Source organism: Narcine bancroftii, chromosome 4 (assembly GCF_036971445.1).
Source record: "Narcine bancroftii isolate sNarBan1 chromosome 4, sNarBan1.hap1, whole genome shotgun sequence".
In the NCBI taxonomy this organism is placed as follows: Eukaryota; Metazoa; Chordata; class Chondrichthyes; order Torpediniformes; family Narcinidae; genus Narcine; species Narcine bancroftii.
The window spans coordinates 101,589,812-101,814,683 of NC_091472.1; the positions used below are offsets into that span (position 1 = coordinate 101,589,812).

General features: G+C 43.0%; 2 protein-coding genes and 1 long non-coding RNA gene across 4 annotated transcripts; 2 read left to right on the forward strand and 1 right to left on the reverse strand.

Annotated features, from left to right (window-relative positions):
- Window positions 1-38,341: 38,341 nt before the first annotated feature.
- On the reverse strand, window positions 38,342-54,164 carry LOC138760919 (uncharacterized). The gene is made up of 3 exons (XR_011355967.1): window positions 53,714-54,164; window positions 41,303-41,467; window positions 38,342-38,868 (listed from the first exon to the last, which is right to left on the reverse strand). It is a non-coding gene; the product is annotated as an uncharacterized lncRNA (long non-coding RNA).
- Window positions 53,770-157,365, forward strand: LOC138760917 (metabotropic glutamate receptor 1-like). Of its 2 annotated transcripts, none has more exons than XM_069932239.1 (4): window positions 53,770-54,263; window positions 55,200-55,994; window positions 94,447-94,696; window positions 157,210-157,365. In XM_069932239.1, the coding sequence occupies exons 2-4, from the start codon at window positions 55,274-55,276 to the stop codon at window positions 157,214-157,216; spliced, it is 978 nt and encodes a 325-aa protein (XP_069788340.1). In that variant the 5' UTR covers window positions 53,770-54,263; window positions 55,200-55,273; the 3' UTR covers window positions 157,217-157,365. The 2 variants fall into 2 exon arrangements, with proteins under 2 accessions (XP_069788340.1, XP_069788339.1); XM_069932238.1 differs by lacking the exon at window positions 157,210-157,365 and adding an exon at window positions 96,482-96,735.
- LOC138762381 (metabotropic glutamate receptor 1-like) lies at window positions 157,272-224,583 on the forward strand (the record flags this gene model as incomplete). The annotated part of the gene is made up of 8 exons (XM_069936148.1): window positions 157,272-157,381; window positions 178,699-178,934; window positions 200,153-200,399; window positions 210,681-210,849; window positions 211,095-211,221; window positions 214,064-214,994; window positions 222,281-222,410; window positions 223,912-224,583. Coding segments are annotated over 7 exons (1,923 nt in total), but the record flags the coding sequence as incomplete, so codon positions are not given.
- Between the last annotated feature and the right edge of the window lie 289 nt (window positions 224,584-224,872).

A 224,872-nucleotide genomic window follows, 5' to 3' on the forward strand; every position in this document is an offset into this window, starting at 1 on the left:
GTGAGTGGCCTTGTTTTGGCAATGTCTATGGCCATGAACTGATGTGCTGGCATGGAATTCAAATGAGTGGTCACTGGGACATTTCTGGTATTGCAGCAGAGAGTGCAAAGGTGCTCAATGAAACTATCTTCCAGTCTGTATCCAGTGTCTCCAATGTCGAGGAGGTGACATCAGGAGCACCAAATGCAGTAAATGGCCTCTGCATATTCAGAAGTGGTTTTGATTCATTTGGAAGGATGGTTTGGGTCCTTGAATGGTGGTGAGGGAGGAGGTGTTGGCACAAGTGTGGCATTTTCTGCTGTCACAGGGGTAGGTACCAAAGGGATGATGAGTGGGAAGGGATGGAATGGATGAGGGAGTCATGGATGGAGTGGTCTCTGTGGAAGCTGGAGAGGGGTGGAGAGGGGAAGGTCTGCCTGGTGGTAGGATTGTGTTGTAGGTGGCAACAATTGTGGAGGGTAATGTGTTGGATGCAAATGCTGGTGGGTGAAGAAAAGGGGAATCCTGTCCTTGATGAATCTCTGGGCAGAGGGGACCAGTGTGGGAAATGGAAGATGTGGGTAAGAGCTGATGTAGGTTAGAGTTGATGGTAGTAGAGGAGAAGCCTTTTTTTTTTGGAGGGCATCTTGGATAATCTGGAATGGAGACTTCACCCTGGAAGCAGATGCCACAGAGATGGAGGAATTGAGAGAAAGCAATAGAATTCTTACAGGAGGCAGGGTTTGAAGAGGTGTAGACAAGGTAACTGTGAGAGTTGGTGGGTTTGTAGGAAATGTCTGCAGAAGGTTTCCCAAATGGAAAAAAGATTGAGAAAAGGGGAAGTGTTGCCTGAGATGAATTTGAGGTAAGGGTGAAAGCAGCAAAGTCAATAAAGATGATGAGCTCATCAATATAGTTGTCATTTTAGTGCAAGAAGCAGTGAGGAGACTTGCCTGAGTAGGCTCATTGCATGGATTGCTCCACTTAGCTAACAAAAAGGCAGGCATAGCTGGGACCCATGCGTTGATCAATGACTGCCCCTTTGATTTGTAGAAAGTGGGATGAGTCAAAGGAGAACTTATCAAGGATGGAAACAAATTCTGTCAGGTGGTGGAGGGGAACTGGTTGGGTTGATTGAGAAAGGAACTAGGAATGTGGGATGGAGTTGTTTAGAGATTGGAAGTCCAAATTGATAATGAGGTGGTAGTGTTCAGGGTATTGGAAGTTGTTGAAGTGATGGAGGGCATGTGAGGTATTGTGGATGTAGAGGGGGGGACTAAACTGGGGGGAATGGAGTCGAGGTAAGATGATGCCAGTTCAGTGAGGTGGAGCATGCCGAAACAATTGGGTGTGTGAATTTTGGATACTAGAACAGGGCAGTGTGGGGTTGGGAAATTGAAGTTAGAGGCAGTGGGAAGGAAATGACTGAAAGTGATGAGGTCAAAGAAGGTGTGTGAGAGAGTGACCTGATGTTTCTTTGTAGGGCCTTTTTAAGAGTAAAACAGACCAAAACAGCACTACTCTTGTCTGGGTTTGGATTGGTGCAAATAAAGTAGAGGGCAGAATGTTCAGAGGGGGTGAGAATTGATTAAGTGAGGGAAGTGGTGAAGATGAGGTGGTTGATGTCTCAGTGGCAGTTGGAAATGTAAAGATCCAGAGCAGGCAGATGGTCAGGAAGTGCCCAAGAGGAGGAAGAAAGCTCAAGGTGGGAGGAGTCTTCATTGGGGGATGGAGAATCCTGGTGGAAGAAGTGGGCATGGAGATGGAGGCAAGAGAAGAAGAGTTTGGCATCATAGCAAGCACAGAACTTGTTGAGTTGGCGAAGGGGGAGGAAGGTAAGGCCTCTACTGAGGTCTGAGTGTTCCATCCCTGAGAGGGAAAGGTTGGAGAGGATAGTAGTCCAGTCACATCAGAGTGGGGGTCAGTGAGGTGTAGGGGATGTGAGTGGGGGAATTGGGTGAAGTGGAGATGGTGGGGAGGGAGAAGAGTTGGGGAGATTAGAGAGGGCTTAAGAATGGGAAAGAGTTCAAAGGAATAGATATGGTCCAAGTTGTGAGAGGTATGAGGGGGTAGGGGTGGTGGTGGAGGAGGGATGAATTTGGAGGGGTGGAATCCAACTGGATGTCTTGAAGGTTTCAGCCTTGGAAGATGAGGTTGGCGAGGGAGTCAGTGTGGACACTGAAGGAGAGTGTAAACGAGTTAATGTGCATGATGGATTTTTGGTCAAGTACCATAACAGTCAAGAAGGTAGTGCTGTGTTGATCTCTATATGGCACACAAGGATCATGGCATGTGTTGCTGCAGGAGACCTATATTGGTTATGGAATATTCATTTTTTCCCATTTACAGCACACTAGAAATCAATTCCAGGTGCTGAAACCTGTGCCACCCAATTCACCAGTTGGCATTGCACATCTTTGGAATGCTACAGGATGAATCTGTCATTTCACAAAGAAGAAAGTACCATACCAAAGGCAAAAAAACAACAACATATCAATTGATTAATTAAAATCAGACATTAAAAAAAGAAATTTACACCAATTATTTTGAGTAGCTTGTATTATAGCTCAGGAAAATAATTGAAGGAACCCAGTAGATGGCGCTGTGGTATCGACGCTGGTTCATTAAATTATTTTGAGTAGCTGGAGCTTTTGGCATTTGCTTGTGTAATGGAGGATTAAAACCATGTACTCAGATGCTTTTTGCTTATGTGGAACTGACGACACTGGGTCCACACGCAGGTCACCTTACTTTCAGAACTAGCAGATGTAATTAAACTCAGCCATGGGGACTTATCTGAAGATACACTTTGAAATGGAATTCCACCGTGAGGCCCAGGGAAAGCAGTTGTCAAATACGACACTCTGAAATTGACGTATTGGTCACAACCTGTCTTGCTCAAGAAGTTTTAATGAGTCCTTGTATCTACGAGATAAACCAGGATATCATAGCATCCTGCTCCATAATAATTAATCTTCTAAATTGTAGAATAGTATGCTCAGCTTTGATTTTGACTGACAAATGTTAGAGGGAGTGGGTGCATGATTAATTGTTTTTGGGGTATAAAAGTCTGTGGTCCTGCTGCTGAAGTTTAGACTCTCCGAGGGGTGGGAACACCCCTTGTCAAGAAGGAAGAACAGCCAGAGTCCGAGCAACGTCCCGGTCGGGGGAGGTGGAGAAGCTGCTACCAGCGCCCTGACAACCTACTACAAGTGTGCAGTTGTTGCCTCGCTTCGGCAGTTGGGACCAGTCCAAGCGTTGATAAGTATAGTTGGGAAGGGCTTGCATATTGTAGTGTGAAATCAGCTTTTGAATTAGTAATAAACATTTGTATAAACTGAACTGCTCTCGGTGTGTGTGTCTATTTTCTTTCGGTAGCTAAAACACTGTGACCAATCTAAAATGAACAAAATGAGAGGTATAAGTTTACCCAAGACAATTGGCGCTGCGAGCAGGGTTGGTCTCAAGATGTTTCGCCGAAAGAAAGAGGTGAGCCCTGAGCAGTTTTTGATTCCGGGATGGACTTCCAAAGATGATGGGTTTGGCATGCTGGCTAATACCCTGTCTTTGTTGGGACCACCCATCAGTTGGGATGAAAGGTTAGAACCCTTAAGTGTGCCTCTGGGAGAGCGGGTTGCCACTCTCCTCCGAGAAAGTAAATTTCCAAAAAAACGGGGGACGCTGACAGACGGTTTTTGGCTGCTGGCCACAGCCTTACGCCACTCCGTTCAGCGTGAAGTTGAATTAGTTCAGCAGCAGGTAAAGTCTGAACATAAGAGAAAACAACTAGAGGAGGAAGTAGAGACTCTGCGACAGCGCTGCTCGATGATGAGCGAAATTGTTAGCACCAGTCAGGATCGAGCCAAAGAATGGGAGGATAAGCATGTTCAAACAATTTGCCGTAATATTAAACTCCGGCAACAGCTCTGTGCGAATAAGGAAAAGCAAGGGGTAGAACCTGATCCACACCGTATTCGTGCCATGATAAGGAATGGCAATGATCCTGATGTAATTGATGATTGGGACGGGAATATCTGGTATGATGATAATGGTAATAATGCAGATACCCCCCGGCATGTGCCTGGCATACTCCCCTCTCCCTCCGCTGTTCAAGCCCGCCCCGTAAGGCAGCGGACTGTCCAAGCAGATGAAGGCGAGAGGGGGGATGATGTAAGTGTAGAAACTGAAGGGACCGGTGCTCCGATCTCCCAAGCGGACCCAGGGGAAGGCTCCCAAACCCCTGCTTATGCTAGGTGGGCTCCCCCCTCAACGGGATGGTCTCAGCAGCCTCCCATGTGCCAGAGTGGTAACAGGGGTCGGGAGCAGTCAACAACAATACGTGACTTTACTATAAAAGAGCTGGCCGCCATTGGAGATCGTTTTAGGCAAAAGACAGGAGAAACTTTGGCGGCCTGGCTTCTGCGGGTTTGGGAGCAAGGGGGAGGTAGCATATATCTGACCCCTGAGGAATTGTTGGGGTTAGGATCATTAACTACTGATATTCGAGTCACTGCTGAATTACGTGGCAGAAGGAGAGATGTAGACTATTTACTTGCTACTCTAGGAGAAGCCCTGTTACGGGTGTATCCATCACCAGTAGATTGGGATCTGCATTTGCAGAACCATTGGGGCACACCAGAGGAGGGTATAGCAGTGATTCGCCAACAGGCCGTGGCCTCTGCTTTGTATGCGGGGCGCCTGAGGCTGTGGATGCATGGGGGGAGCCCTGATGAAGAATTATTCACAGCTGGAATGCATACCCGATTGGTTCGTTTAGCCCAACCTACTATACGGGGACTGGTCCTGTCTGTAACTAGTCCGCTAATTGGGCACCTCGTATCTGAGGCGGTGCACGCCCTATCTGGACTCCAGGAACTGGAGTTGGGAGGTAAAATCCACTCACGTACAACCCAGGTTAAAGCAGACAGACAGGATGAAAGGAGAGGGGCTGCTGTTAATAATGGACTGACCAGAAAAGAGCTTTTTCTAACTTTGTTAAAGTTAGGCGTACCTAAAAGTGATATTGATGGGAAACCTACTGCAGTCTTGTATGCCCTTTATAAGAGGAAGGCAGGGGAACATCATCCCCAGATGCTGGGTCCTCCCGGCCCAGCTGTGCCTTCTGCTCCCACTGCTGCTTCTATCGAGTCAGCTTCTCCTGCCCCAGTTACCCGTGATGAGGTACAACAATGGGTTAAACAGGCTCTTAAGGATAACAATAGCATGTGGTCCTGGAAACCCCCGAACCCTTCTGAAGCCTGAAGGTGTGGGCAGGATTCCCGTGTCTATTCCATCGAGACACGGCGCACACACGGGGATCCGCGGCCCTACATACCATTAACAATTCACTGGGGTGGGGGTAATGATCGCCAATACTTGGCTTTGGTTGACACCGGTGCAGAGCACTCGGTGATTCCTGGTAACCCCGACCTCTGGAACGGACCCACATTTCGAATAGAAGGAATGGGAGGGGCAATCACCCTGGCAAAGGAAATAAAAGTCCGTGCCACGGTGGGTGATGGCCCTTCCCCCATATGGTTACATGCGTTGGTAGCTGCCACTGACGAGTGTATTCTGGGTATTAATATGTTGGCCGGTACAGCCCTTAATACTAGCCAAGGGGGGTTTGCATTCGGAATTCGGACTATTACAAAAAGATTAGTGGTGGGTCAGGCCAAGTGGGATCCCGTGGTGGTGCCACCCCCCTCAAAACCTGTATGCATTCCGCAATATCGCCTCCCTGGAGGGCAGGAGGAGATTACCGCCACCATTGATGCTTTGAAAGAAGAAGGGGTAGTGAGGCCTGCAACGTCGCCCTTCAATAGCCCTGTTTGGCCGGTCCAGAAGCTGGACGGCTCCTGGAGAATGACAGTTGATTATCGTTTTTTGAACAAACATGCCCCACCACTTGCTTCAGCAGTTCCGGACATTGTCACTCTTATTGAAAACATTGCTACTGGGAACTCAGGAACATGGTATGCTGTCATTGATCTCGCTAAGGCCTTCTTCAGTATTCTTATAGCTGAGGACTCACAGGATCAGTTCGCCTTTACCTGGAAGGGGCGCCAGTATACCTTCACCCACCTTCCAGTATCGCCTTCCCTCTCAATTCACCATTATATTGATGATGTGGCCTCCTGGAGCCTCTGGCAGAAACAAGAGGGTCGCCGAGTCCCACTAGGATTCTGGTCACGTACCATGCCTGAGGCTGCCACTCGTTATTCTGTTTTTGAACAACAGTTACTAGCCTGTTACTGGGCCCTGCTAGAGACTGAAAGAATGACAGGTGATGCAGATGTTCAATTGCGACCTGCACTTCCTATAATGAATTGGGTCCTGGCTAATGATGCTAATCTAAAGATCCGGCGGGCTCAGCAGTCTTCTATTGTTAAATGGAAGTGGTATATTCAGAGTCGTGCGACCAGAGGGCCTGAAGGGGTGGGCCGCATACACGAACAGGTGGCTTACCATCCTAGGTCAGGAACTCAGTTATCGGAGGAGGGGGATGGTGGCTCCAGTCAGTATGCTGAGTTGAAGGCAGTCACTTTACCACTAGATCCCCATGATCACCCTCTTCGCCTGTTTACTGATTCCTGGGCTTTGGCTAATGGACTTGTGGTATGGATGCCTGATTTGCAAAAGAACAACTGGATGATACATGACCGCCCAGTATGGGGCAAAGAGTTGTGGCAGCTGTTGTGGGATGCTTCCCACCATCGTGAGATAACCGTTTATCACGTTGATGCCCATACCAATATGGCGACTAACATGGCTCAACATAATGCAGTAGCAGATCAGCTTGCCACTATCAGCTGTGCTGATACCGTCCCCCTGGCTCGATGGGCACATGAACAGAGTGGTCATTTGGGGGAGAAGGGATCAGCTATGTGGTCCCGTACACATGCTTTATCCATCCATCAGGATGATGTCCGCATGGTCATATGTACATGCCCAGAATGTCAGCTTGTGAAGTTCCATACCGTTCCACCTGGTCCGCATGGCCGAATAAAACGGGGTGCTCACTCAGCTGCGGTCTGGCAAATTGATTACATAGGCCCCATGCTAGACTGCATGGGTAAATATTACGTCCTAGTAATGGTTGACACCTTTTCGGGCCTGGTTTTTACTTTTCCCACCAAGACGGCTGACCAAGCTAGCACTATCCAAGGACAAAACCATTTGATTTATCGTTATGATGTTCCAGAGGAGATTCACTCTGATAATGGCTCGCACTTCTCCGAGAAAGCAATCTGTGATTGGGCAAATGACAACGGTATTTTATGGGTCCACCATATTCCTTATTACCCGCAGGCTGCCGGGTTAGTTGAACAAATGAACGGCTTACTGAAGGAACAAATTCATTTGTTAACATCACTGGGGACCCAGAAGGGATGGTGCCATGTGCTGCAGCAGGCAGTCGACAATTTGAATCATCGCCATTTAAAAGGAGGTACACCTTTCCACCGACTTCTTCACGCTCCTGAATTACAGCCTATTCCAGAGGAAAAACAGTCATTGCCCCCCATCCCCGAACTAGAGAATGTTGGACAAAAGGTATGGGTGGCACCACCAGGTAGTGGCCCTCCTGTAAAAGGGGAAATAGTGACACCTGCCCAGGGTAACACTCGGTGGGTAGCTATTGAGGGACAGGATGATTTAGTCTGTTTAAACACTGAACGCTTATGGTATCGTGAGTGACGTGTCAGGCTTCTTTGTTCCAGGTTCTCCATTTTACACTCCTGGTGATCTGGCTTAACAGCTGCTTTGATGCCAGCAATTGGATTTGTAATGTCGAGGACGTTCCAAGGGAGTTCCCCGTGGGAAACACGGTCCGATGCATTACACCAAGGAAGTCCTCGGTCACCAGCCTCAAGTGCAGCTTATATAAATATGTTATTGTTCAGCATGTTTCAAAATCTGTTCGTGAGCTCCAGTATCTGGGTATTGTGGCCAACAAGGATAATTTGAGCCTTGGTTGGAATCCTTTCTCATGGCTAACTGCTACATTTGGGGGAGTGGGCCACACTATCCTCCGTTGGTTGCTCGCGTCATTGCTTATCTTTGTAATTGTTGTTTTGATTTCTCTTTTTTCGCTCCCTCTGTACTCAAATACTGGTTAGGCCTCGCAAATGACAGATTGTGACCAAGGGGTGGAATGTAATGGAGGATTAAAACCATGTACTCAGATGCTTTTTGCTTATGTGGAACTGACGACACTGGGTCCACACGCAGGTCACCTTACTTTCAGAACTAGCAGATGTAATTAAACTCAGCCATGGGGACTTATCTGAAGATACACTTTGAAATGGAATTCCACCGTGAGGCCCAGGGAAAGCAGTTGTCAAATACGACACTCTGAAATTGACGTATTGGTCACAACCTGTCTTGCTCAAGAAGTTTTAATGAGTCCTTGTATCTACGAGATAAACCAGGATATCATAGCATCCTGCTCCATAATAATTAATCTTCTAAATTGTAGAATAGTATGCTCAGCTTTGATTTTGACTGACAAATGTTAGAGGGAGTGGGTGCATGATTAATTGTTTTTGGGGTATAAAAGTCTGTGGTCCTGCTGCTGAAGTTTAGACTCTCCGAGGGGTGGGAACACCCCTTGTCAAGAAGGAAGAACAGCCAGAGTCCGAGCAACGTCCCGGTCGGGGGAGGTGGAGAAGCTGCTACCAGCGCCCTGACAACCTACTACAAGTGTGCAGTTGTTGCCTCGCTTCGGCAGTTGGGACCAGTCCAAGCGTTGATAAGTATAGTTGGGAAGGGCTTGCATATTGTAGTGTGAAATCAGCTTTTGAATTAGTAATAAACATTTGTATAAACTGAACTGCTCTCGGTGTGTGTGTCTATTTTCTTTCGGTAGCTAAAACACTGTGACCAATCTAAAATGAACAAAATGAGAGGTATAAGTTTACCCAAGACAGCTTGGCAGCATTAATTGCCCATGACCAGAGCAACAAGATGATAATAACAAAGAAGAATCAAAATAGGGAGTAAAGATCAGGCACAAAATTGCCTTCAATATCTTTGAATAATACAGTGTCAATAATAAATACAATGTAGTATGGAGGCTTTCGCGCAAACAGAGGAACTACTGACATGGTCTTTGCCCTCAGACAGCTCCAAGAAAAGTGCAGAGAACAAAACAAAGGACTCTACATCACCTTTGCTGACCTCACCAAAGCCTTCGACACTGAGTAGGAAAGGGCTTTGGCAAATACTAGAGCGCCTCGGATGCCCCCCAAAGTTCCTCAACATGGTTATCCAACTGCACGAAAACCAACAAGGCCGGGTCAGATACAGCAATGAGCACCCTGAACCCTTCTCCATTAACAATGGCGTGAAGCAAGGCTGTGTTCTCGCACCAACCCTCTTTTCAATCTTCAGCATGATGCTGAAACAAGCCATGAAAGACCTCAACAATGAAGACGCTGTTTACATCCGGTACCGCACGGATGGCAGTCTCTTCAATCTGAGGTGCCTGCAAGCTCACACCGAGACACGAGCAACTTGTCCGTGAACTACTCTTTGCAGACGATGCCACTTTAGTTGCCCATTCAGAGCCAGCTCTTCAGCGCTTGACGTCCTGTTTTGCAGAAACTGCCAAAATGTTTGGCCTGGAAGTCAGCCTGAAGAAAACTGAGGTCCTCCATCAGCCAGCTCCCCACCATGACTACCAGCCCCCCCACATCTCCATCGGGCACACAAAACTCAAAGCGGTCAACCAGTTTACCTATCTCGGCTGCACCATTTCATTGGATGCAAGGATCGACAACGAAATAGACAACAGACTCGCCAAGACAAATAGCGCCTTTGGAAGACTAAACAAAAGAGTCTGGAAAAACAACGAACTGAAAAACCTCAGAAAGATTAGCGTATACAGAGCCGTTGTCATACCCACACTCCTGTTCAGCTCCGAATCATGGGTCCTTTACCGGCATCACCTACGGCTCCTAGAACACTTCCACCAGCGTTGTCTCTGCTCCATCCTCAACATTCATTGGAGCGACTTCATCTCCAACATCGAAGTACTCGAGATGGCAGAGGCCAACAGCATTGAATCCACGCTGCTGAAGATCAAACTGAACTGGGTAGGTCATGTCTCCAGAATGGAGGACCATCGCCTTCCCAAGATCGTGTTATATGGCGAGCTCTCCATTGGCCACCGAGTCAGAGGTGCACCAAAGAAAAGGTACAAGGACTGCCTAAAGAAAGCTCTTGGTGCTTGCCACGTTGACCACCGCCAGTGGGCTGATCTCGCCTCAAACCGTGCATCTTGGCGCCTCACAGTTCGGCGGGCAGCAACCTCCTTTGAAGAAGACCGCAGAGCCCACCTCACTGTCAAAAGACAAAGGAGGAAAAACCCAACACCCAACCCCAACCCACCAAATTTCCCTTGCAACTGCTGCAACCGTGTCTGCCTGTCCCGCATCGGACTTGTCAGCCACAAACGAGCCTGCAGCTGACGTGGACTTTACCCCTCCATAAATCTTCGTCCGCGAAGCCAAGCCAAAGAAGTAGTATGGAGGCTGGACACTATGTGGCAGCTGAACGAGGCTACAACTCCAGACTGCAACTGCGTGCCACACATACTGGACTTTACAGCGAACCTGCACAGGGCAAGCATCAGATCCCAGAACACCTTGAAGACATTCCCAAAACAGCCATCATCACCCCATTCAGCTTGTCCATGTGCTGCACAGACATTCTAGCGGCTGATAGCCATAGTGGGATGTGACCTGGACTTTGCATTCATCTATCTGGATGACATCCTGATAGCCAGCAGTTGTCAGGAACATCTGTCCCACCTCCACCTGACTGAGCAACTTCGGCCACATGATCAACCTGGCCAAATGCCAATTTGGACTCGACACCATCAATTCCCTGGACCATAGGATTACCAAAGACAATGTAACACCACTACCTGCAAAGGAAGATGCCATCTGACAATTTGCCAGGCCCAAAACAGTCAAGGGCCTGCAGGAGTTTGTAGACATTGTGAACTTTTGTCACCACTTCATCACCTCAATGGGCTGCATCATGTGCCCCTTATTTGTCCTGATGTTGCTTAAGGTCAAAGACATCACTTGGGATGAAGCCTCCACAACTGCCTCATGCAAGCAAAAGAAGCCCTGGCAAACGCCACACTGCTGACTCACCCCAGGACCGACGTCCTGACTGCCCTCACAGTGGGCACCTCTAAACATCAGTCGGTGGGGGATGGAACAATTGACCGAGGGGTGCTGGAAACCCATGAGCTCTTCAGTGGCATCTAAAGCTGCCTGAGCTCAAGTACAGTGCTTTCGTCCGGGAGCTGTTGGCGCTATACCTGGCTATCTGGCATTTCAGGTACTCTTCACTGCTTTCACAGACCACAAACCATTGACTTCCGCATTCGCAAAGAGGTCCGATTCCTGATTGGCCTGTCAGCGGCCTATCTGTCCAACGTATCCGAATGAACAACAACCGTCAAGCATGTCTAGGGGAAGGACAATGTCGTGGTAGATGCACTTTTCAGACCAGCCATCTAAGCCTTGTCCCAGGAAGTAGACTTTACAGCACTGACAGAAGGGGAACGGTGAAATGCCCAGCTAAAGGACTGCAGTCTTATGTTTGCAAATACAAGACATCTCCATAGGACAAGTCAAGAAGACCCTCCTGTGTGATGTTGCTAACCTCATCCCGGCAGCCTGGAGATGGCAAGTTTTCAACTGTATACACAGGCTGGTGCACCCGTCTATCTGGACAACTGACTGGATGGTCGCCAGCAGGTTTGTGTGGCACAACCTCTGAAAACAAGTCAGCGGATGGGCAAAAACATACACGAAGTGCCAAACAGCCAAGGTACAGCAGCATGCCAAAGCCCCACTGCAGCAGTTCGAACCCACCCGCTGAAGATTCAACCACATCCAGGTAGATATCGTGGGGCCTCTGCCAGTGTTGTGAGGAGCACGATATCTTCTCACCATGATGGATCATTTCATAAGATGGCCAGAGGCAGCTCCATTCACCGAGACAACCGCTGACTCCTGCAAGCTAATGTGCCCAGCAACGTGCTAATGACCAGATGATTTAGATGTTGGTTAATGGTTAAAGCCAGGACAACAAAAACTCTCTAATAAACATCAATGAAACCATTGATCCCCATTTAAAGCAAGAACTGTTTCAGTTTGAGATCTCATTGTAGACATGGCAGCGCAGCAGCCCCTCAGTACAGCCAATGGAGTGCTCACATTCATTATGGTCCAGCTTCTGACTCGGGAGAGCCACCAACTCAACCACAGCTGACAGAAATAGGACTTTCAGTTCATCAGACCTTGCACATACTAATGAAGATAATTGAATTCTACCAGCAATGGGAAAACTGAACAGAAAATAGCTTTAATTTATTCTTGATCTCTTTGGAACCACAACATTTAGAGTACTGATTCATGCAGCTTCAATCACTGACCCCTGTCATCCGTGAGTTGATGTTAGGGCTGTGAATATTGCACTGGTAGCATGTACTCAGGGAGGTAGTTGCATGTCAGAGCCCCACCTTGCATTGTTTGTATCTCATTTCACATTGTTGGTGGCTGGAGATCAAAACAGCAACTTAACTGTTTTCTGATGCTAATTTACAGATGTGAATGTGTTTACAACTTCAAATTGGATCCTTTTATGGGTCACTCAAAAAGCCAGATGTCCTCTCTGAATTAATAGCCTGGAATATACTCTGGCTCCATCACCAAGGAACATCAGCAAAAGGAGAAGGATTCAGCCAACTAGTCTGTCAAGCTTGCTCCACCATTCAATTTGATCATGACTGTTCCTGGTCATGGACTCAGTTCCACTTACCTGTCTGTTCACCATTACCCTTAATTCCTCGATTATTCTAAAATCTACCTGTGTCTTTATGAGGCAGCCTCTGTGGCTTCTTTGGACAGAGAGCTCCACAGAGACTTGATAGCACCGCTGCTGAAGGGAAGGAGTTCCATCTGGGAGTGAGTGAATGACAAAATGCTTGTGCCAGGTAACCCTGTCCACAATAGTATTAGTGGAAGTGACCAGTGCCCAATCCGTGTACATGCCGAGGACACTACATCAAACCAACAGCTCTTGGCAGTCCTTTGGAACTGAGAATAACTTGCTTCCACTCTTATTCCATGGCTTCTGAGGTGGCTGACGATGTCAACGTGGGAGTGATGGACTCTCCCAGCGATGGGCTAGAAGTGAGCAAGTAGGTTTGGTGATGGTGGCCCCTATGAATGGCTTTTATACACTCCTGATACATGGTCTCACTGTTTTCAAGTCTATCCCAAATGATGCTCCTCCACCATGAATGGTTAGGGGACAGAGCTTTCCCAGGTGTCATACTACACTTGACAGAAATCATTGCCTACCTGGCATTCTCAAGGCCAGCAACATGGTGTCTAGAGGGCAGCCCAAAATGAGCCAAGGGATAGCAACCATGTGTAAGACATGGAATGGATGCCGACACTAGTTACTTTATCCTTCTGGTGAATTTGGAGGATTGGCGGAGATGTCATGGGAGAGGCTGCTGGAACATATTTTTGTACTCTGTGGTGGCAGAGGGCATCATGGGAAGGCACAGAGAAAGGCTGAAACAAGAATTTTCAGCGAGATCCATCACGGCTTCTACCCAAAACCCTGACCATCACTGAAGCCAGTCTGCAGCTAATATCATTAACGCCACATGAAAAAGCAGAGAGCCCTGGATGCAGCAGTTGCCACAGGATTGGACAACATCCCAGCTGCAGGAATGAGAACATCCACCAGTTATAAAAGCTGACCATGTTAAACATCGTTCAGGAACATTCTGCTCACAAAAAGGACAAATCCATCCAAGTTGCTCCCAGTTATTCTTCCCTCATTCATCAGTGATGAAAATTTCATCAATTGTTCCTTCAAGTAGCACATTCACCCATGACCCATGACGTGTCCCCAATGCCCAATTTGGTTTGCCAGTTACACCTGGGGGTGGATCTCATCCTTGGTTGAAACTCAAACCAAAGTGCAGTTCAAAGATGTGATAATGACTGGTCTTGATATTGAGGCAAAGTTCGATCAAGTGTGCTCTCAAGCACTCCAATGGATGAGATCAAATGCTGTGCAAAGGAAGATGGTCATCAATGAATAAGGCCCTCAGAGCAGTTTGCTGGCCCAATGATCTTCTGTTGCTTCACCAATGACTTTCTTTCCATCATCTGATTAGAACTATGATGTTCACTGATGATTGCACAGTTTCCAATTCCAATTGTAATCCTCTGCGAATAAAGAAGCCAGTGCTTCTTTTGGGTGGCCCCGTTAGTCATCATAATTAGCGCAACACCTTTACAGCACCAGCGATTTGAACTGGGGTTTAAACCTTGCACTATCTATAGGGAGTTTATACGTTCTGCTATCTCTGCATGGGTTTTCTCTTGGGTCTCCAGTTTCCTCCCTCCACTCAAAATATACTGGGGGTGTAGGTTAATGGGTGTAAATTTGGCGGCACGGACTCGTGGGCCAAAATGGCCTGCTACTGTGTTGTATGTCTAAATTTTAAAAAAATTAAGACGCCTGCATGCAGCAAGAGCTGGACATCAATCATAGTGGAAAAGTGGCGAGTAATATTCATAATCATACAGTGTGGAAACAGGCCTTTTGACTCATCTTGCCCATGCTGTGCAATCTGTCTCAACCACAGCAATCCCACCAGTTCAACCGTTGTCCCTCTCAACCCATCCAATCCATGTATTCAATTTTTCTGAAACTTTGCAATGGTACTTGTCTCAGCCACCTTCTCTGGCAGCCCATTCTCCAGATCCACCACCCTCTGTGTAAAAGAAGTTACCCATCAGGTGCCTGTTAAATCTCTTTTCCCCCCTCCCCCTCCCCCCTTCACATTTAATTGATGATCTCTGGTTACTGTTGACCATTTTGTAAATGGTACTAGTTATCATTTTCCCACACTTGTCTTTTGTAAATAATATCATCTACTACCAGACAGTGTTCAGAGTCCTTGCTTTTGAGACCCATCAAATCTGATTTCTCACTCAACATCTGGTGGTGTGAGCAGGGTCTCAAAGGTCTTGGCTGAACTCTAAAGCGGGGAGGGATGTTCTGGAACAGGGGCAAGAAATTCAATTCAGGCACAGAGGATAGGATTCCCAGGTGGACTGATGAGAGGGAGGGATTTGGGAGCTTGGCCAGCATGCTGTCAGACCGCGGTAAACCAGTGGACTGGTCTGAGCACTTTGATCCAGGTGGTGAGAAAATGGAGCACCGTGGTTTTCCTCCTTAAGAATTAGGGGTTCCTCAAGGCTAAAGGAAGTCAAAGGGGTGCCTTCTGGCTATTTGCATTCCTCCTGAGATGCTAGGTCAAGATTACTGGCCAGACACAATATCTATAAATGAACAGTGGATACAATACTATCTTCAATATCTCACTCCAGCAGGGGGTGGTACCCATCTGTTTCAAACATCTGTCAATCATACTGGTGCCCAAGAAGAGTGCAGTAATATGCCTTAGTGACTATTGACCTGATAATAAGTGCTGAAAGGCTGATGTTGAAGTATATCAGCTCCCGTCTGAGCAGAGACATGGATTCATTCCAGTTTTCCTATCATAGAAACAAGTCATTGGTGGATGCCATCTCACTGGTTCAACACAAAGCCCTGGAACACCTGGACAGCAAAGATTCATTCATCAGGATGCTCTTTATTGACATTTTGGCATTTAACACCATTATCCCCTCAAGACTGATCAACAATTTCTAAGACTTGGGACTAAACAACCCACTGTGGAATTGAATCCTTGATTTCCTCCCCTCCAGACCACAATCAGTGAGGTCTGGTAAGAACTCCACAATCTCCATCAGTACCAGATCACCACAGGGCTGTGTTCTTAGCCCCCTGCTCTACTCACTTCACACCTACGACTGCGTAGCTCAGTATGACAATAACTCCATCTACAAATTTGCCGACAATGCCCCAATAGTGGGTTATTTAAAAGAAGGTGATGAATGAGTCAGCAGGGAGATTGAAAGCTTGGCTGAATGGTGCACCAACAACAACCTTGCACTTGATGTCACCAAATCTAAGCAGCTGATTGTTGACTTAAGGAAAGGAAAACCAGAGGTGTACGATCCAGTGATCGATCATTGGGGGATCAGAGGTTGAGAGGGTGAGCAAATTTAAGTACTTGGAAGGCACATCCGTGCCTCTACTTATTCTGGAGCCTGCAGAGGTTTGGTATAACACCAGAAACCTTGGCAAATTTCTTCAGAGGTTTGATGGAAAGTGTGCTGACTGGCAACATCACGGTCTGGTATGGAGACACCAATACCCCTGAGTGTAAAGCCCTCCAAAAGGAAGTGGACACAGTCCACCACATCACAGGCAAAACCCTTCCCACTACATCTACAGGGAACACTGCCGTTAGAGAACAGCAACAATCATCAAAGATCCTCACCACCCAGCATACGCTCTGTTCTCACTGCTGCCATCGGGAAAGAGATATAGGTGCTACAAGACTCGCACCACCAGGTTCAGGAACAGCTGCTACCCCTCCACCATCAGACTCCTCAACAACAAACTCAGACTCATTTAAGAATTCTTATTTGTGCACTTTATTGATTTTCTTGGTCTCTCTGTAGTACAGTTTGTTTACATTTGTTAACTCCTTACAGTTCTTTTATTTGTGTACTTGTTAACACTGTGTACAGTTTATTTTTGTTTGACAAATTAGTGGTAATTTGGCCATACCTACAGGAAAAAGGAATCTCAGGGTTGTATGTGATGTCATGTATGTACCCTGACAATAAATTTGAATCTACTGATTTCCCCTACTCTGGGCAAAAGACTGACTGCATCCACTCGATCTGAACCTCTCTTACCTTACTACAGAAATGCAAGGAATGACTAACTCCAACAAGAGAGATTTTGAACACAAATGGCATTACTATCACTATTGTCTCAAATTTCAACTGGAACATGTCTATGGGACGAGACTGTGTCAAGAGCAAAGCAGCCCTCCAGACAGACATCCATCAGTCACACTCCTCCATTGGCTGCAGCAGGTGGCTTCTATAGAAGTGGACAAAGTTTCTCACCCAAGAGCCTCCAATAACACCTCTGAGACCCATGACCTCTCACCCTGAGATACACAGGAACATCAGCTCCTGGAATTTCCCCTCCAAGCTGCATATCACTCTGGATGGGAAACCTATTGCCAATTTTTAATTGTCATGAAGCCCAAGTCCTGGAACTGCTTGCCTTGTGCCACTGTGGAAGTACCTTCAGACAGATCACAGTAGTTCAGGATGATAACTCGCCACCTTCTCCAGGGTCACCAGGGATGGGCAATGAATGCTACCTTTACCCACAATGACCAGAACCTTCCCAAAAACTGAATGAAAGTTTTTTTTGTCAGTCAAGCATTGGTTCTTCCCCATCAGCTGAATACAAGTGGTAGTATCCGGTAACACCATTTTAGGTGGTAAAATCTATAATTCCTAAATTTTCTTCAATTCCAACTCGAGAAGCTTCTCTTACTACCACAAACACAGCTACGGTATATGAATTTTTAACAAATTGTTAAGATAAGATTGGTGTTCATTGGCACATACATAAGTGCAATGTTCAGATGCACTGAAATTCTTGCTTACAGCAGTCACACAGGGACATAAAATGGACCGACTACAATAGTAAACATAAAATTACTATGATTTACTAAGATAGAAAAGGGGGCAATAAATATTCATAGTTTCAGTTCATGCAAGAAAAAAAGTGACATTTTGATTGTGCAGACAGTCCCAGACTAGTTTGTGGTCAGGGATAGGGTTGTACAGGGAGGTTCAGGAGCCTGATTGCTTTAGATTAAAAACTGTTCCTGAATCGAGAGGTGCTGGCCATCAGGCTTCTGTACCTTCAGCCCGAAGGGTGCATTGAGAAGAGGTTGTGACCAGGCTGATGGATTGTATTCGGTCTGCTGGTATTTTGTGTGCTTGAAGAAACACTTCAGTGAACAATTAGTAATTGCATCTAATTTATTTTTATCCCTTTTTTCAGCTTACATTTCATACTTCTGACATTCATCTTTTATCTGTTAATAATGCTCAAAGATGTTTAAAAAGTAAAATTGGCTTCAAGATCCCAGCGATGTTGAATCAACAGATGGTATTTTACACACTTGATTGATTGTTGATAAAGAGGTAAGACCCAATGTGAAAGATGTAAATAGAAAATGCCAAATAGGAGATAGATACAGCAGTCTCTCAGGAAAATCATTCTCTACTCGTAGCCTTTGATCTGTGAAAAATGATTTGGATCTGAGCCTGCACTCAGGCAACAGGCTTTTGCTCCTTCAACCCAATTGGCTTAAGCAAAGACTTCCTCTTGAACAAAATTTCTGCCCCATCTCTGCCTTTGTGAGTGAACTTATGCATGTCTCTACCCAACAGATCTACCCCTTCAGCCAACGCCATGAATAACTTGAGTGGTTTAATGCAGATAGGATCTACACAGAAAATGGGAGGGATCCAGGGAATGTTTGAAAGCAGAAGGATACAGGAGTCCATATGCACAGTACCTTGAAAGGTGTGCCATAGGTAGACAAGGTGGTCTAAAAGGCTTTTGGCACATTGGCCTTCTTCATTCAGAGAACTGAGTATCGAAGTTGGGAGGTGCAGTTGTATAAGATGATGGTGAGGCCCCATTTGGAGAATTACGTTCAGTTATGATCACTGCTAGAGGAAAGTGCTGACAGGATGGAGAGGGTGCAGAGATTTACGAGAATGTTGCCAAGATTCGGGGGCCTGAGTTATAGAGAGGTTGGGGCAGGCTAGGGCTTTATTCCTTGGAGTACAGGAGAATTAGGGACAGCCTTAAGACCACCTGGATGCATCCCCGATCCAAACACTGGCACCTCCTGGACTACATCCTGGTGCGAGAAAGTGACAAACGAGATGTGCTCCACACCAGGGTCATGCCCAGCGCGGAATGCCACACTGACCACGGGCTGGTTCGCTGCAAGCTCAACCTTCACTTCAAGCCAAAGCCCAGGAACAGTAAAGCCCCCAGAAAGAGGTTCAATGTTGGAAACCTGCAGTCAGACGAAGCGAGAGGAAACTTCCAGGCAAACCTCAAAGCAAAGCTCGACGATGCAACCCGCCTCACGGACCCGTCCCCTGAAACCCTCTGGGATCAGTTGAAGACTACCATACTGCAATCCACTGAAGAGGTACTGGGCTTCTCCTCCAGGAAAAACAAGGACTGGTTTGACGAAAACAGCCAGGAAATCCAGGAGCTGCTGGCAAAGAAGCGAGCTGCCCACCAGGCTCACCTTACAAAGCTGTCCTGTCCAGAGAAGAAACAAGCCTTCCGTCGCGCATGCAGCCATCTTCAGCGCAAACTCCGGGAGATCCAAAATGAGTGGTGGACTAGCCTCGCCAAGCGAACCCAGCTCAGCGCGGACATTGGCGACTTCAGGGGTTTCTACGAGGCTCTAAAGGCTGTGTACGGCCCCTCACCCCAAGTCCAAAGCCCGCTGCGCAGCTCAGATGGCAAAGTCCTCCTCAGCGACAAGATCTCCATCCTCAACCGATGGTCAGAACACTTCCAATCTCTTTTCAGTGCCAAACGCTCAGTCCAAGATTCCGCCCTGCTCCAGCTCCCTCAACAGCCCCTAAGGCTAGAGCTGGATGAGGTCCTCACCCTGGATGAGACATATAAGGCAATCGAACAACTGAAAAGTGGCAAAGCAGCAGGTATGGATGGAATCCCCCCCAGAGGTCTGGAAGGCTGGCAGCAAAACTCTGCATGCCAAACTGCATGAGTTTTTCAAGCTTCGTTGGGACCAAGGAAAACTGCCTCAGGATCTTTGTGATGCCACCATCATCACCCTGTACAAAAACAAAGGCGAGAAATCAGACTGCTCAAACTACAGGGGAATCACGCTGCTCTCCATTGCAGGCAAAATCTTCGCTAGGATTCTACTAAATAGAATAATACCTAGTGTCGCCGAGAATATTCTCCCAGAATCACAGTGCGGCTTTCGCGCAAACAGAGGAACTACTGACATGGTCTTTGCCCTCAGACAGCTCCAAGAAAAGTGCAGAGAACAAAACAAAGGACTCTACATCACCTTTGTTGACCTCACCAAAGCCTTCGACACCGTGAGCAGGAAAGGGCTTTGGCAAATACTAGAGCGCATCAGATGTCCCCCAAAGTTCCTCAACATGATTATCCAACTGCACGAAAACCAACAAGGTCGGGTCAGATACAGCAATGAGCTCTCTGAACCCTTCTCCATTAACAATGGCGTGAAGCAAGGCTGTGTTCTCGCACCAACCCTCTTTTCAATCTTCTTCAGCATGATGCTGAACCAAGCCATGAAAGACCCCAACAATGAAGACACTGTTTACATCCGGTACCGCACGGATGGCAGTCTCTTCAATCTGAGGCGCCTGCAAGCTCACACCAAGACACAAGAGAAACTTGTCCGTGAACTACTCTTTGCAGACGATGCCGCTTTAGTTGCCCATTCAGAGCCAGCTCTTCAGCGCTTGACGTCCTGCTTTGCAGAAACTGCCAAAATGTTTGGCCTGGAAGTCAGTCTGAAGAAAACTGAGGTCCTCCATCAGCCAGCTCCCCACCATGACTACCAGCTCCCCACCATGACTACCAGCCCCCCCACATCTCCATCGGGCACACAAAACTCAAAACGGTCAACCAGTTTACCTATCTCGGCTGCACCATTTCATCAGATGCAAGGATCGACAATGAGATAGACAACAGACTCGCCAAGGCAAATAGCGCCTTTGGAAGACTACACAAAAGAGTCTGGAAAAACAACCAACTGAAAAACCTCACAAAGATAAGCGTATACAGAGCCGTTGTCATACCCACACTCCTGTTCGGCTCCGAATCATGGGTCCTCTACCGGCACCACCTACGGCTCCTAGAACGCTTCCACCAGCGTTGTCTCCGCTCCATCCTCAACATCCATTGGAGCGCTTTCATCCCTAACGTCGAAGTACTCGAGATGGCAGAGGTCGACAGCATCGAGTCCACGCTGCTGAAGATCCAGCTGCGCTGGGTGGGTCACGTCTCCAGAATGGAAGACCGTCGCCTTCCCAAGATCGTGTTATATGGCGAGCTCTCCACTGGCCACCGTGACAGAGGTGCACCAAAGAAAAGGTACAAGGACTGCCTAAAGAAATCTCTTGGTGCCTGCCACATTGACCACCGCCAGTGGGCTGATATCGCCTCAAACCGTGCATCTTGGCGCCTCACAGTTTGGCGGGCAGCAACCTCCTTTGAAGAAGACCGCAGAGCCCACCTCACTGACAAAAGGCAAAGGAGGAAAAACCCAACACCCAACCCCAACCAACCAATTTTCCCCTGCAGCTGCTGCAACCGTGTCTGCCTGTCCCGCATCGGACTTGTCAGCCACAAACGAGTCTGCAGCTGACGTGGACTTTTACCCCCTCCATAAATCTTCGTCCGTGAAGCCAAGCCAAAGACAGGAGAATTAGGGATGATCTCACAGGGGTGTCCAAAATCATGAGAGGAATAGATCAGGTGAAGGCAGAGAATCTTTTCACAAAATGCTGGAGGAGCTCAGCAGGTTTCATAGCATATAACCAACATTTGAGGCCTGACCCCTTCTTCCATGCCTTGAAGGGTTCAGGCCTGAAACATACATAATATTATCTTTTTTAAAAAAAAATTGTATTTGTAGTTTTACAGACTCAAACTTTACAAACATAACAAGGGACCATCCTCCCCTTTTACTGATCAGTTCATATCGGGTCCTTATTTCCCCCACTGCTTTCCTTCCCCCCCTCCACCTTTCATCCCCCCTCCAACCCCAACATTAACAAAGAGAGACACATAAATCAATTACTAAAAATAATAATTCCCATGCACCTTAAAAAAAAAATAAGGGGTAGGTGCTGACCTGATCTCTAAATTATCTCTGGGACTTGTGTGGACCTGTTGTCCTCTGTTTCCTTTTTGAGAGAGGCATTGGGAAGGTTAATCACACTTGCACCTCAAAGTATTGCAAGTATGGCAAACCCTAACCTTGATGATCATGTAGCGTCTCCTCCTCAAATTATAGGTAATTTTCTCCAGAGGAACACATCTCCACATCTCTGTGTTCCAACACGCTGTGCTTAGCTGGGAGTCAGATTTCCAGGTAACTGTTATGCATTTCCTGGCCACCGCCAAGGCAACTTTTACAAATTGAATTTGGTGTTTGGACATCCTTGGACTCGCATCCATAATATCCCCCAAAAGGAACGGCACTGGATCCTGTGGATACACCACCCGTAATTTTTTCCAAAATGTCCCCTAATTCGACCCAGAAGGTCTCACTTTGGCACATAGCCAAGTTGAATGCGCAAATGTTCTGGTCTCTCCACCACACCTAAAGCACAATTCTGAGATTTCTGGTTTAGCCTGATGCAATTTTTGCAGCATAAAGTATAGCTGATGCAAGAAATTGTATTGTACTGCCTATGTCAGGCATTAATAACTGCTGTCATGCTGTCCTGGACCAGCATTGTTTCAGGAATTGTTGTTCCTAGATCTGACTCCCATCTTTGCCTTGATTTATGGAGACCTGCCTTTGGCACTCGCTTTGGAACAGGAGATACATAGCAGAGATGAATTTACATATGATCCCCTTTCAAATTAGAGCCTCCATGTCACTACACAATGGAGGGCCATTGATGGGCCTAAACTGCTTCTCAGACAAGATCTTAATTGAAAATAGCAAAAGAAGGTCTTATTTGATAAATCAATTTTGTTTTTTAATTGCTCGAATGACATGAGCTTCCCCTTCTCGATACAGCCTCGATACACCTGATCCCTTTCCAGGTGTCCAGGATCTTATTACTCATAGTCATAGAAATTATTCTGGGCTGGGGAATTTTGGGGGGCAGCCTACTTTTAACCCAATAATCTGGTTTGTCTATTGCCACATTTGAAATATGTGCTTTAATATATGGCTGTCTGTTTTTTTTGGATTATTAATTTAATATCCCATTTATATATAATTTCTCCTGCTATCTTCTCCCCTACTGTGTGTAGGACAATTGGGCCCAGGAGGGTGTTCCGCCCTCCTCAAAGAGTTAGATGATAAACCTCGACTGGGCCGCCCAATGGTATTATTTTTTGAAATCTGGGAGCCTCATTCCTCCCAGACTGTAATCCCAAGTCATTTTCTCAATGGAGACTCTGGCTACCTTATTTCTCGAAAGAAACCATCTGTCACATCCATTAAGTGTCTTAAAGAAACTCTGGGGCAATGGCATGGGCAAAGATTGTAAAAGATATTGTAACCATGGCATCGTTTTAATGTAGTTGACCCTGCCCACCAACTTTATGGGCAGGTTTGTCCATCTGTATAGGACCTCCTTCATCTTCTTAAGCAAGGGGAGGTAATTTAGTTTATGAAAAATTTTGTAGATTTGTCCACCCTTATCTCCAGATACTTAATCTCCTTTTGTGTCCATTTAAACTTACTCTCTCATTGATATTCCTCATAATCCCCTTTTATTAGTGGCATTACTTCACTCTTTCATAATTGATTTAGTATCCCGAAATTTTACCATAATCCTCCAGTACCTGGTCAATGACCTTTGTGGTTCTGTCAAATATATTAACATATCATCTGCAAATAAATTGATTTTGTGTTCTTCCTGGCTCACTCTAAACCCCTTAATGCCTGGATCCCAGTGAATGGCTTCCGCGAATGGTTCAATAGGTAATATGAATAGAGCTGGGGACAGCAGACAACCCTTTCTGCTAGACCTGGTCAGTGGGGAAGCTGAAAATATTTGCCCATTGGTAACAACCTTGGCTTTGGGCTTATGGTATAATGCCTTGACATAATTTATGAATGATTATCCCAACCCAAATTTTTCTAGCACTTTATTCAAGAACCCTCACACCAGTCTATTAAAAGCTTTTTCCATGTCTAGTGCCATGGCTATACTTGGGTTCACTCTTGACTGTGCCAGATATATTAAGTAGCCTACTAATGTTGTCTGCTGACTGTCTTTTCTGCATGAACCCCACCTGATCTGGATTTAGCAAATACCAAGCCAATCTGTTTGCCAGAGCCATGGCTATTATTCTATAATCCATGTTCAGAAGTGAGATTGGTCTAGAGTAGTGGTTCTCAACCTTTTTATTTTCAGTCACATACCACTTTAAGTATTTCCATAGGTGCTCTGTGGAAGGGATTGCTTAAGGTGGTATGTGGGTGGAAAGAAAAAGTTTGAAAACCACTGTTTTAATCATACCTAATTGACTCATTATGTGCACGATTTAATAACTCCAAAGCAAATGGATCAATGGCAATTATTCTCAAGCAAAATATTTCTGTAACAATTGGGTCTAGAGCAATGATTCTCAACCATCCCTTCCACTCACATACCACCTTAAGCAATCCCTTACTAATCACAGTGCACTGATGGCATTGGGATTACTTAAAGTGGTATGTGAGTGGAAAGAAAAAGGTTGAGAACCACTGGTCTATAGGAAGATGGCTTTAATGGGTCCTTATCCTTTTTGAGAATTACTGTAATTATTACCATTGAAAAAGTTTCTGGAAGAGTGTAGATCTCGCCTGCCTGTTCCACCACATCCTTGAACAGTACTATCAAAAAGACCTTAAATTTTGTATTGAATTCTGGGAAAACCCATCCTCCCCTGAAGACTTGTTGGTCTGCAGTAAGCTCAGTGCTTTTACTATTTCTTCCTCAGAGAAGGGAGTATCTAATTCTTCCCATTCCTTGGGCTCTAAATTTGATAATTCCAAATTAGACAGAAATTTCTCAATTTTATCAAAATCACCCATTGATTCATATTTATATAATTGCATATAGCACTGCCTAAATGCTTCATTTATTTCTTCATCTTATATGTTTGCATGGTATTTTTAGTTATAAGCGTTCTGTATTCTTCCTCTGAGCCCTTTTTTTTGGTAGTCCTTTTCCAATTGAGTTATCTCTTGTTCCAATTCATTGACCTCCCCTGATATACGATATACTTTTTAAAATGTCTTTAGAGCATCCAATTATTTGTCCCCTCAGATAGGCTTTAATGTATCCCATAACAGAAATTTGTTGGCAGTAGACGTATAGCTTGCCTTGCAAAATTTTTCTATTTGAGCTTTAATAAAACTAAAACAGGAATGTATTAAGGCTGCACCTGTGCACCGTAGCTTGTTTGTCTGGCATGACAATGGTTAAAGTCAAAGGTGAATGATCTGATAATAGCCTTGCCATGTACTCAGTTTCTAAAATTCTTCCCTCTAGCTGGGCCGAGGCTAGAAATAAATTCTGGTGTAAGAATAGTGTTGTTTTGAGTAAAAGGAGTAATTTTTTCCCCTCAGATGCCAACATCTCTAAGCGTCCACCAGATTCAACTCTTTCATTAGGGCTAGATTTGTTTTTGGTGCCCTGACTCTTGTCATTTTTTTTGCAGATATAACCAATGCTGGATCCAGGCAAAAATTAAAATTCCCTCCAATTAAGACATTTTTCTTCCCTTCTGCCAAGTGTAAAAAGACATTTCTATCTCCTTAACCTTCTCCTCCACATCTGCTACCCTCCCAAACAAATCCCCTATAACCCTCCTAATCTCTCCCATCCACATTGATATTTCTTTCATTCTGATTTCTGAGGCCTACACCACAGCCTCCATCCATTTTCTTATTGGAAGGCTCCAAGCCCTCCCTCTCCCCTTGATGATTCTTTTCTCTCATCCCTGCCTGAAACGTCAGGTCTCCATGCCTGTGACCTCCTCCTCACCATCTGTTCTGCTCCCAGATGCCTCTGACACAAGGTCTGACTCACCTGTGCTGCCTGCGCTCAGCTTCCACTGTCTATGGGGCTCATCCTGCTCTTCTGGCAGTGTCGCTCCTCTGGCTATGTCCGCACCACTCCCTGAAGCCTCCAATGCGCGACAAGGCTCACCCTTTCTGCTGACGTACCATCCTGCTGCTCGCAGGTCTCCCATGTTGTAGGCAGTATCAGTCTCATGGTGCTGCCTGTATGTTTCTCCCACCCATGCACCACACACCAGCACCACTGTCGGGGCTCTGTTCCCGCTGCTCACAGGTCTCCAATATTATAGGTAGTGTCGCTCCCGTGGCACTGCCTATACACTTCTCTGGACCCACCGATGGGTGAGCCCTGCCACCACTACCACCATCGCAGCCATCCCTCACTGATCATGGTGAGACACCTTCCCTGAAGCATGTCCCACCATATTCATCACCAGAAGGCCACCTCTCCTCTATAGACAACAATTTCCAACTCTTAGTATTTCCCAATTTGAAAATGTGTCATCTTCAAAGAAATAAGTGATGATATTCCAAATTACTATTGTGGCGGCATGCCACTAGGCAGGCGAATTGGCCCCACTTGTAATCCATGCAGTGGGGCATCCAGCCAAAATGGTGCCGTCAGGGGTTTCCCCTTCTCAACACCAGGCTCAGAAGCCTGCGCTGGGGGACCATGTGACGCCCGAGAGACGTCAGCACCCCCCAGCGCGGTTCTCAGTCAGGTCTGGGCTGGGAGTATAAGTCCAGCCCGGCAGCCAGCAATAAACCAGTTTTCTGCTCACTGAGCTCAACCCGTTTAGTTGTGTGTACTTTCAGTAGCAGTGTAGCTGCCACTACACTATCTTATTAATCCAATAAATCAAACTGAGTTGCAGCTGTAAGTAGCTTTAATTCATTGATAAAACATTTTGCATAACTTTGCATGGAGAATTTCATAATAATGAGTCATAAAGCAAACTGTCTAATGATAACAATATTCAACTTTAAATAGATATAAAAGAAATAAACAGAATAAGATGAAATAAGATGAATTTAAAAAAAAAATCTCGAGCTCACATCCCTGTCAAGATTCTTCGAAGAATGAGATACAAACTCTCGGTTCACTTGGATATTATGACATGTGATGTCATAGTAACTATGGAAACACTACAAACAACAATTTTCCTGAAAGGGAGAGACACAAAATTAACTCAGAAGCAAAAACACAAGGTTTCTTGGTTGCTGGGGATAATTGTGGATACAGTTCCAGACAAGAAAGGTTTTGTTTGGCAAGTGCGGATTAAAACCAAGACTGGTTACTTAAATGGACCTATTACTAAAATCTGTCTTTTACAAGAGCAGAAAGTTTTGATTTCTAATCTTATATTGACCATATTTACTTTTGTATCTATAATGGTAATTATATATTAGTCATTAATGCCTATTATAATAATTAGGGGCTGGAATGGAAACCTTGGGTTTTTTATTTTATTGCTGGCCATGAAAGAATCTTGCCTATGTCGGCCCTTGCAATCTTACCTTCATTGCCATAATGATGATGAAATAAATCTTTTGACCTTTTAAAACCTTGGTCTGGATCCATATATTGGCAACTTTTGACTAACTCCTTCACTGGTCCTCTGGAGCAAGCAGGGTTCGAACCTGCTTGGAACCAACCCCCCCCCCCCCCCCGAGGTTGAGTCTCATGCTCTTCAAAAACACAAGGTTTTGACCATTACATCATGGTCATCGCAGGACATCGGGGCCCCAAGGTAGATTTCCTTTCTTTCCTCACCATTTCTTTCTTGTCTATTCCGCTTTTGGTTAGTTTTTATTTTTAATACTTTCTTAGCTTTCCTGACTGTATTTTTTTGCTTTTACTGCTACTTTTCCTGGAGTTCTGGTTTCTACGTCTCACTCTCTCTCTCTCTCCTCCGCATCACGTGACCATCTCTCTGGTTATAGATCTTCACCTCTTATCGATGCTGTAAGACCTGCTGATTACCTCCAGCAGTTTTTAGTTCAACTGCAGCATCTGCAGACTTTTCATGTTTCACTGCAGATTCCTTTGCCCAGAGTAGGGAAATCAGTAACTAGTGAAATAGGTTCAAGGTGATGTGTACTGTTTTAACCCAAGGGGTAATGTGGTCAGGGTATAGAATGGGCTGCCACAGGAGGTGGTTGAGGCCAATACTATTTTGCAATGTTTGAGAAAAATTGGATGGATGCATAGATAGATAGATTCAAGATCCCTTTTTTTGTCATGTTATATTACATAAAATTACCTTCTGTCTGCAGAATGGTAAATAAAGAGTTGCCATTTGTGTTGCCTGGTACTCCTTACGATACAAGAGAAACAAAAGAGAGTCCCTTGAGAGTCACCGTCTGCAGCCATACAGAACCCTGTTCGATCCATCAGCAACCCAAGCTCCAGATCCAAACTTCCAATACAATCAGGAAATCTTCAGCAAACTCCCTCCCAACCACCTCCACCACCTCCCATATTATTGGTTTAGAGTAATATAGGCCAAATGCAGATGGGACAATTGTGAGTGGGACATTTTTGTCGGCGTGGCAAGTTGGGTCTGACTCTTCTGTTAAATAAAAATAGTAAATGCCAGAAACACACAGCAGATCAGGGCATAGTGAGGGGAGGGGGGGGGGGGGGAAGTAGTGCATGGTTCAAGTGAAAGACCCTTTGTCATCTGTGAGTTAATTAGCACCACTCTGTGTGTAAGTGAAAGCTATCCCATGACAGCTAATGGGTGCAGGACCGAAGGACAACTGCATGGTCATACTTGCCCTTTTTGAACCGTCCCCATCAGACATCAAATCAAGTCAAGTTTATTGTCATCCGAGTGCATAAGTGCAACCCAATGAAACAGTGTTCTCTGGTCCTCGATGGAAAAACAAGCAGACACATGACCAGTCATAACACACATTCAGAAAAACAATATGTATGCAGGACAAGTATTCATATATACATTAAATAATGTTTAGTGTGAGCAGTTCCTTTGGTCATTCCGCATTTTGGAAAGAAGCTGTTTCTCAGCCTGGTGGTGCTGGCTCTGATACTCCTGCATCTCTTCCCCCGACAGTGAAGCTGAAAGATGCTGTGTGCAGGGTGGAAGGGGTCCTCAATGACTTTGTGCACCCTCTTCAGACAACGATCCCAGTAGATCATGTTGATGGAGGGGAGGGAGACTCCAGTAATCCACTCTTATGGACTGATTGCCGATCCATTTCTCTGCATCCATTCCTGTGATGCAGCTGGCCAGGACACTCTCAATAGAGCTCCTATAGAAGTTTAACATAATGATGGCCGGTAGCCTTGCCTGTTTCAGTCTTCTCAGGAAGTGCAGTCGCTGTTGTACCTTCCTAACAAGTGAGGAGATGTTCTGTGTCCATAATAGGTCACTAGTTACGTGAACTCCAAGAAACCTGGTACTTTTACTCTCTCCATTACGGAGTTTTTGATGTGTAGTGGAGGGTGGTCATTCCTGGTCCTCCTGAAAACCAAGATCACCTCTCTTGTCTTGTCCACATTGAGACTCAGATTTTTATTCTCACACCATATCATGAAATTTTCCACCTCTTCTCTGTAATGTGACTCATCTTTGTTGCTGTTGAGGCCAACAAATCAAAGGTGGGCAGGAACTGTTCCAATGATAAAGAAGCTCTGCCCAGACTCCTGGTTGATGCACCCCATAAGGAACATACTGCAACTGATTGCCTATTTCTTTGCCCTTTGAGCTACTTAGGTCCACAAAATGGGTTGTTGATTTCCTACATTGCAACAGTGACTTGCTTCTCAAGAACCTTATAGGCTTTAAAGCTCCTTGTATTACCCTGAGGTTGTAAGAGGTATAATTTAAATACAAATGATTTTCCTCCTAACCCTATTCCTCCTTTCATACAGACTCCCCACCCTCACTCCATTATTTCCCTTCTCCCTACCCCACCCCCTGATCACATCTTTCCCTTTCAAGATCTTTCCCTCTCCTCCTTCCCTTAACTCCACCATAACCATTTGGTTTCCATGACCATGAATCTGAAATCTTGCTTGACCTAAAATCCAAAATGGTCTTGGTTAGAGCCCTAGAGATTATCAAGTGATGCTCATGTACACCTTCTTTCTGCTCTTTTGTACATATCTCCACAGTATTCATTTCATAATTACAGTACCACCACCTCAGAACCAGTTCAGCACAGCACAGTTTTATTGCATCGCTAATTATAATAATTATAATTTGCATGTGTGGTTCATTTTATAAGTGGGAATTTGAATTTATAATGTAAATATAAGATGATAGAACAGTTTTATATAGGGGCCAGAATTGCATCTGCATGTAGCTAACTAATTATCTCCTGCTCTACACTCACACTGGTCTCAGCAGTGCAAATGTTACTCTCATATCTGTTATTTCCTGCTCTCACCATTTGATTTCTTCTTCTGTTTATTTCATATATCTTGTTCTTTTCATTTCATTGAATTTCTTTTGTTCACAGTTTTAATTAAACTTGATTCAAGATGATTTTTATTGTCATGTAATAAAACAGAAAATGTGACATTACACAAAATTTCCTTTAGTCTACCGTAAGACTGACAAGGATTCACTGTCAGCAGAAACTGCCCAGTGTCCCTGACAGTCCCTAAAAGGGAAGCAAAACAGTATCTCCCCAGAGTCAGTGTTCATGGATTTGCCTCTTCAGCAACCCAAGTTTCAGATGCAAACCTCTGACACCATCAGGAAGCCTCCAGTGCTCTCGGCACCTTCTCACGTCCCAGTTCCAATACCTTCAGCCTGTCTTCAGCAGTCTGCAGCTTGACACGAGTCCCATGACTGCAGTTGCCCGCAGCCTGCGTGTGTTTCTCGCCTCAAGTCACCAACAGCCAATCGCCCATATGTTCTTCATCCACAGAGCCCCTTGCTGGTCGTGACCATGGTCACCATCCCATGGGGCGTCACTTCTGCTCCTATTCAAAAGGGGGATGGTCTACCCTTGTTCTAGTGCCTTGTGCCAATCCTCTGTTTCCCCTTGACATCTGCAACTCCTTGCGGCTGCTGCCAATCATGGACACTGCCATCTTGGGCCTAGATCCTGTGGTCGAAGAATTTTTTAATCAACAACCATTGGCTCCTTTAGCCTGTACAAAGCCGATGGCAGTTGGACATGGTGGTTCGACCCCGTGGGGTTGACCTGTGTCTCCACTCTCTGCTCTCTATGTGTTTACAAGAGTGGCAGCAGAGATGCCATTTTTGTGGGCGTGATTTGACCATTTGGTTCTTAATTAAGCAAAACATGGCACATGTCGAACACAGAAAAACAATCTGAAGCTTCAATGATTGTTACTGCAGCTCAATGAACTTTTGCATTGGAGTTCGGAAAATTATCTTTAAAGCCCCATTGTAAGTAACTGAGACCATTTGCTGATATTGATGTGAATTACTGACAGGATAAGTTGTTGCCTCTTGGAGGAGTGAAGTCAAGTTTATTGTCATTTGATGACACAAGTACAAACCGACAAAACAGCATTCTCTGGACCTTGGTGCAAAACATGCAGATACACAACCGGACATAATGCACATACAGACAAACAATGCAAATGCAGGTTAAGTATTCATATATACAATAAATAAATATTGATTCATGAATATGAGAGTCTCAGGTAGTTAGTGTGAGCAGTTTTTTGGTTGTTCAGCATTCTCACTCCCCTTGGGAAGAAGCTGTTCCTCAGTCTGTTGGTGCTGGTCTGATCCTCCTGTATCTCTTTCCTGATAGGAGCAGCTGAACGATGCTGTATATGGTGGAAGGTCCTCAATGATTTTGTGTGCCTTCTTCAGACAATGTTCCCAGTAGATAATGTTGATGGAGGGGATGGAGACTCTAGTGATCTTCTCCGCCACTCTTATGGTCCTGTTGATTGACTTCTGATTCATTTCTCTGCAGCAACCACACCACACTGTGATGCAGCCGGCCAGGATGCTCTTGATAAAGGTTCTATAGAAGGTTGACATGATGGTGGCCAGGAGCCCTGCCCACTTCAGTCTTCTCAGGAAATGCAGTTGCTGTTGTGCCTTCCTGACAAGTGAGGAGATGTTGAGTGTCCATGATAGATCACTATTAAATGAACTCCAAGGATATTGGTGCTTTCCACTCTCACTACTACAGAGTTGTTGATGTGCAGTGGAGGGTGATCATTCCTGGTCCTCCTGAAGTCAATGATCATGTCCTTCATCTTCATTGAGACTCAGGTTGTTTCTCTCACACTATTTCACAAGATTTTCCATCCCTTCTCTGTTGTGCGACTCATCATTGTTGTTGATCAGGTCAACTAATGTTGTATCATCTACAAATGATAACTTTGTTGGAGCTGGATTAGTGATGCAGTTGTGGGTCAGTAGCGTGAACAGGAGTGGGCTGAGCACACAGTTCTGATGACATTCTGCTTCCGACCTGCCAGACTGTGTGTCTTTCTGTTAGGAACTTCAGGATCCAGTTACAGAAAGAGGTGCTGAGTCCCAGCAAGGAGAGGTTCTCCATCAGCCTCTGGGGAATGATCATATTAAAAGCCAAGCTGAAGTCAATGAACAGCAGCCTGGCATATGAGGGACATTCTCCAGGTGGATCTGGACAAAATGAAGGGTCAAAGCTATAGCATCGTCTATGGAACAGTTTCTACAAAAGGCAAATTGAAATGGGTCCAGCATCTCTGGGAGGTGTGTTTTGACATGTTCCATCACCATATGCTTGAAGCATTTCATAATGGTGGAGGTCAGTGCCACAGGGGGATAGTCATTGAGACCTGTTCTGGTTGCCCTATTGGGTACTGGGATGATGGTGGCTGTCTTGAACCCTGTAGGAACGATGGGCTGCTGCAGTGAGGAATTGAAGATATTCGTGAAGACTTCCGTAAATTGGTCAGTGCAGTTCTCCAGTACCCAACCAGGTATGTTGACTGCTTCTGCTGCTTAGGTTCACTTTGGATAGGGTTCTCCTTCACCTTGGCCGTGTTCATGTAGGGAGCCCGTTCATCAGGGACACAGTGCTTTCTTTGGTGTTGAAATGCTTAACCAAGTATCCACTTGGACCGTCAGGTGGTTGTAGTTCTAAGTAATCTCATTTCAGTTATCTGAAGTTTGCAGGAAGGGTTTATCTGTGATTGACAGAAGGACTGATACCTTTCGTGATCAATCAAGTTATTGATTGTAAGTACTGCTCCATTTCTTGGAGGACTGGAAATCCTAAAATTGTAGGAAGTTATTGAATGCACCTTTGATAATACCTAAATGTTTGAAGGATAATTACATTTAAAATGAATGAGCTATAAATAGCCTGAATATGCATGAGACTGTCTGATCTCAGAAGCGAAGCAGGCACAGGCCTTGTCAGTATTTGGAGGGGAGACTGCCTAGGAGTACCAGGTGCTGTATGTTTCTGTGATGGGCGCTAGACAAAGTGGCGACTCTCTGCCTACCTTACGGTAGACAAAAATTAAAGAATTTCATGTATGTTACATTCTAAATGTAGTATTACGTGACAATAATGGAACCTTTACCTTTAAATAATGTTTTGATGATTTAATGAGAATTAAGTAGAAATGAATGAAATATTGAATGATTACGTCTACAACAAGGGACTGTTCAATACATTACACACTGTATAGAACTTATTATTTCAGACTCCCAACACTCTGTTTGATTGCCGACTTTATCGCCGGCTTCAGCCCAAGATCCCACTTTACCTCATGCTAACAAGCTCAATGAAAGGAAGAACTTGGCCCTGCTTTCCTCTGTTCACAAACAGTCTCTTTATCAGACTTGGGCTGCATTTAAAGGATGGGTTCTGCATTTTTTTTATCTCCACCATTCTACGTCCTGACTTTGGGCAACAACATGGTGTGGTTGTAGTTTCTACCTTCGAGCTTTGGTTACCTCCAGTCTTTGACTGGTTGCATCGTGGTTTGGAAACTCGACTGTCTGAGAACATGAGCTCTGACCTCCCATCTATTGAACGCTCCCATGTGAGGGGCTGCCTCAAGAATGCAGCCAACATCACCCTGGCCACAACCTCTACTCACTGCTTGCTTTGGAAGCCTGAAAAGCAGCATCTCTAAGTTCAGGAGCATTTTCTTACCAACAGCATTTTGAATCTACCTAGACTACACTAATCCTGACCATAAACTACTCTGGCACCACCAAAAGATCTGTTCACATTCTTGAAACATTACACTTTTTTTCGCACTAACAGCAACTGTGAATATTTATTTTTCTATATTTTTTCTATTTATTGTCTCATTGAGCAACGTGATAATTTACACATTTGTTTCTGTGTATCTTAAATACTTTGTGGCTGCAGCAAGAAAGAATTTGTGTGAATTTGCACATTGTACCTGTGTATATGACAATAAACACTCATCTCATTCCAATGTTCTCCAGGCAGTCTTCCCATCTGCAGCCTCCCGAGAAAGTGAGCAAATCCAAAACCTTGCTTGCCATTATTCCAACTACCAGCACAACCTCCTTTGCCTTTATCCTTGTGCTTTCTGTCCGAATTGGGAAGCCAATCCATTGAAGCCATTCTCATCCTTGTCTTCAAATTTCTCCTTGATCCCTCCATTTCCAACCTTGTCCAACCTGACAAGTATTCCAGCAACTCTGACCTTTCACGCTATCACCACTTTCATCTCTGCAACAATAAAGTCACGATCAACTGCTTCGGCCCAAGTTCTGCCATTATCCTCCCAACAAAACTCCCCCCTCCAACTCTCCTCTAACAATTTATCTGAAACCTGTGTCTAAGCATTTCAAGATTCAAATTTATGGTCAGAGTACATCACAAACAACCTTGAGCTCCTTTTTCCTGCAGGCCAGACAGAATTTCTAATGACACCAGACAACAAAGATCTTGCTTCCTGAACATTTTTGGGTGTATTTTATGGATTTTGGGCTATTAATCATGATAAAAGTTTCCTGTCACTTACCATTTTTTAGATATAACCTATTTTTGTGATTTCCTGTAATATTTTGTCTACTTCATACAAAACCATAACGTCTTTGAAAATTCAATACTTTCATTGGCACTTGGGCTACTTTTATTCTTATCTTGGTCCAGTCTGTGACAAACATGGGGAAAAGTTTCACCAGGTCATTGTGACCATGGAAAAGCAGTATCAGGGCAACTGGAATCCATCAATGCTGGCAGACTATTGTTGGGCACTGATATGAGAGATCAGATGCTGAGTGTGATAGTACAGACTTATCACCAATGTATATAGTGTATATAGTTACAGTATCTAGACTGTGCTTACAGCGATTGGCTGTAAGCCACACCTACTGTCTGGGCCTTAAAGGGTTGTGTCCCGAGCCAGGTCGGATCATTCCGGACTGGTCGGCCACCTGTGAAGAGCTCCTGTCTTTTGCTAATAAAAGCCTTGGTTTGGATCAACAAGTCTTTGGTTCTTTCGACGAGCTCAACACTGAGTACAAACGAAAATCTGTGACAAAACACTTTTAGGTCTGTTGAACTAATGCTGTGTGTCAGCATCATTATGTGATTAAACATGTTAAATTCAATAAAAGTTAATTTAATGTTTCTCCAACTTCCTACGTGATACAGCAAATATGAAATTATCTTTGTGTTCAGCTTGAAGTTGTCTATCATAATCCCCAATTTTTCTTAAAAGTAAACATTTTGGAAAAATATGGTTATCCAGTGTCAGTAACTGTAAACTGCACTCAAGAAGATAGAAATGTATACAAAAGAAATAAATGTAAACTGATCAACTGTGCAAATACAGAAAATAAATATTCAGAAACAAATAATGAACAAAATAAGAGTCCTTAAATGAGTCTGTGAATGAGTCTTCTGTTCAGGAGTCTGTTGGTTGAGGGGTACATGCTATTTGTGAAACTGGTGGCCCAAGTCTTATGGCACATGTAGCTTTTTCCTGATGGCAGCAGTGAGAACAGAGCATGTCCAGGGTGGGGTCGATCCTTGATGATGGCTGTTGCTCTCCGACAACAACATTCCATGTAGATTTTCTTGATGTTGGGGACAATTTTGCTTGTGACATTCTGCGCTGTCTTCACAACATTTTACAAGCCTTTCTGATCAGAGATATTGGTGCCCCATACCAGACTGCGATGCAACCAGTCAGTATACTTTCCAATGCACATCTGTAAAAGTTTGCCAAGGTTTCTAATGACATACTGAATCTCCGCAAACTCCTGAGTAAAGAAGAGGTACTTTCTTCACAATGACATTAGTATGAATGGTTCTAGAAAAACTTATCCAAGATGGTAACTCCTAGGAATTTAAATTTGCTCACCCGCTCCACCTCTGATTCCCCAATGATCACTGGGTCGTACACCTCTTGGGTTCCTTTTTTTAACTCTACAACCAGCTCCTTAGTCTTGACCTTGAGCCACCTCTCCTATTCAGAGCCAGCTCTTCAGCGCTTGACGTCCTGTTTTGCGGAAACTGCTAAAATGTTTGGCCTGGAAGTCAGCCTGAAGAAAACTGAGGTCCTCCATTAGCCAGCTCCCCACCATGACTACCAGCCCCCCCCCACCCCCCACATCTCCGTCGGGCACACAGAACTCAAAACGGTCAACCAGTTTACCTACCTCGGCTGCACCATTTCATCGGATGCAAGGATCGACAACTAGATAGACAACAGACTCGCCAAGGCAAATAGCACCTTTGGAAGACTACACAAAAGAGTCTGGAAAAACAACCAACTGAAAAACCTCACAAAGATTAGCGTATACAGAGCCGTTGTCATACCCACACTCCTGTTCGGCTCCGAATCATGGGTCCTCTGAACTGGGGTAATTTTAGGTCAACTACCAGTGAAGGGGCCTGGGAGGTTTTCCTATATTCAGACATGATCTAATCATAAGCTGTTGTTATTGCTGTATCGAAGACCCCTGTGTTTGTTGCATGTGTTCCTTCCTGTCCAGTTTGATTGCTGAGCTTTTATTTTATTTCAGGAATATGCAGAACAACAAGTATGCTCTCTGAAACAGATTGAGTTAAATTCTGAGCTGCACGTTTTCGTACAATTGCAGAATCAAATGCTGCAATGAGACTCCCCCTGGCTTTGCAATAGGCTCGTTAACTGACAGGTGGGTTTTTCTATATTTGTTTTCATTGAGACACATTGCCTTCTGAGCAATCTCCCAGCAGTGTGTTTAAGTGTTTGTCAATCAATTACAGAAATAGATGATTGGTAGGAACAGATCAACCTCCTGGGGTGTTTCTCCAGAGTGTTCAGCAGATGGACTGGTTTAATATGTCAGTCACCTGCTGCTGGTCAGTGCCTAACAGATTGCAATTAGTTTGCACATGTAAACCCGTGCAATGTGACTAATAAGTGGTCCTGTATCACCATAGTAATATGTCAAGCAACCACATCAATTTGCATTCAAAAATATACATATATGTACACATGTGAGCATGCAAATACAAACATATGCTTACATGCAAACATGACAGTCTAACTTGAGCTAACCTTGGGATGACGTAGATTTCTGAGCTGGCTGAGATTCTTTGGCATAACTTTGCAGGAAGTTGGCACTAAACAATAATGGCAGGTCGCAGTGATTGGGACCTGGTGCCATGTCATGGGATTGCTGTTGGTTGTGAGTAGAGAGTTCCGGGAGGACAAAGGAAGGTGAAACACTGGATAGAAGCACCTGCAGTAGGCAGACAAAGTGAAGAGCATCAAGGTCATGGGTGCAGTATGACCAGAAATCCAAGATCTCCATCAGAAGGGACTGTGAAATCAACGACCCTTGATCTTGCTTTCACCAAAGTGTGTGCAAGCTTTGTTTTCAAGGGTATTCCAGGATTCTCATTCCATATCCATTTGGGGTGTTCTGATTTAGAAAAGGAATTTTGAAATATTTGACAAACTCTGATTAGGGACTTGCAACTTCAAAATATCCCCAACACAAGATTAGGTAAAAGAAAACTTCAAAAGAGCTACGACATGTGTGTATCACACTTTCTGTCACGTTGATGGCATTTTTTGACTGAAGAAAACAAATAACAATTCTGTATTATTGATAATCTGTGAAATAGAATAAGTTTTAAAACGCTTCTGTGAAATTTCTCCGAGAGAGAGAATGTATTCTCAGTGATATTGTGGCAGATAAATGATAATGATTAGAACTTGTGGCTTCTTCTTTTATGAATCTTGAGTTCTAAACCAATCAATATGATATTTAAACAGAATGATTGCAGCTACATCCAGGTCTGAATCATATGGCCAGATCACTTATTATTAGAAAAAAAGAAAAGCAGATGAAAGATTAGGAATGGATTATTTTTGATGAACTAAGATGCTAAATTGCTAATACACAAGCTCTTTTTTTGGAATCATTTTCTCTTCATTAAATTGTATAATTAGTCAATCATGCAACATTGCAGTAGGCCATTCAGCTCATTTTATTCAAATACTATGCAATTATTCCACTTGCCTTTTGCCTAGCAGTGTATTTTTACTTCACATTGAATCTTTAAATATTTGCTGAACAGAGAAATAATCCATTTACTATCATGCTTGATCTTGTTTTTACAAACAGCAATTGGATGAGTACATGCCTCAGTCTCTTTCCCTTCACTTATGCAAACTGCCTCTCAGCATCATTAATTTTCCCTTTTGAAAGTTGCCATTGCCCACATTTCTATCAGTTGTTAAGTTTCAGTTCATTGCAACTCAATTGTCCGTCAGCAATCCTTTGATCTGCGGATTGTCAAAACTTTTGTCCATCACAACATAATTCCCTGGCTGGTTTGAGAGGGAGCTTAAGGTCAGCAGTAATCACTGGTGCCCATGGGTTTGTCATCAACGATCTGCAGTAAATCAATAAACACTGAGCTGGTCTGCGGGTGAGAATGGTGGGAGAACCTGATGCACAATCGATTACACAAAGACTGAAATTTGCTGAAACTGAAGGCTTTTATTTACAGGAGATGGACAGCATCCCTGTGTTGGTCGCTCACACTGACCTGGACTCAACCTGGGGGCAGGCTTGTGGCATGACAGCCTTTATGGGGAAGAAAGGGGAAGAGTCATGAGCCGGACAGTGAGAACAGGGTTAACCAGGAAAGGTCATGTTATTTTCATATAACAAATATGTACAGTAGTGGTTTCACCATGGAACCATTGTCTGAAAATGTGGTTGGCCAATCTTTTGATGGTCATGTATTCCTTTCCAATTTTATTGCTGAGCGTTTACTTCAGTTCAGGAATATGCATGACCACAGGCATGCTCTCTGAAACAGACTAGGTGAAATGCTGAGCTGTACAGGTACACAATCCTTTATCCAGAATCCTTGGGGGACAGTGTATTCTGAATTTTGGATTTTTCCGGATTTCGGAAAGCAAGATTTAAACCCACCCGAAATGAGCTGCCGTATCCACCCCCACCCCCTTCCAGTCGCGCTGCCGGTCTCTCCCCCTCCCGACTCGTGCTGCCGGTCTTTCTCCCCACTTACCAGATTTTGGAGCTTTCCAGATTTTAGATATCAGAATAAAGGATATTCTTGTGCAAATACTTTACTGGTTTCTAGCAGAATCAAATGCTGCAACAAGACTCCTGGCTTTGCAATTGAACCAACAAATTGGACAGGAAGGAACACATGCCCATCAACAGATTGGCAAGAGGTTACCTTGATCTCCTTCCTTTCCTTGAACACATATAAGCTTCAACATTGCTGCTGGCACTACAATTTACAAATGGGAGTGATTTTCTCTCTCTCTCATGTCACCCCTGATTTACCAACCTCAAACTTGCATCCTTTGCCAGTGAAAACTATTTCCACTTTATTTTGACATTAAATCCCTTCACTTCTACTCTATGCACCTCCAATTTCCCAGATTTATGGGAAATAACAAGGAGAGGAGGAAGGGGTGCAGGAGGAGCCCATCCAGCCCTTTGCTCCACTTTGCAACAGGATTGATTGCTTTGACCTCGGTGCCATTTCCCAGCCACCAGAACACCAGCTTGCATTAGGTTCACACCTTCAAAATAGGTAGAAGTGCAGCACAGAGACCAGCTGAGATGGTCAGTGGAAATCCTGATCCAGGGTTTCTGAGAGTGAAAGTCACCCTGACTGAATTTGAGAACATTACAGGCACATGACATGGGTGCAGCTCATCAGTATTTCTCAAAATGAGCAAAGAGACACCACAGAAACTTCCCTTCAATCTCAAACACACCCATTCACCACAACTGCAAACACTGAGCTGCTGGAGAGACTTGTTGAGTCAGGCAGCATCCATGGGTAGAAATGGTCAATCAATGAGTTGGGTCCCTTTAAAAGTCTGAAGTAAAAAGTGGGTGAAATGACAAAAATGAAGGTGAAAAGAGCTAGGGAGGAGATAAGAGATGATGGTGTGGTGGACTAAAGATGGAAGAGGTAGAGAGCAAGAGAGAGAGAGCGACCAGTGGCCCATTGGGGTGGGGAACTGAAAAGCGGGAGGTAAAGAAGAAATGGAAACAGTGGAACCAGATGGAGATGGGGGTTTACCTCAAAGGAGAAAAACATGTTTGTGCCATTAGATTTAAGGCTGCCTCAGAGAATTATGATGTGTTGTTCCTCATGTTTACATTTTGCCGCACCCTGGCAATGGATGAGATAAAATATTTAAGAATTGAAATGATTGGTGACTGGGAGTTCCGACTCAAATCCATAAACAGAGCGGAGGTGTTTGAGGAATCTGTGTTTGCTTTCACCCATGTTGAGGAGGCCACATCAGGTACACTGAGTGCAGTAGATCAGGTTGGATGATGTGCATGTAAAGCTCTACCTCACCTGGAAGGTGCGTCTGTGGCCCCAGATGGAGGTGAGGGGGAGACATTTACTTTGTGCATTTTAGTGGGAAGAACCTCAGGGTGGAAACGTGAATTGTGAGGGAAAAGTGGACCAGAGAGCCTCGAAGAGACTGATCCCTGTGCAAATCAGTGAGGGGAAGGGTGGGGAGGAGGTGAAAAATAAATTATGTTTCTTTGAGACAGCCTTAAATCTAATGGCATGAATGAAAATATTCCCAATTTTAGGTAATCCTGCTCCCATCTGTTTCCATCTCTTCTTTACCAACTGCTTGCTTTTCTCTCTAACACCCCCTCCCCCAACCTTCTTAGTGGTTTCTTCCCCCCCCCCCCTCTCTCTCTCTCTCTCTCTCTCTCTCTCTCTCTCTCTCTCTCTCTCTCTCTCTCTCTCTCTCGGGACAGGCAGACACGGTTGCAGCGGTTGCAGGGGAAAATTGGTTGGTTGGAGTTGGGTGTTGGGTTTTTCCTCCTTTGTCTTTTGTCAGTGAGGTGGGCTCTGTGGTCTTCTTCAAAGGAGGTTGCTGCCCGCCGAACTGTGAGGCGCCAAGATGCACGATTTGAGGCGATATCAGCCCACTGGCGGTGGTCAATGTGGCAGGCACCAAGAGACCTAGTGGTGTAATTACATATCACACACAGACACTACCTGATTTCCCCCTCAGCTCATCTGTAGTGTTTGTTTTCCTCCATTCACCCTCATCCTCTGCAACTGCCACAACTGGAGTAATGGTTTCCATACTTGAGAAGTAGACGCTTCCGAGGTGGTGCAGAGGAGGCTCACCGTGTAGAATCCAGAGATGAAGGGGTTAACCTGAGGAGAGATTGAGTCATCTAAAATTATAATTGCCAGAATTCAAAAGAATAAGAGGGAATTTTACAGAAATAAATAACATTATGAAAGGGACAGATAAGATAGAGGCAGAAGAGTTGTTTGCACTGGTAGATGACACCACCCACAAGAGATGAGGGAGTATATTCGAGGGAGATTAGAAGGAGGACCTGCTTCACCCAGAGAGTGGAGTTCTCCACCCAGGGAAGCAGTGGAGACTGCCTCATTGAATATATTTAAAACACAAGATGAATAGATTTTTGCAAAAGTAGAATTAAGGGTTGCAAGCAACAGGTGGGGAGGTGGAGCCGAGTCCACAGCCAGACCAGCCATTGTCTTATTAAATGGTGGAGCAGGCTTGATGGGCCAGATGGCCTCTCCTGCTCCTCTTTCTTATGATCCAATCTTCTAATACCATCTGTCACTTAGCCAATTTTTCATTTACTAATAAATGAGTGATAATTTATCAAAACCTTTCATGTCCATATATACATATCTGTAATATACTCATCATCCTTCTCCTTGAATACCAGAAAGACAGTCAAACATGTTATACCAAAACAAAATCCATTTTAGTTTTCATTTATTCATCCTCTTTCTTGCAAATGCCAGTTAATTATTGTCTCTAAAAATATTCCCAGAGTCAATACTTGGCTTATTGGTTTGTGGTGCATTTTAAACGGAGGTGTAACATTTGCAGTCTTCCAGCCCTCTGGTCCCTGTGCCATATTTAGATTGAAGACTGCACCTGGAACTGCCATTGTTTTCACTCCACTCTATCAGGAAATCAGGATTCATTTCTTTTCACCTTGTTTCAGAGACTATACCCATTCCCCTTTAAAGTGGCAATTCAATCTTGTGTCATCATTCCCTCAGACAATGATACACAGAAAGACAATGTCTCCTTATCTTTCCTCCCATACTTTAGCAACTACAGTAAAAAGTCACAAATATGTTCTCCTTGTTGACTCTTCTGCTCATCTGGAAAGATCTCTCACTATCCACTGCAAAGCTCTCACGGATTAAAGTTCAAAGTTTTTTTATTGTCAGAGTACATACATAACAACTGGCAGTGGCCAAGAAATGTATAGCGATTACTTGGAAGAATAGAAGTGTATTGTCTTTAGATAGGTGGTATTCAGAGATGAAGTTTTGTTTGGTTATGGAAAGAATATCTTTTTCTATACAAGATAAGATGTCTTTTTATGAATTAAAGTGGACCCCATTTATTGATTATATACAATTTAAATAAGTTGGAATTAATCATTTTTTTTCTTTAAAAAAACTATATTTTTTCTATATATATGTTTTCTTTTTTTTCTTTTTTTCTTTTTTTTAGTTTTTTTATTATTAGTTGTTTTTTTTTCATTTAAGTTTTTTTTGTTTTTGTTTTTTCATATATATTCTTATAATAAATTTTTTTTGGATTAATAATTAATACTTAATTAATATTTTTTTTTGTTTTTTTATATATATCGATCTTTTTTTTAAGATATATATTTTTTATTTTTTTATTATACTAATAGTATTAATTCTTCACTCTTTATCATGGGGGTGGGGAGGGGGGGTTTAGGGGTTAAAAATAGTTTTTTTTTTAGTCTTAGTTTTTAGTTGTTAGGGGGAGATGCCGAGATTGGTATTGTATTAACTATGTTACTTTGTACGTATTACTTTATTTTGTATTTTTTCTGTACGTGAATTACTTACTTTCTTCATATGTTAAAATTAATAAATAAAGTTTCGAAGAAAAAAAAAGTACATACATAACATCACATACAACACTGAGATTTTTTTCCTCCACAGAGGCAGAATTCATATTTATCGGTAACTATAAACTGCACTCAAGGAAAGGATATGTATACAAAAGAGAGGGAAGGATTAGGAAGTTGTGGCAGGTGAATGCTTGGCTGAAGAGTTAGTGCAGGGGTCAGGGGTTCAGATTTGTGGATGATTGGGATCTCCTCTGGGAAGGTTTGACCTGTACAAAAAGGACGGGCTGCATCTGAACTGGAGGGGGACCAATATCCTGGCATAAGGTTTATTAAAACTGTGAGGGAGAGTTTAGGGGGATCAGAACCAGAATGTGAAGACAGAGAATAGGGCAGAAGGTGAAAAGGATGATGCAATGCTTATGGGTTTGTGAGGAAGAATAGGTGGGGGGGGGGAGAGCATTAATGTTTTCATAGGAGTTTGAAATGTGTGTAGCGGTAGCTAGTAAGGGAAGTGAAATAAAGAGACACACAATGAATCTCTTGCACTTCCAAAGATTTTATATTGAAAAGCCCATGGTGCACCTTATAAAGTGGCCCGTAAGTCCTGCCCACGTGCGGGCAGTGCAGTCATGACGCAGCTGAGTGCGCATGCACTGCCCATTTGAGCACGGGAGAAGACGTGCTCGGCAGCACCATCTTGACGGCGAAGCAGCCACAGCCATAACAGTGCAGAGCCAGTTCACCTGCATCTTGATGTGCGCCACTACACAGCCCCCCCCCCCCCCCCCAAGAACTAGCTCTAGTGTTCAGTTACCCCTGAGCGTAGTGGGCCAGACCTTTGGAAGGTCATCCCCGGTGCTTGGGTTGCGCTGGCATGACCAGCTGGCTGAGGTAGAGATGTGCGGGCTTCAGCCGGTCGGCTGTGAATAGTTTCTCCCTACCCACAATGTCCAGTGTGAAGGATTTGCCCATGCTGCGTAGGACTTTGTATGGGCCCTTATAGGCTCGTTGGAGTGGGGAAGAATACGGTCCACAGCAGACAAAAACAAAGTCTATGGTTAATAAGTCCTGAGGAATGAACACGGGCCGGCACCCGTGGTGTGAGTGTGGGAGAGGGGGTGCAAAGGAGGCTAATCTGTCCCGTAGTTTCTGCAACGCTGCTCCACCCTCGGTGAATGGGTCTTGGGACGGTGGGAAGAATTCACCTGGCAGAATTAATGGGCACCGTACACCAATTCCACGGAGGAGGCCTGCAGGTCTTCTTGGAGTGCAGTTCAGATGCTTAGAAGAGCTCATCCACCCACCTGGGGCTGGTTAAATGGGCCATGAGAGCTGACTTCAGGTGGTAGTGGAAGCTATTGGATTGTGGGTGGTAGGCAATGATGTGGTGCAGTTTAATGCCCAGGAGTGTTGCAAGCTGTGTCCACAGTGCTGATGTAAACTGTGCCCCTCTGTCATTAGTAATATGAGCTGGTATCCCAAACCTCACAATCCAATGCGTGAGCAGTGACCTGGCACAGAAATCAGTTGAAGTGTCTTTGGCCATCTTGTGGTGCAGTCTCCACCATTAGCATATACTGGGTGTCCTGGGAGACAGGTAGCGGGCCCAAGATGTTGACATGTATATGCTCAAACCGCCTCTTCGGAGGGTTGAACTGATGGATGAGGGTCTTGACTAGTTGCTGAACCTTGGAGGTCTGAAACTGGGTGCAATTGCCAGCCAGATGGGCAACTTGCTTTCTTAGGCTGTACCATACAAACAGCTCTGCCACCATGCAAGTTGTGGGTCTTTATGGATGGGTGAGCAAGGTTGTGGACAGCATGGAAAACCTGGCACCTCCATTGCTGTGGTACGACTGGGCACGGTGAGCCAGTGGAAACATCACACAAGAGTGTGTCGGAGCTGCCCGGCAAGCTGATGTCTTTGAAATGGAGGCTGGTGATGGCTGTGTGGAAAGCCTGTGTTTCACCATCCTCTTTTTGGTCTGCGCAAGTTGGGAGTTGTCCAGCTCAGTGGACAAGGTTTGGATGGTGGGTCGAGAGAGGGAGTCAGCCACAACGTTGTCCTTGCCGGAGAGTGCCAGATGGTGGTGGTGAACACCAATATGTACGATAGGTGGCATTGCTGGTGCGCTGACCAGGGGTCCTTTACCATAGAGAACGTGTGCTTGAGAGGCTTGTGGTCGGTAAAAACTGTGAATGGCCTGCCCTCCAGGAAATAGCAGAAATGTATAATGGCAAGGTAGAGTGCCAGGAGCTCCCTGTCAAACACACTGTATTTAAGCTCTGTGGGGCTGAAGAAGGCTAACGGCCTCCACTGACCGTTGCCAGACTATTTGAGGACACCCCCAATGGCTGTTGCTTACACATCAATGGTGAGGGCTGTGGGCACATCTGATCTGGGGTATATCAGCAAGGTGGCGTTGGTTAGGGTGTTCTTAGTTACGGTGAAAGCCGCATCGGCCTCTTCTCTCTAAGCTAGAATCTTGCATTTGGCTAACATCATGGTGAACAGGGGGCGCATGATGTGTGCTGCTCCTGGGATGAAGCGGTTGTAGAAATTAACCATCCTGGTAAATTCCTGGAGGCCTTTGAGGGTGTGGGGGGTGGGGGGGCAGGGGAGAACTGGCGTATGGCTGAGACTTTATCCATTGATGGTATTGCCCCAAATTCCCAGGAATTGCTTGGAGTCTTTCCCACATTAGCACTTTGCCAAGTTGACAGTGAGGCTGAAGTTGGACAGGCGCGTGTAAAGTCTGTGGAGATGATCTTTGTGATCTTCGTGGTCCTTGCTTGCGATTGAGTATGTCATCCAGGTAAATGAACACAAAGCCCAAGTCTCTGCCCACCACGCCCATCAAGCCCTGGAAGATTTGTGCCGTATTCTTGAGGCCAAACAGCACGTGGGGGAATTCAAAAAGCTGAATGGAGTGATGATGGCCATCTTTCCAATGTCATCCGGGTGGACGGTGTGATAGTACAGATTTTTATCACCAATGTGTATATGTACAGATTGTAGTGTAGGATGACTGTGATTGGCTGAGAGCATAGCCATGCCAACTGGCAGGTCTTAAAGGGTTGCTCCTAGCCAGACCAGTTCATTCTGGACTGGTCGACCGACATGTGATATGCTCCAGTCTTCTAGTTAATAAAAGCCTTGGTTTGGATCAACAATCCTTTGATTCTTTTGACGCACTCTACAGACAGGAATCTGGTGATAGCTACACACTAGATCAGGGGTGTCAAACTCAAATTCACAGAGGGCCAAAATTAAAAACTTGGACTAAGTCGTGGGCCAAACTAAATATTAATTGAAAATTTTCAACAACATCTGCATGTTTTCTCTTCTTTCAATATATGTAATGTTAAACATTTTCTTATTAAAATAAATGTTTAATAATAGTTTTGGTTAAACTCTTTCCAGAAGAAGCATTAACAAATGAGAAATAAAATATTCAATGAATAATATTTCTCTATAGCCTTTCTTTCTTTGGCTTGGCTTCGCGGACGAAGATTTATGGAGGGGGTAAAAAGTCCACGTCAGCTGCAGGCTCGTTTGTGGCTGACAAGTCCGATGCGGGACAGGCAGACACGGTTGCAGCGGCTGCAGGGGAAAATTGGTTGGTTGGGGTTGGGTGTTGGGTTTTTCCTCCTTTGCCTTTTGTCAGAGCCTTTAAGCTCCTTTTAAATGTATTTTTTTTCACAAGCCAACAAGTCAAAAAAATAACAACTTACTAGCCTTGTCGGTGACGTGCAATAGGCTATTGGTGTGACCAGCTGCTGAAGCCATTAGCAACGACTGGCCTGGGCGTTTTCTGAAAATGAGCAGGGCTGCCTGCATCTTTGTGCTTGTGCCCCCTAGCGTTGGTGATAAAAACACCAGTTAGTCTTCATTGCCTCTGCTGGGGTGCGGTTGTGCTCGGTTCAGATGGGGTCCAGTCTGCTGACCTGGGTGGGGAGGAGTCAACTGGTTCACGGCGGACTCGTTTTTGCATTTCATGAGCCACAAGATGTCTTCTCTGGCCGCGACCTTACATGGGTCTGAGAAATCTTTGCCAACAGCAGTTGTATGTCATCTGGCATCTGTTCCAGGAAAGCCTGCTCAAACATGAGACACAGCTTGTGGCCCTCTGAGAGTGCAAACATTTTGTCCATAAGGACGCCCTCTAGCCTGGCAGTGTACTGTTGTCTGGCAGGCCGAAAGTGCTCAGGAAGAGTTTCTTGAGGGCTGGGTATTTACCTTCCTCCGGCGGGTCATGTATCAGGTTGTCCACTCTGGCTGCAGTCTCTTGATCTAGGGAGCTAACGACGTGGTAAAATATTGTCGAGTCGGAGGTAATCTGCCTGAAGTGAAATTGCGCTTCCTCTTCCCTGAACCAAATGCTTGGGCAAAGGGTCCAGAAAGTTGGCAATTTCATGGCCACTGCGTTGACTGCTGCAGCGTCCATGGACAATCGTCTGGGTTCAGTGGGGTCACCAATGTAGTGGTAGCAACTAAGGGAAGTGAAATACGAGACTACAGACTGAGTTGCTTGCACTTCCCACAGTTTTATATTGAAAAGCCCGTGCTGCGCCTTATGAGATGGCTTGTAAGTCCCACCCACGCATGGGTGGTGATGTCATGACTCAGCCGAGTGCACGTGCGTGACCCATTTGAGCATGGGAGAAGATGCGCTCGGCGGCGTAATCTTGACGTGGCTGCTCTGCAGCCATAACAGTGTGGAGCCAGTTCGCCGCGTCTCAATGTGCGTCGTCACGTGTGTTTCAATTCAGGGAGTATTAGGAATGATGGAGATAAACTTAAGGCCATGGATCAGTACATGGAATTACAATGTTGAGGCCATAACAGAGACAGGATTGGCTGATGCGGGTACAGGGTGTAGATGTTTTAAAAGGGATATGATGGAAGATAACGTTTGGGGGGGGGGGGAAGTAATAGCATTACTGGTCAGGGATAGTATCACAAGTTGCAGAAAGGGAGGAGGATACTGTTGTAGGAATGTTTACTGAGTCAGTGTGGGTGGAATTCAGAAATAGGAAGTGAACAATCACTGTGCTGGGAATAGTCTATAGGCACCATATAGCCCTCGGGACTCTGAGAACAGATAAGTAGGTAGACTTTGGAATGGTGCAGATAACTGGGTTGTTATTATGGGAGACTTCAACTTCCCCAATATTGACTCACACCTCCCTACTGCAAAAGAATAGATGGGACAGAATGTATCAGGTTTGTCCAAGAAGGGTTCCTGACACAGTATGTGGACTAGCCTACAAGAGGAGAGGCCATACTGGATCTAGTACTGGGTAATGAATCTAGTCAGATGGCAGACCTCTCGGTGAGGGTGCACTTTGGTGAAAATGACCACAATTTCCTGAGCTTTAGCATAGTATGAACAAGCATAAATGCAAAAAAAATGGTAATATATTTAATTAGGGAAGGGATCATTCTGATGGGATGAGGCAGGAAGTTGGGAGAGTAAGTTGGAAACAGATACTCTCAGGAGAAAGCACAGATGTAATGTGGAAGATGTTCAGCGACCACTTGAACGGGGTTCTGGATAGGTTTGTCCCACTGAGGCAGGAAAAGATGATAGGTAAAGGGAACAGTGGTTGACAAAACAGGCGAGGTAACTAGTTAAGAGGAAGAAGGAAGCATCCATTAGATTTAGGAAGCAAAAGCAGAAAGGTTCATGGGAATTATATGGTAGCCAGAAGGATGTGGGAAAGCTAAAAGGGGGCATGAGAAGGCCTTAGCAAGTAGGATTAAGGAAACCCCTATGTGTACATGAAGAAAAGGATGACAAGAATGGTAGGGTCTCTTAAGGATAAGGGATGTGCCTGGAGGCTGACAAGGTTGAAGAGGTCCTTAATGAATACTTTGCTTTAGTATTCACCAAAAAAAAGGACCTTGGTCAAGGTGAGATCAGAATATTACATGCTTGAATGCTATGCCATGTTGCGATTAGGAAAGAAAAAGTGCTGGATCTTCTTCAAAGCATTAGAATTGATAATTCCCCAGAGCTGGATGAGATAAGCCCCAGGTTGATATAAAAGGGGAGAGAAGAGATTGCTGGGGCATTGACAGTGATTTTTGCATCCTCCTTGGTCACGGGGAGATGCTGCAGAATTGGAAAATGACAAATGTGGTCCCCTTTTTAAAAATGGTAATAGAGGGACTATAGGACTATAGGGATAGTTACCATGGCTTCGTGAGGGGAAGGTCATGCCTCATGAGCCTAATTGAGTTTTTTGATGAGGTAACAAAAGAAATTGATGAAGTTAGGGTGGTAAATGTGTTTGTACATGGATTTTAGTCAGGAATTTGGCTAGCTTCCCCCATAGAAGACCTATTCAGAAAGTCATGAGGCATGGGATCCATGGAACTTCACTGTGTGGATTCAGAAATGGCTTGCCTGTAGGAAACAGAGAATTATAGTGGACAGGAAGTATTCTCCCTGGAGGTCAGTGACTAGTGGAGTTCCTCAGAAATCTGTTTTATGTCCTCTGCTCCTTTGTGATTTTTATGAGTGATTTGGACAAAGAAGTAGAGGGATGGGTTATTAAGTTTACAGATGACACAAAGTTTGGAGGTATTGTTGGTAGTGCCGAAGGTTGATGAAGGTTACAACAGGATATAGGTGGGATGCAGAGTTGTGCAGAAAAATGGCAGATGGAGTTCAATCCAGATAAGTGTGAGCTGATGCATTTTGGAAGGTCAAACGTGAAGTCAGAATACGTGGTTAATGGTTGGATACTTAACAGTGTGGAACAACAGAGAAACCAAATCTATAGATCTCTCAAGGTTACTGCACAGGTTGATAAGATATATAAGAAGCCTATAGTATGCTGGACTTGATTAGTCAGGGTACTGAGTTCAAGAGTTGTGAGGTAATGTTGCAGCTCTATAAATCTCTGGTGAGACCACACTTAGAATATTGTGTTCATTTCTGGTCACCTCATTATAGAAAGGATGTAGAAGCTATGGAGAGGGTGCAGAGGAGATTTACCAGGATGTTGCCTGGATTGGAAAATATGGCTTATGAGACAAGCTTAGCAGAGTTGGAGTGAAAAAGTATGAGATGACTTAATAGAAGTCTACAAGATAACAAGAGGTCCAGATAAGGTATACAGCCACCACCCCTTTTTTTCCTCAGGGCAGGAGTAACAAACACTGGAGGACATCTGTACAAAGTGGAGGGAGGACAGTTTAGGGGAGACATCAGGTATAAGTTTAAGTAAGTATGGGGTAGAGTGGAAAACAAGGTGGGGAGGTTACAGGAAAGTAGATAAGTTAAAGATAGATTATGTTTAGGGAAGATGGCAGGGGTAAGTTTTTTTTTTACACAGAGAGTCGTAGGTGCCTGGAATGCATTCCCAGAGCATTTAAGAGACTCTTAGACAGGCACATGGATGAAAGAAAAATAGGGAGTTATGAGGTAGGGAGGGTTTATTTATTTTTGATAAGTGTATATTGGTTGCCACATCGTGCGCTGAAGGTCCTATATTGTGCTGTAATGTTCTAGATTCTAGAAATGTAAACAAAGAAATATAAACAAATTGACTGCACTGTATAGAAAATATAAATATTCATTGAGAAAAGTAAGAATTCTTAAAACAGTCTCTGATTAAGTCTGTTGTTTTGGAGCCTGATAGTGGAGAGAAAGAAACTATTCCTTTTTTGAATATTTTTTTTTAAACCATACATACATTCAAATATATTTCAAGATACAGATATTATATATTGAGTATCAAATACATGATAATACCACAACACCCCCCCCCCCACACACACAGTCCCAAGAAAAAATGAAGAAAAGAAAAGAAAGAGGGTACAAAGTAAGATGTTAGAATGGAAAAAATGGGAAAGAAAGAAAAGAATAAAAACAAGAATGCGAATGGACTGCTGGAAGTGTTAAAACTCATCTAGTCTAAAATTCATACCTATTTCATCATTAATAGGATTCCACGCAGGTCTTAGAAGCTAAAAAGAACATATAGAAATCTAAAAAATTAGAAATGTAATTTTTTTGTAGAAACGGGCACCAAATTTGTGAAAATATATCATATTTTTTCATTAAATTAAATGTAATTTTCTCAAGGGGAACACAATTGCATTTCCCCATTTCATCATTCCAAACTTGGGTATGAATCAGTTTTCCAAGCAACTGCAATACATTTTCTCACCACTGCTCATGCAATTTTAACAAATTCTATCTGGTATTTAGTTAATTTCAATTTAGGTCTTATCCCTACAATGTTATCTAATAAAAATAATTCTGGATTTTGTGGAAATTGGATTCCTGTAATTTGTTCTAACAAATTTCCTAATTCTAGCCAGAAGAGTCTTACTTTATCACAAGACCACGCTGAATGTAAAACAAAAAGTTCCAACCTCTTAGCCACATCGAAAACAGTGATTGGATAAATTTAATTTCATTTTATTTAATTTTTGTGGTGTGAGGTATAACTGAGGTAAAAAAAATTGTACCAGTCTATATCTTACATTTATTGTATTAGTCATAGAGTCTTGACATAAATCAGCCCAATTCATCTCCTATTATCACATTCAAATCTGACTCTTTGTCTGGATCTATGAATCCCCGTTTTAGGGGTCCCCACTTGAAGTAAATGATAAATTGCTGAAATAGATTTCTCTGCATTTCCCTTTCTTATTTAAGTCTTTATATCGTCACACTTTAGTAAATATGTTGTTGGACCCATCTTATCCCTTAAATATGCTCTGATTTGAAAATAGCAAAATATGGTATTCTTAAGAATACCATATTTATTCATAAGTTGTTCAAATGACATCAGTTGCCCTTGTTCATCATAGTCATCAATGTATTTGATCCCTTTCCAAGGCCAAATTTCAAAAATTTGATTATCTAATGTACAAGGTATGAGTCAAAGGAGTTCTAAGAGATAACTTGCTCTTTATTCCAATTTCTGCATTTGTATTATGCAAAATTTTAATCAAATGTTTCAATAGAGGAGTTTCTCTTTCAGCAGTTAATGATCTTGCATCCCATTTATAAATAAAGTCTTCTGCTTTTCTCTCTCCTATTTTATCTAATTCTATTTTTATCCAAGCAGATTTTCCCCTCTTCAAAGAAAGAGGTAAGACATTTTATTTGGACTGCTCTATAGTAATTTTTAAAGTTAGCTGTAAACTCCTATTTCATATTTGCATGTTAATTTTTCTATAGAGGTTCTGGACATTTACCTTCCCATGAACAGATTCTAATCTATTTATTTAATACTTGAAAGAATTTTGGGGGTATTATTGTAGGCGTCATTGAAAAAGATACTATATTCTGGGAAATATTTTTATGCAATTAACTATTCCTACAAATGTTAAAGGCAATATTGACCATCTATGAAGTAACGACAAATAATTCAATTTGTATAAATTTTGTAACATTATCTGTATGAACTCCAAATTATTTTATCCCATTTGTCGGTCATTTAAACTGAGTGTTTCTTTGGCAAATAGTATAATCATCTCTTGCAAGAGCCATAATTTCTCTCTTATCCCAATTTATTTTATAATCCCAAACTGTACCATATTCTTCTAATTTTAAATTAATTTGCTGGTTCTGTCTGATATATCAGCAAATAAGCTCATCTTATGTTCCTCTTGATTATCAATTCTAAAACCCTTAATATCTGGAACCCAATGGTAACTGTACCCGAATCTGATGGTACTTGTCTTGTGGTACCTCTCCCTCTTTCTGAATGGGAGCAGCGAGAACGAGCATGTCCTGGGTGGTGTGGATCTTTAGTAATTGCTGCTGCTTTCTGAAGGCAGCACTCAAGAGTGATTTTCTGGATGGTGGGAAGAGTTTTACTTGTCATCTACTGGGCTGTGCCCCTTACCTTTTGCAGAGCTTTCCACCCAGAGGTATTGTTGCCGCCTCTACAGCCAGTCAGCACTTTTTCCACTACACATCGATAGAAGTTTGCCAAGGTTTCCAATAATATACCGAACATCTGCAAACTCTTGGAAGTAGAGGCACAGACGGCTTTCTTCACGAAAGCATGAGGATGATCGTTTCAGGAAAACTCCTCCAAGATAGTGATTCTCAGGAATTTAAATTTGCTCACCCTTTCCACCTCCGATCGTCTAATGATCACTGGATCGGACACCTCTGGTTTTCCCTTCCTAAGACCTGCAATCAGTTTTTCGGTTCTGTTTCTAGAACCCTAAGATTACCATGCGTCTGAAGTCCCTTTCTGTGGCACCATTCCAATATAATCCCCTCCAGCACTCGGGCGTCCACCCCGAAGGACAGCGTCTGGAATTGGAAGCAGTGCTGGAGACCTAACCTTCAAAAAAGGAATAGTTTCTTTCCCTCCACTATTGGGCTCCTAAACAACAGACTTAATGAGAGACTGTTTTAAGAACTCTTAACAGGGAGAAACGGAAATAACCACTACAGCTGGCTTCAGACATCGGATCTTAATTAGAAAATTTGAAACTATTTTCCTGGTTTGTGACCTACTCTTTATCACGTACATTTTTTTAAAAAAAGTTGATGACAACGCTTTGTTGTTGCGGACTGTGTCGGCATTGAGACCTTTGGACATTGAGCTCTCCTCTCTCAATTGAGGCATGTAACCATCGGGAATAGTTGCCATTGGGTTTCCGTCTCGGGTTTTACTTTAACGAGAGCTTGCTGTGGCTTATTCCATTTCCCTGATGTAAAAAAAGCATCATCTTCCCGTGCAAGTTTGGCATGTGCACACAACAAACGGGGTTCTTTCTTTTTCCACAAAATAATGATAATTATTCACCCGAGTGTCAAGAAACGGGGGACAAAATGCTCCGGTGCAAGGCTTTCTGCCGTGAGCGACATCGCCCTGACCTCAGCAACTCGGGACAATCGGACGGCGTCAATGGAGATGACCTGATTTCATCTCTGCAGTGAAGTGGTGCGGACAACAGGGGGCAGACGTGTTGAAGCGATCCGGCTCCATGCGATAGACCTGCCCAAATGCGATCGAGAACTGGCAGAAGGCAGGGTGCTCCTGGCTGGCAAGGCGTATGGTCATTGCAAAGATCGCAGGTAGGCTTCTCAACTCGTTTACCAGTTCCAAGTTGTTTTATTACTGGGAGCCAGCTATCGCTCGACTCTTCCTGGGAGCGCTGATCTTGGTGCTGATGTATCCACGAGATGTCGACTCAGACAGGAGATGCGATGATGGAATCCTGCATCCATCCCCCAGCCCACGTTCAAAAGTACAGTTCACGGGAAACGGGGGTAGTAGCATTAAAACTGCGCGTTGTCTGAATGTAGCAAATGCGGCCCATTGCCAGATCTATTGGAGCCAAAATATTAATGGCATTTTCTTGGTGTAACTAAGCGACATGCGCGATTTTGCCCCAAATCCCCTCACTCCATTTTGTGTTGGACTTAAAATAGTCAAAAAATATATCTTGAAACCATTTAAATGAGACTTGGGCGACTCCCCCCCCCACCACCCCGAATCTACTGTTGAAAGAAGTGCTAATAATTCTAAATATCGTTGCCCAATTTAGCAGGTGGAGAGGTGGTGGGTGAGGTTAATAACATTGACAATCGTTCCCTCTTCCCGGCCACGTTTCAATCTAAATTGGCGATGGGTGTTATTGTCGAGCTCTGGCCTGGCTTCTGGCGGCCGGGGAGATCCCGACCTGTGTTCTCTGTTCCACCGGACATATTCGCCCGTGTTGTAACGACTGATCGAAAATCTCCACCCCCTCTGCTTTGACCAGACAATTCTTTTTTTAAAAAAGTTGACCTGAGGTATTCTGGAAATACTTGGTAAATATTACATTCGGGCGTTGGTCCAGGTGGAGAAAATGCTGGGGTTAAAAGAAGTCAAATTCTCCGGAGAGAGAGAAAGTTTCAAGTGCGGGACCTCCGATCTGGTGAAGAACGGCCTCCATTGGGGGCGGCGGTTCGAGCTCGAAGACACGGTGTTTAATCTTACTTTTGAATTTTTGGTGACTTTCTTTTCAGCCTCGATGGCGCATTTCCACCGACTGGGGACCCTTTGCCAAGACTAAACGTCTCGTCTCGATGCGTCTGGTGAGATGAAGGCCATGAAGCGCGGGGTGGACAGCTTTGAAATCGTGGCGCTTTGTCTGCTTCTCCTCCCGCTGCTGCCCGGCGCCAAGGAGCGTGAAGCGGGGAAGAGGGTGCTCCTGTCCATGAACACGGCGCAGCGATCGGTGGCTCGGAAGGACGGGGATGTGATCATCGGTGCTCTCTTCTCCGTTCACCACCAGCCCACGGCCGAGAAGGTACCCGAGAGGAAATGTGGTGAAATCCGGGAGCAGTACGGGATCCAACGGGTGGAAGCCATGTTCCACACCCTGGACAAGATCAACGCCAACCGCAACCTCCTGCCCAACATCACCCTGGGCTGTGAGATCAGAGACTCTTGCTGGCACTCGTCAGTTGCCTTGGAGCAAAGCATCGAGTTCATCCGTGATTCCCTCATCTCGATGAGGAACGAGCGGGACGGCCTGACCCAGTGTTTGGAAGGACCAGTGTCTGGGGCAAAGGCCAAGACTCCCATAGCCGGGGTTATTGGCCCAGGTTCCAGTTCGGTGGCCATTCAGGTGCAGAACCTGCTCCAGCTCTTCAACATTCCTCAGATCGCCTACTCGGCCACTAGCATCGACCTGAGCGACAAGACACTCTTTCAGTATTTCCTGCGGGTTGTACCCTCGGACACCCTTCAAGCCCGGGCAATGCTGGACATTGTACAGAGGTACAACTGGACCTACGTGTCTGCCGTTCACACTGAAGGTAAAGCGGGCTCGGTCTGCGCGTTGCTCGTGTGCGCCCTGCTCACACGTTACAACATCTGCAACCCAATGGGGGTCAGTGGCGCATTGAATATTGGCCACAGCTTCGCCATGCTAAGGGCTCTGCAGGATAAACGGAAGCCGAGGGAAGTGTTGCGGGGACTTTTTTTTGGTGTTCTTTGACTGTGGTTTTGCTTCCCTGTTTTTTTTTTCTGGTTGATTGGGGGAGAACTGATTCCGTCCGTGACGCACCAAGATCACATTCCCATTGATCTGACAGTCCCACAGGGCAGAGCCAGCGGCGCGACGACACGCTGGCGACTTGCATCTCTTAAGGTTATTACCTCCACCGGGCAAAGTCCAGCCAAACAAGAAAGTCTGCAGTTGCTGGGGTCGAGTGCAGCACACGCCCTCAGTAGAGCCCTTTATTTGGAAGGTAGTTTAAAAATGTATCTGAAATTAAAATGTTTAAAAATTGGAAAATTGAAGGACATCGGCCTACCAAGTCCATGTGGACCTTCTTGGCCATTACACTGTTCCCCTGTGCTTGCTTCGTACACAGGAGCATTGGCATCGATGCTGGAATCTGGAACTACTGATCAACATCTGCTGGAGAAACTCAGAGGGGCAACGAGCATTAGTGGGAGAAAAAGAATGGTCGAGCATTTGCGATGGAACCTCCTCATCAAGACTGAGAGTACAGAAAGGAGATAGTCAGTACAATGAGGAGAGAGTGGGGGGAATTGGACAGGGGCCATTAGGGAACCAGGAAGGGTTGAGGGATGGATTTGGGAGACAGGGCAGTTGATTGCCAGGTACCGGACAAATGGACAGAGAGGCAAAAAGGGGATCAGGTGTCAGAAGACAAGTCATACAGGATGAGGTAGGAGATGGCTAGAGGTTACCACTGCTGAGAAGTAGGGAAGGTTTTGGTGATCTAATGGTATCTATACCTTTTTTGCAATTTTGATCTCTTTTTGATTCAATTAAGTAACAAGAGTAGTTTTGTTACAAAGTATCTGTTCAGCTGCAGCAAGTAAGAATTTTGGTGCATATGTACATTTTACAATGTACACACTATGACAATAAACATTCTCATGAATTGAAACTATCAGGGAAAGGTGAAGGACAGATTGGAACAGATGGAATGGAAGAGGGAGAAGATCCTATTGGTGAAATGTAGGAAGAAGAAGGTGGAACCAGAAGAGGGAAGAGAGGGAGATGTGAATGGGTGGGAGTGGATGGGGAAAAGGTCATAAATGGGGAGAAGGGGAAAGAATTGTGAATCAGAAGAAGGAGGGGACTTGTTTCTTGAAATTGGAAAATTCTGTGATCCAACCATTGGGTTGTAGACTGCCTAGGTGGAATATGAGGTGTTCTTCCTCTGCTTTATGTTGGGCCTCAATCTGGCAATAGAGAAGGCCAAGAACAGACAGGGTGGTGTGGGAATGGAAAGGGAAGTTGAAATGGCAGCAATCAGGAGCTCAATGGTCATTGCAGACAGAGTGTGGATGCTCTGTGTACAAGACATCTGTGTTTGATATCAACAATGTAGAGGAAGTCACATTGGAAACAGTTATTGAGGTTGGAGGAGGAATCTTTGCTTCATGTAGAAGAGTTATTTAGGACTCTAGATGAGGATGAGGGAGGAGATGTAAAAGTAAGTATTGCACTTCCTGCAGTTTCAGGGGAAAATACTGGCAGTCATGATGAGGTGGGTGGGGAGGGATGTTAAGGGAATTACAGATAGAGCGATCCCTGCAGAAAGGGTGGGGAGGGGTACATATGTTTGGTGGTGTGCTCTAGTTACAGCTGGGGAAATGATGGATGATGTTGTGCTGAATGCAGAGGCTGGAGGGGTAAAAGGTGAGGACAGGAACCCCTATCCATGTTCTGCTTGGAAAGATGGGGGGTGGGGGCATGGATAGTTGAAATTGGAACTCCGAGATGGAGGAAATGTGAGAGATGGCTCTTTAGACCACCAGAGAGGGGACATTGCTTTGCATTGAAACAGGCACTTCAGATACCCTGGAATGGAAGATCTCATCTTGAGAGCAGATGAAGCAGAGGTGGAGAAACGGGGAGAAAGGGGTGGCATCCTGACAAGAGACAAGGTGGGAAGAGGCAGTCGAGGTAGCTGTGGGAATCAGTGATGTGTAGAGCTCATCTCCTGAGATGGAGACAGAGATCTAGAAAGGGGAAAGAAGTGACAGAATTGGTCCAAATGAATTTGAGAATGGAATGGATTAATAGTAAAGTTTATAAATTTGATGAGTTCACGGGTTCAGGAAGCAGCCGGATTTCAGTAATTTTTATTTCACTCCTCATTCAGCTTGAACCTGTATGACTCTTACCCTCTTTCTCTCCCCTTTATTTGGCCAATCAACTGCCCCTGACTCCCAACTCTACCCATCACCCTCTCTAACTGTCCGTCATCCACCCTGGTTCACCAATCTCCTCCTGGCCCCTGTCCAAACCTCCATCCCATCTTTATTCCACGGCTCTCTCCCCTCTGCAAATTTCAGTCTTGTTGAAGGGTTCTGAACCAAAACATCCTCCAGCAAAGTATTTTTTGACTATATTAAGACCCTATTAGAAACAATTGGAAACACTCAGCAGGTCGAGAACATCCGTGGAAGGAGAGGCAGTTAATGCCAGGTGTTTAAGGTTAGATCAGGTGCTCTAAATCATTTGTTGGAATGTATTTGGGCCTGAGTCTCTGGTGTAACAGGGAAGTCCTGTGGTATTAAATGGAGTTGCCTCGTGCCTGTGCAGATAGAGATATCTAGCACAGACAGAAGCTTGCCAAGACTCAGTCCAGTTTGGTACACTGCAGGCCTAATCTTGCCCCAGGTGAGTTCTGTTGAAGGGCCAGAGGAGCTCCTGACTGCATTACATTTTCCCAACCAGGCATGACCTTCCAAGCTTCCTGCAAAACTATGAAAATGGAGGGAAATGGGTTCTATGAATTTTAAACCATTGAGCTGCATAATATCTATTTTTTTGACAGTTTTAAAAAACACCTGATGACCTCAAGATCTGGCTCAGTGGTCCCAACTTGAATCCCATGTCATCTTATGGTCTTGTCTTATATTTTAATTATAAAAAAAATTTAGACATACAGCATGGTAACAGGCTATTTTGGCCCACAAGCCCAATTACACTCAATTGATCTCCAGCCCCTGGTACATTTATCTCATTAAAAAAAAAATTATTATTGGGCTGTGGGTATTTCTGGCAAGGTTGACCCTGAACAATTGAGGGCCATCCTTTTACCATGAACTGCGTTGTTTGTCCATTTTATACACTTCACTACCAATGTGAGATGAACAACCTCATATTCTACCAACACAGTCGAAAGCCCAATCGTATGAATATTGAAATATCTAATTTCAGGTAATGAGTCCCCTCTCTCTTCTTCCCATCCACTCCTATTCTTTCCGCTTCACCTCCCACATCTCTGGCCCCTTTCCCATACACACCCATCCATTCTCATCCCCCTCCCCCTTCTGAGTTCATTCTCTTCATCCTACATTTCACCAACAGGATCCTCTCCCACTTTGGTTTCCTCTGGTCCCCCAATAGTGCTGTTAAATTAAAGGCACTGTTAAGTTGCAAATTATGGGATGTGGACATGATTCGTCCCATGTCATGATGGTGTGGTACTTGTAGGGAATGTGGAGGTACTGCTTTTGCCAAGCTTCTACCTCCTGTTTCATCCATCATGGATTTGGAAAGTGCTCCCTGTTAGCGAAAAAGCCGGGATGCACACAAGGAGTGCACTACCCGACAAAAGGAAACCTCCTGGAGTTGGATCATTGTCCAGACAGAGGACTATAAAACACCAGCTGTGCTGCTAATAGACAGGATAGGAAATCCCAGCCCTTGGATCCAGATATTTTCATAGATACTGGCTTATCCTTCACCAGTGATCAAGAAGAGTCAGCTTATCCTATCACACTCACCCCAATATCAGCACATGCACACTTTTCACATAAATATCTTGCAGACCACTTAGTTCACCAATTCCCTCACTCACCACAAGCTTATCTCTCCATGTGTCACAGTTTACACTCATGAATTGTCTGAAGGTTTTGTTTGAAACTGAGCTTGAGTCAAGAACCTCGCCTTAAATATCACAATTCTTGTCTGTCTGTAGCCTTTTGGAGTTTTGTTTTGCTGGAAGATTGGAACTTTATTGGTTGTGATAAGGGCACCCCTGACATTTATTGCCAATTCTCTTGGAGAAGACGGAAGATGGGACAGCCATTTTGCACAATGTTAAAGTAAAAGCATGCAATCAGCCTGCAGTCAGATAGAAGATTGAATGCAGGATATTAAACACATTCAAAGTGCATAACTCTGGTTCTCCTGTAGCTCATTCATAACCAAGTGAATTTCCATCAGCTATACAAACATTGATGCAGGGAGCACATTCAGATCTGGGCTGGGATGTGAGCAGTGCGCTGACCTCCATATTCCCCATCATCATCAATAATGATGACCACAAACCCAGTGGACCATTGTTGAAAAGTCCACCTGGTTCATTGTCGAACTCTGTTCTTTCAGGCGACCTGATCTTACCTATTGTGAGTCCACACCTGATGTTAATGAGTATGACATGATCCCAACCAGCCATTCAGTCCAGGGCTGATCGGCAAGGGTTGGACCTGCAGCGATACTGATATCTTGAAATATGGTGAAATACAAAGCATCAAAAGGGTCCCTTGATAAAAGCAACAGTATCAGTGATTGGGAGTTTGGCAGAGTCCTTATTTGTTGGAGTTCAAAGGGAGAAATCACTTGAGTCTTTGGAGACACACAGAAGATGCTGCAATCTGAAGCCAAACACAATCTGTTGGAGGGGCTCAATGGATTGAGAAGCATCAGAAGGAGAAAATTCCACTGATGCTGCTTGCCACACTGAGTTCCTCCTGCAGATTGTGTTTGGCTTCCCTTTAGTTTTCCCTCCCTTATCTACCTCCCAAGAACCTAAATGTTGATTTGCTGAGACTGAACAGTTCGGAAAAGATGCTGAGATCTAATGTTTCTGGATTTGTGAATGCTGTGGCTGAGTTCTAATAGAGCTTTATTGAAATGAGATATTTGTGTACTTTAATTTTCCATTTGACAAGAACTTGCAAAAAAAAAGGAAGAATAATTAGCCCCAAGCAAAGGCAGCAAGAAAGGACTGTTCTGATGTAAGTTTATGATGCCAGGTGATGATCAAATAAGAATGTAAGAAATGGGAGCAGGCATGATCCGGTCCACCAAGCCTGCTCCACCATTCAACATGATCATGGGTGATTTGATGGTAGGCTCATCTCCACCTATCTACCTTTTCTCCATATCCCTTAATTCTTCTATGTAAAAACCTATCCAACCTGAATCTTGAGGCTATGCCCCCTAGTTCTGGTCTCCTCCACTGATGGAAGTAACTTATCTACATCTATCTTATCTGTGCCTTTGATAATTTTATGTTTCTATAAGATCCTCTCTCATTTTTCTAAATTCCAGTGATTATAGTCACAGATGACTCATATGTTTACCTCCTCATCTGTGGAATCAGCCGGGTGAACCTCTACTGCACCACCTCCAAAGCCAGTCCTCAAGTTAGGAGACCACAATTGTATGCAGTACTCCAGATACGACCTCACCAGTACCTTGTACAGTTGTAGCATAACCTCCTTGCTCCTAAGTTCAATCCCTCGAGCAATGAAGGCCAACATTCCATTTGCCTTCTTGATAGCTTGCTGCATCTCCAAACCAACCTTCTGTGATTTATGCACAAGCACTCCCAAGTCCTCCTCAATGGCAGCATGCTGCAATCACTGGCCATTTAAATAATAACCTGATCTTCCATTTTTCCTTCTGAAGTGAATAACTTCACATTTACCAACATTGTACTCCATCTGCCAGACCCTTGCCCACTCACTTAACCTATCTATTTTATATCTCTGCAGACTCACTATATCTTCTGCACAATTTCCTTTTCCACTTAATTTAGTGGCATCAGCAAACTTAGATACATTACACTCTGTTTCCACTTCCAAATCATTAATGTATATCATGAACAGTTGCGGACCCAGCACTGACTCTGCAGCACCCACTCACCACTGATTGCCAACCAATAAAACACCACTGTATCCCAACTCTCTGCTTTCTATTGGTTATCCAAACTCTATCCATGTTAATACATCACCCCAAAACTATCTATCATTATCTTGTGTATGTCTTTTATGTGGCATCTTATTGAATGTCTTCTGGAAATCCAGGTAAACAACGTTCACCTGCTTCTCTCTATCTACCGTGCTCATTATATACTCAAAGAACTCCAGTAAATTTGTCAAACAGAACCTGTCTTTGCTGAATCCATCCCTTTGCCTGATGATCCATTTCTCTCCAAATGCCTTGTTATTTCTTCTTTAATGATAGCTTCAAGCATTTTCCAACTACAGATGTTAAACTAACTGGCCTATAGTTCCCTGCCTTTTGCCTTCATTTTTTTTGAATAGTGGTAAGACATTCACCATCTTCCAATCCATTGGGACCTTCCCAGAGTCTCGAGAGTTTGGTAAATTATTACCAAAGCCTCCACTATAACTTATGCATTTTTTTCAGTACCCTGGGATCCATCAGGGGATTTATCTAGGCCCTCATGTTTTCTCGGTACAACTTCTTTAGTGATAACATCCAGGTCCTCACCTCCCATCACATTCATACTATCTGTCTTTGGCATGGTAGACATGTCCTCCATCACGAAGACTGACACAAAATAGTCATTCAAACCCTCAGCCTCTTCCTCATTACCCAATTGTAGAGCTCGTCGAAAGAATCAAATACTTGATCCAAACCAAGGCTTTTATTAGCAAAAGACAGGAGCTCTTCACAGGTGGCCGACCAGTCCGGAATGATCCGACCTGGCTAGGGACACAACCCTTTAAGGCCTAGACAGTAGGCATGGCTTAGCTCTGAGCCAATCGCTGTAAGCACAGTCTAGATACGTAACTATATACACTATATACATTGGTGATAGATCTGTACTATCACACCAATAATCAATTCCCCTTTCTTATCCTTCAAGGGACCAACCTTCACTTTAGCCCCACTTTACAAACATTTTTCTATCTGTTTCTATATTTTGTGCTCATCTTTTCTCATAGTCTACCTTCCCTCTTTGTTGCTCACTTCGTGGTTTTTTGTTGCTTTTCAGTTTTCCCAATCTTCTAATTTCCCACTGCTCTTGGTGACTTTATACACACAAGCTGATCTTTAAATGCCTTTCTTGATCTCCTTAGTTATCCAGGTCTGACTGTCTCCACTCTTTCTCTCCTTGCTTTTAACTTGAATATACTTTTGTTGAGTACTGTGAAAAGTCTCTATGAAAGTCTTCCACTCTTCCTCAACCATCCCTCCATATAGGCTGTGTTCCCAGTCTACCCTGGCCAACTCCTCTTTCATCTCCTTGTAGTTTCCCTTGTTTAGGCATAATACACTGGTTTTAGACCAAACTATCATACCATCCATTTGTATGATAAACTCAGTCACACTGTGATTACTCTTTCCAAGAGGATCCCCAACTTTACAAGATCATTAATTTTACCTGTCTCATCACACAGGACCAGATCCAAGATAATAAGGTCCATTGTAGGTTCAGTAACATGCTATTCAAGAAAGTCATCCCATATGCATTCTATGAAGTCCTCCTCAATGTTGCCTCAACATACCTGATTCACCCAATCGGTGTGCATGTTAAAGTCCCCCATGATAACTGTTGTTCCATCCTTGTACGCCTCTGATATTTCTTGGTTTGTTGCCTGTGCTACTCTAACATTGGCTTATGGACAATTCCCACTGGTGATTTTTTTTTTTCTTTTCCTAATCTCTACTAAAATGGATTCAACATTTTGCTCCTTAGATCTTACATCATCTCTCACTATTGCCCTGATCTCATCTTTAACTAACACCGCTACCCCACCTCCCTTACCTTCCTGCCTGTCCTTCCGTATTTCCAACCGTCTCCACCCTGCAACTACGTTTCTTTAATGGCCACTAAATCATACCCACTTTATGCTGATTTGTGCCATAAGTTCACTGGTCTTGCTTCGAATACTACGGGCATTCAGGTAAAGTGCCCTTAAAAGTTTTGTGTTTTTAAAATCTGATCATATTTGTCTCTTTTGAGCTTAACCTTTAAACTCTCTTCACTTTCTTTTCTCTTTTGAACTTTTGATTTTAGTTTATCCACACTCTTCTCTCTTACTTTATCCATCCCTCTCCAATCTGTTGAAATAAAGAGCAATGTTCTCTCCTTGGTGGCACAATAGGTAGAGTTGCTACCTTCAAGCACCAGAGACCTGGGTTTAATGTTGACCGTGGGTGTTGGCTATGTGGAGTTTGCACATTTTTACTGTGACCACATGGCATTCCTCATCCCAATGCCTTGCCTGCTGCTGGGTTAATTGGCCAATGTAAATTGCCTCAAGTTGAGTGGTGGAATCTGGGGGGATTGTTGGGAAAGTTAGGAGAAAGAGGTGTTGATGAAGAATTGGTGCAGATGGGTATTTGATGGCCAGGTCAGACAGTGGGCCAAAGGGCTTGTATCGTTGCTATGAATCTCTGTGTCCCTCAACTCTCTGGTTGCAGAGTCTGCTGGATAAGGGACCATTATTTTAGTTAGAACTAGTCAGTTCAGTTTTTATGTCAGGTGGCTCACCTTCCAGAATTCTCTCAGTGAACCAGCTGCTAAGGCTGAGGGTCAATTTAAAATGTCAGAAATAAGCAATAATTTTTTACCAGGGCAAAAGTGTGAACATGTTGATAATTCAAAGTAAAAGCAGAAAATGCCAGAAATACTACAAGGGTCAGGCTATGTCTGGACACCGATTTAAGTGTCGGATTGTTGATCTTTCATCAGAGAGATTATTGTCGTGCAAAGCTGTAAACGTAGAGTAGGTAAGTAGAGTGAATGGTCTAACTAAACAGTAGGTTAGATCCAAAGGGCCAAGTGGCTGACTCCTGTCCGATGGTAGTGGACAACCACCTCATGAGTTGAAGAGTAAGGTCAGCAGATGCTTTGATTGTCATGCTGGAGAAACACAGCAGGTCATGCAGCGTTTTGAGAAATTAAAGGGTAACATATGTTTCGGGCTTGGGCCCTTTGTCATGGTTGAAGTAAAAAGCTGGCAGGCACCTGTTTAAAAAAAAAGTGAAGGAGGAGAGGAGGAAAGAAGGGGTGGGGAGGGGAGGATAGGCCAACAGGCAAGAGATGATAGATGGATACCCCAGAGAAGATCCTGGCAATTAGCATTTCAGCTAGCACAGTAGGATAAATGATGTGAGGAGATAGTAGGCCTTTCAGCCCACCAAGTCCCTGCTGACCATCGACCACCCATTTACATGAATCCCTCTTTTTGTGTGTTTTTTAAGTCAAGTTTATGGTCATCTGATTGTACAAGTACACCCAATGAAACAAAACACGCAGACACAACCAGATATAACACTCATACAGACAAACAATGCATATGCAGGACAAGTATTCATATGTACAATAAATAAATATTGTTTCATGAATATGAGAGTCTCGGATGATTAGTGTGAGCAGTTCAGCATTCTCACTGACCATGGGAAGAAGCTGTTTTTTCAGCCTGGTGGTGGTGGCACTGATACTCCTTTATCTCTTCTCCAATGGGAACAGCTGGAAGATAATATGTACTGGATGGTAAGGGTCCTCAACGATTTTGTGCGCCCTTTTCAAACAATGATCCGGTAGATCACATCAAATGGGGGTGGGGGGTGGTAAGGGAGACTCTAGTGATCCTCTCTGCCCCTCTTGTGGTCCTGTGGATTGACCGCTGATCCATTTCTCTGCAGCAACCATATTACAGTGATGCAGCATGCCAGGACACTCTCGATAGAGCTCCTATACAAGGTTGGCATGATGGTAACTGGTAGCCTTGCCCGCTTCAGTCTTCTCAGGAAGTGCAGTTGCTGTTTCACCTTCCTGACAAGTGAGAAGTTGTGTATCCATGATAGGTCACTATTTAAGTAAACTCCAAGGAAGTGGAAAAAAGTGGGCATTTATGCCCCTGCCCTAGCACTGTTTGGTATGGCACTGGGAGCTTAGTATCAGCCTTCTAATAGAGCCTGGAGATGAGCAGCCTTTTACACACAGGCAGGGAGAGATGCATCATGGAAGCAGGCCCCTTGACACATTGACTCTGCAACATCTGTGAACAACTATGACAAATCCAACAAGTTTCTACCCTCACTGCACACTCGGGGCAACTTATGGTGGCCAATTAACTTGAGGTGATGGAATTAACCCATATAGTCGTAGGGAGAACATGCAAACTCCAAAGTAAAAACACAATGCTGGAGAAATTCAGCAGGTCAGTGTACTTTATATAGCAAAGATAAAGACATCTGATGTTTCAGGCTTGAGCCCTTCATCAATGTATAGATAGCTATTTTGACATTATCACAACACTCCATCTGTCACCTGTCTGTGCCCCCTTGGCAATGATTTTGCCAGTCAAAGCCATGATTTCTCCAGCGTGTCCAACATGTGTAGCTTTTGAGTGATTGTTCTCCATCCAAAGAAGACGTGGATGTGGTGGAAGAAGAGGAGGACACACAGCCTGATCCAAATACATGCCACCCATCCTTGAAACTGCCACCTCAGATGAAATGATGGGAACAGAAGGTTATCTGTCAGTCAGGAGGAAAAGAAAATCCTAAAGTACCTGCATGATGAGAAGAGACAGATTGGAAATTTCAGCCACAAATAAGGCAGCAGGCAGAATAGAAAAAATATTGTTCCACTGCAAGGTGTGTTATCTGTAATATGCTGGCTGAAGAGATGTTGAAAATGGAATCAAGAGCAATTTTCAAAATTAAATTGGATGCTTTGAGAACAATGAGGTTAAAAAAAATCTGGGGAGCAGGGCTAATAGAAGAACTCATTCACAAAGCTTTGTAACAGGGTGACTGAATGATCTTCCACTGTGCAATTTGATTCCTTCCTCCGTCTCGGGCCCTGATGTTGGTAGGTTGAAAGTCTTTTGCACCATTGACCTGAAACTTTCTTGTATATCCAAAATTGTTAAAGTCCTGAATTAATTCACAGCACGATGGCTGAGGATTAGTGAGGGAAGGGAGGGCTGTCTGTTGTACTGGCCGGTCTTTTTAGCGGCGCAAGAAGCTGCAGATGCTGAAATATTGAGCAGACAAGGAGAAGCTGGAGGGACTCAACAGGTCAGGCAGCATCCGAGGGGAGAGATGGCCAGTCAGAGTTTTGGGTTGGGACTTTTCATGGAGACAAAGATGAAAAGGGGAGACCCAATTGTTACTGAAGTAATTTGCTTGAGAAAAATTGTCATTGGCCCATTTCCTTTGGAGTTATGAAACCGAGCATATAACGAGTCAATTAGGTACGATTAAAACAGTAGTTTTCAACCTTTTTTCTCCACCCACATACTCTTCTTTTCTTCTTTGGCTTGGCTTCGTGAACAAAGATTTATGGAGGGGTAATGTCCACGTCAGCTGCAGCTCGTTTGTGGCTGACAAGTCCGATGCGGGACAGGCAGACACAGTTGCAGCGGTTGCAGGGGAAAATTGGTTGGTTGGGGTTGGGTGTTGGGTTTTTCCTCCTTTGTCTTTTGTCAGTGAGGTGGGCTCGGTGGTCTTCTTCAAAGGAGGTTGCTGCCCGCTGAACTGTGAGGCACCAAGATGCATGGCTTGAGGCGATATCAGCCCACTGGTGGTGGTCAATGTAGCAGGCACCAAGAGATTTCTTTAGGCAGTCCTTGTACCTCTTCTTTTGTGCACCTCTGTCACGGTGGCCAGTGGAGAGCTCACCATATAACATGATCTTGGGAAGGCGATGGTCCTCCATTCTGGAGATGTGACCTACCCATATAGTCGTAGGGATCTTCAGCAGCATGGATTCGATGATGTCAGCCTCTGCCATCTCGAGTACTTTGATGTTAGGGATGAAGCCGCTCCAATGAATGTTGAGGATGGAGCAGAGACAACGCTGCTGGAAGCGTTCTAGGAGCCGTAGGTGATGCCGGTAGAGGACCCATGATTCGGAGCCGAACAGGAGTGTGGGTATGACAACGGCTCTGTATACACTCATCTTTGTGAGGTTTTTCAGTTGGTTGTTTTTCCAGACTCTTTTGTGTAGTCTTCCAAAGGTGCTATTTGCCTTGGCGAGTCTGTTGTCTATCTCGTTGTCGATCCTTGCATCCGATGAAATGGTGCAGCCGAGATAGGTAAACTGGTTGACCGTTTTGAGTTTTGTGTGCCCAATAGAGATGTGGGGGTGGGGGGCTGGTAGTCATGGTGGGGAGCTGGCTGATGGAGGACCTCAGTTTTCTTCAGGCTGACTTCCAGGCCAAACATTTTGGCAGTTTCCGCAAAACAGGACGTCAAGTGCTGAACTAATCCCTTACTAATCACAGAGCACCTATGGCATAGGGAATACTTAAAGTGGTATGTGAGTGGAAAGAAAAAGGTTGAGAACCACTGAGTCTAGTTGGAGGCTGACTACCCACCCAGATCCAGAAGGACCTTTAAAATGTGTCAGCTTTGGGTCAGGTACCAGATGACTGCAGTCAGGTTGGGTTTTAGTCAGGTTTAATTTCACTCCTGTTCTCATCAACCTGCTTTTATGTTGTTGGCGACTTCCAATGTCTCCTGATGGCCTTTGGTGAAGTAACTTGGGATCGACATGCTTCCTCTCTGGACAACAGAGTCCCAATATGTTTCATTGCCAATGAAATAGTTTTGACGAGATTGTAGCAGAAAACAAATACTTTGCAAGATCCCAAGGGGGAAATGAAACAATTCACAGAGTCAGAGAGTCATGTAGCCAAACTCAACCATGCTGACCAAGTTGGCATTCTGGAATCATCCCACATGCCTGCATTCAATTCATATTCTTCTGATCCCTTCCTGTCTATATACCTGTCCAAGTGTCTGTCCAAAACTGCTTCTCAGGGATGAAGACTGAAAGGTGGCTATTGACCGCGATGTTGAGGACACCTCAAATAGTTACTGTCAAAATAACATTTTGATATATTTCTCAAAATAGATCTTTCACAACCACCTGAAAGGACACAAGATTTCAGCTCCATATTTTACCTGAAAAGATGGCACCCTCCCTTGAGTGACCATGTGAGGTTTTGTGTTTAACTCTCCCTGTGACACCTATCACAGACAAAAAAGCACTGAAATGCAGTGCTGAGGAGGTGGTGTATGCAACATGTAAGAGGAATCTAGACGAGCTCGTATGGGGTTAGTCGGTTGATTGGTCACATGGGTGTAATTGGGCGGCATGCATGTTACCACACTACATCTTAAAATAAAAATTAAATGAAGAGGAAGTGGTCAGGTCGATACATGGGTGCACTGAGGAGGGGTGAAGGTTGGCCGAAAGATGGAGCCAGGCAGGGGAGGGAAACTGGTGGAGTTGGGAGACAGAGCCAACCACTCCGGCACTCTCAACACCCATTTTCACCCCTTCCCTGGTTCCACCCACCTAGTATCCACACTCACCCACTGAATTCTCTCCCCATCTGGTTGCTCTTGCCCTTCCCCTCTCCACCAATGGTGGACCAGAAGTATACAGAGGAAGTAAGGCTTACCTGAGGTTGGAAATATCTGTAGCCCTTGGATGGTGATTACACAGGCAGAGTAGGAGCTTTTCCTCCAGTTTGAGTTGGGCCTCATCTTGCAGTGGAGATGGTGGTGTGGGAGTGGAAAAGGGAGTTGAAATGGCTAGCAACTAGGAGCCACAGCGGCCTTGGTGCTCTTGACCCAGCCTCACCTACATCAGCGAGACCCAGCCTTACTTCTCAGATCCCAGTACTGATAGCTTTTATGGTCCTGCTTGTCACCCTCAGCAGGTATCTCCACCTTCCTTCCCCTCTCCAGTCTGCCATCACCTGCCTCTGTCTCCCTACTCCACTCCTTCCCCTTCCTCCACCCAGCTCCATCTGTCAGTCTTTATTCACCCTTCCTTAATCCACTGATCACCTTGTGGCCCCTGTCCTACCCCTCCCCCTTTCTGATCTTTCCTCTCTACACTTGGTCCTCAACTTTGGAGATTGACAGTTCCTCCCCTCCCCCTGCTTCCCCCCCCCCCCCCCACAGATGCTGCTCGACCTGCTGAGTTCCTCCTACAGTTTATTTCTTGCTCTACATTCAAAAAGGTCATCTCTAAAGACATATGGAACCTCATTTTGGGAGATAAATTACTTTATTATTAAATTCAGTTGGATATGATTGGCTGGTATTTTAATTTCTAGAACATCAAAGTTGATTTCCATGGTAAGTTTCCACATTCCCAATTTAGATCATTGTGTGAGATGTACTTTGCACTCACAGCTTTTGAGTGATTATTACCTTGTAAGAAAAGTCTCCAACAGGGTGCAAAAGTTGATAGTCAGTAATGCTCTAGTTTTTTAAATGATGTAAATGCAGGATGATTTTCTACAGCAATAACAAACACAGTTTTTGCACGTGGTCTGAAGATGCTAATCATATCTGCTCTGGTTCATGATGTAGTTGCCAGTGTAGTGTGAGGCTATCAGTGGGAGGAGCCTTCCTCTGGCATCTTTCACGTCACTCACATGTGCTGACAGCCAGCAAAGTATTTGGCACCATCGCCCCTGTCCTCTCCTCTTCTTCTCAAGAGGCTATTTGAGATTGGGGGTGAATTGCTTCCATTCTGGTTCTGTGGATTCTGCTACAGGGGTGAGGTGTAGGGTGGGAGGGTGCAGGAGGTGCTTGATTGTGGGTGGGTGAGGTGTTCCTGCTGTTCTTCCAATGAAAGACTTGAAGATCTTGGGACTTCCCAGACATTCCATCTCTCGTAAACAATGAGCTACTGGAAGGACTCAGCAGGTCAGACAGCATCTGTGGGTAGAAGTAGTCGGTCAATGTTTTGAGTCAAGATATTTTATCAAAGCAGGAGTGGGAAGGGGACATATCAACAAAATCAAGGGGTGGAAGAAGCTAGGGAAGGGCCAAGAGGTGATAGAGTTTGGATTGCGATCACCCTTTCCCATTTTAGCCAATAAAGGGCCCCACCAAAATGTTGACTGAGGATTTCTCCCCACGGACACTACCTGACCCACTGAGTCCATCCAGCAGCTCATTGTTTGCTCAAGATTCCAGCATCTGTTGCCTTTGTGTTTCTCATTCTCCAAATTTGTGCAGTTCACAGGTCAATGAATGTGGCAGGAGTCAGTGAACACGTTAACATAAAATTATGATAGAACTAATCAATTAGATGCAAGAAGAGTGTTCCTGATGTTGGTGAAGTCCAGAACAAGAGGTCATAGACTAAGGATAATGGGGTGGGTGTTCTCGATTGGGCCTAAGATGAGGGAAACATCTTCACTCTGAGAGTTGTTAACATGCAGAACTCAATCACAGAAAGTTGTGCCACTTATTAGAGATGGTCTTAATGGCTAAAAGGGATCAAGGGTATGGAGAGAGAACAGGAATATAGGGTGCTGAGGTCATATGATCAGCCATGATCATATTGAATGGTAGGGGAGGCTTGAAGGGCTGAATGGTCTTCTCCTGCTCCTATTCTCATTGTTTCTTTGTTACATTTCATCAAGGAGGATCCAAGGACATCCTTGAAGTACATTCTCTGCCCTGATAAGTTTATGCCGTGATTGAGCTCATGGTTGATTGCCCTTTTTGAGAGTCTGGTGTCAAGAAAATTCTATTGCTTATCATTGGAACTGAAGGAATGCAGTGAACTCAATGCTTATGATGTCTGTCTGGGAGAGGACACTCAAGTTGGTTTTGTTTTCCTGCCCATGGAGATGGTTTTGATGCTACTTCTCTGTGCTTTGAGGTGCCATGACTTTGAAGTTTACAGAATGCTTGGATGACTGCTAGAGCATGAGCTTAGTGCTGGGTTTGAGGTCCTGATCTTGAAATACTCTTTTCTTCAGGTGGTCACACAAGGGTCAGTGCTGAGTTTCATCAATGATGCCTGCCTCTGAACTGTAGAGATATGAAAGTCATGCTGTCTCATTTGCAGATGCCATGCTGTCACAGACATTGTGACAATTAACACCTCATCTGTTGACTAAGGGACAAACCTTGGCCAAATTCTCCTGGAATAGAATTTTAAAGTAAGACCAGAAGAGACAAAAGCAGAATGAGACCATTAGGCTCATCGAGTCTGCTCCATCATTCGAATCATAAAACCATAGAATATTACATTACAGAAAACAGGTGTTTTGGCCCTTTGCTGAACTACCATATATTTCTGCCTTGTCCCACTGACCTGCACTCAGTCCATAGCCCTTCATTCCTCTCCCATCCATGTAACTGTCCAAATTTTTCTTAAATGTTAAAATAGAGCCTGCATTCACCACGACAGCTGGCAGCTCATTCCATGCTCTCACTGCTCTATGTGTGAAGAAGATCCCCCTTATGTTCCACCTAAACTTTCATCTTTCACCCCTGTTCTCTGGTTTGTATCTCACCTACCCTCAGTGGAAAAAGCCTACTTGCATTTACTCTGTCTATACTCCTCATATCCAATTTCTTCTTAACTGTTAAAATGGAGCCTGCATTCACTTCAGTTGAAGCTTGGCCCACACTCCTACCACTCTCTGTGTGAAGAAGATCCCCCTAAACTTTTCTCCTTTCACTCTTAACCCATGTTCTACATTTACTCTCCCTATCCCCCTCATAGTTTTAAATATCTCCAAACTAACTGATCCAATTTACCACATTATTGTCCAGATCATTGATTGGGATGACAAACAACAATGATCCCTTCACTGATCACTGAGGCACACCACTTGTCATCAGCGTCCAGTCTGAGAAGTAATCATCCACCACGACTCTCTGGCTTCTCCCAGAATACACCACGAATACAGAGTGTCTGAACATTCCTGACTAACTTCCCATGTGGAACCTTGTCAAAGGCCTTACTAAAGTCCATATGGACAACATCCACAGGCTTTGCTTCATCAATATTGGAGGGTTGGAGGGGAGCTAACGTTGGTCTATTGTTTAAAAATGGCTCCAAAAGTAACCCTGGAAATTATAGGCTGGTGAGCCTGATGTCAGTAGTAGGTAAATTATTAGAAGGTGTTTTAAGAGATCAGATATACAATTATTTGGATAGCCAGAAAATTATTAGGGATAGTCATCGTGGATATAAGCATGGTGGGTTGTGTTTAAGGAATCTTATAGAGATTTTTGAGGAGGTTACCAGGAAAGTTGATGAAGGAAAGGCTGTGGATGTTGTCTCCATGGACTTTAATGAGGCCTTTGACAAAGTCCCACATTGGAGGTTAGTTCAAAAGGGTCAGATGCTAGGTATCCATGGAGAGGTTGTAAACTGGATTTGAAATTGCCCGAATGGCAGAAGAGAGAGTGGTAGTGGATGATTGCTTTTCAGACTGGAGGCCTGTGACTAGTGGTGTTCCTCAGGGATTAGTGCTGAGACCATTGTTGTTTGTCATTTATGTCAATGATCTGGATGATAATGTAGTAAAATGGATCAGCAGGTTTGTAGTTGGCATTGAGATTGGAGGTGTCGTGAACAGCAAATAAGGTTTTCAAAGCTTGCAGAGGGATCTGAACCAGCTGAAAAATGGCAGATAGAATTTAATGTGGACAAGTGCATTTTGGAAGGACAAACCAAGAAAGGGCTTAAACAGTAAATGGTAGGGCACTGAAGGGTGTTTTAAAACAGAGGGATCTAGGAATACAGATATATAATTCCCTGAAGGTGGTGTCACAGATGAATAGGATTGTAAAGAGAGCTTTTGGGATATTGGCTTTCATTAATCAAAGTATTGAGTACAGGAGTTGGAACGTTATGGTAAAGTTGTAAACAACATTGGTGAGGCCAAATATGGAGTATTGTGTGCAGTTTTGGTTACCTAACTACGGGAAAGATATCAATAAGATAGAAAGAGTGCAGAGAAGATTTACTAGGATGTTGCCTGGACTTCAGGAACTGAGTTACAGGGAAAGGTTAAACGGGTTAGGACTTCATTTCCTGGAACTCAGAAGAATGAGGGGAGATTTGATAGAGGTATTTAAAATTATGAGGGAGATAGACAGAGTAAATGTATATAGGATTTTTCAACTGAGGGAGGTGAGAATCAAACCAGAGGTTATGGGTTAAGCATGAAAGGGGAAAAGTTTAGGGGGAACATTAGGGGAAACTTCTTCACACAAAGGGTGGTGGGAGTATGGAATGAACTGTTAGCTGAAATGGTGAATGCGGGCTCAATTTTAACATTTAAGAAGAATTTGGACAGGTACATGGATGGGAGAGGTATGGAGGGCTATGGACTGGGTGCAGGTCAGTGGAACTGGGCAAATAAAATGGTTTGGCCCAAATTAGAAGGGCGGTAATGGCCTGTTTCTGTGCTGTCATGTTCTATGGTTCTGGGCTTTCAGGTAACCTTAAAAAATTGTATCAGATTGGTTAAATACGACCTACCACGCACAAAGACATCTTGACTATCCCGAATCAGTCCCTAGCTATTCTAATACTTGTATACCCAATCTTTTATGATACCTTCCAATAATTCATCTGCTACTGATGACAGGCTCACCAGCCTATAATTTGCTGGGTTACTTTTGGAGTCTTTTTTAAACAAAGAACTTAAGCGACCCTCCAATCATTCAGCACCTCACCCATAGCTAAGGACATTTTAAATATTTCTGCCAGGGCCCCTGCAATTTCTACACTAGTCTCCCTCAAGTTCTGAGGGAAGATCTCGTCAGGCTCTGTGGATTTATCCACCCTTATTTGCACATGGCTGATATATTCTTACTTTCATTTCTGCCTTTTCCCCCACAATCTTTGACACCCTTGCTGATAAAGATCCTATCAACCCCTGATTCAAATATACAACCCTGATTCAAATATACTCAATAACTTGAAACCTATGTATGGCAATGGATTCCAGATTCTCCACCCTCTGGCTGAAGAATTCTCTCCTCATCTCTATTCTGAGGTTGTGCCCTCCATTTCTAGACTCTCCCACTGCTGAAAACATCTTTTCCTTGCCCACTCTATTCAGCTTCTCAATATTTGGTGTTTCAATGAGATACCACCCACCCCCACCACACACACACACATCCTTCTAAACTCTAGTGCTTTGAGGCTCATATGGTAAGCCTCTCATCCCTGGGGTTATTTTTGTAAACCTTCTCTGGACATTATCTGACACCAGCACTCCTTTCTTAAATGTCGGGCCCAAATTGCATGCAGTACTCCAAATGTGGTCTGACCAATGCCTTAGACCAGGGGTGTCAAACTCAAATTCACGGAGGGCCAAAATTAAAAACTTGGACTAAGTTGAGGGCCGAACTAAATATTTATTGAAAATTTTCAACAACATCTGCATGTTTTCTCTTCTTTCAACATATGTAATGTTAAACTTTAGGATATAACTTTAGGAGGATAATGTTACAGGTCAGGAGTAGGTAGCTCAAGTTCACCCTTTGCTTGACCTGAGGGAAACCTATTTGGTCCCTGTGGAGATGTTGTCAGCATTCACAGGCTGTGTCCATTTTGGCCTGCATCAGGACTCAGCATTTCCTGCTCACTCCTCAGGCTCTAGGCCTCTATTCACCCTCGACCCACCATCCCTCTACCTGACCAGTCCTCTACTCACCCCTCACTCCACTCGCTCTGCCTCTACCCACCCCATCCTATACACGCCCCTCTACTGCCTCTCCCCTCAACCTGTTCCTCCCTCTACCTGTCTCTCACCCTCTAATCACCCCTCCCCTACTCGCCCTGCCCCTCCCCTTTTACCTCTTCCCTATCCACCCCTCCTTCTACTCATCCCTCCCTCTAACTGCCCCTCGCACCACCATAACTTCCCCTGCCCATTACTCCTCACCTACACCCTCTGCCCACCCCTGCTTACCCACCCACTCAGGCCCAGCGCGCTGCCGATCAGCCTTTCCGGACAGCCACCATCTCTCTCTTCACGTGCAGGGCTGAACCAGCTGTCCCTGGGGTCCGCGCGGGTGCAAGCGCTGTGGCGACCGGGAGAAGTGCGCTCGCGCTGTGGAAGGGCCGTCTGGTGCCAGTCACATGGGGCTTGCGCTGCCCGGGGGCCGTGCGCAGCCTGCCATGCCGTCGCGCCGACAGGAAATCACAGGCGCTCGCCCATCCGCCACACCGCTCGACAGGTGGGAGAAGTGACTGGTTGTGCGGGGAGCCTTCCAACCGGCTTGCCGGCGGATGACATCGACAGACTTCTCGTGTTACAATTTCTCGTGTTACCATGGGGAAGGATGTGCAATGAAGGGGGAGGATGGTGGGGGTGACATTACCAAAAAACAGCATCGGCTCTCGCTGCGGGGTGGGCCACCTCTAATACATTTTTGAAATGAGCTTGCGGGCCAAATATAATTATATCGCGTGCCAAATTTGGCCCACGGGCCAGAGTTTGACATGTGTGCCTTAGGCCCTCAGCATTACATATTTGCTTTTATATTCTTGACTTGTTTGCCTCTCTGGTGATCTATTGATGGGGCATGGTGGAGATATTAAGTGTGACTTCAGCAGCTGAAGAGTTTCAAAGAGGAGAGCTGAAAAGGTATTTCAAATAGGATGGAGCTGAACTCCAATAAAGTTTTGTTTGAATCATATTTGTGAATAAAGTGGTAGAAAATCGACTACAAATGGCTTTATTCTGCATCTGTAATTATTGGTGTTAGATGTGGTTCAATTAATGGCACTTTTGCCTCTGAGTCAGAAACCTCAAATTCAAGAATGTTGTCAGGTGTACTGAGGTTTATTGAGATAGTTCATTTTGCATGAAATTCAGTTTGCCACCTATATATGTAATTATTTTACTAGTGAGGGGTTTGTTCAGGAGTCTGATCACAGCGGGAAATAAACTGTCCTTGAATCTGGTGGTGTGTGATCTCACATGTGAATCTTTCCGATGGGAAATTGAGGGGTGGGGGTTAGTGAAGAGAGTGTGGCCGGGGTGGGTGATTTTTTTTAATGTGTTAGTTGCTTTTCTGAGGCAGTGGGAAGTGTAGATAGAGTTAATGGAAGGAGAAGGGTTCGTGTGATAGTCTGAACTGCATTCGCATCTCTCTGGAGCTTCTTGTGGTCTTGGGTGAGCATCCTAACAGTGGACATTCGATACTGGGACAGAGCTGTTGCAGTCCCACCTGAGTACATTAATTATTTGATGCCACAGTGTGGGAGTTGCTGTGGTCATGTGGACTCACCTTTAAACTACAGCCCCCACACAAGCAGGCCTTGAAATTGGAGAGCATGTGTAAATTCGACATGTTACCCATTTTATGCAAATAATTTTGCCCTGACAACTATTTCCTGTTGGCATCCCACCCAATGGAAAATTGGTTGGGCTTGACAAGTCGGAATCTATTTGACTAGTTCCCAATGCCAGATGTGGATCTGATGACATCATCCTTGCTGCAGAACTCATTCGATTATTGACAAAAGTTGGACATTAAAGGTATGACCCATTACCTGTGCCTTCCCTCACCAATGACCAGGGCAATGTGGGTCTCATCATTTCCCCTTCAAGTCACGCTCTATCTTGCCTTAGGAGTGTAATACTGGCCCTTCATCCTCACTGGTCCTCAGTTCCAGAACTCTCGCCTCACAATTGAGTGGGAACATTTGTATGAGAAGGACTACCATGATACAAAAAAAATTCTGCAAGCATAATTAGAGATGAACAATAAACACAACCCTTTCCAGTGAACTTAAAAAAGAATAAATTAATACAAAATTGCTTTCAATGGCAGATATTGCTTCCCATAGCACATTAATTTGAAATAATTTAAGAAACTGAAGATGAAGAGTTTTTTTTTATATATTCTGTAATTTTTTCCATTTTCACGATCATAAGCCAGGAAATCAACTAGATTGAAAGAGTGCAGAGAAAATTTACATTGATGGGATTTGAGGAGCTGAATTGTAAGTTCATTTCCCACTGGCATCCCAGTTCATTGGCTGTGCAGTGTTCCGAATAGGAAGCCTTTTGAGCTGTTTCAACTGGGCCACCCTTAAATGGGACACTAATTGCTTTTCCACTGAACATACTCATCCCTGGAGATCAGAGTTTTCTACCTTCAAATGGAAACAGGTGACTTTCTGCTGCCCCTTTTCCACTGGTTTTATCAGAACGCTGGTGTCAGCAAATGCTGGGGATATGAGTTGGGGTAGAGGTGGTTAATCCCTGGCATGGTATTTGGACAATGCTCCTTTTCCACTGGAACCTGTCCTGGTAAATTCCCAGTTAATTTCTGGGACAGGGTGCCAGTGGAAAAGAGGCTTATAGGGAAAGTTTGAATGATAGAACTTTATTTCCTGGAGCATCAGAGAATGTGGGGAGATTTGATTGATAATTATGAGGGATATAGATAGATTAAATGCAAGAAGGCTTGTTCTATTGAGGTTAGGTGAGACAAGAACTAGACCACATGGGTTAGCAGTGAAATGTGAAATATTTGAAGGAACATTAGGGGGAACTTCTTCACTCAGAGTATGGTCAGGTTGTGGAACGAGCTGCCAGCAAAGGTGGTGAATATGGGCTTGAGATGGGCATTTAAGAGAATATTGGATAAGTATATAGATAGTCCAGGTATAGGTCCATGGGTGTTGGCAGAATAATAGTTTGGCATGGACAAGATGGGCCAAAGGGCTTGTTTATGTGCTGTAGTAATCTATGGTTTTAAAAAGATGCTGGAAGCAGTTTCAATAGTATCTCTCAAAAATATTGTGTATAAGCACTCAAAAAAGTAATAAATGAAATTTTATTGGGAAAATGAACATGTCTGTGGTGCAAAGCAGGTTGTTTCAATAAAATGTAGGGACAGGTAAAATGAAGAAATGTTCTCCTGCAATGGATAATTCTAGTAATGGAAATGGAGGGATGGGGTGAAGGAGAATCTGCAGAATGGTGTCCACATTTCAGCTCCTCAGCACATCTCATGAAGTTAACTAAGACCCGACAAATTTTCTAACAGGATCTTACAAGTTGAAATGCTGGATATTAGAGGCTGGGATGTGTAATCTCCTCCCTGTGAGCTGTGAAATTACCTCCACACACTGACTGAATATAATTCAGATTAATTTAAAACTCACCCTGACAGCAACCGGCTAATGAACAGCCATTTCTCATGTGACTGTCAAAATTTTATTTTTACACCATCAATTACATTTTCTGTAATTGAAATCTCAAGTTGAACCATTTCTGGTGTGCAAGTCATCGACTGGTTTTTATCCCTGGCGTATTATGCATCCATCTCACACAATAAAATTTTTAAGACATCTATTCTTCATGCCAACACTTTACATTATCAATGTGTCTGTCCTCTTTTCATCAAATTAGCATGTGATGCTCCAATTAAACACTCCCTCTGGTGGAGGCACTATGGCACGAGGATGTAATTTCAATTGCCTGAAAACTCAATGGAATCAATTGTGCTGCAATGTCGACAATTAATTAAATGTCTACGAGACATAAACTTCCAGATACATGTGGCTGATTTATTTGAACAACGCGTTATAATTGGAAAGCAGAAATGAGGCATAGATTGGTTAGGTACATGAAATATTTTCTCATGGTAGGGCTATCAAAAACAAGAGAGCCTGGAGTTTAGGTGAGATGAAGGAGATTGAAAGGGTGCATGATTTTAAAAAAATGTTCTATTTACACAGAATGTGGTTGATATCGGGAACACTTTGCCAGAGGAGGTGGTAAAGTCAGATAACATCACTCTGTTTAACGCATTTAGATAGGCACTTAAATCAGGAAAGTATTTTTGGATCAGAGAATATGATGAGCACGAGAAAGCCTTTTGAGCCTGCACCACTATTGAATATGGTCATGGTTGATCGTACAACCTCAGTGGCCTGTTTCTGCTTTCTCTTCATATCCCTTGACCCCTTCAGCCATGAAGACCAGATCCAACTCCTCTTCGAATGAACAGGCCACACCAACTTTCTGTGGTAGGTAGTTCCACAAGTTCACAACTCTGAATGAAGAAGTCAGACCTCAATAGTTTTTCCTGTATCTTTCAACTGTGACACCTTGTTCAGAATTGTATTGAGGATGTGGTCCTAAGGTTGGCAAATGGAATGAGTGAAGACTGGCAAAAGAGGTCAGCGTGGATGTGGAGGGTGGAAGGGCCTGCTTCTGTACTGAACAGCATTATAACACTTTGAGCTGGGAATCAACAATGGAGATATGTGAATGGAATGTATATATAACTTGCAAATGGGAACATTTTTAGGCATTGCTTGCAAAGCTATCCTTGGTAGGTTCAAAGAAAGTGGCTGTGGAACTGCTTATTGGAGTATTGTGGTTGTATCCTGAAGGTGCACAGAATTACATCTCCTTGATCTGGTCCAAATCCCTCCCTCCATGAGGAGTAAACAGTTTTGGGGGGTTTCTGGGATTTGGCCACAGGCAATGTCACATTCATTTATCCCCATTGGTTGCCTTGGGAATGTGACCTCTCAAGCTCTTTGCAGTTCTTTCAGGAGTGGTGATTACACATTCCCGAATTTTAACCCAGAGTTGACACATTGCTTGGAATGGACGATGATGGCACAATGTGGCTGCTTTTGTTCTCCTCAGTGGACAATGTGTTCTTGAAGTATCTTTTGTGAATTGCCACGAATTCTGTACATAATCTAGATGTATGTTGCTTGTGATAGCAAGGATAGATGTCTAGTTCCATTGGCAAAAATTTGAACATTAAATATCCCAAACCTGACAGTATCATGCTACTTGATGTCCTTTATTTCAACGCATCTGAATGGGTCATGAGTATTATGTGACATGTCTAATCTATTCCTTCTATTTGGTATGGAGGCCTAAAAAGGTCTAGAGGTGAAGGAGGACTTGTTGTAGTGTCCTAAGCGTGTTCCTTGTTCTCGTAACCAATACTGAAGAGGTTGTCCTGGTTACACCTATGTAAGTAATGGCCTTCCTGAGATGATGACTGGGGTGGAGGGGTGATGTTGAAGGGTAGGCTGTAGCTTGGATACTCTTGGTTATATGATAATGAATGGATAAGCTTGGCAATGGTTGTTGAAGGTAAGAACATTCACAGACAAATGTTTTCATGCTCTGGCTCTCGAACCACTCCTATTAATTAATTGATCAGATCTTCTCATTTACTGCTGATTCCCATGGTCTTCCCAGTTCCATCCCATCAAAGACACCACAGCTTTACAAGCTTCTGTTGACTCTTTCCCAACTCTGATGAATAGTCTTCAACTTGAAACATTGACTCTGGTTTCTCTTCCAACAGATAGAACCTGACCCTCTAAGTATTCCCATAAAATTTCTTGTTTTAGATCTTCAGTATTTGAAGTTTTAAAAAAAATTTTGTTTCACTTAATATAAAGATAGCTGCCAGGTTATCCATTTTTGATTGCTGATGGTTGGGCAAATAAACTTGGCTCTGATTCCAAGGTGATAAGGTAGTTGAGCATTGGGCATTGCTTGGGTGCTGAGGCCTTGTTCTGGTTGGCAACACTGGTTGGTGCCTCATTCTCAGTCATTCACAGTTTGTTCCTCTTGACTGTAACAAGATGGAACTGACTACCCATGCTTTATAAGAACCATCATTTCCATGCTACAAAGATTGACCTCAGCAGAGTAATCTCTTCCCCTTTCTCCCTGGCCATTGAAGAGAAGGATTTTCTCTGGAATAACAAATCCATGGAGGCAATGAAATAATTTCACCTCATAAATTAATTAATCCCAGCAGCAGCAACATCCTGGTTCAGATTATGTTCACTAAATTCGATGTTTGCCTTAACTGCTGTTAATATTTGGGAGTCCAATGTACCGATGTTTAGAAGATGTTCAGCCATATATGAACTTCTTTCATGAGGTTGATAACAAAAATTAAGATGTTGACTCAACAAACCTCATCCATCTGAGAATTGTTTTCTCAAGCTGATCCATGATCCTCAGTTTCATGACATACATAAAATGATGGAATACCAGTGGAGGAGATGGCCATTCAGTACAACCATGGCTGATGTTGGAACCTTAGTGCCCTACACCCTTTCTCTCCATACCTCTTGTTTTCTTTAGCTATAAGGGCCACATCTAGCACTCTTTTGAACATTTTTTTATAAACTGACAATTGAACCATAGAACACTACAACACAAAAACAGGTCCTTTGGCCCATCTAGTCCATGCCATACTATTATTCTGCCAAGTCCCATTGAAATGTGCCCAGGCCAGTGCTCCATGCACCTTCCATCAATGAACCTGCTTTCACCACTTCATCTGGCAGCTTGTTCCACACTCTCACCATCTGCTGAGTGAGGAGGTTCCCCTTAAACATTTCACTTTTCACACTTAACCCATAATCCCTCATTCTTGTCTCATCCAACCTCTGTCAAAAAAGTTTGCTTGCATTTACAGTATATATCCCTCATAATGCTGATTACCTCTATCAAATATTTCCTTATTCTCTGATGCTCCAGAGAATAAAGTTCAAACCTATTCAAACTTTCCCTGTAATTCAGTTCCTCAAGTCCCTGCATTTCTCTTTCAATCTTATCAATACCTTTCCTGGAGTTAGGTGGCCAAGACTGCACACAGAGTCCAATTTTGGCCTCATCAGCATCTTATGCAGCTTCAACATAACATTCCGACACTTGTTTTCATTTGATTTATGAAGAACAATGTGCCAAAAAGCTCTTACAACCCTATCTACCTGAGGTTGCTTAAGGTGGTATGTGGGGGACATTATGTGATGCCGTGAAGAGCACCACGCAGCATACCAACTCCTGAGGGATTAACTGAAAAAAGTACATATTGAGCAAAGTTACATTTTATAAAAACTATTATAAAGTTATTTTAAAGTGATTAACAGAAGATAAAAGATGCTGTCAAATAAAAGAAAAAGCTGCAAAAGTTACACCAAAGGAAAAATCAGAAGAGAGGAAGAAAAGAGAACTTGGGCCTACCTTGTCGTTGAAACAGGCCGCTGAAGGTGTTTCTGGATCCACTGGTGAAGACCCAATGGAAGGATCTTCCTCCGGAGCTCTGTTTGCGATGTCCCTCAAAGATGGGACCACTAGAAAAGTTAAGACTGCACCGCGATGCACGAAAAGTCAAGCGTGCAGGCAGCAGAGGAAAAAATATTTGGGAAAAAAAATGTTGTCTTTTAAAGGGCCACTCCGGCATCACCACTTCTGAACAGGAGGGTGATACTTCTTCTGTGGAAGAGGACTCAGAGGATTATGGAAGTGAAGAAGAAATAACAAACTCAAAAGAAAGATCTAAAGGCAAGAAAAAGATTTTTAAAAAGAAAATGGATAAAACTGAAGCTAAAATTGACAGACTTTCTGATACATTGGAGAGTAATTTTAAACTTTTAACTGTAGAATTGAACCAAGTCAGAACAGATATGACTAAATTGATAAATAATGTTTCACAAAGAGTTGATAAAGTTGAGGAGCAAATCCAAGATGTGCATGAAGAAAGGTCAAATATCAATGAAGATAAAATGACTGGTTTGATTTCTATGAAAGAAAATCTGCTCGAGAAAGTTGACATTTTGGAAAATTACAGCAGAAGGAATAATCTTAAAATTGTGGGGCTGTCCAAAGGTCAAAATGGTCAAGATGTGATCGATTTTTTTTTCAAGAATGGATACTGAAAATATTTGGAGGAGAACATTTTGAGGATAAGATTTTAATTGAGAACTCGTAGAGCTCTTAGACCAAAGCCGGGTCCTAACCAGAGACCTTGATCTATCCTGATTAGATTTTTCAACTATCAGGATAGAGAGAGGAGACTTGGTTGAGTGATGAGAAGAGCTGGAGAACATTGACCTTTGAATTATGAAGGGGATAAGATTTTTTAAAAATCCAGATTTGAGTTAAACTCTATTGAAGAAAAGAAAAGAGTTTAACCCAGTTAAGAAGGTTTTATATGATAAGGGTCATAGATTTGTGCAGCGACTCTGAAAGTATTTTTGCCAGATCAGCAGAATTTGTTTTTTAACAAGTCATGTACAGGCTGAAGAACATGCGGAGAGTTTGTCTAAAATTCAAGTAACAAAAGATGATGATTTATTGAAATAAATCTTGTGTATAAAAGAGGGGGTGTTATTTCCCCTTTTTTTTCCCCCTTGTTTCCTTTTCTTCTTGATGGATGAATAAATTTTGTATTGGGAAGAATTGTTGTTTAGACAGAAATGTTCCCCCCCCTCCCCCAGGGGGGGTTGGGGGATATGTTTGTCAATTTCTGACTGCTACATGTGCTTTCGTGGTCTGACCATGACCTGTAAAATGGAGGGTGATAATGCTGGTATCTCAGGCATTTTGGGGAGGGAGGGGGGAAGGGTTTGTTTTACCTTTTTACTTTTATTTTAATAATAATCATTTATAATTTATTTAATCTGAATAATTTTGATGATTTTGGATTCCAGATGTTAACATTCAGGACCAAATAAATTTGTGGGAATCCTTCCTGGATAGGCATGATGGAAAGGAATTTTTTAAAATGTAAAGATAATAAAAATGAATAAAGCAGTTAACATTTTAAGTTTTAATATTAATAGGATTAAAGAGACAATAAAAAGAAAGAAAATCTTGTCTTATATTAAGAAATTGGGAGTAGATATTGCTTTTTTTACAACAGACTCACTTAAATGAAAAAGAACATTTGAAATTAAGAAGAGATTGGGTAGATCACATAGTTTTTTATATTTAATTCTAAAGCTAGAGGGATAGCAATTTTCTTAAAGAAAAAATTACCAGAGGAGTCACGTGATGGAGTAGTGGCCGGTCATGGAATTCCAGCCCTCTCCAGAAAAGTTAAAAAAAAACGCACAAAACACAAAGGTACAAGATTAAAATTTAAAACAAAGTAAAAATAAAGGTGAGAAGAAAATGGCAGCGAAGAGAGAAAAGTCGAAAACAACGGGAAGAAGAGAAGAAGAAAGAACGTCGGAAGAAGAAGGTGAAGGCCTTACCTGTCCGAGGAGGCCCGCCGCGGAGAGAGAAGCCCGCTCCCTAAGGTCAGTGGAAGTCCCGGGCTCGGGACTACAAAAATGGCTCGCAGAGCCGAGTAAAAGTGCGCATCGCGCATGAAAAAAATCACACTGACGGGAGGGGGGAACAGCTGCGGAGTCGATCTCCACAGCTGAGAGAGACACCTGCAACACAGCAGCAGGTGCAATAACGACAACAAGAAAGAAGAGGGTAAAAAGAAAACAAGGAAACAAAAGATGGTCAACCCAGAGGAGGAAGAAGAAGAAGAACAGAAAGAAATGGAAGAAGAGAAAGGCAAGACAATGGATATATCTTTTTTTAAAGAATATATGGAATCAGTGAAAGAATGGCAATTACAAGAATTTAATGAGATAAAATGAAGAATTAAGAATGCAGAAGAAAAAATGAATAAAATAGAAATGGTCATATCAGAGATAGGAAAAAGAGTGGATAATTTGGAAAAATGAGAAATAATCGTAGAAATGGAAGTAGAGGACTTAAAAGAGAAATTAGAAGAATCTAATAAAAAAGTTAAAGAGGCACATGAGCTGTTAGCTCAGAAGATAGATATAATGGAAAACTATAATAGAAGAAATAATATAAAGATAGTGGGCCTTAAGGAAGATGAAGAAGGCAAGAATATGAGAGAATTTATAAAAGATTGGATCCCCAGGGTCCTAGGAAGACCAGAATTACAGGAAGAAATGGAAATAGAGAGTGCACATGGAACATTAGCCCCGAAATCACAACCGCAGCAAAAACCAAGATCCATTTTAGTAAAATTCTTAAGATATACAACAAGAGAAAATATATTGGAGAAAACAATGAAGAAAATAAGAGAAGACAAAAAGCCACTGGAATACAAAGGTCAAAAATTTTTTTCTATCCAGACATAAGTTTTGAACTCCTGAAGAAGAGGAAGGAGTTCAATACAGCAAAAACGATCTTATGGAAAAAAGGATATAAATTTATGTTAAAGTACCCAGCGGTACTTAAAATAGTTATTCCAGGGCAACAAAACAGACTATTCTCGGATCCAGAGGAAGCACGAAAATTTGCAGAACAACTACAAAACAAGCAGAGATATGAAGACATGTAATGAGAGTAAAAATGACCACGAACTATATGTATGTGTGTATATGGGTATATGTGTGTATTTATACATATATATATATATATAGGTGTGTATGTATGTGTGTGGATACATGAATGTATCCGTATTTAGAGGAAAATATATAGAGTATAGATAAGAATTAATAAGGGAGGGAAAGGGAATAGAGGGAATAAGGAGGGAATTAAAAGAGTGACCTTTGTTACATATGAAAATTGAAATCTTTTCCAGGGGGGGCTGGGTAGGGAGGAGTTACGGTCACTGCAAAATCAGTTGACGTTTGTGAGTGAATTCGCAAATCCAAATGGAGAGGGGAGAGTGGGGTTAAAGAAGTTTTAAATAGGAGAATAAGGAAAATGTTTGATGTTTTAGAAATGTTGTCTTATAAAATGTTCAAAACAAGAAAGCAGAAATGGATAAGAAGGAAAGGTGATGATGGAGAAACAGAAAGGGAACATAAACAAAGTATAAAATGGCTACGCTAAACTATATGACTTTAAATATTAACGGAATACATAACCAAATCAAAAGGAAGAAACTGCTAAATTTACTGAAAAAAGAAAAAATTGATATAGCATTTGTGCAAGAAACACATTTAACTGAATTGGAGCACAAGAAATTAAAGAGAGATCGGGTAGGACATGTAACAGCAGCGTCGTATAATTCAAAAGCAAGAGGAGTAGCTATATTAATCAGTAAAAATGTACCAATTAAAATAGAAGAGGAAATAATAGATCCAGCAGGGAGATATGTAATGATAAAATGTCAGATATATTCGGAGTTTTGGAATCTATTCAATGTATATTCACCTAACGAAGAAGATCAAAAGTTTATGCAAGATATTTTTTTGAAGATAGCAGATACGCAAGGGAACATATCAATAGGAGGGGATTTCAACCTGAATTTGGATTCAAATATGGATAAAACTGGGAAAAAAATTAACAGAAAGAACAAAGTAACCAAATTTATAATTAAATCGATGCAAGAAATGCAACTTTTGGATATATGGAGGAAACAACACCCAAAGGAAAAGGAATATTCATATTATTCGGGTAGACATAAAACATACTCAAGAATAGACCTATTTCTGTTATCAGCTCGTATGCAAGATAGAGTAAGAAAAACAGAATATAAAGCTAGAATATTACCTATCAGATTTTTACCAAACAAGGGAAAAGCCAGATTGGACTAGATTAGAACTAGATAAAAATTCACCCTTGATATTGACAATAGAGTTAGAGGACATCCCTCCAAGAATGTATAGAGGGAGATTAAACTCCATGCTACTTAAAAGCCAGGATTTTAGAGAATTCATTGAAAGACAAATTAAAATGTACTTTGAAATAAATACGGAATCAGTGAAAGACAAATTAAAATGTATTTTGAAATAAACACGGAATCAGTGAAAGATAAGTTTATACTATGGGATGCAATGAAAGCGTTCATTAGAGGGCAAATAATAAGTTATGTAACCAAGATGAAGAAGGACTATAATCAGGAAACAGAGCAGTTGGAAAGGGAAATAGTAAATATAGAAAAAGAATTAGCAATGAAGAAAGATACAACTAAAAGAAGAGAATTGGCAGATAAAAAAATAAAATATGAAACACTACAAACATATAAGGTGGAGAAGAACATAATGAAGACAAAACAGAAATATTATGAACTAGGGGAAAAAACGCACAAAATTCTAGCATGGCAGCTTAAGACAGAACAAGCTAAGAAAATGGTATTGGCATCAAGGAAAAAAGACAAACAAGTCACATATAATCCAAAGGAGATCAATGAAAACTTCAGAGAATTCTATGAACAATTATACCAAACTGAAAACGAAGGGAAAGAAGGCAAAATAGATGAATTTTTAACTAAAATTGAACTACCAAAATTACAAATAGAGGAACAAAATAAATTAACAGAACCATTTGAAATAGTAGAAATACAAGAGATAATAAAAAAAACTACCAAATAATTAAACACCAGGACAGGATGGATTTCCAATAGAATTCTATAAAACATTAAAAAATTTATTAATTCCTTCCCTCCTGGAAGTAATCAACCAGATTGACAAAACACAAAGCTTACCAGATTCATGTAAAACAGCAATAATTACAGTAATTCCAAAGCAAGGGAAAGATCCACTTGCACCAGCGTCATATAGACCAATATCATTACTTATAAGATAATAGCTAAACTATTAGCAAACAGATTAGCAGATTATGTACCTAAAATGGTAAATCTCGACCAAACTGGATTTATTAAAAAAAGACGCACAACAGACAATATTTGTAAATTTATTAACTTAATTCATGCAGTAGAAGGGAGTAAAGCGCCAACAGTAGCAGTTGCTTTAGACGCAGAGTAGGCCTTTGACAGAGTAGAATGGAATTATTTATTCAAAGTATTGCAAAAATTCAATTTACCAGAGAAGTATATTAATTGGATTAAAGCATTATATAAGGGGCCATTGGCGAAAGTGACAGTAAATGGATATATATCAAAGCAATTTAACTTAAGCAGATCAACAAGGCAGGGATGCCCACTATCACCCTCATTGTTCGCGTTAGCTATAGAACCACTAGCAGAATTGATAAGAACAGAAAATAATATAAAAGGGATAAAAATAAAAGGCAAGGAATATAAAATCAGTTTATTTGCGGATGATGTTATAGTATACTTAACAGAACCAGAACTATCAATAAAAGAATTATATAAGAAATTGAAGGAATATGGAGAAGTGTCGGGTTACAAGATTAACGTAAATAAAAGTGAAGCAATGCCAATGAATAATGCGAATTTCTCAAAATTTTAGAAGGAATCACCATTCAGATGGCAAATGCAAGCAATAAGATACCTAGGTATACAAATAAATAAAAATCTTGGCCATCTATATAAACTCAATTATTATCCACTAATGAAAAAATTACAGGACGATTTAGAGCATTGGAAAGATTTACCATTAACACTAATAGGAAGGATAAACTGTATTAAAATGAACATTTTCCCAAGGATATTATACCTATTTCAGGCATTGCCAATACACTTGACAGAGAAATTCTTCAAGGAGTTAAAGAAAATAATAAGGAAATTTTTATGGAAAGGGGGGGAAACCGAGGATAGCACTAGATAAATTAACAGAATGGTATAAACAAGGAGGCTTACAACTGCCAAACTTTAAAAATTATTATAGAGCCGCACAATTAAGATACCTATCAGATTTTTACCAAACAAGGGAAAATCCAGATTGGACTAGATTAGAACTAGATAAAATAGGGGAAAAGATACCTGAACACATATTATATAAATGGGATGAAAAATTGGTACAACGTATGAGTTCTCCAGGATTACATCATCTGCTCAATATTTGGAAGAAGATTCATGTAGAAAGGAATAAAACAAATTACCAATTACCAAAACGAATAATGATGCAAAATCAGTTACTCCCTTTTACAATAGATAACCTTTCCTTTAGAGAATGGGAGAAAAAAGGGATCAAAAGAATAGAAAATTGTTTTTCAGGAAATAGATTATTATCCTTTGAACAAATGAAAGATAAATACAATATAACTCAAGATACAGTGTTGGCATATTACCAATTGAGATCCTACTTGAAGGACAAATTAGGAAGCAGTCTGAGGTTACCAGAGGGAAGTAACTTTGAGTATGTGATTACAGATACAATGATAATCAAAAGATTTATAACAAATATGTATATTAAACTGCAAGAAAAGGAGAATGAGGAAACAAATGGTAAAACTAAACAAAAATGGGAACAAGATTTAAATATAAAGATAAAAAAAGAAACATGGGAGAAGTTATGTTCTGGAACGATGAAAAATACAATAAATACGAGGTTACGTATGATACAATATAACTGGATACACAGGCTATACATTAAACCTCAAAAGTTAAATAAATGGGACCCAACAGTATCTTACAGATGTTTTCATTGTAAAAAAGAAATGGGTACAACAATTCATGCATTCTGGACATGTGAGAAAGTAGAAAAATTTTGGGAAGATCTAAACCAGATATTAAATAAAATTACAGAAAACAATATACCAAAAAACCCAGAGATCTTCCTCCTAAGTAACATAAAAAACAAAGAATTTGGACTTGATTTGGATGGTGCACAAAAAAGATTTGTTAAGATAGCTCTAGCCGTAGCAAAAAAATGTATTATATCAACCTGGAAATTGGAAGATAATTTGAGAATACAACAATGGTATATAGAAATGAATAAATGTATTCCATTAGAAAAAATAACATATAGTTTAAGAAATAATATTGAAATATTTGAACAAATATGGGAGCCATACATGAAACACAATAGAGAAAACCTACCGGGGACATTTACCACCTAAGTTAATGAAAGGAGAAGGAAATGAAAAGAATTGACTCAGTGGAATTTCTTGTTTATTTTTATTGAATGACAACATTGTTTGACTGGTTTAATGTATCTTAGATTTTGTACTTTAAATGGATGGGGGGGAAGTAGGTAGGGTGGGATGGGAGGAGGGAGGGGGGGAGAAAATGACACTGTATATATTTGAAAAGGAAAATGTATGTATCATAGTCAATGTGGTTTATGGTGTGAAAAATAAAAAAATAAAAAATAATAAAAAAATTACCAGTTAAATTTCAAAATGTAATTGCAGTTCCAATGGCTAAATATGTAATGGTCAATTGTCAAATATTTTCTGAGGAGTGGACTTTGTTAAATATATATGCACAAAATACAGATGACCAGAAATTTATACAAATGCTTTTTTGAATTTAGTAGATGTACCTGAAAATGTTTTAATAGGTGGGGATTTTAAATTTGGTTTGGAATCTTTGCTGGATAAATCATTAATCAAAAGTGGCTAAACATTATTTTTAATGACTGATTTACATTTGATAAATGGAGGATACATCCTAAAGATAAGGATTATTCCTTTTATTCTAGTAGATTTGATACATATTCTAGAATTGACTTTTTTTTTTGCTTTCGCCTCAAAATCAATCAAGAATTTTGATATTGATTATAAAATAAGGATTCTATCTGATCATTCCCTATTGTTGATTGAATTGGAATTTGTTGAAAAACAACACTCGGTATACAGATGGAGATTAAACTCCATTAAAGGGAAGATTTTTAAAATAAGACAACATACAATTGTTTTGTGATACAAATTTACATTCGACAGATATGTTTATTATTTGGGATGTGTTAAAAAGCTTATTTAAGAGGACAATTTATGTTATACTTCAAAAATTAAAAATGAATATATGAAATATAGATAAAGAAAAGGAAATAACAATATTGGAAAAAGAAATTCAAAAATCATCCTCCGAGAACAAATATAGAAGTTTAATTATTAAGAAATTACTATTTATCAATGCTAACATACAGAACAGAGAAAATGATACCATGATCTAAGCAGAAATATTATGAACTAGGAGAACGATCCCATAAACCTTTAGCTTTGCAATTAAAAGTGGAACAATCCTCTAGAACAATTAATGCAACATAACATAATAACAGTGAAGTGCCACATTTGCTTAATATTTGGAATAAAATTCAATTAGAAATTGATGGAATTTTTTATCATTAAAAATGCCATTCATTCTCTTAATCTTTTCAAAAGATAATTTTTTTGGAATATTTGGAATAATAAAGGAATTTCTAAACTGGGAGATTGCTGTGATAATGATAGATTGATGTCATTTGATCAGTTAAAAATTTAATATGATATTCCCCACAATGCAATTTTGTTATTTTTAATTAAGAGCTTATTTAAGAGAGAAATTATGATCTGTTACGATTTTTAAAAATCTTAGATTTTTTAAAGAACAAATTATTGTTGATAGAATGACTAAAAAATTAATTTCAATAGCATATATGTTGTTACAAGAACAAACACCAAAAGTAGGTTTGTTTAATTCAAAAGAAAGGTTGGAAAAAGATTTAAATATAACAATAGATAAGAAGGTCTGGCAAGATTTATGTAAAGAAATTGTGTCTAATATTATCAATTTAAGATCACAGTTTACTCCATTGAGTAGATGGAGATTAAATATATCAGACCAATGGTTTAGATGTGGAAGAGAAGTTAGAACTTTTCTTCATTCTACATGGTCTTGTTTGAAGGTTCATCCTTTTTGGGCTTCTGTTAGAAAAGTGTCTACAATGAACTACTGGTGTTGCTTTTCCATTAAATCCTGAATTATTGTTGGAAAACTTTGAGAATATGACTCCTAAGTTATCTGTGTCAGATTTTCAATTCGAATTTGTTAAGTTAGTTTTGGTAATAACAAAGAAATATATCACTGTTACATGGAAATCAGATGTTTCATTAACATTAGAAAGATGGCTTGCAGAGATTCAAAGTTGTCTTCCTTTAGAAAAAAAATTCATATAATTTAAGGGGTAAATATTTTGTATTTTTACAAATTTGGAGCCCGTATGCTAGAATAATGATATTAAAATTATAATTTTTTCTTTGTTTTGAATTCTCCAAACCAGTGAATTTTTCCCTAAATGAGTAAGAGTTTTTGGAGAAATGTTCTTTTTGGGATCCTTGAGCATCATCTGAAGCATCCAAATTAATATATAGTTATCATGTATTTTATATCGGACTTTAGTTATTGGGATTAGTTTAGGTTTGGGGTGGGGTTAGTTGATTTTTAGGGGTTTTTAGTTTTAGTTGTTTCTTTTTAGAATTTTTTTTTCTTTTTTTTATATATTATATTTTATATATTTGTAAACACTGTAACGTTGAGATTTGATACTAATTGTCAGGATTTATCATGTGTGTTGATTTAAATAAAATATTCAAAACAAGGTGGAATGTGGGTTTAGGGGGCAGTTTGAAAACCACTGCTCCAGCATCTCACCCGTGGCTAAGAGCATTTTAAATACCTCTGCCAGAGCCCCTGCAATTTCTGCATGAATTTCCTTCAAGGACCACATCACACCTCTATAGACTCTGTGACCATCTCCCAAGTAAATACAGATGCCAAAAATCAATTTCAAATCTCCCCTTCTCTTTTGGTTCCTTGAATTGATGACACTCTAATCTTCAAAAGGAACAATTTTGACCTTTGTTATCCTTTTGCTCTTGATATATCTGTCGAAGCCCCTGCAATTTTCTTCCTTCATCTTGTCTGCCAGAGCAACCTGATGCATTCTTTTAGCCCTCCTGATTTCTTTCTCGTGTTTTCTTGTAATTCTTTTACTCCTCATGCACCTCATTTGTTCCTTGTTGCCTACACCTGCTATACATCTCCTCCTTCTTAACTAGGGCCTCAATATCTCTTGAAAACTAAGATTCTGTCTGTCTGTTAGCCTTGCCCTTAATCAACAACGTTCTGTGGAAGAGAGTTCTACAAGCTCACATCTCTCTGAGAAAAGAGGTTTCGCCTTTGCTCAGTCCTAAATGTCTTCCCCCTTATCGATAGACTGTCACCCCTTGTTCTAGACTTTCCCAACATCAGGAACATTCTTCTTGCATTTAACCTGTTTGAAAACTTCAGCTCAGCTTTCCCATCCACTCCACTTGGTTTAATCAATTTTTAGCCTCTGTTGGTCTTCCAAGTGTTTACTGCACTCGCAGGTTACAACCATGGCCAGGCTATTTTTTCAAAGACACTGCAAATAAAATGGTTGAGATTCAAAATATGGCACCAAGAGGAGAGTTCAGGGCTCTCGTCCAGGCTGGGCCAGGAAACAGCCTTGTAGACATGTACCTCGGTCTTCAGAGCTGTAACAGCTTTAGACAGCTGAGAAATGGCACTGGCATCGGTCATGATTCTGTCATGGTGAATGCTCCTCGCAGAGTAAGACTGGACTCATTACATGGTCATTAATCCTCAGAGGAAGTGAATCATAGATGTGAGATGGAAGTGGGTTGGGTTTCTTCAGATTGATGAAATTAGTTTACTGTTGTATTCATGAGTACAATGTTCAAATGCACTGAAATTCTGCAGCCCACAGATTCTTGTCACTTGTATGAGACCAAAGCTCCAGCAAAAGGGACCTCCCTTTATATTTTAAATTGTATTTTATATATGTTTATCTCTGGGTAAGAAATCCTCGCCTATCCAGCCTCTCCTAAGCCATAGACACATGTGAATCTTCTTTACACTCTGTCCAGCTCGGTGGCATCCTTCCTCAAGGTGAATGCCCAGAACTGCACACAGCTCTCAGTGTGGTCTCACTGGCAGAAATGGAACAGCCCACAAAAGGCACTGCTTGCAACGGTTATGTCACATTAATCACTGTTGCCTTTCTCATCAAAATCTTCTCACATTTGTTTCAGGGAACTATGGAGAGAGTGGGATGGAGGCTTTCAAGGAGTTAGCAGCACAGGAGGGACTCTGCATTGCACACTCAGGGAAAATCTACAGCAATGCCGGTGAGAAAGCCTTTGATCGACTGCTGAGGAAGTTGAGGGAAAGGCTGCCGAAGGCAAGAGTCGTAGTCTGCTTCTGTGAGGGCATGACAGTGAGAGGCCTGCTGATAGCAATGAGAAGACTTGGGGTGCTGGGAGAATTTCTGCTGATTGGCAGGTGAGCAGATTGTTTCATATGCTTCAGTCTTCACAGTGTCTCAGCTTTACAAACTCCTTTTACAGCTTGTGACAGCTTTCCTTATGAAACAGTGTTACTGCTTACCTGCCTGGTGTTTCTTTGGAACAGACTAATATGTATTATGTTTCTTTGTGATGGAAATACTAAAAACCCTTGATTATTATGCTTCACGTATTAGTTCAGCAATCCTGGAATGCTGGAAATGCCTTTTGTGTTGTTGTGCACTACTCCTGTAAGCACAGGACATTCAACAAATCAGCATTGTCACTGCACAGACCATGTGATGAGAGCTCAAGGGTGAGGTCAGTATCTTCCTCTACATTATCCACCAATTTTCCAGTGATGGCTTTGGCTCTGATTGCTTGAGGACATTCTCAAGTCAAGGAAGGGCACTCAAAAACTGCACGCTCTTTTTCCGTTGGCTTTCGTTAATGGCCTACCTTTGCTCCCATTTTGGAAAGCCTTGTCCCAGGATGCATCTGGGTGTTTACAGAGCAGAGAACAGGACCACACTGGAACAGATTCTTTGGTCCACAATATCTGTGCTGTGCAGGACACCCAAATTAAACTAAATCTTTTTTACCTGCACATTACCCATATCTGCCCACTTCATGTACATTCATTTGTCAACCTAAAAGCCTCAAACACTTTTATTGTGTCTACTTCCACCACTACCACACCTACTTCCACCACTACCACACCTGTTCCAAGTACCCACCACTCTGTATTAAAAAAGTGCTGCCTGTGTCTCTTTTCAATGGTTCCCTCTCACCTTAAACACATGTCCTCCTGTGTGTGACATTTTAACCCTGGGAAAAAGATTCTGCCCACCCTATCAATGCCTCTCATCATTTTATAAAATTCTATCATGTTTCCCCCCCCAGTGTCCATTGCTCCAGAGAAAGCAACCCAAATTTGTCCATCCTCTAATTTTGGTACTATGAGACTTTTCTGTGCACAGTCTGTGTCTCTTGACCAGAATAACCAAAGGTGTTTAGAGAGACATTTGGGTTATTGATCCACAAAAAGAAATGTTCAACAATCTGTGGCTGGAAAGAAAAACCATCAGAGTTTTCTATTGTGTAATTTTCATTCAACAAGTCCAGAAACTTGAAGCAGTCACATTGACAACTGTTCCATCTGGCTGGCATTAGCCTCTCAGCTTCAGGACTCCGTACAGCCTCAATTCATGAGCTAATGTCCAAAACTGAAGGTGATGGTCCTTTGGATTCAGACAGCACCCCATGGAGTGTGGTGTCCAGGAGACATGGTAAACATGGATCCAATAGTACCAAGGAGGATACAGTTCACTGGCTAAAGTCAAACCTCAATGAAAAAAGTCAGTTTAGATTGTTGGGGGTCATTATCAGGAATAGGGTGGTAACTGGCACATAACATTCACCACTGAAGATGTTGATGAGAGTTTATTGTCATACAAATGATTACAATGTGCAGAAGCACTGAAATTCTTCCTTTTTGCAGCCATACAGATGTACACCAACTACAATGATATTAATTCATTACCACGATCTGCCAAGACTGAAAAACAGACAACACATATAGTATATATAATAAATATAAAAGGATAGATAAATAAATATCACTGAACATTGAAGATTTTTCTTCATGAATATTTTTGGGTATAGTTTATGGATTTTAGGCTGCTGATCTCAAAAACCACCTTAAAAATTCCCGATGACATACTAGTTTTTTAGATATAACCTATTTTTGTGATTTCCTGTCATATTTTATGTCTACTTCAAGCTTCCAAATCCATGAAATGCAACATGCCATTGGAAAATTTATTTTCTGCATTTGCACTCAAACTTCTTCCCTGGAGATCTTGGTACAATCAGTGACGAACACAGTGAGAGATTTCACCAGGACATTGCGACCAGGAAAAAGAGGTATCAGGGCAGCTGAAATCCATCAATGCTGGTTGACTATGGCTGGACACTGACACAAGAGGCATCAGATGCTGAGTACAAACACAGCAGCAAAACATTTTTAGCTCAGTTGAACTAATGCAATGTGTCAGCATCATTATGCAATTAAACATGCTAAATTCAGTTAATTTAATGTTTATTTCACTTTATACGTGATACAGCAAATCTGAAATTACCTTTGTGTTCAGCTTGAAGTTGTCTATCATAATCCCCAATTTTCTTTCAGGAAGCAAACCTTATGGAAAAAAAAGTTGAATCCAAGTGGATGAGTAACATAAGTATGAGTTGAGTGAATAATTCATCTTCTGACTTGTGGGACTCTCTGCACTGTCTCCTCAGTATAAATCAGGGAGGTGATGCAGATTTTCCATGAGCCTGGAAGCTGCTCCTGGCCAGTGGAGAGCCTGCATCACACTGCTGATTACATCCAGGACATCACAATCCAGTCCCCCTACCAGACCATTCACACCCTGCACCTCCATGTCTATCATCCACAAATGTACTGTACCAAACTACCAAGCCTTCTCAACCCACACACTCTATATTGAGGCAACAAGCATGTGGGAACACCACCATCTAACATGTTCCCCTCCAGAACACACACCAATCTCAATGAAAAACTATCACCATTCCTTCCTCAGCACTGGAGCTTCTGACAATAGAAGTATCTTCAGAACAGTTCAATGTTGACTAGCATCTTTCAAGACCATTTGTGGACGGGGATTAAAAGATGCTATCGCATCCACAAGTGAATAAAAAAATTAAAATCCGATGCTTTCTGGGAGGAGGGTTGGAGTTCTGGGTCACTTTTCCCCTGGGGTTTGCATGGACCATCAAGCACCCATTGATCCTAATCCCACACTCAAACCCTTAACGTTCCCATCAACTCTCACCCAGATTCTATCACAACAGGAATTTACAGTGGCCAATTAATCCACCTCTCCCTGCAACTGGAACATCCAAAGGAATCCCAAGTGGTCACAGGGAAAAGGTGCAAACTCCACACAGTCAGGACCTGAGGTCAAGTTTGAACTCTGGTTTCTGGAGCCAGGAGGCAGCGACTCTACCTACCTTCCTCCTCCTTCCAGGCCTTAATTCTGCTGACCTGAACCAATCATGCCACATCTCCCATGCATTCGGCAGCATCCTCTGTCAGTGATGATGTTATGGATTATTTGCTCTCCACTGGGAGAATGACCATCTCTCATAGGTCTTGGAGTCTGCACCCATGGGCAGATATCAAGGGCTATAGTCCCAGCTCCTCCCAGAGACAGTAGCTCACTAACAATATTTGTGGGATGTAGGGCCTTGGATTCATAGTTATACAGCAGAAAAACAAGCCCAACTGTCCAATTCCTCTGTGGCAACCAAGTTGCCAACCTCAGCTTGCCCCATTTGCCTACATTTCGCCCTTATCTCTCTAATCCTTCCCTATCCATGTACTGTTTTCATGTCTTTTAAATTGTAATTGTACCAGCCTTTAACTACCCCGTACAACAGCTCATTTCATATACCCACCACACTCCACCCCTCAAGTTCCTTCAAATTTTTCCACTCTCATTTTAAATCTACATCCTCCAGGTTTTGACTCCCTACCCTGCGAGAAAGACAATGGCTGTTTGCCTTCTCCATGACCCTACATGATTTTGTAAATCTCCCCAAGATGACTCTTCATGTTCCCATGATCCAAGGGAACCACTGCTCTAAAAACAATGAAATCCTGTTATTCATCGTAGTTTCTGTAAAATAACCAAATTAATTTGCAGTTTCAACACACTGCAAATCGTAGCAAAGTGCTGGGAGCAAATGGACTGCCACTTGAAGTGTAGTTTTTGCAATGACTTGGGAAGCACAGTAAAAGTTTGAGCATAGCAAGGTCTTACAATCAGCAATAAAAATCCAGGCCAGGGAGCAAAGTTTTTCAGAGACATTGGTCAGTAACCCAGATCACTCTGCAAACTCCCTGGTTACTCTTCAAAGTCACATCAGAGATTTGCTTTGAATTTGGAGGTTGGGGTTTTTCACAAGGATTCTCCATTGAATGCCTCAGTCACAAGGCAGAAGGAATTGTGTCTCGGCAGTGAATCACCACTGCACTGGAAGTATTATATTGAATGATGTGCTCAGGTCTCAGAGACCAGCACTTGAGCCCAGACTATCAACTGGACTGATGCTTGTAAACACATTACATCTTGAAAAGTCCGAGCAGCAATGATCCAACTGCAGATGATTCAACACTCTGATTTCATTACCAGGAGAAGGCCAACTTCAAGGGAGGGCAGTCTGGGTATTCCACTGAATTAAAAAAAATAGAACCTTAATGATCTGTATCACAATCCAAAGTGACAAAACTGTCAAATTGTGGCCAGCCTTTGGTCTCATATGATACATAAATGTGTCAGTGTCACTCGAAGTGCTTCCAGGCTGACAGAATTTCAACATTGACGGCCGGTGAAAGGACAGAGATGGGATGAGAAGAAATGTTTTCACACAGTGATAACGCTCCCAGGAATGTGGTGCCTGATAGAGGTGGAAGCTGATCCAGTGAAGGGAACAAGAAGCAAACTGAAGGGGATGTGGAGAAATTGGAAAGGTGCACTCAAGGGGCAGGGATGGGGTGCAGAGGAGATTCACCAGGATGCTGTGGGGACAGGAGGGGTTGAGTTATAGGCTGGCTCTTTATTTCCTGGAACATGGGAGGCTGAGGGGAGACTTTTATAGAGGTTGATAAATCACGAGGGGCATAGACAAATTGAATGCTCACTCTCTTTTCCCCAGGGTAGACAATTCTAGAATGAGAGAGTAAATGTTTAGGGTGAGAGGGGAGCTTGTTCTACCTAATGGGAAATATTTCCACTCAGGTAGAACAAGCAGCTGGAGGAAACACAGATGTGGGCACAATTCCAATGTTCAAGCTATTTGAACAGATGTATAGATAGGAAGAGTTTGGAAGGAAATTGATTAAATGCAGGCAAATGGGACTGGCTAGAATGCCAACTTGGTCAGCATGGGCGAAGGAGGCCAAAGGGCCTCTTCTGTTCTGTATGACTATGAATAGGACTAATAGAAAGCCCTTTCAAAAGGACAGTGCTGGAGGAACTCATCAGGTCAGGCAGCATCCATGGAAAGCAATAGGCAGTTGACACTTTGGGCCTGAGCCCTACTTCAGGGATACTAAGATTGGATAAATGCCCGAATCACAGGGGTGGGGTGGGGTGAGGTGGAAGATATTGTCCTCTTCTCCTCCACCTTTTAGCTCCTTTCTTCCCTTCTCCCACTGCCATTCACCTGTCACCTGTTAGCTTGTGCTCCTCCCACTTATCCCCCCCACCCACACCTTCTTATTTCCTGAATTGCCAACAGATGAAAGCATGATTGTGCGCAGACTTCTGACACCCCCACCCCAACAACCACCATTAAGAAAATTCCTCAGAATCAAGACCAGAATTGATTAATGGTCTCCATAATTAGTGGCCTGGAACCCAGACACTTTACAGAAGAAACTCCATTTTGCAGGCAGTCTCATGAGCAAATGATCAAGAAGAGTGTTATGAGCCCAGAGGACCCATAAACCCAGCAGCAGTAGATATTCACCAAGTTCACTGGTTGCAGGCAATTCTTATACTGTGCACAGTATTTAACATATATAAAGTTCACCAGGCATTGGTGCTTGAAAGGTAAATGGTTACCGCTCAGGAAGGTGCTTGTTGATTTTCAGATGAGATTTGTTGTTCCAGGACATCTACAACTGATTCCTTTTTAATCAGCCACTTCGGTGTCCTGCTGACGAAACTTGCCACCTCAGGGTTCTCCAGATGATAACCTCTTTCTTTCAGTTCACCAGAGAGTTCCTTTTTTTTTCTCTTATTCCAAGTGAAACATTAGACAGCCAGTTCTCTCCTCTTGTATGAACCACAAGGGCTTTGACCAGGCTGAACTAAGAACTCACAACCCATCTTCCAAATGGCATTTTCCACAAGCTTTCTAGCTTGCCCTGTTCCACTCCCAGCTGCTGTGGCTGACTGTAACACCGTAGAAGTGATCTCTGTGTCTCTCTATCTATATCTCTCTCTCACACATGGAAAAAAATCCAGTTTGACTCTCTCTGCTTGCAAAACCACATGAACCTCCTTAGACAGAAGCCGTCAACAAGCTCTTTCATCTGTTGCCTTTTGTAAACAACAATCCATTAGTGAAGTCTCTTGGGCACTCTCTAAAGCTCTTGCAAAGGCTGTGGGGCTGACATGTCTAGCATAAGCAGAGCTCCAGTATTTAAAATAAGATCTGTTTTAAAGTGTATGTGACCTACACTAACAAACCCTACCTCAATTTATCTCCCAAAAACATATCTATATACTCTGTCACAAGAGACATCCTCTCCCTCCGTTATTCTGGAGAACATGTGCAAACATCCACACCAACCCTCATTCCAGTTCATAGGGCCTTTCCTCGACACTGTTTGCTGGAATTCTCAAGGATCTTCATTGACTGCTGAAGCGCCAGAGATGGGGAAACCTTTTCATTTTCAGCCTAACCTTGGATAACATTTCACTCCCAACCCCAGGGAGTCCCACCTTCTCATTTTAAAAATGAATGTGGGAAATGGTTGATTGGGCTGGCAATCCACCACCCACGTCTTGAGAATGTGGTAGTGAGATGCATTATTAACCCTATGGTCTGTGCAGTGAAAGAAGTCCCACGGCTCAGTGAAGAGTTTGGGGTTTTTGACGCAGTGAAGATGAATGCATGGTGATTGAATATTTCTAAGTTTTGAAGATGGCTAGAGAGCTACCCAGCACAGATGATATGCACTTGAAGCAGAGGTGGCAGGTTTAAGAGGTGCTGCCAAGGAAGGATGGTAGGTGAAGCCATGTATCACGGAGCGACAGAGCTCTGCAACACCAAAAGAGGGCCCTCACCCCACCATGTCTATGCCGACCCTTTTGCCCATCTACACTAACCCCACTTGCCCACATTAGGGCTTCTATGCCTTGCCTCTCTGCACCCTATTGAAGAGAACACTTTTCTGCACATCAGTGAGTCAGACATTAACACCTGACACTGGCTTCAGCTTGGTTTACTCCACTTTTCTCTGCAGGAAGATGTCCTTTTCCTTGTGCAACATGCCACGCAGCTCAAAGGTTTTCATCGGCTGCCTGTGCACTCATCCTGCTCCTGCACGCTCTGCTTGTCCTTTATGTCTGTCTTGCCTCTGCTCCTGATGTGGGCGAGTTCTGACAGTTTGCCTGATCAATTTAATTGGTTCCTTTCTCATTCTGAGCGGTTCCAAGTCTTCACAGTGATGTCGGCTGCTCAGCAGGAGCGTTTGATTTGCTTTGTGCTGTCAGTGAGCCACAGATACATTGATTTGTTTTGTGTACTTGCTTATTCTCGAGTGAATTCATTCGGAATGCATAAGGAAAGCTAAACCAGCATGTTGAAAAATGATGGCCTATTTCTGTGCATTCCATCCTCAATGTAGGTCAGGGCTAGCACTAAACTTCTCCTTCAAAAGCGAGTTAGGTATGGGAGCACCCTTCCTTTCCCTGAAATGAAGTCCTTGAGAATGAGTTTTGTCATTGAGTCACAGTGCCCATAAACAAAAGAACACAAGAAAATCAGTGTGGGAATAGGTTTCACAGCTCCTCCAAACTCCTGTCCCACCCCCCACTTCCAAAAGGATCATTGCTGATCTGGCCCAGGCCTCGTCCCCTCTTCTGTGTTAGTCCCCATTGTCCTCAATTCCCCAACTTTTGAAAAGAATGCGTCGCCCTCTCCTTTCACTTCCCTCAATGACTGAGCCTCCGCATCCCTATGGGGTAGAGGATTCCATAGATTTATCATGCTTTATGAGAAGAAATTCCTTTGCTCTCCAGTTTAGTTGCACACCCCTTATTCTTGTAAACAAGTCTCTCATTCAAGATTATCTCATCACTGGAAGCATCGTAACATCATTCCTCTAATGCCCATGCTACAGTATATCTTTGCTTTCCTCAGGCATTGCTTGATCTATTGAGGTTCTCCAGCACTTTTGTGTATTAAAATGTCAAGTAGAATCTTATTAGAACATAGAATATTACACCACAGTATAGGCCTTTCGGCCCATAGTGTTATGTCAACCTATAGAAATCGACTTCACAGTAATCTAACGCCTCCCTACCTCACACCCATGATCCTCTTATTTTTCTTACATCCATCTATGTACCTATTTAGAAGCTTTTAAAATGTTTGCTACCAGCCCCAATAAGGGCATTCCAAGCACTCACTACTGTGTGAAAAAAATTACTTCTGTGTCTCCTCTCAATTTTACTCCACTCCCCTTAAATAAATGTCTCCTAGTATTTGCTATTGTCACCCCAAGTAAACGTTGCTGGCTCTCCAGTCTATTTAAGCCCCTCATAGACCTCAATTATGTCACCTCTCATCCTTCTTCACTCCGAAGAGGAAAGCCTAAGCTCGGTCAACCTTGCTTGATAAAACATGTTCTCCAATCCAGGCAACATTCTACAAATCTTCAATGCATCCTTTCCAAAGCATCTACATCCTTCCTGAATTGAGGCAACCAGAAATGGACATAGTACTCCAAGTGTAGCCTAACCAGAGTTTTATAGAGCTGCAAAACTACCTCACAGCTCTTGATCACAAATCCCAAAAGAATACAGTCTGTCAGAAGCATCAGCTGGATACATTTCTTGCAAGAAAAGTCATCAGGGACACTGGTGGCATTCCAGATTTCCCACATCCTATGAGAGAACCAAACCCTTGCTTTGGCTATCACTCCCACTGCTCTCTCTGTGCAATAAGAAAATACCTTAGCTCAGTTCCTCTTACCTGTGTAGTCTGACTGCAGGGTTTCCTCTTGGGCTAACGTCATATCCAACACCTGCACCACTTCCTCAGCTCAATGAAGCCTCCAAGTTCCATTCCCACTGGCCGCTCCTACACTGGCAGCTCCTCATTGGCCACTCCATTTAAGCTTCTCTTCTTTTTATTTGGTAAAAAGTGTTAGCCAATTAGTTAATTGAACAAACACATACTAAGCAGCTACCTTTACTGTTTGTTTAATAAGATGATTTTTCTGAACTAAAAAATGCAGCAATCTACAGGTCCTTAGTTCCAACAACTCTGCACTGACTATCATGTTGACATATTTACGCAAACACTACACAAATCCTATTTTATTCTCTACACTTCCCATCAGACCCCCACAGATTTTTGAGCTGTCTGATAGTTTTGTGGCTATTTTTCCAACCCAAGTCAATGTGTTTATTGGGGAAAAAAATGTCATAAATTTCCCACATCAAGGTTGCTGGTCCCCATACCAGAATTCTGAGGTGCAAAGCCAAGAAACTGCAAGCTCCTTCTGTTATGTCCTGTGGCTGAGGAGTTCTTTAATACATTGACAAGTGCATTATTTTGAAGGCACTGTTAAATAATTGTCCTTGCTTCCTTGATCCTGATTTATCCCATTATTGAGCCTGACAAATAACAGGCTGTTGTACAAATGATGGATTTCATAAATTGAGGGAAATACAGAAATTGGATTTCTGTTGTATCTTCCATGATTTCATGAGGTCTCAGAGCACTTCATAGTCAATCGTGTATGCTCCAATTGTACTGAATGGATTTCACGCAGCAATCAAGCCATAATGGACCAGAATTTGGGAATATGCCGAGCTCTAAGGAATGGAAATTAAACCCACCACTTTCTGCATCCAAGGCAACAACATGGCAACTGAAGCACAGCTTAGATTTGGAAACAGTTTTGCCATTTAAAGGGACCATTCCTGAATGTAAGTGCCAACAGGTTCAATCTAGAGAATCAGGACCTTTGTCTACGAAAGCCAGTCCTTCCAAATGGGGGTGAAGTCTTGCTGAAACAGTGACATTGTCTTGTAACTTGTTGCTTATTGTTTCAAGCAGAATTAAATTGCTGCCAAATGTAGATCCTCATTGAAGCCATTGCACACATCTCTGTTATTTGCTGTTTATACTTTACTAAATAATGTGGGAGTACAATTTCAGAACCTAAATCATTTGGCTTTGTGTACTTCTGTGGAATCAAGTAAGGTTGCTAATTGAAACAAGCATTCAGATATCAGGGGGAGGCAAACAGATACTAACAGCTGTCATCATGGGAGACTTTAATTTGCATATAGATTGGACGAGCTAAATTAGTAAAAATACTGAGGAGGAGGAATTCCTTGAATGTTTACGGGACGGTTACCTAGACCAATATGTCGAGGAACCAACTCGGGAGCAGGCCATTTTAGATTGGGTATTATGCAATGATAAGGGGCTAATCAACAATCTTGTTGTACGAGGCCCTTTGGGTAGGAGCGATCACAATATGATCGAATTCTCACTCGACATGGAGAGCGATGAAATTAAAACCGAGACTAAGGTCCTGAATTTAAATAAAGGGAATTATGATGGTATGAGACAGGAGTTGAGTAAGATTGATTGGGTGGTGTTTATGGGGGAGTTGACTGTGGATAGACAATGGAAAGCATTCACAGATCTAATGGAGAAATTGCAAAAATTGTTTATACCAGTTTGGCATAAAAATAAACCAAAAAAGGTGACTCAACCGTGGATAACAAGGGAAATTAGAGAGAGCATTAGGTCCAAAGAGAGAGCATATCAATTGGCCAAAAAAAGTACCACAACCGAAGACTGGGAGCAGTTCAAAATGCACCAAAGGAGGACAAAGGGATTAATCAAGAGAGCAAAAATGAATTACGAAAGTAAGCTTGCGGCAAATATAAAAACTAACTGCAAAAGCTTTTATAAATATGTCAAGAGGAAAAGATTGGTGAAATCCAGAGTAGGTCCCTTGCAGTCGGAATCAGGGGAATATATAATGGGGAATAAGGAAATGGCAGACCAATTAAATTCTTACTTTAGTTCTGTTTTTACAAGAGAGGATACAAATAACCTCCCAAGGTTGTTGGGAAACATAGAGACTAATGCAAGGCAGGAACTGAAAGAAATCAGTATCTCTAAGGACATGGTCTTGGGGAAACTGATGGGATTGAAGGCAGATAAATCCCAAGGGCCTGATAATCTACATCCTAGGGTACTTAAGGAAGTGGCCATTCAGATAGCAGATGCTTTAAGAATTATTTTCCAGAACTCGATAGACTCAGGATCAGTACCCATGGATTGGAGGGTAGCTAATGTTACCCCACTATTTAAAAAGGGGGGGTAGAGAAAAAGCGGAGAATTATAGGCCGGTGAGCCTTACATCAGTAGTGGGCAAAATGATGGAATCCATTATTAAGGATGTAATAGCGGAGCATATGACTAGCAGAGAAGGGATCGGACAGAGTCAACATGGATTTACAAAAGTTAAATCGTGCTTGACAAATCTATTGGAATTCTTTGAGATGGTGACAGGTAAAATAGATGGGGGAGAGCCAGTGGATGTGGTGTACCTGGGCTTCCAAAAGGCCTTCGATAAGGTCCCGCATAAATGAATGGCTTCCAAAATCAAGGCTCATGGGATTTGGGGCAAAGTATTGATGTGGATTGAGAACTGGCTGGCAGGTAGAAGACAGAGAGTTGGGATAAATGGCTCATTTTCTGAGTGGCAGGCGGTGACCAGTGGGGTGCCACAGGGATCTGTACTGGGACCCCAGCTGTTCACAATTTACATTAATGATCTGGATGAAGGGATTGGATGTAATATCTCCAAATTTGCAGATGACACTAAGCTAGGAGGGGTTGTGTGCACGGAAGAGGGGGTCAGGATGCTCCAGTGTGATTTGGATAAATTGAGGGACTGGGCAGATACATGGCAAATGCACTACAATGTGGATAAATGTGAGGTTATCCACTTTGGTAATACAAACCGGAGGGCAGATTACTATTTTGAATGGCAATAGATTAAGAGATGGGGAAGTGCAGAGAGACCTAGGGGTACTTGTACACCAGTCTCTGAAGGCGAGCATGCAGGTACAGCAGGCAGTTAAAAAGGCAAATGGTATGTTGGCCTTCATATCAAGAAGGTTTGAGTATAGGAATAAGGATACCTTACTGCAGCTGTACAGGGCCTTGGTGAGACCACACCTGGAGTATTGTGTGCAGTTTTGGACACCTGATCTAGGGAAGGATGTTCTTGCAATGGAGGGAGTGCAGAGGCGATTCACCAGGCTGATACCTGGAATGGCAGGAATGACTTATGAGGAAAGATTGCGCAAATTGGGATTGTACTCGCTGGAGTTTAGAAGATTGAGAGGGGATCTCATAGAGACATATAAAATTCTGGCAGGACTGGACAGAGTGGATGCAGATGGGATGTTTCCAATGATGGGAAAATCCAGAACCCGGGGCCATGGTTTGAGGATAATAGGCAAACCATTTAGAACCGAGATGAGGAGGAATTTCTTTACCCAGAGGGTGGTGAATCTGTGGAATTCATTGCCACAGAGGGCAGTAGAGGCAGGTTCCTTAAATATATTTAAGAGGGAATTAGATATATTTCTTCAGTATAAGGGTATTAAAGGTTACGGAGAGAAGGCGGGGATGGGGTACTGAACTTTAAGATCAGCCATGATCTCGTTGAATGGCGGAGCAGGCTCGAAGGGTCGAATGACCTACTCCTGCTCCTATCTTCTATGTTTTTTTTAAAATTAATTTTCTTTAAGTTTATCAGTAAAGTCCTGCAGCCCAACCTGTCCATATCGATTGTGGTGTCGACCTAAGCAAGTCTCATTTGCTTGGTTTGGTCTATATCCTTCTTACCCTTACCTATGTACCTCCCAAAATGCTGTAATTGTACCAGCCCTGACCACTTCCTCCTGCAGTTCATTTCATTCCCCACAACTATTAGTGTGTAACAGTTGTCCCTCAGATCCTATTTAAATACTGCCCCTCTCTCTAGTTTTAGACTCCACTAACCTGGGGCACAAATTGTGACCATCCACCTCATTTATGTCCCTCATAATTTTATAATCCTATAGAAGGTCATCCTTCAGCCTCCTTCACTCCAGGGAACCAGTCCCAGCCTCTCCTTGTATCTCAAACCCTCCCGTCACGGCAATATCCTTGACTGTCATTTCTTCACCCTCTCAAGCTTAATCATATTTGGGCATTACCTCTCTCTTCATCCATGGAGGTATTAAGCCCACAGGTTTATTTTGTCACAGTCACATTGAGATTCATCTGTTAATACTGTACAATACTTACCCCACCTATGAAGGGTCCACAGCAGAGAGAATGTAAAGATAAGGGAGTTTTAATCATGAACAGCAAAAAAGAAACCTCCCAGGACAAAGTCTTCCATGCAAGATCATCTGAGATGTCCTCCTTCTTCAAAAAAAGTCTCCCCTCCACCACCATCATCTTGGCCCTCCCCTGCATATTATACACATAGCCTCCATTTCCCACACATCTGTCCTGGCACTCTTTCCTCTCAGACGTAACAAGGACAGGATTCCCTTGTCATTACCTACCATCCTACAAGGCTCTGCATCCAACATATTACCCTCCGCAATTTCTGCCACCGACAACATGATTCTACCAGCAGACACATCTTCTCCTTTCGTCCTTCCTCAGGGGCCACTCCCACCATGACTCCCTCATATTGGTATCCACCCTGTGGTCACAGTGTGGATTCCAATAATAAACTGTGGGATTGACTGAGTTTCTCTAGCATTTTTGTGTATTTCCTTTGGTTGTTTATTATTTAAGGAACAAAAGAAGAGTTCATAAGAAATTTATTTGCCAACAGAACTGAAGGGGATGTGGTTAGGGTTCAGGAAAATGTTCCGTGAAGGTATTATTGAGGAAGAAGCATTTGCTTTAGGAATAATAGGGTAAATATTTGAAGTATAAGGAGGGCAGGGAGCTAAGAGATTAGATTGGGATTGGTCTGGTCACCATGAACAGCTTCCAATCATACTGACAACTCCTGTAACACCCCAGGAAGCCCTCAATGCTCCCTGCTCCGGCATGTGCACACTGAAGTTGGCTCATGTGCCAAACTACTTCAGTGGTTTATTTGCATTTCTGCCACAAGACCCTCTGTAGAAAAGCAATTCATACAATTCTCCATAGTTTTACCTCCATTTTTCACAAATGATCCACATTCAGTCCACCATTTCACCAACTGGAGGAAATTATTTATCCACAATTTGTCTTCAAGTTTTGAACATGAAATGGTCTTTAAAATATCTTTTAACAATACAGCATCGTGGAGGACCATTCTGACCCATCTTAACTATTTTACAACTTTGCTCTGTCACAGCCAATGGTTTATGCACGCAACCTCCCACCCTCCCAGTCCTTCTTTCCTTGTTCTCTTGTCCTTTTCACAGTGTTTATATTGTTCCTCATTCAAACGCATTACATTTCTCAACAATAAATTTCAGCTGCATTGTATCTGCCCATTGCATCTACCTGGCTATGTCCTTTTAATTTTTTTTTTAATTTAGAGATCTAGCATCATAATAGGGCCCTTCTGACCACAAGCCCACGCCACCCAATTAATCTATAAACCTCATATGTGTTGGAGGGTGGGAAGAAACTAGAGCATCCGGAGAAAACCCTTCTGGGCCAAACAACATACAAACTCCTTACAGACAGTAACGGATTCAAACTTGGGTTACTAGTACTGTACTAACCTCATCTAGTCTTCATGCATGCTATTTAAATTTGATCCCTAATCTTTCTGGGTGGGGAAGGGATCTGATGCTTCCATTTTCTGATCACACTCCTTCCCACTCTTGGATAACATCAATCTCCATTCCCAATCCAGTCCCCATTTTAGAGTGAATTACACAGTGACTTTCAATTTTCAGATGGGGTGGGCAATCTCTCCTCACTCTCCCTACTCCCGCACCCACCCCCCACCCCCACCACCAACCACTCCTCCATAAGAATTTGAATGAGGATGTTGCTGGAATGATGAGTAAGCTTGTGAATTAATCCAAAGTTGGTGGTGCTGTAATCAGTGAGGAAGGTTGCCTGAGGCTACAATAGGATCGAGGTGAACTGAGAATGTGGGCTAACGAATGGCAGGTGTAATTTAATTTGGACAAGCATGAGGTGCTTCTATTGGGAAGTGAAACCAAGGGAGAATGTTCACAATGTATGGCAGGGTCCTGGAGAGTGTGGTAGAACAGAGAGACCTGGGGATACAGGAACATAGTTTCTTGAAAGTGGTGATTCAGGTACACAGGGTGGTGGGGATAAAAAGCATACTTGCCTTCATCAGTTGGAGCATTGTGTACAAGAGTTTCGATGTCATGTCACAGCTGAACAAGACATTGGTGAAATCACACTTGGATGGTTGTGTGCATTTCTGGTCACCTTGCGATAGGATTGTGATAACAGAGGATAATCACCAGGAAAGTGGCTTGATTAAATAACTTGAGTATAGAGCCAGAGAATTTTTCAATATGGGAGGAAACCGGAGCACCTGGAGGAAACCCTCATGGACACAGAGAACGTACAAACTCCTTACAGACAGCAGTGGATTGAAACCCAGGTTACTGGTGCTGCAATACCATTGTGTATTCCACTATGCTAACCAAGGTAGGAACTCCACGACCCTTGACCTCTACCTTCCAATATGAGGAAATGGGATCTTGGCAATATAATCACCTTTCCTCTTCCCCCCCCCCCCCCCCACCCCAGCAGAGTTGGACATAGATTGCCATTGCATCAACATTCAGTTGAATCCCACCAAAGAACAATGTGGGTACATTCTATCAGACAAACCACAAGAAGGTAACACTCCACCACCTTCTCTACTGAATACTTGATTGTATCGGCATTGAAAAATTCAATAAACCAGCTGTGCATTGATAAGGATGGGAAAGAGGAACAAATATTCAGCTGACTTTGTGGACATTGTGAATAGAAAAGAGCTCACTTTGGAACGAGGAAAGCTGAATCTTTGTCACAAAAGTTAAATTTAAAACACCGCAAGTCGTAAATTGTGGAAGAATCTGCCACCTGTTGCCATGGAAAATATCAGATGGGCTTCATGTCCAAGTCCTGAAAATAACTGGTGTCCAACAGTTTGTCCAGCAGACTGTGAAGTGTCATTCAATGTGGTAAATGATTTGAGAGACATTGAATTCTGCTGAGGTTGTTGGGGTGGTCTAGAGATGGCGATCCAATGACTTGGGTTTGATCATTGCCTCTGGTGCTGCCTGTGTGGAGTTTGCTATCATCTACTTCAGCCACGTAGAGCCACAGCTTGTGTAGCTACTGCCTCTCAGTGCCAGCGACGCGGGTTCAATCCTGTCCTCGGGTACTGCTATGTTGAGTTTGCATGTTCGCTCCGTGACCACAGAGGTTTCTTGGGAAGTTAAGGGAAACTGGGGAGGTGGACAGAGAGAAACTTTCTGCCAGTTGTGGCATCGTGGTCACGGTGCGGAAGTTGAAGTCAGGCCTTCTAAGAATCATGTGCAGAGAGTGGTAGAAGTTTGACCCTTTCTTCAAGATATAGGGAATAGAAGGAGAACACCTGCCCCAATAAGCCTGCTCTGTCATTCATGGCTGATCCTGTGCCTCAGGGACATCCTGTACCTGCCCTTGTTGCACATGACCTGCTCCCCTTAGAATCCAAAAATCCATCAAGCTCAGCCTTGAATATCCCCATCCACAGCTCTCTCAATGCAAGGAATCCCAAAGGTTTATAACCACTGGACAAGGACATCCCAATTTAAAATCATTAATTCATGACCTTGGTCTTCACTGAAGTAGCACAGCATTTGCCCAATCTGCTTCCCAAGCTGTCTGACTCTAGTTATTAATATATCTAATTATTAAGTAATAGAACATCATGACTATCTTTTTAAAAATATTTTATTTTTGATTTTCCAAGATTCACACAAATTCAGGACATCAATACAATTTTTATCAACAATGAAATATTACATTCCAACCCTATTCCCCCACCCACCCCTCTCCCTTCCTTCCCATACCCTAATATCACAAGGAAAAGATTATTTAAATTGAACAAACATTTAAAAAAACAAAAATCTTTTGAGTCACAGACCCTTATAAGGAACCAAATATAAACCCAAAGAAACATGAAGGAAAATGAAAAAGGCACAAAACCAGAGCAATTATCTGCACCATGACACACTTCATTTATCTCAGTCATTTTACCTTTTTTCTATTTAGAAGGGATCTAACTATATCTGCGTACCGATATGCTACAGATAAGGTTGCCATACCCCAACAAATGTGTCATATTTCTCCCTTAAATTGTACGTGATTTTCTCCAGGGGAAAATAGCTCTGCATTTCTTTATTCCATAATGTAATATTTAGTTGGGAGTTGGACTTCCACGTGACCACTATACACTTCCTGACTCCTGACAAGGTGATCTTCACAAACTGAATTTGGTATCTAGACAGTTTAAAACTCATGTCCATAATATTTCCCAGAAGGTACAATTCCAGACACTGTAGAAAATCTACCTTTATAATTTTTTTCAGAATGTCCCTCAGGTCCTCCCAGAAGGATCTCACCTTTAATGTTGTTGTGTGGCGACATCAATAATGAACCCAGGAAAAGATCAATATTATTTTATAAAAAAACCCAGTCAAGGATTTATATCAAAAGAATGAAAGGTTATAGACAATTCTTGAGATTGTAAAATTCTGGGATATAGTTGGGTTGAAAAAGGGGATCCAGGTGCGAAGCCAAGAAATTCAACCAGAAGTGAAGTGTGAGAAAGTAAGTATGACTGAGGGACTAGTGTCTGCTCACTGACAAAGATGTGAAGGATCCTGTGCTACTGTTTTAGGAACATGTTGGCTGTATCCGGGGAGTCTCAGATTGAACCTAAATTCTCTTGTAATTGGGGCTCTGGGACACAGGCAAGAAAAAGTCTGGTCCTGGTCTCCCCACCTCACCTCCCCAGACACACTCTGTGTTGTGGTCAAGTCAAGCTGGAGAAGGTCACCCAACAAATTTTGTGATACATTCATGACAATAAATTCTGATTTTGATTCTGAAGTCAGATGGTCAGTTAAAGCAAACCTCCAAGATCTGTTATTCCCTGGCTGATATTTATCCCCTACTAATGTCACCAAAACACATCATTTGCTCATTGTCGCATTGCTGTTTGTTATTATCCCAGTTCATAGACTGACCCTCTCATGTCCTTCATCCCTGCAGTAACTAGTCCTCCACTGACAGGAAAATACTTTGTGACAAGCAATTCTCATGATAGGTCCCAAATAAGTCAAATCTTTTTACTAAAAACCTTTCTTGAAAAAATACAGCAGAGAACATTGATTCCAATCCTACTTCAAGCATGTTCTACTCTACCCTATCAGCGAGTTTTTCACATGCCTCTGGTGCCATGTAGTTGCCATATATCTATGACATCATCTATCCTCAGCCAATCAATGACAACGTGAGCCACATCACCTTTACAGGAATATTTTTCCATTTGTTTCTTGAGAATTCTTTTTTGACAGCATTCCAGCCAGCGCAGTTCAAAATAAACCATCATAGAGCAGCTTATTGTTTGTATATTTTTGTCGCATCATTTTGCCATATTACCTCATTTTGGTCAGAGAAGTGAATGGTTAAACAGTCCAAAATAATGAAATACAACTGGATTATGTTTGAGTTCAACTTTATTTGTCATCCACTTGTACCTGTACAACCTGACAAAACAACGTTCTCTGTTGTTCCACGGTGCAGAACAGTGCAAAACAGACATACAGGCATAACACGCATACTGACAAATGATACATATACACACACCACATGTGCATATATAAAAATAAATATTCTTAATAAATAGTGGAACCACTGAGAGTTGTTTTGGCAGCAGTCCAACTGACTCAGCCTGGTGATCCTTACTCTTCTGCATCTTTTTCTCGACGGGAGTAGCTGGAAGATGCTGCATGTGGGGTAGTAAGGGTCCTCACTGATTTTTGCGAATGCTCTTTAAACACTTTTCCCAGAAAATCCCATCGACGTTGGGGGAGGGTGACTCCAATAATCCTCTCTGCCGCTTTTATGGTCCTGTGGATTGACCTCCGGTCACATCAACTGTACCACAGTGTATTGCAAATTGTCAGGACTATCTCGATAGAGCTCCTGGAGTAAGTTTACAGAAAGATGGCTGGTAACCTTGCCAGCCTCAGTCCTCTCAGGAAGTGCCATCGGTGTTGCATCATCCTGACAAGCAGTTGAGTGGCCAGGATCGGATACATCTTGAGTGGGCTCCAAGGAACTTGGTGCTATCCATTAATGTGTGGTGGAGGGTGGTCATCCCTGAGCTACTTGTAGTCCAGAGTCATCTCCTTTGTCTTGTCCATATTGACTCAGGTTGTTATTTTTGTACCATTTCATAAGATTTCACACCTCTTCTTTGTGGTTCACATCATTATTGCTGATGAGGCGAACTATTGTTAGGCCATCTGCATACCTGATGACTCTGTTGGAACTGGATCTGGTGATGCAGTTGTGGGCCAGTAGAATGAACAGGAGCGGGCTGAGCACACAGCCCTGAGGTGCGCCAGTCATCAGCTTGATGATGCAAACCCAGACAGACTGCGGTCTTTCTGTTAGGAAGTCTAGAAAACGAGGACAGCTTCTCCACCAGCCTCTGAGGTGTGATTGTATTAAGTGCTGAGCTCAAGTGAATGAACAGCAGCATGGCATACAAGGTATTGTTTTCTAGGTGGTTTAGGATCCAATTTCAAAAGCTGTCTGTTCCCTCCAAGAATGAAGGATTTTTCACATGTTGTGTCTGAAATTAATCCATCCCACCATGTTATTTCCTGAAGGAAAATTATTTGGAGTCATACAGCATGTTAACAGGCCATTAGAACCACCACATCCATGCCTGTACTAATTTCAGCGTCCAGTACTTGGCCCATAAACTTCTCTGGCTCGATGACTCAAGTGGTCATTGAGGCTCTTCTTAAATTTTGTCAGCAATTCTGGTTCCAGCCTTCTCTCATGCAGTGTATTCCAAGTACTCGCCAGTTGCTGGGTTAAAATGCTCTCCCTCACATCCCTCTCAATCTCTTACCCCATGCATAAGGATCCAGTTCTTCCACTGCCTCCCTTTATCACAAAATAATTTAAGGTTATCTGGCATTGTCCTGCCCATTGCACGGGCACAGTACAGTTGAACTTGTACAATTTCTTTACAGCAACATCTATCAAATTCAACGGACACTCCATGCCAATGGGGAATATTATAGTTTAACAATGGCATCAGCTGTGCTTAATATCCCAGAAGGAGCATATTAAGCACAATATCTATTAAGCTGTTCTTTTTCATTACAATGCAATCAACTTCTGCACAATTGCAATTTTGGGAAAGGTAAATTCATTTTCTATTGTGGTGAAGAGAGAGAGATTCCCTCATGCATTGAAATGACAGTGTTCTGATTATCATTCATTGATTGGATCATGGTCAGAAAATATCAGATGGAAATTTTAGGGAAAGGAATGACAGTGTCTCCCTCCTAGGTGTGTCATGCAAATACCTGAACAAGTAGGAGGGAGACACGAGGATGAATCACACAATGACAGTTGGGAAGTATCCTGGAATTAAAAGCTGCAGACCAAGCAGATACTAAATAGTCTTTAAGAGCAACCTGGTTCACAAATAGGAAGGAAATCTGCTCTCCTGACCTCACGGTTATTTCAAGACCCATCAGCGTGGCTCATTTAACACCTTCCGGAAATGGTCCAGCGAGTCATTAAATTACATCAAAGTGCTTCAGCAAAATATAATCAGAATAAATCAGAATGGTCCAGGTGGTGTTGATCCACAGGCCGGATTCCGATTGAAACACAGTCAGTTTGTGCCTATACTGGGAGGGCTCCCCATGCACTAATGAGGCAAAAACATCTCATGGTTATTCTTGCCTTTCAGCCAATGGTGTGGACTCCTCTGTCATGATCCTTGTGTGTAACAGGATGGAGACACCAGAGCTGATGGAAGAGTGTGTGCAAATGGAAATTAATAGATGTTTAATGCAGACAATTGGGAGGTGTTGGATTTTGGAAAGACAAACCAAGAAAGAACACAGGGCACTGAGGTATGTGGTAGAACAGAGGGATCTAGGAACATAATTCCCTGAAATTGGCATTGCAAATAGATAGGGTTGTGAAGAGAGCTTTTGGTATATTGGCCTTCATAAATCAAAGTATTGAGTAGAGGAGTTGGGATGTTATGGTAAAGTTATATAGCACATTGATGAAGTCAAATTTGGAGTGTCACCTCTCTACAGGAAAGGTATCAATAAGATTGAACAAGTGCAGAGAAGATTTACCAAGATGTTGCCAGGACTTCAAGAACTAAATGGATAGAAGGGCTATGGATTAGGTGCAAGTCAGTGGAACTAGGCAGAAAAATAGTTCAGCATAGATTAAAAGGGCTGAAGGGCCTGTTACAGTGCTATAATGTTCTATGGTTGGGTCTCCAACATTAAATCTACAGAATGTGATGTTTCTTGGCATCAGATCAAACAAGGAAACATATTCATTGGTAGGGAGGATAGTAGATGGTGACTGGCAAACAGAGCACCTCCACATTGAACATCACTTGGGTTAGCAAAAGCATAGAATGTCCTGAACTTAGGGGACTGCAATGCCCCAGTTCAGGAGTGGCTTGGTGGAACTGGCATTGATGGAGCTTGGGGAGTAAATCAACTTGAGCAACTGAGGACGTGACCACCAGACTTCCTACAGCTCATAACCTGAACAACCCACATTACCCAACTATTGTATCCATATTTGTCCATGGAGTGGTAGAAGTGATCTCCATATGGGTTCCTTTATTTTCACACTTCATCATGTAAGCTGCACGTTCCTGTTCAGATAGGATGATACTATGTGGAAAATGCTAGCCTAAACAACCAGGACAAATCGGTTCTGATAAATCATATCCTCTTCTCTAAAATATTAGCAGAGGTTGTTGTCAATTTGGAATTATTCCATCAGTGTTCAGTTTTGTTTTCTTCAGGACCAACAGACAGATGAAGAGGAGGTGCATGGGAATAGCTACCTGGAAATACCCCTCCATGTCATACTCTATCCTGATATGCACAGAGGTTGCCATTTCTTCCTGATTTTCCTGAAACTCCCCACATGATGTTGTATGTTGGTAGCTCAAGAGAAATTCCAGGCTCTTGGATATATATTCAGTAATTTCCGGAGGGGGACTGAGAGGGACAGTCCTTGGCAATTGGTTCTTATTCAAGCAATGATGATGTAAAGAGGAATTGAGAAGCCATCTCTTCACATTGGATTGAGTTATTGATGGCCAGTCATTCCTGTGGCTGGATGTTGCTGCCATATCTCCTCATGGCACTAACCTAACCAATTTCCACCCCCAATGATTAGAAATCATGCTTACACAGTGATCAATGATTCCATTTGCAATTCTTCAGGAAATGAGGCAACCATGTCCATTGAACATTATTAAGCCTTGGATTTCTCAGTGGTGGATGGAACAAGTGCCAAGAAAAGCCCATTGCTTATATGAGACTCTTGTCAGCTTCCATTGATATTCCAAAGCATCATTACCACTATTGTCAATGACCATCATCATCCTGGATGGATATTTAACTGGAGCAGCTACATGCAGCTATTTGAAGTGCAAGAACACGCCAGGGGTTAAGTATCCTGCAGCGAGTGAATAACATCTGATTTTCCAGAAGTGATCTTCTCCCATCTTTGACGTCACACTTGGTCAAATGCTGTCTTGATGATTTGACCAAGGCTGTGAAGAGGTCTGGAGTGAGATGGCCCTGACAAAGCATAAACTGGCTAACAGTTTTTGGTGAGTCAGTGCCTTTTTATAACTCTGAACAATACCTCCAATTACTTTACCGATGAATGAGAGTGGATTGATTCAGTGGTAATTGGCCAGATTGAATTTGTCCTGATTTATGGGAACAAAATATAATCTGGGCAACTTTCCACATTGTCAGGCAAATACCAATAATGGGAAAACTTGATTAGAAACATGGTTAGTTCTGTGGTGCAGTACTATGGGTTGCCTCCTCCCAACAGGCTTTGTCATATTCCGTCCTCTCATTGTTTTTTGGTCTCGCATGGAGTGAAATTGGCGGAAGATTATGATAGTAGGATCTCAGGAAGAAGCTGAGATCAGTGCACCCAGGTAAACATTTCTGAAAACACATCAGCCTTGTCTTCAGAACTTGGTTCCACTATCACCGAGGATGGGCATGGTCCAGAAGCCTCCCCCTCACACCACTGGATATTTACTTGTCCGTTATTCAAGTACAGGTGTGGTCGGGAGCAGAGCTTTAATCTGAACCATCCAAATGGCTCAGCTGTTGATTCAATGTTGCCTTTGGTGTCTAGTTCAAGTTTCTTGTCATATCTGTTGAAATGATAGAGGTTGCTTTTGCAAGTAGAGCAGTAAACATCTAAAACATAGAACAAGTAAAAAGTGAGATCAGTTGGTGCAGAGCAAAGGCAGCATAGTTTGGCTATTTTGAATTCATCAAGGAGCCCAATAACAGTGGGAAAGAAATGGACCTTGATCTGGTGGTGTGTGATCTCATATTTGTGAATCTTTTTCTTGCTGGGGTTTGAGGGGGGGGGGGTGTGTGGTCGGAGTGGGATCAGCCTTTAATGTGTTGTCTGTTTTTCCAAAGCAGCAGGGGTGGTAGATGGAGTCAATGGAGTGGAGGGTGTGTGTGATCGTCTGAGCGTAATGGTCTTGGGTGGGACAGTTCCCGCAATGATGCAACCTGGTTGGATGCTTTTAACATCTCATCTGTAGAAGTTGTAGAGGCATTTATCACTCACATACAACATAGAAATCTACTGCACAGTACAAGCCCTTCAGCCCACAGAGTTGTGATAGCCTAATAAACTACTCTTAACAACTGTTCAGAATTTCCCTACTGCATCATCCTCCATTTTTCTCAATGACTTGCACCTATCTAATAGTTTCTTAAAAGATCATATTGTACCTGCCTTCACCACTGTTGCCGGTAACGCATTCCATGCCCCCACCACTTTCGATGTGAAAAACATCCCTCTTACATCCCCCCACCCCCCCATACTTATGCCTCAGCACCTTAAAATTATGTCCCTTCATGTCATTTCAATTCTGGGTTAAAAAGGCTCAGGCCATCTACATGATCAATGTCTCTCATTATCTTATACACCTTTATCAGGTCATCCCCATCCTTCGTTGTTCCAAGAGAAATGTTCACACAACCTATCCTTATAAGGCATGTTCTCTAATCTAGGTAACATCCTTCATCCTTCCTGTAGTGAGATAACTAGAACAGAACACAATATTCCAAGTGAGATCAAGCTAAGGTCTATATAGCTGCAACAATACCTCATTGCTCTTGAACGCGATCCCACAGTTAATGACGGCCAACATTCCACATGCCTTCTTAACAACAGTATCACAAAGTGTAGCAACTTTGAGTATACAGTGGACACAGACCACAAGATCTTTAAATATTTGCACATTGCTTAGAGATCTTCCTTTAATATTGTATTCTGTCTTCAAATTTGACCTACCAAACTGAACCACTTCCCATTTTTCTCGTTTAAGCTCCATCTGCCACATCTCAGCTCAGTTCTGCATTTTATCAATGTCCTCCTGTAACCTCTGGCAACTGTCCGGACTATCTACAACACTACCAACCTTCATGCCATCTGCAGACTAATTAACTCTCATCCAGGTCATTTATAAAAATTGTTAAAAATGAGCAGTCCCAGAACAGATCCTGTGGAACACCACTGGTCACTGACCTCCATGCAGAATAGGAATAATCTACAACCACCCTCTGCCTTTTCTGGGCAAGTCAATTTTGTATCTACAAAGCAAGGCTTCCTTGGATTCCATTCTTCTTTACCTTCTGAATGAGCCTTACATGGAGAACTTTATAAAATGCTGTACTGAAATCCATACACACTATATCTACCCCTCCACTTTCATCAATATACTTTGTTACGTCCTCAAAGAATTCAATCAGACTTGTGAGACAAACCAAACTGACCATTCCTAATCAGATTATTCCTCTCTAAATGCTTGTAAATCCTGTCTCGCGGGATCTTCTCCAACAGCTTTCCCACCACCGAAGACTCACTGGTCTATAATTTCCTGGGTTATCCCTACTCCCTTTCAGGAACAGGTGAATAGTATTTACAACCCTTCAAACCTCCGATACTTCTCCTATCCCTTGTGACGATGTGAAGATCATCACCAGTGGCCCAGCAATCTCCTCCCTCACTTCCCACAGTATCCTTGGGTAAATCTCACCTCATTCTGGTGGCTTACTCAGCTTAATTCTTTTCTAAAGCTGCAACATATCCTCTTTCTTAATGTCAATGCTCAAGCATTTCAGTCCACTTTAAGTCATCCTCATAATTGCCAAGGTCCTTTTCTTTGGTGAATAAAGAAGCAAAGTATTCATTAAGGATGTCCACTATGTCCTACAACTCCATGCAGACATTTCCACTATCACCCCTGATGGGTCCTATCCTCACATACCCATCACCTTGTTCTTCATACACAAGTAGAATGCCTTTGGGCTTTTCTTAAACCTGCTCGTCAAGGATTTCTCATGGCCCCTTCCAGCGCTCCTTTCTTTTTCAATATTTTTATTAACATAAAAAAAACTACAGAATATATCAGGATATATATTAAAAGTCAGAAAGATACATTACACTTAAATCATATCATTTCATTCAAGGGACCCCACATTTTCAATCAAACAAATTGCTTTAATTTATTATTTTATTATAAAAAGAAAATCTAAACCCACTACCAAGAAAGAAACTGTTTGGCCAGAAAAGAGGAAGGCAGAATATTTATAAGAGTGATAAATTAACTAATTAGTCAATACATTCTACCCTCATATCAAATCAAAGATTATGAAAGTAATTCAAAAAGGATCTCTGCAGGGTTGAATTCAAGTCAGAAATTGAATATCTAATCTTCTCTAAATTTAAACATGACATCATGTGACCTTTGTGCATGAATAGGCAGGTTAATGTCTCTCCATCCGAGTACTCCTAAATACTCTCTTAAGCTCTTTCCTGGCAATCTTGTAATTCTCGGGAGCTCTTTCATTTCTTACCTTCTTAAACCTCTTGTAAACTTTTAACTAGATTTTCTACATCCTACCCCAATTCAATGTTTTCCTAAATTGTCTTAAGTGCTATAGTCAAGGAGAGGGAGTTGTGATTACTTTCTCCAAAATGTGGGCCAGATTAGCGTAGTAGTGAAAGTAGCATATGCTGTAGGCCCCGCAGGAAGGCATCTGTGGGAAGAAAAACATAATCAATGGTTCAGGTTGATGAGCCAATGCCAGCTCCCCACCTGTTCTGTTCCCCTCTCTCTTCTGGTTCTATCCTCTTCCATCCACAGGCCACCAGCAGAATTCCACCCCCTTCTGTTCTGTTTGTTCTTCATTTCTCCTCGAACAGCTTCCATTCTGTCATGGTTATAGTCTTTTCTACTCAATGGATTCCAGCAGCTATTGTCTCCACTAATCACTCCCTGACATCATCTCCAACCCCTGTATGCTTTAATTTCTTCCGTCTGACCTTTCTTTTCTCTTGTCCCTCTTTCCTTTTATCTGGCACCTTCCAATCAACTGCCTAATCTGTCTGTCATCGTTCACCCCTTTGTAGTTCACCAATCCCTTACTGGCCCCTGTCTAACCCCTCCCCTGTCCTTATTACAATGGCAATAGAGCACTGTTCTTGTAAACCAGGGGTTGTGAGTTCAATCCTCGCTGGGGCCTCATTTCTGTGCGGAGTGCTTGACAATGTGGTGACTCTCTGTCTTCCTTAGGTAGACAAAGTTAAAGAATTTAATGTATGTTACATTCTAAATGCAGTATTTTCTTTATCACCCCTCTGCACCCCCAGACTTGATGAAGCACACTGACATGAAACGTTAACCATTCTTTTTCACTTGCTGAGTTCTTCCAGCAGAGAGAAAACAAGTTTGTTTCATAGGAGTCATGAGATTTCAGCAACTGGAATCTGGAGTAACAATGAGTCTAGCAGAGGAACTCAGCAGGCTGAGCAACATCTGTGGGAGGGCACGGAATTACCAATGTCTCAGGTCAAAATCTTTCAATGAGACCCTTCAGCTAGTTTTCAATTTCTGTGAGTGGAGGAAGGATGTGAGAGGTTTGACAGGTGATTTCAACGTTTACAGAGCCATGGGGTTAATGGATTAACAAGTTGGTGAGAGAAAAGGAAAGGAACACGTTAAAGCTGTGAAGTGTAGGTTAGAACTGTTGCTTAAACCTGAAACCAGAAGGACAAAACTGCAAGTAACCCAGAACATCAATCAGGTAGTGTCTTTGGATAGAGAAAAATTGAGCTTTTTTGCAAACAGGGAAAAACAACTTCATTAAAATAAAAAAACTGGAAATCAGAAATAAAAATAGGAAATAGTGGGAACAGTCAGCTAGTCAGACAGATCCGTGAAGAGGGAAGCAATTAATGTTTCAAGTCGCAACCTCTTCTTCCACCTCAAACCTTAACTCTGCATTTGAAGGTTTTGATTTCTTGATTTTCATTGAACTTTCTCTGTTTCCTCAGCTTCATTTTTAACTGAGGTAGATTGAGACACCACATTCACACCTTTCTCAACTTACTATTCAATGAAGTGAATGAAAGTCAGGGGCAGTGTAAAGTGAGCACCTGAACAAAAAAGCATCCTGTCTCAAAACGCTGACTGACCATTTCTCTCCATGGATACTGCCTGATCCACGAAGTCCCTCCAGCCTCCCATTGTTTGTCTTTCCAGCATCAGCAGTGTCTTGTGTTTCATAGCGCAGTACAGGCTCTTTGGCCCTTGTTGTGCCCACCTACATAAACCTACTCAACATCTAACCTCATGTGCACGTCTGAGTCTTTTAAAAGTCCCCATGGTACCAGCCTCCAAGAACCCAGCATTCTCTGTATTTAAAAAAAAATCCTCTGACATCTCCCCTCAACCTTCCTCTCCTCACGTTAAATGGATGTCGTCTGTTATTTGCTTCTATCTCCCTAGGAAAAAAGTGCTGCTGTCCACCCTTATCTATTGCCTTTCATAACCTTGTAGACCTCCATTAAGTCACCTCTCAACCTTCTTCGCTCCAAAGAGAAAAGTCCTAGCTTTGTTAACCTTACCTCGTAAAACAGCTTTTCCAATCAAGGAAACATTTTGGTAAATTTCCTCTCCATCCCCTCAAAGCTTACACATCCTTCCTTTATGAGGCAACCAGAACTGAAAGTAATATTCCAAGTGTGGGATAACCAGAGTTTTATAGATGCAACATTATCTCATGGCTCTGAAACTCAATCCCCTGATTCATGGAGATTCTAATCTTACTGTAATTTGGTTAAAATTTGGGCTAAATTTGACATATTTTTACTTTCCCATCAGAGAAGTTCAAATCGGCACAGGGAATTACGAAAATAAATTGCTTCAAGGAAATTAAAGGGTATGCCCCACTTTCATCCTAGCCAGTTTAAAACATGTTCATGATCCTCACAGAAGGAATTCATAATGGAAACAAAAAGAAAATGGAAAATGGGGCGACCTTCCGAATAATGACATTGTCAGTTTAATTTTGAAATGGAGGTGTTTAAATTGCTCTGCATTGCCTGACACAGGTCACTTGGAAGTAATCTACCTGCCCTAAATGTCCTCAGGCTCTGCTTTGTAGATGGAGCTCACTGATGAGGTTTTGCCAGTCAGTACTGTATCCTCTTGGTCCTTGCCCTACTTTGCAGTTGTTGTATGGTTCTCGCTGTGATTTGAAATGGTGTCAGCGCTATTTTCAGACACACTTTTGCCAGCAGAAGGCAAGTGCTGTGTCCCTGAGGGTGGGAGGGTGCGGAGGCCGACTTCCTGCAGTTCTGTGACTGCTGGGTCCTGGTGCTACGTTGTGTTGGACAGCTGCACCATTGTTCTGTGGAATATGCTTAATCATCATCAGTCATGTTCACTCTTGCCCCCATTGTATTCAGAAAATTTTCTTTTTGTGTCAAAATAGACCTAGAGGATTCTGTATGTGAAACTAATTTGGAATCTTAGAGCACAAAAACAGGCCCTTTGACCCATTGAGTCCATGGCAGCCAATTTCATCAATCCCCTTCTCCCTGCATTCCCATCAGTGCCCTCCAGGCATCACCTCACCAGGGTACATTTACAGTGAACATTAATTGCACTGAGTCGATGACTTGGAGCTGTGGGTGGAAACATGGAGCATCCAGAGGAAACCCCCACAGGCACAGGGAAAATATGTAAACGACACACAGACAACAGCTGAGGTCAGGACTGAATCAGGGTCCCTGGGCTAACCATAGTGCCACTCTAAAATTGTTTGTCCCAAAATGCTTTACTGTCTTGTTGAAACTGATCCTCAAACTATTCCATTGTCCTTCACCCCTTTCACCTTACACCCACACTTCTCTTAACCTCCTAAATTGCCAAACTGAGGCTACGTGAAAATGGGAGGTACCACATCTAATGCTCCGTCTGGGCACTCTCCAACCAGAAGACATTAACAATGACTTCTCCAATTTCTATTAAAACCCTCCCTTGAATCTCTCTCTTTTCCTATCCCTCTGCCTCCTTTCCTCTAGCTCCCACCTATTTCCTTCCCTCTCCATTCAGAGAGTTACTTATTCCCCTATCACCTCAGCTCTTCTACCCTCCTACCAATTTCTATCTATGATTTCTTGCCTGTTGATGTGTGCTCCCTCCCGTTCCCCTTTTTACTCATACCTTGATGAGGGGCTCAGGCCAAAATGTTGACCACTCTTTACTTTCTATGGATGCTGTATGAAATGCTGAGTTTTTAAATTAAAATTTTTAAATTTAGACATACAGCATGGTAACAGGCCATTTCAGCACATGAGAACATGCCACCAAATTTACACTCCTTTAACCTACACCCCCTGTATGTTTCAAACGATGGGAGAAAACCCACACAAACATGGGAGAAAGTACAAACTCTTCACAGACAGTGCGGGACTTGAACTCTGGTCCAGTCCCAGTCATTGGTGCTGTAAAGGTCTTGCGCTAACTGAACTTTATTTGTGTATTGCATGAGTATCCTGGTAAATCACATCAGCACCCTTTCCATATCCTTCCTGTAATAGGGTGCCTAGAATTATGCACAGTCGTCCAAGTGTTGTCTCACCAAAGTTTTATATTGCTGCAATATGACTTCTTTACACTTGTACTCAATGCCCCACCCAATGAAGTCAAGCAGGTGCCGCTTTTTAATCAGATCCTTTGCTACATTAATGCTTTCGAGAGTCTTGCCATCATTGGTACATTTTCTCCTTACATTTGACCTCCTAAAGTGCAACAACTCACACTTAACGGCATCTACCATTTTTCTGTAAGTGATTGATATTCTTTTGTATTCTTTGATAACTCTCTATACTGTCCACAATTCCACCAATCTTATTGTCATCTGCAAACTCGATAAGCTATCCACCTATTTTTTCATCCAAGTTATTTATAAACATCACAAATCACAGGAATCCCAATACCAATCCCTGTGGAACACCACTGGTTATAGGCCTCCATCCAGAATAAGACCATAAGACGTAGGAGCAGAAATAGGCTATTCAGTCCATTGAGTTGCCCTGCCATCATGAGCTGAATTATTTTACCCTTCAGCCCCATTGCCTGGCCTTTTCCCAATAATCTTTGATGCCTGGCTAATCAAGAACCTTTCAATCTCTGCCTTAAATACTCTCTTTGGTTTGGCCTCCACAACTACCTGTGGCAGCATATTCAACAGATTCACCACCCCTGGCGAAAGAAATTCCTCCGCATCTCTGTGCTAAATGGCTGCCCTTCAATCCTGAAGTTGTGCCCTCTGGTCCTGGACTCTCCCACCATTGAAAATAACCCTTCTACATCTACTCTGCTTGTGCCTTTCAACATTCAAAATGTTTCAATGAGATCTCCTTCATTCTCCTATATTCCAAAGAGCACAGGCCAAGAGTCATCAAATGTTCCTCATATGATAACCCTTTCATTTCCAAAATTATCCTTGTGAACATTCTCTGAGCCACTCCAATATCAGTGCATACTTGCTTAAATAAGGAGCCCAAAACTGCTCACAGTACTCCAGGAGAGGTCTCACCAATGCCTTATAAAGCCTCAACATCACATTCCTGCTCTTGTATCCTTTTTCCTCTTGAAATTAATTTGAGCATTGAATCTGTCTTCTCCACCACTGACTCAACTTTCAAGTTCACGTTCAGGCTAACCTGCATGAGGACTCTTAGATCCTTTTGTATCTGGGAATTTTCAGTTTTGTCCCCATTAAAGAATAGTCTTCCTGTTTATTTCCTCTACCAAAGTGCATGACTGCATAATTTATGGCATTGAATATAATTTGCCACTTCTCTACCCATTCTCCTAATCTGTCTAATCCTTCTGCAGCCTTCGTGTTCCCTCAACACTATCTGCTCCTCCACCTATTTTCATATCATCTGCAAACTTGCCCACAAAGTCATTGATTCCATAATATAAATCAGTGGTTCTCAACCTTTTCCTTTCCACTCACATGCCACTTTAAGTATTCCTTATGCCAAAGGTGCTCTGTGATTAGTAAGGGATTGCTTAAGGTGGTATGAGGGTGGAAAGAAAAAGTTTGAAAGCTACTGTTTTAATTCTACCAAATTGACTCATTATGTTCACAGTTTCATAACTCCAAAGGAAATGGGCCAATGACAATTTTTCTCAAGCAAAATATTTCAGTAACATTTGGGTCTAGACCAGTGATTCTTAATCTTCCCTTCCCACTCACCTACCACCTTAAGCAATCCCTTTCTAATCACAGAGCACCAATGGCATAGGGATTACTTAAAGTGGTAGGTGAGTGGAAAGAAAAAGGTTGAGAATCATACAACATAAAAAGAAGCAGCCCCAACACTGACCCCTGTGAAACACAAGCAACTGGCAGCCAAGCAGAATTTGATCCTTGTTTTCCAATTCTCTGCTTCCTGCCCACCAGCCAATGCTCTATCCATGTAGTATGTTTTCTGTAATATAATGGGCTCTTTCTTTTAAAAATATTTTTATTGATTTTAATAGAAAAAAACTATACATGATTTCTAACTGATTAATAATTCAATTCCTATTATATACATCGGGAGGATTTAGCATTTTTATATGGTTGAGCACAACATGGAGAGCTGGAGGGCCTGCACAGTGTTGTCATGTTTTAATATCTTGCTCAAAACCTTGGATTCTGATGTTAAACAGAAAATAATAAGATCATTATTAATGTGATCATTATTAATTGTCTACTATAGCCTGGTTTTCTCTAGAAATAAAACAAATTAAAAAGAAAAAAGAACCTCCCTACTAATTCTACTCCTCCCACTAAACAAGGTTAATCTGCATATGGTAAGTAGGTATGAATCAAATTGTGACTCTTGGACATCAGTCAGGGGATCCTCAGGATTCACACAACTAAATCTTCAAGTTGGGATAGTCATCTATGAATAGACGCCACATCTTGAAGAATTCAACCTTGACGTCTTTAATTTTTCTTTAAAAATCATTTATGATTGCTATTTTAGGTTCTTATTTACCCATTTCCTTTTACTAAATTAATGGATAATCCGATAAGAAGACATAGGTTGAGAATATGGGCACAATTTAGGAAATTTTTTGGATATCATAGTTTTTCCTTTGCCAGCCCTATTATTGGATAATCATCATTTTCAACCTTCCTTGTTAGGCACAGGTTTTGAAGGAGTGGAACAGATTAGGTAGAAAAAGTTTCAAGGATCTTTTTATTCAAGATAATTTTGCTTCTTTTGAACAAATGACAGCAAAATTTAAACTTCCTAATGGAAATCTTTTTAGATACTTACAAATTAGGCATTTTGTTCAGTCCAAACTTTCTGATTTTCCTCAAATTCCCAAAATAAATGTTCTTGATTTACTTTTTGATTTGAAGTTTTCCTGTTGATATCATTTTCTTGCAATAATTTGATGGACCTAAGAATACCCTCAGTGACTGGGATGAAGAATGAATGGGAATGGGATTTGAATATATCATTTTCAGATGAGGACTGGGACACCACTCTTAATTTGATTAATTAATCTTCATTTTCTGCACAACATTGTTACAATTTAAGGTGGTATATAGGATACACATGTAAAATTTTTGAAACTTCACTGATGCATATGTTTTGGATGTGCTCCAAATTAAATACATTTTGGAACAAATATTTCAAATTTTATCAGTGATTTTTAAGATTAAATTCGAACCATGGCCCTTAATTGCTTTGTTTTGTTTCTTTCAAGAAGAGGTTACACTCTTAACTTCAACCCAAAAAAGAATCCTACCTTTATCTCGTTGATAGTCAGATGAGCAATTCTTCACTTACTCATATACAATGATTGCATGGTTTGATGACATTTAAGTTTGGAGAAAATTAGATATAGCATTAAAGATGTCAAGGCTCTTATCTTAAGTAGCCTCATGCATAGCACCTTGTCAAAGGCCTTCTGAAAATCCACTGCATCTCCTTTATCTCCCCTGCTTGTTATTTCTTCAAAGAACTCCAATCAGTTTGTCAAGGAAGATTTTCCTTTAAGGAAACCATGGTGGCTTTGGCTCATCTTGCCATGTGCCTCCAAGTAAGTACTCTGAAACTTCATCCTTGACAATCGACTCCAACAGTTTCCCAACCACTGACGTCAGCCTAACTCAGTGGTTTTCAAACTTTTCTTTATACTCACGTACCACCTATGCCATAAGTGCTCTGTGATTAGTAAGGGATTGCTTAAGGTGGTATGTGAGTGGAAAAAAAAGTTTGAAAGCCACTGTTTTAATCATACTTAATTGACTTGTTATGTCCAGAGTTTCATAACTCCAAAGGAAATATCTCAAGCAAAATCTTTCAGTAACAATTGGGTCCAGAGCAGTTGTTCTCAACTTTTCCCCCCACCCACATACTACCTTAACTAATCACAGAACACTGATGGCATAGGGATTACTTAAAATGGTATGTGAGTGGAAAGAAAAAGTGTGAAAATCACTAGTCTAACTGGTCCATCATTTCTTTTCTGCTGCCTCTCTCCCTTCTTGAATAGTAGGATGGCATTTGTGATTTTCCAGTTCTCTAGGACCATATCAGAATCTCTTGATTCCTGAAAGATCATTACCTCCACAATATCTATCACTTTTTTTCAGAACCTGTGAGTGCAATCCATCTGGTCCTGGAGACTTATCTACTCTTAGACCATTCAGCATGCAGAGCACCTTCTCCCTTTAAATAGTATCTGCACTCACTTCCCTTTCCTTTTTTTAAAAAATAATTTATTTTTGGTTTTCCATTATTAATCCAGGAGAACAGAGCTTATCAATATCTTCCATCAATTCACATATATATGATGTTTCTTTTTCCCCCCCCCCCACCACTATTCCCACCCTCACTGCCACCCCCTCCCCTCCCCCGAGAGAGAAGGGAAAGTAGAGATAACAAGAGAGAAAGGAAAAGAGAAAGAAGAAAAGAGGAGAAAAGAAAGGGCTGGGTGTGGCATTGGTGCTTCCAGTGTGTATCCATAGAAGCTGTGGAGACACCCCCTTGTGTAGCTACTTTTCTTAATCCACCTCACTTCCTTTTCCTGATACTCTTTGACATCTGGCATTTTTCTAATGTCTTCCACAGTGAAGAGTTATGCAAAATACTCATTTAGCTCCTTGTCTCTCGTTATATTTTTTTCTCCAGTATAATTTTCGAGTGGTCTTACATCTACTTTCATCTCTCTTTTACTCTTTGTATCCTTTTTGATAATTATTTGCCGGCCTATTTTCTTGCTTCATCTTTATCCTCCACATAATTTTTTTTAGTTGGGTTCTACAAGTTTATAAAACTTCCTAATCACTATTGTGTTCACTGGCCCGTAATGGTTCCTTTACCCTGTGCTCTCTCATCACCTCTGGTGCATTACACAACACCCAGTCCAGTACAGCTGCTTCCCCTCATAGGCTCATCCACAAGCTGCTCTTGCTGGCATTCGACAAATTCCCTCTCTCAGATCCAATCCCAACCTGGTTTTCTCAATCTACTTGTATGTTAAATCCCCCATTACTACCGTAACATTGACCTTCTGACACACCTTCTTGCTGTTATAATCTATTTACTATTGCAATTTGTTGTCCACATCCTGGCTACTGTTGCGAGGTCTGTATATAACTTTCACCTTTGCTGTTTCTTAACTCAACCCACAATGATTCTATATCTTCTAATCTTATGTCACCTCTTTCTACTGTTATTCCTTACCAACAGTGCCACTCTACACCCTCTGTTTACTGGCCTATCCTTTTTATACACTGTGTAACCTTGGTCATTCAGCTCCCAATAACATCCATCCTTTAGCCATGACTGCAATAGCCACAACATCATACCTGCCAATTTGTAGCTGTATTATAAAGTCATCCACTTTATTTCTTATGCTCCAGGCATTTAAAGGTAAAACCTTTAGCCCTGTATTGTTACTTTTTTTTAAATACTCTGAGACCCTATTGCATTGCAATTCATCCTAAACGGCTGAAATTTGGCCCTGCCTGTCCTCCACATGAACTCCCTATCAGCTGTATTAACTTGTGTACTAACCACCTCTTTCTCTGCCTCTTCACTTTGGTTCCCACCGCCTGTGAATCCAGTTTAAATCCCCCCCCTCCACCCCCCAACAGCATTAGCATGGGACGGCATGATTGGTGTAGCAGTTAATGCAATGCCTTTACAGCGCCAGTGACTTGGACCAGGGTTCGAATCCCATGCTGTCTGCAAGGAGTTTGTACATTTTCCCCATGTCTGGGGGCTCTGGTTTCCTCCCACCTTTCAAAAGATACCAGGGGTGTAAGTTAATAGGGTGTAAATTGGGCAGCATGGACTGGGGGCCAAAATGGTCTGTTCTGTGCTACCCAAACTAACAACTCAGCGTGAATCCCATGAATCTTTATCGTCTGAATCAGCTTAACCATGAGGAACTGTGTCAAATGCCTCACTAAAGTTCATGTGTACAACATTCATTGTCCTATCCTCATCTTTGTTACTTCCTCAACAAAAACTCAGATTTGTAAGATATGATCTGCTCTCACTGACTGTCCTGAACCTGACCATGACTTTCCAAGTGCTTAAAATCCTTAGTATCCTCTCCAATAGTTTGCTGACTACAACAAAAGCTACTCTCCAGTCCTCCAGGACCTGACTGAGCTGGTGAGTATACAAAGAACTTAATGAAGGCCCCAGCCTTCATTCTACTTCTCCTCAAATGCCAACATCACCTCTTTCTTGATCTCAAAATGTCCCAACACAAGAGCATTCTCCACAGTATGCTCCCTATCACTATCCAGGTCCTTCTCCTTGGTAAACACTGTGACAAAGCATTCATCTAGCACTTCACCCACTTCACCTGACTCCAAGCACAAATTCCCTCCTTCATCCTTGAGTTGTCCTATCCTCACCCAAGTCATTCTCTCCTTTTTAATTAAAGGATAAAATCCCTTGTGATTCTCTTTCATTCTCCTCACCAAGTACACTTCATGGCTCCTTTTAGCCTTCCCAGTTCCTGCAAAATCATTCTGCAATTTTCTCCAAACCCTGTATGATTTTAGTTTCCAAATCTTAAAGTCTTCACTAACATAATGACCTCTTTTGTCATCCAAGGTTCTTTTACCTTGCTGGAATATGCTGGTACTAGTTTCTAATTAGCTGCCCTTAAACAATGTCATATAGCAGTAACAGACATGCTCAATAACTGCGGCTCCCAATTAACTCCCTCAATCTCCATCTAATGATGTCATAACTTATGCCTCTCCTGATTTAGTTGTTATGTTGGTCATTGAAGGAGATGAGTCTGGGAAAGGATCAGTAGTAATCTTGATGAAAGGATGGTCAACTCTTGCTCCTAATTCTTATGTAAGTTTTAAGTTGCAAAGAACTGAGTTGGATGAAGAACAGAGGGAACAAAAGTAAAGGGTGGTGATGGGGTGAAGACAGATGACTCAGTGATGGTGGTGTTGGCTCAGGGCAAGCGATGATGGGTATCTGGTAGAGATGCAGATCAGAGACAAATGTCATCTTCAATCCCAACAGAGAAGCAAGAAAAATACTGAACACTAGAAATGTGAAGCAGGAACAACCAATTGCCTTGGATGGTTGATTCAGGGAGGCTGTCACATACCAGGTCAGAAGACAGGCTGCTGCTTATGCTTGGGCTTCATTGGCCAAAGACAGAGAGGTTGATGTGGTGAATTTAAGTTAAAAGAAGCACAGAGCTGCCACTGTATGTAAACACAGGTGATCTGCATTTCATGTTTCCACTGTGAGTATTGAACATGGACCACTGGGTTGGAAGAAGTGCTAATGAATCACGAGAAGGTCTGATGGGAAGAGAAGCAGCAAAAGGGCGGTGTTGCATTCCTGGGTTTGCTTGAGAAAGTGCCATCAGGGTGATCTGGATGACAGATCAGGGACTGGTGGAGCAAATTCTTTCTTTGGAAGAGTGAAGTGGGAGATGTGTTTGGCAGTGGTGTGCTCCCATCACTCACCATCGCATTGGCGCCTTCCTTCAAAATTTCACAATGGTTCAAAGATGCAGGTAGAATTGTCCAAATTTCTGATTGATGGAGAAATCTCCATCTTGAGAGCTCAAATTAGTTAACCTACTCTCCATTCTGCATGTGAGTGAAATATAAGTCACAAACCTAAGTCCCGAATCACAGTATCTGTTTAAGGAAATAATTAAAATGATATAAAACTTGTTGTAACTTTTACTTTAAACCTGAAAGATGACCCTAGCCCACAAATTGTAGGTGGTTTGTTAGGTTTTTGCACACAGCCATCTGGTCACAATTAATGCATCACCTGCAGGAATTTTGAAAAATAAACAATTACCATACCTGTTGCAGAGCTGACACAATGGATGAAAATTCAGACAGAATTCACTGAATCCCTGTGTGTTCCCATCACAGAGAAAATTTGACAGCCACAAGACTGCTGTACATTAGTGCTGCCTTCATTTTGATGAGAGACACAGCTGAATGTTCCTTCCCAACCCCCTCTTCCCATTCTTCACAGACCTAGGAAAGGCAGATATCAGAGAAACTCCTTCACCCTCTGAAGAAGCAATAATGTGGACAATATATAATCCAGGGTATCAAACTTGGATCCCCTCTGTGGCCTCTCACATACTGCCCATCAGAAATGAGTCCAGCTCTCTCTTGACAGCACAGTGAAATTCTTCAGATCTGCTCTCTAATTGTTTGGAATTCCATATGGTTTGGGATCTGGCTTCAGCAGGTGACTCTCTCCTCAACCTTCTTTAAAACACATCAAAACTCAATATCTTGCTCTCATTAGGGCCCCATTTCCTGCTCTCTTTAAACTCTTCTTATTCACTGAAATGATTATATTATTGTGTAACATCTAAAAAGAGTACATTCAAATATGCTTGAGGTATTGATTTGGAGAATATCAAAAATTTCCATTGAATATGATGAATTTAAAAAGGAGCAGGTAAAATCCAAGCACCTCTGGATCCCACCTCTGCCCCAAACCTACCCATATTCCTTTTTTTAAATCTGTCAAAAAGTTCCTGTCTCTTCACCACATCTAAAACATTTATCTGATAAGTCTGATTTCATTCTGTTCAATTTTTGAGGTGATAAACATAATGCCTACCCATGTCCTGAGCCTGATGTTCCGGACTCCACTCCCACTCCACCATTTGGATCCTGTCTCCAGCCTTAGACACTCACCAAATTCCCAGTACTGGCTGCCCTCTGGACTCCGAGCTCACATTCCAGATGAATGAACAAGAAGTACTGCAGAGCATGAAAACAACTAAATGATCGGATGCCAGATTACTGGAGTTTCACTGTGCATTTAATCTCTTGCCTGTGGTTCCTGATTTATGATCACAGATCATACACTGCCTTGATTCAACTGTGCATGTCTGGAGATTCCATGTAATCGAGACTATTCTGGCAAGGAAACTTCCTTAAATGACCTCCTATCAAAAGACAGACTGACAAACTAGTTCTTAAACTGTCCAAGGCCCCATTGTGAGTGCTTTAGTGTGAGGCCAACAAACCACACAGTCCCCTTGGTTCTCATCCAGATTTTATACAGAGTACAGGTTGTGCACCTCTTATCTGGTACTTTGTAGTCCGGCAATTTTTGAACCTGCGTCTATTAGTTTATGGATCTGCCACCAGGGCAGCGCTGTTAGCAGCACTAATATGGCAAAATCTGCAACTGTTGCGGTGGTTCCGTGCAGCCCTTTTGCAGTTGTTGAATTGCCCTCTTTCTTTTCCCTCTCTCGATTGCGCAGTTTAAAGTTGCATTCCGAACCCACCCACTCACCCAGCTGCGAACGTTACATCACTGAGACAGCTCAGAGTCCCAGACTGACATCAAGGCAGAACTTTAGGCAAATTGCATAGCTCAAACTTAAATAGGACATGTCTAACCCATCATCAAGCTCAGAGGATTGGCCCAAGGGTGCAGAGTGATGCAAAGAGCAGAGAAGCTGCAGTTGACAGTCAGTAAATTTAGTTTACTTTAATATTTACTTCCAACTGCCACCAAGACATCAACCGTCTCAATTTTACCACCCCCCTCTCATATTCCAACCTCACCTCCTCTAAACGCTCTGCCCTCCACTCTCTTTGCAACAGTCCCAACTTCGCCATTAAACCCACAGACTAGGGTGGTGTAATTGTGGTCTGGGGCACTGACCTCTACCTTACCATGGCCAGTCGACAGCTCTCAGACACCTCTTCCTATTGTCCCCTTCCACAGGACCCCACGACTACACATCAAGCCACTGTCTCCAACACTATCCAACCTCATCACCTCTGTGTCACCTCCCCTCCTCGGCCACCAACCTCATCCTCTCCCACCCCTGCACTTCCCATTTCTGCCTTCTAGCCAAGATACACAAACCCAACCATCCAGGTAGACCCATTGTTTCTGCCTGCACCTGCCCCACTGAACTAGTATAATTCTACCTTGATTCTATCATTTCTCCCCGGTCCAATCCCTCTCCACCTACATCCATGACACCTCTCATGCCCTCCATCTCCTCAATGACTTCAGATTCTCCGAACCGGACTGCCTCATCTTCATGATAGATGTCCAATCCCTTTATACATCTATCCCCCACACAGAAGGTCTGAAACCACTTTGCTTCTTCCTGGACCAAAGATCTGACCAGTCACCCTCGACCATCACCCTCCTCCACCTGGCAGAACTTATCCTCACTCTAAATAACCTCTCTTTTAACTCGTCTCATTTCCTCCAAATCAAAGGAGTAGTCATAGGTACCCATGTGGGTCCCAGCTACACCTGCCTGTTTGTGGACTTTGTGGAGCAATCTATGCTGCAAGCTTACAAAGGCAAGACTCCTCAACTCTTCCTCTGGTATATCGATGACTACATTGGGGCTGCCTCATGATATGCTTGTCAACTTCATCCACTTTGTGGCTAACCTCTACCCTGATCTCAAACTCACCTGGTCCATCTCTGACAACACTTTCCCCTTCCTGGATCTCTGTCTCCATCTCAGGAGATAAGCGTTCCACTGACATATTTTACAAACTCACTAATTCCCACAACTACCTGGACTGTATTTCCTCACACCCTGTCCCTTGCAAGGATTCTCACAATTTCTCCATCTTTGCTGCATCTGTTCCCAAGATGAGGTCTTCCAGTCCAGATCTTGAAATATCTGCCTTCTTCCACAAATGTAGCTTCCCCTCCACCACTATCGAGTCAGCCCTCACTCACATCTCCTCCATTTCCCATTCATCTGACTTGGCTCCCTTTGCCCCCAGACACAAAAAACGTAGAATCCCCTCATCCTCATGTACCACCTTACCAGCCTTCACATCCAACACATTATCCGCTAGAACTTCTGGCACTTATTACAGGATCCCACCACCAGACACATCGTTCCTGCTCCTCTTCTCAGCTTTCTGCAGGGTCTGCTCCCTCTGCAATTCCCTTGTGCCCTCATCCCTCCCCCCCCATTGCACCCCATTGCACCCCCGGCACCTTTTCCTGTGCCCGCAGGCTGTGCAACACTTGTGCCCACACCTCCTCCCTCACCATGGATTGGGACCCCAAACAAGTCTTTCACATGAAGCAACACTTCACTTGTACATCCAGAGGACTAATCTACTGTGTCTGGTGCACCCTTTGTAGCATTCTCTATATGGAAAGACCGTTCGCAGACTGGGAGATCACTTCACTGAGCACCTGCTCTGTTTGCAACCACAGTAACCTTCTAATAGCCAACTATTTCAATTCTGGGTCATGCTCCCGCACTCACATATCTGACCATGGCCTGTATACTATCGCACCTTGACCATCCACAGATTGGAGGAGCAACACCTTATTTTCTGATTGGGCATGAACACTGACTTTCCTCCTTTCCACTAAACTTGCTTGTCTTTTCTTTCCCCAACCATCCCTCCTCATTGCTGCTGTCCCCTCCCTCCTTTCTCCACCTATCATCTCCTGCCTTTGCCATTCCTCCCCCCAACTCTTTTATTCAGACACGTGGCATTTCTCATACTTTGATGAAGGGCTCAAGCCCGAAACGTCGGTTATGCTACATAAAGGACACTGTTTGACCTGCTGAGCTTCTCCAGCATTTTGTGTTTTTACTTCAACCACAGTGTCTACAGAATTTTGTGATTTACTTATTAATATATGGTCAGTATATTTAATTTCTGTTTGCCGGCATTTTCTGTGGTCCGGCAATGGCCAGGTCCCAATGTTGCCGGATTAAAAAGAAACAACGTGAATCAATATTCCACCCAATATTCTCACTTTAATCTCAGTTCACGGTCTTGTCAGTAAACCCAGCTACACTCATGTCATTTATTTAGAGTAAATTTAATGTGTGAAAGTGTAATCAAGTAAGTAATTCCTCAGAATCAATTCACTTTTCCATTAGACAAGCAAGAATTCAGTCATAATATGTGGGATAGTGCACTACATGAATATTTACTTTCAATACTTACCAAAAACTGAGGACTGCTTTTTAAAAATTTTTACAAAGGTAGTTTATTAAGTGATTACAAGAAATCTCATTAGTACAGCATTACAGTATTGCAGTATTTTAGTTACACATTATTTACATTTAAATTATAACATGGTCTTCACCATCCAGAATGCACTTGAGCCCCTATGATCCTCACTGGTCCCAGAAATCTCCCATTGTACCCGCTGACACCATGTGCTTCCAGCCGAGGACTGCTGATGGGGAATGGCTGAAGAGGGGAAATTTATGGAAGAGGATGGGAGTGATGCCTGGGATGGGACGAGGAGGTGGATGGGAAATAGTGAGGAGGTGGGAACAGGAGTGAAAAATACGACAGATTAAAAACCTGACAACATGTAAAAATGAAAAGATTAGCAAAAGTATTGTGGGTACATCTCAGACTGAAACAGGAGAAAATATACCAGGAAATTAAAGAGAAGTTTAAAAAAAAGTTTCTATCTTCAAGAAAAGAAATTAACATGCCTTGAATCCCCAAGGCCCAATCATCTGTGTCGAAGGTTGGGGAAACTGGCTACAGAGGACATGAATAAACTGATTATCGTTTTCTAAAATTCCCCATAGATTTTGAAAATGTTCCCATATAATGGAAATTCCAAAATATACCCAACTATTTAAGAAAAGAAGAAGAGAGAAAATGGAGAATTATAGAAAGTCACCCTTACCACATTGCTGGAATATGTTCTAGTTAATGGACTGGGCTGAGTCAACCTGCATGTATGATAGAAAACTCACATTTGAAAAATCTCTTTTAGTTATTTTGAGATTGTAATGAGGAAATATCAGGGAAGACCAAGTGTTTAGGGTATTTGAACTTTTAAGTGCTCTTTGATAATAGTGAGAATGAGTTTATTGTCACACCTATAAGTACAATGTTCACATGCACCAAAGATCTTACTTACTGCAGCCAAACAGATATTTCATGAAAAATATAAACAATTCCAATATTAAATTAAGAGATTTTAAATACAAAAGATATATGGATAATAAATTTTCACAGTTACCATAGAGCAAGAAACAAAGTGGTGTTACAAAGGTGCATATAAGCCTTTACGTGGTGTCAGAGCCATCTATGATTAACATAGTAAGGGGAGGTTCGAGAACCTGATGGTCATTGGAAAGAATCTACCCTTGAACCTGGAGGTGCTGGTCTTCAGGCTTCTGTACCTTCTGCCCTGAAGGTAGGAGTGAGAAGAGGTTGTGACCAGATGATGGGAGTCCTTTGTACTGTTGGAGGTAGCATCTCACATTGATGTTTTCAATAGATGGAAAGTCAAAGGCGCTGATGGACTATGTTTGCTAACTTGGCCAAATTAGCCATTCTGTTGGCTTTGTTGGTCAATTCTGGAGCAACCAGTTTCCAATGGAAGTTTGATAGATTTGATGACATGCCAGGTCTCTTCAAACTTCTTAAAAGTAGAAGCATAGTTGCCTTGGTGTGGTAGCTCTAGGAGAGGACTTCTGAAATATGAACTCCCAGGAATTGGTGAATTTGGACTCTCTCCATCTCTGTCCCATCAATGTGGATAGATGCATGATTCATTAGGCTCTTTGATCTCAGTGACATTGAGAGCAAGATTGTTGTTCTGGCACCACCCTACCAGGTTCTCAATCTCCATGGATGCTACATGACCCCTGCTGAGTTTCTCTTGCATGCTTATGGATTCTACTGGACTCCAGCATCTGCTGGCTTTCCTGTTTATTTAGCCTTCAAAAGCCCTCCAAAGAGAGAATATTGACTGTACAGGAAGAATTATGGCCGTTCCTCTTTGTTGACTATGAGGTAGGATATGGTTGGAACATGGAAGATGTTGCATTCTGAACTAGTGGAGACAGATTCCGGGGTGATCCCCAAGAGGAAATTGCATAAAATGCAGTGTAGAAGATTTGCAAGGCTATGGAGTCAGATCAGGTGACTGAAACTGGAGAGAAGTTGAGAGCCAGCAAAGGCATGAATAGCTTCTTTCTGGATAATAATGACTGGATAATTCAATAGAGCAAAACTCTATCACTATCTATCTATCTGTCACTTATTTACAAGATTGAAATGGATGCAAGCAAGTTTCTTGAAACCATTGTCTGTTCAGTTGCCCAACCAATAAGGGATCAGTTTATGTTCCAACAACATGATTAAATTTAACATTACCAAGCCACATTTTATTCATTAAGGTCTGTCATATTTATTGGAGAGGCCTTGGTTTTAAAATTTTTTTACATCAAATTATGCAAACTTGAAAGCAGAATTAATGGTTAATAGTAGGATGCCATTAAAACAGTGTGGTAGAACAGAGGAACCATGGGATCCAAATCCATAGATCTTTCAAGGTTAAGAAAGCCTATGGTGTGCTGGGCTTCATTAATTGGGGGTTGAGTTCAGGAGTTGTGAGATAATGTTACAACTTTATAAATCTCTGGTGAGACCACACTTAGAATCTTGTGTTAATTTCTGGTCACCTCATTATAGGAAGAAAGTCGAAGCAATGGAGAGGGTGCAGAGATTTACCAGGATATTTCCTGGATTGGAAAATATGTCTTATGATGCATGGTTAGCAGAGCTTGGGCTTTTCTCTTTGGAGTGAAGAAGGATGAGAGATGACAGGCATTGATAAGATAGGCAGCCAGTCCCTTTTTCCCAGGTGAGGCATGGCAAACACCCTATACAAAGTGAAGGGGAGACATCAACGACAAGTTTTTTTTACACAGAGTCGTGGGTGCCTGGAATGCATTGCCAGGGGTGGTGGTGGAGGCTGGATTGCTCCTGGAACAATAAGGGCATTTAAGAGATTCTTAGGCACATGCACGAAAGAAAAAATAGAGGGTTATAGGCAGGGAGGGCTTAGTTTTGTTTTGTAAGTCTATTTAGGTCAGCACAACGTTATGAGTTGAAGGACCTCTACTGTGCTGTAATGTTCTATGTTTTATTATCTATGACTGACAACGACTGGTGGAAATGAAGGCAACATGGTTACTTATTTTTGCTCTGGCCTTTCCAACATTCAGAATCAGAATTTGTTGTCATGAACATGTCACAAAATTTGTTGTTTTGTGGAGCATTACAGGAGCAAAATTGCCATAAATGACATGTTAAAAAATTTGTGCAAAAGTGAAAGAGAGAGGTCGTGTCTGTGGTTCATTGTCCATTCAGAAATCTGATGGTGGAAAGGAAGAAGCTGTTTTTGTAACATTAGATGTTCGTCTTCAGGCTCCTGTACCCCTTTCCTAATGGTAGCAGTGAGAAGAGGGCATGGCCTGAAGATAGAGACTGCTTTTGTGAGACACCGTCACTTGTAGGTGTCCTTAATAGAGTGAAGGCTGTTGCCCATTATGGCAGTGGCCAAGTTTGCAACTCTCTGCAGTCTTTTCCTGTCCTGTGCATTGGCACCTCCATAGCAGACAGTGATGCAACCAGTCAGAATTCTCTTCCCCTGTAGAAATTTGCAAGAGCCTTTGGTGACATGCCAAATCTCCTCAAACTCCTAACCAAGTTTCGCTGCTAAAAATCCTTCTTTGTAATTGTATTGACATGGAGGGCCAGGATAGATCTTCAGAGATGTTGACATCCAGGAATTTGAAGTTTTTACCCCTATCCACTGCTGACCCCTCAATGAGGACTGGTTTGGGTTCTCCTGATTTCCCCCTCTTGAAGTCCCTGATGATTTCCTTAGTTTTGCTGACGTTGACTGGAATGGTGTCGTGACACCATTCAACTAGCTGATCTATCTCACTGCTATATGCTTCCTCATTGCCACCTGTGATTCTATCGGTGATCATGGTAAATTTGGAGATGGCATTTGAATTATGCTGAGCCATACATTCATGGGTGTGAGAGAGTAGAGGAGTGCGCCTGTGTTGATTGTCAATGAGTAGGAAATGTTGTTTCTGATTCATACTGATTGTGGTCTTCTGATGGGGAAATCAAGCATCCAGTTGCAGAGACCCAGGTTTTGAAGCTTGCTGACTAGTACTGAGGTATGAAGGTGTTGAAAGCTGAGCTGTAGTCGATGAAAAGTAGCCTGATGTACAAGATGGTGTTGTCTAACCTGCAAGACTCCCCTCTCACACAAAGTTGTGACAGGATGCACCAAAAGCCACATCAAATGGCAACACAAATGTCAAAAACCATTTTATTGGTCAAGAGGATGCCTCTCTATCCCAAGCATTGCCACTCGGTTGAGCGTGTTTTTTTTGTTTAAAAGATTAGTTGTTTATTGATACCCTTGGAATTTTGAATCTGGCTGGTGATGTATTTAGTACATTAAGGACTAAAAAATGGCTGTCATCTCCAGTGAAAGATCAGGCATATTAATGTTCCAATAAAACAAATACTGCTACTGAAAATGTTGCTGAAACTAAATTGTACTCATACCTTATAAAAAAGGATTTGATTGGACTTCAGGAAAAGACATGATCAAAGTGAGATATTAGATTTAATACTGTCAAGTAACATAAAAAAAATTAAGATTTACATAATTGGTAATGAAATATTTTTGTACTGTTCATATCATGTATAGCAGCAGAGAACTTGCAGGGAGGATATTTGTATTCTAACATTTCTCAATAATAAAAGGAATTCAGGTGTTAGCACTGCCCGTCAAGTTAAAAATTAGTCTTATGAGTGAATTCCCTCAACAGTAGCATCAATGTGTATGACCTTGGATAGGTGACCTGTATGTTTTAGCTTTGTAAAAAGGGAGAAACATTTCATGAAGTGCACCAAAGTTCATATCGCCACATAATGCTAATCTCTATTTAAAGTCTGTCAGGTTTGTGAGGTGCAAAGTCTTGGGTCAAAGTCTCAACACATAATCGAGATACAAGGTCCCATGCAATATTGAGGCATGCTGCAGTATCAGCTGTGATTTTGTTTTAAATGAGATTTGAAAATACACTCAAGGGTTGAAAGGAGCTTAAATGTCTCATTGGGACAATGGTTTCACCAACATTGCTCATTTAATCCAGTTGTTCTGGCAATATTAACCACTTTGTTTCTGGTACATCTTATGATCTCTGGGATAAAAGATCACAAGGCAAGGGAATATGTCCCATATAACCATATAACCATTTACGGAGCGGAAACAGGCCATGTCGGCCTTTTGAGTCCGCACCAGTTCACTAGAACAACTCCACTAGCTCAAACCTCCCGCTCTCCGCCAATAACCCTCCAACCCCCTCACCTCCATGTACACATCCAACCTACTCTTAAATGACAGAAGGGACCTTGCCGCAACTATCTCATTCGGAAGATCATTCCGTTCTGCCACCACTCAATGAGTGACATGTTTCACATAACTGAAATAGATGATCTGGTTATTGTTCTATTGTTTGTGGAAACCTCTGGGTTATAAAATGTTTATTGCTTTTTGACTCCACCATTCCAAAGGTATTCTCTTGGCTCTGAAGCATTTTAGGACATCCTGAAGTAGTGACAGGTGCCAAATGAACACATTTATTCTTTATAATTGGACATCAGTCCTGGATGAGTTTACTCAACTCCTCAAGCCTGTTCTGCTGGTCAATTAGATCATGGCTTGATTCCATTTCCCCACCTTGGTTCATAAACCTTTGCCTTCACATTTTGAGAGACAGATTTCTAGATCTCCGAAAATGAAGAAATGTTTTCCTCCATCTGAGATGAGATAGGCTAGGCTTGTTTTCCCTGGAATGAAGGAGGTTGAGGGTGACCACAGAAGTGTATAAGGTGAGGAAAAACATTGCCAGTCAAAATCTTTCTCCCACAGCAGAGGAATCAAACACAAGAGGGCACAGGTTTAAGGTGAAAAGGAATTTAAAGAGGATCTGAAGGGTCCTCTTTTTTACAGAGAGTACTTGATATCTGGAGAGCATTCCCAGAGGAGGTGGTGGAAAGAGATATAACTACTTTTCAGAGGCATTTAGACCAGTGCTTCTCAACCTTTTACCCCCCACCCCTACTCATATCATCCTGAACTAATCCCTTAATAACCACAGAGGACCTATGGGAGCCCATGTCACAGGCATGTTAGCACTGGTTAGTAAGGGATTAGTTAATCTGGTTTGTGAGTAGGCAAAAAAAAATGGTTGAGAACCACTGCATTAGGATAAAGCCCTACCCTGTTCATTTTGGCTTCATTGTTTGATCTCTCATAGCTCCATTATCATTTCTACTTCTCTGAGCTACGTGACAAATTTACCTATCCTTCCTAAGGCACACAATCCAGAACCAAATCTTTTACTCTGGATGAAGATCATCAGGCTCTGTACAGCTGTCATGTATCTTCCATCTGTTTGTATTTTGATTCCACTGAGAGAATAACCAAAGCTACATACCCTTCTCGATATCTTTTTACTGCTTCCCTAGTCATTGGTGACTTTGGCACTTGGGATATTATGCCTTTCAGTCGATCCACTGGAAAATAATGAGCAATCATACTCTTTCACATGAAGTGCCATCTGTCCACTCCTCACATCACTCTGTTCCCATCTGTACAATTTATTGTGCCTCCAAAGGTGAATGGGAGGCCACCTGTATTTCTTGGTTCACCATTTCTGCCTGACTAGCTGAGTACTTCCAGTATTTTGTGCTTTGGTTTCAGGTTTCCAGCATCTGCAGACATTTAACTATCCTTTCTCTTGCCAAGTTATTTCTACAGTATATATAGAAACAGCTGAAGCTCTGATGCAGATCCCTGAATAAACCAATCACGACTTGCCATCCTGAGCACACATACATTATCCCTGTCCTCTGACCCCTACCCTAGCTCCAGTTTCATCACCAAGCTATTAAATAGCCTTTAGTTATATGCTTAGCGATCTCCCAGTGACAACCCATTTCAATTCCCCACCCCATACCCTTGCTGACATGTTTGCCATGGTCTTATGCACTGCCAGATTACCTCCCACAAAATGAATGAACAACGTCTTGTATCCTGTCTGAGTACCCACCAACCAGATGGCACTAACATCAACTTCTCCAGTTTTCATTATTCTACCTCCACCCCTGTCTCACCCCTCCCCTTATCCCTATGTCTCATTTCTTCTAGCTCTGCCTCTCTTTCTCTTTCCCTCCTGCTCTGATTTCACAGAGCCACCCCTTCCCCGATCAATTCTCACTTCCCTCTCTTGTCCTCTTATTTATTTCCAATTAAGGCCTTTTTTCTGTAAAGCCTGAGATTCACCTCTTGCCCTTTCTTTCCTTCTCCACTTGCTTTTTTATTCAGACACCTGCCTGCTTTTGCTCATACCTTGAAGAAGGGCTCAGGCCTTAAACGTTGGTTATATTGTCTGACCTCCTATGAATGCTGCATTTTTTACTACAATCACAGCATATGAAGACTTTTGTGTTTCACTCCAATTACATTCCTACACTTTTATCCAAAGACAGGTGTGTGGAACTTTGTCAGGTCCCTCTGGAGGATCATTTTCCATGAATCTACCATGTTGCCTCCTTCAAAGGTTTAACATGGTTCATGAGATAGATCTTATCCTTTATATGTCCTTGCCAGTTCTCCTTGATCTGCTCTCAAGTTTTCATGCACAACAATCTGTCATTCCAATTTGTGGAGAATTGGAGTGATGAAGTCATTGAGTTTTGCAGCACAGAAATAGGCCCTTCAGTCCAATATCCACGCTGACCATATCGTCTACCCAAGCAAGACCCATTTGGCTGTGTTCAGACCAAATCCCTCTAAACTTCTCCCTTACATCTGTCTAAATGTCTTTAAAATGTAGCAATCTCCATGCACCCCCCACCCTCCATGTGAAAAAGGGATACCTCAGGTCCCTTTTAAATCTTTCTTCTCTCACTTTCAATCAATCCCATCTAGTTCACAAATCTATTACCCTGGGAAAAACCACTCATCAATCATCAATTTAGGAATATCTATATTGTCCCCTCTCAGCTTCCCATGCTCCAGAGAGAAAAGTCCCAGCCTGTCCTGTTTCTCAAAATAATTCAAGCCCGCTAGTCCCAGTAACTTTCTCGAGAATCTTTTCTGCATCCTTTCCCACTTTCGTACTGCTGGGTGATTACAAAAGGACACAATACTCCATGTGGTTTTACTTGAGTCCTGTGGTTTTACCTGAGTCTTGTACCACCCTGACTCCCTGTGTCGCCACTTTCTTGGAACTATGTACCCATAAGTGTCTCTATCGTGCAACAATCTCCAGGGCCTCACCATTCACTGTCCAAGTCCTGCCCTGGTTTAACCTACCAAAGTGCCACACCTCACACTTGCCCAATTCATTCATTTATGAGGCAGCCTAATTTACTGTTCCCCTTGCAGGTTTGGTCTGCTATTGTTAAGTGTTCTTCTGCATTTAGCAGAGCTGACAATCTGTGTTCTTTGGTCTATTTTCTCACTCTCTTTCTGTTCCCAGATACTAACTAACCAGGTCACAGTTTATCTCCTCGGTCACCCCATTTTTACTCTATTAGAGACACCCCCCTCCTTCCCTCACCACCCACTCCCCTACTGGCAACTTAATAACCTCCTTTGATCTCCTTCCCAATTCTGATTAAGGGTTTCCAAGCTGAAACTTTAATTCTTGTTTTTCTTCCCACAACTGCAGCCTCACCTACTGTGTATTGCTGCCATTTTCTGATTTTATTCTAGATTTCCTGCATCTGCAGGCTTTTTATCTATTTTCACTGTGGGATCGTCCAAGTCTAAGAGTTCAGCGCATTACCACTGTCCAATCCAAGTTGGTAGGAGAGCAGATGACATGCCTGACAGCGCTGGCCTGTGTGGGCTGTGAGGACATGCATGAGAGGTAACCCATCCTCTGAGTAGCTCGCCTCTCCCTGCCTGCAGACACACCTGGTCCTGACTCACCATTCTCCCTGGAGGCATGGTTGAAATCAATCTCATTAATTTGAACAGATAAGCAATTAATTATATTTATAGTCTATTATCATACATCGTTTGACAAACAGGAAGCCAATAACACTTGACAGCCCTTCATTAAGTGTTTGTCAGAAGTTTTGGGGTGGGACAAGCAGGCTCTATCAAAACACACCATTAATCTTTATATGGAATAACATGCCCAGCATACTGACAAGCATGGTTAGGACTCCTGTGTCTTCAGTCTAGTTGGAGCTTCACCCCTTCAGGGAAGTGGAAAATATTCCATCACACTCCTGGATTCTGCCTTGTGTGTGATGGAGCTTTGGGGGATCAGGAGGGCAACTACTTCCCACAGGATCCCCAGACATTGACCTGCCCTTGCACTGGACACTCTTATACCTTTGAGCCATGAAATCAGCATCCCAAAACCCCAGTAACCTTTGGAAGATGAGTAAGGCCGTCTGTCTGAGAAGGCGTGGGGTATGACTCTGATTACTGCATGGTGACAGAAAACAGCCAAGGGTAACAAGCAAACAGAAACACAAGATGCTGGAAATAGTCAGCAAGTCAAAAATGATAGCTTTGATTTGCATCATGTCATTCTCACCCAGAGGACAGACCCAAACCCATGACAGACAACAAAGAACTGAACGAAGTTCAGTCAAAGTTGTCGGAGAGTGGAAGCCAATGGGTGGCACAATTAGTGGAGCACCATTACAGCAGCAGGGAACCAGGTTTGATTCTGCTACTGTCTGTTTGTGCATTCTCCATGTGACCACGTTTCCTCTGGGAGCTCCAGTTTCCTCCCACATTCCAAAGACATACAGGGTCAATAGGTTAATAGGTCGCATGGATGGCTCTGTGAGAGCCAGGCCCATGAGTCCGAAGGGCCTTTTGCTGTGCTGTATCACTAAATTTTAAAAATGTGTTCACTAGATTGATTCTTTGAATATTGGATTTGTCCTCTGATGAGACAGGACTGATGCTGAGTTTGGAAGGATGTCAGAGAGTTCTGCAGCACAGAAACAAGCCCTTGGCCCATTCCAACTATTCGCCTGCATTCAACCCATGAACACCTTTCATCTCATGGACCTGTCAAGATGTCTTTTAAACATTCCAGTGGTTCCCTCTTCTCTCACTCCCTCAGGCAACTCAATTCCACATACTGACTGCTCTTCATGTGAAAAAGGTGACCCTCAGGGCCTCAGAACCATATAAACACTTGTCCAAATTTTTCTTTAATTCAAAGGTGACCTAGCATTTACCAATTCAGCCAGCAGCTCGTTGCATGCTCCCACCATTTTCTGCATGAAGTTTGTCCCCTAATGTTCCCTTTAAACTTCTCTCCCTTCAGCATTAACTCATGTCCTCTGGGTTGCATCTCATCTAACTTCAGTGAAAAAAGCCTGTTTGCATTTACTCTATCTATACCCATCATAATTTTATATACTTCTACCAGATCTCCCCTCATTCTTCTGCACTTCAGGGAATAAAGTCCTAACCTGTTTAATCTTTCCCTGTAACTCAGTACGTCAAATCCTGGCAACGTCCTTGTAAATATCCTCTGCACTCTTTCAATCTTACTGATATCATTCTTGTAGTTAGCTGACCAAAACTGCACATAATACTCCAAACTTTACCTCACTAATATATTATAATACTTCAACATAACATCCCAACTCCTATACTCAGTGCTTTGATTTATGAAGGCCAATATGCCAAAAGCTCTCTTTATGACCCTATCCACCTGTGACATCACTTTCAGTAATTATGTATCTGTATTCCCAGATCCCTCTGTCCCACTGCATTCGTCAGTGTGTTACATCCTACCTCTTGGTTTGTCCTTCCACAGTGCAATACCTTACATTTGTCTGCATTAAATTGCATTTTTCCAGCTGGTCCAGATCCCTCTGCGAGCTTTGAGAGTCTTCTTCATTATCCACAACAGCTCCAGTCTTTATGTCATCTGTAAACTTGTTGATCCGATTTACCAAACTATCATCCAGATTATTGATATAGAGGACAAGCAGCAATGGTCCCATCACCTATCCCTGAGACAAACCACTAGTCACAGGCCTCCAGTCAGAGAGGAAATCATCCACTACCTATGGCTACATACCTACATATGGCTTCCCCATGCGTTACCCAATGTCGAATCTAATTTACTACGTCATCATGAATACTAAGTGTCTTAACCTTCCTGACAAACTTCCCATACAGGACCTCGTCAAAGGCCTTACTAAAGTCAATGTAGACTACATCTATACCTTTTCCTTCATCAACTTTTCTGATAACCTCCTTGAAAATCTCTGTGAAATTGGTTAAACGTGTCCTACCAAGCAGAAGCCTTGTTGATGTTCCCTAATCAGTCATTGTCTTTACAAATACTTGTATATCCGATCTCTTAGAGTACCTCCCAATAACTAACCCACTACTGATGTCAGGTTCACCAGCCTATCATTACTGTGATTTTTTTTTATTTTAGAGCCTTTTTTAAACAAGGCAATAACATGAGCTGCCCTCCAATCCTCTGGCACCTCGCCCATGTTAAATGTATCTACCAGGGCCCCTGCAATTTCTACACTAGCCTCACTCAAGGTCCGAGGGAATACCTTGTCAGTTTCTGGGGATTTATCCACCTTTATTTGTCTTAATACAGCATGCCCTTCTTCTTCTTTAATCTGTATAGGTTCCATGACCTCATTTCCATCAACTCTGTGCCAATTTCCTGAGTAAATAGAAATGCAAAAAACCTAATTTAAGCTCTCCCTCATCTCTTTTTGCTCCATACATAGACAACTACTTTGCCAAAGCACGTGTCTTTTAGATTTCCTGATTTCTTTCCTGATTTTTCTTGCATTTTTTTAATACATCACAAGTACCTCATTTGCTCCTTGTACCTGCTATACACCTTTCTCTTCTTATCCAAATCCCCAATATCCTAATAAACCTAATCGCCTGAATACGCCTGATCTCAGAATCGAAGCAGGCTTAGGCCTGGTGAGTATTTGGAGGGAAAACTGGCTAGGAACATCAGGTGCTGTAGGTTTCTGTGAGGGGCACTGGACAAAGTGGTGACTCTCTGTCTGCCTTACAGTAGACAAAAGTTAAAGAATTTCATGCATGTAACATTTTAAATGTAGTATCTCCTGACAATTAATGAAACCCTTAATTTGAAAACCAAGGTTCTCGATGCCTGTTAACTTTGCCTTTAATATTAACGGGAACTTGCAAACTCTGCACTCTCAAAATTTCATCTTTGAAGGCCTCCCACTTTCCAAGCACATCCTTGCCAGAAAATAACCTGTCCCAATCCACACTTTCTAAATCCTTTCTCATTTCCTCAAATTTTGGCCTTTCTCCAACTGAGAATCTCAACCTGAGGCCCAAACCTATGCTTACACATAATTATCTTTTGAAACTACCGATGCTCTGCCACTTACAATGAACTGACTTACAATGGTCATTATTGCTATATTTTATCATTAAATTTTTTTTTCAGTGTGGAATAAAAGATATTCAACATTTAATTATAAAATAGACTTTGTTTTTGGTACATTTGCCCAGATGTAGGCTATGCTAAGTGTTCTGAGCACATTTGAGGTAGGCGAGGCTACGAGGTTCAGTAGGTGCGGTATTGTATTCTTTTTCGACATGATTTTTCCACTTATTATGGGTGTGTCAGAACGCAACCCCATCGTAAATCGAGGAGCACCTGTAATGGAATTATGATCGCTGGACCCAAAACGTATCTCTACACACACTTTCATTACCTGTCTTGTCCAGTTCCCTAAAAGGAGATCCAGTAGTGTGCATTCTCTTTAGTTTGTACCTCTATATATTGATTTAAAAAACTTTACAGAAGACATTTGACAAACTCGAACTCATCCATCCCTTTTACAGTATGGGAGTCCCAGTCAATATTTGGAAAATTAAAGTCACCTACTATCACAACTTTGCAGGACTTCATCACTCTTCCTAACCACATCATTGATTCCTACATGGACCATGACATTGGGCTGCTCACACTTCCTCTTGAGAATGCCATGAACTCGATCTGAAATATTCTAGGCCCTGACACCTGTGAGGCAACATATCAACCGGGCTTCTCCATCTTTTCCACCAGAATTTCTTATCTGTACCCATCACTATCGAATCCCCTCACTCTAGATTCACTACAACTTGCCCCTCCTCTTCCTTTTCTTCTTTTTGAATATTTTATTTACAAATTTTAAACCACAATAATAATTACATTTCATTAAATTCAAAAATTATTTCAAAAATTTATACATGTGGTATGTAAAGAAACCCCTCCCATCTCCCTCCCCTCCCCCCGAAACCCCTAGAAAGAAGATAGAAAAGTAAGAAAAAGGGAATAAAGAAAGACAGATCAGAGAATACCAAGGAAATAAAGCATTTATATCATAAAGTCTAATACTGGAGGTTACCAAGAAGTGAGGTATTCAGAAACTCAATCAAATATACAAACCCACATTTTGTAAATATGGGTGCCAGATTTTCAAAAAACAAATGATATTTATTTCATAAACTAATGAAGTTCTGGTTGCCATCTTTCCATACCTAAATCTATATCTGACCTCCATGATATTGCTATACATTTCCTAGAAACAGCTAAAGCAATTTGTACAAATTCAATTTGATACATAATTAATTTTAATTTATGTCTTATAACCTTAATATACTCAATAAGAATAACTTTGGATCCTGTGGGAACTTGAACCTGTGATCTGTTCCAAAAAATTATCGACTTCCAACCAAAAATATCTAACTTTAGGACACTGCCAAGTAAAATTCTTCTCCTCCTTTTCCTTTTTAGCCACAGGGCCAGACTTTGTGCCAGAGACCTGAGTGCCATGGCTTGTCCCTGGTATGCCATTCCCCCACAATAGTATTCAAAAGTCTACACATGTTATTGAGGGCAACAGCTACAGGAGTATCCTACACTTACTGCGTGTTCCCTTTCCCTAGCCTTGTAGGTATGATTGCATCCCTGCAACTCCTATCTATCACCCCCTTCAGCCTCCTGAATAATCTGGAGTTCATCCAGCTCCAGCTCCCTAACGTGGTTTGTAAGGAGCATAGATGGATACAGTTGGCTTCGCTAACTATCCACCTGCTGCAAGAGGAGCATGACCCTGCCCTGGCTGCTATTTCCACTGCCTATGAAATACAAAAAGAAAAATAAGGCATGCTGCCCTTACCTGTGCCTTCTTGCTGAATCCTTTTGTTCCTCAATATGGTTGTCATACCTCAAATCCTGCATTACCACTTCAATTTCTTCTCACTGAGGCCTCTTGAGCCAAATCCTCAACTCCCCCCTCTAGTTCTGGCCCACTCACACAATGGCTGCTCTGCTTATACCTTTCACCTACTTAAGCTGTCCTTCTCTCACACACTCTCTCTCAACTCCCATTCTTTCTCACCTTAACTCTATGCCCTCTAGTTTTTGATTCGCCGATGCTGTGTAAAAGACTGTAATTATTTACTTAATTTATGCACCTCATGATTTTATAAAGCACTATAAAGCCCCCCTGCTTAGCCTCCTACACTTCAGGGAGAAAAGTTTCATTGATGGGTGGGTGACCTCATTGAAATATACAAAGTTCTACTAAGGCTCAACAGGGGAGATACAATGATGGTATTTATCCTGGCAGGGGAGTCTGGAGCCAGGACTGACAGTCTCAAAACAAGGATTTGGTCATTTCGAACAGAATTGAGAGAAACTCCTTCATTCTCTTCCACTGACTACATAAAAAACAAAACCAAAATTAATGATTTCAGTCCATGGCCCCACATAAATGTGCTATGGCCCTCTGGTGTGGTTGGGGGTGGGTGGGTGGTGTGGTGTGGTGGGAGGTTGCATATGGACCTCATTGTGAATGATCAGTCTTGCTGCATCCCCAAACGGGTGGCTTCATTTGCAGAGGAGTTGCAAATGGAGTCACAAGTCATGAGAGATTATTGTCATGTACATAAGTCCAATGTACAGATGCACTGAAATTTTTACTTGTAGACACGCAAGTGTGTAGGATACATCTGTACTCGTATAGATTCAAATTCAATTATCACAATATACAAAGATAGAAAAAGAGATAATTAAATATGAAAGGATAGATAAACAAACAGTCACAGTTGCTGTTAGTGCAAGATAAAAGATGGTGCAATTGGGCAACATGGTTAGCACAGCGCTGTTACAGTGCCAGCGATCAGGACTGGTGTTCGAATCCCACGCAATCTATAAGAAGTTTGTATATTCTCCCCGTGTCTGCGTGGATTTCCTCCAGGTGTTCTGTTTTCCTTCCACCCTTCAAAATGTACTGGGGGTTGTAGGTCACTTTGTTGCAATTGGGCAGCATGGGGTCATGGGCCAAAAGGGCCTGTTACTGTGCTGTATCAATGTCTAAATATTGTCTAAAAAATGTGACATTTCAGTAGAAAAAATAGATCTTTTGCTGGTTCCAGAGTAGTTAATGGTTATGGTTAGGATAGTACAAGGAGGTTCAAGACCCTAATAGTTGTTGGATAAGAACTGTTCTTGAACTTGGTGCTGCTGGTTTCTGTACTTTCTGAATTTCTGAACTGAAGATAGTGCAGCTATTAGTGAACACCCCACTGTTAATAAATGGGTATTAAACACATTGCAGTGACATTTTCTGATGATGGTGAGGAAATGGGCTGTAAGGACAGCACACAGAGAATGCAAAGGGAATTGATTGGCTGAGTTAGAGCTCAAGGCATTTGACTGGATGTGGCAGGAAGGAGCCTGAGTAAAATCACAAGCAATAGGGTGTGAGGGCGATCTGGCTGCGACCTCTGTCACCCCATTGATCGCTAGGGATGATTCGGCTGATCTGGCCGGCTAGGCGGGTGTCACCCTTCCCTCACAGCTCCATGTGCGTCCCTCCCGAAGCTCAGCACTCGGTCGCAGAGGATGGCCCCCTAGAAGAAGACCGTTCCGCCGGTCTCGGGTATATGATGTAGCTATTCCCCTGCTAGTCTAAACCTCAAAGACCATTTGAGGGAAGTCAAGCTCCAAGACTTCAAACACATCCAAGCAAGGCACTGCACGTGGCAGCCTGCCGTTCTTTAAAAAAAAAGCAATAACCACTCAGAAATAACACTCCTTTGCTTATAAGGTAGGGAAATATGGCAACCAATCTGTGCACAGCAAAATCCCCAAACACCACCATGAGGACGATTGAATAATAGACTGAAATTTGAAATTAGCTGCAAACTGGTGCCGCCAGTCACTCACTGAACTTGCATTTTCCCCAAAGACTTTGGCATGGGCTTTTGCACTCACACAACTATTGAGAAGGTGCTTGAGACGCCGCCCATCGTGTCTGTGTTGCCTATCAATTACCCATTGAGGCTAATCCTCCACTTATCCCTTTTTTTGTTCTCCCCATATATTCTGTCCTCTGTGGAAGTTCTAGGACCTTTGTTACAGAGCCAGTATCTCCTTAACTAACAAGATAGAAGAAATGTTAAAGGGCAGTGTAAAGAATGAGTTGGAGATAGCTTAATCACAGAATAATTCCAACACCGATGGAGGTTGTTTGACCCAACAAACCTTTACAAGCCCAATGTAAGAGCAATCTATCTTGTCCCATTCTCCCACTCCCCCTACTCTCTATCCTCCCAGACCTCAAAATTATTTCCTTTCTGAGACTGATCCATCTCCCTGTTGAATCCTGAAGTTGAATCAGCCTCAATCACTACTCCTGGCTTTGCATTCCAGACCTTGTATAAAAATACTTGTTTAGTTGGTTCACCAAATGCCGTATTTCCATGTCCCCTAATACTGACGCCTTCCCACTGGGAGTACTTTCTCAGCATCTATTTTGTGATTATAAATACTTCAGTTGGATCTGCCTCTCTACTCTCTTCCCCATAACTAAACTTGGTCACCCTCAGGATCATTTGGCTCAATCACTTCTATATCCTCTATGCAGGCATTGCACCTTTCCAGTTGTGTGGTGCCCAGAACTGGTCATGATACTCCAATTCTAGCTGAATCTTATGTAGATTCATCATGACTTCACTGCTCATGTACTCTGCATCTCTATTTCTAAGCCCAGGATCTCGCATGCATTTTAAAGCACCTTCTTAATATGCCCTGCTACTTTTAACCATGTTGCAGATGTACCCAAGGTTTTCCTGTCCATCATTTAGAATTGTGTCCTCTACTTAATATTACCTCTTTTAAGTCTTCCTAAAAACATGCAGCTCTTCAGATTTCTCAGTATTAAATCTCATCTGCCAACCATTTACCCATTCCACCAGACTGTCTATCTCTCTCTCCCTCACTTTGATATCTTCTGGTATCATTACCACAGTTCACAATTTCATTCAGATTTATGTCATTTGTACATTTGGAAATTGTTCTGTGCACTTAAATCAAAGTCATTAATCGATATTACAAAAATTATGTATTACTGAGTAACCGTTCACTTAAAGTAAACAAGAAAGTTTGCAGATGCTGGAGTCAACTTCAATACACAAATGTGCTTTTTGGTATAACATTGAAAACCTTGGCAAACTTCTACAGATGGGAAGTGTGCTGACCAGCTGCATTATGTCCTGGTGTGGGGACACCATAACAAAGTCTTACAAAAGGTAATAGACACTGCCCAGTACATCATAGGTGAAACTCTTCCCAAAGAGAAAGTCTACAGGGAATGGTGCCATTGGGGTGCAGCAGTAATCATTAAGGATCCACACCACCCAGCACATGCTCTGTTCTTGCTGTTGCCATCAGGAAAGAGGTATAGGTTCAACAAGACTCATAACACCATGTTCAGGAACAGTTGCTACCCTCCACCATCAGACTCCTCAACAACAAACTCAATCGGAGACTCTTTTAAAGACTCTAACCTTGCACATTATTTATTATTGAATACGTATTTTCTTGTAGACTCAGTTTGCACTTTTCTTTGTTTACATTTCTCTTTTGCATACTTATCTTTTCTTTAGTACAATTTTTTTGCACAACCAATAAGTAGACATTCTGCCTGGCCCATAGCACAAATAATCTCAGGGTTGTATGTGATATGTATGCAGTCTGAACTTTGCTGGAAATGCTCAGCAGGTTATGCAGCATCCACGGGAAGTAAATGGTCATCATTTCAGGTCTGGTCCTGTCAAAGGGCCAGGTCCAACATGTGAGTTACCCTTTTCTTCCTATGGATGCTGCGTGACCTGCTGAATTTTTTGACTTGTTGGCTTGTGAAAAAAAATACATTTAAAAGGAGCTTAAAGGCTATAGAGAAATATTATTTATTGAATATTTTATTTCTCATTTGTTAATGCTTCTTCTGGAAAGAGTTTAACCAAAACTATTATTAAACATTTATTTTAATAAGAAAAAGTTTAACATTACATATGTTGAAAGAAGAGAAAACATGCAGATGTTGTTGAAAATTTTCAATTAATATTTAGTTTGGCCCACGACTTAGTCCAAGTTTTTAATTTTGGCCCTCTGTGAATTTGAGATTGACACCCCTGATCTAGTGTGTAGCTATCACCAGATTCCTGTCTGTAGAGTGCGTCAAAAGAATCAAAGGATTGTTGATCCAAACCAAGGCTTTTATTAACTAGAAGACTGGAGCATATCACATGTCGGTCGACCAGTCCAGAATGAACTGGTCTGGCTAGGAGCAACCCTTTAAGACCTGCCAGTAGGCATGGCTATGCTCTCAGCCAATCACAGTCATCCTACACTCTTCTTCTTTGGCTTGGCTTTGCGGACGAAGATTTATGGAGGGGGTAAAAAGTCCACGTCAGCTGCAGGCTCGTTTGTGGCTGACAAGTCCGATGCGGGACAGGCAGACACGGTTGCAGCGGTTGCAGGGGAAAATTGGTTGGTTGGGGTTGGGTGTTGGGTTTTTCCTCCTTTGCCTTTTGTCAGTGAGGTGGGCTCTGCGGTCTTCTTCAAAGGAGGTTGCTGCCCGCCAAACTGTGAGGCGCCAAGATGCACGGTTTGAGGCGTTATCAGGCCACTGGCGGTGGTCAATGTGGCAGGCACCAAGAGATTTCTTTAGGCAGTCCTTGTACCTTTTCTTTGGTGCACCTCTGTCACGGTGGCCAGTGGAGAGCTCGCCATATAACACGATCTTGGGAAGGCGATGGTCCTCCATTCTGGAGACGTGACCCATCCAGCGCAGCTGGATCTTCAGCAGCGTGGACTCGATGCTGTCGACCTCTGCCATCTCGAGTACTTCGACGTTAGGGATGAAAGCGCTCCAATGGATGTTGAGGATGGAGCGGAGACAACGCTGGTGGAAGCGTTCTAGGAGCCGTAGGTGGTGCCGGTAGAGGACCCATGATTCGGAGCCGAACAGGAGTGTGGGTATGACAACGGCTCTGTATACGCTTATCTTTGTGAGGTTTTTCAGTTGGTTGTTTTTCCAGACTCTTTTGTGTAGTCTTCCAAAGGCGCTATTTGCCTTGGCGAGTCTGTTGTCTATCTCATTGTCGATCCTTGCATCTGATGAAATGGTGCAGCCGAGATAGGTAAACTGGTTGACTGTTTTGAGTTTTGTGTGCCCGATGGAGATGTGGGGGGGCTGGTAATCATGGTGGGGAGCTGGCTGATGGAGGACCTCAGTTTTCTTCAGGCTGACTTCCAGGCCAAACATTTTGGCAGTTTCCGCAAAGCAGGACGTCAAGCACTGAAGAGCTGGCTCTGAATGGGCAACTAAAGCGGCATCGTCTGCAAAGAGTAATTCACGGACAAGTTTCTCTTGTGTCTTGGTGTAAGCTTGCAGGCGCCTCAGATTGAAGAGACTCCCATCCGTGCGGTACCAGATGTAAACAGCGTCTTCATTGTTGGGGTCTTTCATGGCTTGGTTCAGCATCATGCTGAAGAAGATTGAAAAGAGGGTTGGTGCGAGAACACAGCCTTGCTTCACGCCATTGTTAATGGAGAAGGGCTCAGAGAGCTCATTGCTGTATCTGACCCGACCTTGTTGGTTTTCGTGCAGTTGGATAATCATGTTGAGGAACTTTGGGGGACATCCGATGCGCTCTAGTATTTGCCAAAGCCCTTTCCTGCTCACGGTGTCGAAGGCTTTGGTGAGCTCAACAAAGGTGATGTAGAGTCCTTTGTTTTGTTCTCTGCACTTTTCTTGGAGCTGTCTGAGGGCAAAGACCATGTCAGTAGTTCCTCTGTTTGTGCGAAAGCCGCACTGTGATTCTGGGAGAATATTCTCGGCGACACTAGGTATTATTCTATTTAGTAGAATCCTAGCGAAGATTTTGCCTGCAATGGAGAGCAACGTGATTCCCCTGTAGTTTGAGCAGTCTGATTTGCTATATATATATTAAAAACTAATGACAAAAAAGGAGAAAAAAAGTAACAAACAAAAAACAGAGAAAAGAAAAAAGGAAAGGAGAGAAACTCAAAACTCCTGTTAACAGTGTTGCCAAATGTTGTATGTGATTAATATTAAAAGAAAAACGAAGATTTAAAAAATGTGAAAAAAACATGAAAAAGATGAGTCAGACAATTTAATTACATTGAGATGAAATTATAAAGTAAGATAGTGAGTTATAAATGACCCCCATAATTTCTGGAATCTTGTATCTGAATTATTAATTGAACAACAAATCTTTTCCACTTTCAAACAGGACATGATGTCAAGCAACCACTGATCATGAGTTGGTGGGGCAGCATATGTCCATTTAAGTAAAATCACGTGCCTCGCCAAAAGAGAGGCAAAAGAGATAGCACGACTCTGAACTGGAGACAAAGAAGAATCATTCGCTCCCATTGTGCCGAAGAGGGCCACCAAGAGATTCGGTATTAAATCTATATTAAAGTTTTTTGACAAGTATGGAAAACCTCTCTCCTATCTATTCCTCTTTAAATTATTCTATTAGTTAGATAAATATGATATCCCCACATTCCTGTCAGCTGCCTCAAGACTTGACCACTGTCCTACTCAAGGAGTAAGTGACCAAGCAGCATATCTGGAAGAAACCAGAGCATCTGGAAAGGTCCATGCGATCTCAGGTAGAACATGCAAATTTCACACAGACAATGGGCAGGTTGGGATTGAACTCTGATTTCCAGCTATCTCAGGCAGTAGCTATAATAGCTACAGCTCTGTAGCTATAAAAGCTACAGCCCTTTCCTTTAAATAGAGAGAGAGATGACTGGTGGTTGCAGTGGTGGGATCATGAATGCTGTCATCCATGAGAGGAGTGTGGGTTGATTGCCCAGACATTTATTGGAAGGCAGATTGCTGAAACACTCTTTCAATATTTGTGGGAAGTGCAGTTGACGTAACAGTTAGCGCAAAGCCTTTACAGTGCCAGCAATTGGGACTGGACCTGGGTTCGAATCTAGCCCTATCTGTAAGGAGTTTGTATGTTCTCCTTGTGTCCATGTGGGTTTTCTCCGGTGTCCCTGGTTTCCTCCCACCCTTCAAAAATGTACCGGGGTGTAGGTTAATGGGTGTAGTTTAGATGGCATGAACTCATAGGGCCGAATTGGCCTGTTACAGTGCTGTACGTCTAATTTAATTTAACACTGCTATCCTGAGTAAAGGGAGCAGTGATCTAAGCTGGACTGAAACCAAGCTCACCCAGTGTGACAGTTATCTGAATGTACACTGAAGCTTCTGGATGTGGTGGAGCAGAAGCTGAGATATGTCTCTCTGATTTTGTGTCATTTAGATTTGGACAAGTACAGCATAGTAACAGGCCATTTTGGCCCATGAGCCCGTGCTGCTCAATCCACCGTGGATAGGTGGATCTTCAATCCACGGTACACTTTGAATAATGGGAAAAAACCAGAACCCCCAGGGAAAACCCAAGCAGACACAGAGAGGATGTACAAACTCCTTACAGACAGTGCGGGATTTGAACCCCGGTCCTGATCGCTGGCACTGTAAAGGCATTGGGCTAGCCCCTACACCAACTGTGCCACTCGTTAATTTTGATTGTCATCACGATTTTGCTTAGAACCATAGAACTATGGAACACTGCAACATATAATAGGCTTTTCAGCCCATCTCCTCTGTGTTGAGCTATTGATCTGCCTTGTCCCAATGACCTGCACTCAGACCACACCCCTCCATACCCCTCCCATCCAAATGTGTCTTAATTGTCAAAATTAAATCTGTGTTCACCATTTCAGGTGGCAGCTCAAACCACATTCTCACCACTCTCTTTGTGAAGAAGTTCCTCCAAGTGTACACCTTAAACATTTCACTTTTCACCCTTAACCCATGTATGTGGTATGTGGACTTCACTGGCAAGGCCAATGTTTATCAACCTTGTTGAACTGCCAAAGAATGATGGTGAAAGTCTTTTCAAGGTGCTGGGAAAGAGGGATTCTAGAACTTTGACATGTCAATATCAAAAGGTTGGTGATTTATTCCCAAATTATGGATAGTTTTGAACAGATCTTGCATTTGGTGATGTTTGCATGAAGTATTTACCTCCTTCAAGCCTCCAGAGGGTGAGAGGCATTGTCTCAGTTGCCAGTCAAGTGGGCTGCTTTGTCCTGGATGGTGTTGAAAATTTGGATTCATATTTATCTATTAATTTGCCTCGATTTGAAGTTCAATGATCAATATTGTTCTGCAATGCAATTTTAAGTCTCCACTATAAATCTTGATTATATTACACCAAAGAAAGACGTTGATGGTGAACTGAAGTTGGCAGAATTGTTGAAACATTCACTTTGTTGGACATTTTGACCAATCTAAAGGAAATACAAGCCAATTTTTGCAAACTGATCTCATTATTTAACCCTGTTAGTTTCAGGCTTGCTCCAGAGAATCTGCAAAGCTCATCAGTGAAAATCGCAAACCCTCAGGAAGGTTCCATTTAGCTTTCCTTTCATCTGCTGTACAAATGATTCTAAGCTATCTTACAGGGAGCTACTTAATCAGCTCCTTCTATTTAGGTCGTTATATTTCATCTGATTTTGGTTACAAACGTCTTTCATCACAAACTTGACCCATTTTCTATCCAAGGCTCCAGCGACATTTTAAGTAGGACAAAAAAAAAGTGCAACAAAATCTGCAGGAGAAGATAATCCGCAGTAATTAACAGTTTGGCAGCCTCGCCTGTATTTTGCAGGTCGTACATACATTTGTATTAGGCTATTTGGCCCGTTGAACCTGCACTGTTATCCAGTAAGATCACTGCTGATCTGGTTGTAACTTTCACATTCCTGTCAAGTCCAGTTACATTTTACTTCTTTTCCAACTCTCCCTGAAAAATATTTAAAGACTCTGTTTCCACCTTATTTTGGAGGAAGTGATTTCCAAAGATTCACTTCCTTCAGGAGTGAAAGTTTCATCTCAACTCTGCCATGAATGAGTTGGAGATGGGATATATTACAATTTGCTGTATTTGTTTGCCTTTTCCCTTATCTTTCAGAGTACAGACTTTAAAAAAAATCCCCCATGCAATTTACTAGATAGGTAAAGCTGGTCATTTTGCAGCAAGGAATTTGAGGAGCTTGATGCAAGAGAGGACCAGGAGTCTCTTCTTTAATGATGAAATAGGAAATTTGAAACACCAAATGTAGGTTGGCAGGTTAATAGATCATTGTAAATTCTCCCTCACGTTTAGATGCGTGGTAGAATCTGGTGAGAAGTTGACAAGAATGTGAGGTTAATAAAAGATTTAGATTAATATAGGGTTGAGTAAATGGTGGGCATGAGCTAACTGAGGTGAAAGGCCATTTCTGTGTGTCTCTCTCTGACATCATTAGAAGGAAAGAAGGTTTGGGTTGGGAGAAGAAATAAAGAGGTACAGCAAAAAAAAACATTTTATGAATTTTTTTCGCAGAATAAAAACAATAAAATTAAATAATAATGTTAAAACATTGAATCACAATTTGTCATCTATTGGAATCAGACTCAGCATTTTAAATGGGTCCCTTTCTCGGTTGTAAACATGTTTTTGCCATTGTAGATATAATTCATCACGTTTGAAAATTACCCTCAGCCAAGAATTCGTCAATGTCATTAATTGGTGTTTAACGTGCATGGTTAGCCCCCTTCTCTAAAACCACATTTCAGGTGAGCATGAGCTGCCAAATGTGCAAGGCTAATTAATGGTGGAGAGATGTGACTTGTCCAGCAACTGAGCATGGTTGGCTTGTCAGTGGTTTTCTTTTCTTCATCACTTGATGAAGATCATCCAGGTATTTAGAAGACTGAGGCAATTATATTTCGCACTATGTTTCATTCTGAACTGAAAACATTAGTGAGTGCATTTTTACCATTTTCATTTTTGGAATAAAGACAGCATAAACTGATGCCCTTTGCAAGTAGTGTGATTGGATGTGAAATTCATGTCCACAGTCCTCTGCTTTAAGGCATTGTTGAAAAAATAGAATATCAAAGGGTGCTGGAAATGAGCAGAGAAATAAAGAAAATAGGAACAGGAATGGGTCATCTGACCCTTCAAGCCTTCTCTGCGACTCATTATGATCATGGTTCATCATCCTAATTCAATCCCTGTCCTACTTTATCTCCATGTCCCCCAGTCTTATGAGCCTTAAGAATAATCAACTCCTTCATAGAATAGCACGGCTCACGTTGTTGTGTCATTCTATGTAAACATACTCCACGTCAATCTAATCCTTCCCAACCTCACACCTATAACCTCTATTTTTCTTGCATCCCTAAATATCACAATTATACCAGCCTCCACCCCTGTCAATGCTTTCCAGCCACCTACCACTCACTCGCTGTGTAAATAAACCTACCTCTGACACCTTCCCTAAACTTTCCACCGCTCACCTTAAACAGACATCCTCTGGTATTTGCTATTGTCGCCCTGTCACAAAGGGTGCTAGCTGTCCACCTATCTATGCCTCTCATAATCTTAAACATCTCTGTAAAGTAAAGTAATCTTAAACATCTCTGTAAAGTTACCTCTAATCCTTAGTCGCTCCAAAGAGAAAAGTTCTATCTCTGTCAACCTTGCCTTTAAGACATGTTTTCAAATCCAATATCCTGTTAAATTTCCACTGCACCCTTTTCAAAGCTTCTACATCCTTCCTATAATGAGGCAATCAGAATTGACTACAACACACCACGTGTGGTCTTACCAATTTTATTGAGCTGCAAAATTATCTTGAACTTTTGAACTCAATCACCTGACTTATGAATGCCAGCAAACCAATATGCCTTCTAACCACCTTTATGAAGCAACCTTTATGTACTTGGAATTCAAGATCCTTCTGGTCCTCCACAGAGTTAAGAATTCTACTATTACTATGTCCACTGCCTCTTCAAATGTGCATCACTTTACACTTTTCTAGACTGATCTTCATCTTTTCCCATTCTCTACCCAATTCTACATCTTGCCTATATCCTGTTGTTACCTATGACACATGAGGCAGCACAGTTAACATCTTGGTTAGCACAAGGCTATTATAGTGCCAGTGACCTGGGTTCAAATCTTGCACTATCTGTAAGATGTCCTTACATTTTCCCCATGACCTGATTGGGTTTTCCCAGGTGCTCTGGTTTCCTCCCACCTTCCAAAACGTACAGGGTTATAGGTTAATTGAGTGGCACAGGTCTCAATGGCCAGAATCAGGTTCTACCATGTTGTAAATATTTTCTTTTTAAAAATTAAAAAAGGCTAGCCACAACATCTTTAACCTTCTTGTCATCTGCACACTTACTGACCCACCCCTCCACTTCTTCATCCAAGTCATTTATAAAAATCACAAAGAGCAGGGCTCTCAGAACAGATAGCTGTGGAACACGGCTAGTCACGAACCTCTTGGCAGAAAATGTTCCAGATTCTTCCTCCCTCTGCTTTCCGCTGGCAAGCCAATTCCAAATCGAAGCAGTCAAGGCTCTTTGAATCCCACTTTCTGGATAGGACTACCATGCGAGATCTTGTCAAACGCCTACTAATATCCATGTACACCACATCCACCCCCTTATTTTCATCAGTTTCCTTTTCATCTCATTGAAAATATCACTTTAGCTCATAAGGCATAACCTGCTTTTCACAAGGCCATGCTGATTATTTCTAATAAGACTGCTTATAAATCATGTCCCAAAGAATCCTCTTCGATTGTTTGCCCACCACAGAATTAAGACTCACTGGTCTCTTAATCCCAAGATTCTCCCTCTTCCCTTTCTTAAGCAGGAATGAACCTATAACCCCATACATTTTTTTGGAGGGTGGGAGGAAACCGGACCAGACATGGGAGAACGTACAAATTCTATTCAGACAGTGCTGGAGTCGAACCTGAATCACTGCTGCTATAATAAACCTGAGTGAAACATAAGCTAATTCACATCAATCCTGCCATTCCCCACCTTCCCCTCCATCCTCCATCCCCCATCCCCCTCCCAGGCATTAGCCTGGTAAACCATTGTTGAACCCCTCTGCAGCAAGAGCAGAGCAAGAGAATTTATTCAATAAGATGGGATTTTTAAGAAAAAATGTTCCAGTTTGGCAAATGAGCAGGAAAGTGGGATTAAATGGAACTGGACACTATGGAGTGGACAGAATGAACTGGAATGTTGGGTTGTGTTTGTTAGGATGTGAAAGGGAAATTAAGACAGACAGGTAGATATTATGGAGCTGGAGATAACCACACTCATTAAACAAGAGTGACTATAGATGTTGGAAAACTGGAGCAACACACAAAATGCTGGAAGATCTCAGCAGGTCACGCAGCATGTGTGGCAGAAACACTGGAATAATGATGAAGGGGTTTGGCTCAAAATGTTAACTATCTATTGCCATCTATGGATACTGCCTGACCCACTGAGTTCCTCTTTCACCCTATGCATGGCTCTGATGTGCACAAATGCTGGTTCAGGCAAGGTGGGAGGAAAGATTTTCATGTGACTGGGAGAGGGCAACTGGCTTCATCAAGGCTGGGACTCTCTGCAGAATATTCCTTTTGCTGTCCACTGTTGCCTTTGAGAGATGCTCTCTGCCACAAGAGTGAGGAATGTATCTTGATTTCTCCTGCAAGAGAGCAGCAATATGGTGGTCACTGAAGAATATGGAGAGTAAGCAGGAGCAGATTCAAATGAGGTTAGATGTGAAAAGGAACAAGCAGAAGATAGAAGTGGACAAGGTAAAATATTCACCTGTGTCTGCAGTGAACAGATGAGTTGGTTTGGAATGGCTGGGATATTGATGTACGAGCTCTGCATTTCTTCAGTGTATCTATTCTGTTTGCCACAGCTGCAGTTTTTGGAGATTCTTCAACAGTCTTTCCACTCTTCGTGGACAGAAGTTTGATCTCTGCATGATACTTAATTGTTCTACCTTGTGATGATGGACTCCACAAGAAAAAATGTTGGTTGTAAAATTTGACCATTGCTTTGCACATCGTTTGGATTTGGCCTGAGCACCAAACTAAAGAACAATGGCACATGCAAATCCAGCATTTGCCAGAAGTGGGCAGTGCAGTCAAACTACAGCTCTCTCTGTGTGCAACACTGCATTGATGCTTCTTCGGAACTTGGTGTTTCGACGAATGCGACGTGTTCACCCCTCACAACTGAATAGCAAGAAGGTTCCCCTCTAACACTTGTTGCCTGTTAATTCCCATTGATTAATGCTCCAATTCAACATGAACATGCTAATTCCATGATCCACACATGAGTTTGAAAAGTGCACAGTGAGGTTGACTTGACTTGAAGTCAAAGCTTCAGCAGTTGCTCCCAAGCACGAACAAAGTAGCAGGACAGAGGGAATGAATGAAGGACATGGACAGAGAAAACGAGCAAAGGATGGTCGCCACTCAGCTACTTAGGCCACCAGAAGAGCAAGCCGGAGTTGGGAAGGAGTGCCCTCAACAGGAGGACACATCAACAAGGAATCTTCAGAGGAAATTATTCCTCTCTTAGCTTCTGTGCCTGTGATTCACCAGGGAGGACTCCACTCAGGGAATGTCACCTGGTCCTGACACAACTCCATCCAGAGAATGTGGGAAGACCACTTGGCTGTTAACAACACAGTTGTCATGTCATGGTCCTTTTGGGATGGTGGTGGAGAATTACCTTATGTTACACAATGCTACCTAGATACACAACGCTGGGAACAAGCACTCCAAATTCCGAGGAAACGGACATATCTCATTCTCTGAGACAAGCAGCAGGCAGACTAAATGCCAGAGTTGGGACTCCTAAGGTGTAGTGTGTCACTGACTGCATAGATTAACATCATTTTAAGGGTTGTGCTCCAATAGCTCAGGGGGAAGTAAGTTCATTCCCTGAAGTTCAGCTAGTGTGTGACCATGCACAGTACATTCTTCTGGATTCTCCTTTGAGAGATGCTCTCTGGACTTCTTACTGCAGTCGCTTTGTGGTTTACTGTACATTGATTTCACCTCTGTGTTCACTTCCAAAGTACACACAATGTCTGTACCTGAGCTGGTGGCTGGAATTGTTAAATTGAGTCATACTGTGTGTTTTCCTTCAGTCTTATGGTCCGTCCACGAGGGCCTGCCTATCTGAAGGGAGAAAAGTAGAAGGGCAGATTGTGATGAGTTGAGGGTGGAAGGGGCATGCTTACACTATCAATGACTGGTGATTCAGAGACTGCCAGGTGAGGGTGAAGGGAGATGTGAGGAGGGTTTCTCTGTGGACACATCACTGTGAAGTCATTGGTGTTATGTACAGAGAGCACTGCCTCTCTACAGGAGTGAATGGACTGCCACTCCTTGTGCTTCACAGATGCTGCTAGTGATAATATATCTCTTTTATCTTGCAGGAGAAAAAAGTGTGGTGCTGGGTTTATGGCTGAACCTTCAGCAGCCTGTTCAAGCTGGGAAATGTACAATGGAGCAGGGCAGCTTGTGAATATTGTTGGAAGTGTGCTGCATTGATTAGTATCTGAGGCTGGTTTGAGTTGAGTTGGTGGGATTAGACATTTTTCAGCCTCATGTGAACACAAGATATCGCTTTCCCTCCTTTATTGTCATCCAGCACGATCCAAATTATTCCCATTTTATTTCTATCTATCATGTCAAATCCTTTCAGAATCACAAACCACCATCATGAAAGCTGTTAGCTAAAAGAGAATACAAGGAACTAGGTTGGAAATTGAAAGGCATGACCTCAATGGTTATAATCTCTGGATTGATGCCTGTTCCATGTGCCAGTAAGCATAAGAATAGAATGATATTGCAGATGAATATGTGGCAGAGAAATTAGTGCAGAGTGTGGTGGTACAAGACCGGCCTACTGCAGGGGGAAACTTCTGTACCTGCAGGAGTGTAAGGGGACAGGACAACACCTGGCCGGCTGTCAATCAGTCGGCCTGAATGCCCGACACCCCACCCGGTCGGGTGTCAATCACCCTCCTGGATATAAGCCTGCGCTGGCCTCCCAAGGCCTCACTCAGAGTTGCTGCAGCCACAGCCAGCCTGGCTCTGTGGAAGTCTTTGTGGATTAAAGCCTATTGTACAGTCTTTATCTTTGTGTGTGTCTGATTCTGGCTAACAGTGCACCACACAGAGTTTCAGATTTCTGGATCATTGAATCTCTTCTGGGGAAGGAATGACATACATAAAGAATGGAGTACACTTGAATTGGATGGAGACCAATATCCTGGTGGGCAGGTTTGCAACATGTTTGGCAGAGGGTTGGTAACCTGCATGATGAGGTGGAAAATAGAGCAGTTATTATACAAGTAGATGAGTTGTGTAGTGAGACTGTCAGGAAGGGAAGGCAGAGGATAAAACAAAGATGCACCTAGATAGATGAGTTGAGATGTGTCTATTTTAATGAAGGAAGTATTAGCAATAGAGGAGATGAACTCGGAGTGCGGCTCAATACGCGGAACTGTGATGTTGTGTCCATTAGAGACTTGGCTATTTTGAGGCAAAATGGCTGCAAAATATGCCTGGGCTTAGATGTTTTAAAAAGGACATGGTGGGAGGTAAGTGAAGTGGCGGAGTGGCGATACTATCACAGCTGCAGAAAAAGGGAAGTCGTGGGGGAGATTGTCTGCTGAGTCATTGGGGTGGAAGTCAGGAACAGGAAGGGGAAATTAACTCTACTAGATATATCTTATAGACCCCCCCAAAAGGAACAGAGATATTCAGGGGCTGATCGGGAGGGAGATTCAAGGAAAGTGCAAAAATAATCTGATGGGTGATTTTAATTTTCCTAATGTTGACTTGCAGCAGCATAGAGTGAAGGGTTTGGATTGAGCGGAATCAAGGGATATGGGGAGAAGGCAGGACCGGGGTACTGATTGTGGATGATCAGTCATGATCACAGTGAATGGCGGTGCTGGCTCGAAGGGCCGAATAGCCTACTCCTGCACCTAGTGTCTATTAGAACTTGTTAGGTGTGTCAGGAAAGTTTGCAGACACAATATGTAGATAGGCCAACTGGAGGACTTGGTATTGGGAAATGAACCAGGTCAGGTGACAGATCTCTAAGTGGGCAAACATTTCAGAGAAAGTGATCACAACTTCCTCGCCTTTACCATAGCATTGGAGAAGGAAAGGAATAAATCATCTGGGAAAACATTTAATTTGGGTTGGAGAGCTTGGGTGCATAAATTGGAAGTCGATGTGCTTTTTGAAATATACAGGATTTATGGATGTGTGGATCATCTGGACAGCCAGATGCTTTTTCCTACTCATGAGAAGATGCATAGTTTTAAGATGCTTAGGAGTAAGTATAGGGGGGACATAAGAGGTCCATTTATCACACAGTGTGCGTGGAATGTGCTGTCAGCAATGGTTTTGGAAACCATTAGATAGGTACATTCAACTGAGAAAAATGAAGGGTTAAGCAGGAGGGAAATTCTTGGCAGTTGTTGAAATGGAAATTCTTGGCAGTTGTTGAAATGGGTCAGTACAACACTGTGGGCCAAAGGGCTGTATATTTATGTTCAAGGAACATTGGCATGGTCCTCTGCACAAGTATGTTACATTAATGCAGGGAATGAATGGTAAGGTGAAAGAACCACAGTGTACAAGGGATCTAGAAAATCTAATTAAGAAGAAAAGAAAAGATTACAAGAGGTTTGATTGAGCTTCAGAGAATTACAAGATTGCCAGGAATGAGCTGAAGAAAGAATTTAGGAGAGCTAGAAGGGACCAAACCTTGGTGAGCAGGATTAAGGAAAGCCCCCAAGGCATTGTACAAGAATGTGAAGAAGAAGGGGATGATTTGTGCGAGGATAAAACCCATCGGGATGATAGTAGAAATGTGCTGCATGGAGTTGGAGGAGGTGGTGTAGGTCCTTAATGAATACTTTGCTTCAGTGTTCACTGAGAAAAGGACCTTGGCAATTGTGAGGGATGGCAAAGCAAACTGATTCCCTTCAGTATGTTGACCTTAAGAAAGAGGATGTGTTGGAGCTTTTGTAAAGCATGAATTTAGATGTCACCGGGACCAGACAAAATTTAACCAAAGCTACAGTGGGAAGCAAGGAAGCAGATTGATGAACCATTGGCGATGATCTTCCCATAGTCACATGGGACAGGAGATGAACTGAATGATTGGAGGGTGGCAAATGTCATTTCCTTGTTGAAGAAAGGGAGTTGAGATACCCAGGAAATTATCGACCAGTGAGCCTTACTTCATTAGTGGGCAAACTGTTGGAGAAGATCCTGAGTGACAGGATTTACAAGCATTTAGAGTGGCATAATCTCATTATGGATAGTGAGGGTAAGGTTGTGCCATGAGCCTGATTGAATTCTTTGAGGATATAACACAGATGAAGGTAGAGCGGTGGATGGATATATGGATTTTATTATGACATTTGCTAAAGTCCCTACACAAGGCTACAGGGCTCATTCAGAAAGTAAGGAGGCATGGGATCCAAGGAGTCCTTGCTTTGCAGAATTGGCTTGCCCAGAGAAGGGAGAGGATGGTTGTAGATGGTCCATAATCTGTTGAAGATTGGTGACCAGTGGTGTTCCACAGGAATCTGTTCTGGGACCCCTCCTCTTTGTGATTTTTATATATGACCTGAATAAGGAAGTAGAAGGTGTGGTGCAATGTTATTACTTTGGCATTTGATCTGTTGATGATGTCACGGGGGTGGCCTTCAGTATTCTGTTTTTCTGGGTCAGAGAGGACGATGGAGTGGAAGGAACCCCCCCCCCCCACTGACCTAGAAAAGCACAATACTTAAAAGTGTACTGCGGGGTTGTTTTCACTAAAGGTTCTGAATGCTAAGCTCAAAATGGTCTTTATTGTGTGAACTCAACACAACATGGTGTCAGACGTGGAGCTGCTTTGAGCCACGGACCAGAGGACAAACATCCTGCTTAAAAAAAAAATTGAGCAGCATTGAGAACAAGCCAGGACACGTGGATGTGCCCTGACCGGGGATCTGCAGCACTTCTGATGGCTACTTTCACCATTGAACCTCTGGAACCCTCTCAAAGCCGCCAGGAGTGGGAGAAGTGGATCAGGAGATTTCAGCGATTCAGACTGGCGAATACCTTGAACAATTCCACCAAAATTAACCAGGTGAATACATTGGGATGCTGCATGGGGGATAAGGCTAATGAAGTGCTGTGAGGGCTGGATTTAACGAGCGAGCAGCACCAGTGTTACAATGCAGTAAGGAAAGGTTTTGACATATATTTTGTTACAAAGAAAATCATGATACAGAACGGGTTGAGTTTAACTGGAGAGTACAGCAGCTTACGGAAGCAGTGGACTCATTCATCACAGCATGACGAAGCTTTGAGGGACAGATTAGTAGTGGGTCTGAGAGATTCGTCTCTGTCAGAGAGGATGCAACTCAATAAAGATCTCACCCTCACAAAAGCTATAACAATGGCTAGACAGTCAGAGGGAATAAAGCGGCCACAGATTGACAAGAGGAGAATGAGCGCTTGTCAAGTGGCAATGGATGCAGTGACCATGAAGAAGGAAAAACAGCAAAAATGCAAAGCTAAGGAACATACACAGGGACAACCAAAATTTAAGAAAACAGTGCAGAGCAGGGTGAACCACAAAGGGTGTCCCAAATGTGGTAAATCACCTTTCCACTCAGCACTTCAGTGCCCAGCCAAGAGTGCAGAATGTCACAACTGTGGAAAACTCTGCAGGTCAACCAGCACAGTGACTGAAGTTGCAGAGGATGTTGCTGGATTGCTTCTAGGAGAGGTGGCTTCTGGCGAGGAACCATGGATGGCTGACATCAACCTAGGAGGAAATAAGGTAAACATCAAAATTTACACTGGGGCTACGTTATAGCCATTCCTGAGCAGGCATTTAAAAGAGCCGTACGTGGAGAGAGTAAGCTAGATAAAGCTCAGAAACTGCTCTATGGTCAGGGTGGAGTGAAACTGACGATCATGGGGTCAGTTGCAGAAACACTCTCATATAGAGAGAGGAGCACCTCTGAGGAAGTTTTTGTGGTGAGAGATCTTCAGGTGCCGTTATTGAGCAGACCAGACTCAGTAGTCAGAGTTGATGCCATGGACCAAGAGATAGTCAGAAATAAATATCCTAAACTCCGTGAGGGACTTGGCTGGTTCAGAAGCCTTATATCATTAAACTCAACCTGACGCTAAGCTATTTTCTCTTAAAATGCTATGACTGGTCAAATTGCCACTCATGGGGCAAGTGAAGAAAGACCTAGAGAGAATGGAAAATCTAGGTGTAATCAGCTGCATGGAGGAACAAACAGATTGGTGTTGTGGCATGGTGGTAGACCTGAAAAAAGAACAAAGAGGACATCCCCATTTGTGTGGACTTGACACCCCTAAATGGGTCAGTGTGCCATGAAAAGTTTATCCTCCCTTCAGTAGACTAAACCTTAGGCATGCTCACAGGTGCACAGTATTTCACTAAGCTAGATGCAAACATGGGCTTTTGGCAGATTCCCCTGTCCAAAGAATCAGCTCTCTATCCCACCTTTATCACGCCATTCAAGCATTACTATTTTAACCACCTGCCTTTTGGTTTCTCCTCTGCCCCAGAAAACTTCCAGAACAGGATGGTGACTGAGGTTACCGGAGATCTGGAAGGGGTTGTCTGCCATATGGACGATATCCTCATCTGGGGGACCACAAAGGACCAGCATGGTGCTAGAGTCCATACTGTCCTGGACGAGCAGAAAAAGCAGGGGTCACTCTTAACATGTCCAAATGTGAGTTTGGGAAAAATGAGGTTTAGTTTCTTGGATACATCATCTCAGCTGATGGCATGAGGCAGACCTAGACAAAACAAGAGCTGTGCAGGACATGAAAGAGTCAATGAACATAAGTGAGCTCAGGAGCTTCCTTGTATGGTGAATCAGTTAGGGAAGTTCATACCAAACCTGGCTGAAAAGGACAAACCACTGAGAGACCTGCTGTCCAAAAAGAACCAGTGGTGCTGGGGTCATGAGCAACATTTTGCAGTCTCAAGTGTGAGCTCTCATCTGCACTGGTTCTTTGGCTGTATGACCCTAATAAGCAACTGAGAATATCAGCTGTCACCACATCTATGGGCGACAAAAGGATTGAGACATTTGGTTACCAGTCGCTGATGCTTCCAGATCGCTGACAGATACACATCAGCGATATGCTCAACTGGCACTAGCACTGACCTGGGTCTGTGAGAGATTTAGTGATTTCATCCTTTGACTACATTTCGAGGTGGAAACACCACAAACCTCTTGTAAGTCTACTATGTGGACAGACTTTGGACTCGCTGCCACCTTGGATATGAAGATTCAGGATATGCTTTATGAGGTACCCTTACACCATCTCACACACAACTGGAAAAAGCCTCACACTCTCTCGCTCCTCACACTCTCTCGCTCCTCACACTCTCTCGCTCCCCATTCAAAGATGGTGCTACATGTGGTGACAGTGACCTCATGGAAGATACTAATATCTACATTGAGTCTGTGCTGAACAATCTTCTGACAAGTAACAGATACAGGACTGAGCTTCATGAGCAGCTGTGTGCCGACAGTGTTTGCACACAAGTCATAAGATACTGTGTTGAGGGTTGGCCAGACAGGAACCAGCTACAGGGACCAGTCAAACACTACTGGCAGGAGAGGGCAGTTCTAAGCGTGCATGATGGACTTCTCCTCTGTGGAACAAGGTTAGTTATTACTGCTAACATGGGAAATGATGAACTTGAGAAAATACATGTGGGCCACCAGGAGGAGGAAAGTGCAGGCAATGTGGTGGTGGCCTGGACTAAGCAGTCAGATAAGTGAGCTTGTTCTTAAATGCAGAGAATCTATCAAGGAAAGGGCAAATTCAAAAGAATCTCTGATGCCAACCAAACTTCCAGACAGGCCCTGGCAAAAACTAGGTGCAGATCTATTCACTCTCAGAGACAGTACCTATTTCTAGTGGTGGACTATTTCTTTCGATATATAGAAATAGTGCCGTTCAGTCCAAGAAGGTCCACAGATATAACTGTTCATCTGAAATCTATGTTCGCACGACATGGGATCCCTGAGACATTCGTAAGTAACAATGGGCCACAAATCTCTGGACATGAAATGAAGAACCTTGTGGCAGATTATGGCTTTGAGCATGTAACTGGCAGCCCTAAATATCCCCAGAGTAATGGCGAGGTTGAACACGCTGTTCAAACTGTTAAAAAATTGCTTAAAAAGGCCAGAGATTCCTATCATGCCTTATTGGCCTACAGAGCCACATCTCTGTACAATGGCTACAGCCCTGCCCAGTTACTCATGGGACGTTGCCTTCATACCACATTGACTACCCTTCCAGAGAGGTTGCAGCCAGCTCTCCCAGACCTGCTGCAACTCCATCACAAGGAGAGGGAGAAAAGATGGATGGATGCAAAACATTTCAGAACAAGCGACCTTGTCACCATGTTTTGATCTCTGATGCAAGAGCATAAGGCACAGTGACATCCATATACCACAGCCCACAGATATACCTGGTCAGCGGACCACAAGGAACACTGAGGAGGAATCATCACCATTTCGTGTCTATATCAGCGCCAGAGTCTCAAGGCGAGAATCTGCAGGAGCACCTGCTAGAAGAAAACTCTTCTGCAGAAGCAGATTCAGGGACTCTGTCACCAGCAACAAAATCCTAGAGTATGTTTGGCATCATGAGAACAAGCTCAGATAGAGAAATTACAAACCACAGAGACTTAACCTGTGAGAGACTGAAATAAAAATTCAAAGGAAATATGTATTGTAAATGTTTTTTGTGTTAATTGAAATGAACAGAAGCCACAGCTAAGGTTAACTTTGAACTTAAAATAAGGGGGATGTGGTGTAATGTTATTAGTTTGGCATTTGACCTGTTGATGATGTCACGGGGCGGGCTTCAGTATTATGTTTATCTGGGTCAGAGGGGAATGTTGGAGCAAAAGGAGGGCCCCCGCATGAAAAGTGTACTGCGGGGTTGTTTTCAGTAAAGGTTCTGAACTTTGAGCTCAAAGTGGTCTTTACTGTGTCTATGTGAACCCAACACAACTGAAGGGTGGGTGAGTACATTTGCAGATGACACGAATGTGGATGAAGTTGTCGATTGTCTGTTGAGTTTCCAGAGATTACAAAGGGACATTGATAGGGTGCAGAGCTGAGCTGTTAAATGGCAGATGGAATTGAATCCAGAAATGTGTGAAGTGGTTCATTTTGGAGGGTCAAATTTGAAGGCAGAATACAATGTAGATGGGAGGACTCTGAACAATGTGGACAAGTGGAGAGATCTGGGGGTTTGTGTCCATAGGGCACTCAAAGCTAATATACAGGATGATAGTGTTGTTAACCATGAGTTCGAGTTCAAGAGGCCTGAGGTATTATTGCAGCTACATAAGACCTTTGTTTGACCCCACTTGGTACATTGTGTTCAGCTCTGGTCACCTTATTTTTTAGGGGGCTGTAGAGAGGGTGTAGAGAAGAATTACAAGGATGCTCTCTGGATTGGAGGCAATGCCTTAAGTTGAGTGAACTTTGTCTTTTCTCCTTGGAGTGTCAGAAGATTAAGGATGACCACATAGAAATATATAAGATGATTAAAGGGATTGATCATGTGGATGGCATGAGATCTTTACCCAGGACTGAAATGGCTAGCACGAGGGGACATAGTTTTAAGGCGAATGGGAGAAAGTACAGGGGAGATGTGAGAGGTGGCCGGTGCATGGAGTACATTGCCAGCAACCATGATGGAGGTCAGTACAATAGAATCTTTTAAGAGACTATTAGATAGGTTCAGGAACTGAGAAAAATGGTTATGCAGTAATTCTAGGCAGTTGTTTGAGTATATTATTAGGTTGGCACAATGGTGTGGGTTGAAGGGCCTGTATTGTGCTGCAAATTTCTGTATTGTATTTGCTCAGCTTTCCTTTCTCCACAGCTTTAACCTGCTCATCCTTCAGTTCATCAGAATGTCCTCCCAGTTCTGATTATGTTCTTATGAACCTTATTTTTCACACTCTCCAACACCCATGATATGGTATTTTTATAACATTTGAGTGAATCTGCAGTACCAACACAAAAAACAGCCAGCTTCTGACAGTGAAGTTGTCATTTAACTCTTAGAACCATAGAACTTCTAGCACAGAAACAGTCTGTTTGGCCCTTCTAGTCTATGCCGAATTATTCAACCTAGTCGCACTGACCTGCACCTGGACCATATTCGTCCCGTCCATGTACTTGTTCAAATTTTTCTTAAATGTCAAAATTGAGCCTGCAACCACCAATTCAGCTGGCAGCTCATTCCACACACCAGCCTCTCTCTGCATGAAGTTCCCCCTGACGTTCCCTTTAAACTTTTCCCCTTTCACTCTTAACCCATGACCTCTCATTTTTATCTCTTCTAACCTCAGTGGGAAAAAGCCTGCTTGAATTTACTCTATCTATACCAATTATAATTTTGTATACAGTGACTGATTTGACAGCACAAGGCTTCTAAAGTGCTTCTGCAAGGAACAAATGATACAGTGCAATTACCGCACCATCGACCTGGATTCAAATCCGCTGCTGTTTGTCAGGACTTTTGTGTGTTCTCCCCGTAACCTCCACAGGTTTCCTTCAGTTTCCTCACACCTTCCAAAAAACATAGGGCTTGGTAGGGTGTAATTGGGTGGCTTGTGCTTCATGGGCTAGAAGGGCCTTCTACTGTGCTATGTCATTAACATTAAAAAAAGAGGTAAATTCACTCCTTCCAATTCTGTTTATGTGTTTTCTCCATGCCATGATCCATTTTATACCCAAAGATCAGTTGCATAAAATCAAAAGGAGTGGAGGGGATTTTAAAACCCCACATGGAATGGGGAATCTCTCACCATCCAGTCGAAGTTTGACTTTCCCCCTCACCCTTCGATTCCATGACCTTTTGTGCTTTACATTGCTGGCCAGGAAGGGGGTAGGAGTGAGGAAGATAGAACATAGACCATAGAACAGTACAGCACAGGAAGAGGCCCTTTGGCCCATATGCCTGCGCTGAACACGATCCCCCAAAGTTAAACTAAAATTCTCCCATTTGCTCATGATCCGTATCCCTGCATATCCATGTGTACCTGGAAGCCCATTGAACACTTTTATCTGCTTCCACCACTGACCCTGGCAGCCTGTCCCTGGCACCCACCACTCTCTGTAAAATATTTGCCCCATGCATCTCTTTTAAACTTCTCCTCCCCCACCCCACCCCACCCCCTTGCCCTCCCCCACCTTGAACACATGTCTGTTAGTATTTGACATATTTACTATGGGAAACAGACTCTGACTCTCCACCCTCTCATGCCTATCCACGCCTCTCATAACTTTATAAACTTCTGCAACCATTGAATACTTAGTAACTAGGAAATGTGTGCACATCAGATCCCGCATCGGAAACATTCTAGGGACAAGATAATCTGCCTTTTATTATAGAAAACGGAAACACTCGGCAGGTCTAGCAGAATTTATGGAAACAGACCCCGAGTTAATGCTTCAGGTCAAAGAAAGGCACTCCAAACCCATCTTGGTCTTACTTGCATTTTACCAATGCCCAGTCTCCTATATATGACCTATTCTTCATTCAAATATTTTTACTCTTTCTCAGAATCCTGTGTACATTGTTTCTGATCGAGGGGTCAATATCGGCTTGGCCAGAAGCACATTTTGTTGTTGAGTTTTGTGAATGACAACCTTTAGCAACCACTGTGAAAACTCTTCATGAAGAGCCACAAAAATTCACAGCTAAATTTGATGCAGATCTGCTTTGCACTTTCATCCCAATTTACTCCAACTCAATCTGCTGTGACCTTTCATATGGTTTGGTAAGACCAGAGTCTTGTGGTTCAAGATTCCTTTATTGTCAAGTATTAATATGCAAAGACTAATAATTCAAAATTCATCAAGTTTTGCCTGCCATCAAGGAATACAAAAAGGCGCCACTAGCATTGCCCAGACTCCCCTAACAATAAGAAGCAAAGGAAAATCCCTTCAGAGACACTGAGTGTCTATGGATTTGTCCCCAGTGCTCCCTCAACCTCTGAGTCCCACAGCCTCCTGTCCAGTCCAGGAGTGAGTGACACATGATAGGTTGCAGACAGTGTGATTATAGTAAACACACTGGAGGAACTCAGCCGGTCTTTTCAGCATCTATAGGAGACAAAGATATATTGCTGACGTTTCGAGCCTGAGCCCTTCTTCAAGACAAAAAATTAGAAAAGGCAGAAGCAGGATAGATCAGAAAGTCTCAGAATTCAAACAATGGGGGAGGAATCCAGACCAACAAAAGGTGTGATAAGGGACTAGGTAGAATTTACCCTGTCTGTGCAAAAGGATTTTGATTTCAGATTTATTGTCAGAATACATACATGACATCACATACAACCCTGAGATTCCTTTATCCTGTGGGCACAGCAGAATCACCACTAATTGATAGTGCAAAAAATAAACTGCACATGGCATGAATATATAAACAATCAAAAGAACTGGAAACAGATAACGAATGTAAACAAACTGACTGCAATACAGGGAAAACAAAGAAAATCGATAAAGTGCACCAGTAAGGTGGGGGGGGGGGGGTTAATGAAAGCCAGAGAAATCAATATTAATGCCATCTGGTTAGAGGGTGACCAGTTGGAAATTGAGTTGTTGTTCATCCAATTTATGGGTGGTCTCATTCTGGCAGTACAAGAGTCCATGGATGGACATATTGTCAAGGGAATGGTATGGAGAAATGAAATGGGTTGCCACTGGGAGTTCCATGCTATTGCAACACTGTCCCTTTCCTCAATCTCTCTGTCTCCATCTCAGGAGACAAACTCATTACAGACATCTTCAATAAGCCCACCAACTCCCACAGCTACCTCGACTACACCTCTTCTTTCCACTCACATACCACTTTAAGTATTCCCTATGCCATAGGTGCTTTGTGATTAGAAAGGGATTGTTTAAGGTGGTAGGTGAGTGGGAAGGGAAGGTTGAGAATCACTGTTCTAGACCCAATTGTTGCTGAAATATTTTGCTTGAGAAAAATTGTCATTGGCCCATTTCCTTTGAAGTTATGAAACCGTGCAAATAATTAGGTACAATTAAAAAGTGATTTTCAGACTTTTTCTTTCCACCCACCTACCATCTTAAGCAATCCCTTACTAATCACAGAGCACCTATGGCAAATGGAATAATTAAAGTGGTAGGTGAGTGGAAAGAAGAGGTGTAGTCGAGGTAGCTGTGGGAGTTGGTGGGCTTATTGAAGATGTCTGTAATGAGTTTGTCTCCTGAGATGGAGACAGAGAGATTGAGGAAAGGGACAGTGTTGCAATAGCATGGAACTCCCAGTGGCAACCCATTTCATTTCTCCATACCATTCCTGCCACATTGACCACCGTCAGTGGGCTGATAACGCCTCAAACCGTGCATCTTGGCGCCTCACAGTTTGGCGGGCAGCAACCTCCTTTGAAGAAGACCGCAGAGCCCACCTCACTGACAAAAGGCAAAGGAGGAAAAACCCAACACCCAACCCCAACCAACCAATTTTCCCATGCAACCGCTGCAATCGTGTCTGCCTGTCCCGCATCGGACTTGTCAGCCACAAACGAGCCTGCAGCTGACGTGGACTTTTTACCCCCTCCATAAATCTTCGTCCGCGAAGCCAAGCCAAAGAAAGAGATGTGAGTGGAGAGAAAAAGGTTGATAACCACTGGGTTAGCAGGACAGATATGTGATCTGAGTAATCAAGATGGGGCCAAGAGCAGCATTGTATGCAGCAGGGATGTTAGTGTACAGCCAATCAAGGGAGCTCTCTCCTCTGGTAGCAAAGCTGATGTGCTGTTTAAACCATGGTAAGACTGTTTTCAGGTTGGTGCGGTAGAAGATGGCAGTTACAATTATGGCACTGTCAGGGTGGGATATCTGGTCTTCGAATATGGCAACCTAAAGCTCTTTCATGGCTTCGTCCTCATAGCCAAAGGTGGAACATAGACTGCGGCAATCAGTGTGGCAGAGAATTCCCTGGACAGATAGAAGGGTCTGCATTTCACCATCAGGTACTCTTTCTCTGCTGTGCAGAAGGTCTTTACAATAGAGACATTTGTACACCAGTTCTCGCTGATGTAAATACACAGTCCTCCTCCTAGAGCCTTGCTAGAAGCAGCAGCATCTCTGTTGGTCTTGAAGAAGATAAGACCATGCAGCTGAATTGCTGCTTCTAGAATGGTGTCCCAAAACCATGTTTCTGCAATCATCAGTCCTGCAGTTCTCTCTGGTACAGATGAAGACTCAGGTAAAATCATTGAAATGCGGTTCTGAAGGTGTTAACTCTCAGCTTAACCCCGATTTAGGCCCACTTTATGTGCTTCTCCCTTTTCCAACAGCATTTCCGATGGCATCCCACATCTCCCATGATCTGCTCTGTGGTTTGCTGCAGTCTTTGTTCCCTGCTTCCAACCGATTTGATCCACCTGTTTGAAAATCCGGTTTGTTTTTCTATTTTCATGTGTTTTTTCTGGATCATACTCAGTATGTATGCGTTGGGGATTTCACCGTTGTGAGGAGCTGGTGGCCACTGCAAACACATGCACCCCCCTTTTTTTCCTCACTGCTTCACTCAATTAAAAACCTCTCTCTTGGTACATGAGACAATAAATTTGAATTTGCACATAGTGGTCTGGTTAAAGTTCACATTGAATTTATTTGCCTGATGCTTAATGGTCGCCCCCAGTTTTGTCCCCACAAGTTATTCTTTGTTTTCTCTCATTTCAGTGATGGATGGGCAGACCGTGAGGAGGTGATTGAGGCCTACGAGCAAGAGGCGGTGGGAGGGATTACTATCAAGCTGCAGTCTGCGGAGGTCACCTGGTTTGACGACTACTACCTGAAGCTGAAACTGGACACCAACACCCGCAACCCATGGTTTCCTGAGTTTTGGCAGCACCGCTTCCAGTGCCGTTTGGAGGGGCACCCTCAGGAAAACCGAGCCTATAAAAAACTCTGCACAGGTACGTGAATCATTCTCTCCTACCTCACCATGCCATGTGGCACATCTTCTAATCACCAGAACCCAAAGTATTCAAGGAAACATTGCAAAAATGCAGTACAACTACATTACCAACATGTTTATGTGAAAATAATATATTACAGAAAATAAAATTCTATGATCAAAACCATAAATATAAAGAAAACTACACTCAACAGGCTTTGTTGCAACTGGCTAAATTAGCCTGGTGAAGTGGTTTTGAAGCAGGGATGAATCCAGCTATGTTTTGATGTGTTGACCTCATGTTCCAAGCTTCTATTGCAATCTATTATCTAAAAACAAAAAAAAATCACTAGGAGTTAGAATTTCATCTTTGAACACAGATTAGGATTGCCCACCAAAGAATGCATATGGGCTTCATGTGGTTGTGTTCCTGCTCCAAGTTTCACCAAGACTTATTTGCATAATCACAAACTTAAGATTTTCAGTCACCAGCAGAGACAGGTAGTGAAGGAGAATCTGCTTTCTTTCTTATCATGAGATGCTTTTACAATGTTGATGTGCTATCACTAACTCAAATGACTGGAGTTACGGAACTGTACAATAAACTTGAAGGTCATCCTATGCTGTGACCCAGGCTTTCCAGGGAGAGGTTATGGTCTTGGAGCCTTTATACAGGGTCAAGAGGGAGGAGCCACAGGTACAGTCACAGAACGGGCGGAGCCAGATTAAGGAGTGTACAGCAGTTCACCACATTCACCCCTTGTTTTTTTTTATTTTGTCCAACGGGGTGATGTTGGACACAAAGACTTGCAGGTTAAGACTGTCTGATGGCCTGGTCTTCCGTTGTGTCTGGTGGCGAGCCAGTTGCTGTGCTTTAGCTGGGGTCATTGGTGATTCCTGGAGTTCCAGCGCTGTGTTGACCTGCCTGGGATGTGGCCACTCTACCAGAGTTGGTATATCATACCATATGTGTGTCCATGGAAGTGGGGGGGTGGGTGCTGTTTGGTGGGTATGCTCCTTGGGTGCCCTGTGCATGCAAGGTCCCGGATGGAGACAGTTTCCTCATGCCCATCTGGATAAGCCATGTACACATATTGGGGATTCACATGGAGGAGCTGGACCTTTTCAACCAGTGGGTCAGTTTTATGGCCCCTCATGTGCTTCCGTAGCAGGACCACCCCTGGGGATGTCAACCAGGATAGTAGGGTGGTCCCTGACATGGATTTCCTGGGGAAGGAGAAAATTTGTATGAGGGTAGCATTGGTGGCAGTACATAACAGGAACCTGATTGCATGGAGTTGGCTTGAGAAGAATTGCTTGCCAGTGAGAGACTGGCAGCCGCCTGGACTTGAGGGCAAAGAGGATGGCCTTCCATGTGGTGGCATTCTCCCTCTCCACCTGGCCGCTCCCTCAGGGGTTATAACTAGTAGTCCTGCTGGTGGCGATACCTGTGGCCAGCAGATATTGGTGTAGCTCATCACTCATGAATGAGGACTCCCTGGTAACTCTGGATGTATGACAGGTACCCAAACAGGGTGAACAAGTTGAGCAGTGCCCTGATGACTGTGGTGGTGGTCATGACTGGGCAGGGGATGGCAAAGGGGAAACGTGAATACTCATTGATGACCATGAGGAAATACACATTGCGGTTGGTGAAGGGAAGGGGGCCCTTGAAATCCCTTCTCAGGAGTTCGAAAGACAATGTAGCTTTTAACAGGTGTGCCCTATCTGGTTGGTAGATGTTCAGTTTGCATTCCGCATAGGCCCTCGGGACGGGGCATCTGAGGGCTTGTGGAACTTCCATGGTTGATACAGGATATCATAGTTAGAGGTGGAGAATTTGATCCTCCACCTCATAATGTTATCATTCTTTACCTTACCCCACTGTTTATTGTTAAACATGAATGCCATGGCCCGTTGGTCCGTGAGCAGGGTAAAATATCTGCCGGCCAGATAATGCCTCCTGTGCTGTGCTGCCTCAACTATTGCCTGGGCCTCCTTCTTGATGGAGGAGTGTTGGACTTTGGGGCCTTAGAGGGTACAGGAGTAGAAGGCCATGGGCCGACCTGCCTTATTAAGGGCGGCCACCAAAGCGAAATCGGATGCGTCACTCTCCACCTGAAATGGGTTAGATTCTTCCAACGTGTACATTGTGGCCTTAGTTATATATTACTTATTTTATGCAACAGAAGGCTGCCCAGGCCTCTCTTGTCAGGGGGAGGGATGTGAACTTGATAAGGGGGCAGGCTTTGTCTGTCTAATTAGGGACCCACTAGACGTAGTAGGAAAAGAACTCTAGGCACCTTTTCAGGGCCTTGAGGCTGTGTGGGAGGGGGAGCTCTAGCAGGGGGCTCATGCTGTTGGGGTTGGGGCCAATAACATAACATAACAATTACAGCACGGAAACAGGCCATTAGGCCCTTCTAGTCCGCACCGAACCAAACACCCCTTTCTAGTCCCACCTCCCTGCACAATGCCCATAACCCTCCATCTTCTTCTCATCCATATACCTGTCCAACCTTTTCTTAAATAATACAATTGACTCCGCCGCCACTATTTCTCCCGGAAGAAACACAGCTACCACTCTCTGAGTAAAGAAGTTCCCCCTCATGTTACCTCTAAACCTCTGCCCCTTAATTCTTAACTCATGTCCTCTTGTTTTAAACTTTCCACCTCTTAACGGAAATAGTCTATCCACATCCATTCTGTCTATCCCTTTCATAATCTTAAATACTTCTATCAAATCCCCTCTCAACCTTCTACGCTCCAAAGAATAAAGACCCAATCTGTCCAATCTCTCCCCATACTCCAGATGCTTAAACCCAGGCAACATTCTGGTAAACCTTCTCTGCACTCTCTCCACTCTGTTTATATCCTTCCTATAATTAGGCGACCAGAACTGCACACAGAACTCCAAATTAGGCCGCACCAACGTCTTATACAATCTCAACATCACCTCCCAACTCCTATATTCCATGCAATGATTGATAAAGGCCAGCATACTAAAAGCCTTCTTCACCACCCTATTCACGTGAGTTTCTACCTTCAGGGAACGATGTACCGTCACTCCTAAATCTTTCTGCTCTTCTGTATTCCTCAATGCTCTCCCATTTACCACATATGTCCTATTCTGATTCTTCTTACCAAAATGAAGCACCTCACACTTATCAGCATTAAATTCCATCTGCCATTTTTCAGCCCACTTTTCTAAGCAGCCCAAATCCCTCTGCAATCCTTGAAAACCTTCTTCATTATCCACTATTCCACCTATCTTAGTATCGTCTGCATATTTACTAATCCAATTCACCACCCCATCATCTAGATCATTAATGTATATAACGAACAACAATGGGCCCAATACAGATCCTTGAGGCACACCACTGGTCACCGGCCTCCAACCTGACAGACAATTATCCACTACCACTCTCTGGCCTCTCCCTTTCAGCCAATGTTCAATCCATTTGACTATCTTAAAATTTATACCTAAAGACTGCACCTTCCTAACTAACCTTCCATGTGGTACCTTATCGAAGGCCTTACTGAAGTCCATATAGACAACATCCACTGCGCTACCCTCATCCACATTCCTAGTCACCTCTTCAAAAAATTCAATCAGATTGGTCAAACATGACCTTCCTCCCACAAATCCATGTTGAGTGCTCCAGATCAGACCCTGTCTATCCAGATGTTTATAAGTACTATCTCTAAGAATTTTCTCCATTAATTTACCTACCACAGACGTCAAACTTACAGGCCGATAGTTGCCAGGCTTCCTCCTTGAACCCTTTTTAAATAACGGAACCACATGCGCAATGCGCCAATCCTCCGGCACTATCCCCATATCTAATGACATTTGGAAAATTACCCCATTCTTCAAAATACCACCAAGAATCCCTAGGTGGGCAGTGCGGAAAACACATTTATCCATTTTGTAGTTTAGGTTTAGGCCAGTGGTTCTCAACCTTTTTCTTTCCACTCATAGCACTTTAAGTAATCTCTATGCCATCAGTGCTCTTAGTAAGGGATTGCTTAAGGTGGTATGTGAGAGGGAAGGGAAGGTTGAGAATCACTGCTCTGGATCCAATTGTTACGGAAATATTTTGCTTGAGAAAAATTGTCATTGGCCCATTTCCTTTGGAGTGTCATAACGTGTCAATTAGGGGCGATTAAAACAGCGATTTTCAAATTCTTTCTTTCCACTCACAAACTACCTTAAGCAATCCTTTACTCATCACAGAGCACCTATGGCATAGGGAATACTTAAAGTGGTATGTGAGTGGAAATTAAAAGGTTGAGAACTGCTGGTTTAGGCTTTTGGCATTTGTGAGGAATTTCTGGAAGTTGACATCATGTCCTTGCAGCTTGTGGCCGCAGATCATGATGTTATCCAGGTAGGGGAAGGTGATGTGCTGGTCATTTTGGTCCACCATCTGGTCCATCTTCCGCTGGAAGACAGGGACACCATTGGTTACACCAAAGGAGACCCTGAGGAAATGGTAGAGGTGGCTAACTGCCTCAAAAGCGGTCCTCCAGGCAGATGAGGAGCTGGTGGTCGGCATATTTCAGGTTGATCGTGGAGAACACATGATATTGGGAAATTTGATTGACCATATCTGTAATGGGAGGAAGGGATATGTATCCCCTCAATCACAATTCTGGGTTTACCCCCACTGTTGACCACCATAACTTGAGTTCTCCACGGCTGGTACTGGCCTTGATGATTCCTCACTCATGAGTCACTGTACTTTTGCTTTCATAAACACCTTGTACCCTTCTCTGTATCGCCTGCTTTTTGTAGTGACTGGCTTACAGTTGGGGGTAGTTCGTGAACAGTGATGAGTGATCGATATGGAGAGTAGAGGGACTGCGTGTCGGTTGGGCTGGCAGGGGTTGAGGGTAGGGAGCAGTGTGAAGGGGGGGAGTCGGGCGGCTGGCTGACGAACTGCGGGGTGTGGGGGGGAAAAGGACTGTCATATTGCATCATAACACTTTTGAGGTGGCACTGAAAGACCAGCCCCAGCAACCCTGGTGCTCAGAGGTGCAGCATGGTGTAGAGTTTAAAGTTCTTGTAAGTTGTGCCCTACATGGTCAGCATCATGGTGGTGTAGCTGTGGACCTCGACCAAGTGGGGCATTGAGGCCAGAGTGACTTTATAACTTACTGGCCTTGCTATAACCATATAACCATATAACCACATAACCATTTACAGAGCGGAAACAGGCCATGTTGGCCTTTCGTGTCCGCACCGGTTCTAAAAGAGTAACACTGCATTGTGTCGGGATGGATGAAACTCTCAGCACTCCCACTATCGAAAAGCCATCTTGTCACCTAATTGTTGATCGAGATGTCCATAATAGACTGGGAGAGTTGATGCAGGCTGTTTTGATTCAGTACCATGGAGGCCAGTATCGGTTCGTGGTCTGGTCCGTGCTGACTCCTAGTCTGGGAGCATGATGGCAATGCCCATGTGGCAGTGTGGTTATCCCTGGAAGTTGGCGGCGTCCAAGATTCCGGCCTCCATATCACGGTGTGGTTGTCTCCAGAGGATGACGACAGACTAGATGGTGGCCCCCATGCTGTGCACATGGCGACGCTAGGACTGGAAGGTGGCTGTGATTGACATTCCTTCATATAGTGTCCCTTCTTTCTGCATTTTGAACATGTTGCGTCTTTCACCAGGCTACATTTTCAGGGGTGCTTTGGTTGGCTGCAAAAATAGCATTTCGAGTGCTCCTGGGAGACCACAGCTGTAGTGGACTCACTCATCGGACATGGTAGCAGACTGCTGGCCTATAAACTCGCATCCCAAGATGGTGGCCCCTGTGTGGACCCCATGCCATTCATCAAGTAAACTTCCAGCAATTTCACAAGGTTGATTGCTCCTTTTAAGTCTAACTTACTCTGCTTGAGTAGCCTTTGTCGCACGCAGTCCGACCGATGCCTACGATATAGGCTTCGCAGATCATGTCCTCTTTGTTTTGGGTGACCGGCACTGACTGGAAGTTGCGTGCTCGTGCAAGTCCCTGCAGGGCCTGGAGGAACTTGTCACTCGATTCACCCAGTCGCTGTCTGCGAGCACCCAGCATGTGCCTGGCGTATACTCCATTGCCTCCCTGTACCTTTAAACTGTTTTTAAACAGTTGAAAAGAGTTTATTACCAAAAGTAAGTGGTTTACTATCCAGTCATCCACCTGAGAAATCAATTTAAAATCATAAATAGGAGTGGATGTCTCCACTTTGCCCCTGAAGTCTGCTCCATCAGCCAACAGAATGATGAGTGATCTAATGAGAACCTCAACCCTGCGTTCCCATCCTTCACTCATCCCCTTTCACCACTTTGCCCATAATGGTGACATGAACATTGCGCGTCAAAGGTGTGCTTTAAAACTCTGTGACAGAACACAAGCTACAAATAGTTTCACTGGTGTTCATGGGTTCCTTGGTCAATTTTACAGACATAGCTTATTTTTATTTTTAAATTAAAAAGAAGTTTTTAGACATACAGCACAGTAACAGGCCATTTTGGCCCACGAGTTCATGCCACCCAATCCACACACAATTGACCTACATCTCCAGTATGTTCCGAGCAGTGGGAGGACACCGGAGCCCCCAAGGAAAACCCACACAGACACAGGGAGAACGTAAAAACTACTTACAGGCAGCTGGGATTCAATCCCCAGTCCCAATTGCTGGTGCTATAAAGACATTGCACTAACCACTGTGCCAACCGTGCTACCCTTCTGTGTCATGATCAGATGTTGCTCCAGTTGTTTTATTTACTGAATCCCACACTGAGGATAGTCTATTCAATTTTCCCGAGCTTAAAGTGGTCATATCAACCAAATGGACAATTTTCTCTGGATAGCAATTGCCTAGACTTTCCTTACTGTATAATCCTCCATTTTTCTCAGTTCTATGTTACTATTTAATGATCTCTTAAAAGATCCTATTGTACCTGCCACCACCATGGCGGGCAGTACATTCCATGTATCAAACCCTCTCTGTGGGAAGAACGAACCTCTTGCACCCCTGTACTTACTCCCACTATACCTCCTCGTGATACCTATTTCAGCCTCGGGGAAATGCTTCATGTCATCCACATCATCAATGACTCTCATCATCAGATCCACCTCTTATCAGGTACCCTTCTTCTCCACAGATCTAAGGAAAAAAGTCCAAGTTCACTTAACCTAACCTCATAAATCATGCTCCCAAATCCAGGCAGAATCCTTGTAAATCTCCTTTGCATCCTCTCTAGAATCCATATCCTTCCTGTAGTAAGGTAGCTAGAATTGACACATATTGTAAATGGGATCTCACCAGCTGCAACAACATCTCACAGTTCTTGAACTAGATCCCACAGTTAACGAAGGCCAACACACTATCTTAACCACATTCTTCTTTGGCTTGGCTTCGCGGACGAAGATTTATGGAGGGGGTAAATGTCCACGTCAGCTGCAGGCTCGTTTGTGGCTGACAAGTCCAATGCGGGACAGGCAGACACGGTTGCAGCGGTTGCAGGGGAAAATTGGTTGGTTGGGGTTGGGTGTTGTGTTTTTCCTCCTTTGCCTTTTGTCAGTGAGGTGTGCTCTGCGGTCTTCTTCAAAGGAGGTTGCTGCCCGCCGAACTGTGAGGCGCCAAGATGCACGGTTTGAGGCAATATCAGCCCACTGGCGGTGGTCAATGTGGCAGGCACCAAGAGATTTCTTTAGGCAGTCCTTGTACCTTTTCTTTGGTGCACCTCTGTCACGGTGGCCAGTGGAGAGCTCGCCATATAACACGATCTTGGGAAGGCGATGGTCCTCCATTCTGGAGACGTGACCCACCCAGCGCAGCTGGATCTTCAGCAGCGTGGACTCGATGCTGTCGAACTCTGCCATCTCGAGTACTTCGACGTTAGGGATGAAAGCGCTCCAATGAATGTTGAGGATGGAGCGGAGACATCGCTGGTGGAAGCGTTCTAGGAGTTGTAGGTGATGCCGGTAGAGGACCCATGATTTGGAGCCGAACAGGAGTGTGGGTATGACAACAGCTCTGTATACGCTTATCTTTGTGAGGTTTTTCAGTTGGTTGTTTTTCCTGACTCTTTTGTGTAGTCTTCCAAAGGCGCTATTTGCCTTGGCGAGTCTGTTGTCTATCTCGTTGTCGATCCTTGCATCTGATGAAATGGTGCAGCCGAGATAGGTAAACTGGTTGACCGTTTTGAGTTTTGTGTGCCCGATGGAGATGTGGGGGGGCTGGTAGTCATGGTGGGGAGCTGGCTGATGGAGGACCTCAGTTTTCTTCAGGCTGACTTCCAGGCCAAACATTTTGGCAGTTTCCGCAAAACAGGACGTCAAGCACTGAAGAGCTGGCTCTGAATGGGCAACTAAAGCGGCATTGTCTGCAAAGAGTAGTTCACGGACAAGTTTCTCTTGTGTGAGCTTGCAGGCGCCTCAGATTGAAGAGACTGCCATCCGTGCGGTACCGGATGTAAACAGCGTCTTCATTGTTGAGGTCTTTCATGGCTTGGTTCAGCATCATGCTGAAGAAGATTGAAAAGAGGGTTGGTGCGAGAACACAGCCTTGCTTCACGCCATTGTTAATGGAGAAGGGTTCAGAGAGCTCATTGCTGTATCTGACCCGACCTTGTTGGTTTTTGTGCAGTTGGATAACCATGTTGAGGAATTTTGGGGGGCATCCGATGCGCTCTAGTATTTGCCAAAGCCCTTTCCTGCTCACGGTGTCAAAAGCTTTGGTGAGGTCAACAAAGGTGATGTAGAGTCCTTTGTTTTGTTCTCTGCACTTTTCTTGGAGCTGTCTGAGGGCAAAGACCATGTCAGTAGTTCCTCTGTTTGCGCGAAAGCCGCACTGTGGTTCTGGGAGAATATTCTCGGCGACACTAGGTAATATTCTATTTAGGAGAATCCTAGCGAAGATTTTGCCTGCAATGGAGCGATTCCCCTGTAGTTTGAGCAGTCTGATTTCTCGCCTTTATTTTTGTACAGGGTGATGATGGTGGCATCACGAAGGTCCTGAGGCAGTTTTCCTTGGTCCCAACAAAGCTTGAAAAACTCATGCAGTTTGACATGCAGAGTTTTGCCGCCAGCCTTCCAGACCTCTGGGGGGATTCCATCCATACCTGCTGCTTTGCCACTTTTCAGTTGTTCGATTGCCTTATATGTCTCATCCTGGGTGAGGACCTCATCCAGCTCTAGCCTTAGAGGGTGTTGAGGGAGCTGGAGCAGGGCGGAATCTTGGACTGAGCGGTTGGCACTTAAAAGAGATTGGAAGTGTTCTGACCATCAGTTGAGGATGGAGATCTTGTCGCTGAGGAGGACTTTACCGTCTGAGCTGCGCAGCGGGCTTTGGACTTGGGGTGAAGGGCCGTACACAGCCTTTAGAGCCTCGTAGAAACCCCTGAAGTCGCCAATGTCCGCGCTGAGCTGGGTTCGCTTGGCGAGGCTAGTCCACCACTCATGTTAGATCTCCTGGAGTTTGCGCTGAAGATGGCTGCATGCGCGACGGAAGGCTTGTTTCTTCTCTGGACAGGACGGCTTTGTAAGGTGAGCCTGGTGGGCAGCTCGCTTCTTTGCCAGCAGCTCCTGGATTTCCTGGCTGTTTTCGTCTAACCAGTCCTTGTTTTTCCTGGAGGAGAAGCCCAGTACCTCTTCAGTGGATTGCAGTATGGTAGTCTTCAGCTGATCCCAGAGGGTTTCAGGGGACGGGTCCATGAGGCGGATTGCATCGTCGAGCTTTGCTTTGAGGTTTGCCTGGAAGTTTCCTCTCACTTCGTCTGACTGCAGGTTTGCAACATTGAACCTCTTTCTGGGGGCTTTACTGTTCCTGGGCTTTGGCTTGAAGTGAAGGTTGAGCTTGCAGCGAACTAGCCGGTGGTCAGTGTGGCATTCCGCTCTGGGCATGACCCTGGTGTGGAGCACATCTCGTTTGTCACTTTCTCGCACCAGGATGTAGTCCAGGAGGTGCCAGTGTTTGGATCGGGGATGCATCCAGGTAGTCTTAAGGCTGTCCCTCTGCTGAAAAAGGGTGTTTGTAATGACAAGCCGCTGTTCTGCGCAGAGCTCCAACAGGAGGCGCCCCTTGTTGTTGCACTTGCCGACGCTATGCTTGCCCAGGATTCCTGGCCAGGTTTCTGAGTCTTTGCCAACGTGAGCGTTGAAGTCGCCAAGGATGACAACCTTGTCGGCTGTAGGGGTGCGTTGGATGAGGTTGCGCAGGTCAGTGTAGAACTTGTCCTTTTCTGCTGGTTCCGCCTGGAGGGTTGGAGCATAGACACTGATGAGGGTGATGCGACGCTTGTTTTGAAGGGGGAGTCGCATGCACATGATTCGGTCCGAGTGGCCTGTCGGAAGGTTTTCGAGTTTGGAGGCAATGGAGTTCTTGACCATGAAGCCTACACCAGATAGGCATCGTTCATCCAAAGGCTTGCCAGACCAGTAGAGTGTGTAGCCCGCGCCGCGTTCTTGGAGGCTGCCTACATCTGCCAGGCGGACTTCACTGAGAGCGGCTATGTCGATGTCAAGTCTGAGGAGTTCATGTGCAATGAGGGCAGACCGACGTTCAGGTCGGTGGCTGTCAGCCTTGTCTAGCATGGTTCTGATGTTCCAGCATGCTAGCTTGAGTTTGTGAGCATCTTTTGAGGGGGAGGACGTAGAGGGGGAGGACGTGGAGGAGGAGGCCATTCCGATATAAAACCTACGACCCAAGGACCTCGCTGCCACGTCCCAGCTTGCTTGGCCACGGCACACGAACCATGGGTGTAAAGGGTGGGGCCAGTACTGCGCACACTGCACTCCACCTAAAAGCTCCTTTGCGCAGGCCCGAGGACAGGTCCACGTCCTCCCCCTCCACGTCCTCCCCCTCCACGTCCTCCCCCTCAAAAGATGCTTAACCACATTATCAACCTGTGAACCAGTTTTGTGCGATCTGTGGACACATACCCCAAGATCTCTCAGTTCCTCCACCTTGATCAGAGTCCTCCCATTAACATTGTTTTCTGCCTTTAAATTGAACCTACTGAAATGAACCACTTCACACTCTTCTGAGTTAAACTTCAAGTTCCATTTCTCAGCCCAGCTATACATTCTATCAATGCCCTGCTGTAATCCCCAGCAACCCTCCAGACTATCCACAATGCCACCAACCTTTTTGTGTTCTGCAAATGTACTTCCCCTTCCTCATCCAGGCTCTTTATACAAAAAGGTCCCTTGCTTCAGATAATTGAGAGTTGAGGCTCTGACTGTAACTCCTTCTCATGTGTCCCTCAGTTTTGATGGAGAAGTATTTATGTTTTAACCCTGCAACTTGAATCTTGTTCAGATCCTAAATGATGTCGGACACCTGACAATAATTTGATTATTGAGGCAGAGGCAGTCAGTGAGTTGGACAGCACAGGAAAAGGCCCACTGTGACTGTGATGATTTATCAAGTACCCACTTTAATTCTTTCCACATTCCTTTCAACTCTGCCCAGGTTCTACCACCCTCCTGTACATGAAGGGCAATTTATAGCAGCCAATTGTCTGACCAATCCACATGCTTTTGGGATGTGGGAGGAAATCTTAACACACTGTGGAAACACACATCGACCCAGGGAAAATGTACAAATCCTCACAGGTGACAGCGGATGTCACGAATGGACTGGCTCACGGGAACTATGGGGCAGCAGCTCTACCTGCTGAACCACTCTGTCATCCAGAGGAATGGCTAATTCTATAGGTTGAAACAGGCACTGGGAGATTGACCTATGAACAGTTGACCTTTGGAAATATATGTAGGAAGAATTTGGGATCTTAATTTACAGGATCAGCAATTTGTAGGCTGTCAATTGTTGAGTTTGACTTTACCCTGTTCCTTCCTGACCCTCTGAGTTCAGGGTTGAAGGGGCTCACTCGAGACAATGGCTTCTCATCCTTTAACTCTTGAAGTGGGGAAAACCTGAGTGAATTTATTTGTGAATTAACTGAAATCAAGACTTCGGGGAGGATATAGCTCCATCCTCCAGTCCATGTGTAAACAGAATACAGTAAAATTACTGTTATCCAGAAATCAAGCAACCAGCAGCCTCAAGCAACTGGCAAAAAAATTCGCAGAAAATAAATAGGTAAAAAGTACAAACGTTTAAAATTGGTGCCCCCGGCAGTTAGTTCTGTAATCACGCAGCAAGCAGTCTCAAGCAAATGGAAAATTCACTTATCCGGCATCTACCAATCGCCATAGTAAAATCGGAAGTTTTACTGTATATGATGAATATACAGTGCCCTACATAATATTTGGGGCAGACACTTTTTTATTTTATTTGCCTCTGTGGTCCACAGTTTTAAATTTGTAATGACACAATTCACGTGTCATTAAAGTGCATGTTCCAGATTTTATTCATAGTTATTTGTATACATTTTGGTTTGACCATGGAGAAACTACTGCACTTTTTTATGCACATTTCCCGCATTTCAGGGCACCATAATGTTTGGGGCATTTGGCTTCACAGGTATTTGTGATACTCAGGAATGTTTAATTTCTTCATTGATGCAGGTAGGAGAGCAGGGCTTGCTTCTAAACTTTTGATTACTTCTGGAATCTGTAGTTGCCGTTTTTCAACACGAGGACCAGAATTATACCAATGAAAGTCAAATAAGCCATTATGAGGCTGAAAAAGAATAAAACAGTAAGAGACATCGCTCAAACCTTAAGATGACCAAAATCAACAGTTCGGAACATCATTAAGTTGAAAGAGCATACAGGTAAGATCAGTAATTGCAAGGTATTCCAAGGAAGAATCTCATCATAATGAAAAAAAATCCCAAAATGTATGTCTGTCTGACAGATCAGGAACACTCTTCAGGAGACAGGAGTGGATGTGTCATTGACCATCGTCCGCAGAAGACTTTATGAACAGAAATACAGAGGCTACACTGCAAATTGCAAACCGTGGTAAAGGTGCTTTGGATCTTGGCCAGTTCCTTTGCGCCGCCACTCTTTGCCCTTGTCATTATTCTGATACAGGTTAATCTCGGTCTCATCTGTCGACAAGAGCATTTTCCAGAATTCTGCAGGCTCTTCTTGGCAAACTGTAATCTGGCCATCCTGTTTCTAACTAGTAGTTTATATCTTGCAGTGTAGCCTCTGTATTTCTGTTCATGAAGTCTTCTGCGGACGGTGGTCAATGACACTGCCACAACTGCCTCCTGAAGAGTGTTTTTGATCTGTCGAACAGGCGCTTGAAGATTTTTCTTCATTATAATGAGAATTCTTCTTTCATCTTTGGAATACCAGTCCCTATGCAATGACTGAGCACACCAGTACGCTCTTTCATCTCAACGATGTTCCAAACAGTTGATATTGGTAATCCTCATGTTTGGGCAATGTCTTTTACTGTTTTATTCTTTCTTTTCAGTCTCATAATGGTTTATTTAACTTTTATTGGCACAACTCTGCTCCTCATGTTGAACTACAGATTCCAAAGGTGAACAAAAGCTTAGAAGCAAGCCTTGCTCTATTATACCTGTGTGTGCGCGTTTGTGTGTGCGTGCGCGCATGTGTGTGTGTAGGGAATGATGTACGTGTTTCGCAAACTCTATGTGTAGTTCTTGCAGTAGTGCATACTCAATGAGGGATGGTGTATGTGCACATATCTGTGTGTACTAATGCACTTCTTACAACATAGGAGGGGGCTATTTGGCCCATTGTGAACCTGTTGATTCCTAGTGGGTTCCATTCCCCTCTCGTTTATTCTCTTATGTCCCTCCCTGAAAATAGTTCTTCTTGTTTACTGCTTCAAAACTTCTGGCATTTATCTGCCCCAAGAGGCACTTTACAGCAGCCAATTTACCCATCTGCAAGTGGCAAGTAAATAGAGCGCCCAGAAGGAGCCTACACAATCGCAGCAAGAACATGCAAACTCCAAACAGACAGCACTGGAGGTGAGGATTGATCCCAGGCTGTAGGAATTCTGAGGCACCAGGGCTAACTGCTGCAGTACCTTGTCGGTTTGCCAAAGCGCACCATGCCAGTTGATTCCCATTTAGACAACGCACCAGCTTCACACTGCCTGCTAATTAACACAAATGCAGTGTGTTGCCAGTGAGAACTGCGCTGTTGACTACATGCCTCAGAGGTGACACAGAATTGTGACAGGGTGCCAGCACTTTAAGCCATTGTACACATCTTAAAGGGAAAGTGCTGGAGCATGGGGCAGAGGTTGCTGTGGAGCTCACTCCAATGAAGGAGAAGTTGTAATAATAAATGTCTTTGGAGCATGATGGGCTCCAAGATCTTTTGATGTTGCACGAAAGGCTTGGTGGAAGAGGTGATGCACACGTGCTGCATTATTAGGATTGTGAGGATCTCTGGGCACATTCTCCAAAGGGAACAGAGCCAGAGACTGGAGGTGCTTTGAGTCAATCCCCTCGAACCATGTCACCAAACATTCAACTCCCTCAAACATACCCAATTCCAAAGCAACTTCCACTGCAATATCCTGCCAACCTCTGAACAAGTGGTGAAAAGGCCTTGTTCACAATGACAGCTTCTTGTTCTTTATCTTTTGGAAGAAGACCATTAGCATCCATCAACTGAGCCACCATCATGGTGGGTCATTTCAGATTTGGTTAGGAGACAGGATGTGGCAAGTTGCATGGATTTGAGTGGTTGAGAACTTGGACAAATAGGGTACTTTAGGTGCTAGTTCACCAGTGGGCAAGTCTTCACAAGAAAGCTGCTGCATGGGATTTTGATGAAGTGTGCAGGAGAATGTTGATGAGATGCTCGGTTCTTGCAAAAGAGCTTGTGTGCAGCATCAAGAAGTGAGGGGAAGTAGAGTGTTAATTGCTCAAAGTGCCTTAGATCCAGAAGGTGATGCCTCCTCTAGTGGGAGAACCTGAACATTATATTTTAAGTATTAGGTGAAATTATTTCTTCCAGAAGGTCATGAGTCTTTGGAACTCTCTTCCTCAATGGGCAGTGGAAACAGAGTCTGGATATTTTTAAATCAGAGCAAGATAGATTCTCAATGAGCAATAGGGCTACAGGTTACACAGGCAGAGGTAATAATGAGATAAGTCTTGATGTCATCAAATGGAGTAGTCCCAAGAACCACGTTGCCTATTCCTTCATTAATAATCTCACAATGGCTTCTGTGCAAGATTTGGCCCTTCAGTTTTCCAGCCTAAAAGTCATGGAGATCTCTCTTCATCTGGGCAACAGCATGACGTGTATGGCCAGTGCCTCAGTTTCCATTGCAGCATGAAGAACACCCCAAAAAAATCCAAGAGCAGCTACTGGGCCTGAGGTCCAGAGTGTGAAAGGCTCACAGGCTCTCACAGCAATACAGTAATCCACCCCCACCCCCACTAGTACACAGGATACTATCAACAAAATGAATAGCAGTCACTCTCCCAGACTATCTCCCAAACCCCCATTGCTGTATAAGTATAAGACGATATTACTTTTTGAAGTACAGTAAGATGACAAATAAGATAATGCTTTGCTCATAGACTGTGCCTGGATATCAGGATAAAATAATAGCTACCCAAGCAAGGAAAATGAGAAGTGACATTTTCTTGACCTCAAGGCAGATTCACAGAAGAGGCCTCACATTGTGCTTTCTAAAAGAGGAAACCTTTTCAGTGGTGAGAACAGTTTCAGATTCCCAGAAGGATTGTTAGTTTCCGAGATGTCATTACTGACTAATTGCTGCAAGGATTAATCCAAAGATATATAGAGGTAAGAAATTTTTTGAACATAGGGCAACCAGTGATGACAAATTCATTGTCAGAAAATAAAAAGATGGCCAGATAGTCATTTTCTGGAACTCAGTGGGTGTGGCAGAATCCACGAAGGAAAAATGGACATATAATGTTTCAGGTTGGGATCCTGCTTCCAGAAGCAGGTTTCAACCTGAAACATTAACTCTCCATTTTCCTCCACAGATGTTGGGTTTCTCCAGTAATTTGGGTTTTTTTTTTGCTCTGGATTCCAGCATCTGCAGTCTCTCTTGTTTCTGGTGTTGGCTGATGGCGATGGATGGGGTGCAATGAGATATTGCACTGGGGCGATGTTTACATCTGACAGTACTGTCTCCTCTCTGCCCTGATGGCTTTCCAGTATCTTTGCAACCCTTACCTTGGACACTTCATGTGAAATTTCTGGTGGAATTAGAGAGCTTACTCCATTTTCTCTTTTGAAGGAATATTTTACAAATTTTGAATAAGCATTCCAATCCTGATCCAGGACAGCCACCACAGATATCATACTGAATTTAGGCTAAATATTATAGGCTACAGAAAAGCAATTTTATCAATTTCTTGCACTCATTTGTTTTTATATCTTTTGTCATTGGAAGATGGTCAAAAGTTAAAGTGTTTTTTTTTAGGAAGGACACAAAGTTTTTCACAGGTACAGACATGCAGAGCCAGAGGGACAATCTTCAAATTAGAGACAAGGCCTTCCAAAGAGAAAATAGGAATCACTGAATAGTTTAAAAATTTTTAAAGATATAGTACAATAACCGGCCTTTCCTGAGCCTCCATCTCCCGAATGCATCCATGTGACCAATTAACAAAACCCAAACATCTTTGGAACATGGGAGGAAACTGGAGCACCTGCGGGAAACCCACGCAGTCAGGGGGAGAACATACAAACTCTGTACAGACAGCAGTGGATTCGAGCTCGGATTGCTGTCACAGTAATAGCATTGAGCCAACTGCTAAGCTAACCGTGCTCCCCTTCTTCACAGAGAAGGTTGTGTGTTGGTATGCCTTCATCACCCAGCATCTAAACTTTCCTGTCCTATTAAACAAAGAGAGTCATGCCAGAAAATGGAGCACATAAAACAACTTGCTGGAGGAGCTCAGTGGCTCAAGCAACATCTGTTTAGGCACAGTTGGGACCCTGAATCTAGACTCGTTCTGGATTAGAAGCTTGCAGTAGCATCTTGTCCAGATTGGGACTCTGGATCAGGATCATTTCTATGCCTCCACTGACACTGCTTGACCCATTCAGTTCTTCTAGCAGTTTGTTTCTCACTCCAGGTTCCAGCATCTGTATTCTCTTGTACCTCCATGCCAGAGAATGGCTTGTGACCTGAGGCTTTGACCTCAAAGTGCTCTAGATCTGCTGAAATTTTCAGAGTTAATGATGATAGATAATGTACCATCAAGAATCACAAAAGGCTGACTATCCAGCTTTTATTATTAATTAAAGACGGGAACTACCATCAATCTCATTGACTGATCAAAGCAAAGAGAAAGAGGAACATGCAAGGGGCTATGGGGAGGATCAGTCTCGGGAGGGGTGTCCAGCTGGCACCACCCAATCATGGTGCAACAATGGTTTACCACAATAGATTCATATTGAACATTTAAAAGATGCAGAATTAAAAGGGGACAGGTTTGGGTTAATTTGCATGTCAGCCAGCAATGAGTTGACTGGTAGCACTGAATGTGGAAGGTTAACACCCTGATATCTCAATACAACACACATCCACCAGTACAAAGACACAAATCTGCTGTGCAGTCACTATCACGGACATCCATGGGCCAATGTGCCATCTGATAATTACCAGTTCTCCTCATTTCCCACTTCTATTAAATTGATGTCAAGTGAACTCAAAATGAAGAATGACACAATTATGCAGAGGTTGCAGTGGGAAAGCCAGCTCCAAGAGAAAGGGGAGATTAGAGTCATCAGAAATCACAACATGATGAATCACAGCACTCACCAGCTGTGGAAGTGATTTATTTTCATTGTCATTCTGATATTTCCCCAAAACATTCCTCTACTCAACTTGAAAAGAGGTTAGAGGGTATTTGCTGTTGTCTCACCAGTAAAAAAAAAGCTGCTGGCTGTCAACTCCATTTATGCCTTCTGTTAAATCCCCTCACATCCTTTGTCGCTCCAAAGAGAAAAGCCTTAGCTCAGTTAATCCTGCTTCATAAGGCATGTTCTCCAATCCAGACAACATCCTGGTAAATCTCTTCTGCACCCTCTCTAAAGCTTCTACATCCTCTCTGTAATGATTGAAGAATCAAGATTTTTTTATTGTCATCTAATAAAACAGATGTAATTACATTTTCGTCTGTTGTAAGGCAGACAAAGAGTTACTATCAGCAGAAATTACCTAGCGGCCTTTACAGTCAGAGAAAGAGAATTCCTTTAGAATCACGGCATGTCCATGGATTCGCCTCCAGCACTCCTGTAGCCTCTGCAACTACACAGACCAATCCAAACCATCGGCAAACCAAGCTCCAGATCCAAACCTCCAGCATGATCAGGAAGCCTTCAGCGCCTGAGGCCCCTTGTGAACTCCTCCTGCCCTCAGCACGCTCTCACATTCAAGTTCTGATACCTGGTACCCCTTCAGCCAGTCTTGAGCCAGTCTCCAGCAATTCTCAGCGTGGGGTGAGTCCTTTTGACCTCAAGTCTTCAGCAGCCTGCATGGGTCCTTCATCTCAAAGTCACCGATGTTTTCAGTTGCAGAGCCCCACACTGGTCCCATAGGGTCATCTCTGCTTCTCCTTCTCAAACAGGAGATGTTCTCCCCACTTTCTGCTGCCCTGCACCAGTCCTCTGCTTCCCCTAGAGTATGCAACCCTTTTGGGCCTCTGACATCACAGGTGCCACCATCTTGCATCCAGACCCGATGCTCACAGGATTTTAAAATAAACCATCAGCTCCTTCAACAGGCCATGTAAAGCCTATCCGGGGCTGTCAGAAGTTGGACTGGATGATGGATCCTGCAGAGGAGTGCTGTGGTTCTGCTTCCCGCTCTCCCTATGTCCGCACCACCAGTTACAGCATCTCCAGCAGCGATGCCATTTTTTTAAACCCAATTCTCGATGTGGTCTAATCAGAATTTATGGGACTGCAACATTACCCCCTGGCTCTTGAACTCAATCTATCGATGAATGAAAGCCAGCATGTAAGATGTTTTCTTAACCACCCTATCAACTTGCACAGCAACCATGAGGGAGCAGTGGACTTAGATCCCAAGATCCCTCTGTTCATCCACACTGATGAGAATCCTGTCATTAACCACATTCTCCTCCTTCAAGTTCAACCTTCCACAGTGCATCACTTCACACTTATCTGGATTGAACTCCATCTGCCACTTCTCCACCCACCTTGCATCCTGTCTACATCCTTTTGTAACCAACGACAACCTCTGCATTCTCCACATCTTCAAGCTTTGTGCCATCTGAAAACTTATTCACCCACCCCTCCACTTCTTCATCCAAGTAATTTATGAAAATCATGAAGAGCAGGGGTCCCAGGATAGATCCCTGAGGAACGTCACTAGTCACCGACCTCCAGGCAGAATACATTCCATCTCATAATACTCTGTTTTCTGCAGACAAGCTCATTCTGAATCCAAGAAGCTAAGGTTTAATGGATCCCATGCCTCATGACTTTCTGAATGAGCCTTCCATAGGGAACCTTGTCAAATTCCTTACAAAATCCATAAACACTACATCTTCTGCCCTACCTTCATCAATTTCTTTTCTCATCTCCTCAAAAAACTCATTTCGGCTCGTGAGACATGACCTGCCCCTCACAAAGCCATACGATCCACAAGAAGATTATGCTTTCCAAATGCTCATAAATCCTGCCCCTAAGAACCCTCAATCGTTTGCTCACCGCTGACGTAAGAATCACTAGTTTATAATTCCCAGGATTCACCCTCTCATATTTTTTAAACAGGGAACTACATTTGCCTTTCTCTCATCCTCTGGCACCTCTCCTTGCCAATGCCCCAGAAAACTCTTCCTTCTCTTCCTGTAGTAACATGGGACATATCCCATCCAGACCTGAGGAATTAGCTATCCAAATATTTTTAGGACTATCCAACACTTCCTCTTTCTTAACCTTGACATGCTCCAGCACAACAATGTGGCCATGTAGAATTATGTGCAACACCAACAGTTTGTTCAGGATCCAATGATTAATACCAATGCAGACCTTACCCTCCAATCTCACCCTTCTTCCACTTTGTCTCACCCCATTGGCATCCAATTCTATTCTTCCTCAAACTTCCCTTTTTTTGGCTCAATTGTGCTTTGTAGTAGCAAGTTCCATATTATAATCATTCTTTGGGTAAATAAGTTGCTCCTGTATTCTTCATTCGGATATGTTTATATTGTTATTTGTATCTACCTTATATTCATGGATTCTGATTTGGAATGAGGATTTAACTGTATTTTTGAACCTGAGTATACACAAAATCAAAGGAGCAAATGCCAATTTGAAAAATTATGGTTTTACATTGGAAAGTCTTAAAGAATGGTTACAGTCATGGAGAGCAGCAGTGTAGAAACCATCTGTCCACGCTGATCATCAACCGCCAATTTACTTGACTCCAACATTAATCCCATTTTTTCTATTCTCCCCATGTTCTCATCAATTCTCCCCAGGTCCAATTACTTGCCAACACTCTGGCTGAAATTTAGAATGGACAATTAACATATCACTCTGCACCTCCTTGAGATGTGGGAGGAAACAGAAGTTCCTGGAGGAAATCTGTGGTATCACAGGGAGGACATGGAAACTCCACACAGGATTGAACCCAGGTCTCCAGTGCTGCAGGACAGCAGCTCTGCTGACTATCACTGCACCACCCCAGTGGACAATAGTTTGGCAATAGTTCACAATATACACCATGATTGCATGACTTAGGCATCACAGTAGTAAAATGCTGATTGAATGCATGAGGTATTGTAATCTTGCAGGTGCTTTCGTGTATTTTTTCTTATCTTCCTCAAGTCAGCCTGTAAAACATTAGGTTGAAACAAGGCCAAAATTAAATTGCCTTCCTCATCCAAGAGAATTTTTCTGAGGTTAATGCAGGAAACCATATCCTGCCGCATTATGATATAGATCAAATATGTTGTGCATGATACTCCATCCAACATCTTGCTCGGTTGTGTATTCGGTCTACTCCATGCAGTCAATCTCTTATCTCCATTAAAAAAAAGGAGTACATGAATACTAATAGGACAGACTTGTCATTACAAAACATGAAAGGATGTATTGTGAAGAAATAACGATCAATCATTGTCTCAGATCAGAATAAGGCAGATGGAATCCATCAACAAAATTGCCAATGACAAACTTGGCATCCCTAAATCACTCACTTCAAATTTACCTTGTCTTCTCTTTTATTCTGACGGGTGTGTCAATAAAAATAGCACTCGTTGAATGCAGTTCCAATGAGTCTCACTGTTGAAAACCTTTTTCTCTTCCCCAGGGAATGAAAGTCTTGCAGAAAATTATGTGCAAGACACCAAGATGGGTTTCATCATTAATGCCATTTATGCGATGGCTCACGGATTGCATGACATGCACAAAGCTCTCTGTCCAGGCCACGTAGGATTATGTGATGCAATGCAGCCTGTTGATGGCAGTAAATTACTGCAGTTTATCATAAAGGCATCGTTCATTGGAGTTTCCGGTGAGGAAGTGTGGTTTGATGAAAACGGAGATTCTCCAGCAAGGTAAATATCCATTTTCAGCAAGTGACTTGGCTTCGTTGATTTGAAGTGTTTATTAGGTGTGCAATTTCGGTGTTGCTCATTTGGTTTTATTTGAATGAATTGTTTAATGGCCATGAATTCCTCTTTTGAGATGCATTATTTCTGGATGCAAAGAAAGTATCATTTAGAAGATTTATTTGGGATGTTTATTTGGAACATATTACTCCACAGTATTTACTGGGAGGATTGTGTTTGAAATGTATTATTTGAGAGCGTTTGGGGACTGGTTAGAGCTTGCGTAAACACCTTTCAGTTCATTCTGCCTGATCAATCCAGCTGCTTCCAACCTTTGCCCTTTCTCACTAGACCTGTATGAGGTTGTCTTCAAGTATTAATCCAGGTTCAATGTTGAAAGCAATGATTGAATATGTTTCAGCCAGCCTTTCAGACTCTGAATCCAAGAACACGACGACTTCCTGTGTAGAAAAGATTTTGCTCATGTCCCTACTGGCTCTTTTGACAGTCACTTCAAATCGAAGTCCTTGCTTGCTTGTTGATCAGTGATTACCTGATCTGCGTTTGGTTTCTCCAGTGCAAAGGAACCTGCAATATCATCACCAAACATTGTGCACGAGGCTGGAAGGAGTGCAAGAAAATTGCTGCTCCACAATTTCATCACCAGACACATACAGAACATAACAACCCCTCTGCCTTTTCACTATGTTGTGAGATCACTATTTGCAAATTGTATTTTGACAATGGGTCTATCGTCATGTGCTTGAGGACAATGTACAGATACACCACAATTATTGCTTGTTGCAGCCAAACTACCAGCAAGATTATATATTAAATTACCTCAGTATAGATAAATAAATATGAACCCAATTTGGTGGTGGGGCATGAATTTGGATGCATTTAATTGAAATTTATTTTTATTTGTGATTGGGGTAGATGTATGTGTTTTTTCTTCATTTTATTGTTTTAGATTTGGAACATTTTAGTTTGCACTATTTATTAGAGAAGTTTTCTGGAGATTAGTTTATTTTAAATATATTGCCTGTGGATGTTTATGTGGGATGTATTGTTTGTGGTGGGTGTGTTATTTCCAATGTATCATCTGAGGTGTTTAATTTGGACTCATTATTGGGGGATTTATTTTGAATTATTAATTGGAAGTGTTGATTTGGGAAGCACTAGAGGGAGTGTTTTTGTGACACATATCATTTTAGACATTTTGATTTGGCATAAATACCAGATTTGTAGATATAGTTCAGTGAACACAAGGATTGGTGATCCAGCAGTTGGTTTTGGGGTTATATTTTTATCATTCCTGCAAGCCATTTCCAACTGCATCCTGACTTATCTTTCTTCACCTGACTCCCTTTGACTGGCACCTTCCAATCAATTCCCACCATCTCCTAATCTGTCCATCATCCTTCACCTTCCCTCATTCACTAACCCCTTACTAGCCTCTGTCAAATCCTTCCCAGATGGTTATGTTCATTCTGCATTCTCAGAATTGATGAAGGGTTCGTACCTGAAACCTGGCATGGTTAGCATAACAGTTAGTGCAATGCTATTACAGTGCCAGTGACCCGGGTTCGAATCCAGGGCTGTTGTAAGGAGCTTGTACATTTTCGCTGTGTCTAGTGGCTTTCCTCTGGCTACTGGCATTGTCGGTTCATTGGGGTGTTTGGGTGGCATGGGCTCATGGGCTGGAAGGGCTTGTTACTATGCTGTATGTCTGAATCAAATCAAGTCTCCCACAGAGGCTGGTGGACGAGCTGAGTTTTCCAGCAATTTTTTTTGCTCCAGATTCCAGCAGTTGCACTCTTTATGTTCCAACAATTCTTTCAAAGATCTTCCTTTCTGTAACACAACTTCTCCACTACTGGAGAACTCATCCACGCTTAACTTCTCTTCTGATTACATTGTTCCCTATTGTACTCTGACCAACGCTTAACTTCTCTTCTGATTACATTGTTCCCTATTGTACTCTGACCAACGCCCCCCCCCCCCACCAACTTCCAGCTCAATAACTCTGGTTCCTCCCAAACTCTGCCACCTGCATCATCACTCAACAGCACATTATCTTCGGGATTTGGGGCACAAATAATTGGAGACATGAGTTGGGAGGAACATAGAACTTTGGATCTAATGAGAACTGAATTGAAGAAATGTGAAAGCTATCAACATATGCATGACTGAACCATCTTTGACAGCTATTGGCAGCACCCAAAGCTTTTGGTTCATGTACCCAGGGTTAAACACCACTGCTCATTGGCTTACCTCATTTTTATTTCAAATATGCCCTTCACTCATAACTTGTGAAGTGCTGGACTTCCAATGCCACATTGAGTCACAGCAGTGTAGGTTGTAGAGAGAGGAGAGTCCTGCCCGGGGGAGATTTGTTGCTCTTCCACACACATGAGCACAGTCAGGAGGTGAAAGCTTTCGAGTTTAATGTTGGAACTAATGCCCTGGATCCTGGGTACAGTGTTAGAGGAATGAGGTCAGTGAATAAACCTTCAAATGTCATATCCCACCAACTATACTGATTAGGACATAGAACTAGCCACATCACTAGTTAGCTCAGCAGCTCAAGCCAGCAGAACAGCTTAATGGAGAGATGGAGTCTGCTTGTGAAACCAAGAAGGGGGAAAAGAACTTCAAGCAAGGATCATCCAGCATGGAAGTGGTATAATCTGCAATGACATGTTTGCAGCTGGTCATAATGGAGGGTCTCATGGCTCATGTTTCAGCTTTGTTTACTGGTTACCTGAGGTCTAAGTGCTGCAGAGATGTGGAGTTCCACCCTGCTCTATAGCCAGAACAGTGAATATTGTTGTTTAAAGGCTCGTAGAAGTGACTTAGATGCTGACAAGGCACCCAGGAGGGGAAAGGCAGTATATCGAGTATCAAAATCAGAAACCCACCTCTTGCAATTGGCCAGTGCCCTTGCTTTTACCTAGCAGCCAGCCAGCCTCGCAAGACGGTTGCCATCATACTGAGAAAGTGCAATTCAAAGTGGACCCAAATGCACACAGCTTCCTCAGACTTCACAGAGCACATTAATGATGTTTCAAGATACATTTGTGTTTGGCAGCGGCCACGAGATGTTGTACACTCCAGGGAGCAGCAGACAAGTGAAGGGCACCAGAAATGGGGAAAACACCCCCAGTTGAGGAGGAGAAGCAGAGTAGATGACCCCACTGGATAGTGAAGGTTGTTGAAGGGTTCTGACCTGCAGGCGACATGTCGTTGGGGGACCCACACGGGCTGCTAGAGACAGGCTCATGGCAACCAGGTATTGAATCTGAGATTCAAGAGAGTGCTGAGGGCAAGCATGGCTCTTGAAGGGCCTTGGGCTCAGAAGGCTTCCTGATTATGTTGGAGGTTTGGATCTGGGGCTCGGGTTACTGAGGAATCAAAGAGAAGTCTGTGCGGCTGCAGAGGCTGTGGGAGCACTGGAGGTGAATCCAAGGACACTCAGTGACTCTGAGGAGACTCTCCTTTGCTTACTGTAAGGAGCGCTGAGCAACACTAATGGCAACTGTCTTATAGCAGCCAGAAGGCTATTTCATGTAATATTACATGTTCTGAACTATTACATGACAATAAAGGAAATTTATTTAATTTGATCTTGACAGGGTGGAGAGAAACTTTGTTACATTTGTTCATGAGGAGAAATTATGCCTCCTAGCACTTTATTTCAGTTATTCATCATGGGAATTGAACATCCATTCTAATTATCAGTTCAGATTCAATCCAGATGTAGCCACACATTTTACCTCTTCTCACTTCTCTGATCCAATTATCACCCAGAAAAAGAGTTTCACTCACACATACGTGGTGTCTGAAACGCGGCTGATTGCACTCAGCGACTCGAGAGGAGCACAAACGTGCTTTTAATAGCTTACAATCAAAGGCCGGTAGATACAATAGTCCTCAGGTGAATCTGAGGTCAGGTGGGAAAACCAGGGTTTATATTGGGGTAGGTGAGGAAGGACCAGTCATCTGAACAACACACAGACAGTGAATTCCAGTTCACTGCGGTGTCTTTGTGAAATAGCAAGTAGAAGCAGATATTGCTGCAAACACAATGATAATTTACATTTGAATAACCCTCAGAATGGCAACAGATACAAGTTTGCACTGAGCCACATCAGGAAACATTAGGGCCAATGACCAGAAACCAAAAGCAATCAGAGAGGCTTTCAGACATCTATTGATGCAAGATGGAATGTTTAGGGAATGGAATAGTGGATCTAATGGATTAACCAAATGAAGGCATGGTCCCCAGTGATATGGCAATAAGAAATCCAGAGTGAAACAAGAAAGTCTGCAGATGATGTGATTGTTGGAGAAATTCAGCACGTCCCATAGTGTCCAAAGGAGGATGTTTCACAGCTGCAAGATGCACAGGAGACTCAAAGAATTCAAAATTATTGGAAGGGTGCAGAGTTGGAGGAGAGCAGAGACAGGAAGAAAGAGGCCAAGAAGAAAGAGGCCATGGAGGGATTTGAGGATGAGAATTTTAAAATGAGGCCATACTAGACAACAAGCCAGTGTCGATCCACAGTGACATTCGTGTTGAGTGAATGGGACTCCGCATGAAAAAAAGCTTGTCCAAATAAAATGAATTGGTTAAACCTGGATCCAACAAAGGTACAGATGCGGATTCAGCAGCCATTGGTTAATTTTAGTTTCAGATCATACTTGGCACCGTGAGAAAGGTACTTCTGAGAGCAGTGTAACAGGTTAACTCTGACTTTCAAAATTTATAGAGTCGTAATGATAAGAAAGGTCAACCATTCTAATTTCAGATCCCAATGCCACACTGCCACGGTTTTGTGTACAGCCAGGTTTAGGCCACTCACAAATTGGAGGATCAACATCTTGCATTCTGTCTCGGCAGTCTCCAACCTGACAACATCATCATCGACTTCTCCAATACCCTTTAACTGCCTTCCCTGGCCTCCCTCTTTCCCTCAACCCTCTGCCTCCTATCCTCCAGCTTCCGATCCTCTTCCCTTCTTTCTCCTGTCACAGTGACCCTTCTTAGCCCTCTGCCATCTTCTCCATCACCTCTCAGCTTCTTTCTTTTCTATCCTCCCACCTGTGTCCAGGAGTTAGCCATTGCTCCTCCCATTTCCCTATCTTTTTATTCACGAGTCTGCCTGATTTTCAACATTCCTGATGGAGGGCTCAGGCCCAAAGCATCGACTGTCTTTTACTTCCTATGGATGCTGTGTGACCTGCTGAGTTTCTCCAGCACTTTTGTGCACTGCACCAGACCCGAGCGTCTGCATTTTCTTGTTTACCTCCAATTAGCACCAAGCACGAGCAGCATGACGGCACTGTAATGGGACTCATTCTGAGCTTGATGGCTGTGGGGCAAAAATAAACTGTCTTTAAGCCTGTTGGTATGCACTTTCATGTTCCTGAGCCTTCTCCCTGGTGGGAGGAGGGAGAAGAGAGTATGTCTGGGGTGTGATGGGTCCTTCAGATTGTTGGTTGCCTTTCCTGGATTATGGTCGATGTAGATGGTCCATGAAAGGGGAGGGGGTGCTCAGTTATGTTCTAAGCTGCCGTCATTACTTTCTGTAGCTTCTTGCGATCATGAGGGGAACAGCTCTGACATCACTCTGAGATGCATCCAGCAAGTCTGCTTTCAGTTGGACTGAGCTTCAAAAAAAATGCAGGTGGCCAGCAGCTATACAGCCAAACTTTACCCTGTCCAAAGGTTTTTTTTTCCTCCCATCAAGGTATTTTTCTATTTTGCTTCTTTTCAGAAATAGAGCTTGTTCAGTCCTCAATAAATAATTTTCCTTTGATACCACTTAACCTAACCATTCACTGAAAATCCAATAAACATGAAGTGAGGCGTTTTGGAAGGTCAAACTTGAAGGCAGAGTGTCAGGATTCTTAACAGTATGGAAGAGAAGAGGGACCTTGAGGTCCAAATTCATAGATCTCTCTAGGTTGTCGCTCAGGTTGATAGGGTAGTTAAGAAGGCTGATGGTATGGCCTTCATAGTCAGGGGATTGAGTTCAAGAGTCATGAGGTAATGTTGCAGTTCTATAAAATCCTGATTAGACCACACTTGGAATATTGTGTTCCATTCTGGTCACCTCATTACAGGAAGGATATGGAAGTTATGGAGAGGGCGCAGAGGAGATTTTTGATGCCTGGATTGGAGAACTTTTCTTGAGGCAAGGTTAACAGAGCTAAGGTTTTTCTCTTAGGAGCCAAAAAGGATGATAGATTGCTTAATAAAGGTCAACAAGATTATAAGAGGCATAGACCAAGTGGACAGAAAACAATTTTTCCTTGGGGAAGAGTAGCAAATAAACACCAGAGGATATCTGCACAAGAGAAAGCGTCCAAGGTAAGTTTTTTATACCGAGAATAGTGGGCGCTTGGATTGCATTGCCAGGGGTAGTGGTGGAGGCTAGTACACTAGGGACATTTAACAGACTCTTGAAGAAGAACATGGATACAAGGCAAATAAAGGGTTATAGGTTTAAGGTGGAGAAGGTTTAGTTTGTTAAGTATGTTTCTATCTCAGCTCAACATCATAGGCCGAAGGCCTGTACTGTGCTGTTATGTTCTAACAAGGCTTGAAGCTTCTGTGAGATGAGAGTGTTTGTACTGTAAGTAGGGGTAAGGAAACCTTTATGTACTGAATGTACTATATGGTTAATCAGGTACCGCAGTTTAATTAAAATTTATTTCCTTCATTAAAGGATGTACTGTTGAGAACTCCACCTCTCATCACCGAAACATACAACATAAACCCATAGACATATCGGTGCCAATTTTGGGATGTAGGAAGTTCATGACCCTATGTAAGGTAATCAGAGCATGGATCAGTGATAACTGCAGGTAAGAGAGGTCTTGTAGTGGCTGCTACTGCTGGAGAGGTTACGCTCAAAGAAGAGACACACACAAAGGGAGTGAATTCAACACTGGTTTATCATGCTGGCAGCTCTGCTTATAAAGGACTCAGAAGCCCATCTCTGACATCATCAAGCCACCTGACTGGTGGCGGTACAATCTGCTTCATGGAATTGATCGTTTAGTGCTACCCGGGGTGTGGCCAATCAGTGAGCCCTTCTCATCCCCGGGTGTGGCTGTTTCCCTAGCTCCACCCAATTGGCTGCTGCTGGCCAGCCCCTCGGAGTGGGGCGCTGCAGCCACATGCTGCTGAGTCGAGCGCCGACTTCGAAGTGCGTAACCCGTCTCGGCTGGCTGTGTAGGCCGCGGGCTCTCAGTGTCAGGTTGCCGCTTTGGGTGTAGCGCATTCGGCGGCCCACTACAGTCTTGGATATATTGGGGAGCTCAAGAAATACAAGCAAGTTCATCCATTGCCCTGTGCAAGAAATGTATGGAACTATTCCTGCTGTGAATATCCTGGTTCTGAATATGACACATCACAAAGGAATTTGAAAAGAGGAAGGTGACACTATCTCACGAAAGGCTTTCAGCCAGAAAGTTTGGACTGACCATTACTCTCCAAGGATGTTTGCAGACCTGCTGAACCTCCCCAGCATTTCTTTGTTTCTTCAAGATTTCAGCATCTGCAGCTTGTGTATTGGTCCTGATCATAGGGCTGTAGACAAATAGCTGGCTAGTGTCGCAGATAATGAACTAGATGACCCTGTAATCTTGAAGCAACTGCTTAATTCAATGCTATCAGAGATTTTTAAGAGGTGCAACTTGGGCAGATGTGAGTAGAGATCAAAGGAAATGGGAGATGGTGAGTGGTTAGGTTGTAAAGATTGGAAAAGACATGCAATTGACCGAGCTGTTTCAGAGGTTGTGGGATTACTTGTTGGATGGACTTTCTGACAAGAGAATTCTGATGTGATGGATCTGCCACTCATGGGAGCAGGTTAGGTACTCACCTGGACAGAAATAGCATGAAAGGTCATGGGGTTGTTTAATTCAGGGTGTCTTTCTGAAGTGTGAACATCAAGCAAAAAAGCTGGTAAGATCAGCCCCTTCAGTGGGAAATCTCAAAGGCAGGAACAATCTGAATGGTCACTGTGGAAAGTGACCATAGAGGGGTCCTCCGCTCTCAGGTTACTACATCTGCATTGGGGAGTACTCGGAATTACATATTCACTGACAGGGACACAATTCCACAGCTCAGTGACAGCAGGGTTGTGGAGAGAGTGAAGGTGGTGATTGACCCAGGGTAGATGACTCATACATGGGTCGTGACACCTGATGCCAGTTGTAGTGCTCTCCAGAGAGTCTTGGGGAAACATGATGCATCAACAGGTACAGTGCATGACCATGGTGGTGCCAGTGCTCATGGCCAAGACAGCACAAGACAGCTGAGATTAATGGGGAAAGACTGGCTGAGGACACTGCAGCTGGTGATCCATAGTATTGGTGTGATATAGTATTTGAGAGATGTAAGAACTTTCAGTTCAGTGCAAGCATATCTTCATTGACCTGTCGAGTGTAACCAATTTGTACACAACCACATTCTTGTTCATCAGCAAGGCAACACTGCTCATGTTCAGCCGAGACCAGCTCCTTCTGCTATTAGGCTGGAGGTGAAGGAGGAGTTGCATAAAGTGGAATGGAATGGGGTGTTGGTGATGTTTGAACACAAGGAGATGACAACTCCATTGGTAACAGTCCCCAAGGCAGATGAAACCATGCAGATATGTAGGGACGATGCAACATCACACAGAACAGGTCTACTGGTATCCAATGGTTACTTACTTCTGGAATAAACCCCATTTGCTGGAAGAACTCAGCAGGTCAAACAGCATCAGTGGGAGGAAAAGATGGTCAATATTTCAGTCCAGACCCTTCATCAAGGGTTGGGGAGAGAGGTGCTGAGTGAGAGAAACTCATCGAAATGAGTCTTGATGAAGGGTTCTGGCCTGAAACATTGACCTTTCTTTTTCTCCCACTGATGCTGCTCAACTCTAAGATCCTTCAGCAGATTGTGTTTTACTCCAGATGCCAGTATCTTCATTCTCTTGCATGTCCTTTCCTGCTACTGGCTTTGATTGTCTGCTCGTCTTGCTGGAGAGAGAACAGTGAGTCACTAAATGCTGTGCATGGATGATTTGGTTGGCAGTGCAACCTGGGAATGTGGGGGTGAAGCTGGCATCTTTGCCCTGTGCTCATCATTTGATATTTACCCTCTACAGAACCGTTCAGCTATTGAACAGTGATGTGAGCCAAATTTGGGTGCTCGTTCTCTTATATCATGGTCCAATCAATCACTACAAATCACTTGGCCATTTTGAGGATTATTGAGTTGACGCTTCCATTACTGAAGATGGGAACTACCTGTATATGGATACTTGAAAAGAAAAATGTTCGGATATGGGAAAAGGACACATAGGAATAATTGGATACCTGTGTCAAAACCTTTACGCAGAGTGATTGGCCTCCTAATGTACTGAGAAAGATGACTTAATGATGTAAATTAAGGTTTAAGTGCTGGCCCAACCAGAATTACTCCATATCACAGTGTTTTTACACTTACTGCATCTATGAATATTTATCAATCTGTTTGTATTTATTATCTTTTTTTTTCATGTGGTAATTTAATTTATACTTATTGTTTACTGGTGTATTTTACTTGTGCAGATGCAGCAAGGAAGAAGAATTTCAGTGCTTTTGTACATTTTATTCGTGTGTATGACTATAAACTCTCATCTCACCTAACTGAAGAACAAGTACATTAAAACTCCGATAATCCATCATCCACTGGTTTGGAAATCCTGGTTGTGTGACATCTGGCTCCTTCATTCGTTTGGAGTTTGAGCCGAGGGTTCATGGTGCAAATAGGGTGTGTGGCTGGGACTGGGATCTGGGGGGTGCAGAGTATGTGAGGGTGGGATTAGGGGTCACACCAGGGTCAGAAGCAAGGACAGTTTTTCAACTGTTGTGTTCTTGTACTGTCCTACTTCCTTCAAGTTCACTGGAAAATTTATCACTGTTAAAAAAAAGAAATATTAAAGTATGTTTGGGTATTATTAGGAGTAACGTCCTATCATCTGGAATATTGGCTCATCCAATGCCACAGAAGTCCCACTACACCTGATCATTGGATTTTATGTGCATCTTTATTCAATAATCTTGCTCTTTCAGTGGGAAATTTTTTTCCATGAGAACATCAGTGGGAGATTTGATGATAAACTGAAGTCTCTCTAGCTTTGGGCTTTGCACTCCCATTGAGAGAAGTCTCTGCCCATTTTATGATCATTGACAAAGTCCAGACCAAAGAGTGCCGGTCTCAGTTAAACTTCTCCTTTGAATTGCCAGGTATGATATTATGAATCTTCAAATTACAGAGAATGGTCTGTATGACTACGTGAACATAGGGACTTGGTACGAAGGGTTGCTGGATATAGATGACAACAAGCTTCAGATGAACTTGACCAAGATGGTGCGTTCGGTCTGTAGTGAACCTTGCACCAAGGGGCAGATTAAGGTGAGTTCATCTTGGCTTCCTTTTGAAGGTCTGTCAACTTGCTGGTGTCAGCCACTGTTTCCAATTGGATTTGGATTCCCTTCCACTCAATAAGAATCCAGAGAAAACAAGACCTAGCTCTCTGGTGTTTGAGCACAATGTAAATCTTTCTTTTCTCTCCCCACAGTCTGCAGGGTGATTTTCAACCTTTTCAATGTCCTATTCAAGGCATACTCATGATTTTTTTTATCCCCCCTTTCGGCCAGGTTATTCGGAAAGGAGAAGTGAGCTGCTGCTGGATATGCACAACCTGCAAGGAGAATGAGTACATGTTGGACGAGTTCACATGCAGGGCCTGTGAGCTGGGCTGGTGGCCAAACGCTGATCTCACAGGTAACAACTCGTGAGGTAGGGACAGAGTCCTTGCAGTGGGATGTCTCCAGGGCTTAGGAAGGTCCCATGCCATTGTTTTGAAGAGAAGAGCTCTTTTTGTTGTACTGGCCATTATTTGATTCCCAAATCAACGTAGGTATTGCAAAAAATCTATTTGTGTTTTGGCAGCAGTGTGAATTTGAATATGGAAGGTAAATCAGAATTTTCTCAGATGTCACCCAGTCATCCATGACAAGATTTGATCAGAACATAAGAGACAGGAGCCATTCAATAAGATCACGGTTGATCTAGCCATGGACTCAAATCCACCCACTTACCTTTCCTCAGATCCCTTAATTTCTCCACTATGCAAAAATCTAGCGAACTGTGTCTTAAGTACATTTAATGAGGCAACCTCTATTGCTTCCTAGTGCAGAGAATTCCACAGATTTGCTACTCTCTGGATAAAGCCTAAATCAATGCCCCCCAATCTTGAGGTCATTTCCAAGTTCTAGCCTAACTTGCCAGTGAAAATAATTTTTCTGCCTCTGTCTCAATGATCACTTTCATAAATTCATGTGTTTCTATAAGATCTCCTCGTGCTCTTCTGAATTCCAGCAAGCTTAGTCCCAAGCAACTCAATCTCTCCTCTTAATCTAACCCCCTCAACTCTGGAATCCACCTGATGAATCTCCTCTGCACCACCTATAACCATATGCAGCACAGAACAGGCCAGTTTGGCCCTACTAGTCCATGGCGGAACAAATCCCCACACTCCTAGTCCCACTGACCAGCATCTGGTCCATACCCCTCTATATAACCATATAACCAAAGCCAATTTCTTTTCTAAAGTAAAGAGACCAAAACTGTACAGTATTGCAGGTAGAGCATGACCAGTACCCCGTACAGTTATAGCAGATCCTCCCTGCTTTTAAATTGAATCCATCTAGAGATGAAACCAACATTCATGATCACCTGTTGCATCTGTCAGGAGTGACTATCTTTGGCTTGGCTTCGCGGACGAAGATTTATGGAGGGGGTAAATGTCCACGTCAGCTGCAGGATCGTTTGTGGCTGACAAGTCCGATGCGGGACAGGCAGACCCTATAACTCACATATAAAGACATAACTGTGATGACGTTCCATGTGTTGTAATCATGACTTTTTACATTTGCCCTCAGGCAGAGGGGGGCTTACCATAGCACTCAGCATTGTGTCTTGTGAAAATCCAAATTTGTCTGAATGTTCCTTTGCCTCAGTGAGTCTTATCTCAACATTGGTCCTGTTGGTAACACTGCTTCAATGGTGGCTAAACAGACCCCAGTACCAATAATCAGTAACCACTGTGGCCAGGAGGAAAAACATTCCACTGACAGCATGTGTCGTGTACAAGCTCTCCCAAATCTCTCTGCACAACAGCATTTTGCAACCTTTCACCATTTAAATCCTGATCTGAACTATTTTGCCTCCAAAGTGGATAGATATCCTCTCATTTACCAACATTGAACTCCATGTGGTGGGACCACTGTAATACATGCATTGTACAGGATGGCCCGCCCCTGAAACTGTAACTCCTCCCCCTCAGGTTTCCTAATAAAGGTGGTACCACCCAATCTCCTCCCTCAGTACTGCCTTGGAATTGGGCCAACAGCATGTAAAATATGTCTGTATGTTTATAGTGATTAAAGCCTGTTAATCTCGACTTCTGGTCTGTCAGGTCTAATTGATAGCACTACACTCCGTCTGCCAGGTTTTCTCCCATGCATTCAACCTACCTATATCTAAATTTAAATTTAGACATCCAGCACGATAACAGGCCATTTTGGTCCACGAGTCTATGCCGCCCAATTTACACCCAATTAACCTTCAACCCCTAGTACGTTTTGAATGGAGGGAGGAAACTGGGGCCCCTGGGGAAAACCCATGCAGACACAGAGAGAACGTACAAACCCCTTACAGACTGCAAGGGATTTCAAACCCTGGTTCCCATTGCTGGCGCTGTAAAGGTGTTACTCTAACCAAATGTGCAGTCCACACTCTCTGTCGACGCTCTGCTTTCTTCACAATTTACTTTTCCACTCAATTTAGTGTCATCAGAAAACTTAGATATGCTACACTTGGACCCCTCTTCTAAATTGTGAACAGTTGTGAGTCCAGCACAACTGTGCCATTCTGCTCATCACTGATTGCCAACTGGAGAAACACCCACTCATCCCAACTCTCTGCCTTCTACTGGTTAACCAATCCTCTGTCCATACATGACCCCCACCTCCAGGCATTCATATCTTGTATATGGCGTTTGTGCGGTATCTTCTGGAAATGCAGATTCTTCTCTGTCCACTGCACTTATTATATACTCAAAGAATTCCAGTAAATTTGTCAAACATGACCTGTCCTTTTTGAATCCATGCTGCATCTACCTAATGGAACAAATAGCTATTTCTTCCTTAATGACAACTTCAAGCATTGTCCTGACGACACACATAAAGCTAACTGATTGATCATTCTGCATATCTTATTATTGGTTTTCCATGGATTGGAAGTGACTGTGAGCTTTATATTCCAGTCCCACTCTTAGGGAGGGAGTGCAGGGAGTGCATGTTCCTCTCTTCCTGGTTTGATAACCCTTTAGTTCCTTTAGAAATGAGGCAATTTTCTCAGCTTTACATTCAAATCAAAGACTTAAGCCTTGGATATTATAAGCTGTTGAAAATATGCACAAAAGTAAAGTAAAATCCATTTGTGTTTATAAAGCAGCAAAGTTCCTCACTGGAATATTGGAACTAAACATTTACAATAAATCTCTTGAAGAGATGAGCAAATTTTAATATTATTTTAACCTTTTGTTTCTTCTTTGTAATAGATTGCAAACGGATTGCTGTGAGGCACCTGAGTTGGAGTGATGTGGAGTCTGCTGTCGCTGTGGTCTTCTCCTGTCTAGGGATTCTTGCCACCATGTTTGTTACCCTCATCTTTGTGCTATACAAGGACACACCGGTGGTCAAGTCCTCCAGCCGGGAGCTCTGCTATATCATCCTGGCTGGCATCTTCCTGGGCTACATCTGTCCTTTCACTTTGCTGGCGAAGCCGACTCTGGCCTCCTGCTACTTCCAGAGGGTCCTGGTAGGACTCTCTGCTGCCATGTGCTACTCTGCCTTGGTGACCAAAACCAACCGTATCGCCAGGATCCTGGCTGGAAGCAAGAAGAAGATCTGTACTCGGAAACCTAGGTTCATGAGCGCCTGGGCCCAGGTCGTGATCGCTTCTGTGTTGATCAGCGTTCAGCTGACAATTGTCGTCACACTGCTGGTTCTGGAGCCCCCAACCCCTGTCCTCTCTTATCCAAGCATCAACGAAGTTTTCCTTATTTGCAACACCAGCAATGTGGGTGTGGTTGCTCCTCTGGGCTACAACAGTCTCCTTATTATGAGCTGCACCTACTATGCCTTTAAGACCAGGAATGTCCCAGCTAACTTCAATGAAGCCAAGTACATAGCCTTCACCATGTACACAACCTGCATCATATGGCTGGCTTTTGTCCCCATCTACTTTGGCAGCAACTACAAGATAATTACCACCAGCTTCTCGGTCAGCCTGAGTGTGACTGTGGCCCTGGGCTGCATGTTCACCCCGAAGATCTACATCATCATCGCCAAGCCCGAGCGCAATGTCCGCAGCGCCTTCACCACCTCTGATGTGGTGCGCATGCATGTGGGTGATGGGAAGGCTGCCTGCAGGTCTAACAGCCTGCTTGACATGTTCAAAAGGAAGAAAACCACTGCCAGCAATGCAAGGTAAGAAGCTCCAGCCATGGACCATTCTATGCCCTGCACTGAGATTTTCCCTCATTTCCATCTTGTCACCATTCCTCTCACTGATTAGACAGTGGGATCTCCACCTGGGGTGGAACTGTAAGGGAATGGGCTAGTGACACAGAAGACAAGATCCTGGGAATTGTTGCTCCACTGTGGTAAAGTGGGCAATTGGCACTCTAAATGACACTCAATGTGGAGCTGAATCAGCCATGATCTTACTGAATGGCGGAGCAGAATCGACGATCCAGATGCCTGACTCCTGCTGTTACTTATATAAACTGATTAATGAGCTTCAGGGATGGGAACTAATTTGGTTCCTGGACTAACAATGCAGCAAGTGGTGGCCACAGCCCAAAAGTACATATTTTAATTAGTCGAGGCATCTTGCAGCAGTGGAATCTACATGGCTCAGTGCTGTTTGGAGAGCAGCTCATATGCATAGTCTGGCAACCTAATCCTACTGTCCTTGAAGCAGAGATTCCTCAGGCTCTACTGCCCTCTGGAGCACAGTGGCAACCTGTCTGTTACAGATCACTTTCCTGACCATCTCTAATACAATTGCCTATTTGTGTGTGTGTGTGTGTGTGTGTGTGTGTGTGTGTGTGTGTGTGTGTGTGTGTGTGTGTGTGTGTGTGTGTGTGTGTGTGTGTGTGTGTGTGTGTGTGTGTGTGTGTGTGTGAATTTTCTCCTCTTATCCCTCCTCTTTCTCCTGATGTGTTTTTAAAAACATGAAACCTCAGCAATAGCTCTCTGTCCGATGGAAGAATGTTCTTACTTCAGAAATAAACATTCCCAATGGATCAGACTCCACACCAAGAGCATGCAACAGAAAGCTTCATCAATCATAATAGCACGATCTCCCTGAATGTAAAACTTGCAGTTAATTTTAATAGCTATTCATGAAATATAAATGCCACTGGAAAAACTAGCATTTATTTATTCTCAATCCCAAACTGTCTCTGAAACTGAGGCAATTCAGACTTAAGTGCAATGTTGAGTTTGAGTCAACAGCTAAGAGGTTTTTTTTTCTCTGAAGGGTATTCAAAAACCTGATGAAGTTTTTTTGACAATCCTGTACTCTTCGTTTAATACTCCTGAGGGTAGATTTTCATATTAAACTCTGGATTTTATTTTGTTATTTGAATTTAAATCTCACAGTCTAGTTGTGGAACCCAAACCTGTCCCTTAATAAACAGACCGACATTCCAACTGCTGCTCCAGAAATGTGCCCCTGATGTCAGGTCCTCGCGAAATCTCTGACAATCTATTGAACATAACCCTTGGTCATATCATCCTCTACCATTTCTGCCACCTACTATGTAATCCCATCTCCTCTCTTCACCTTTTGTAGGAACTGCTCCCTCCGTGACTTTTTCATCCACTCCTCCCCTCCCACCAATCACCCCATTGGCACCCACTCATGTGACTGCAGGTACCATTTGGGGCCCTAAACAGTCCTTCCAAGTGAAGCCATACTTCATTTGTGAATCTGCAGAGATCATTCTACTGCATCTGGTGCTCTCGTTATGATCTCCTCTGCATTGGAGAGGCTGGATGCAGACTGGGAGATCACTTCATTGAGCAATTTGGCTCTGCTGCAGGCACAGAACTGGTTTGTACTTGGAGGGAGACTGCCTTTATAACACCAGATTCCGTAGGTTCCCGGTGAGGGATGCTGGACAAAGTGGTGACTCTCTGTCACCCTTACGGAAGACAAAAGTTAAAGGATTTCATGTATATTACATTCTAAATGTAGTATTATGTGATAATAATGGAGTTTTTACCTTCAGTGGGGATCTCTCAATGGCCACCATTTCAATTCCCCATCCCATTCTCTTATTGACATGGCTTCGTGCACTTCCAGACTGAGATCACCCACAAATTGGAGGAACACCACCTTGTATTCCATCTGGACACCCTCCAACTGGATGGAATTAACATCAGTTTCTCCGGTTTCCATTAGCACTCCCTCCCATCTTTCCATATGTCTCCTTTCCTCTCTCTCTCTCTCTCTTTTCCCTTTTCCCTCTGACTCCTTCCCCTGCAGCTCTGCCTCCCCAGTGCTAAAATCAACCCCTCCCTACACCAGTCAATTCTCACCTTTCCTCTCTCTTGTCCTCCTATCATATCCAATAAGCCCCTATTGTCTATTGAACTGTACTCATCCTCTTTTCATTCTTCCCAGCTTTTGTCCCTGCTTTTTACTCATACCTTGAAGAAGGGCTCAGGCCCAAAATGTCAGTTAAATATCGTTACCTCCTATGGACGGTGCGAGAACTATTGAGTTCTCCCATCATTTCTGTGCTTTGACTACAATCACAGCATCAACGGACTTTGTTTTCACACACCAGCTCTCCCCCATAATCAACAATCATGATCCCTCATTTTTCCCAGCACCTATAACCTCTCTGTTATTTGACACTACTCATGTATTTGCTCCTGTTGATTCACAGGCCTTTTTTCCTCTCCATTGGTTAGATTTTGTTTTCAATTCTCTTTCAATCCTCCTCCATTACTGGTTGATTTTATATTAAAAAAACATCATTTTAACTTAATGGCTTTTTCCCATTACACCCTCTCATCAGTGGACACTTTCATAAAATGTCTCCAAATTCTCAGCATGAACCTAACTCTTGTGACTTTCACTGTATTTGTTTTGCCTGAAATACCTGTTTTGATTTTTTATATTAAATTTATTCACTTATTTAAATGGCACCAAGGTGATTAAAATTGCCAGCAAGTTCATTTTTGATGTCATATTCACAGTAAGAAGATTTTGAGTCTGTTGCACCAATGGATTGTGTTGGGAGGTCTCTGTTTTGTTCATCTAGCTATGTGCTCCATAACAGCCACACTCTGCTCACTGAATGAGACAAGAAAGACTCAGGGACACCAACAATCAAAGATAAACTGCAAGAACAAAACTTTCACCACATTCAGAACAAGATCAGTCAGAAGAGAGCAGTTTGATTTCACCAAGCCAGATGATAATTTGTGTATTTTTTGAATAATGTTGTTGTCTGTGGAATTATTGTTCTGTTCTTCACATTACCAGTTATTTTCTCAGTTAACCTTTGGAAGCAAAGCACACATATCTGGTTCCTGACGCATATCGGCATAACTATAGCAGCCTGGATTATAAAAGGAACAAGATTTTGTTCAGTATAATCAGAACCACCAACCTGAGATGCTTAGGCTGTCTGCAAAGTTTCTTAGTCTACACTATCCAAGAGCATATGTAAAACAGGTCCATTGAAGTGTACCAACAGAGCAGGTTACATACAATCTGCAACTTACCATTGTAATCTTGCTGCACTGATGTTTTGAAATTGTTTCAAATATATGAGCATTGTAACAACTTCAGTTACTGGTGTAGAGTATGGGTCACAGATTGGTATGATATCAGGTTGTGTTCTCTTCTTATAACATCTGCAGACCTATATCCCTGCTTGAACATAATCAAGGAACACTGTAAAGTGGAGCAGGTCAGTCACATTTTCCACTGGGCACCCCTTGGTATCCTTGAACATAACTGGGCAGGGAATTGGGAAAATCGATTGTGTGGAACTTTTCCAAACTCAAAAGGCTGTACCATCCTTCTCCCACACCACCATCCTCTTTTCACTCAACCAACAGACGTGAACTTCACTTATGGTATAAAGCAACGCGGTCCCTGAAACTGTGTCCTACAGCTTTACCAGATTTCAGATTTATTGTCAGACTATGTAAAAGGCATCACATACTACCCTGAGATTTTTTTTCCTGGGCGTGAGGCAGAATCACCCCTTATTGATAGTGCAAAAAAACCTGTAAACAATGTACACATTTAAACAAATAATGTAAACAAACTGTGCAATACAGAGAGAAAAAAATTAATAAACTGCAAAAGTAAGAGTCCTTAAATGAATCCATAATTGAGTTTGTTGTTGAGGAGTAGTAGCTGTTCCTTAACCTGAGGGTGTGAGTCTTGTGACACCTATACCTCTTTCCTGATGGTAGCAGTGAGAACAGAAGTTGAGCTCCGATGGTAGCGTTCCCCATAGATGTTCTCGATGGTGGAGAGAGTTTTGCCTGTGATGTCCTGGGGTGAGTCTGCTACCTTTTGCCGAGCTTTGCACTCGGGGTATTGGTGTCCAGTGATGCATCCAGTCAGCACACTTTCCACCACACATGTGTAAAAATATTTGCCAGGGTTTCCAATGTCATACCCAACTTCCTCAGGAAGTAGAAGCACTGATGTGCTTTTTTCACAACATGATTGTTCACCATACTTGCATAATAGTATTCCAACATTGTCAGGGACCCAGGAGAAAAACATTTTATATCACACAATTTACTCTCTCAGAAATATAGACATGTGTTGGCACAATTAGGTATGCAACTGTGGGAATCATTCAGTGAGATACAAGAGGCAGCACCAAGTCGACTCTTTCACAATGTTCTGTCTGTCTGACTGCTTAAATTCTTCAATACACAAATGTGCTGGAGAAACTCAGCAGGACATGTAGCATCTGCAGGAAGTAGAGGGTAATCCACTTTTCGGGCCTGGCTCCTTCAACAGGTATAAGCAAATACAGGCAGGTGCCTGATTAGAAAGGTGAAGTTTGTGGAGAGATGGGAGGTAGGGCCAGGGAGTGGAGCCCAGGCTAACAGATGAAAGGGTGGATACGTGTGAGAGAGAAAAAAGTTGAGAAGTCATAGGGGACCTGGAGACAAGGAGACAGAGGGGTAGGAAAAGTGAGAGTCCTAGGAGAGATGGGTGAATGGAAATTGGGGAAGTTCATGTTAATGCTGTCTGGTTGGAGAGTACCAAGATGGAAAATAAAATGTTGCTTCTCCAACTTGCAGCAGCCAGTTTGGCAGTTCTCGAGACCATGGTCAGACATGTCAGTGTGGGAATGATGTTTGGAATTAAAATGGTTGGCCACTGGGAGACCTTTGTTATTGCAGCAGACAGAGTGAAGGTGCTGTAGAAACAGTCTCCCAGTCTTCGCCCTGTCTCTCCAATGTCATGGAGGCTACCAGATGTAGTAGATGACACCTACAGATTCACAAGTGAAGTGTGGCTTCACTTGGAAGGGCTGTTTGGGGCACTGAATGGTGGTGATGGAGATGAGGACACAAATGTAGCAATTGTAGTCACAGGGGTAGGTACCGAGGGGGCAATGGTGGGAAGGCATGAATGGACAAGGGAGTCGCGGAGGGAGCAACCCCTTTGGGAAGCAGAGAGGAGAGGGGAAGATTTGTCTGGTGGTGGGATCATTTTGTAAGTTCTGAACTCTCCTGAGTTAATTCCTATACCTCATTTTTGTCCTGTTTATAAGTGTTGGTATTTCCTCCAAGGCAATTCTTTCCAAACTGCAAGAATTCTTTTCATTCTTCTCTCAACTAGGTCTTGCTGATTATTGACCACAATTCCAGAGGGAACAATTTTCCTTTCCTTTTTCTATTAAAACCTATGAAGGGATTTGCTGACTGGCTGGAGGTTCTAATCACATGATATCTTTTCCTACAATCACTCAGCTCAGTGAAACAGCCTTTTATCTTTTCTCAGATGTCTGCCCTCCAATGTCTGCAGGTGGAAACCCACAGGTAGTGATGCTGCCCAACAGAGCCTTGGAGGAAATCTATGGCTGAGTTGGGGGGAAACCAGATCCTCCATGGGAAAGCTCCTGCAAACTCCACAAGACCAGACTAGAGCTCCACATCCACACTGTCAAGTCCTTTTTCATTCTTCTCTAATCCAGGGGATACAAATTCAGTCTGTCCAACTATTCCCTGAAAACAAGGAGGAATACTGTTAGATAGACTAAGTTTGTCTGTGATATATTATGAAGACAGGTGGTAGAAAGTCTTCCCGCAACAGATCCCCATTTCTTGGCATCGCTCAAAGTGCTGTTGGAAGAAAAAGGCCAGCAGAAATTTTGAAAGCTCAGATCAATAAAATCAAACTGAGCCAAGCTGGGGAAGTATGGCAGGACCTAATTGAGCAGTGGAACTGGCTTGAGGGACCTCATGGTCTTATCCTTTTCCTGTGATAATCCTGTGGTGTATATTCATGGCTGCTTTACTATTGGGAAAGCTGTGGCAAAGCCTTCTCACACTTCAATGTTCAGGAAAAAAATGTCTGGTAATTCCACTCATAATTTTGTACGTTTATCTCTCTCAATTTCAACATCAGCAAATCTTTCATGCATAAATTAAAAGAATGGTGAACAAGATCATAATTTAAGAAAGGAGGTTAAAAAGTGTCCTTGTAAAATTTTATGGGAAAAGTTGAAGGGGTGAGAGGGGAACATTCTGGGCAAGCTGAAGGGCTGGGAGGGGAGCATGAACACCATGTGGTGGAAATTATAAACCCTGATTTAGAGAGATTCAGAAGGGCGAGACAAAAAAAATGGCTAAAAATAACAAGTGCCAATCAAAATTAGTCAAGGAAGGGTAGTGTATTTTCACATATTCAAGGTGTAGAATATAAAGCTGTTAACTCGGAAATGGAGAAAAAAGTTTCAATGATAGGAACAGAAGGTGACCCAAATTCAACCTGCCAGAATAGAAATGGCCCAAGGGACCACATATGAATAGGAACACCTTGGCCGTGTGATCTTTTCAGAGTTCCCAACTGCTTCTAGAAACCTGTTTTGATGAAGGGTTCTGACCCAAAACGTCAACCGTTCTTTTCTTCCATGTACACTGCTCAGCCTGCTGAGTTCCTTCAGCAGATTGTTTTTTTTTTGCTCTGGTAACACTATTGATTGTAATATTGCACTTTTGATTACTGTGGGGCATCCCAACGTGTTGCGCGACTTTCATTCTGCAGTCACTTTGCAAGCGGGGGAAATGTAGTAGCCAGTTTGGACAGAAAGCTTTCATAATCACCCAGACAATTCATGACCCTGTTATCTGTTCTTGGTTGGTTCAATGATAAATGATTGCCAAGACATCAAAGAAACTCCTCTACTCTTTTCACAAGTTGTGCCATTAAATAATTAATGTGCATCTGAGAGTGAAGATAGAGCCTCAGTTTGAGGTACCATGTGGAAGATTGCACATCCAGCAATGTGGCACTCCCTCAGTGCGACATATGTCAATGTGTGTTCTGAGCTTAGGGTGGGATGCCATCTCAGGGATGTGAGTGCCAGAGTAGAGTCTGCCAACACACCTGAATGCTCAGAGCAATAATGGAGGTGGGGTGTGGAAGTAGGGAAGGGGTGTGGTGCATTAGGGAGGAGTTATTTGACACTTTTTTTTGTCTGCTTACTCAGGAATGGAAGAACAGTCTCCTATCGTGCAGTGTCCCCGAACAAGCACCTGCATCACTATCCCCACCTCTTCCGAGCACAGCTACACACGACCCGAAAGATGTAAATAGAGAGGTTATGGAAGGAGTGCAGGGTGAGTCGTGGAGCATGGATGAGAAGGTGCAAGCACAAGCGCTACTGGCTGCCTGGCTCCTTCCATTCCTTCAGTAGCAAGGTTTTCTGATCTTGCAGATCCCGTCCTCAACCAGAGATGTACGGGATTTTGTACCTGAGGCACTTGTATTCATGCAAAATACTCCTGGAAGGTCTGCTGAGGACTTGCATGTTGGATCTGCATGGTCAGAGGGACAGAGATCTCTGCTGCCACAGCACACAATGCTCACTGTGTACACGCAGAGGCTCATAGACACAATGTAAGCAAATATTATCACGGCCCTAATATTGCTGTTGATGGACCTTAGGATCCAGACTGAGGGTATTCCCCAAGCCACCAGGATTGCTGGGAAATCAGTTATCGAGTGTTGGGACACATCTGACCTGGCAAACTCCATATCACATAACATAACATAACAATTTACAGCACGGAAACAGGCCATTAGGCCCTTCTAGTCTGCACCGAACCAAACACCCCTTTCTAGTCCCACCTCCCTGCACAATGTCCATAACCCTCCATCTTCTTCTCATCCATATACCTGTCCAACCTTTTCTTAAATAATACAATTGACTCCGCCGCCACTATTTCTCCCGGAAGCTCATTCCACACGGCTACCACTCTCTGAGTAAAGAAGTTCCCCCTCATGTTACCTCTAAACCTCTGCCCCTTAATTCTTAACTCATGTCCTCTTGTTTTAATCTTTCCTCCTCTTAACGGAAATAGTCTATCCACATCCACTCTGTCTTTCCCTTTCATAATCTTAAATACTTCTATCAAATCCCCTCTCAACCTTCTACGCTCCAAAGAATAAAGACCTAATCTGTCCAATCTCTCCCTATACTCTAGATGCTTAAACCCAGGTAACATTCTGGTAAACCTTCTCTGCACTCTCTCCACTCTGTTTATATCCTTCCTATAATTAGGTGACCAGAACTGCACACAGAACTCCAAATTAGGCTGCACCAACGTCTTATACAATCTCAACATCACCTCCCAACTCCTATATTCCATGCAATGATTGATAAAGGCCAGCATACTAAAAGCCTTCTTCACCACCCTATTCACGTGAGTTTCTACCTTCAGGGAACGATGTACCGTTACTCCTAAATCTTTCTGCTCTTCTGTATTCCTCAATGCTCTCCCATTTACCACGTATGTCCTGTTCTGATTCTTCTTACCAAAATGAAGCACCTCACACTTATCAGCATTAAATTCCATCTGCCATTTTTCAGCCCACTTTTCTAAGCAGCCCAAATCCCTCTGCAATCCTTGAAAACCTTCTTCATTAGTGATATAGTGATATAGTAGGTGGCCATTTGGTCTCCGAGTCAATGCTGACTTGCAGTAATCTCAGTTCCCCATCCATTCTCACTGTAAAATAATCCCACCAACTGCCTAAGATTCTAATGCTTACTAACACAGGGGGTCAGTTGTAGCGACCAAATAACTGATCAACCCACATTTCTTTGGGATGTGGCAGGAAACCGGAGCAGCTGGAGGAAACCCACCCAGTCACCAGGAGAATGTGCAAACTGCATGCAGACAGTACTGGAAGTCTTAATTGAACCAGGGTCGACGGAGCTGTGAGGCAGCAGCTGTATGAGCTTCACCAATGTGACACCCCCACCCCATGCGACCCACCACCTATAACAAGCAGTGTCAACAGGTCAAGGCAGCCATCACACCAGACTCTCCTGAAGCTCCCCATCATGTGAGAACCTGAGGAGTTTGTAGGATATCAAACCTCAGAGTGACCGCGAGCTGGTCCTCCTGTGAAAGAGGGAGATATAACACAGCAGGAGTTCATGCTGTAAATGGACCATAATGTGGCAGGACACAATGAGTCTGAACACAATCTGATCATTTAGTTCTTGGTTAGGATATATATAGAACCCCACAGAAGGTGGGCATTGATAAATAGTTGAATGAACTGCATTTATTTAGCACTGATCCTGAGAGTTTTATGTCCAATAAAATGTTGTAATGTAGGAAACATAGCAACTAAGTTGCCCACAGTAAGGTCCCACCAACAGATTGACCAAATCCAGGCTAATCCTGGGTAAGGAGTGGGTTCCACTTTTACAGATATCCATAAGGCAATTGTGTCTGTAAGATGAGGAAATATGCAAACATTAACTCAAAATGGTAACCATATGCTCACAGTAAATAACCTGCTGGAGGAACTTATCAGGTTGAGCAGCATCAGTGGAGGAGAGTTCCCAATGTTTTGGCCTGAAATCTTCATCAAGGCGGTTTCTCATTCTTTTTCTCCCACTGAAACTGCTCAACCTACTGAATTTCTTCAGCAGAGAGTTTATTCCCCCAGGTTCCAGCATCTGGAGTCTCCTCTGTGTCTCCACATCCTCACAGTATTGTAAGGATTAGCTTCAAAAGCACACAAGACTAACAAGAAAGACTACTTGCTAAAAATGGAGAGAGGA

Excerpts from the sequence above, each read along its gene's own strand:
- LOC138760917 (XM_069932238.1), top strand. The coding sequence starts at position 55,274 with ATGAAGGCCATGAAGCGCGGGGTGGACAGCTTTGAAATCGTGGCGCTT. Across the intron at positions 55,995-94,446 it reads GTCTGCCGTTCACACTGAAG|GGAACTATGGAGAGAGTGGG; the intron begins GTAAAGCGGGCT and ends CATTTGTTTCAG. Across the intron at positions 94,697-96,481 it reads GAATTTCTGCTGATTGGCAG|CTTCCAAATCCATGAAATGC; the intron begins GTGAGCAGATTG and ends GTCTACTTCAAG.